This window comes from Pleurodeles waltl, chromosome 2_2, assembly GCF_031143425.1.
Source record: "Pleurodeles waltl isolate 20211129_DDA chromosome 2_2, aPleWal1.hap1.20221129, whole genome shotgun sequence".
Taxonomy (NCBI): Eukaryota; Metazoa; Chordata; class Amphibia; order Caudata; family Salamandridae; genus Pleurodeles; species Pleurodeles waltl.
In genome coordinates, this window is record NC_090439.1 from 855,457,580 (window position 1) to 855,745,937 (window position 288,358).

The window sequence follows — 288,358 nt, forward strand, 5'->3', positions numbered from 1 at the left end:
TTACAACTATTCAGATGACATACAAACGTTTCTAAAATTGGATGGCTTGAAACTTGATGACTGGCTTTGCATCACTTGTACATGGATAATGAGTAACTACCTAAAGCTCAACATCGCAAAGACAGAGATCATGACAGGTGGGCAATGGCAAAAGTATCAAGATACCACCATAGAGTCCAAGAAACTTGAGGCACCTCTGTAAATATCAATAAAAGTAACATAAAAAACGTATTGGTAACTAATGATTCACACCTACCTTTGATACCACATACCTACTACACAATGAAAACACTGCAACGCATCTTTCAATACATTCAATCTGAAAAATACTACAAACTATCCTCACACTTATAATTGACAAGCTTGACTATGCCAACAGCATATACATTGGCGTATCTAGTTTCACCACACACAAAATATAATGAATCCAAAATGCTTCTGCAAGACTTCGTTTCGGCCTTCTTCACCCAAGAGAACACATAACCCCAGTCCTGCAATCACTTCAATAGCCACCTATTGCTAAAAGAGCAAACAAAAGGCACTCCTCGTTGTTCACAGAGCCTCTCAATGAATAGCTCTACTATACCTACAAGTTAAATTAAAACAATCCAAACTAAACTCGACCCTGCGGTCCAGCTTTGCACCATAGATCATCATACCACCTTACAAGAATAAATCTATAGGAAGCATGCCTTTCTCAGAACAAGCCACTGCGTTCTGGAACTCACTACTAGCTAAAACTCAAAGCATTCAGCAGTTTCATTTAAGGGGTTTGTTCAGAAGAGAGATGAAAACATGCCTATTTCCAAGACAACCACATTGTCCCACAACTCTAGTAGAAACCAGAATGCTAACTGCACCTTCAAATACAAGCAACAATACAAGCAACAATTTACAGCCTAAGATTTGGAATACCCCGCCCAGAGCACTACTTTCTATATCAAGGTAAGTTACAGAGGAGCTGACCTAGGGTTAGCCTGGATCTTTAGTTGTGATTGAATTTCATATACAAACATTCTAGTGCACTCTAGTAGTAATAAAATAACACTCAGCGGTTGCCAGACAATTATAGTCTATACAGGCTGCATAATAAATCCCTACACAGCTCATTCCTCTTACACTCACAAAAGACATATCTGCCATAGATTTTGGCCATCACCCAGTAGTGTACCAGCCGAAAACCAGTCATAACCAACTGAACCAGCATGGGATAACTGAAGAGATCTTGCACATACTGCTGACCAATTGGAGGACTCTAATTTAGTTCACCACTGCAAGTCCCAACTAACTACATAATATGTCTGATTCATTTACATCTCACTATGAACACCAATATGGGATGATAGTAACAAAGCCCATCCCAGCAGATCTCCCCATCATTTCTCTCTCCAACCCTGCCTGCTCAGTACCATAAACTTTTAAATAAAATACCTCAGATTCAACAACCACTTGCAATAACCAGCTAAGTGGACTATGATCATGAGAAATACCACAAAGGGGCCTGAAAAGCTACTCAAAACTGACAGCTTATTGAAAATCATAAACTGTGTGCCTGTCTCTCCTACCTCTTCACCCACCATACCGCTAAGCACTAAATCCCATTGCATGATAACTGCATCTCTATGGTCATCACGTGCAGCACTTGAAACACTTCCCACATAGGACCAAAAAACAAGTACAACTGCCTTCCAACCGCACACTCTACATGGTGTTGTTTGCTTCCTATGTTGGCAAGCATTTCAGTGCCCCATACAGAGTTTATTAGTGCTATATAAATATTGCAATAAAATAAACTGCATTGCTTTGACTAAATACACCACCACCCATCCACCTGTGAACCTCCAGTGTATTGTTTTGAATTAGTAAGATGGTGATCCTTTCAAGGCTATGGGAAAAACACAAATATTCTTTCATCTAAAGACTTATGACATATAAAGCTAGCATGGGGATAAAACAGAACTAGTGAGTAGCATTGTGGTAGAGGCACAATCCTTTTCTAATGATCAATTTATGATAGTAAAATTAGACATTGAGTAAAAGAAATTAGAGTGAGCCACAGCAAAGTGGAGACAGAGGCAGGCTGCTATTGATGCCCAGCACAAAGGCTGAAATTTGAGCCACGAAGGTGCAATGGAAAGCTTAAGATCAGTTTGTTGAACAGTGTCCTGGCTTAAACAGGTCCACGAAAGAGCAATCAAGACCGTGCAGTAGGATGCAGGAGTGGTGTCTTAAGGGTCAGTGGTCTCTTTGCGTTACCCTCACGACTTAGAGGAGAATCAAAAAAAGTAACTAGGAGAGCAGAGATATGCCAGCTGGGGGTAGGCCATGGTACAGTGATGCAGTGGGCCTGCAACTTTTTGTTGTGAAGGGCCTATTAAGTGAAGTAATAGAGGCCATGAGGAAATAAGGTCCTGAATGCGCTTGGCAAAAACAGCACACAAAGTGAGCCAGAGAGTGAGCGCCCAGCCCGTATGTGATAATTTCAAAAAGCCAGAAGAAGGTGAGACTTTTAGGGGCTAGAAGCGGTGAAGAGTTGTCACTCCATACTGTGAGCAGCAAAGATTGGGCCTTTGGGAGGAACTGGAGACTTGCATATAAAACTGTGACCTGAACATACTGTGTGACCCCTAATATAACAGGCAAACTGACTTGTGATGGAATGAACATGACATCTATGGGGACGGAGTCACTTAGGGCCTGTGGCTTTTGAGAACCTCTAACTCCAGCCAGTGCTAGGATGTGAGGGTTCAGGGAATGGGGTCTCCTTGACATTTGGTACCTATGGGCCCCAGAAAACATAGTCCCTCATTACAACATTGGCGGTAAAAGCCGCTTAACGCCATGCAGAAGACGGCCAACACACCGCCGCGGCCGCGGAAATCCGCCACAGCTATTATGACCCACAGCACGGAATCCGCCAAAATTCAGACACCCACACAAGTCCGCCACACCAAAGGTCAGTGATAAACTGGCGAAAACAAAACCTCCACCATCACGCCAACAGAAATACGCCCATACTATTACGACACATGAATCCACGCGGCGGTCTTTCAACCGCGGTATTCCATTGGCGGTACACACCGCCGCGCTCAAAATACACACACACATACAAAACACAGCCACATTGGACAATTTAAAATACACACACCTGATACACATACACACACCACTCCCACACACCCAATACAATATAAAACACACACCCACATCACCCACAAACCCCTACGACCACAATTGAGAAAGAATAACAGAGAGAGACACCACCATCAACAATACAAGCATCCACAGGCACACTAGACCATCACCCACATAACTTACACGCACCTCACACAACACCCCACTACATATCAGCACACTTATCACCACACACACCACCCAACACATCACCCACACCACCCCATGGCACTGCAAAGACACCCCAGGTTGTCGGAGGAGGAGCTCAGGGTCATGGTGGAGGAAATCGTCCGGGTAGAGCCACAGCTATTCGGATCACAGGTGCAGCACACCTCCATTGCAAGGAAGATGGAGCCATGGCAAAGAATAGTGGACAGGGTCAACGCAGTGGGACAGCACCCAAGAAATCGGGATGACATTAGGAAGAGGTGGAACGACCTACGGGGGAAGGTGCGTTCTGTGGTCTCAAGGCACCACCTTGCGGTTCAGCGGACTGGCGGCGGACCCCCACCTCCTCCCCCACAACTAACAACATGGGAGGAGCAGGTCTTGGCGATTCTGCATCCTGAGGGCCTCGCAGCAGTAGATGGCGGAATGGACTCTGGTAAGTCAAATCTTAACTATTACATTCCCCACCCTACCTGCATGCCATCACATACCCCCACCCTCACCCTCACCTCCATCACTCCAGCTTCTCACAAATGTCCCAACATCACAAACCACATATCCCAACACCAAGCCCTGCATGCAATACCAAAGCATGGACACCCATCACCATGCATGCCCACTGCACAAACCCATACAACCCCCTAAACCCTCATCACACAAGGTCTCACACTGGAATGCAAGCACTGGGGTACACGGTCACCCACCCATTGCACACCATGGCACACACAGATGTAATAAATATCCTTTTATACCCCTGCAGGACCCCTACCCAACGTCACCGGACAGGAGGGTCCACACATGTCCACACCACCAACAGAAGAGGCCCACAGTGATGACAGGAGCTCTGTCCAACTGGATCTAGATTACCAGCCCGGCCCATCAGGGACCTCAGGACAGTCGGTTCCGATCACACAGTCACAGGCCACTACAGAGCTTCCCCCCTCTGGAAGCACCAGCACAGCACCCACCCAGCGGGCCCACACCTCTGTCCCCAGGACACGTCAATCAGCAGTGTGTCCACCACTACAGGGAACCCAGGCTAACCCACCACCCCAACAACAACAGGGACCTGGGGGCAGTGGCAGTGGGCACACGGTCCAGGGGACGGAGGCCCAGGAACACAGGGGAACTGGGAGGGCTGCTGTGTGACGGGGGAGGACAGGCCAAGGGAACCCACTCTCCACAAGGCCCTCTCCTCCATCATGGGAGCCTACCACCACTCCCAGGAGACAATGGCAACGGTACTGGCCAAGTTTCAGGAGACCCAGCGCCTGCAGGAGGAACAGTATTTGGGGTTCAGGGAGGAACTCAGAGCCATCAATTCCATCCTGGGCACCATCGTAGGGGTGCTGTAGGAAGTACTCAACACCAGGAGGGACACTGTGGCACAAAAAGGGGCCCCTGACACTAGCATGGACGATGAACTGCCCACCACCTCCGCCGGCGCTAGTGGACAGGAGGCACCGCCACAGGACCACCACACTAGCACCCCACCCCCTGCAGAAACAGAACCACCCCGCAAACGGTCCCTGAGATCCAGGACAAAGACAGAGAACGATGCCAAGACCCCTGCCAAGAAATGAGACCACCCTGAATGTCATCCTTCTGTCCCACTTTGTCACCCTATCCATCCTTAAACTGCCCCAGCTCCACTTCCTATGCCCATTTGGGCAATGCACCTGTGAGACTAATAGACTGGACTCTGCCATGGACATTCCTCCACCATCAAGCATCACCATTTTGCAACCCCCTCCAATATTTTGCACTTGAATAAACACCCTTGAAGCACAAAACAATCTGGAGTCAGTCTGTGATTTCGGAATATTGTATTAGCAATTACTGTGGCAAAAAGCTCTTTCAATTGTAATGTCAACATACCTATGTCACACAGCTCTAGTCCATGAGGAATCAAAGCAGATGTCACACAGTGGGACCCACATCTGTGAAATCGTAAGGGAAAGTGACAACTCAGTGACCATACACTGGGTGAAAACGACAGACAGTAGAGAGGTAGTAGTGTTAAAGTACATGTAGTAGGCAGGTTTGTATTCTTACCTGTGTCTCACTGGAAATATTGCAGGATCACCGAGTCCCTGTTGTCCATGTACTCTTCTTCTTCTTCCTCGTCTTCACTGTCCACAGGCTCCACAGCTGCAACAACACCGCCATCTTGACCATCCTCCTGCAGAAAAGGCACCTGTCGTCGCAAAGATAAGTTGTAAAGCATACAGCAGGCCACAATGATCTGGCACACCTTCTTTGGTGAGTACAATAGAGATCCACCTGTCATATGGAGGCATCTGAACCTGGGCTTTAGGAGGCCAAAGGTCTGCTCGATTATCCGCGTGTTTGCCCATGGGCCTCATTGTAGCGTTCCTCTGCCCTTGTCCTGAGATTCCTCACTGGGGTCAGTAGCCATGACAGGTTGGGGTAACCAGAGTCACCTGCAAATGGCGAGGGACAACTGTTAGACACACACTAACCTGTAGGGATAACGCCAGACCCAGACAACCATTCCCACTGTCTTGCTTCCAGGTGCTCACCTAATAGCCACACACAGTGCCTCTGGAGTTGACCCATCACATAAGGGATGCTGCTATTCCGCAGGATGTAGGCGTCATGCACTGAGCCAGGGAACTTGGCATTCACATGGGAGATGTACTGGTCTGCCAAACATACCATCTGCACATTCATTGAATGATAACCCTTCCGGTTTCTGTACACCTGTTCACTCCTGCGGGGGCCAAAGCCACATGTGTCCCATCACTGGCACCTATGATGTTGGGGATGTGTCCCAGGGCATAGAAATCAGCTTTCAATGTAGGCAAATCCTCAACCTGAGGGAAAACGATGTAGCTCTGCATGTGTGTCAACACTCTGGACAACACGTTTGAAAACATAGGCTGGGACATCCCTGATGCTATGGCTACTGTTGTTTGAAATGACCCACTTGCAAGGAAATGGAGCACTGACAGCACCTGCACTTGAGGGGGGATTCCTGTGGGATGGCGGATAGCTGACATCAGGTCTGGCTCCAGCTGGGTACACAGTTCCTGGATTGTGGCACGGTCAAGCCTGTATGTGATGATCACATGTCTTTCCTCCATTGTCGACAGATCCACCAGCAGTCTGTACACTGGAGGATGCCGCCATCTCCTCACATGTCTCAGCGGACGGTGCCTATGAAGGACAACAGCGAGCACAGAGTCAAACAACTCAGAGGTACGTACCCACAGCTTACACAGAACATGAATCATAATCCAAAAAGTGGCCTGTATGTGTGTTGAGTCTAGGCCTAGGTATGTGTGATGCAGTTAAAAATGAAGCCATGTGGGCCCCTGAAATGGCGGCTGCCTGACCTCTAAAGTGGGACAATGGGATGTGAGGTAACTGCGCTGGCATTGTACACCGTTGCAATAGGCGTTCGAAGACCGCGGCGCAATGCTGCATTGGTTAGCATTGGACCCTATGGGTCCACGGAGCCAATGATGATGTACGTTGACGGTGACGGTACGCACCGCTGTGGACGTGACCGCCATTTTCTATCTGTTCAATCACTCGATACCTGATCTTCGACGGGAGAGGACCTACACTGCAAGTGCTGCTGTGACCTCGGTCTGGAAGAGACAATGGCTCGAGTGTCTGGGGAAAGGGCACCTGCCTTCACATCGGAGGAGTTGGAGAAACTCGTGGACGGGGTCCTCCCCCAGTACACGCTAATCTACGGTCCTCCAGACAAACAGGTAAGTACACTGGGAGCATGCCGTATGGGCTATGCCTGTGTGGAGTGGGGTGGATGTAAGAAGGGTGGGGAGATTGCGGCGTGCATGAAACAACGGTGAGTGCATGTGTCACATGGCAAGGGTAGGGATGGGGGCCAATGACTGTGACGGTGCAGTTGGTAATAAGTTTCTCTTCCCCCTGTAAAATTCATGTAGGTCAGCGCCCACCAGAATAAAGATATTTGGCGTGCCATCGCCAAGGATGTCCGGACCCTGGGGGTCTACCACAGACGGAGCACTGACTGCCGGAAAAGATGGGAGGACATTCGCCGCTGGAACAAGAAGATGGCAGAGGCTCAGCTGGGGATGGCCTCCCAACGTGGGAGGGGTGCCCGTCGCACCATGACCCCCCTGATGTTCAGGATCCTGGCGGTGGCGTACCCGGAGTTGGATGGGCACTTGAGGGCATCACAGCAGCCACAAGGGGGTGAGTACACTCTCATCCTGCTGATTTTCCGTGCAGTGAAGGTGTCTGGGTGGGGAGGTGGGCTGTGGGTTTCCCTAGGCCAGGGCGAGTTTAGTAGGCAAGGCAGGCCATGTTGCACCCCACCCCACCTCTGTAGAGTGCCAAGTGCACCTAGTCATGCCCCTGTGTCATCCATGTGCGCAGATGTCATCCATAGCCTAGTAGGCCATTTCCCAGGGATTGAACAGTGAAGCCCAAGAGCGTGGCGTAGTGCAGGGGGCTTCTGTGTCTGTTGTGTCCGCCAACGGTAGCGGTAATGCATGCACTGAACATGTCTTTCTTCTGTCGTCGTCCTCCACTTTTTGTGGTCTCCCTGTTCTTGTGTGCATTAGCATCATCAGGCGGAGGAACAGTGGCACCGGAGCATGAGGGAGCTGCATCCCACATGGCCCTGGAGGGCAACACTACGGACTCGGAGTTCACCAGTGGGATGGAGGGCGAGGGGAGCTCCACGGCGGGGACAGTAGCTGACACCAGCGACACGCACTCTTCCTCTGAATGGAGCTCCCTTGTGGTGGCGGCAACATCTGTGCCCCCGCATCTACAGGTACAGCCGGCTCACCCAGGAGGGTGGGCATGACCTTCGCCCCAGGCACCTCAGCCCCTGCCCCAGTCACCCCTGCTGCCCTCAGTGAGGAGGCCATTCACCTCCTCAGGTCCCTCACTGTTGGGCAGTCTACCATTTTGAATGCCATCCAGGGTGTCGAAAGTCAGTTGCAACAAACAAATGCATTCCTGGAGGGCATTCATTCTGGTCAGGCGGCCCTTCAGCGAGCTTTTCAGACTCTGGCCTCAGCACTGATGGCAGCCATTGTCTCTGTCTCTAGCCTCCCCCCTCCAACTTCCTCAACCCAGACCCAATCCTCTGTTCCCCAGCCTATCCCAAGCACACCTTCAGACCAGCATGCACACACGTCAGCACCCAAGGGAAGCTCAGGCAAACATAAGCACCACACATCCCACAGGCACTCATGCAAGCATCACACACATGCAGACACACCAACATCCACTGCCTCCAATGTGTCCCCCTCCTCCTCGTCTCCCTCCTCCCTCCCAGTCTCGTCTACACTCGCACCTGCATGCGCTACATCTACAGCCACTACTGCCATCACCAGCACACCCACCACCACACCCCGCTGACGTGCAATCACCACCCCCACCACCATTCACACGTCCCCTGTGTCCTCTCCCAGTGTGTCTGTGACGCCACCTCCCAAGATACACAAACGCAGGCACACACCCACCCAACAGACATCCACTTCACGACAGCCTCCAGTGCATGCATCTTCACCCAAAGTCACCAAACGAACACCTCCTACAACCACAACCTCTTCCTCCACTCCCAAACCCCCTCCAGCTACCCATCCCAGTGTCTCAAAAAAACCTTTCCTGTCCAAACTTGACCTCTTTCCCACACCTCCCCCACCCCGTCCGTCTCCTAGGGCCCGACTCTCCAGTCCCAACCTAGCACCTCAGCCACAACATCTCTGGGACCAGTGGTGCCTGTAGTCACCGGAATCTGGAGTGCACCGGAAACCAGGGCAGCCACTGTAGCACGGAGCCACAGCACGGACAGTCAAGCATCAATAGTTGGCCAGTGCCTGGCAGGAGAGGGGGAAAACTCCAGCCACCAAAGCCGCTCCCAGAGGTCCCGGTGGGAGTGTGGAGTCAGCTGCGACACTTTCCAAGGTGGGGAAGGGCCACAAGAAACCCGGAAAGTCTGGGAAGAGCAGCACAGCGGAGGAGACCGCCATCATCCCTGCTGCCCAGGAGGCCACCGCCATCATCCCCGCTGCCCAGGAGGCCACCGCCATCATCCCCGCTGCCCAGGAGGCCACCGCCATCATCCCCGCTGCCCAGGAGGCCACCGCCAGCACCTGCCCTGCTACCCAGGAGGCCACCGCCAGCACAAGCCCCGCTGGGCTAGAGAGGACCGCCAGCCCAAGCTCCGCTGGGACAGAGAGGACCGCCAGCACAAGCCCCGCTGAGACAGAGAGGACCGCCAGGAGCTGAGTCACTGCAAAGGAGCCCGCCGCCTCAAGCACCGCTGAACAGGGCACCGTCGCTCCAAGCACCGCTGAACAGGGCACCGCCGCCTCAAGCACCGCTGAACAGGGCACCACCGCCTCAAACACCGCTGAACAGGGCACTGCCGCCTCAAGCACTGCTGAACAGGGCACCGCCGCCTCAAGCACCGCTGAACAGGGCACCGCCGCTGCAAGCACCGCTGAACAGGGCACCGCCGCTCCAAGCACCGCTGAACAGGGCACCGCCGCCTCATGCACTGCTGAACAGGGCACCGCCGCCTCAAGCACCGCTGAACAGGGCACCGCCGATACAAGCACGGCTGAACAGGGCACCGCCGCCACAAGCACCGCTGGCCCATGAGCGCCAAGGGCACTGACGCTACTGAGTCCATCACGAGCAGGATGAAGCACTCTGGGCACCATGCCCCCTCCAGAACCAGTGGAGAAAGGCATCCACTACCTCTGTCCTTAGCAGGATGAAGCACTCTAGGCACCATGCCCCCTTCAGAACCAGTGGAGACTGTCATCCACTACCTCTGTCCTTAGCAGGATGAAGCACTCTGGGCACCATGCCCCCTCCAGAACCATTGGAGAGATACATCCACTACCTCTGTCCTTAGCAGGATGAAGCACTCTGGGCACCATTCCCCCTCCAGAACCAGTGGAGAGATACATCCACTACCTCTGTCCTTGGCAGCATGAAGCACTCTGGGCACAAGGCCCCCTCCAGAACCAGTGGAGAAAGGCATCCACTTGAGCGAGTGTGGCTTTGCACTCCCCAGGATGGCACAGTGGGCAACCCACCCACTGGAGAGACTTGAGAGACTGTGGCTTTGCACTCCCCAGGATTGAACAGTGGGCAAACCACCTACTGTAGAAACTTGAGAGACTGTGGCTTTGCACTCCCAGGATTGAACAGTGAGCAAACCACCTACTGTAGAGACTTGAGAGACTGTGGCTTTGAACAGTGGGCAAACCACCTACTGTAGAGACTTGAGAGACTGTGGCTTTGCACTCCCCAGGATAAAGCAGTGGGCAAACCACCCACTGTAGAGACTTGAGAGACTGTGGCTTTGCACTCCCCAGGATAATGCATTGGGCAACCCACCCACTGTATAGACTTGAGAGACTGTGGCTTTGCACTCCCCAAGATGGACCAGTGGGCAACCCACCCACTGTAGAGACTTGAGAGACTGTGGCTTTGCACTCCCCAGGATGGAACAGTGGGCAACCCACCCACTGTATAGTCTTGAGAGACTGTGGCTTTGCACTCCCCAGGATTGAACAGTGGACATGTGGCCCCCTCGTGGATTTGGTGTCGCGCACTCAACCGGCTGAGGTGCCCCCCCTTTCCCTCCCCCTGAGGTGCCTGTTTGGTGTATATATATATATTTTTGCGTACTTGATTTTAATATATTACAATGGTTACACTCATTTCCTTTTGCCTTTGCATTCTTCCGGGGGTTGGGGGGTGTAACTATAATGTATAAATATGTATTAGTGTGTGTGTTGTAGTGGGTGAGGGTGGGGGTGTTGCGTGTGTGTGTCCCTGTTTTTTCCCTTCCCCCTCCCCTGTGTCGTAGGTCCAGTACACACCGTTGTCTTCGCCGCCGGCGTTCGTGCTCCTGGTAGAGGAGCAAGAAGATGAGGGCTGGCAGGATGTGCAGCTCGGGTTCCATGGCATCCAGATTCCTTGTGGGGCGTGTAGAGGTGAGCATTTTCCCTCCGAAGTCCTGTTTCCACCGTGTTTTTGTCCGCGGTGAATCCACCCCAGAAAAGGTGGCGGATTGGTAGGTTGTGATACTGTGGGCGGTACTTTGTCTGACCGCCAAGCTGTTTGTCTGTACCGCTGTGGCAGTCGGAGTGTTAAAGTGGCTGTCTTTGTTGGCGGTTTCCGCCACGGGCGTAATTCCAATTTGTTTACCGCCAGACTGTTGGCGGTCTTATTGCCGCTTTAACACCGTCCGCCAGGGTTGTAATGACCCCCATAGTTTGCAGATAAACAGTGGGCAAGATGAACACATTTTTTGTTGGAAATCTATGGCACTCCTTATGCAGTGCTCCTCATTGGATCCTAATAAGGGAAATAAAAGAGTGTGTTTGGTTGCCTGTACACTCAGGAGCTACTGAACCTCAAACCAACTTGCCTTCAACCTCTAAAGGGCAAGGAATGTGGCCCATAGAGACTCCTGAAGAAAGTAATTAATATTTAGTTGAAGGTGGTGCCGCATGGGGAACCTTGCAGAGAGTTCCATATCTATCTACTTAAGTCTTATCTTTGGCAAGGGAAGTTGGTGCCAATTTGGTAGCTACTGGACAAGTCAGGAAAGACTGTAAGCTCTGCCTTGACTTGCTACAAAGGGCAGTCACAGATGTATCTATAGAGGGTGTGTATCAAGGTGGCGCTAACCACGAGTTAGAGTGTAAGGGATTGTTGGGACACTCCCCCAGCCCCTGTTTTATGATCAGTCTGTGTGCATGACATAGCCATTTTAAGACCATAACTTACAAGATGACAGAAGTGCAAGTCCTCACAAGGTAGGCGCCACTTCTTCCCTCACAGCCACTTATGGTCCTTCAGTCAAAATCGTATCAGGGGTCTCAGTTCAGTGAGACTCTTGGCCATTTCAGTTCCTGGCACTCAAGCTGAACAGGTGCCAAAGGTGTCTGCAGTTTCTTTGGCCTCAGATTGTTCACACACGGACTCTAATTGCATTCAAGTACCATTACTCTCAGAACCAAGAAGATCAAAGACTAAACAGTACAAGCCTGGCTCAATTACATGAACCATGACAGTTTAGAAGCCCAACTTTCACAAATACCAGGTCACTTGGATTCATCTTGGATACCAGCCTCACCATCAAGGAACCCGCTGCCAAAAAAACAAAGACTGCTTGTACCAGCTCTCCTACAAAAAGTGGAACCATTTTTTCCCAGAAAGTGACTTTAGAGCTGCTTGTACTCTTGCATCTGAATGGTGGTAACTCCCTGCTCCATGGCCTACCAGACTCCACATTGGCATTCTTTATGGGCATCCTACATGTCACTGAACATTTCATCCAGGCCCTGAAGAAGTATGAGCACATCACCCCATCCTGATGGAACTCCATTGGCTCAATTTTCTGGCCCCATCTTCCAACCAGCTGCATTATTCACAAAGCTGTCATTGTCAGCAGGACTTCTTATCTTGCACACAAGCTCAACATCTCTGGTGGTTCTAGGCACACCTGCAGTAAGGACACCATCAGACTAAAAAGTTAAAAAATATAAAAAACAAGGCAGCATTCCCTTTTCATTTATGCACCTAGGATCTGGAACAACATCCTTGTATCCATCAGGTCCTCCCCAATGCTGCTTTCATTTTGGAAAGAGTTGAAGACTCATCTCTTTAAAGAACGCTACATTCACAGTGCATTAACCATCCACACCCAAGCTACTTCTCTGATCACTCATAGACTTGTCTTTGACCTTGTATATTGCCCCACTGCCTGTTGGCTAGATCTCAGCTATAGAAATACCATATACAAACATACATATTTACATACGTACACTGTCGCTGTTGACAATTCCACTGACTGTCTGGGGAACTTGATCAAAAGGCCCACAAGAGATAGCAAATGGGGAAGATTGATTTGCTTGATGGAGAATCAATGGGGGTCATTACAACCCTGGCAGTCTTTGACCGCCAGGGTTGTTTTGGCAGATTTCACCACCAGCAGGCTGGCGGTGAAATGTCGCACCGCCAGGACCAGCGGTTTCCCGCCACTTTAGTCCCGGCGGGAGTAATCCTCGCTGCCCAGGGGATTACGAGTCCCCCTCCCGCCAGCCTTTTCATGGCAGTTTGCACCGCCATGAAAAGGCTTGCGGAAAGGGGAGTCGCGGGGCCCCTGGGGGCATGGGCAGTGCAGGGGCCCCCTGCTACCGCCCCATGCTATGCAGACAGTGAAAAGCGATACGGGTGCAACTGCACCCGTCGCACGGCCGCAACACCGCCGGCTCCATTTGGAGCCGGCTCCTGTGTTGTGGCCGAGATCCCCGCTGGCCCGGTGGGCGGAAACCAGGTTTCCACCCGCCGGCCCAGCGGGGATCTCATAATGGCCGTGGCGCGTGACCCCCTATATCCGTAGCAGATAAAGAAGATGGGGGGACCTTTGCTCCTACAAGCACTGCAGACAAGGCGTAGCGGCATACTTACAAGCCACGTGGCACAGGCCAGCACAGCAAGTGAGCTTGCTGTGCTGCCTTGCACCACAGGGAAAGTGCAAAAGTGCACCTTATTTATGGTACTTATTTGCAGTTCTGTATTTTCCCCCTGTGCTGGCGCATAAAATTACTGCCTAGTGCCATCTCAGGAACCCTTGCACCATGGTGCAAGGGTGTCTGCATTGTCAGCAGGATTGCTTTTGTGCAGGAAGAGTCACCTTCCTGCATGAAAACAATCCAAAGAGGCATTTTCCTCTTTTGATGTTTGATACAGAATGCAGCACACAGGGAAAGAGGAAACAATGAGAAGAAATTAAAGTATTTTACCTCGTTGCGCTTGTCCTGGGAGACTTATGGTTTTGGCACATTCACAGGTGAGGACACCAGCTACAACGCCCATGGTACGCCTCCCTGACACAGTGTAAGGCAACGCAGTGAACTGCGCTGCATTGCCTTGCACCATATCCACAAGGCCATGAAAAGCCACACAATGGGGGTCATTACAACCCTGGCGGACGGTGTTAAAGCTGCCGAAATACCGCAGACAGGCCGGCGGACAAAAAAAGGGAATTATGACCCTGGCGGAAACCGCCAACAAAGACAGCCACTTTAACACTTCGCCCGCCACGGCGGTACAGACAAGCAGCGCGGCGGTCACCGCCAACAGACAGGCGGGAGACAATGTACCGCCCACAGTATTACAACCCGCCAATCTGCCACCTTTTCCGGGGCGGATTCACCGTGGATAAAAACACGGCGGAAACAGCTTTTGCTATGGGAAAACGCTCACCTGAACATATCCCACGAGGACTCCATGGAGCCGGAACTCCAAATACTCCCTGCCCTTGTGTTTCTGCTCCTCTATGACCAAAAGCTACGTAGGCGCCGAAGACAACAGTGAGTACTGCACCTACGACATGGCGGTACAGACAAGCAGCGCGGCGGTCACCGCCAACAGACAGGCGGGAGACAATGTACCGCCCACAGTATTACAACCCGCCAATCTGCCACCTTTTCCGGGGTGGATTCACCGTGGATAAAAACACGGCGGAAACAGCTTTTGCTATGGGAAAACGCTCACCTGAACATATCCCACGAGGAACGAGGACTCCATGGAGCCGGAACTCCAAATACTCCCTGCCCTTGTGTTTCTGCTCCTCTATGACCAACAGCTACGTAGGCGCCGAAGACAACAGTGAGTACTGCACCTATGACATGGGGGAGGGGGCAGGCAAAAGTTAGGGGGACACCCACCAAACACCCCCGCCCCCACCCTCGCATATTACAACATACACACCAATGCATTCACAAAAAATCACAGTAACAACCCACAATCCCCCCGGAAGAATGAAAACACAGAGCGAAAATCGGTCAAACAATGTAATGTGCCAATATACATGTCATACAAAAATATACAGATATATATTTGAAAATCAGTCATAATTATATACAATACGAGAAGTAGTGCAGATATGTACATAACAATGTCCGTGCACCATCAGTCCAAAAATGCATGGGCGAGGCCCACAAACGATACCTGACCACAATCGGAGAGAACACTGCCGGGGCATCAGATAGAAATACTACAGGCACCTCAGGGGGAAGGGAAGGGGGGGCACCTCAGCCGGATGACTGCAAAGCCAGATCCACGACGGGGATCCATGCCCATATATGCCATCCTGGGGAGTGCAAAGCCACAGTCTCTCAAGTCTCTACAGTGGGTGGTTTGCCCACTGTGCCATCCTGGGGAGTGCAGAGCCACAGTCTCTCAAGTCTCTACAGTGGGTGGGTTGCCCACTGTGCCATCCTGGGGAGTGCAAAGCCACAGTCTCTCAAGTCTCTACAGTGGGTGGTTTGCCCACTGTGCCATCCTGGGGAGTGCAAAGCCACAGTCTCTCAAGTCTCTACAGTGGGTGGTTTGCCCACTGTGCCATCCTGGGGAGTGCAAAGCCACAGTCTCTCAAGTTGATGCAGGTCTCTACTGGTACTGGTGCCCAGACTGGATGAGTCTCCCCGTGAAAGGTCATGTCCTGTCACTGTCCCAGCTGCACATGGGATAAGGATGCCTGATGTGGCGGTCCATTCATTCCTACCCGGTGCTTGCCCTGTTTAGCGGTGCTTTGCCATGGCGGTCTTTGCCCTGTTCAGCGGTGCTTTGTAATGGCGGTTCAGGACTGTTCAGCGGTGCTTTGCCATGGCGGTCTTTGCCCTGTTCAGCGGTGCTGTGCCACGGCGGTTCAGGACTGTTCAGCGGTGCTTTGCCATGGCGGTCTTTGCCCTGTTCAGCGGGGCTTTGACATGGCGGTTCAGGACTGTTCAGCGGTGCTTTGCCATGGCGGTCTTTGCCCTGTTCAGCTGTGCTTTGCCATGGCGGTCTTTGCCCTGTTCAGCGGTGCTTTGACATGGCGGTTCAGGACTGTTCAGCGGAGCTTTGCCATGGCGGTCTTTGCCCTGTTCAGCGGTGCTTTGCCATGGCGGTCTTTGCCAAGTTCAGCGGTGCTTTGACATGGCGGTTCAGGACTGTTCAGCGGTGCTTTGCCATGGCGGTCTTTGCCCTGTTCAGCGGTGCTTTGCCATGGCGGTTCAGGACTGTTCAGCGGTGCTTTGCCATGGCGGTCTTTGCCCTGTTCAGCGGTGGTTTGCCATGGCGGTCTTTGCCCTGTTCAGCGGTGCTTTGCCATGGCGGTCTTTGCCAAGTTCAGCGGTGCTTTGACATGGCGGTTCAGGACTGTTCAGCGGTGCTTTGCCATGGCGGTCTTTGCCCTGTTCAGCGGTGCTTTGCCATGGCGGTTCAGGACTGTTCAGCGGTGCTTTGCCATGGCGGTCTTTGCCCTGTTCAGCGGTGGTTTGCCATGGCGGTCTTTGCCCTGTTCAGCGGTGCTTTGACATGGCGGTTCAGGACTGTTCAGCGGTGCTTTGCCATGGCGGTCTTTGCCCTGTTCAGCGGTGCTTTGACATGGCGGTTCTGATAAGGACATTGGTGTGTGGCATGACGTTCTCTACACTGGACATTGGTGTGTGGCATGACGTCTTCTACACTGCACATTGGTGTGTGGCATGACGTTCTCTACACTGGACATTGGTGTGTGGCATGACAATTCATTATTGGCCAGCGGGCTGTGGCAGCCGGGGCCCTCCAGGGCACTGACTCCGGCGGTGGCGGTGGTTTCCTGACCAGTGACGATACTTGGGCCCTCCTGGGCTGTGACTCTGGCGGTGGTCTCTGAACTTGTGACGATACTTGGGCCCTCCTGGGCAATGACTCCGGCAGTGGCAGTGGTCTCCTGACCAGTGACGATACTTGGGCCCTCCTGGGCTGTGACTCTGGCGGTGGTCTCTGGACCAGTGACGATACTTGGGCCCTCCTGGGCAATGACTCCGGCGGTGGTCTCCTGACCAGTGACGATGCTTGGGCCCTCCTGGGCTGTGACTCTGGCGGTGGTCTCAGGACCAGTGACGATACTTGTGCCCTCCTGGGCAATGACTCCGGCGGTGGCAGTGGTCTCCTGACCAGTGATGATACTTGGGCCCTCCTGGGCTGTGACTCTGGCGGTGGTCTCTGGACCAGTGACGATACTTGGGCCCTCCTGGGCAATGACTCTGGCGGTGGTCTCCTGACCAGTGACGATACCTGGGCCCTCCTGGGCTGTGACTCTGGCGGTGGTCTCTGGACCAGTGACGATACTTGTGCCCTCCTGGGCAATGACTCCGGCGGTAGCAGTAGTCTCCTGACCAGTGACGATACTTGGGCCCTCCTGGGCTGTGACTCTGGCGGTGGTCTCTGGACCAGTGACGATACATGGGCCCTCCTGGGCTGTGACTCTGGCGGTGGTCTCTGAACCAGTGACGATACTTGGGCCCTCCTGGGCAATGACTCTGGCGGTGGTCTCCTGACCAGTGACAATACTTGGGCCCTCCTGGGCTGTGACTCTGGCGGTAGTCTCTGGACCAGTGACGATACTTGTGCCCTCCTGGGCAATGACTCCGGCGTGGCAGTGGTCTCCTGACCAGTGACGATACTTGGGCCCTCCTGGGCTGTGACTCTGGTGGTGGTCTCTGGACCAGTGACAATAGTTGGGCCCTCCTGGGCTGTGACTCTGGCGGTGGTCTCCTGACCAGTGACGATACTTGGGCCCTCCTGGGCTGTGACTCTGGCGGTGGTCTCTGGACCAGTGACAATACTTGGGCCCTCCTGGGCTGTGACTCTGGCGGTGGTCTCCTGACCAGTGACGATACTTGGGCCCTCCTGGGCTGTGACTCTGGCGGTGGTCTCTGGACCAGTGACAACGGTGCTGGCGGTTGTGTCTCGACCGTCGGAAATGATGGCGCACTTCTCCGCCGTGACACTCACAACAGGCTGGGCAGACTTCCTCTGGCCCTTCCCCACCTTTGGTGGAGTCACAGCTGACTCCCCAATCCCCTTGGAACCCATGTCAGTTGTTTTACCACCAGGAGTCCTAACACGGTCCCGTCATCCACTCTCCAATTTTAGAGCCTTTACAGGGGGTGGGCTGCCAGTGCCTTGGCTCTGGGTCCTACTGCCTGCCCTGGTGGCTGGTGCACTCCACAAACCTTGAACAGGCACCACTGGTATTGGAGGCTTTTTGGCTGAGGCGCTACGACAGGACTGATGAATTGGAGAGGGGGGTGGGGGCAAAAAGGTCAACTTTACAGAGGGACAGTTTCTGACGAACACTGGGATGGGTAACTGAAGGGGGTCTGGGAGTGGAGGAAGAGGAGGTGGTTGTCGGAGGTGTCACTTTAGCTGTTTTGGGTGCAGGTACTGGAGGCTGTCGTGAGGTGGATGGATGTTGGGTGAGTGATTGCCGGCGTTTGTGTACTTTGGGAGGGGGCGTCACAGACACACTGGGAGAGGACACAGGGGACGTGTAAATGGCAGTGGAGGTGGTGAATGCAGGTGAGCGGCTTGTGGTGCTGGGTGTCCTGGTGCGATTCATGGTGCCTGTAGATGTGGTGCATGCAGGTGTGTGTGTAGACGAGACTGGGAGGGAGGAGGGAGAAAAGGAGGAGGGGGACACAGTGGAGGCAGTGGATGTTGCTGTGTCTGTATGTGGGTGAGGCTTGCGTGAGTGCCTGTGGTGTGTGTGGTGCCTATGTTTGCTTGAGCTACTTGTGTGTGTTGACTTGTGTGCATGCTGGTCTGTAGGTGTGCTTGGGATGGGCTGGGGTACAGGAGATTGGGTGTGGGTGGAGGAAGTTGGAGGGGGGAGGCTAGACACAGGGATAATGGCTGCCATCAGTGCTGAGGCCAGAGATTGCAGGGTTCGCTGAAGGACAGCCTGACCAGAATGAATGCCCTCCAGGAATGCATTACTGTGTTGCAACTCTTGTTCTACACCCTGGATGGCATTCAAATGGTAGACTGCCCAACAGTGAGGGACCTGAGGAGGTCAATGGCCTCCTCACTGAGGGCAGCAGGGGTGACTGGGGCAGGGCCTGAGGTGCGTGGGGCGAAGGTGATGCCCACCCTCCTGGGTGAGCGGGCATGCGGCGAACGCTGAGGGGCTGCTGGGAGGGCGGGGCTGGTAGGGGAGGTGGCAGCTGTACCTGTAGAGGTGGGGGGCACAGATGGTGCCGCCACCACAAGGGAGCCCACATCATCGAACGAGTCCGTGTCGCTGCTTGGTGATCCGGTGGCCGACATGAAGCTCCCCTCGCCCTCCGTCCCACTGGTGCATTCAGAGACCGTGGTGTGGCCCTCCATGGCCATGTGGGATGCAGCTCCCTCGTGCTCCGGTGCCACTGTACCTCCGCCTGTTGATGCTGATGTATAAAAGGACAGGGAGAGCAGAAAAAGGGGGTGAGACAGAAGAAAGAGAGTTTTAGTGCATGGCATACCGCTACTGTTGGCAGACAAGACAAACGCAGCAGCCCCCTGCATTATGCCGTGCTCCTGCCCTCTGCACATGCAATTTCTGGGATATGGCCTATATGGCAATGGTGGACATCTGCGCACATGGATGCCACAGGGGCAACTATACCTCGACTTGGCACTCTGCTGAGGTGGGGTAGATTGCCACATGGCCTACATTACGGAGGGCCCTTGCCTACCTAACTCGCCCTGGCCTAGGGACACCCACAGCCCACCTCCCCCACCCAGACACCTCCACTGCACGCAAAGTCTGTAGAATGAGAGTGTACTCACCCCCTTGTGTCTGCTGTGATGCCCTCAAGAGCCCATCCAACTCCGGGTAGGCCACCACCAGGATCCGGAACTTCAGGGGGGTCATGGTGCGACGGGCACCCCTCCTTCGATGGGAGGCCATCCCCAGCTGAGCCTCCGCCGTCTTCTTGCTGCAGCGGCAAATGTCCTCCCATCTCTCACAGCAGTGGGTGCCCCGTCTCTGGTGGGCCCCCAGGGTCCGGACCTCCTTGGCAATGGCACGCCAGATGTCCCTCTTCTGGTGGGCGCTGACCTACATGACATGCACAAGGGAAGAGGAACAGTCATTACCAACTGCACCGTCGTTTTGAGTGGCCTCCTCCCTACTCTGGCCATTTGGCCCATTCATTTACATGCATTAATGTTCTATGAACTCTGCCCCCTTCCCTCTTCCAACCAGCCCTCTCCACCCAGGCCTAGCCCATACAACGTGCTCTCTGTGTACTAACCTGTTGGTCTGGAGGACCGTAGAGTAGCGTGTACTGGGGGAGGACCCCGTCTACCAGTTTCTCCAACTCCTGTGCAGTGAAGGCAGGGGCCCTTTCCCCAGACGCAGCAGCCATCGTCGCTTCCAGGCCGAGGTCACAGCAGCACTTGCAGTGTAGGTCCTCTCCTGTCGAAGGTCAGGTATCTAGTGATTGAACAGATAGAAAATGGCGGTGACGTCCGCGGCGGTGCGCATCATCACCGCCAGCGCACCTGTTCATTGGCTCCTGGGACCCATAGGGTCCAATGGTAACCAATGCAGCATTGCGCCGCGGTCTACGACCGCCTACCGCGACGGTGTGCAACGCCAGCGCAGTTACCTCACAATCCCATTGTCCCACTTTAGAAGTCAGGCAGCCGCCATTTCAGGGGCCCACATGGCTTCATTTACTACTGCGTCACACATAGCTAGGCCTACACTCAACACACATACAGGAAGGGTTTTGTGAGTGGTGTAGTCTTGTGTGTAACTGTGGGTACATACCTGGAGGAATAATGACTGGTTCTTCGCTGTTGTCCTTCGTAGGCACCGTCAGCTGGGACATATGAGAAGATGGCGGAATCCTCCGGTGTACTGACCGCTGGTGGGCCTGTTGACAATGGAAGAGAGACATGTCATCGTAACCTACCGGTTTGACCGTGCCACAATCCAGGAACTATGTACCCAGTTGGAGCCAGACCTGATGTCACCAATCCGCCATCCGACTGGAATCCCCCCTGACGTGCAGGTGCTGTCAGTGCTCCATTTCCTTGCAAGTGGCTCTTTTCAGACAACAGTGGCAATGGCATCAGGGATGTCCCAGCCTATGTTTTCCAACGTGTTGTCTGCCCTGCTGAAACACGTAAGGAGATACATCATTTTCCCTCAGGTGGAGGATTTCCCTACAGTCAAAGGTGACTTCTATGCCCTTGGACATATCCCCAACATCATAGGTGCTATTGATGGGACCCATGTAGCTCTGGTCCCCCCCACAGGAGTGAACAGGTGTACAGGAACCGGAAGAGTTATCATTCCATGAATGTACAGATGGTCTGTTTGGCAGACCAGTACATCTCCCAGGTAAATGCTATGTTCCCTGGCTCAGTGCATGACGCCTACATCCTGCGGAATAGCAGCATCCCTGATATGATGGGTCAACTCCAGAGGCACTGTGTATGGCTATTGGGGGACTCTGGTTAACCCAACCTGTCCTGGCTATTGACCCCAGTGAGGAATCCCAGGACCAGGGCAGAGGAACGGTACAATGAGGCCCATGGGCGGACTAGGAGGGTGATCGAACGCACCTTCGGCCTCCTGAAGGCCAGGTTCAGGTGCCTCCATATGACAGGTGGATCCCTATTCTACTCACCGAAGAAGGTGTGCGACATCATCATCGCCTGCTCCATGCTCCATATTTTGGCTTTGCGACGCCAGGTGCCTTTTCTGCAGGAGGATGATCCCGATGACGGTGTTGTAGCAGCTGTGGAGTCTGTGGAGCCTGTGGACAGTGATGAGGATGAAGCTGAGGAAGAAGACAATGACAACAGGGAGTCAGTCATACAGCAATATTTCCAGTGAGACACAGGTGAGAACATTTTCATTTTTAGCATTACATTAACTTTCACACGTCTACCTCTATCCTGTTTCTCGATTTAAATCACTATTTGGTAACAGAGTTGTACCCTTCCATTACGGTTTCACAGGTGTGGTTACCTACGTGTCAACTGCTTGCATCCTTCAAGGGCTTGTGATGTGTGACATAGGTATGTTAGCTTTACAATGGTAAACCCATTATGACACTGTCATCATTGATAATACATTTTTGCTAAATCACAGACTAACTCCAGATTGTTTTGTGTTTCAAGGGTGTTTATTGAAGTGCTCAGAAATGGGAGGGGTTTGTAAAATGAGGATGGGTGATGGCGGAGGAATGTCCATGGCAGAGTCCAGTCTATTAGTCTCACAGGTGCACTGCCCATCTGGGCATAGGAAGTGGAGCTGGGGCAGTTTAAGTATGGACAGGGTAACAAAGTGGGACAGTGGGAGGACAATCAGGGTGGTCTCATTTCCTAGCGGGGGTCTTGCCATCTTGCTCTGTCCTGTTCCTGGATCTCAGGGACCGCTTGCGTGGTGGTTGTCCGTCTGCAGGGGGTGGGGTGCTGGTGTGGTGGTCCTGTGGCGGGGCGTCCTGTCCACTAGCGCCGGCGGAGGTGGTGGGCAGTTCATCGTCCATGCTAGTGTCAGGGGCCCCTTGGAGTGCCACGGTGTCCCTCATGGTCTGCTGTATGTCCTTCAGCACCCCTACGATGGTGCCCAGGGCGGAGCTGATGGTCCTGAGCTCCTCCCTGAACCCCAAATACAGTTCGTCCTGTAGGCGCAGGGTCTCCTGCAACTTGTCCAGGACCGTCGCCATCGTCTCCTGGGAGTGGTGGTATGCTCCCATGATGGAGGATAGGGCCTCGTGGAGAGTGGGTTCCCTTGGCCTGTCCGCCCCCTGTCGCACAGCAGCCCTCCCAGTTCCCCTGTGTTCCTGTGCCTCCGTACCCTGGACCGTGTGCCTACTACCACTGCCCCCAGGTCCCTGTTGTTGTTGGGGTGGTGGGTTATCCTTGGTTCCCTGTAGTGGTGGGCACACCGCTGATTGACCTGTCCTGGGTAGGGAGGTTTGGGCCCGCTGGGTGGGTGCTGTGCTGGTGTTACCAGAGGGTGGAAGGTCGGTGTTGGGCTGTGCCTGTACAAGGGGAACCGACTGTCCCGAGGCCCACGATGGTCCGGGCTGGTCATCAGGATCCAGTAGGGCAGAGCTGCTCTCGTCACTGTGGGCCTCTTCTGGGGGTGGAGTGGTGTTGTCTGGACTCTCTGGTGTGGTGACGGTCCTTCGGGTTCCTGCAGGGGCATAAGAGCTAGATTATTGCATGTGTGTGTGTAATGGTGTGCAATGGGTGGGTGTTTGTGTACCCCAGTGCAAGCATTCCTGTGTGTGGGGTTGTGTGGTGATGGTTGGGGGGGTGTACTGGGTACGTGCAGTGGGCATGCTTTAGTGAGGGGTGTCCATGCTTAGTTGTGTCATGCAGGGCTTGGTGTTGGGATGGGTGGTTTGAGTCATGGGTACATTAGTGAGGAGTTGTAGTGATAGGGGAGGGGGTGAGGGAGGGGGTGTGTGATAGCATGCAGGTAGAGTGGGGGATATGATAGTTAAGAATTGACTTACCAGTGTCCCATCCTCCACCGACTCCTGCGAGGCCATCAGGATGCAAGATGGTCAAGACTTGCTCCTCCCATGTTGTTAGTTGTAGGGGAGGAGGAGGGGGTCCGCCGCCAGTCCGCTGTACTGCAATGTTGTGCCTGGAGACCGTTGAACGCACCTTCCCCCGTAGGTCATTCCACCTCTTCGTGATGTCCTCCCTATTTCTTGGGTGCTGTCCCACTGCGTTGACCCTGTCCACTATTTTGCGCCATAACTCCATCTTCCTGGCTATTGATGTGTGCTGTACCTGTGAGCCAAATAGCTGTGGCTCTACCCGGACGATTTCCTCCACCATGACCCTGAGCTCCTCCTCGGAGAAGCGGGGGTGTCTTTGGCGTGACATGGGGTGGTGTGGGTGATGTGTGGGGTGGTGTATGTGGTGATGGTTGTGGTGAGTGTAGTGGTGTGTGGTGTTTTGTGCGTGGATGTTGTGTGGGTGATGGTGTTGTGTGCCTCTGTGTAGTGGGGTTGTCTATTCTGTGCTCTCTCTCTGTCGCCTTCGTCTCTAATTTTTGGTCGTAGGGGTTTGTGGGTGATGTGGGTGTGTGTTTTATATTGTATTGGGTGTGTGGGTGTGTTGTTTGTATGTGTGTCAGGTGTGTGTATTTGGAATTGTCCAATGTGGCAGTGTTTTGTATATGTGTGTGTATTTTGAGCGTGGCGGTGTGTACCGCCAAAAGAATACCGCGGTTGAAAGACCGCGGCGTGGATTCGTGGGTCGTAATAGCATGGGTGTGTTTCTGTTGGCGTGGAGGTGGAGGATTTGTTTCCGCCAGTTTATCACTGACCTTTGGTGTGGCGGTCTTGTGTGGGTGTCTGAATTTCAGCAGATTCCAAAATGTGTGTCATAATAGCTGTGGCGGAATGCCGCGGCGGCGGCGGTGTATTGGCGGTCTTCTGCACAGCGGTAAGCGCCTTTTACCGCCAATGTTGTAATGACCCCCAAAGTGTCTTTGCTTGGCCAGGTAGATATGGGTCTGCACTATGCACCACTGGTGCATCACAAAAAGTGATGCACCAGCGGTGCACACGGTTTATAAATATTTCCCTCAATGTTTGCTTTTAACACTATCAGCAGCCTTATCAGGATTGCCAGTAGGCTGAGAACAACTACTGTGCTGGTCTCAGGCGATAGTGCACTCTCTGTTTTACTGTACCACAAGTTTTGGTCTTTTTCTAAAGTATTTCTACTTATTCCTGTCTATTCAGTTTTCATCTAGAAAGGGACAGCGCCTAATCAACATAAATCATGAGGCATCAAGTGAATGCAAAGCGCCAAGCCTTTGGAAGCCCTCTTCAAGCACACCCCACAAAAGTAACTTTTTGTCTTTGGTTACCCTTGCTGGCCCTTCCCTGCTGCACAGTAGGCATTTATAACCCATTCTCATGACACTGGCGAGCTAGCAGGCCCTCATTGACTGCCACCCCAGAAGTGATGGAGAGAAAGTAGGAGAGAGACTAGGAAGCAGCACCCTTCTTATGGAGCCCAGCGTGGCAACTGACAGAGCAGGGATACCATTCAGTAAATCACGTCCAGACAACAAGAAAAACGTTCACCAGGCCCTCTCACAATTCTTTCAAAATGTCTTGTTGGGCCATTCAGCAGGTGAGGTGCCTTGAGGCATCGAGGTACGATTCAGAAACATGTGGGACCAATCCAAAAGGCACCGTAGGCTCACAAATGACTCAAACCAACTGCTTCCCTTGCCTTAGTTTCAGAAGCGTTCCTGATTTGGGGCCTCTAAGTTTAAATATGTTCTACCTTCCATGCAAATAAATATTGCCATTCTGTGCCTGCCTCTATACGCCATGAGCAGTGTGCAAACTCACTTATTTCGGTCAGTCTTGTGTTCTGTGAATTTCAATCACCTTATGGGGTCTCTGGACGCACAGTCAAACCAAAAATATCAGGGGGCATAAGGACTGAAGTACCTCAGTACCACCTATTTAACATTGGGGTTTACTGCCTCTGCTCACTCCTCCATCTCTAAAGGGCTGGCTATGCTGAAGCAATTCTGACTCTGGCTTCTCCAGCATTTTAGGTCACGGGTGACAGCAGGACCCCCTCAAGCTCCTTCCCATGAATGCACACAAAGACAGAGGCAGGTGGGTGTCCAAAGGTTCACTGGCCCATCACACTCATGCTCCTGTCCATGCTCCACCACTGAGAAGCAGGAGGGAAGTTGAAGCCTACATCTGAACCCTATGCCACTAGCCAGAAAGCTTGCTGTGGGCAGTAGATCACTTCAGCAGCCATGCTCATCGCAAGCCAACATAGTTGCCCACTCCAGTGAGTCAATTTCAGTTCTTCTCAATACGTTGCAGTGGGTACTCCCAATTCACATCTAGTGGTGCTTCTCTGGCATTATCCTCCCATAGGGCAGGATGGTGCAGCTAGAGAGCACATGAACCAAATTAAAGTATGGAAAAGGCTGCCTTAATGAGATAGGTGCAATTTAGGTAAACAAACCCCTTGGCAACTAGCCATACAGACTATAACAGTTCCAATCACACACAAAAAAAAAAGACATAAAACAAACCTCCTTCAAACATCCCCTGTACCACAGAAACTCTCATCATTTAAACATTGTATCCACCCACAACATCACAATGTTTAGGGGGCCTGGCATCTATGCAGTGAGGCACACACCTGTCAGAGGAAGCACTGAGAGATGCGGAACGGTGCAGGCGGGCCACCCTGAATTACAACAAGCCCTGCTCGAAGCAAAGGAGTCTGTAGCATGGCAAATCGAGAAACTAAGATGTTTCAAGTACAGGGAGTATGTGATTTGGGCACATGCAGAATGAGACAGCACTGGCTAACACCTGGCCTGGCTTGCTAACCCTGCAAAAAGCGGTTTGGATATAGTGAAGCTTGAGGCTGCTCAGGGAACGAGGCTTAATAAGCAAGCAGAAATTAACCAACAATTCTACACCTACTACTCTGAGCTATATGCGAGCTCATCAAACCACGAGGACAATGCCATAGTTAAATTCTTAGCTCCATTACCGTTCCTGACACTTATGCCCAAGGGTGCTGAGGAGATAGGACCGGTTATTACCCTAAAGGCGGTCCGAGCGGCTATAAAAGCTCTAGCTTGTGGCAGAACACCAGGAACAGATATGGTCCCAGTGGAACTATGTGGACGAATTGGCACCTCGGCTGGCAGACTTGTACCAAACGGCAAAAGACGAGGCCACCTGCCTTTATCCACTCAAGAAGTGTTGGTGGGACTGCTGTTAAAACTAGTGGTAGGGAGAATTTTTAATTCCGCCTGCGGAATCGTAGGAATTTAGTGATTCTGTGTTACTCTTGAAATGCGGAATTACTCATAAATTATGCCGCTCCGCTTTGTCGGGGGGAATTAAACTTTCAGCAGTGCACTAGACAGAATGTGGAGAACTGTGGAATTTGCGGCCCTACAATATGGCTGACCGCTGTCAGCAATCTTGTGTCTTTGGACAGAAATGGAGATAACATAGCAGGGTCTGCTGCGCCTTCCCTCCAACTTTCAATATGATGACGTTAGTGCGGCTTTGGTCTATCTATTTTGTGTAGAAAAGGTCGATTAACTTTTTGTCTTGTTTAAATTAATATTTTAAAGTGTTGTAATGCACATCAATAATAAACAATTCAACAATAATAGAGAGTCAGTAAAGGACGCACCATGACCAATTTGTCCACGAATAACCACACAATTAGTATCAATTAAAAGGTTTATTTCCCTATATTAACAACGCTAAAGTCATGAAGATTAGTCTCAACATCAAATGATAAAGATAAAGAAACATCACAGCCTGGCCTTATCTCCTAGAGTGTCTTAACTTGAACAAAGCAACAAGAACGATAATCTCAACAGCGAAAACACTCATTAATAGCAACAACATTTGTGAAAAAGATAATTAATACATTTATTTAGCAAGCAAGATTAACATCAGTTCATTGGCATGATGAAACACTTCATTAACCTCAGATTAGCATTAACATGTTGGTCTTCATGCAAAAGGTTTAGTAACACTAATTTGGAAAACATCTAACTATGGCACTGTCAAAGTAAACAGCAGTATTAGAACAGTAGCAGTTGGTACCTGAAAAACAAAAGCCAAATAACAATGCACAGACCAATCGTGATTACCTATCCCTAGGAAAGTCAGCAGACCAGTTACAACTTCATCAGGGGGACAGCAGCGTCAACTTCAAGGTAAGTCAGGGTAAGAGGGGTGGTTTAGGATTTGGACTCTAAGATCGCTAAACCTAAATCACTAAGCATTAGTTCAGCATTAGAACAGGCATAATAAACTGAGAAAATAATAAAATACCCATTTGTCAGTATACTTATTGGAAAAGCATGAAGTGTCAAAGTGACAAATCACCAGAACGAAGAGTGACAGAGTGACCCGAAAGTCAGAATGAATGACCGAATGTCAGAAAGACCAGAATGACTCAAAGCTCTCCGTGAGCTGTTCATTTAATTAAAATACATACATAATTTTCATTGGTCAAAAGCATCAGGCGAAAAAAGAACATCCAATCATGAAACATTAGATATTGGAAATACATTTGAAGAGACACAATATTAGTTTGCAAGACGTTGATTTGTCGCTTCTCCCATTTACGTAACTCCAAACAAAACTAATTGTAGCTCCTTAGACTTGCTTCTGACTGGTGTCAGTGGAGCCTTTTGTTCAACCATTCCAGAATACACTGGTACCAGGCAATAGTTGCAAAGATGTGGAAACATTTCATATCAGTTCATTTCCTCGAGAGAAATACATTTCATTAGTACAGACACAGAATAAACTTGTGACTTAAACAAAAGAAGTTTGCTATACAACGGACGTGTGAAGAACTAAATGTTTCTTTTGTGGGTACATTTGTTAGATAAACAGTTGCTGTAACCTCGTCTGCTTGAGGCACAGCAGAAAACAAGAAATGCTCATATTATTTTGTCCATTTTAATTCATCACTTAAAGTGACCATTCAATCAGAACAGCATTAGTGTTTTATTTTCAAAGCATAAGTGCAAGCTTTCACACTTTGACAGTGGCCAATCAGAAAAACTAAATTTTAGGTAATTAGACATTTTCACATTTATACATCTTATATGATCAATTTAGTACTAAATTTCCGCTCTCACAGTGATGGCAGCATAGCGAGTAGTCGATACTTCCACCTATGAGTGGTAAGTAAACACTTGGACATTGATTTGAATTTATTCTTCTTGAACCCCCCACCCCCTAAATGTGACTGTGACAGATTTTGCTCATTGCATGATTGCTGTCTTTTGGATAGATTATCAGAGTCATTAAGAATTACAATATCGAGCCCAACAGTACTGTGTTTTTTCTGGACAGAAGGTTCATTAGATGTGAAAGTAAACAGGTCGATGAACCTTTCAAGGTGTCCTGCAAGGACTCTGGCGTTCAGAACCGAAAACTATCTTTTAAAAGCAGAAAGTGCTTATTTGAGGATAATAAATAAAAATAGTTTTCGTTGTATTCTGAGAGATGGGTGGGCGGAAACGGGGTGTGTGATGGTTACTGCTCCCCTGTGAAACTCCAGAGCCGAAGGGGGAGAGTTACTTTGTTCATGGAGGGCGGGGTCAAGGGAGGGACAAAGCCTGGAAAAGCTTGTCATGATTGTAGTGTGCCATTTCCAGGCGAACCCAATAGTACGCATCTGGACAGGGGCGGTCAAGGTCACACCCCTCACCATGTCAGGCTAATGGTGGGAGCAGTGTGACGTGGAGAGAACGGATAAAGGGAGGAAGAATGGCGGAGGAAGAAAAGCACGTACACCGAGACTGAGCGTAAAAAAAATTCTAGCTGTCACGTCAAGAATTTTTCAATTCTATTAAGGACACGGAGGCGAGGATTATGCTTCTCTTTCTATGCTTTTAATTTTCAGCAGCCAATATGAAAACAAAACAAAACATCACATCCTGTGACACAGTTTCACATGACCATCATAGAACCTACCCCTATATAAACCCATAAGGGATAAAACCCCTCCTCTTCCTTTGTGAGAGTCCAACAACAGTAAAAGTCTCAAGAGCAATCCCCAACAGGAGAAGAAAACTGCAAACCACACAGGACCAACGCTCCACCGAAATTCCAATCAACGACGGGACCAATCAAACTGCTCCAAGGCGGAGAACTCCGATGACAGAAAAACATCCACTTCAGAAGACTCTGGAATAAGTTGTCTTCATTACCTAGAAGCAAGCAAATAAATTGAGCCATAAACACTGGACTATACTCACTGATCTTACATTTTGTTTCAAAGGGACGGGTAAGAACAGGAAACACAGCATGAAAATAAGACATATCAATAACATGCTTGACATAATTATATAAAACACTTTTCCAAGGGAGTAATAATTCTCGCCTCCATGTCCTTAATAGACTTTAAAAATTCTTGACGCGACAGCTAGAATTTTTTTTATTCTATGTCAGGACCGAAGCCTCTGATTATGCTAGTTTAAAGCTGATCTAAAACAATTGTTGTGATGTCTAAAATAAGCTTGTAGTAAAAAGCTTTAAAGGTAGATTCAGAAGATCAGTCAGCCTCTCGCAGAGTGGGCCCCAAACTAAGCGATATCAATGCCCGCCTTACTCATAAGCCACCGCATCCATCTAGCCAGAGTGGCCGAAGATACTGGGGGGAACGGCTTTAACAAAGAAATTTATAATTGACCACCCATATCAGAGCGAAATTCATCTGTACTTACCTCATAAGCCTTTAAACATTGCACAACACACTACTTGGGATTATCAGGGAAACTAGGATAAAAAACAGACCTAGTATTACATTTTTTACTGCGAGGAATATTGAAGGACACTCCCTCAGGAGAAAAAACTCTGCCTGACAGCTATAAAGCCTTGACGTCAGAAACTAGTTTGCAGGACACCAAACACAACAACATAGTAAGTTTAGCAAATAGCTGTTTCCTGGACAGGTACTTGTTGGCAGGCCAAGATTCTAAAAAACGTAATACAATGTTAACATCCCAAAGGGTAGAATAATGTGGTTGAGGAGGATTAGAAAAACAAATCCCTCGAAGAAGTTTACACACAATCGGCAGCTCACCAATAGGCTTCCCTTCTATAGAAAAATGGCCTGCTGAAATGGCCGATCTGTAATTGTTAACAGATCTGTAAGCCACACCCGAAGCAGCCAAATGAGACAAAAAATTGAGTATCAAAGAACAATAGGCTGAGAATGGATCAACACCTCGTTCACAGCACCAAGAACGCCAGCGCTTCCAAGCGGATGCGTAACGCTTGTGCATGCTAGGAGCCCAGGATCTTGCAATGAAATCTTGAGATTTGCGCAAAAGGCCTGGGAGAGACCATTGTTCCCTGAAAGATTGTACTAAAGGATCGGGAAGACCCAGCGGGTCTAATATTAGGTTCCAACGATGTGGAAGAATAACTGGAGAGGCGCAGGCCATCTCCAGAACTACAGGGAACCAAGCTTGAGCTCTCCAGAGGGGAGTCACAGGCACCAGTTCTGCTCTCTGACGACGAACCTGAGTCAGAACTCTGGATATCATCATGAATGGAGGAAAAGCGTATCCCAGAAACTGAGACCAGGTCTGCAGAAATGCATCTGTTGCCAGAGCCTCCGGATCCAGGCGCCAACTGAAAAACCAATCCAATTGCCGGTTGAGGCGAGACGCAAATAGGTCTATTGCAAACGGCCCCACACGTTGGGGGGAATTAAATATTCTCGGGTGAAGACTCCAATCGCTGAAGTCTCGAAGGTAACGAGACTGTCAATCGGCCACTGTATTGCTTTGACCCGGAAGAGACTCTGCTATTACTGAAATCCGATGCTGAAGGCAGAAGTGTCAAAAACCATTGGCAATCTCCACTAGAAGACAAGACTTTGTCCCTCCCAGCCTATTGACATAACGGACTTCCAAAATGTTGTCCATCCGGAGAATGATGCAACAATTCGACATAATTCAACTTCTCCAGAGAAAGACTGCAAATCGCAAAGGAACCTGCCAAGAGTTCCAAGCAATTGATATGAAGATCCAACTCCTTCCTCGACCAATGACCCCCGGTGACTATCGAGCCGTAGCGAGCTCCCCAGCCCCAGCGGCTGGCATCGGATTTGGTCACGACTCCAGAGACAAGCCAAAGATCACTCTGCCATTCCAAGCCTCCATATGATTGAGCCACCAACAGATCTCGGTCCTGGCCTCGAATGAGATCGGAACTAGGGCAGAATAGCTGAGGCCCTTCTGAAGATGGGATATATTCAGATGCCCAAGGGCCGGGTAATTAAGAGGACCCAGAAATATAGCTTGAATGGACGAGGAAAGGAGGCCCACCATCTGTGCTAGGCACCTCAAAGATACCATCAGTTTGGACAACAATTTCCTCGATTCCTTCTTTATGTTCCAGTCTTTGGAAGGAGGAAGGATCAATTGAGCTAGTACAGAGTCTACTTCAAAACCCAGAAACTCCAGCCTCTGGGAGGGAACCAAGATGGACTTCTGACTGTTGAGGACGAAGTCCAAATCCTGAAGGAGGGAGATCGCCCTCTCTAAATGGGTCATCAGAAGAAGAGGGCACTGAGCCATGATGATAAGGTCGTCGAGCTATATGATCAGACGAACCCCTTAGGCCTGAAGGAATTACAATACTGGACGCATCACTTTCGTGAAAGCCCAAGGAGCTGATGACAGGCCGAAAGGAAGGACCTTATACTCGTAACAACGACCTTGCCAAAGGAACTGCAGAAATCTCCGATGAGGAAGAAAAATAGGAATGGTCAAATAAGCATCCTTTAAATATATGCAGACCATCCAATTTTTTTCTCTTAGGATGTCCCTTAGTAAGTGAATACCCTCCATCTTGAAGTAGCGATAAATGATCCAATCATTGTAATCTTTCAGATTCAGCACCAGACGGAAACCGCTGCCCTTCTTTTCTACCAAAAACATCGGACTGAGAAAACCGTGAGGATGAGGAGAGGAGGCCACTATAGCCCCTTTGGATAGAAGCACCGAGGCTTCCAGAGAGATGAACTCCTGATCTTGTAGGGAAAAAAATAGTTCCGGAGGAAAAAAAACCTGAACAGGAGATTAGTAAAATTCCAGTTTGAAATCCTGAATGGACTCTAGAACCCATTGGTATTGCATGATCTTTTGCCAATTGCAAACAAACAAAGCTGTCCTGCCCCCCAGAACTACATCTAAACATGAAATGAGTCTCACCTGTAGTACTGGGCTCCTGATAGGTGGTGTAGGATCCCTTAAAACTTCCTTTCCTGAATCGATTATGACTCCCACGGGACCTGGTAGGGTAGAAGGTGGAGGAGGAATCATGATATCCCGCCCTGGGATGTTGGTAGGAACCTCGGCGGGGGGCCTTGATAACAATTACCGCCGATGGACGCCCTCTGTAGCGTCCGGGCCTGGAAAAAAGTGGGCGAAGAACCTTCTTTATGGAGCCTTGGGCCTTGTGAAGGTTGGCATAAGTGGATGCGAACTTAGAGAGTTCCTTGAGGAAAGGAGATGCAAAAAGCAGACCCTGCGCCAAAGGACCTGATTCAGTCAAGGCCAGATCAGTCACTGTGGCATCCATCTTGATTAAAATGGAGCGATGCCGCTCACTGGATTTGGCGCAGTTAGCATTTCCCAGAAAACATAAGGCCCTCTGGGCCCAACCAACCAGAACTTGGGGATTAACAGGAGTACCCAAAGCCTTAGCCTGAAACCCAATTCCAAAATCTTGGTAAGGGGGCCTGAGACATCCAGGAGTTTGTCCTGACAACCTCGCCAGACACGATCAATGCCCGTTTTAGGGTCTTTAGAGAATTTCTTAAGATAGGATACCAGATTCTGGATTATCTCTGGAGTCTCTGTAACTTTTGAGGTAAAATCAGGCCTAAGACATTCAAATCTCAGTGAGACTGGACATCTTTATTAAAACAATGGCAAATGTGTGCCTGAACATACTCAGCCACTTCGGAAGGCGGAGTCCAGGAGGAAGATCTAGGATGAACGATATCTTCCGGTGCAAAAATAAGCATTTTCAAAGAGGGCAAAGACACTGAAGTATGCTGGGATTAGGCATTACGCTTCCGAGGAGGAAAATCAGAGTCCCTATCCGGGCTGTTAGAGGAGGACGAGGCATCCGAATCCCCTTTACTCTCATCTCTTAGATGAAGCGATTGTGAGGATGAGTAACCATGCTCTTTTTCCAAGGATTAAACAAGTTGTTCAAAATCAGCTTGGTGAGGGTTTGCAACAGAACTTGAGCCTGTAGGATCTTGCGAAAACTGCATCTCTTCCTGGTTGCTAGACTGTGGGTCCCAGCCCTGCTGCTCAGCATAATCCAATAAGTGATGCTTAATCAGCTGAATAGCTTGGGCCAAGGCCACGTTCACAGTGTGCCGAACACCATCGTCAAGGGCAGAGACAAGGTCATGCTCAAACGACCCCACGGAGTCATCATAAAAGGTACCTTTCCCCAATTCTCCTTCATAGCCAGCCATGGCGCAAAAAGTCAGGCCACCAAAGGTGATAGCTTTAAAATGGGCAGAAGAACTGCCATTAGGAACTTCAAATGAAGTGGGGAGGCAAGCTGATACCTTTGAAACAGGTAAATACGCCCAGGGAGGGCCCCCGGCTAATAGTAGAACGTGGTTACACAATAGTAGAACGTGGTTACTCTTGCTTACACAGAGGAAAAAAATTCCACTCATTAATTACAATTATTGCAGCCCAAAAGCCAAATACAATCGGGCGTACGACGGAGAGCAGAGTGAAAGCCTGAAAGACACGAAACACGCGTCTCCCACGTGTTCGTAGCCCCCGGGGAATGAGCCGACATGAATAGACTCATGCGCGCAAGCGCACGATGCAGGCACACCTAAAAATAGAAAGAGGACCGCAGGTCAAGCAAGACGCGCTGTTCTCGCACTCCTACTCCCACTCGACAGCTAAGAAAAAGCAAGGGTCAGTAAAAACCCTTGCAAGGACGAAAACGCTCCCGCACAGGATGCACACATGCAACGTGCTATAAGATTGGAAGACTCCAATAAGAAATCACTTAAAGTCGGAACAGGAGCGCGTCGCGGGCCAGCAGTAATTGAATACAAAAACCGCTTGAACGTGACTTGCTTCCCGTGGCAACTAGAAATACATAAGCGTATAAATAGAAGAATAGACACTTAACTGGCTGCGAAGCAGCAAAGAAAGAGGTGGGGTTTTATCCCTTATGGGTTAATATATGGGGCTAGGTTCTAGGATGGTCATGTGATACTGTGTCACAGTATGAGATGTTTTGTTTTCTTATTGGCTGCTGAAAACTAAAAGCGTAGAAAGAGAAGCATAATCGAAGCCTCCGGTCCTGACACAGAATCATATGTAAATAAAGTTTAAAAAAGTTTTAAACTCACCTCAGTCTCCGCGTCTTCATCAGATTACATGGCCGACCCTACAACGATGAGCTATGGTGTAGCTAACCATTTGTACACTGAGTCAAGATAGAATCACACATACACTTTTGACTTGTGTGAGGAATAAGGGACCAAGCACATAGTACAGTGTCTTGTCATAATTAGTAAAACAGCTTTTGCTTGTGAAGACTGTTACAGGTTGTCCTTCACGCTGTCTCCTTCACCTTAAGCCCAACAATGCTCATTGCAACGCACTAAAGGTCAAAGGTAACGCACAACAGTTTTTTCCATTTTCGATGTGGCCTGTCTATCCTGAAGTAAAGTGAAAAATAACTACACAGATACTCCCCCATGAAACATCAGAAATAATTAGCCTCGAAGATGGCGGCAAGCTGCGGTCTTCGCACCAAAGTGACCCACCTGTATCCTTGTGCTGGAATCCGGGTTCTTTGCCCCCTGGTCCTGTGGTCCACTAGGCACAGGGCGGAAGCTGCAGGGAGTGACAGAGCGTTCCGTACTAATAATTTACCTGTACTTGGACGCTCTTTCGGCCGATGAATCTTTTGGCTAAGTGGGACTCTCTTCACCCGAGATCAGTCAATTTAATCAAATCAATAATCAATAACGAACGTAAGCAATGCCCTGATCAACATAACACTTAACAATTAATCCAGAATACATTTCGGCGAACCATGACCTTTCGGTCATGAATAACCACACCAGTTTATTCAAAGTTAATGAATTTATTTCCCTATATTAACAAAGCTAGCACAATATAGATGTGTCTCAACACCAAATGATAAACGTAAATGAACATTAATAGCTGTCCATAACGACGAAACAGGTGCAATCTATGCAGCATTTGAATAACAAGGCATTCGATGATAGCAATGCAAATCACTAAAACTATAATCTGTAATGAGCTAATTGCATACATTTAGTCAGCATAACAAGGTCTCAAATTGCATCGTGCAACAAAAGGAATCCTCATCTAACCTCAAATTAGCATCGGCATGTGGGACTTCATGCAAAAACAATTTAGCAACATTAATTTAGAAAAACTCCTAACTAGGGCTCTTATCAAAAATCAGCAGTTGGTTACCTAAAAGAAACACAATGCAATTGTACAATTTCCTTTCATATTTACCAATTACAATCAGCATTCAAGGAAGTCTTCGTCTCACAGGTACCGTTTCTCGATCAGCATGGGACGGGGCAAAGGGGCAGGGGTGGACGGGGCAGTTGCCTCACGGCGGCAAGATAAACTACTACTTCATGCAAAGGGACAAATCAAAGTTAAAATCTCTAGGGTAAGAATCATTTAAGTCTCTTTCTCTCGATTAGAGAAAGCATCAAAGTCTCTCAAAATGGCGTCGCAGCAAGATGGGCCATAATAGCTGCAATGTCCTGCAAAATGGCGGGTATATGGGCTGTAATGTCCGTAATGGCTACTTTCTTCTTGTGCACCTGGTTTAAATAGACAACAGTTCAAATCCAGTAGGGTCTTCCATTGGAGGGTTCATAGGTTGGCTTCAAATTGTCCAATCAAAAACAACAGTTCTCAAGCTTTTACTTAAGCATACATTATCCTTGGAGACGGGTACGCAAGTTGCAACATTTTATACCAATTAACTCATTTTCAGAGCTTCCATTGTCCGCACCTGCAGATTGACCTTGGAGCAAAGAGAAAAATGCCAGGCTGGCACGAAACCTTAAGATAAGCATGTGAACGATCTCAGTGGAAAAGTACAGCTTCAAGCAGAAATACACGTTTATTAGCACATTGGAAAAATACGAGCATCTAAATCGTGAGACAAGGCAACTAGGCCGAAGCCTCCACTAAAGTAATGCTAAGCTAAAACATTTCAAACAAGCAAATCATAGCACACGTTTACGATTATGTCAGATTCGTGCAGTTCTAATACATCACGTTATATAAAGCACGCTTATAAATGTTGGCAAACTACTCTGAGGGCACATTTTGTCCCCGTACAATCTTTATTAGTTCTGTTAAAGTCACTCTTGATTATTGCAGCACTACGTTTAAGCGCTAATAAATGTAAAACCTTTATTTCTGCGTCATCAATCCCTCCTCTGATGACTACTTGTCATCACACAAACTATTCCCACAAATTTTATTCCATTAAAATTCTGTCAGTTCTCTTTTCCTTTTAGTTCCCCTAGTTTTCGCTTTATATTCTTCTGCCATTCTTTTCATCATTTTCTCTTCCTTCCTTCTTTTAATTCTTGCCATAATCATTATTATTCCCCTTTTTATTCCCCAAATTCCAAATATACAAATCAGTACTATTAATATTCCCTCTATTATTTTTATTAATATTCCATTCCAAATTCCACCAATCCAATTTCCCACTGAAACAAGTCATTTTCCAACCTTCTCCCACACTCCTGGTTCTTTCAATTCCTTCAAGTCTGCACTCTCTTTTGTTAGATTAGCAAGCATAGTTTTAATTTTCACACTGTTGTCTGGAATATACGTGCAACAGTGGCGCGCACCAAGCATTTTGCAAACGCCGCCATCCTTTGCTAAAAGAATGTCTAAGGCAAGCCTGTTTTGAAGAGTCATAGCTCTTTCCGCTGCAAGTTCAGCATCTATCAGGATTATGGCACCTGAAAACTTTGTCAACATGTTATCCACTATAGTAGACAACTTTCTTATTTTGATGGAATTCAACACAACTCCCAATGAAGGAATCATGGCTCCAAATATATCTCCTACCACAGCAGCTGCGGTCTCTCTTTTCTGGATACGATGGGATCCAGATGTCTTTGGAATCATCGATAGGTCATCCAGTTGATAAACTTTTGGGAACACTATACCCAAATAACATCTTCCCCACCATCCCTTCGGAAGACGATAATAGGCATTATACCCACAAATGTAATATACACCTGGTATGACAGGGTCAAGTCCGTTCATCATGAATGTCCATTTGGCCTTAAAGATAAACGTATGTTTACACTCACTCGCTCCTACGAAAATGTTATCATAATAAGATTCACCTCGATATATACAAAATTTCCCTACATGCCAAGCATCTAAAGCTATTCTCCCTTGTGTCTTTATTGCGGCAAAATCATAATGATCTACTGAAGTCCTCTTACTTAGCTCTTTTTCTAATTTCGCATTCATTTGTGCCCTTCTATCATCTGTGCGATCTAAAAAGCTTATTTCTACTGCAGAGAGCGAGCAGGTAAGGTTTTCCCTATGAGCGTGAGCCGTTTCAAAAGGTTGCATTGGCTCGAAAAATTCCCTCATTATTTTAGCATCCCAATCTTTAGCAATCTGGCTTAGCTGCGCTATTATAGGAACATATGCAAAGGTAACATCATAATTTGAGTAAAAATACTGTATGTTAGTTTGACCATAAAATCTAGAAGTTACTATACTACATGTAATCCCGTATGTAAGAGGCATGTGGTGATAAGTCACCCCTTCCTTTACTGATGTCGGTATCTGTGTACACACATAACAATCTTTCGCATCCATAGTCTCAACATATTCTGTTAGCAAGCGATAGAAAACATTATACGAAAGTTCTTTCTTATCATGCAAGTGTCTCTCATCTAATTCTAGTCTTTTCAATGCGGTTAGTTCAGTGACAGTAACAGGAGCAAAAGTAGAAGCATCAATTTTCTCATTCTCACCCTTTCCATGCATTGCAAGCACTATTGCCATTATTATTAGTACACATGCAATTATCAAGCCTATACACGCATTTTTACAATATTTCACTCTACTGTTTTGTGTAGCCATGATCTGTATAGAATCAGAGAGCTAGAAGCACCTATAAAGAAACTATCTAGCAATTCAGTTACAAAGCTGAACGAGCGCAATGTTCACACAGTTTTCTTCAAGAGGCCAGTCACTTATCGGTTAGCAGCATTTGTCTCAATTCGGCAATAACTCAATCTTTTATCAGTTCAGCAAGTGTCTTATCCGGTTTAGCAATGTCTCAGCTGGTTGTTTGTATCACGTTAGGTTGTAGCAAGCAATGTCATTTATCACCCTTTCAATCAACAGTGTCCATAAAACTTTTCTTTTCTATTGGTATCTCTTCTTCTTCGTTCTCGAGGCTAAGAGATACAAATTCGTCAGTCCAATCGTCATTGACTACATATGCCCATTCTGGACCGGAATATCTCCTGTTTGGTATCCTTTTCCTTTTCAATTTTGCTTCTCTTTTCGATTCTGCCTCACTGGTACTTTCCTCTTTGGCCAAGTCTTTTCCTTCACTTGAGGATGGTACCACGACAGTCACTTCCTTTCTTTTCTCTTTCACTTTTGGCCTTTCTCCGTCGTTCAAATTTTCTTTAGTCCTTTGTTTTATTGGTGATATACTCAGTCTCCTCTTTGCACCGTGTCCATTTGATGGACCTGCAATCTTTTCTGTGGAAGCTTGAACTGTTTCGTTCTGTTCTGCCTTGTCCCCTCCTTCTGGGGAATCAATCACGTTCTCTTTTTCTTTTTCTGTATCATCTGCTTCTGGGAAAGCCCTCCTCTGATCAGGCTCTCCTGCCTTTTCACCTCTTTCGAGCCCTTCATCACCGTTACTTTCTTCAGACTCTTTATCACTTTCAGCTGCTTCAGGCTCTTTGTCACCTTCAGCTACTTCAGGCTCTTTGTTACCCTCAGCTGCTTCGTCGCTGTCTGAGGTTTCTCCTTGGTCTTCCCCAAGTGAGTCGGTCGTTTCGTCCTCAGAGAATATTTCTCTCTCTTCTGTTCCTGACTGTTCGCTTTCAGTTCGGTTTTGCTCTGTCTCAGCGCTCAGCACTGTTTTATCAGGCACTGGCAGTTTCAGCGCTTCAACTTCCTCATCTGTGGGACACAACACTTTCTTTGTGTGACTGGCGTGAATCCAGTTGGGAACTCCCGCACACTTCACAGCGGTAGTGGTCGTCAGGATCACTTGGAAAGGGCCTTTCCAACGGGGTTCCAGACACGACTTTCTCACGTGCTTCTTTACCACGACCCAGTCACCTGCTTTCAGTGTGTGTCCTGGACCTTGGATCGGTGGCAAGGTGGTCGCTTCCACCTGGTGAGAGAAAGAGCGAACCACATCAGCCAGACCTTTGCAGTAGTCTAACACCATATCATCTGTAATATTCAAAAGCGCGTTTGCGGGAACTGCAGGAAGTCTCATAGCCCTGCCCATGAGAATTTCGTGCGGAGACAATCCAGTCTTTCTATCAGGGGTGTTTCTCATTGACATTAACACCAAGGGCAATGCGTCAGGCCATTTCAAATTTGTCGATGCACATATTTTCGCCATTCTTGATTTCAATGTACCATTCATTTGTTCCACCAGTCCTGAGGCTTCAGGGCGATAGCTACAATGCAGTTTTTGCTCAATGTTCAGCGCTGCGCAAAGTAACTTTATCACCTCGTTATTGAAGTGACTTCCTCTATCTGATTCTAAAGAGATCGGGAATCCGAAACGTGGTATTAACTCCCTCAACAATAGTTTTGCAACTGTAAGGCTGTCATTTCTACGTGTGGGGTATGCTTCAATCCAGTGACTAAAAATGCACACAATCACCAACACATACTTCAGACCTCCATGCACAGGCATCTCAATGAAGTCCATCTGCATTCTACTAAACGGGCCGCTCGCCCTACCAATGTGGCTCGCGTTCACAACCGTTCCCTTCCCTGGGTTCATCTGCTGACAAATGACACATCAATGGCAAACTGCTTCTGCAGCTTGACGAAATCTGGGGTTAAACCAATCAGTTTTGAACAATCTTATCATGGCATCTCTCCCTAGGTGAGCCTGCCCATGATAGAACCACGCTAGCTGCGATAAGAGACTATTTGGTAAAACAAATTTTCCCTCATTTGAAACCCATAACTCATCTGGTCTCTTTATACATTGTGACTTAATTCAGGAATCTCTTTTATCCTCCCTGACGTTATTCTGTAACGCTTTTAGTTCATCCATTGTATCTACGACCTTCAAGGCAAATGCTTCAGCTGGTTCGAGTTCTGGTTCACTTATCGAATTCCATTCATCTCTGAGTAATATACAGTTCAAGGCACAAAATCTTGCGACTTGATCCGCATATGCATTTCCCAGAGAAACATAGTCCTGTCCTTTTGTATGAGCACTACACTTTACCACTGCAACTTCGGCTGGCATTTGAATGGCGTGTAACAATTCCCTTATTCTCTCCCCGTTTTTCACTGGGGTTCCTGAAGAAGTCAGGAACCCTCTCTGTGACCATAGTTGTCCAAAGTCGTGCACAATTCCAAACCCGTACTGACTATCAGTGTAAATGGTGACTTTCATCAATGCAGACAGTTGACATGCTCTTGTAAGGGCTACAAGTTCTGCTACTTGTGCAGAATAGACTCCTTGAAGCCAGGACGCTTCCAAGACACCTGTTACAGTACATACAGCATATCCTGCTTTCAAAATTCCCATCCCATCTCTTAGACATGAACCATCAACGAAAACAATTTGGTCATTTTCATCAAGCTTAGTATCCTTAATGTCAGGTCGAGGTTTTGTGCAAAATTCAGTCACCTGAAGGCAGTCATGCTCGACGTCTTCAGCGTTCTCAATTTCAGCATTTTCACCGGGAAGCAAGGTTGCTGGATTCAACGTAGTGCACCTTTTCAGCTGCACATTCGGTGAGCCCAGAATTATCGTTTCATACCTTGTGAGTCTTGCTCCAGTCATGTGTTGCGTTCGGGAGCGGGTCAAAAGTATCTCAACTGAGTGAGGGACCATGACTGTTACTGGGTGTCCCATCACTATTCCTTCACTCTGAGTGAGGCTGATACCAACTGCTGCTACGGCGCGCAAACACCCTGGAAGTGCTGCTGCGACCGGATCCAAAGTAGCTGAAAAATACGCTACTGGTCTGTTTATGCCACCATGGGCTTGAGTCAAGACAGACAAAGAACATGCATCACGTTCATGACAAAACAATGTGAAAGGCTTTGTGTAATCAGGCATACCTAAAGCTGGAGCCCTGCACATGCATTCTTTCAATTCGATAAAAGCATCCATCTCATCTCCTTTCAGCTCAATTTGATCCAAGGCATCCTTCTGGGTCAGCTTCAGTAAAGGCTTTGCTAGAGTTGAGAAGTTGGGAATCCACTGACGACAGTAGCTTACCATTCCCAAAAACGTCCTCACCTCCCTCCTTGTCTTTGGTGGACTCATTTGAAGTACACTCGTTATTCTTTCCTTCATTATTCTCCGTGACCCTTTCTCTATCTGGTGACCTAAGTATTTCACTTTCTTCTGACAGAACTGCAATTTGGAAGGAGACACCTTGTGTCCATTCCTTCCCAAATGGTTCAACAGAGCAATGGTATCGGCTGTGCAGCCACTTTCTGTCTTTGATGCAATCAGTAAGTCATCGATGTACTGTACTAGGGTTGACTCGAATGGCAATTCTAATGCTTCCAAGTCTTTCTTTAGAATCTGATTGAATATTGACGGTGACTCAGAAAACCCTTGAGGAATTCGACACCAACTGTAGACTCTGTCTAAAAATTTGAAACAAAAGAGAAATTGGCTGTCCTCATGAAGAGGCGCCGAAAAGAATGCTTGTGACAAGTCGATGACTGAGAACCACTCGGCATCGGCAGGGACTTGAAACATTATCACAGCTGGATTTGGTACGACAGGGCAACATTTAATTATGATGTCATTTATTTTCCTCAAGTCCTGTACAATTCGGACCTTTCCACTCGGCTTTATTAGTCCCATGATTGGTGAATTACATTGACTGCTTAACACTTCTTTCAGTACTCCCTGCTTTACAAATTTGTCAATGAGTTGGGCAACTTTCATGAGGGTGTCTTGTGCCATGTGGTATTGTGGGGTCTGGGGAAAGGTTGCATTGGGCTTTACAGTCACTTTCACTGGTTCCACTCCTTTCATCAATCCCACCTCTTTCCCTGTCATATCCCACACTTCCTTTCCGACTGTTTCCCGTAATTCAGCTGGAATATCTTCTTCAGTTATCATCGGGAAAAGACAAATCAGAGGATACTCTTCATCGACAGTTTCCATCTCATCCCCCTCTACACTGTCCTCTTCTTCCCCATCACTGCTCGTCTGAATTTTGATTCCATCGTTCGAACACATAATCGAACAACCCAATTTGCACAATAGGTCTCTCCCTAACAGTGCTATCGGGCTTGAGTCACATACCACAAATTTATGTAACCCTTGATAGTTACCAATGCTGACTGGTACCGGATCTGTAATTGGGTTTGTCAGGTGCCTGTTTGCTACTCCCACCACTTGAACTGTTCTCCCTGAGAGTGGCAAATTTGGTACTTCAATGCTCTTAACAGTTGAACGTGTGGCTCCTGTCTCAACCAAGAATGAGACACGATGACCCATTACTCTTCCCTCCACGTACGGACCCTTTTGATCAACTTCCAAGGATGCTGCAAGCACACAATCTCCTTCCTCTCCTGAACTTTCACTCTCCCATACATTGTTTATTCCACTCTCACTGTGTAATGGGAACTGTTGTACGGTGCCATTTGTATTCGTTACCTGACCCGAGACCTGTGGAGGAACCATCACTTGCTGCTGACTCATTGGTGCCAAAGGTATTTGCATTTGCTGATTAGGTACCATGGGAAACTGCTGTTGCATTGGCTGCATTTGCGTCATCTGCATACGGGGCATCTGCATCTGCTGCGGCTGCATGGGCTGTAATCCCTGCAGCTGATTTATGGTCTGAAAATTTGGGTTTGGACCTCTCATTTTCGGGCCCCTCATTGTCTGAAATGCATTGACATCATTGTTTTGCTGACCAACACCTACACCTTCCTGCACCACCATCGGGCATTCGCGTTTCCAATGTCCGACAATTCCGCACACGTGACACGGCATCACCTTTTTCAATGCCTGCACACCATTCGGAGTCACAACAGTGTTCAAATCCGGACCATTATTCACAAAACCTCCTCTGCCTCTGCCTCTCGCCTGTGGCTGAAACATCATATTTCCCTGCAACTGCGGCTACGGTTGCGGTACCTGTTGTTGGAACCCTTGCAACCCTTGCAAACCTTGCAGACCTGTCTGAGCTGCTTTAAGCTGCATCATCATCACTTTCTCTTTCAACTTTTTCTGTTTCACTTCAATTTCGTCGCTACAGTATTTCGCATAATTCAACACCTCATCAATAGGTTTCGACTGCCAACAAATCAAATGCGACTTTATCATCTGACTTATCTCTGGTCTCAGCCCTTCCACAAATCTAAGCACAAAATGAAGCATGTCCTTCGCCTCTATTGTTTCCGTGCCACTGTAGTTCTTGAACGCCTTCAACAACCTCTCATAGTAACTATGAATCGACTCTTTAGCCTCTTGGGCAGTTCGATCGATCTTCTGCCAATCCACATTTTTCGCGGCAACCTTCGTCTTCAAATGCTCAATCACCTTATAGGACAGGCTCATCACCATAGGTGATGGTGCACCCGTATCCCTGTCTCTCTCTGGTTCACTTGTCGGCCAACCTACAGCTCTTTTGCAATCCTCCCACAAATCTGCCGGAACCACAATCTCAAAGAGAGTGTTCAGGTCTTCCCAGAGACATTTTGCAAGCTTCACAAACCTATCAGTCTGTTGATACCATTCAATCGGTTTCTCTCTCAGTTTGGGAAAATCATCCGTAAAAGACTGAATGTCGCTTCTGTGCCATGGTACATGTATTAATTTTCCCCCTGCTGTCTCCCTCATTGGTAACATGGTTACTGCATCACTACTCTGTGGTCTTTTCTCGTTGAGCTCTGGGACACTGTCTTTCCTCTTTTCCTTTCTCTTTACCCATCTGCTTTCCCATTTGTCTAAGCACCTCCACACTTGTGCACTCTGCAACAATTCTCTAAGGTGCGCCTTCATGCCTGCTGACCTCATGTGTTCAAAATCTGTGGTCCCGAAATCCAACCTGTAGCTCCTGCTCAAGTGTTTCGTCTTGTCTATATCAACCCCGTTTTTGTCAGCTATTTCTTGCAAGCTTCTATGTACCTTGTTCACTTCTCTCGTAATCCTGGGACATAGATACCTCAGCTCTTCTTCCGAGTAGGACTCTAACCTATTCACACCCATAGTCCCTTCCACCAATTCTTGTGCTTCCATGTTCAACCTGACCCTATTCAGATAGTCTTCTCCCTTCCCACTGGCTGAGCTTTGTGTGGAATTCAGACTGTTGAACCACTGTGTCAGCTGTTGCGCATTCAACCCCATCAGTGTAGCATTCACATCGACTGCCATTGATGGTTGCGGCAACTTTTCAGTGTTCGATGATAGCAGTATCATCAGTGGGGGACTCGACCTCACCAGTGTTGACTGAGCACATATGGGACTAAACTCCATCAAGGACCCAGATCCATTTGGCAGGGCCACTATCGGAGTTGTCTCTGGAGTGTTTTGAATGCACCTCCTTTCCATCCCGCCCTGCACCATTGATCCTTGACTGCTCATACCTGAATTAGGCTGAATGTACAAAGGTACCGGTGGACCTACAGTAATGGGTAGGGATATCGCATCTGCGTTCTGTCCATTCCCCATGTTCTGAGACATGTTCATTCCCAAACTATGGGTCATCATTGCCGGCATGCCCATCTGACTCCCCGTCGTCTGAGCATGTGCGTTTCCCCCCTGCATCTGTTTTTGAGGCATCAAAAACTGGGTTGATTCAGCTTGTGCCAGTTTTGGGTTGTGACCATTCTGTCCTCCCATTACGGTTGGATCTAGAATCATTCCCGTACTGTTGTCACTGCTGTAGTACCTTGGGACCTGCGGCTGATAATTTTCTGCTGGTTTCAATATGGGCACATCTGGATATATTCTCCTAACCTGCGGTATCTGCGGGGTGAACAGCAAACTCGGGTCCTTAGATCCCGATGATGCTCCTGAACTCTGAGTTTCACTGTTCTGTACCGGTGCCGGAGGGGCAGAACTGGTACTTGGACCTTGTCCACTCTCTGCATAAGGTGGTGGACGGTCGTTCAGCAATTGCATGATTAACTCCTCATCCTCTAACTCCTCTTCTCTTCTCAACTTTTCCTCGTCCTCTCTATCCTTGGAACACCTCCTGTTTGTCTTACAGGTAGCTTTCTTACCTGTCTCCTCTTCTTCCTTAGTAATTGCGGGAAACAATTTTATCCCCTGCAATACCTTCTGTGCATTATCCCACCTAGCGTCCGCTAGTGTCTTTTCTACCTTTCTCATCCTGGTCTCGAACTTCTTTTGCTGTTGCTGTCTAGCCATTAGTTCCCAAATTGCTAGAGCCTCAAACTGTGCTGGCCTTGGAGGTACCTTCATGTCGTACATCGCGAATCTCAAATTCTCTAGGATCCTTATATTGAATGTCCCATGAATTGGGAACGCTACGCTCCCATGTTTCTCTGTCAGCTTGTGCCATTGCTTTAGCCAAAGGCAAGGAGCTACCCCCTTTTCCTCCATTACAATGTAAGCTGGTGTACCTTCGGGCGGCGTCTCCTCTCCTACGCTCGCTTTAATGTAAGACTCCCCCTTCATCGCACTCTTGAATGCTTTAAAAAATTTCATTTTCTCGTCTTTTATTTCACAAAGTTTGTAATCAATAGGTGACTTTAATTCCCGGAATACTCTTCGCCTGCCTTTCCCCTTCCAATCGAGCCCCACGGACTGCGTCCAATCCGTGCGCGACCCTTCTCTACAACCAACCTATCCCAGCGCGGCTCCTAGTGACGTCACACTCACACACTGCGGCTGACAAAGCCTCGCGGCTAGTCCTCCTTCACTCAGCTCCTCTCGTAACAACTTCTGGCATGTATCGCGAGCTACCAAAAATATAAAACAGATCTGTCGGTTTACTACAGGAGGGGTAACACAATCGCTTCAGGACCTTAGGGATTTTTCACTAGCCTCGGCAGTTATTCCATCTTTCTCGGTCCCCACGTTCGCAAGCAAATCTGACCCGCAGACTGCTCTCAACTTGTCAGTGATCTATTCTAGTGCACTTTAGAATTTTGTCAAAGCCCGAAGTCGAAGTTTTCTTTCACTCCCTTAACACACGTACCGACTCGTTGACCACGCCCGATCAACCTACTAAACCGACCAGACCACAACATAAAACAAGTGTCTCATACACTTTTCAACATACTCCGGAGTCTCTTGACCTCGCAGGGCCCGTCTCAACAACAACAACCACGTGGACCTTTTTATGCACGAAGCGCCACATGCACATGAAGTTCGACGACTTCCCTACTTTCACACTCGGAGTCGCACCTCCGCTATTTCTATGAAGTTCGACGACTTCCCTACTTCTACACTCGGAGTCGCACCTCCGCTATTCTCTAAAATCCTCGCAACCTTTTCACACAATCTGCGGCAATAAGCTGTGCAAGCGCAAAATCCTAACTTCACTCATACCATCACTAGTACCGCCAACGCTGATCTCACACCTCCACTCTCTTCATTCGCAAGCTCCGAGATCCCGGGAAAGTCGCGGTGGACTTAGCCCATCATCATTTTCTCAATCTGTTTTACCCAAGAAAATCTAATTCAACTTCTCGAGTGGGATCTCAAAAGTCGAAACCGTTAATTCAACACCATGTATGTTTCGAGTGGGGTCCCAAAAGTCTAAACCGTCCTCTGCTACCATCTACTGACAGAGCGTTCCGTACTAATAATTTACCTGTACTTGGACGCTCTTTCGGCCGATGAATCTTTTGGCTAAGTGGGACTCTCTTCACCCGAGATCAGTCAATTTAATCAAATCAATAATCAATAACGAACGTAAGCAATGCCCTGATCAACATAACACTTAACAATTAATCCAGAATACATTTCGGCGAACCATGACCTTTCGGTCATGAATAACCACACCAGTTTATTCAAAGTTAATGAATTTATTTCCCTATATTAACAAAGCTAGCACAATATAGATGTGTCTCAACACCAAATGATAAACGTAAATGAACATTAATAGCTGTCCATAACGACGAAACAGGTGCAATCTATGCAGCATTTGAATAACAAGGCATTCGATGATAGCAATGCAAATCACTAAAACTATAATCTGTAATGAGCTAATTGCATACATTTAGTCAGCATAACAAGGTCTCAAATTGCATCGTGCAACAAAAGGAATCCTCATCTAACCTCAAATTAGCATCGGCATGTGGGACTTCATGCAAAAACAATTTAGCAACATTAATTTAGAAAAACTCCTAACTAGGGCTCTTATCAAAAATCAGCAGTTGGTTACCTAAAAGAAACACAATGCAATTGTACAATTTCCTTTCATATTTACCAATTACAATCAGCATTCAAGGAAGTCTTCGTCTCACAGGTACCGTTTCTCGATCAACATGGGACGGGGCAAAGGGGCAGGGGTGGACGGGGCAGTTGCCTCACGGCGGCAAGATAAACTACTACTTCATGCAAAGGGACAAATCAAAGTTAAAATCTCTAGGGTAAGAATCATTTAAGTCTCTTTCTCTCGATTAGAGAAAGCATCAAAGTCTCTCAAAATGGCGTCGCAGCAAGATGGGCCATAATAGCTGCAATGTCCTGCAAAATGGCGGGTATATGGGCTGTAATGTCCGTAATGGCTACTTTCTTCTTGTGCACCTGGCTTAAATAGACAACAGTTCAAATCCAGTAGGGTCTTCCATTGGAGGGTTCATAGGTTGGCTTCAAATTGTCCAATCAAAAACAACAGTTCTCAAGCTTTTACTTAAGCATACATTATCCTTGGAGACGGGTACGCAAGTTGCAACATTTTATACCAATTAACTCATTTTCAGAGCTTCCATTGTCCGCACCTGCAGATTGACCTTGGAGCAAAGAGAAAAATGCCAGGCTGGCACGAAACCTTAAGATAAGCATGTGAACGATCTCAGTGGAAAAGTACAGCTTCAAGCAGAAATACACGTTTATTAGCACATTGGAAAAATACGAGCATCTAAATCGTGAGACAAGGCAGCTAGGCCGAAGCCTCCACTAAAGTAATGCTAAGCTAAAACATTTCAAACAAGCAAATCATAGCACACGTTTACGATTATGTCAGATTCGTGCAGTTCTAATACATCACGTTATATAAAGCACGCTTATAAATATTGGCAAACTACTCTGAGGGCACATTTTGTGCCCGTACAATCTTTATTAGTTCGGTTAAAGTCACTCTTGATTATTGCAGCACTACGTTTAAGCGCTAATAAATGTAAAACCTTTATTTCTGCGTCATCAGGAGTAAGCAGCCGGTGTGCTCCAGCCATTTAAATGAGAGCTGGGCTGTCTGTCAGGAGGAGGAACGGCAGCAGACTGGATCTCTTTTTTTATCTGTCCTGCAGCCCGGCTCCTTCAGAATGTTTTTTTAATTGGTTTAGGTGGACGAATTTACCTCTTTAAGCATGCTTACATTAAACAGGTAAAGAATGGACGCCCGCTGCTCGGTGAACATCAGAACCCGGTACAGAGTCAGACCGACACTCAACATGGCTATGTTGTTTTGCCCGCCCCTCGGCTCATTTAGATCATGCTTTGCAGTCGTATTTCTATGGGTGATATTTTCATAATTTTAACCTAAGACTAAGCGGAAGTGGGCACTGCTCCTAGAAGCGACAACTAGCTCTCTTCTGTAACACATTGAGTGTAAGTTTCAGTAACACCTCTAGTCAGATTGTGTTGGGTGCCTCGTCGGGGGTATCGAGCGGTGTACAAAGTCACAGTTTACGCCCACCCCTTGTTAAAACCAGGGAGGCCTGCACACGATATGAGAGGCTACCAACCATAATCGATTTTAAACACTGATTATAAAATCCTTAGCCGGATCCTGGCCACTAGACTTCTCCCCCCCATGGCTAAATTGATTCATCCTCACCAGACGGGATTTATCACCGTTCGCAACACTGCACACAATATCAAGAGACTGCTGACACTTCTAGAACCCGACACTTATGACTGTGCCAATGCAGCAGTCTTTGCAATGGTTCTAGAAAAGGCTTTTGATAGCCTAGAATGGGGCTTTCTCAATGGCGCAATGGAACACTTCTGCCTAGAGCATGGATTCCTGGCCTGGACTCGATTATTGTACAGATATCTCATGGCCAGGGTCCAGATTGGCCTAACTATCTCAGAGAACTACGAGGAGGGCCGGGGGACTAGACAAGGGTGCCCCCTCTCCCCACTGCCCTTTGCGCCAGCAATGGAACCACTGGCATGATACGTCAGAACTGGGGGCAGCTACTGGGGATTGAAATAGCTGGGCAGACCCACCGTATTGCCTTATATGCAGATGACTTTGTGATCTTCCTACACAACACAACAACAGATCTGAAGGGAGCGAGGCAGTTTTGGCTCGTTATCTGGACTATGGGTCAACTGGCAGAAATCTAAATTATTCATGACGCTGGTGCCCAGCAGCCTCCACAGAGGATTGGAGTCACTACAGTGGGAGCCTTGTTACTTACAATACCTAGGAGTCCAAATGTACCAGGACCAGGTTGATTTGTTGGATGGGAATGTCAGGAAGGCAGCTCATCTAGTGCAAGCATTGCATTCTGGCGAATGCTCCCCCTCTCAGTGGCGGGCCAGGTGGCACCTCTTAAAATGATTGCACTACCCCGATTATTTGATTTATTTGGAGTGTTCCTGCTCTGTATTCCTCTGGCGTTATTTAGAGAGCTCGACACACTTGCCAATAATGACCTATGCGGTTCAGGGTGTAGATGGGTTGCATTGACAGCTTTGAGACCGGTAGAAGAGGGAGTTATGGCCCTCCCCGACTTTGAATCTTACTATCTCCTGGCAGAGCTTCAATGGCTGACACAATGGCTGTCTGGTAGGCTGACATCGGGGCAAGTGCTGGCACATCTTACACTCCATCAGCTGATCAGAGTATTACTGAGGATGGGACGGCCATTCGGAACTGGTACTAATGAATTCCAAGTACTAAGGAGATGTTGGACGAGATGTCCACGGGCCCTGTACTTGCCTGACATACCCATGGGTATGCTGGAGGAATGCCACACAGAGAGGATTGGTGCAGTCTCACGGACTTGATAGCTGTGGGAGCATCTAAAGTGGGAGATTAGTTTCGGCACATAGTTTATCTCAGGGCAACTTCTTACTGCATGTTGCAGTTACGACCGCGATCTGCTGACACTGGGGAGTGGGCCTAAGGGAACCAAACACTCACAAATGCTGTCAATATATGGTCATGTCCTCAGGAACTTTTTTCAAGCGGTCACCTACTTATATAGGGCAATACGAGGAGATATCCAGTTGCCCCTGACCAACTTACGTACTCGATGGGAGGAGGACCCATAACTGAGGGCGACTGGACGTCTATTATAGAGAGAAACCCCAAGGTCCTGAGGAATGCCCTATTAAGTTTAATAATTTCTGTGCCTTACACAGAGCGTATCTAACCGATGGGAGGGTCAATATGTATTATAACACTGAAAATGCGGCCTGTCCAAGATGTGGAGAGGTGGGGCATGTAGGAAGGTAGCCTCTTTCTAGCCTTGTTACCCCCACTTTTGGCCTGTTTGTGAGTATATGTCAGGGTGTTTTCACTGTCTCACTGGGATCCTGCTAGCCAGGGCCCAGTGCTCATAGTAAAAACCCTATGTTGTCAGTGTGTTTGTTATGTGTCACTGGGATCCTGCTAGCCAGGACCCCAGTGCTCATACGTTGTGGCCCATATGTGTTCCCTGTGTGGTGCCTAACTGTATCACTGAGGCTCTGCTAACCAGAACCTCAGTGTTTATGCTCTCTCTGCTTTCTAAATTTGTCACTGCAGGCTAGTGACTAAATTTACCAATTCTCATTGGCACACTGGTCCACCCATATAATTCCCTTGTATATGGTACTTAGGTACCCAGGGTATTGGGGTTCCAGGAGATCCCTATGGGCTGCAGCATTTCTTTTGCCACCCATAGGGAGCTCAGGCAATTCTTACACAGGCCTGCCACTGCAGCCTGAGTAAAATAACGTCCACGTTATTTCACAGCCAATTTTCACTGCACATAAGTAACGTATAAGTCACCTATATGTCTAACTCTCACTTGGTGAAGGTTGGGTGCCAAGTTACTTAGTGTGTGGGCACCCTGGCACTAGCCAAGGTGCTCCCACATTGTTCAGGGCAATTTCCCCAGACTTTGTGAGTGCGGGGACATCATTACACGCATGCACTATACATAGGTCACTACCTATGTATAGCATCACAATGGTAACTTCGAACATGGCCATGTAACATGTCTAAGATCATGGAATTGCTCCCCCCAATACCATTTTGGTATTGGGGGGACAATTCCATGATCCCCTGGGTCTCTAGCACAGAACCCGGGTACTACCAAACTGCCTTTCCAGGGTTTCCATTGCAGCTGCTGCAGCTGCTGCAGCTGCCAACCCCTCAGACCCCTTTGGAAATAGGGGTGAAAGGCTGGGGAGGAGTAGCCTCCCCCAGCCTCTGGAAATGCTTTGATGGGCACAGATGGTGTCCATCTCTGCATAAGCCAGTCTAGACCGGGCCAGGGATCCCCCAGCCCTGCTCTGGTGCGAAACTGGACAAAGGAAAGGGGAGTGGTCCCCTGACCAGTACCTCCCAGGTGAGGTGCCCAAAGCTCCTCCAGTGTGTCCCTGACCTCTGCCATCTTGGAAACTGAGGTGTTGGGGGCACACTGGACTGCTCTGAGTGGCCAGTGCCAGCAGGTGACGTCAGAGACCCCATCTGATAGGCTCTTACCTCTCTTGGTAGCCAATCCTCCTTTCTTGGTAGCCAAACCTCCTTTTATGGTGTCTTAGGGTCTCTCCTCTGGGGTATTCTTCAGATAACGAATGCAAGAGTTCACCAGAGTTCCTCTGCACTTCCCTCTTCAACTTCTGCCGAGGATTGACCGCTGACTGCTCCAGGACACCTGCAAAACCGCAACAAAGTAGCAAGACGACTACCAGCAACATTGTAGCGCCTAATCCTGCCAGCTTTCTCAACTGCTTCCTGGTGGTGCATGCTCTGAGGGCTGTATGCCTTCACCCTGCACTGGAAATCCCAAAGAAATCTCCAGTGGGTTGACAGAGTCTTCCCCCTGCTAACGCAGGCACCAAACTTATGCATCACCAGTCCTCTAGGTCCCCTCTCATCTCTACGAGCTTGGTCCCTGGAACACAGGAGCTATATCCAAGTGACCCCCACAGTCCAGTGATCCTTCAGTCCAAGTTTGGTGGAGGTAAGTCCTTGCCTCCCCACGCTAGACTGCAAACCTGTGTACTGTGTGATTTGCAGCTGCTCCGGCTTCTGTGCACTTCTCCTAGGATTCCTTTGTGCACAGCCTAGCCTGGGTCCCCAGCACTCCGTCCTGCAGTGCTCAATCCTCTGAGTTGGACTCCGATGTCGTGGGACCCTCCTTTGTGACTCTGAGCCAGCTCTGGTTCACAAATCTTCTAAGTGCCTGCTCCAGTACTTCTGCGGGTGCTGCGTGCTTCTGTGGGGACTCTCTGAGTTGCTGAGTGCCCCTCTGTCTCCTCCTTCAAGGGGCGACATTCTGGTCCTTCCTGGTCCCCAGCAGCCCCCAAAAACCTCTACCGCAACCCTTGCAGCTAGCAAGGCTTGTTTGCAGTATTTCTGCATGGAAACACTTCTGCAACCTCCAGCACGCAGTGGGACATCTTCCATCCAAAGGAGAAGTTCCTAGCCCTTTTTGTTGTTGCAGAATCCTTGGCTTCTTCCACCCAGAGGCAGCCTTCTTGCACCTTCATCCGGGGTTTCCTGGGCTCCTGTCCCCCCAGGACACTATTGCGACTCTTGGACTTGGTCCCCTTACCTTGCAGGTCCTCAGGTCCAGGAATCCATCTTCAGTGCTTTGCTGGTGTTTGTGGTTCTTGCAGAATCCCCCTATCACGACTATTGTGTTCTATTCGGGTAGGAGGGGTACTTTACTCCTACTTTTCAGGGTCTTGGGGTGGGGTATCTTGGACACCCTGACTGTTTTCTTACAGTCCCAGCAACCCTCTACAAGCTCCCATAGGTCTGGGGTCCATTCGTGATCTGCATTCCACTTTTGGAGTATATGGTTTGTGTTGCCCCTAGACCTATGTTCACCTATTGCATCCTATTGTAATTCTACACTGTTTGCATTACTTTTCTTACTATTACGTACCTGTTTTAGGTTTGTGTACATATGACTTGTGTATATTACTTACCTTCTAACTGAGGGTACTCACTGAGATACTTTTGGCATATTGTCATAAAAATAAACTACCTTTATTTTTAGTAACTCTGAGTATTGTGTTTTCTTATGATATTGTGCTATATGATATAAGTGGTATAGTAGGAGCTTTGCCTGTCTCCTAGTTCAGCCTAAGCTGCTTTGCCATGGTTACCTTCTATCAGCCCTAGCTGCTAGAAACACCTCTATTCTACTAATAAGGGATAACTGGACCTGGCACAGGGTGTAAGTATTCGGGTTCTATTTGGGTAGTAGGGGTACTTTACTCCCACATTTCAGGGTCTTGGTGTGGGGTATCTTGGACACCCTGACTGTTTTCTTACAGTCCCAGCAACCCTCTACAAGCTCCCATAGGTCTGGGGTCCATTTGTGATCTGCATTCCACTTTTGGAGTATATGGTTTGAGTTGCCCCTAGACCTATGTTCACCTACTGCATCCTATTGCAATTCTACACTGTTTGCATTACTTTTCTTACTATTACTTACCTGTTTTGGGTTTGTGTACATATGACTAGTGTATATTACTTACCTTCTAACTGAGGGTACTCACTGAGATACTTTTGGCATATTGTCATAAAAATAAACTACCTTTATTTTTAGTAACTCTGAGTATTGTGTTTTCTTATGATATTGTGCTATATGATATAAGTGGTATAGTAGGAGCTTTGCCTGTCTCCTAGTTCAGCCTAAGCTGCTTTGCCATGGCTACCTTCTATCAGCCCTAGCTGCTAGAAACACCTCTATTCTTCTAATAAGGGATAACTGGACCTGGCACAGGGTGTAAGTACCACAAGGTACCCACTATAAGCCAGGCCAGCCTCCTACAGGGCAGAGTTGCTTCATATGTTGTGGAGTTGCTCATTACTTACTACTTATTGGGTAGCAATCACGGACACAGTAGGTGATATTATTGCAAGAGAAGTCCCCTGCACCCTGGGGCAATGCGTACTAAGTTGGTTCCCACACACTGCGAAGACCAAGGACACAAGTAGGTTCCAAGACTTAGGCCTGATTTAGACTTTGGCAGATGATTTACTCTGTCACAAATGTGATGGATATCCAGTCCGCCGTATTACGATCTCCATAGGCTATAATGGGATTGTAATAGAGCGGACCGGATATTCGTCACTTTTCGGATGGAGTAACCTCCTCTGCCAATCTCTAAATCAGGCCCATAGCCTTTATTTTGGTGAAAATGGAAACTGCCAGGAACTGAAAGGGAACTAGTGGGGGCCAATTGTAGAACTGATGACTTAAGTTAGAGAGGTGGGTAGGAAATGAGAGTGCAGTCCTGCTCCGGGAAGCTAGACAGGAGCGTGGTTTTTGGACACGGACAGGACCTGGGAGGAACGGATGATTGCATGAAAGATCCTGATCTCCCGTTGTCAGCAATATTCCTGGGCAATCCCTCCGGGATGACCCCTGCTTAACATTGCTAGACTAATTGAGTTGCTAAATGTTGATGCTTTTCTCTCTGGAGTCAGGCTCCAAATCACAGACTATGATCACCAGTTGCTTTACACCTGCAGACATAAAATGATTTCACTTGGGGCACAAATCCTTAATGTATACATTTACAGACACAACTAGGAGAGGTGGGTGGGTTTTACAGGGTGGGTGCGCATTATCTGAACATGTTGGGGATGGCGTCCTTACTCATGATGTACGTTACCGAACGTTTCTTGAAAATTAATAAAATCTGTTTACAAAAAAAATACCACAATGTATACTCCACACTTTGGTATCCTCCTCTTAAGTTCCAAAGTGCACCTCCTCCCCCGCACCTCTCAAAAATAGGCTAAACATAAACAAACTTTCGTTGCCACCCTGAAATCCTCTTCTAAACTTCCTCACCTGATCTGCTGCACCTGTTCATCAGCGACAAACCTAGACAACTCCAAGAACACTACTTAGACCATGTGTCTCACCAAAATGACACTACAGAGGACAATTGTCACCATCACCACTAAATTCAGAGGGGGGCGAGTGGTGAAAAAATGTTAGCTGAGCTCTATGACCAGTGTGCCATGCTGGCTACAAAAAGCGGGGCAGACCCAACAGCCGAAACCTTTGAAGTCCCTGACCTCTTCCTTATTGTCTGACCTACCAATCCACCTCCGTGGCCCCTGGACTACTGCAACCGCCCGAGAAGCCTGAGGGGGTAGGACTCAAGTCTGACCCACCCAAACCACCATCTATGCCCAGGAGAGACAGCGAAATCTGCACTCTGTGCATCAATTCAAATATGGCACATTCCATTGACTGCATTATTCATAATTTCAGCACTCTAGCGAGAGCACTAATAGGTCACAATGCAAGGTGGGTGATGCAGTCAATACACTTACCATCTGCACTAGTAAAAACTGTTTTGACTGTGTACTCTAGACTCAGAAACCAACAGATTCTGGCTATCAACAAAGAATATGTGCCTCTCCAGGATTGGAGGTGTACACACACTTTCAAATGCTGTAGATCTTGGCTCAAGCACCCTGGCTATCATATGGAAAGTGGACACCTCAGTCAATATTCGGTTTGTTCTTTGTTAACTGAACAGCAAGGAGGCCTTGCACACCAGTGTAGGAGAGAAATCACTGCTGGAATTCTACACTCCGTCCAGATGAATCTCTCCTGGAATGCTACACTCCCTCCAGACTGGCCCAAACTAAATGAAGCATTCACAAAATTGTATTACTGAGACCTGTGGACAGAAAAGAGCTTATCTGCCTGCAGGAGGTGCTGGACTATGTCTTCAAGGAGGAGCCCATCTGAGGCACAGGAAAACCTGCACAAGCACCACCTCACTGGAAGACCTACATGGAGGAAGTCCCCAACAACAGGAGCCATGAGATCCCTACAGTACAGCTAGCTAGGAGGAAGATATTCCATAGAGCATCATCATGGCCAAAGACCTGCAACAAAGCATCTTGTTGTCAAAAGTGGTGAGCTTGCACCATCCTCGACCCATTCAGTGCCTGTACAATGACTATATCTGCCACACTGCAGCACTTGACCAAGAGGTAGTCGTGTCACACCTGTAGCATAAGGTCCAGATCTCCTGGATGGAGGTAGTCATCCTGATTCTGCACCAGCTTGAACCCTATTTCGAAGCTTTACAGTTCCTAAGATGGCTGTTTGTCAAAATATTGTCAAGGTAACTATACAGGAAAGAGAACATTTACTATTCCTATCTTCACATCTATTCACCTTGATGGTATTATTGGCACTCAATATCACGCCATTGATATAATTGCAGGTTGGTTTTGAAAACTCAATATGTTGATGCTATATGGAGATATCACCAGTTGAAGCCACAGCTAGTACATAGCCCTAAAAGACCATTTTCTGTTTGGACCAGAGAGGGCCAGCTTCAGAGCGGTGCGACCGGTGCGGCTGCCTCTGGCCCTGACTTTGGTGAGGGGCACTTGGTTTAAAAATAACTTATGGGTTTAAGAGCATGTGAACTTTGTGAAATTCTCTGTGCTCCAGCAATTTTCAGGCAACAATAAAAATGTCAAGATAACTGGTGATTAATCTTCCTACTGGTGAGAGATTGGTATTTTGTCTAGTGGGAGTTTTGACTCATCATAATGTAGGGCCAATGGACAATGTTCCTGCTGCAAACAACTTATACCATGCAGATCACAGAAATGAGTGTGTGATCTATGAGTAGTGCTATATAAAATGAAATGTATGTCAGAGAGGGGATATGGATATTTGAGGGGCACTGTTGCAGACTGGTAGTGAAGGAATTAGTGGAGACGGAGGTCATGGGGGGGCTCCAAAAAAAGACAGTTGCATCGGGCACCACCAGCGCTAAAACCAGGCCCTGGGACCAGGAACTCCTGTGGCCACTATCAGGCATGTGGGTGCTTCCATCACCAGAAAAACCTAACATGACTGGTACATCTTGAGATACAGACCCTTGAGAGAAAAAGGCGACAAAAGGCCAAACTAATGAGTCCTGATGGTCCTTACAAAACCACGACTATATGTTGAGTCCTCCAGTAACTTTGACTTTGTGCAGTGTTTAATTTACTTAACTGGACACAAGTGACAAGCAAATACTAGTACACCATCACCAAAAACCAGAAGAGACTTTGCTACTTTAACAGCTTCTAATTCCGTATCTATGTCCATCATAGCCACTGACACGTACAGCATTGCTTCCTCCATTGTGCAGGCCCGTTCTGCCAAGCTACCATCTTCCTTCATTAACTGTTTGAGCTTTGGTGTCAATCCATCGTCACCCATTGCCCTATTTGCAGGGATTGAAGTATTGTGGGAGGTTATCCTCCACAAATAGGAATACTTCAGCCAAGATGGAATCGCCCACTTCATATGTGCACACTCCATGGCATAGGTTAAGTCCTCAGAGGTGGAAATTGGGATACTAGGTGTTTGGGTTGTGATTTTTGGGGATATACATTTTTTGGTGGTGAGAGTGGACCTTTCATTCTGGCTTTGTCCTATTTTTAATTGTGACATCTTTTAATCCAGCCTTGCTATCACTGTGATACCTAATGGACCGAGCAACAGGGTTGGCTCTACAGTCCATCTATCTGTATCTCTTTTCCACAATAAAGAACCTTTTGCAAGATTTTGGCTCCTGTTAAAACTTCAGGACCCAGGTGCTTTCAAAGATTCCAGAGACAATCTGAACCGGCCCCCAATATTACCAGATTGCATTTACTTCTGAACACCTTAATAAGACCTGTTCTTGGAGACTTTAGGGGCAGTGCTGTGGTTTGGTGACGTAAAGGAACCTCTGAGCACACCACCTTCTAATAGTGCTCAATTTCTACAAAAGATGCAAAATGTATTATTTTTGTATGCTCCAACTGCCTTCATGCTATTATTAACAGATAGACCAATGATTTAGGAAGGAATGAAAAGCCTTCCTGTTCAAACAATCCATTGGCTGCTAGCGGGTGTGCAAGAGAACACAAAACCCTCTACCCTTTTTTGAAACAGAGTACCCAGTGCTACCATACCCTACAGCTACCATCCAAGCAACTTGGACGAATCCACCATAGGAACCTTCAGCTATGATCACTGTGACACCTAAGGACTTGAAGGTGGCATCTGCTACAACTGATCTGTGCCCTCACAGACTGGTGCTGCGCCCACCTTGTAGAGTACCATATAACACTCTGAATTAAATACATATGTTATGCATGGCTTCCATAGGAAGCCTATATCATTTGCACCAGATTCTAAAACTGGTAACTCACTGCTATGACATAACAACTGTTGGTAACAGAGCTTGTTACCCACTGTTGCAATGTCATAAAGGCCTTCCAGGCCAGGCTGCTGACTGGGTTTTCTGAGAGCCTGTCAGCGCAGCAGCAGAAAGCACAGCTGCAGGAGGGGAGGGAAGACAGGGAAGGTGGTGGCAGTTGGTCAAGGATGACAGGTAATGTTTTTTCCACATTGGGGTCAGGAAGGAGAGGCTCCGCTCTTATTATCTATTTGATCTCTCAGAACCATTTGGTGAAAAACATCTCCATAATTGACTGTTAGCTATCTATAATTCTATGTGTTATGGATGGCTTTCAGTGAGAGTCACTAGCATGAATGCCAGAGTATCTAGTAATCCACTGCCATGACATAGCAACAGTTATTAAAACCTGTTACCCACTGCTGATGTGTTGTAAAGTTCTTCCAGGCCACACTGTCAGGGCTCTTACAGAGACTCAGTGTAGTGCTAGTGGGGCAGAGAGCACAACAGGATGGGAGAGAAGGGGGACGGAAAGCCCAGAGGGGAATGGGGGAGTGGTGGCTGAATTTGTTTTTGCGACAGGGAGGAGGGGGCATATGGTTCCTCCATTACTCCGCTGCCCATGGGTAACAGTTTAAAGGAGGGCAGATGATTTTAAAGGGGCCATATATAACATAAAATTATGAATGGGTAAAAAGTTTGCTCTTGTTCTCTATTTAATGTCACTAAGAACCCCTCAGTGAAAGAAAAATCTCAGTAATTCTCAGTTACCCATCTATAATTCTGTGTGACAGATGCAGTTTCTGCCTTAGCTATGACTATTGTAGTATATTTTCATTGATTCTCCTGGGATGCTACATATTTGGATGTACCAGCAAACAATATTCGTTGCGCTCTGATTTTTTTGTAAAAACAAAACAAAACAGACAATTCAGTATTTTTTGTCCATGAACCGTTCTAGAAAAGGGGTATTATGGGGAGCTCATGAAAACTGGAACCTTTAGCTGCTGGCTTTGACCGACGTATTCTTATTTTTTGAGTGTCTCTGAATGCTGGTCAGCATACAAAACTGTTTCATTGGGATTGTGTTGGTCATTCAAGTTTTGATCCTAATCTGAAGTTTGTTATTCTGGCAGCTGCCCGAAGTTTGTGTTTTGCAGAGACAGATGATGCATCCAAGCACCCTTTTACAGATTAGATGCACAATGATGTTGCCCCAGATGGTTTCACATGGGGCGCATTGTTTTTCTTTTGGAGTGTATTTTCTGCTTTAGCTTGTAAAGGTTTGTTCAAGTTTGGTTGCGCTTACGTTTTTGTTTGGTTCAGCAAGATTTATGAGAGCACCGTCCAGAGAGGCAGCGTGCTGCGTGCTACTGTTGTTGTAATATTTCCTTCTCGCATTGCCAACTAACAGAGATCTCGGAACATTAGGTTTTTAATTCAAATCTATGTTTAAAATGTTAGCAGCTTCGATCTTTTGCAATATTTTGGGTTGGTCGCGTGGTTCCCTCCACTGACACATTTCTTTTTCATTAAGTTGCAAAATGAAGTGGTTTACAGTCGTTATTGTACAACATGTTCTCCATTACGCAAGGAACTGCAGAAACAATCAACAAGTTTGCAAACACGCTGTGCTCTTGTCCCTGAGGCTACCAGAGGCACAATTAAACTCTCAGATCACGGAAACCATGCAGTAGGTCAGGTGGGACCCGTATTGCTAAACTCACAGAACACGTTGGAGTGAAGTTGGTGCAACATTCGTGTTAAGCTAGTTGGGGAACTGTGTGGTAGAAAACAAGAGCCAACAAGCATTGGCAAAGCCAATAGGTCTGGCCTTGGCTGCCAGAATGTCAGCTTTGTCAGCGCTTGCAAGAGGCCTCCTTGTCTTCCTATTGAGTTCAGATGGTTTCACTATAACATCTGCCAGGACTCCTCTGTGTGAACAAAGCCACATGGACACTAGATGGCGGTCCCGTCTGCTCTCCTCTTGAGAATTGAGTGTAATATTGTCATCCCTAGCACACCCACAACAACAGTTGCACCATATACGCAATGGCGCCTCTGGGAAGCCTAATTGTACGGCTAATATCCCGGATACACAAATGGCGCCACAGATCATTCAGTCGGGGAACGCAGCAAGGCTGTGGACCCAGAGATTCACTCTGCCCGGGGATTCATTTTAGGAAGCAATGAGAAAAGCACATGCCCCCCATACTAGAATATCGCCATTGGCGTCTGGATCTGGTAAATTCCATAGCGTGGTAAACTGTATTGCCCTGTCCCACACGACTGTACAGTCATCTAAAGCGCTGAGACATATTCGTACCTCTCTGAGGCCGGGATGCCCCCAAAACGTGCCGCGTGTAGGACAGCCCGTAGCAGCACAAATATTTTCCGTTATCTTTAAATCTCGCAGATTGTTAACTCCTCTGTAGATTTCAGTTTGCGATTCTAGAGGAGGAAAAGAGAGGCCTCTAGAAAGAGGGACTGAGTGGAGCCAAGGGCGCTGCCATCCGAATCTATAAACATGTGTTAGTACCACTTATTTGCACTGAATATTCATTTCATTTCATGGTAGGTATTCGGAGATGTAGATATGCCGTGCATGGTGCGCCTGGATGGAAACTGCACAGGGAGTCCATGCACACTGGGGTCTAGTACCAAAAAAATGATGGCTTGTAATGTGACCCATGTCATCATTAGTGGGTGAGGTTCAATCCATCTCTTTTCTAAGTGAGACAGACGCCCTAGGTGTGAGTGATATGTCTAGGCTTGGGGCCCGTGCTCACTGTGTCTTAGGAATCAACCTGTACCTCTTTCACAAGACCCAAAAAGACTGAAATCGGACCTTAGGCTTCTTGTGTTCACGTTCAGAGCGGATTGGAATGGCAATTCGGGGTGGGTTCCTATTCGAGCATGTTTTGTGGGTTTGTATGTGGCTGGTCTCTGTCTGGTGTGGCATAGTGAACAAAATGCAGTTGACTGGGATGCAGCTATGAGGGTGGCAGAGAACAAGTCAGATATTCCACCCATCAATTTTTGTCACCTATACACACAGGAGACCTCTAGAAGGATGTGTCTGGAGGAGGGAAGGGGGGACCCGGGGCATTAGGGCAAACAAAATGGGGCGTTAAGGGAAGTGTGTGAGAAGGGAAAGAAATAATGACACTGAGTAGAGATGTGTAAGGGTGCACTGAACCCTCCTCACCATATAGTGACACAAGGAGAGATGTGTGAGGAGGGAATGGAGTGACCATGGCTGGTAATATAGAGACTGAGGGAAGATTTGTGAAGAAGGATCACATCCTGTCGCGCAAAGAACCATCCTGCACACCCTGAATTTTAGAAACAATGTGAGAGCTAGTTAACTCTTTCTGCCGTGTAACTAGTGCCTTCTCCAGCACCGGAGTCACTTAGATCATAGGCGGTGACACGTAGCCCTACTAATTCTCAGGAAAAAAGAAACGGATAATTTGCTTGCAATTCGTAAATAATTTTGGTCACGTGCGTCTGCGGTAACATATACAGTCAATTCAGGGGAAGTATCCGAAGCATTTAGGGATTAACATACCACCTCTTCAAGGACATATCTCACAGTTTTTTCACATTTTCTGAAAATACAGCAGGGAAACATTGGAAGTCTACAACTGTTTGAAGTAGCCGTCCCTGATTTTTTTAAAATCATAATTCTCATATCTGTCATCTGGTTGCAAACATAAACCACAAATTAGATTAAATCATTTCTGTGGAAGAAGTTAACATATAAAAACGCCAAGCCCTGGCAACAGGCTGCATTGAAACAGTGTAGAAGGAGCCTAGCTACCGGGGTGTAGCTTTCATTGGTGCAGCGGGTGCAGTGGCGCAGGTCCCAGAGGCCTAAGGGTTCACTCAGCCCTGATTACTGCTATATTTAAAAATTCAAACAGCAGTTTGGGGGCCTATTTTCTACTCGTCTGCACTAGGAACCGTGACACGCTGCATACGCCAATGCCTAGCTCAGGAAATTCGTCGATCAACCTCCTGGAGACAGAAGGCTTAGGAGAGCCTGTTTGAAAAAGTGATTTCCAGGAGTTGACTGAACTGAAGGAAATCGTTTTCCAATATTAGACTAGTGCTGCTGATACTTTTCGGTGTTTTCGGAGTCTGGAATCCCATGGAACGGGAAACAGTACACTGAAGGGAAACGACTCACCTCTCGACACTCAAGGAAGAACCACGACACCATGGAGCCCGAACTGCACATTTTTTCAATGCTGGTGTACCTCCTCATACACCAGGAACATGAACGCCGGCGAAGACGACCACGGTGAGTACTACATCTAGCACACAAGGGAGGGGGGAGGAAAAAGAAAGTGACACACACACGCAACACCCCCACCACCACCCTCACCTCCAGCACCATACATAAACAGATGCAACTGCATCACATATGCACCCCGTAGCCCTCAGGAATAACGCAAGGACAAAAGGAATTGAGTAAAGTCAGTGTAATAGAACAATTTTAGGTAAATACGTACTTAAATCAATGAACAGTATGTACAATATATACAAAGGAGGGACAATGCCCACTCCAAAATGTCTGTGGCCCGCGGGGCCATAACACATAGGCCAAGGCCACACATGACTCCTGCCTCAATACGGAGAGAACACTGCAGGGGAATCAGGTCGAAAAAACACAGGCACCTCAGGGGGACGGGGAATGCGGGGGCACCTAGCCGGAAGATGGTACAATGCCACTGGTTTTGACGGGGCTCCATGCCCACTGCTTGGTCCTGGGAGGGCAAAGCCACAGTCTCTCGAGTGGGTGGTTTGCCCACTTCTTGGTCCTGGGGAGTGCAAAGCCACAGTCTCTCAAGTGGGTGGCTTCTCCACTGGTTCTGGAGGGGGCTTTGTGCCCAATGTGCTTCATCCTGCCAAGGAGAGGGTGAGTGGATGCTTTCTTCCACTGGTTCTGGAGCGGTCTTTGTGCCCAGTGTGCTTCATCGTGCCAAGGAGGGGGTGAGTGGCTGCCTTCTTCCACTGGCTCTGGAGGGGGCTTTGTGCCCAGTGTGCTTCATCCTGGATGGTGCAAGGTCACAGTCTCTCACCTGAGTGTCACATCGACAGGTGTTGCAGGGGCCAGGATGCCCTGCAGCCCAGTGACAGCTGCTCAGTAGATGGCAGTTGTGCTGCAGGTGGCGTTGCTGGCTGCTGGCTGCTGGGCAGGTGGCGGGGCAGGTGGCGGGGCAGGTGGCGGTGCTGGCCGCAGTGCAGGTGGCGGTGCTGTCAGTGGTGGGGGTAAGCTCCAGCCCTTCCCCGGCAGCCTCGGACGGCTGCCCACTAGGGCTGCTGCTGCTGTCAGTGGTGCTGCTGGCGGTGCAGGTGGCAGTGCTGGCCGCTGTGCAGGTGGCTGCGGTGCAGGTGGCAGTGCTGTCAGTGGTGGGGGGAGGCTCCAGCCCTTCCCCTGCAGCCTCGGACGGCTGCAGTGCCATGGCTGGTGTTGTGTGCCCCTTCCTGCCCTCGGCAGATGGTGGTGCCTCCTTGCTTTTGCCAGCTGGTGTTCCTTTCCTGCCCTTGTGTAGGAGGCTGGACTGGCTTGTAGTGAGTACAAAGGGGTACTTACACCTTGCACCAGGCCCAGGTATCCCTTATTAGTGTAAAGGGGTGTCTAGCAGCTTAGGCTGATAGAAAAGGTAGCTTAGCAGAGCAGCTTAGGCTGAACTAGGAGACGAGTGAAGCTCCTACAGTACCACTAGTGTCATATGCACAATATCATAAGAAAACACAATACACAGATATACTAAAAATAAAGGTACTTTATTTTTATGACAATATGCCAAAAGTATCTCAGTGAGTACCCTCAGTATGAGGATAGCAAATATACACAAGATATATGTACACAATACCAAAATATGCAGTAATAGCAATAGAAAACAGTGCAAACAATGTATAGTCACAATAGAATGCAATGGGGGCACATAGGGATAGGGGCAACACAAACCATATACTCTAGAAGTGGAATGCGAACCACGAATGGACCCCAAACCTATGTGACCTCGTAGAGGGTCGCTGGGCCTGTAAGAAAACAGTGAGGGTTAGACAAATAGCCCACCCCAAGACCCTGAAAAGTGGGTGCAAAGTGCACCTATGTTCCCCAAAGAGCACTGAAGTCGTGATAGGGGAATTCTGCAGGAAAGACCAACACCAGCAATGCAACAACAATGGATTTCCAGACGAGAGTACCTGTGGAACAAGGGGACCAAGTCCAAAAGTCACGATCAAGTCGGGAGTGGGCAGATGCCCAGGAAATGCCAGCTGTGGATGCAAAGAAGCTGCCACCGGATGGTAGAAGCTGATGATTCTGCATGAACGACAAGGGCTAGAAACTTCCCCTTTGGAGGATGGATGTCCCACGTCGTGAAGAGTCGTGCAGAAGTGTTTTCCTGCAGAAAGACGACAAACAAGCCTTGCTAGCTGCAAGGGTCGCGGTTAGGGTTTTTGGATGCTGCTGTGGCCCAGGAGAGACCAGGATGTCACCAATTGCGTGAGGGGACAGAGGAGGCGTCCAGCAAGAGAAGGAGCCCACTCAGAAGCAAGCAGCACCCGCAGAAGTGCCGGAACAGGCACTACAAAGTGGAGTGAATCAGTGCTCACCCGAAGTTGCACAAGAGAGTCCCACGCCGCCGGAGGACAACTCAGGAGGTCGTGCAATGCAGGTTAGAGTGCCGGGGACCCAGGCTTGGCTGTGCACAAAGGAAATCCTCGTTGAGTGCACAGGAGCCGGAGTAGCTGCAAAATACACGGTTCCCAGCAATGCAGTCTGGCGTGGGGAAGCAAGGACTTACCTCCACCAAACTTGGACTGAAGAGTCACTGGACTGTGGAAGTCACTTGGACAGAGTTGCTGAGTTCAAGGGACCTCGCTCGTCGTGCTGAGAGGAGACCCAGAGGACCGGTGATGCAGTTCTTTGGTGCCTGCGGTTGCAGGGGGAAGATTCCGTCGACCCACGGGAGATTTCTTCGGAGCTTCTAGTGCAGAGAGGAGGCAGACTACCCCCACAGCATGCACCACCAGGAAAACAGTCGAGAAGGCGGCTGGATCAGCGTTACAGTGTCGCAGTAGTCGTCGTTGCTACTTTGTTGCAGTTTTGCAGGCTTCCAGCGCGGTCAGCAGTTGATTCCTTGGCAGAAGGTGAAGAGAGAGATGCAGAGGAACTCTGATGAGCTCTTGCATTCGTTATCTAAGGAATTCCCCAAAGCAGAGACCCTAAATAGCCAGAAAAGGAGGTTTGGCTACCTAGGAGAGAGGATAGGCTAGCAACACCTGAAGGAGCCTATCAGAAGGAGTCTCTGACGTCACCTGCTGGCCCTGGCCACTCAGAGCAGTCCAGTGTGCCAGCAGCACCTCTGTTTCCAAGATGGCAGAGGTCTGGAGCACACTGGAGGAGCTCTGGGCACCTCCCAGGGGAGGTGCAGGTCAGGGGAGTGGTCACTCCCCTTTCCTTTGTCCAGTTTCGCGCCAGAGCAGGGCTGAGGGATCCCTGAACCGGTGTAGACTGGCTTATGCAGAGATGGGCACCATCTGTGCCCATCAAAGCATTTCCAGAGGCTGGGGGAGGCTACTCCTCCCCAGCCCTGACACCTTATTCCAAAGGGAGAGGGTGTAACACCCTCTCTCTGAGGAAGTCCTTTGTTCTGCCTTCCTGGGCCAAGCCTGGCTGGACCCCAGGAGGTCAGAAACCTGTCTGAGGGGTTGGCAGCAGCAGCAGCTGCAGTGAAACCCCGGGAAAGCCAGTTTGGCAGTACCCGGGTCTGTGCTAGAGACCCGGGGAATCATGGGATTGTCTCCCCAATACCAGGATGGCATTGGTGGGGCAATTCCATGATCTTAGACATGTTACATGGCCATATTCGGAGTTACCATTGTGAAGCTACACGTAGGTAGTGACCTATATGTAGTGCACGCGTGTAATGGTGTCCCCGCACTCACAAAGTCCGGCGAATTGGCCCTGAACAATGTGGGGGCACCTTGGCTAGTGCCAGGGTGTCCACACACTAAGTAACTTAGCACCCAACCTTTACCAGGTAAAGGTTAGACATATAGGTGACTTATAAGTTACTTAAGTGCAGTGTAAAATGGCTGTGAAATAATGTGGATGTTATTTCACTCAGGCTGCAGTGGCAGGCCTGTGTAAGAATTGTCAGAGCTCCCTATGGGTGGCAAAAGAAAAGCTGCAGCCCATAGGGATCTCCTGGAACCCCAATACCCTGGGTACCTCAGTACCATATACTAGGGAATTATAAGGGTGTTCCAGTAAGCCAATGTAAATTGGTAAAATTGGTCACTAGCCTGTTAGTGACAATTTGGAAAGAAATGAGAGAGCATAACCACTGAGGTTCTGATTAGCAGAGCCTCAGTGAGACAGTTAGTCATAACACAGGTAACACATACAGAGCACACTGATGAGCACTGGGGCCCTGGCTGGCAGGGTCCCTGTGACACATACAACGAAAACAACATATATACAGTGAAATATGGGGGTAACATGCCAGGCAAGATGGTACTTTCCTACACAACCCCCCCCCAAACGAAGGACAATAAGACTAGCCATGACCTGATGAGTCTTCATTGTCTAAGTGGAAATATCTGGAGAGTCCATCTGCATTGGAGTGGGTACTCCCAGGTCTATGTTCCACTGTATAATCCATTCCCTGTAGAGATATGGACCACCTCAATAATTTAGGGTTTTCACCTTTCATTTGTTTTAGCCAAAGTAGAGGTTTGTGGTCTGTTTGAACAATGAAGTGAGTGCCAAACAGGTATTGCCTCAACTTCTTCAGTGCCCAGACCACAGCAAAGGCCTCCCTCTCTATGGCAGACCAACGTTTTTCTCTAGGGGTCAACCTCCTGCTGATAAAAGCAACAGGTTGATCCTGGCTCTCAGAATTAAGTTGTGATAAGACTGCCCCTACCCCTAATTCAGATGCATCAGTTTGGACAATGAATTTTTTTGAGTAACAGGGGCTTTTCAGGACAGGTGCAGAGCACATGGCCTGCTTCAGCTCCTCAAAAGCTTTCTGACAGCTAGCTGTCCATAATACCTTTTTCAGCATTTTTTTAGATGTGAGGTCATTAAGAGGGGCTGCAATGGAGCCATAGTTCTTTATGAACCTCCTGTAATACCCAGTGAGGCCTAGGAAGGCTCTCGCCTGGGTCTGGGTTGTAGGGGGAACCCAATCTATAATAGTCTGGATTTTCCCCTGAAGTGGTGCAATCTGTTCTCCACCTACCAGGTGTCCCAGATAAACCACTTTCCCCTGCCCTATCTGGCACTTTGAAGCCTTGACAGTGAGGCCTGCCTTTTGCAGGGCCTCCAAAACTTTCCATAGGTGGACCAGGTGATCATCCCAGCTGGAGCTAAAGACAGCTATATCATCTAGATATGCTGCACTAAAAGCTTCCAGCCCTTGCAGGACTGTATTCACCAACCTCTGAAAAGTGTCAGGTGCATTTTTCAATCCAAAAGGATTACTGTGAATTGGTAATGGCCTCCAATGGTTGAAAATGCAGTTTTTGCTTTTGCATCTTCTGATAACTTGATCTGCCAATACCCTGCAGTCAAATCAAAAGTGCTTAGATACTTGGCAGATGCCAGTGTATCTATTAGCTCATCTGCCCTGGGTATAGGGTGAGCATCAGTTTTGGTTACCTGGTTGAGACCTCTATAATCTACACAAAACCGCATTTCCTTCTTTCCATCCTTGGAATGAGGTTTTGGTACAAGTACCACAGGAGAGGCCCATGGACTTTCAGAGTGCTCAACCACTCCCAGTTCAAGCATTTTCTGTACTTCTTGCTTTATGCAGTCTCTGACATGGTCCGGCTGCCTATAGATCTTACTTTTGACAGGCAAGCTGTCTCCAGTATCTATTGTGTGCTCACACCAAGAAGTGGTGCCTGGCACAGTAGAGAAGAGTTCAGAAAACTGACCTAGGAGATTTATGCAGTGGTCTTTCTGCTCAGCAGTAAGACAATCTGCCAAAACTACACCTTCCACTAGAGCATCTTGTTCTGTGGAAGAGAAGAGATCAGGGAGAGGGTCACTCTCTTCTTCCTGTCCCTCATCTGTTGCCATGACCAGGGTGAGATCAGCCCTGTCATAGTAGGGTTTCAGGCGATTGACATGGAGCACCCTAAGGGGACTCCTGGCAGTGCCTAAGTCAACTAAGTAGGTGACTTCTCCCTTCTTTTCAACAATTATGTGGGGTCCACTCCATTTGTCTTGGAGTGTTCTTGGGGCAACAGGCTCCAAGACCCACACTTTCTGCCCTGGTTGGTACTGAACCAAAACAGCCTTCTGGTCATGCCATTGCTTTTGGAGCTCTTGGCTGGCCTGGAGGTTTTTACTGGCCTTTTTCATGTACTCAGCCATCCTAGATCTTAGGCCAAGTACATAGTCCACTATGTCTTGCTTTGGAGCTTTTAAAGGTTGTTCCCAACCCTCCTTAACAAGTGTTAGAGGACCTCTTACAGGGTGTCCAAATAGGAGTTCAAAGGGGCTGAAGCCCACTCCTTTTTGGGGTACCTCCCTGTAAGCAAAAGGGAGGCAAGGTAACAGGATATCCCATCTCCTGCGGAGTTTTTCAGGGAGTCCCATAATCATGCCTTTGAGAGTTTTGTTAAATCTCTCCACCAGTCCATTTGTTTGTGGATGATAGGGTGTGGTGAACTTGTATGTCACACCACATTCCTTCCACATGGCCTTTAAGTAAGCAGACATGAAATTGCTTCCCCTGTCTGATACCACCTCTTTTGGGAAGCCCACCCTGGAAAAGATTCCCAGGAGGGCCTTTGCCACTGCAGGAGCTGTAGTGGTCCTTAGAGGAATTGCTTCAGGATATCTGGTGGCATGGTCCACTACCACCAAGATAAACCTATTGCCTGAAGCAGTAGGAGGGTCAAGGGGGCCAACTATGTCAACCCCTACCCTTTCAAAGGGAACCCCAACCACAGGCAGTGGGATAAGGGGTGCCTTTGGAGTGCCACCTGTCTTGCCACTGGCTTGACAGGTTTCACAGGACTTACAAAATTATTTTGTGTCCTCTGACATTCTAGGCCAATGAAACAAGGGGACAAGCCTGTCCCAAGTTTTCATTTGCCCCAAATGTCCTGCTAAGGGAATATCGTGGGCTAGAGTTAGGAGGAACTTTCTGTACTCCTGAGGAATCACCAATCTCCTGGCAGCTCCAGGTTTTGGATCCCTTGCTTCAGTGCACAAGAGGTTGTCCTCCCAGTAAACTCTGTGAGAGTCACTGACATCCCCATTTGCTTGTTTGACAGCTTGCTGCCCTAGACCCTCTAGTGTGGGGCAGGTATGCTGTGCCACACTCAGGTCCTCCCTGGCAGGCCCCCTTCACCCAAAAGCTCAGCAGTGTCTGCTTCCAGCTCCTCTGGTGTAGGTTCTGCACAGGGTGGAAATTCTTCTTCCTCAGAAGTTGAATCCACTGTAGAGGGAGGGATAGTAGGTAGTGATTTACCCTTAGTAACCCTAGCTTTAGGGAGCACTTGGTCCATTCTTCCAGGATCCAAGTCACCCTGTCTTTTTTGCTTTTTGGCCTGAGCCCTGGTTAAAGCAAAAATATGCCCTGGAATGCCCAGCATTGCTGCATGAGCCTCCAACTCCACATTTGACCAAGCTGATGTCTCTAAATCATTTCCTAGTAGACAGTCTACAGGTAAATCTGAGGCAACCACAACTTTCTTTGGACCAGTAACCCCACCCCCAGTTGAGATTTACAACAGCCATGGGGTGGCTAAGTGTGTTGTTATGAGCATCGGTTACTTGGTACTGGTGACCAAGTAGGTGTTGTTCAGGGTGGACCAGTTTTCTATTACCATGGTAACACTGGCACCTGTGTCCCTGTAGGCCTGAACCTCAACACCATTTATTAGGGGTAGTTGCTTGTATTATCCATGTTAAGGGGACAAGCAACCAAGGTGGCTAAGTCAATAGCCCCCTCAGAGACTAACACAGCCTCTGTGGTCTCCCTAATTAGACCAACCCCAACTAAGTTACCAAAAGTGAGCCCAGCTACTCCCTTGGATTGGCTATTAGTAGGTTTGCTCCCACCACCACTGCTATTACTAGGGGCACTAGGTGTAGCAGCAGGGGTTGTAGTGGTAGGAGGCTTGGTGCTTTTCTTTGGACAACTGGGATCTGTTGTCCAATGGCCTTTTATTTTACATAAATAGCACCATGGTTTCTTTTCTTTGTTTTGATTTGAAGAGGATTTGGGCCCACCAACCCCACCAGAGTGTTTTTGTGGGCCTGATGACTCATTTTTAGATGTGTCCCCACCCTTGTCAGAAGACTTACCATCCTTCTTCTTGCCATCTTTGTCACCCCCGTATGAACTTTTCTGTTCACCCTTGTTCTGACCCATTTGCCTGCCTTCTTTCCCAATTCTTGGGGAGAGGTCAGATCAGAGTCTACCAGGTACTGGTGTAACAAATCAGACACACAATTATTAAGAATATGCTCTCTCAGGATTAAGTTATACAGGCTTTCATAGTCAGCAACTTTACTGCCATGTAACCACCCCTCCAAGGCCTTCACTGAATGGTCAACAAAGTCTACCCAGTCTTGCGAAGACTCCTTTTTGGTTTCTCTGAACTTCATCCTGTACTGTTCAGTGGTTAAGCCATAACCATCTAGGAGTGCATTCTTAAGAACTTTTAAATCATTGGCCTCACTTTCTTTTACAGTAAGGAGCCTATCCCTACCCTTTCCACTGAAAGATAGCCATAGGATAGCAGCCCACTGCCTCTGAGGGACCTCCTGTACAACACAGGCCCTCTCAAGTGCAGCAAACCACTTGTTAATGTCATCCCCCTCCTTGTAAGGGGGAACTATCTTGTGCAGATTCATAGAATTATGCTCTTTTGCAGGATGACTATTTGGAATACTGCTGCTGCCACCATGGGTTTCTAAACCCACTTTCTGTATTTCTCTTTCTATTTCCAAGGACTGCCTATCTAAATCCAGCTGTTGCTTCTTGAGCTTCAGCCTGGATTGTTCCACTCTCAATCTATTGAGCTCCCTTTCTAACACTCTGTCATCAGGGTGGGTGGGTATGGCATGTCTTGAAACAGAGGAATGGTGAGAATGAACAGAAGGAGACCTGACCCTAACAGATGGCCCACTAACATTGTGGCCTACAGAAGTGACACTTCTACTGTGATGAGAAACAACACTATTACTGTGATGTGAAGCAACACCCTTACTGTGATGTGAATTCACATCAATACCAGCTATGCTAGGTGGCCTGCTAAGGGGCAGGTTGGTCCCAACTCTTTTGCTAGGGGTGCCCCAGAATCAGAGTGGGAACCATCAGCTAATTTCTCACCAGAAGTACCAACAAAAGTCTTGTCTTGTTCAACTAGCATGTTAACTAATAGTTCTCTAGAGGGATTCTTCCCTACCCCTAAACCTCTTTCTACACAGAGACTCCTTGCTGCCTTCCAGCTAAGGTGATCATAAGCAGTCTTTGACAGATCAACAGTTTGGCCTGTGCCAGACATTATAGAAAGTGTTTAAGGGATAGAAAAAGAAAGAAAACGTTTTTTAGAACTTTTCAAAGAACAGAAAAAAAAACTTTTAAAACTTTTAAAGAACTTCTTGAAAGTTTAGAGGTACTTTTCAGCACTTAGAAAAGAAGTGAGAGAAGAAAAGCAAAACTTTTTGGTTAGGTGTACATACACTGAACTTGTTTTGTATATTTTTCTCTTATAAAAAGTACAATGACAAAAGTGGTAAGTAGTTGCAAAGTACTTATCCCACCTCTGCACAACCAATGTAGGAGGCTGGACTGGCTTGTAGTGAGTACCAAGGGGTACTTACACCTTGCACCAGGCCCAGGTATCCCTTATTAGTGTAGAGGGGTGTCTAGCAGCTTAGGCTGATAGAAAAGGTAGCTTAGCAGAGCAGCTTAGGCTGAACTAGGAGACGAGTGAAGCTCCTACAGTACCACTAGTGTCATATGCACAATATCATAAGAAAACACAATACACAGATATACTAAAAATAAAGGTACTTTATTTTTATGACAATATGCCAAAAGTATCTCAGTGAGTACCCTCAGAATGAGGATAGCAAATATACACAAGATATATGTACACAATACCAAAATATGCAGCAATAGCAATAGAAAACAGTGCAAACAATGTATAGTCACAATAGAATGCAATGGGGGCACATAGGGATAGGGGCAACACAAACCATATACTCTAGAAGTGGAATGCGAACCACGAATGGACCCCAAACCTATGTGACCTTGTAAAGGGTCACTGGGCCTGTAAGAAAAAAGTGAGGGTTAGACAAATAGTCCACCCCAAGACCCTGAAAAGTGGGTGCAAAGTGCACCTAAGTTCCCCATAGAGCACAGAAGTCGTGATAGGGGAATTCTGCAGGAAAGACCAACACCAGCAATGCAACAACGATGGATTTCCAGACAAGAGTACCTGTGGAACAAGGGGACCAAGTCCAAAAGTCACGATCAAGTCGGGAGTGGGCAGATGCCCAGGAAATGCCAGCTGTGGATGCAAAGAAGCTGCCACCGGATGGTAGAAGCTGAGGATTCTGCAGGAACGACAAGGGCTAGAAACTTCCCCTTTAGAGGATGGATGTCCCACGTCGTGAAGAGTCGTGCAGAAGTGTTTTCCCGCAGAAAGACGACAAACAAGCCTTGCTAGCTGCAAGGGTCGCGGTTAGGGTTTTTGGATGCTGCTGTGGCCCAGGAGGGACCAGGATGTCACCAATTGCGTGAGGGGAAAGAGGAGGCGCCCAGCAAGAGAAGGAGCCCACTCAGAAGAAAGCAGCACCCGCAGAAGTGCCGGAACAGGCACTACAAAGTGGAGTGAATCGGTGCTCACCCGAAGTTGCACAAGAGAGTCCCACGCCGCCGGAGGACAACTCAGGAGGTCATGCAATGCAGGTTAGAGTGCCGGGGACCCAGGCTTGGCAGTGCACGAAGGAAATCCTCGATGAGTGCACAGGAGCCGGAGTAGCTGCAAAACACACGGTTCCCAGCAATGCAGTCTGGCGTGGGGAGGCAAGGACTTACCTCCACCAAACTTGGACTGAAGAGTCACTGGACTGTGGAAGTCACTTGGACAGAGTTGCTGAGTTCAAGGGACCTCGCTCGTTGTGCTGAGAGGAGACCCAGAGGACCGGTGATGCAGTTCTTTGGTGCCTGCGGTTGCAGGGGGAAGATTCCATCGACCCACGGGAGATTTCTTCGGAGCTTCTAGTGCAGAGAGGAGGCAGACTACCCCCACAGCATGCACCACCAGGAAAACAGTCGAGAAGGCGGCTGGATCAGCGTTACAGTGTCGCAGTAGTCGTCGTTGCTACTTTGTTGCAGTTTTGCAGGCTTCCAGCGCGGTCAGCAGTCGATTCCTTGGCAGAAGGTGAAGAGAGAGATGCAGAGGAACTCTGATGAGCTCTTGCATTCGTTATCTAAGGAATTCCCCAAAGCAGAGACCCTAAATAGCCAGAAAAGGAGGTTTGGCTACCTAGGAGAGAGGATAGGCTAGCAACACCTGAAGGAGCCTATCAGAAGGAGTCTCTGACGTCACCTGCTGGCCCTGGCCACTCAGAGCAGTCCAGTGTGCCAGCAGCACCTCTGTTTCCAAGATCGTCTGGAGCACACTGGAGGAGCTCTGGGCACCTCCCAGGGGAGGTGCAGGTCAGGGGAGTGGTCACTCCCCTTTCCTTTGTCCAGTTTCGCGCCAGAGCAGGGCTGAGGGATCCCTGAACCGGTGTAGACTGGCTTATGCAGAGATGGCCACCATCTGTGCCCATCAAAGCATTTCCAGAGGCTGGGGGAGGCTACTCCTCCCCAGCCCTGACACCTTATTCCAAAGGGAGAGGGTGTAACACCCTCTGTCTGAGGAAGTCCTTTGTTCTGCCTTCCTGGGCTACGCCTGGCTGGACCCCAGGAGGGCAGAAACCTGTCTGAGGGGTTGGCAGCAGCAGCAGCTGCAGTGAAACCCCGGGAAAGGCAGTTTGGCAGTACCCGGGTCTGTGCTAGAGACCCGGGGAATCATGGGATTGTCTCCCCAATACCAGGATGGCATTGGTGGGGCAATTCCATGATCTTAGACATGTTACATGGCCATATTCGGAGTTACCATTGTGAAGCTACACATAGGTAGTGACCTATATGTAGTGCACGCGTGTAATGGTGTCCCCGCACTCACAAAGTCCGGGGAATTGGCCCTGAACAATGTGGGGGCACCTTGGCTAGTGCCAGGGTGTCCACACACTAAGTAACTTAGCACTCAACCTTTACCAGGTAAAAGTTAGACATATAGGTGACTTATAAGTTACTTAAGTGCAGTGTAAAATGGCTGTGAAATAACGTGGACGTTATTTCACTCAGGCTGCAGTGGCAGGCCTGTGTAAGAATTGTCAGAGCTCCCTATGGGTGGCAAAAGAAATGCTGCAGCCCATAGGGATCTCCTGGAACCCCAATACCCTGGGTACCTCAGTACCATATACTAGGGAATTATAAGGGTGTTCCAGTAAGCCAATGTAAATTGGTAAAATTGGTCACTAGCCTGTTAGTGACAATTTGGAAAGAAATGAGAGAGCATAACCACTGAGGTTCTGATTAGCAGAGCCTCAGTGAGACAGTTAGTCATAACACAGGTAACACATACAGGGCACACTTATGAGCACTGGGGCCCTGGCTGGCAGGGTCCCAGTGACACATACAACTAAAACAACATATGTACAGTGAAATATGGGGGTAACATGCCAGGCAAGATGGTACTTTCCTACACCTTGCTGGCTGGTAGTGCCTCCTTCCCCTTGCTGGCTGGTGGTGCCTCCTTCCCCTTGCTGGCTGGTGTCCCCTTCTTGCCCTTGCTAGGTGGCTGCCCCTTCTTGGCCTTGGCAGGTGATGCTGGCACACTGGCTGTGCTGACGGGTGCCTCCTTGGAGCCTCTCACACCTGCAGTAGCTGCAGAAACCACAGTGGCCGTAGACTTGGTGGCTGAGGTGCTGGGCTGGGTTCTGGCCACCCTGGCCCGAAGTGAAGGACGGCGGGGGGAGGGGTAGGGAATTGGTCAATGTTGGCGAGGAAAAGCTTCTTAGGGACACTGGGGCGGGAAGAGGGTGAAGGTTTGGGAGTGGAGGAAGAGGGAGTGGTTGTAGGAGGTGTCTGTCTGCTGTGTTTGGGTGCAGGTGCATGGGATGGATGCTGTTGTGAGGTGGATGGGTGTTGGGTGTCTGAGTGCTTGCATTTGTGTACTTTGGGAGGAGGGGGCACAGGCACAGTGGGGGAGGACACAGGGGATGTGTGCATGGATATAGGGGTGGTGACTGCCAGTGAGGGCCGTGTAGTGATAGGCATGCTGGTGATGGAGGTAGTGGATGAGGATGTACTGCATGCAGGTATGAGTGGAGACACTACTGGGAGGGAGGTGGACAAGGAGGAGGAGGAGGACACAGAGGAGGCAGTGGATGTTGGTGTGTCTGCATATGGATGGTGCTTGTGTGAGTGCCTTTGGGATGAAGTGTGGTGCTTGTGTTTGCCTGAGCCACTTCTGTGTGTTGATTTGGGTGCATGCAGGTCTGAAGGTGTGCTTGGGATAGGCTGGGGTTGAGAGGATTGGGACTGGGTACAGGAAGTTGGAGGGGGAGGCTGGAGACAGGGACAATGGCTGCCAACAGTGAGTTGGCCAGAGCCTGGAATGCTCTCTGTTGGGCCGCCACGCCAGAGTGAATCCCCTCCAGGTATGCATTTGTTTGTTGCAAATGCCCTGCTAGACCCTGGATGGCATTCAGTACGGTTGACTGCCCAACAGAGAGGGATCTCAGGAGGTCAATAGCCTCCTCACTGAGGGCAGCAGGGCTTACTGGGGCAGGGCCTGAGGTACCTGGGGCGAAAGAGATGCCCACCCTCCTGGGTGAGCGGGCATGGGAAACACGCTCAAGTGCTGCTGGGAGGGCGGTGCTGGTACGGGGGTGGCGGCTGTACCTGTAGTTGGGGTGGGCACAGAGGTGTCTGCCACCGCTAGGGAGCTTCCATCGGAGGACGATTCGCTGTCGGTACCGCCCCCTCCTGTCGCCATCGTGGTGCTTCCCTCGCCCTCCGTCCCACTGATGCCCTCACTGTCGGTGGATTCGGCCTCCAGGCCTATGTGGGATGCAGCTCACTCCGTCACTGGTGCCTCTGCTCCTCTGCCAGATGATGTTAATGCACACAAGGACAGGGTGCCAAAACATAAAGGGGGTGGCAAGAAACAGAGGATACACTTGGTCAATGCCAGCAACAACACTAACGTTGGCGTATACAACTCACAGGGAACAGCCCTATGCACTAGGCCATGCACTACCAGTTACAATGTTAGTCACCACCCTATGGGGTACAATGCCTAACTGCACATCTGAAACCCACAGGACCCTGCCAAGTAGTAGATGCCCACCAACATTATTGTGGTTGGAGTGCATCTGAGCTTGCCTATCATAGAACCTAGCCTGACATGTTCGCCCTGGCCTTGGGGCACCCACAGCTCACATCCGCCACCCAGGTAACACCTTAATGTGCGCAAAGTCAAGAATCTGAATCTGTACTCACTGCCTTGTGGCTGCTGTGATGCCTTCAAGCGCCCATCCAACTCCGGATAGGCCACTGCCAGCATGCGGAGCATCAGGGGGATCAGGGTACGATGGGCACCCCTTCCTCGTTGGGAGGCCAGCCCCAGCTGGGCATCCGCCATCTTCCTTGCCCAGCGGCGCAAGTCCTCCCACCGATTGCAGCAGTGGGTGCTCTGCCTGTCAAAGACCCCCAGGGTCCGCACCTCCTTGGCGATGGCACACCAAATACCCTTTTTCTGATGTGCGCTGACCTGCAGAAAAAATACAGCAGAAAAGTTATTATTCTTACCGTCCGGACTGTTACACTCATGGCCCACCATATCCCTCCCATCCCCTTACGCACATACATTGACCATCATACATGCAGCACTCTGCCCAGGACGCCTCTGCCCCCCCTACACGAGGCTTACACACACAGCACTCCATACATTCATGCCCCACGCATCATGATCACAGTGTACTCACCTATTGATCTGGAGGACCATAAAGTAAAGGGTACTGGGGTAGTACCCAATCCACCAGTCTCTCCAACTCCTACGAAGTGAAGACAGGGGCCCTTTCCCCAGGCACTCGAGCCATGGTCGCTTCCAGACACAGATCACAGCAGCATTGAAGTGTAAGTCCTCTGCTGCTGAAGGTCAGGTAGCAAGTGAGTGAGCAGATAGACAATGGCGGTCGCGTCCGCGGTGGTGCGTACCGTCACCGCCGGCGTACATCGCCATTGCCTCCTGGAACCCGCAGGCCCCAATGATAACCAATGTGGTGTTGCACTGCGGTCATTGACCACTGACCACAACGGCACACAACGCCAGCGGAATTACCTCATTTCCACGTGTCCCTCCTCACAGGTCAGGCAGCCGTCATTTCATGGGGGCACAGGCCATGGCACCTAACTGCGTCACAGCAGACATAGGCACATCAACTGACTTACAAGTTCACATACTGTTTCTGTAAAACAAAAATAGCATATCAATCTGAGTATATGTTTGTGTACGACCTTCTGCTCACTGTTTTTCACCCTAGAGCTCAACCACTGAGGATGAATAGAAGATGGAGACATCCCCCCTGGTGGACCTGGCGACAATGGAGGACAGGCACATTAACCTAACCTACAGACCTGATAGGGCTACAATCCAAGATCTGTGTGCCCAATTGGACCCAGACCTGATTTCAGCTATCCGCCACCCCACAGGTATCCCCCCTCTAGTGCAGGTCCTGTCAGTGCTCCATTTCGTGGCAAGTGGTTTGTTCCAAGCAACAGTGGCCATGGCATCAGGGATGTCACAGCCTATGTTCTCAAACGTGCTGACCAGAGTGTTGTGTGCCCTGATGAAACACATGCGCAGCTACATCGTTTTCCCCCAGGTGGAGGATTTGGCCACAGTGAAGGCTGACTTCTATGCAATGGGACATATACCCAACATCATTGGTGCCATTGATGGTACACATTTTGCCTTTGTCCCCCGGAGAAATGAACAGGTGTTCAGAAATCGAAAGAGCTTTCACTCTCTGAATGTGCAGATGGTGTGTTTGGCGGACCAGTACATCTCCCATGTCAATGCAAAGTATCCTGGCTCTGTGCATGATGCCTTTATCTTGAGGAATATCAGCATCCCATATGTGTTGGCTCAACTCCAGAGGCACTGGGTGTGGCTAATAGGTGAGCCCATGGCCCCACCCAGTTGATGTAGGTATAGGGGTGTGGTGTTGGCCCTAAGGGTGAGTGTGTGAGGCTAATAGGCATCCCTCAATAGTTAAAGGTGACTCTGGTTACCCCAACCTCTCATGGCTACTGACCCCAGTGAGCAATGCCAGGACAAGGGCAAAGGAACGTTACAATGAGGCACATGGGCGAACAAGGAGGATCATTGAGCGCACCTTTGGCCTCCTGAAGGCCAGGTTTCGTTGCCTCCATGTACCAGTACTACTCACCCAAGAAGGTGTGCCAGGTCATTGTTGCATGTTGCACAACCTGGCCTTGAGACGCCAGGTGCCTTCTCTGCAGGAGGATGAGCCTGGGGATGGTCGTGTGGCAGCGGTGGAGCCTTTGGACAGTGACGAAGAGGAGGCAGAGGATGAGGATGTGGACATCAGAACTACAATAATTGAACAGTACTTCCAGTGACACACAGGTAAGACACTGTAACTTCACCTTCCATTGCAGTTCTGTGTTGGACATTGTACATGGCAGCCATGATTTCCTCTATTTCTATGGCCACTTACTGTACCCTTTGGCATCTCTATTTTCAGATATCTGTGCTCCACTCTGGTTCCTGGTGTGTCTACTGCTGCCCACTACAGGTCATACCTATGTAAATATAACAGTACATTTGAATTGCAATGTGTACATCTTGTTAAACTAATACATATTCCAATCAATTGACAGACTCTAAACTTGTATTAGTTCCAAGGGTGTTTATTTCTGTAATAATATGTGTAGAGGATATTGCAATGGGCTGGGTTAATGGTGGATAAATGCCCAGGATAGAGTCCATTCTATTGGTATCACAAATGCATTGTCCAAGGGGGCATAGGAAGTGGAGCAATGACAGTTAAAGGTGGACAGGGTGACAGAGTGGGACACAAGGGTGACAATCAGGGGAGTCCTATTTCCTGGCGCGGGTCTTGGCAATGTTCTCTGGCTTCTGCTTGGATCACAGGGACCTTTTGTGTGGTGGGTATCCTTCTGCAGGGGGTAGGGTGCTGGTGGCCGGTTGTTCCTGTGGCGGGGCCTCCTGTCCACTAGCGTTGGCGGAGATGGAGGGCTGTTCTTCGGTGTGGCTAGTGTCAGGGGCCCATTGGTGTGCCACTGCCTTCCTCATGGTGTTGGCCATGTCTGTCAGCACCCCTGCAATGGTGACCAGGGTGGTGTGGATGTCCCTCAGGTCCTCTCTGATCTACAGGTACTGTCCCTCCTGCAACCGCTGGGTCACCTGCAGCTTGGCCAGTATCTGGCACATGGTCTCCTGGGAATGGTGGTATGCTGCCAGGATGTTGGTGAGTGCCTCGTGGAGAGTCGGTTCCCTGGGCCTGTCCTTCCCCTGTCACACAGCAGTCCTCCCAGCTTCCCTATTGTCCTGTGCCTCAGTCCCCTGAACCGTGTGCCCTCTGCCACTGACCCCAGGTCCCTGATTGTCCTGTGTTTGTGGGGTATCCTGGGGTCCCTGTAGTGGTGGACACACTGCTGATTGAAATGTCCTTGGGACAGAGGGATGGGCCCGCTGGGTGGGTGCTGTGCTGGTGTTTCCTGAGGGGGGAGGCTCTGTGGTGGTTTGGGAATATGGCAGGGTCACCGACTGTCCAGAGGTCCCTGATGGGCCAGGTTGGTCATCCTGATCCAGGCGTGCAGAGCTGCTGTGATCACTGTGGCCCTCTTCTGGAGGGGGACTGGATGTTGCTGGCACCTCCTTTCCGGTGACGTTGTGTGGGGGCCCTGTGGGGATGTAAATGCAGTGTTATTGTTTCTGCGTGTGACATCTTGTGCCTGGGTATGTTTCCCTATATGGTTGTTATTAGCAAGGCAGCTTTGGCTTGTGTGAGTTGTGATTTGGTTGGCTAAGTGATTGTCACTAGTGTGCATGCTGTGGTGATGGGTGTCCATGCAGGTCTGTGATGGGGGCCCATGAATTGGTGTTGCATGCATGGCTTGGTATTGGTATGGGTGGGTTGTGATGGTGGAGTATATGTGAGGTGGTGGAGTGATGGAGTGAGGGTCAGGAAGCATGCATTAATGATTGGATCTCTCACAGAGAGGCTGAATTTTTGGATACTTCTCAACCACGCACCCCTTACTTTTATTTGCCTCCCCAAAATACATAAGGGGATGCTCCCTCGACCAGGATGTCCTATTGTCTCAGGTATAGGGTCGATTTTGGAGCCTCTCTCCATTTTCTGTGATTATTTCTTAGAACCTATTGTCAGGGAATCCTCCACATTCCTAACGGATATCAAGGATATTGAAGTAATTGAAGGAATCCAATATAGGAACAGGTAAGTGTTTTTATTAAGCGAGAACCTCAATCGTGGTGCTCTCTCTCCTGAGGTCAGCAGGCAACTCCTAGGGAGAGAACACCGTAACCAACATTCCACAATAACATTATGATGCAGGCTTGTCTCGAGGCCCACATCACAGAGGACCGGCGAGACACATTAAAACACATCTCTCTCCGATAATAATACATTAACCAATACAGCATATAAAAGCGCTGAAAATTGAAAACACATAAATTATTCAAATCAACAGTTATTGATCACACACAAGAAAATAAAAATAAACAAAATAAATAAGAAGAAATTATGGCACAAAATCGTTTAAGAATGCAGGTGGTCTCCTAAGCTGAGTAGACCTAGCACTCACAGACCTTGCACTCTCACAACTGGGGTTTGCATTCATAGCATCAACACCTGGAACCAAAGTACCATCACCACTGTCGCCCATTGAGCACTTGTTCCCTAACACAAGCCTGCCCCACTTCATCATCTCCCATCAACATATACCCACTACAACCATCTCCACACTTTCCTTCATTCCAAACAGAAGCAAACTTAGCAACCCTCCTCAAATTCCAGCTTTGACTATTCGAAAGAACAACATGCCACTTGTGAACTTCCTGAACTTTGAAAGGCCCTAAAAATTTGGACACTCCTCTCTTTACTCTCCCTGATTTAACCTTTACCCAATCACCTGGTTTAATTCTCACATCCTTTCGCTCAGTTTTGTCTCCACACACAAACTTGTCGGTAGAATTGCCATTGAAAACATCACACCCCAAAACCAACTTCTGCATCCATGATGGTTTAATCCTACCAATAGGCTTCCTGCCCCTCATGACCTCAAACGGTATCTTGCCAGTACACACATGCTCTGTGGTGCCATACGCCCAAACAAGTTCTGGAATTACACGCCCCACATCCAAATTGTTAACCTTAGCTAACTGTAATCCTCCTTTGATCATACGATTCGCTCATTCCACATTACCATTCGCACGAGGATTGTACAAAGCAGTACGCGCATGTCTTACTCCACATGACTCCAAATATTCTTTCATTTCTCTAGACGTCAATTGTGTGCTATTATCAGTGATCAACACTTCCGGAAAACCTTTGTCAGTAAAAATCTCCTGTAACTCACTAATAGTTGCCAGCGTAGTAACTTCAGCCATAAATTTGACAATCAACCATTTCGAATAAACATCCACCATAACGAGCGCGAAATTCTTGCCCCTTCCTGTCCCTGACAGAGGTTCAATAAAGTCCAAACAAACGCTATGCCATGGCTTACCCGGATCACTTATACTTCCACCCTGTGACTGTGCTCCAACTTTCAGACGTTTTTCACTCTGTATACACTCAGTACACTTTTTAACCCAATTTACGATATCACTGTCCATGCTCGGCCACCAAAACTCCATCTTGAGTGTTTTTTTGTGAATGTCTGTCCCAAATGCCCTTCATGAGCAATGTCAAACACTTTTTTTCTTACACCCATCGGTGGGACAATCTTATCACCACGTAGAACCATTCTGCCATTCACTTCTGAGAGTTCTCCCAATACTTTACCATAGTGCTGCACCGACACAGGAAGAGCGCTGTCTCTCCTACATCCTTTTCTAATGAGGTCGATAACATTCTTCAGCACGTTGTCGCCTTCCATTGCTGAAATACCACACACACTCACTCACAATTCCCCCACTCCAATGAGTAACTTCACACACAGATGCAACAGCACCTTCCTGTTCGCTTTCCAGAACATTGTGCTCATCCACCACACGCCAATCAAGAGCTAATCATGACAGGCAATCAGCCTGTACGTTTCTCCAACCAGGAATAAATTCAATTTTATAGTTGTAGTCTTGCAAACGTGAGGCAAGTCTAGCTAATCTTGCAGATACTTTGCCAGTTCCACCAGGCAGCAAAATTTTCAACAGAGGTTTGTGATCAGTTCGTAGAATTATACCACAACCCCAAATGTATGTGTGAAAGTACTCCACACCCCACGCTGCAGCCAATGCCTCTCGTTCAATGACTGCATAGTATCTCTCAGTAGCCGTCAAAGTCCGTGAAGCAAAAGCAATTGTCTTTTCAATGAAACCATGCATCTGGGACATAACAGCGCATAGTCCCGTTGCACTGGCATCAACCGTTATGATGGTACTCTTCCTAGTATCGAACGGTGTTAAAATGTCAGCATCACACACGGCCTCTTTGATTTGTTGAAAGGATTGTTGCTGCGCCACGTCCCACACGAAGCTCACTCCCTTGCGTAACAGAACTTTCAGGTTTTCCGTTTTGCTTGCAAAGGTTTTCTCAAATTTGGAGTAGTATTCTATTAGGCCCAAGAAAGATCTCAGCTGTTCTTTATCCTTAGGAGCAGGTGCAGACCTAATTGCATCCAAAAGATCTTTCTTTGGCTTGACCCCATGTTCAGATAGGGAGTGACCCAAGTACTCAACTTCCTTCACGAGAAACTGACATTTTTCCTGCCGCAATGTCAAGCCTTTCTCCGACAGTCTGTCCAACAGCATTTTCAAGGGGACATTATAATTTGCTATGGAATCGCCAAAAACGAGAATATCGTCTTGGAAGAACATAACATTCTTCAGACCCTTGAAAATGTTGCTCATCATTCTTTGAAAAATGCTCACAGCCGATGCTAACCCAAAGGGCATCTGGGAAAACTGAAATGTCCCTTCCATAGTAACAAAGGCTGTAAGAGCTTTGGATGCTGGATGAAGTCTTATCTGATGATAAGCATGTTTAAGATCGAACTTAGAGAAGTATTTAGCCCCTTTGCACAACAAAACCAACTCACTAATATTAGGCAAAGGAAATTGTCTGTCACTATGTTTTGATTTAAACCCCTCAAGTCCACACAAAACCTTAACGTTCCATCCTTTTTTTTTTAGATAACAATGGGCGACCACCATTCTGAGGCTTCTACTGGTTCAATGACCCCACTATCTAACATTTCATTTAAAAGTACTTTTACCTCACCCCTAACCGACACTGGCACCTTCCTGACTTTGTGTTGCAAAGGAATGGCCCCATGCTTCAATTTGATCTCATGCACATAACCCTTCTGTACCCCCATGTCCTCTCTAAATACATCCTTTGTTCCACACAAGATATCCTCTAATGAGACATCATCAATAACCATAACTTGACTTGTAGCACACAGATTAATTGTAATGCAGAGATCAAACTGATGTTGCCAACCTAAAATAGGAGGACCTGACTCAGCTACATGTACTTTGCCCATGACCCTCCTCCCTTTGAAAACTATCTCTGTAAGCATGTAGTCAACAATATCAATTTGCTCTCCCTGATAACCACCCGGGTTGATATCTTTAGGTAATAATCTAGTCGAAGGCCACTTGAGAAGGAACACATTTTTAGGGATAATTGTGTAAAAGGAACCAGAGTCCACCATTAATTCAACAGGCACGTTCTTAATGATGAACTCAGCTTTAGGTCTCTGCATTCTCCTTACACCCACCTGACCGGTGTCAGGCACAGATACACATAGTACTCTCTCAACATTATCGCTCATGTAATAAGAGTTTTCTATCTCGTCAACAACCACAGCTACTTTCGCTTTGACTGCTTCCTTTACTTTACAGACCCTGGCAAAGTGTCCCTTACGTCCACATCGTCTACACTCCTTCCCAATGGCAAAGCAATTTTTAGAATCAGAAGAGTGATATTTACTACCACACTTAGAACACATTTTATTGCCAAACGTACCAACACCCGAGACACCTTTATTCAACTTACCCCCGACGTTCTAGCAGTGACCGCAACATCACCCTCAATAAATGTTACTTCATCTGAATGTTTGACCTCCCTCCTATCCATCAGTTTCATACATGACTCAGACTCTTCAACCACCTTTGCAATCTCTATGGCATCCTTCAACTTAGGATCCTTTGCTGCCCACAATCTTTCCTGCATTTCCCTACTTCTGCATTGTACAATGAGCTGGTCCCTAATTAATTCTTCTGTCATAGACCCAAATTTGCACTTGATAGACAACTCCCTCAAGCGAGTAACAAATTCGTCTACGGATTCAGCTTCCTTTTGCGACTGAGTGTAAAACTTAAATCTCCGCATGACTACATTTTAAATTTTGGCAAACCTCGGCTCTAACCTAAACCTAGCTTCGACGAACACATCATCTATAGGTTGCCCTGATTGATCACACGCTTTGGGTAAGTATTTAAATACTCGATGACCATCATTGCCCAAAAAACTAAGCAAAATGGCCTTTTTCCTATTGGAAGAAAACCCAGACCGATACAGCGCTTCCAGATAATTATCAAATATTTCTATCCACTCCTCCCATTCTATTGGTGGACCACCTGGATGCATCAAAAACAGAGGAGGAGAATTGACTGCTGCTGCTGGATTATCCATAATGTCTTAGATGTGGGGATCTCCTTAAAAAGACAAAAAAAAAAAATTGTGCCAGGAAAAGTGTGTTGATCACCATCGAAAGCACAATAAGAGCAGAAAAGCGTGGAGAACTAGGTAGAACAGGTGTGCCTATCACTGTTAAAGGCCAGATTTAAAGTGCACCATTGTTCAAATTTCCAATTGTTCAATTGATCAACATGGGTCCATTAACCTTATCATGCATAAGGAATAATGGGATTCTTCCCAAAGCAAAAAGATGGCCGTCACGCAGCGTGATGCGTGCCCAGTTGCTTGGCAACGATGCAATCACGGTGTGCGTTCCAGTTGCTCACGATGTCCAGAACGTAAGACGGATAGACACACTAGCTTGTCTCCGCGGCACTGTAAAATGGCCGCAAAATAGAAAATGTTGTTTGCGCGCGTACAGCTTGCCCAGGTTGCTAAGCAACGTAACCAGCGCGTATGCGAAACAGCACGTGCTTTGGAAATGACGTTGAAGATACGCGCGCAGCGTGCCCACGTTGCTAGGCAACGTTAACGGCGCGTATGCGAGACAGCCTGCGTCTAAAAAAAAATCATTCCGAGTTAGTATCCGGGAATACATACGCCAAAAAGTCTTCTTAATGAAGTATCTGTAAACTACAACTGCGTGAAGACTGCGGGTGCTGTAAGGTACGTGGGTCCCGAGCATCCACGATGAGTCGCAGAAAATCACCTCTGCTTGCTGCCTAACTCGTCGCCAAAACGAAGTAATTGGATGGAATCCAATACAGGAACAGGTAAGTGTTTTTATTAAGCGAGAACCTCTATCGCTGTGCTCTCTCTCCCGAGGTCAGCAGGCAACTCCTAGGGAGAGAACACCGTAACCAACATTCCACAATAACATTCTGATGCAGGCTTGTCTCGAGGCCCACATCACAGAGGACCCATGAGACACATTATAACAGATATCCTGAACCTGATACAATTGTGGAGGTCCATGCCCTCATAACATTGGATGCTGAAGCTCTATATACCAACATACCCCAGGAGTCCACATTACGAGTAGTTGAGAATGCCCTCCTGGGTAGGATATGGGCCTTATCCACCCCTGTTCAGTTCTTCATGCAGTGTGCCACCTTGTCCTTGACAGAGAATTTTTTTTAATTTGAAGACCGCCTTTTTCCTAAGATACGCGTGTAGGAGGCTGGCCTGGCTTATAGTGGGTAACTGATGGTCCTTACACCTTGTGCCAGGTCCAGTTATCCCTTATTAGTAGATTAGTAGTGTTCTAGCAGCTTAGGCTTGAGGTAGCTATAGCATAACAGCTTAGGCTGAACTAGGAGACATGCAAAGCTCCTACTATACCACTTATATCATATAGCACTATATCGTAAGAATCACAATACTCAGAGTTACTAAAAAAAAAGGTACTTTATTTTAGTGACATTTTGCCAGAAATATCTCAAAGGATATACTCCCTTAGGAGTTAAGTAAAATACACAAAATATACACACAAACCAAAATCAGGTAACTAAACAGTTAGAAAAGTAGTGCAAACACTGTAGAATACAATAGGATGCAATAGGCCTAGGGGCAACACAAACCATGTACTAAGATAGTGGAATGCGAACCACTTAGGGACCCCAGGTGTAGTGTAGTGTGTAGAGGGTCGCTGGGAGTGTCAGAAAACACTAAGGGTGTCCAAGATACCCCACCCCAAGACCCTGAAAAGTAGGAGTAAAGTGACCCTACTTCCCCAGAAACATACTAAAGTCGTGATAGGAGATTCTGCAAAGACCACAACTGACTGCAAAGCACTGAAGATGGATTCTTGGACCTGAGGACCTGTAAAGGAAGGGGACCAAGTCCAAGAGTCACAAAAGTGTCCAGGGGGAGCAGGAGCCCACTAAACCACGGATGAAGGTACAAAATGGCTACCTCTGGGTGTAAGAAACTGAAGATTCTGCAACAAAGGAAGGTGCCGGGAACTTCTCCTTTGCACAGAAGATGTCCCACGGAATGCTGGAGGATGAGGAGTTGTTTCTTTGAAGAAAGACCATAAACAAGCCTTGCTAGCTGCAAAGGTCATGGTTAAAGAAAAAGGGTGCTGCCTGGGCCCAGGAAGAACACGGGTTCAAGAAAACTGAGCATGGCAGTCATCTCAACACTACAAAGGATGGTCCCACGAAGCCGGTGGTCAACTCAGTGAGTTGGGTAATGCAGGACGGAGTGCTGAGGACGTGGGCTGTGCTGTGCACGATGGATTTCTTGCAAAACTGCACAGAAGTCCTAGCAGCTGCAGTTCATGCAGTACACACAGGATTACTGTCTGGCGAGGGGAGGCAAGGACTTACCTCCTCCAAATTAATACAGATGGACCATTAGACTGTTGGGGTCACTTGGATCCAGCACCTGTGTTCCAGGGACCACACCCATCACGATGAGAGGGGACCCAGAGGACCGGTAAAGCTGAATTTTGGTGCCTGCATTAGCAGGGGGAAGATTCAGTCGACCCACGGGAGATTTCTTCTTGGCTTCCAGTGCAGGGTGAAGGCAGACAGCCCCCAGAGCATGCACCACCAGGAAACAGTCGAGAAAGCAGGCAGGATTAGGCGCTACAATGTCGCTGGTAGTCTTCTTGCTGCTTTGCAGGCGTCCTTTAGCAGTCAGCGGTCGATCCTTGGCAGAAGTCGAAGAGGGAGATGCAGAGGAACTCTGGTGAATTCTTGCATTCTTTATCTGAGGAAAAGCCCACAGGAGAGACCCTAAATAGCCCTCAGAGGAGGATTGGCCACCTAGTCAGGTAAGCACCTATCAGGAGGGGTCTCTGACATCACCTGCTGGCACTGGCCTCTCAGAGGCCTCCATTGTGCCCTCACACCTCTGGATTCAAGATGGCAGAGGTATGGGACACACTGGAGGAGCTCTGGGCGCCACCCCTGGGGTGGTGATGGACAGGGGAGTGGTCACTCCCCTTTCCTTTGTCCAGTTTTGTGCCAGAGCAGGGGCTGGGGGTTCCCTGAACTGGTGTAGACTGGTTTATGCAAGGAGGGCACCATCTGGGCCCTTCAAAGCATTTCCAGTGGCCTGGAGAGGCTTCTCCTCTCAAGCCCTTAACACCTATTTCCAAAGGGAGAGGGTGTAACACCCTCTCTCAGAGGAAATCCTTTGTTCTGCCTTTCTGGGACTGGGCTGCCCAGAACCCAGGAGGGCAAAAGCCTGTCTGTGGGTTGGCAGCAGCGGTAGCTGCAGTGAAAATCCCAGAGAGCTGGTTTGGCAGTAACCGGGTCCATGCTGGAGCCCTGGGGATGCATGGGACTAGCACCCTAATACCAGATTTGGTATGGGGGGACAATTCCATGATCTTAGACATGTTGCATGGCCATATTTGGAGTTTCCATTGTGAAGCTACATATATGTAGTCACCTATATGTAGTGCACGCGTGTAGTGGTATCCCCGCACTCACAAAGTCCGGGGAAATTGCCCTGAACTGTGTGGGGGCACCTTGGCTAGTGCCAGGGTGCCCTCACACTTAGTAACTTTGCACCGAACCTTCACCAAGTGTGGGTTAGACTTATAAGTCACTTAAGTGCAGTGTGAAATGGCTGTGAAATAACGTGGACGTTATTTCACTCAGGCTGCAGTGGCAGTCCTGTGTAAGAATTGTCTGAGCTCCCTATGGGTGGCAAAAGAAATGTTGCAGCCCATAGGGTTCTCCTGGAACCCCAATACCCTGGGTACCTAGGCACCATATACTAGGGAATTATAAGGGTGTTCCAGTGTGCCAATTAGAATTGGTAAAAATGGTCACTAGCCTATAGTGACAATTTTAAAGGCAGAGAGAGCATAAGCACTGAGGTTCTGGTTAGCAGAGCCTCAGTGATACAGTTAGTCACTACATAGGGACACACATTCAGGCCACAAACTATGAGCAGGATCCCAGTGAAACAGGCAAAAACAAACTGACATACAAGTAAAAATGGGGGTAACATGGCAGGCAAGATGGTACTTTCCTACAACGCGGTACCTCCATGGGGAGTTACTTTTGCTCCAAGTTTGGCATGTTTATGTATGTATGATTTTGAAAAACGCTTCATACTGCCAACTACTAATCCTTTTCACAATAACATCAAATTATGGCGTCGCTATATCAACGTCATCTTGATTGTTTGGCAAGACCAGATCTTGAACATGGAGTCTTTCAATATGTGGATCAATAATCTTGACTCATATCTCAAGTTTACGTCCACTGTTTCTCTAACTGAGATTCCATTTTTAGATCCATGATCACCATTGATCGGGGTAAACTGATAACATCTACTTTAAGACACAAGCCAATGACTTTTCGGCCAAGCTGAATGAATGACATTATCAATGTCGTGTGATCAATACAGCCCGCAAGCGAGCCCGGAATAATCACAGAGAAGCATTGTTGTCTGCCAAACCCAAGGAACCTAATATCTGCTTGACTTGCGTTTCTACATATACTCCACTGTCGAATACTGTAAAGAAACTCATCAACAAGAGATGGTCTATTCTTGTGAGTGGAAGGGTATCTACTCCCAAACCTTTGTTCGCTTTTAGAAGGACCACTAATATTAAAGATAAGGTGGTACATAGTCGACCACCCTTGAGTCAAGTAGAACCTAAGCAGAGAACACTCTGGAACGTTCCACCAGTCTCTGGCCATTATCCATGTGGCAACTGCAATGTGTGCTCCCTTACCAGACGAATAACCACGTTGGACCTGGAACCTATAGGGAAATGGCGGTTGGTGAAACATACCAACTGTAACACTCGGAACTGTATTTACTTGATCACGTGTCCTTGTGGCTTACGTTACATTGGTATGACAACTAGAGCAGTTAAGGTGAGGATCAATGAACACTGCAGCAACATCAGATGCAGGCGTGCCACCACTAAATTGAGTATACATTTCATTGAGAAAAACCACACACCCGATGACATGTGGTGGGTAGTTCTTGATTCCCCCAAATATTTAAGAAATGGATCTAAGTCTCTTTTTGAAAAAGTGCAACAATGGGTGTTCAGATTGGGCACTCACCTCCATGGATTAATTGATGATATCCCATGGATGAGTTTTCCCATTCATCCGTCCTGAACCTACCACCCAACCGAGTCTATTGTTCTACATATGATACATATTTTTTATCACATTCCTTTTTTTCACGGTCTTTATATTAGTATCACTAACATCTCAGCCCTCCTTTTTCCAGCATGATTGTTTGTAATTATAATGGTTTTTCTGTTCCCCTTGATGTCACAGTTTGCTTGACATGGGATCAATTTATCCTAGTAATTTTCCCCGTTTTAGTAATACACATAGTGCAACAATTTTTTGCAATTTTTTACTTTGTTCTTTGAGTATCTTCACGCCTCTGCAGTTTTGAAAATCGAGTAGATGTTGAGTTTTTCTTTCTTTTATGTTTAAAACCAATGACATACCCCTGTAATGTTTTTTTTTGTGGTGTTTACTCGAATGAAGGACTCACCGTATTCCGGGATGAGCCCTTCTTTTATTTTTGTTGCCATTCTCAACATTAGTGACGTGCCGACTCATGTCTGGCGTTTATTTTGGCACCAGTGGGAGTGCTGTATCTATGGACCACCAATCAGAGAACTCGTTGCCGATTGGTTTCACGGCCTGAGCATGAAGGACTCACCTTATTCCGGGATGAGTCCTTCTTTTATTTTTATTTTTGTTGCCGTCCCCTGCACTGGTGACGGGCCGCCTCATGTCCGGCGTTTATTTCGGCACCAGTGGGAGTGCCGTGCCTTTGGACTACCAATCAGCGAACTCGTTGCTGATTGGTTTTACGGCTTGAGCTCATTATCTACCCCATCGAACGTGTTCGGGAGTGTATCCCCTGGGTAGGTCTTAGGGCGTAGGACTGGCAAGTTAAAAGTAAGTTGCACCGCCTATTTGAAACTGGCAATGTCCTTTTTAATTTGACCCCTCTAAACACATACTTGCTCTTCTATTTGCATTTTTGAGCCGCATTATGGTGTGTATTTGATGTATTCTTCCGCAGCCTCGGCCTTTTTCACCTTGTAGGGATACTGTAATATTCGGACTCCTTACTACTCCAATGAGGAGTGACCGTGGGGACCGTAACTTATGACACCATGGATCCAAAGGAACAATGGGGTCCTTGTGTGTCACGTGTATGGTGGGTTACACACTCAATTGAACAGACACTCACTAAATCATTACCTAACTTAAAAAATTATATCTTTCTCTTTCCCAAATTATTATAAATGTTACACCAATCCTAGGGTACACAGCTTCCTATGGAGCCTGGTCTTCAATGTGGGATGGCAAGCTAGTGTAGCTCAATGTCCCAAACCTTCACTGAGCATGTCAGCACTTTGGGCACTGTTTGTCACGCCACCTTTTTGTACATAACTGTATTGATTTTTGCGTGTAAATATTAATTTGTTCTTTTTTCTTCTCCACAGGTCTCCTCAGCATACGACTGAATCTGCGTATAGGTTTTTTTATGAGTAAGCGATTGGAGAATTTTGACTTACCACTTAATTTTTTTCTGTGGTTTTCTTTTGTAATACTAAGGAAAAGCATTTCTCTTTGTCAGTTGGTCCTGATGAAGCATCACTGGATCTGTATGGACCCCCTAGATGCGAAACATGTTGACCTAGAGTAGGGGATGACTGTTACCCCGATGTGATAAGTGTTGAGATAGTGATTGAGCATTATCTCTTTTTCACTTCTATACGATTTTTTAATCTTGACCAAGACCCTTTCCTTTCCAATAAATCTGTTGTCCATGGGTAGGGTTTTGAGCCAGTTTTAATTCCTTTTTTCACTCTCCCTATGTCTGCTTATATGTAGGTGGAAATCCTGCCTCATAGCTTACACCACAGCATATATTGTTGATAAAAATGTACCTCTTTGGTAGCAAGGTGCTGCCTCGCGAAGTTTCCAATCACATTACTTGTTGCATAATTCATTGGGTTCCCTGATTTACGTATAACCACAAGATGCTGGGGATGTGCGATTACTTAGATCCACTGCTACCGTTGTAAACTTGAAAAAAATATGTTAAGCTAGTTGAGCAATTGTGTGGTTAAGAACAAGGGTATTTAACCATAGATCTGGATTTGTCTGTCAACCTTTCAGCTTTGCCAATGGTTTTTCTTATCAATACTTTATTGTTGTGGGAGCTGCTAGCCCTTCATCAATTTTAAAGGAAAACTTTGTCTGAAAGCAAAAATATTTTTTGTTTCAGAAACCACACAATGCTGTAATAGTCATTGATATTGAAGGGGAGGACTTTGAGTGTGGATTTGTCCCTTGTGGAGGATCAGAATGTTGTATTTTATAATTGAGTTAGTCAGTGGTTGAATTGGGCTGGCCTATTTCCCCATATTGTGTGTGGTAGTGGGTGTAAGGCAGTAGCTGAAGAAGACTGAATGAAATCCCACATAAACACATTTTAAAATTAAAGGCCCAGATCTAAGCCAAAATGGCACAGCGCGGTGCTGCGCCAAAAATAGCAGTGCCGCACCACTTTTGAAATGCAGGGATGCGCCGTATTTACAGGAATACAGTGAACCCTGTGTTTCCCCCTGTGCTGGCACTGAATTAAGCTGCCTGCACCAACACAGGCATCCTTGCATTTTAGTGCAAGGGGGTCTGCGTTGAGGGGATAGATTGGTTATGTGCAGGAAGGTGCTCCTTCCTGCAGATAAACAATCTATAATGGCGATTTGGCACCTCTGTGTGTGCTGCAAAATATGCCCCAAAATCTCTTAGGTAAAGCCAGACCTAAAAATGATGGTCGCCCAAGACCAATACTTTCTAAATTAGTGGGGGTATCGTGGTCAGAGATTAAGGGTCAGGAAATAGGTTGCCTGGCTACAGTTAACATAACTGATTTAACAGATGTTCGGTAGGCCCATTAAAGAAATACTGGTAGGCGAGCCAGAATTTTAGGATGAGTGTGCAGGCTTGCTGAAGGATCAATGGCTTCAGTAGGAGAGTGAGTGTTTAAGCTGGAATTTATGAAGAGAAAACAAACATTGGCAAAATCACTGCCAACGTATACATCCATAGGTATGCATAAATTCCGTTTGAAAGCTGTTAGCGCATCAAAGCCAGACCTAAACTGCGGGACAGAAAGCAGCATAAAATGACTCTTTAGCCAAAAGTGTTCACTTCATTACTATAGTACAAGGAATGGCCAGAGCTGCACTATGCTAAAAATGCACAACGTATCCTTAGTGAACTCCGTAGGAAGATTTCTTTTAGAGGGGAAGACGTCTTCCTACATGCACTTTATACACAAGCATTCTGTCCTCACATTTCCATTCCTTCCATTTAGCATCGTACAGCAACAAGACCCCTTCTGTTCATGCGAGGGACTACCAGCACATGGTCACACAACTTCCCAATCTTGATTCCCCCAGGACCATTTGCTTCATAAATGCCACAACACCTTTGTTGGGATTGTAAACGGCCGCAGTTTTATTACAACACATTTCTGGAGGCATTACATGGTATATCAACATCGCATCTAGTTGTCGTAAAATGTCCCATATATCCCCAAGAACTCTGTCAGTCAATCTGTTTTCTGGCCCCTGATCAAGCACTGCCTCCTTTTATGAGGGCCTTCGTGGTCAGATACTCAGCATTTGGTGGCTACTAGGCTCTCTCCCTTGATACCAATGGGCGGTCCCTAGGACCTCCCAGGCTACAAGTGCTGTGGCCGCCAGCTGCTGAACCTTTGTGGCCCTCACTGCCTGTTCTCCCCTGCCGTAAGGCATCCCAAGGACCATGTTGGAGCAGGCCTCTTTGAGGCTTTTGTGCTTCTGGCCAATTGTGTTTGTCTTCACCTGCCCGCCCCTTATGCAAAGCAGCTCTCCTACGCCCAACTCTCCAAGCAGCTGCGAAGTCCTGCTCTTGTGGTGTGGGTTGGTGCCTGCCGCAACCCCCTTATAACTCTCCTCGGTGCGCCTGGATTGGTCTATTGGTCTATTCAAAATTCACTGGGGACACCTTTTTCAATGGTTATCGCCCTTCCTAGGCTGCCGCCCCTAACTTAGAGATGACTGGTGCGTGGGCCCCCATCAGGTCCGCTTTGCAGACCCCCCCACTCTTAGAAGCAGCAGAGACAGGGCAACAGAGAGGAGAAAGGCAATGCTGGGCTTTATTCTGGGCCTGGTATGCAAGGAAAAGCATATTGCTGTGACACTAAAGAATATCCTTGTTCAGCTGCGTTTTTGATATGCAACTGTAAGTATGTGTAACAGAATATTCTCCTGGCTCTTTGTTTGCTGTCCTGCGGCCTCCCTACCTTCGCACCTAACCCCTTGTGAGAAGAGCGGCTGCTGCCACTCACCCCAGATGTCGGTCACACACCCCAACACACCCCAAAGACTTGGGAAGGCGATCCTACCAAAATATCTAAAAAAAAATGCGAAACTGCTGACATTTGAAACACAGAGATCTGAGTCAAAGCCGCATCAGCTTACTTTTGGACTAGTGGTAGCAGCAGGCTGCATGGTCAATAACAACGGACAACCTGTGGCTTACGCATATTGACGATTAATTTATCATTTGGAAAGGGAATAAGGTGCCTGCTCAGCAGAATCGCAATGATTTGTACCTGCCATTCTCTACCAATATACATTATTCGAAAATACAATTTGTTGATATATGTACCCATGTAGAGGATGGCATCATAGAAACCTCCCCTAATGGTCTTCTTCATGTACGCAGCTCACATCTATCTGCCATTAAATGGAGCACACCTTCTCTGGACTACTGCATGCACTAGGAAATTGCACTACGGACACTGTCTTTGAGAGTTTTGATGTTCGGGTATTTTCAACAACAAGGATGCCCATCACAGGTGCTGAAGCAGGTTACATTGAAAGTGCAGGATGTTACTCAATGTAGATTACTCTGTATTTAGAAAAACATCATGCTTGTAACAGTGAACTAGTCAAATATGAGTGGAGCATTTATTTGCACAAATTTCTAAGGTGGTGACTGCTTGCTTTGAGACAAGCAGGATCACAAAGAATTATTGAATTTCAAAGATTTTCAGTTGATTTGAACCTTGATGAAGAGTTTGCTCCACATTTACGATCGTATGTAAATACCATGACTACCTTGAGGAATATTTTCTGCTTGAATTTTGTCTCCTTGAGTTTCAGACATGTTTGTTTTCTTCTTTTATTGTTTAATTTAATTCACATTTTTCACTTTACAGGGACTCCTTTCTTGTGATGAAAATGAAAGGGAGAATACTGATTAACCTCATAAGATTATATTATGGACCCTAGTATAATTGTTGGATTTCTTTGCTGACTAGTACTTTATTTTGTCTCGCTTTTGTGGCTATATTGTTATGTTGGGCATTGTACATATTTTCAACATGTATTATGGAGTTATTATAGAAACTATTAGATTGATTGCCGACTTGGGCTATATTTGGTTTCTAGGACATGATCTGGCCAATTTGTGCTTATCGGCTTAATTGATTTGTAATATACAAAATCTGTTATAGATGACCAAAGAGATGAAGTACTAGTGAGTTGTGAATTATTCTTGTAATTCAAAATATATTGCATTGTTATTACTCATACTTTATTCACAATATGTTTTTTATTTCAATAATGTATTTCATTTTGGCAATGATTCTCTTTATTCTCTTCTCATACATGTCATGCAGTTAAAACAGAGGTAGGGCATACCAGTTTTGTTGAAAAAGTTTGTGTAGTGAACAGAAACATGTTGGTGTATTCTGATATATGAATTGCAACTAAATTCTGGTATACTCAGTGCACATTATTGGATAATTATTCCATTAATTCACACATACATATATATATATATTAGTTTCACTCTTTATTATATATTTTCTGTTAAAGATAATTTTCAAGTATTTATTGTTATGGTCAATCACATAGCATTTCTTTGGGGAAAAAAGAAGAAGAAAGAAACAAGTGAACATGTGTTTCACGACTATTATGATTAAATGTGTTGCTCCTTCAGGGCTAAAACACTGTTTTGATTTGCAATACACAGCTCAAACAATCATAATAGGATGTGTGGTGAAATGACAAAACAATTTGTAGTGAAGGATAAACAGACAAGACGTAGGAAAAAGTAACACAATTCATTTTTAAAACATTGAGATTTGTCATTTTTAATCATCAAAGACTTCATTATAATGTTGTTATCTACGAGAACATTTGTGGCTAATATTATTTCACATTTTCATGTACAGTAAAACTAATAATTACTATGACAGTCGTAAATTATTTTATCATAAAGCAAGGTTATCTAGTTTGATCAACCGACTCGAAGTAAGAAAGAAAATTTAACATCTTGCAGGTTATTATTGCATTAAAAATAATCCTGACATAATGCTTAATCTGAACTGCGCACTATAAACGTTCGTATCTCATAGTAGACACTATACATTTTTGTATCTCATAGTAGATAGCTTCTAGTTATAATATAGGCTTATGATGTTACAGTCGGCTGCACTATTTTTCTATGGTAACAAAAACTGATTTTCCCAGCCAGATCAGATCCGAAAATCATTCTTATTGGTTATACTGTATTAGTATGTGTTTTTAGTAAAATAGAATGAAGAGTATTAGATAACCTTCTGTTAGTATTCTTTATACATATTTATTTGAACAAAAAACTTTCAATACGTCTCTGTCGTAGTTGGACTCTTGGTCTAGGCAAGGCTGCTAGTTTAGGGATGACAGCACTTTTGTTTGTAGGTGACTAGGCCAATCCTACAACAAGTTGCAACTGTCCGCCCAACCCTCCTGACTCACAAGCAGTACCTCACCAAAACCCAAGTAGTAAAACGTGATTTGTGGCAGCCATTACACATGGACTCAAGAGTGCGAAATCGCAGGGGAGTCATGGTTAAAAGGAGATGACCCTTTTCTCACATGAGCGAAAGCCTCAGTCACGCGCAGGCAATGAAGAAGATGCAATACAATTTTCAATAGGTTTTATTAACAAGATTGCAATCTACTGACAAATGCATGGGCTGCAATGATTAGGATAATGAACAATGCAAGAAACTGAATTGAAAAAAACGAGAGTCATGAATATAAAGACCCCCACCATCTTGCAATAACATAAAATGTGAAATAAACCCTAATACCCTAGCATGATGAACCTAATCTATAACCTATAGAGATCTAGGTGTGCTAACCCTAATCTGCCAGTACCAGGTCCATGACAAGAGCCCCCCAACCCTTGTTACCTTGAAATGAGGTCTCTAGATCAGACTTTGTGGGGACATGAAGGCTGGGTCTGTATCAAGGCGACGTGTAGCATAGGTAGTGTTGATGGCATCTGGTAGGAATCTCTCTGATAACTCTGTTTGCATGAGATGTATTTATACAGATCTTGTAGGACCCTTGACACATGTATGTTCCCAAACAATAGATAAGAAGGCATTCTTGGAGCAGCAATTATATAAACAATTCCCTGAAATGGTACATTATGTTACTGTCACATGTAAGTGGCAAAGCACGTTATGTGAATACCTACTTATATCACTTATCTTTGACACTGATACTGACGCCTTCACAGAGTGGCACTGATAACATGAAATTAAAACATCTTCCTAACTATAAACATAGCAGTCATTTTGGAAGAAATAATTAAATACATGCACTAAAGCATAGCTGGCTAAGTAGGTTAAAAGTCAGATAGGTGACGGGGGAACAGGCCTGCAAGCCAGAAGGCTAAGCTATCTCCTGTTTTCCAATAAAAACAAATAGTATCCACTACACCCCCCCCATTGCTGGAACAAGTATGACACCATAATGATGACACCAGAGAAGGTGAATGAACCCAAGCTAAAATGCTTTGGACTAAAACAAGCTAAAATCATACTAAAAATGTAACTAAAATCTAATTAAAAACTTGTTAAAAATAACTAAAACATTCAAAGAGACACAATGCTGACCATGAGGAATAAGCCAATGGTCACATTTATTTAACAGTAGTCATGATCTTAAAGAAGGTCTTTGAAGCCATTGAAAGGAAGAGCATCCAGGAAGGAACAACATTATCAGATGTTAGGTCGATGACAGGATTGGCAGATGGATCCACAGAGAAGTAGTGTGCAGCAGCCTCAGATTCAGGATCTCCCGCGAGGGCAGCACCATCCAAAGTGCCTAAAGATAGTCCACCAAGGTCGGCTCATAAGTGGCCTCATGAATCAGCCTCAGTCTCATGGGTCACGGCTGCGAATGACCCTCATCGGGAACATCAGCAGTTTTTTGTCCACAGGAGGCACTGGCGGAACAGCAAAGCGAACCAAAGGTAGAGGATCGAAGAGGCACCAGGTGCAGCGAAAGACTGGTTGCACACACCATAGGACTGGTCAGAATGACAGTGACCAATCATGCTCCAATTCCTCATGCAACGGAGCACTAAAGAACTGCACCATGCGATCACAGCACAGCTGGGATGGTGGTAGTAGCTCCATCACTCTGCTTGGCTGGGAATGCACAACCACTGCATATCAGAAACAACAGCAGCAGTATCCCGCTGATCAATGCCAAAGTCACAGGAAAGCCACCAAACACACTTGAAGAGACTGAATGGATGGCTGAAGGAATAACTCAGGAGAAAGAAGTGTACAATCCCTGTAGTGCTCGAAGCGTTGAATATTCTGGATACCAGCTCTCCAAAGCCATTGGGGAAGTTGGTTTTTAATAGGGATTGTATCTCGGCTGATGATCTTGCAATCTGGAGGGCATACGTCTGTCTAGCCAATGTGAATGCAACTTGTTTCGAGAACAGTAGTGCCTTTTGTCTGCTCAGCCTGTCGTAATTTACATTAGTAGTATCAATGTGAGGCCACATTTCTACTACTCTTATCTCTTGTGTGGGGGGAATAAAACTTGTCTGCAACACGTTACAATCTTAGAGACTGAAAATGCATGGCAATTCCTGGTCTCCTACCGCAACAGCTTTATTCAGTCAGGACCACAAAACTTCCATTCAAAAGTATATGAAATGCTGGACGACTCAAAGGGACAGGAGTACCCTTCAGAAAACAGGCCAAGTTCATGACCCCCACATTGCAAAGGCCATGAAGAGACACCTGTTTGCAAATCATTGAATGACTAACAGTAGCCTTGCATTCGCTTCCACGGAGAAAGACCTCTGTTTCGCTGTTCAGACATTTATATTCAAAGGGCAACTCCCACTCTTCTAAAATATAGCAGTTGACTTTTTCCATGGTGTAAAAAGGACGCCATTCTGTATGATGTCAATTGCAGATGACACTATGTTATTATGGGATTAAGTTGTGTTGGACAGAGTATTCATGCCATTATCGACAACAGCTAAAGCCTTTTCCAAATTGTCCTTATCTGCCTTAAACGCACAGCTGCTTCCATTTGAGAAAGCTTCCAAATCTCATTGTATATGGCATAGATGAACCTTTAAAAGCGTGGCTTTCTTGGACCTAACAAGATGTCCTGCAAGTCTATCTCTTAAGGTAGAGTATTAAGATGGTATTTAACTGCTGCTAAGGTGTTAGTCTGCAGCCATTGTTGGCACAGTTTACCCACACTGTGTGTAGTAACTATACCTGAGTGTTGACCCGAGACAAAGCAAGGGTCCGGCCGGCTAATCTTGAAACCTCCTGAGGAATTCACAAAACGTGCCTGACACCCATTTGCGTCTACTGGCCACAATAACCACCTGCTGGGACCAGAAAGTGAAGAATTATAAGTACCAGCCTGAACCTTTGTATTTAATTCTTCCTCAGTGACATTTAGGAAAGACTGCCAATTATTGAATTTTGCCAGTGTGGGGATACTTGGCACATATATTTCCTTCATTTTTGCTAACCTTAGACAGGATGTCTGTTGAATTGTGTAATTCAAAAAGATCACTACAACAGGAATAAGGCATGCCCTAATAAAGCTTCCTGACCATGAATTTGCCAATCTTGTGTTCCCCATATACTTTTTACATCAATAGTGTCCTTCCAGTATTCATATCCTTCAACTGCAAGTCAGGAAACAAAGGAATCTGAATAAATCAAATTTGTGTTTGTCAGCAAAATTTTCCTAATTGTAGAAGGTGGTAACTTGAAATAGTATGAGTCTGCATTCTTAATGTCATGCCCAGGAAAATATGTGAATTTATCTGACTAATGCTTTGGGCTCCCCACAGGCAGAGTTGAACAGTGTTCCCACTGTGTGTAATTGATTACTGATTTGTGTCTAGTTGCTCGGTGCAGGTAGTAATGTCCCCAGTTATTATAACAGAAAGGCCCATATTTATACTTTTTTAGCGCTGCATGTGCGTCATTTTTTTACGCAAAAGCGGCGCAAACTTACAAAATACAACTGTATTTTGTAAGTTCCCGCGCTTTTGCCTCAAAAAGCAGCGCAAATGTGGCGCTAAAAAAGTATTAATGTGGGCCAAAATGTCCCCATAATTCTTTGTGTTAGTGTACACATCATCACTTTCAAAAACAGTGTAATCCTGCAATTCATCTAGCATGGAATCAACTGTTTGAACATCCCAGTCAGCAGAAACAACATCAGGTGTAATTACATCAGTCATTGAAATTTTGAAAACATATGGAATTTGAATGACCTCAGTAGGCTCATATATATGAAAGGGAACTTTATCCCAAACAATCCCATCTGGAATTGGTACTGCTGAAATGTTCACAAGGGAAAAGTCTCTTCGGACCTTATGTGAGGAAAGATACGGAGTTAGACTTCATCCACAGGTTCAACAGTGAAGAGTTCAGGATGATAATGACCATTTATAAGGAAAAGAAAACAGTCACAAAACCAATCCATAAAAGCTATATCAGAAATATCCACAGATAATTCCATGGATAATTTTAATAGTTTTTTTAAGCCATATGTACAGTTTACGTGTCTTTGAAACAGTTTCACTTGTAAATGCGGATAATGTAGAAGAAAAGTCATTGGTCGATGAAATAACCAGAAGCAGTCTCTGCATACACAGGAGCCGGTGCATTACGGGTGGATAGATACTCTTCTTGTGGAGGTTCATAGTAGACAATGTGCTCAGTTTGTGTTTGAGTTGGAGTTGAAGACAGCCACATCTTGCAAAGGTGTTGTCGTTGAAGTGGTAACAGGAATCAGCAAAAGCTCGAGGAGGCATTTGTAGCATCGTTGTACATGCTTGTGTAGTCAGAAGTGTTTTGTTGCTTCTTCTTTGAAGAGGTATGACCTGTTGGGTAGTGAGAGGGGACCAGGATTTACCCAAGGGACCTCTGGGTCTACTGTGCAGGATCGGCCACATGGTGTAGTTTGATGTTGTCAATTGAGACTAATCTGTTTACTTTGGAACCAGGCAGTGGTGGTAGGATGACAGTTATGGTACCTTGTATTCCCAGGACTTGGACCGGTGCTCTGTAGGATGTGCCGAATTCCTTCTTCACAGCAATCTTCTCACCAACTAGAAACCTGACTTTAGGAATCCAGCCAGTAGAAGATGTTGGCAAATCCCTTATTCATAAGGTGGCAGCACTGGTGGATGAATTATCATCACAAAATTGCTTAAGCTCCTGTAAGACAGTGAGGCGTTCATTTATGTCAAATGGTGTATCTGCTGCTACCAAACCAAGGCCATCTAGATCTGGGACATACATAGGTATCCCAAAGAGAACCTTATAAGGAGTACGTCCTCCTAAGGACCGCCTTGGCAGATTATTCTGTGCTCTCTGGACCCCATATAGGTGATGAAGCCAACTGCAGCCAGAGCTTAATACTCTAGCTGTTAAGGACTGCTTTAGATCTTGATTCCTCCTCTCCATAACAAAATTTCCCTCAGGATGGTAGGGTGAGGAGTAATGGAGTTCAACACCCATTGTCCTCATGGTGTCCCTGAATCCCTTAGAGGCAAAGGCAGGGCCCTTGTCCGAATGTAATGCTGTAACCGCATATGTACCATTAAACATCAACAAGTCTTTTATAACAGTTTGAGCATCAGCCCACCACTGAGGCCATGCCCACAGGAATCTAGAACAAGAATCTACAGTGACTAAGATGTATTTGTATGCACCATCAGGTTGAAGGGGACCACAGTGGTCCAGGTACACACAGTGTAGTGGCCTACTAGACACTAAGAGGGATGTCTGAGGAGGGTGTTTGATGTCTGAGCCCTTTATCTGCTCACAGATGTCACAGCAAAGGACATATTGCTCGGTCTGTTTGTATAGACCTGGCCACCAGAAGCGTTTCTGTAAGAGTGTTATTGTGGACGCAACACTAGCATGTGCAGAAGCGACACCCTCATGCGCTGCTTTGATTAAATGTAATCTCTGGTCTTGGTTGGGGATCACTTGATCTCCAACCCCAGGAAGTGTTGCATAGGCAACATTCTGTGCACTGATGTGGTATGAATATTTTGTAATGTATGCTTTTGGGAGAGGCTTGCCTTCAGCCAAAGCTTTCACGGCAGCCTAAATTTAATTATCTAATCTCGTCTGGGAAGGAGTCACTGCAGCAACAGAAGCAGTAACTACTGCGGATTTGGCCGTAACGTGTACTCCTATACGTTGATGGCCCAGTGTATGGACTACATGAGCATTAGGTAGCTTATCCTTAAGATCACACACCCGCCCCCAGAGAGTTCTTTGATTTATGGTGTTCTCATTGAGTCTCTGAACCTGGTTAGTCGCAAATGATTAAGATAATCATTGTAAGACTGGACACAGTAGTACGAATCAAAAACAATCAATGTGAATTGTCCTAGATCCGTATGTTCCAGTGCTAGGATAAGGGCTTTAAGTTCAGCCAGCTGGGCTGTGCAGTCCCCCAGGGTCTGTGTGTAGGTATTGTGAGAAGAGCATTACTCTACTCACAGCTGCGCAAGCGGCTGAGTACTGAAGTTTAGTACCTACAGCTGCTTGTGCTGAACCATCAGTGTAAATGACAGCATGGCATCTGCCAAGTGGTAAAATGTCTAGAGGTGCGCGATACTCCTGTTCGTATTGGAGAAATTCTTGTGTTTGAAGTTTTGGATCAAAAATGTAATCAACATCAGTGGCAGTCAGGGAGGCTGCCCATTGAATTCAACGTGGATGTAATGTATAGAGTTAGGAACATTAACTTTGGTGACAGCCTCTAAGGCTGACACCGGGGTAATGACCGGGGTAATGACAATAATATGTTTCCCTTGGGCAAGTGGCCTCTCTTTGATGACAGTCATCTGTACTGCAGTCAGAATTTCTTTTGTGGGTACAAAGCATTGATCTGCATTGGAGTATAAATGTGATTTATAGGCTATGGGCACTGTGCCACCCTTGTTAAAGGTGACATAACTGAACCTAATGGCACCAGCAATTATTCTGATGACCAAATTAGTTTTGTTATCACGGGGGTGTAAGTCTTTTCCTTCTAGCATGTCCTGTTGCAATCTGCTAAGGATGCGTGTGTGTTCTACTGTCCAGTGTCTGCTAAAGAAAGCTGGGCGTATTAAGTCATAAAGTGGCTTGATGAGCTGTGCATAATCAGGAATGTATGTTCTGCCAAAGTTGAAGAAACCTAGTAAAGACTGTAACTTCTTGCTAGCATTTGGTGGCTGGAGTTGAGCACATTTTTCTAAAATGTGGAGGGCCTGGCTCTTGCCCTCGGTTGATAGCTCATATCCCAGGAACAATACACTGAGAAAGGCTATTTTAATTTCCCTAAAATTACATTTGTAAACAAGGGCTGCGAATCCCAGAACGATCTGATCGTCCCTGGCCAGATGAATGTTGAGGTTGTCATTTGTGAGATAGATGTCATCCGGACAGGACAACACCTTGGGATCAATATCATGCAATATTGATGCTACATGGTCTGAGAACAGCCCTGGGCTGTTCCTGAAGCCTTATGGCATACAACAAGAGTTTTTGTGAGCCAAATAAGAATGCACTCAGGTCCTGACTTTTGTGTACTAAGATTTGGCAGAAAAATAAATTGGAAATATCCAATGTTGTTTTGAATTTTGTATGAGCTATGTTGTTAATGAGTGCTGTGCTGTGTGAATTTTGTCTTGCGTATGTGTGTGTATGGCTATTTAAGTGTCTATAATCTAAGACTATTCTATATGAATGGTCGGGTTTCGCAATGGGAAATAACAGGTTATTCACTGCAGAGAAACAGGGCTCAATTACACCCTGGTACTCAAGCTGAGGGAGGATCTTCCTCACTGGAGCTTTAGCTTCATGTTTGTCAGGATATTGGGCTGAAGCTGGGATGTAGACCTAACATGTATTACATGGTAAGGAGAATCCTTATCCAAACCTACATGGTTGCAGTATAGATCAGGTGTCTGTGCTAAAGCCCAGTTGAAAGCGTAGGGTTCTTTTACCACCTCTGGAACAAGATCAGAGAAAGAAGACAAAATGACATCTTTCCCATGTAGGAGCTTTCGAATGTGCTCAGGTGGCCAGTAGCATATCACAACTAATTTCATCCCAGACTTTCACACTAATGGTGTACTCTACGTCTCCCTCAATTTGGATATTTAAATCATAAACCCTGTCGAGTGGGAGGATGCTCCCGTCCACAGTCTCAACTGCAATGAAGTCACTTTTAGTTGTCGCATCCAGATGATCTTTAAGACTCTGGAGACATATTGTGACTTCTGCCATGCTGTCCAGCAGTGTCACCGCCCATGTCTTGTTCTTCAGCAATGTTCACAAGTTTACTGGCATTTTTAATTAACAGTGCTGTCACCTTTTTCTTTTTAAACTGTGGCTTTTGTTGTGGGGACTTGTCTTTTTTGTCTGAAGACCTTGGTGAGTCTTTCTTCTGTTTCATGTAATCAGGACGTTGCTCTGACCAGCCCACTCTCTTGCTATGTCTATCCAGTGCGCCCTAAGAGGAACGAGAGGGACGTGAATCAGTATATCTATCAGGAGATTTTGGGGGTCATTCTGACCCCGGCGGTCTGAGACCGCCGGGGCCAGGGTCGGCGGGAGCACCGCCGACAGACCGGCGGTGCCCCGCAGGGCATTCTGACCGCGGCGGTTCGGCCGCGGTCAGATGCGGGAAACCGGCGGTCTCCCGCCGGTTTCCCACTGCCCTGCAGAATCCTCCATGGCGGCGGAGCTGACACCCCCTACCGCCATCCTGTTCCTGGCGGGACTCCCGCCAGGAACAGGATGGTGGTAGGGGGTGCCGCGGGGCCCCTGGGGGCCCCTGCAGTGCCCATGCCAATGGCATGGGCACTGCAGGGGCCCCCGTAAGAGGGCCCCACAAAGTATTTCAGTGTCTGCTATGCAGACACTGAAATACGCGACGGGTGCCACTGCACCCGTCGCACCTTCCCACTACGCCGGCTCAATTCTGAGCCGGCGTCCTTGTGGGAAGGCTGATTTGCCTTGGGCTGGCGGGCGGCCTTTTGGCGGCCGCCCGCCAGCCCAGGGCAAATCCCAAAATGCCCTCAGCGGTCTTTCGACCGCGGAGCGGTATTTTGGTGGGGGAACTTCGGCGGGCGGCCTCCGCCGCCCGCCGAAGTTAGAATCACCCCCTTTATGTTCTCTTTATTTCTGAAATTATGGCGGTCATTATGAACCTGGCGGGAAAGAACGCACGCCGGTGGTGGCACTAAATACCGCCAACAGGCTGGCAGCGCAGACCGCCAAATAAAGAAACATAGGAGAAACACCCAGCGGCCCATCCACTCACCGCCATCTTGGTAGCACCGCCACCGATGGCAGAGGCCATCTTCAGCCCGGTGGAAAGGCCCAACCCGACCATCATATAATGATACACCACACCGCCATCAGTTCCTGGGTGGAAACCACCGCCACGCAAAGCTTGGCAGAAATGACCCATATAAAGGGAAACACTCACCGGAGGCACACAGAACACGCCGATGCTGACATGTAGAGAGAGTTGGAAATAATGCCAGTGCTTCTTCTTGCCATATTTCTCCAGGACCGTGACCGCCGACGAAGACGATGATGGTAAGTACTGCAGCCTAGCACACATGGGAGGAAAGGGAACACTTACACATACCCACTCAGCCCACACACACCGCAATGAACACTCAACTCCTCCCACCACCCCAAGCCATATATACCCTAACAAAATGTACTTACCAGACACAAGCCAACAAATACCTGCACCAATTCACACACCTGTGCACATCACCCCCCGACAGTGAAACTCTGCACAACAGGTCAACATAGCACCAACACGTCTGCTGGCAACAGAATCTATTTCAAACAAAAATAACTTGATCAAACTAGGCCATTGGCAAGTCCATTTCAAGCTCCTGGAAAGGGCAAATATAGCCCATACTTGACTCCTACGATGGAAAAGAAAACTTCACTGAGAAGGGGCATCAATGGAGCAGCCAGACAACTTAGGGCTCAGGGGCAGAGGGTGGTGGGGAACCAGGTTTGGAAGAGGGGGTCTTGGGCATAGGCTCTGAAGGGGGAGAGGGTTTGGGCTTGTCCTTGGGAGGAGGAGGAGCGGGCCTGGACCTGGGGGAAGGGGCACAGGAATGGGTATTGTGGACTGGGGAGGACTTGGATGAGGAAGGAGTGGGTTTCTGGAGGCCAAGGGAACGTTTAGGAACAAGACGGGGTTGGCCAGTGGGTTTGAACAGGTCAACATGGGAGAGGGAAAGGTTTTGAAAAGCAGTTGGAGGGGTCTTGGAGAGAGGTTTGGGAGTGGAGGATGAAGGAGTGGCGGTATGAGGTGTAGGTCTGCGTGCTTGGATGCAGGTGCCTGTACAGTATGTCCATGTTTGGTGGATGTGTGTGGAGTGGATGACTGGAAGCGTTTCTGTGTCCTGGGAGGAGGGGGGTAGATACAGTAAGGGGAGGTGGATGTTGCTGTGTCTGCTTTGGAATGTTGGGTGTGTGCCTGCATATGGTGGAACGTGTGGTGCTTGTGTTTGTCTGCCTGCTTCTTGGGTGTTGATTTGGGTGCATGGCTGCGTGGGTGTGTGCTTGGGATGGGGTAAGGGAGTGGGGTGCTGGAAGGGGTAGAGGTGGTGTGAGGGGGGAACGGAAAGACCAGGGACACTGGCTGCCATCAAAGAGGAGGCCAGGGCCTGAAAAGATCTCTGTAGGCCAGACATGGCACTGCAAATGCCTTCCAGGAACACATTGCATTGCTGCATCTGTGATGCCAGCCCCTGGATGGCATTCGCAATGGTTGTCTGACCTACAGAGATGCTCCTCAGAAGGCCAAATTGCCTCCTCAGTGAGGGCAGCAGGGCTAACGGGGCAGGAGATGAGGTGCCTGGGGCAAAGGAGACATCCACCCTCCTGGGTGAGTGGGCAGGGGCTACTCGCTGGAGAGCTACTGGGAGGGCGGTGATGGTATGGGGGGGTGGCAGAAGATGACAAAGAATGGGTGGGCCCAGTAGTGTCCGCCGCCGACAGGGAGCTGCCATCGGAGGAGGTGTCGGAGTCACTACCTCCATTGGTAGTTTCCTCCCTGTGTTACTCCCCTAGCTGTCCAACCCACTTGTCCCATTGGCGTCGGTTGACTCTGCCTCCTGGGAACCATGGGCTGCAACATCCCCACTCGCCAGTGCCTCAGCTCCTTCACCAGATGATGCTGAAGCACACAAGGACACGAAAACACAAGAGCACAGAGGGGTGGTGGGGACAAAACAAGAAAGAAGTATGTCAAATCAAGGTCAAACATACCTGTTTGCACATATACACCCCCCATCCATCTCAGGCACTAACCCCCAGCAGATACAATAGTTCACATGAATGTGCCCCTGACTACTATGCATGATCCCACAGTACACTACATGACCATCCTGGCCCTCTAATCTGATACACTTTGCAATGGGACACAATGAGAGACGATGGCAAGACAGCAAAACTGCAAATCCATGAGGCTACATCTAAACCAATAGCCCAAACAGGGGACCCCTCACAGGCCTACACTCCCAGCCATATCTACCTAAGGACACCATCCCCGGGATGTAGAGGGAGGCAGGACTGCAGGGACACACCTGTCTATGGGCCTGGCACTACACTGCATGCACCCCAAGGCACCTAACTACACTCAACATAGTAGCATCACAATAGTGTTGGTACTCACCCCCTTGTGGCTTCTGTGCTGCATTCAAGCGCCCATCCAAATTGGGATAGGCCACCGCCAGCATGTGGGCCATTAGGGGCGTTGGGGTCCGACTGGCACCACTCCCCGTTGGGAGGCTGTCCCCAGCTGGGCATCTCCGGTCTTCCTGGCCCAGCACTGCAGGTCCTCCCACCGCTTCCTGCAGTGGGTGCGCCACCGGTTGTAAACCCCCAGGGTCTGCACTTCCTTGGCGATGGCTTGCCAGAATCCTTTCTTCTGATGGGCGCTGGCCTGCATGGGACACACCGACTAAAGAAACAGACTTCAGTGTGGGTGCCCCAAACACAAATGCCTATTTTGACGATAGCTAAGACAACAACTGTCAGACACATTACAGGTAAGCATCCACACAGGCAACAAAAGCACCTACAGGCATCCGCCACATTCATACACATTCATGGATGTCAAATTGCAACTTACCTGAGCCTCTTGTCGCCCATACAGCTTTGCATACAGGGGTAGGACCCCGTCCACCAGCTTCTCCAGCTCCTCTGTGGTGAAGGCCGGGCCCCGTTCTCCTTTCGCACGTGCCATCTTAAGGACCAGAGTCAGGACACAGCAGCTCACGCAGTGGAGTTCTGTCCCTCTCGAGGTGCAGGAGTCATTTGGCAAGGGCAAAGCAAAATGGCGGTATTTACTGCGGAGGCGTGCACCGTCACTGCCGGAGGTGATCATGATTGGCCCTGCTTCCCCATAGACGCCAATGATATCCAATGAACAGGTGCAAGGCGGTGAACACCGCCTACCGCCATGACGACTAACACCAGCGGAATGAAGTCACTTCCTACACTACACTACCTGTAGGACAGGGGGCTGCCATTATACATCCACCACGCCTTTATAGTCTGTCCGCAGTCCTAATCCATGGCTCCATTCCCTCTCTCCTGTGTCGAGCACTGGTATGATCAGTGATCTTCCTCATAGAATCATAGTGGGAAGTGTGCCTACACTGTGATGCAATGAAACATACACACCTCACCAGACATTACCCTGACAGGATGAGCATGTTCTCTGCATCTGTGTGAGAGACAATAGTGTTGCATGTACAAGATGAATGGTGGAGCAATGTCATTAAAGTGTTTGTCACAACTCAATGTGTCTCTCTTCCACCCCCATAAGTACAGACCCATTTGGTGAGGGAGGGCCCTATCTGTTTAGAGACCCGTGGTTGATCTGGCAACCATGGAGGAAAGTTACATCATCATCACTTACTGCCTGAATCGAGCCGCAATCCTGGAACTCTGTGCACAAATGGAGCCTGTTCTGATGACAGCTAATAGGAATCCCTATGCCATACCTGCAACTGTGCAGGTACTATCTGTGCTGCATTTCCTGGCCACAGGCTCATTCCAAGTGACAGTGGGCATGGCAGCTGGGGTATCTCAGCCAATTCTCAGCAACTGTCAGTCTAATTTTCTCAATTCCTTTGTGCAACACCTTCAAAGTTATGTCCAGTTTCCCCAAAGGGCTGATCTCACCTCCATCAAATCTGGATTCTATGCTTTTGCAAATATCTCCCATGTGATAGGTGTCATTGATGGCACCCACATAGTCCTCATACCCCCAAGAGTAAATGAACAGGTGTTCAGAAATCATAAAAACTTCCACTCCATGAATGTCCAATTGGTGTGTACTGCTGATCAGTCCATTACTCATGTCAATGCAAGGTTCCCAGAATCAGTCCATGACTCCTTTGTCCTGAGAAACAGCAGTGTGCCACACATGATGGGACAGTTACAGGGTGACAGAGCTTGGCTCATAGGTGAGTGTGTATGACACTGGATCAGTCAGATAACTGACAGGCAGGCTGTATGCAAGTAGATAGTGTGTGTTTCAACCCTCTTTCATCCACTTTTTCAGGGGATTCTGGCTACCCAAACATGCAATGGCTCCTGACACCTGTGAGGGATCCTAGGACAGATGCAGAAATCCATTATGATGACACACATGGTCGCACTAGACGGGTCATTGAGCGGACCATAGGACTCCTGAAGCCAAGATTTCGTTGCCTTCATCTCTCTGGGGGATCCCTGCTCTATGTCCCTGACAAGCTGTGTCAGATAGTGGTTACCTGCTGCATGCTGCACAACTTGGCTTTGAGGAAAGCTATCCCACTACAGTATGAGGAGGATGCTGCCCAACCACCCCTGCAACCTCAGAGGATGGATGAGAGTGATGGGGAAGAGGAGGGGCAAGACATCAACTCCAGGACCCAGCTAATCCGGCTATACTTCCAGTGACTCTCAGGTACTGTTCTATGATGCCAATGGGTTTACTGCATTGTTTCAGGGTGACTCATGTGCAAAGTGCTGTAGTGTCCCTTACCAGCGATGTGTAAACTTCATGAATGAAGGAGGAGATGTGATTTACAGCAATGGAATGCACATTGTGACATACTTCAAACACTGCAGTCTGTTAGACCCCCTCATGTAATGAAAACTGCATTAAGATGGTAACTGGCTAATATATTCACATTTCCATTTGATTGCTCATATTAATGAAGGACAGATATTTTGAGTGCACAAGTGTATTTATTCCAAGACAAAACATCCATGAGTGATGAGACAGTGGAAGGGAGTGGGCACATGCTGAACAATATACTCATGTACATTTCCACAGCTGTTGGTAGCACAGGGGCATAGTCCATGGGGCCATTGGAAGATGGTGATATGGCAGTTGTATGTCGACAAGGTAGCTCAGTGGCACACAAGGGAGATAGTTCAGGGCAGAGTCACTTCCTGGCGGTGGGTTTGGTCTTGGCTGGTGTTTCACAGGGTTGTCTTGGTCTGAGGCCACGTTTGCGAGGGGGAAGCTGGGCTGCAGGGGAAGGGTGGTGTCCTGTGAGTCCTCTGGCAGTGCCACCAGTCCACTAGCAGCTGCAGATGTGGATGGCAGGGCATTGTCCTGGGTAGTGGAAGCGGCCTGCAGGTGGGTGGAGGACTCAGACTGGCTGTGGTACTGGTGCTGCAGCACCCCTGCAATGGTGGCCATGGTACCATTGAGCTGTTTCCATTGCTCCATGTCCTCCTGGTGGTGTGCTACCTGCAGCCTCTGATTCTCCTCCAAGGTGGCCAGGATCTGGCCCATCCTGTCCTGGGAATGGTGGTATGCTCCCAGGACCTCAGCAATGATCTCCTGGGCAGCAGCATCCCTCCTTGGGACACTGCTCCCTTCCCACTGGCCCTAGTTCCCTGTACTTGAGTCCCCTGCACTGGTCTGGCAGTCCCATTTGCACTGGGCACTTCATCATCCTGCCTGTTGGTGGGTGGAGACTCGGGCCTCTGTAATGGTAGGCAGCCAATTCGTGGTCTGGAGACACTGGTGTGGGGGCGTTGTGCCAGTGCTGATGGTGGTGGCTGAGTGGTAGGGGTGTCGGGGGATTTTTGGTAGTGGTTTTGTGTGTGTGACTTGTGTGCTGGTTGTTTGAGTGTATGTGTGTTGTGGTGTAGATTTCTGTGGTGCTGTTGGCATTGCAAAGGATTGGGGCTTGTGTATGTGTGTGTTTTATGGTGGCGTGGATGTGTGTTAGGTGTGTGCTTTTCAAATTTGCCAATGTGTGCTCCTGTTGTTGGGGGTTCTCGTTTCTGAGCCCGGCGGTCATTACCGCCTTGGTTGTTTGACATCCACTGTCCGCCGCGCTGATTTGTGCATCCTTATTTGGTGGGCGGGAGGTGTGTAGGGATGGCTGTGGCGGGCTGCTGTGTCCTGCTTTTCCGCCATTGTTAGCCCTGACGGCGAGAGGAGGTTGGCATTTTTTTGGCGGAATGTGTTTTTGGCATCATTATTCGGTGGTGTGCAGTCCACTGCCACTGGCGGTCTTTTGTTCACCGTCAGTATGGCGGTTGGTGGTGATTGCCGCCAAGTTCATAATGAGGGCCTATATCTCCTTTTGGAGTTCTCCGGGTGTGAAGAATCTGCTCTCTGACTTTGTCTGCCTTTAATTTGCTTTTATTTATCCCAGCACCTTTTAGAACCCTCCTGTGCTTGTTTGGTACCTTCCTTAGGGGTGGTACTGTGTATTTCAGGCTTTTTCAGGCTTTTTCGTCTTGGCTCCCAAACTATCTCATCCTATACTGGTATAGGTATCGGAAATTAGTTTCAGTAGCTGATTCTCTTATTCCAAGTGTGGAATCTCTCTGAGCTGCTGGCATATGGCCAGCGCTACCGCTACCCCTTTAATGTTACTAAGTGTTATTGAGGAGACTGCGTCAAAGTTATGCATCAGTTTGATCCCCAAATCTAGGGCTGGAGCGGCCCTTTGTTCGTTCTGAATTTGTTTCAACAATTCCAGTAAAGTGTTGGGATACCATGTGTGGTAGTATAAATCGCAGGGAAGACTGTACCCCATGTGGCGCAGTCATCCACTGAGGGAACCATTGAAAATGGCAAGCACATTGTGAGAATTCTATGTTTTTCCTGTGGCCCCATATGGGGAAACACAGCTTGCAGCTGATTAGTATTCTGGGCTATCCAGAATGGGATTTCCTCTCGTTCCGTGGGCACTTTGCCCATGAGAGAATGTACTGTTTGTGGATTAATCCCAGTAGTGGCCAACTGATATCCAGCAGTTGCTGGTGGTGCTGGATGCGCTGGTGTGGTGTTCAGAGTTCGCTTTACGAACTGAACGAGTTGTATATATAGTGTTACTAGCTCAATGTATAAGTTGTGCAGATCAGCTGCCTGCACGTTTTGTACACTGGGATGAGGTGTATATGTGGCAAACATTGGCCACGTTAGTCCTTCATCACCTAAGGGACCTAATCTCACGTGTTGTATTACATGTGGTAGGGCGCCACTAAACCATTTCTGATGTTCTTGATACTGGTATGCTTTGTACAGTTGTGGTACATTTGCAATTCTGTATGTGTAGAATGTGAATGTGCTAGGGTCTTCCTCAGGAAAGGTGACCCAAGTGTAGAATGTTTCTGTTTGGTAAGCTTCAAGAGCTTCTACAGTTTGGTAAGCTTCATGAGCTGCTACAATGAATGTTACATCCCCGCCCTCATCTAATAAGCGATGCACTATTAGGAAGAGTGTTAATGCATGTCTGACAATCTCAGGAATGTAGATGGCGTTAGCCATATTGTGACATGGGTAAAGAGATGAAACACCAAATGGGGAGAAAGTCCTTTTAAGAGTTCGAGCTTGAGCAACCCACAGCCTAGTTAGGTGCTCCCTATTCAGCTGAGGAGGATCATCCCCAATACCACGGACATCTCCTTATAATGGTACTTAGGGGATCTGTTGTTTGTGAATCAGATATACTGAGGGCATTCGTAAATTAGTGCCAAAACACCATTGTTGGTGGCGCCATGTCGTAGTTGGACCTTTGCTCTAGGCAAGACTGCTGGTTTAGGGATGACAGCACTTGTTTGTAGGCGACTAGGCCAATCCTACAACATGTTGCAACTGTCGGCCCAACCCTCATGGCTCACAAGCAGTACCTAACCAAAAACCAAGTAGTAAAAGTTGATTTGTGGCAGCCTTTACACATGGACTCAAGAGTGCGACATGTCAGGGGAGTTGTGGGTAAATGGAGATTACCTTTTTTTCAAATGAGCAACACGCCTCAGTCACTCACAGTCAATGAAGAAGATGCAGTAAAGTTTTCAATAGGTTTTATTAACAAGGCTTCAATATACTGAAGAATGCATGGGCTGCAGTGTTTAGGATAATGAACAATGCATGAAACAGAATAGAAAACACAAGAGTCATGAATATAAAGACCCCCACCATCTTGCAATAACATAAGATGTGAAAATAGATGTGAAATAAACCCTAATAACCTAGCATGATGAACCTAATCTCTAACCTAAAGAGAGCTAGGTGTGCTAAACCTAATCTGCCAGTACCATGTCCATGAGAAGAGCCCCCAACCTTTGTTACCCTTGAATGAGGTCTCTAGATCAGACTCCTTGGGGACATGAAGGCTGGGTCTGTATCAAGGCGACGTATAGCATAGATAGCGTTTATGGCATCTGGTAGGTATCCCTCTGATAACCCTGTCTGCATGAGATGTATTTATACAGAGCTTTTTGGGCCCTAAATGCAGGTATGTTCCGAAACAATAGATAAGAAGGCATGCTTGTGGTGGCAATTATATAAACAATTCCCATAAGTGGGAAAGTACATGATGTGAATAACTACGTATATCAATTATCTTTGACGCTTATAGGGACGCCTTCACAGAGTGGCACTGATAATGTGAAATCAAAACATCTTCCTAACTGTAAACATAGTAGACGTATTAGAAGAAATAATTAAATAAATGCACTAAAACAGAGTAGGCTAAGTAGGTTAAACGTCAGTAGGTGACGGGGGCACAGGCCTGCAAGCCAGAAGGCTAAGCTATCTCCTGTTTCCCAATAAAACCAAATAGGATCCACAAATCTTGATAACACACAGATGCGTAATTTACAGTCTCTCATCTGATGAATCTTTTTAAGTTGAACAAGACGCCAAAGGAGCTAGCAATTATAAAACAATTACATTTTTGTGAAACCCTTTTTCTCACACAAGAAGGAGCAGGAATCTATGATTGAAGTTAAGTAATTTTATTACCAATTAATAATCAGTCTAGTATGTGTCAGGAGAACATTAAAATGATAAAGATTACAGCTGATAAGCTGAAATATCGCAATAGGTTCAGTCTCAGTAGGATAAAATACAAAATAATCACAGCAACACGGAAACAAAGCATTAAAAATAGGTGTTCCTTAAAAAAACTCAAATTCTCTCTCCTTAATCTAAGTAAGTTCTAAAGTCATCTAATCAAGGTTCTAAGTTTCCAAATTTAAAATAAGAATGGTTTGTAGGGTGGGGTCTCAAGAAAATATGGAAATGCAAGGAGGTATCAGCATAGTGAACACTTCAGTAGAAGTCGTCCAGAATTTAAATAAGTGTTTAGCATAAGGCTTTACATTTACAAGAATTTAGGAAGCAGAGAGGCCTGTACCCTCAAAGTCTAAGGGAATCTGCTCTAGCTTGTGACGGAATGAGCATAAATTAAAACCAATAAAATTTCAACAACAGTCATATCTCTTCCCACCCCACCAGGAAATAATCATTTCACTTCTCGTGGTGTGCATTTGCAACACCACCTGAATTTCCCATCCCACAAAATTTGGACAGTTACTGCAACCTTGAGCATCCCCCATACCTGATACATGATGAATCAGAGGCTTCATCTACTTCATGTTTTTTGCCAAGATTTCTCTTCTCAGGCCTTACTATCAATAAACTAATACATGCAACAATACTCCTTTCTCTAGCTGGTGAAATCATGAAAATGTACCTGCAAAAGAAAGAACACGCTAACTAAGCAAAATACATTTCAAAATGAGGGCCTTTAGTCAGGCTAACTTTAACTGAACAGTTAATGTGCATTTCAAATATATGATTATACATGCACACACATAACTTTCAAAATAAATGCAAAACATGATCACAAGAAATGTGTGTAACATCGGCAAATGCAAACTAAAGTATAAATATGAATAATGAATGCATGAAAGCAATATAAATGAACATTAGTGATCACATTTATAAAGCTTCAGTTTCTCAACAGTTACATTTCATTAATGTGTGTAAATGTTCACACACGTTAATAATATTTAAGGCACACAGTAAATATAATGTCAAAAATAAATTGCACAATGATAACGTGTAAAGGATGGAGTCTAAATTGCACTACTCCAATTTCATTACGCGTTTTGGCTCCATGAACCTTGTTCACATCTTGGTGTACCCAAATTCACAGTGTTAAATACATATGAGAGTAAAAACATAGACGAGGGACACACACAATATTAGTGTGGGTGACATACTGGAAGGACATATAAAGTAAAAATGGGCATCATATTGGAATGGTTGGACAACGTAGTATAAATAAATAAATTACCAAAAGACACTCAAACATGATCTATTTGCAATGGAAAGCTGTACAAAACTGAACATGTCAGGGTATAACAGGAAAAAAAGTTTCATGGTCCATACTCATAGCCAAAGTAAACCACTGGCATATAACAACAAAGCAGCATAATCCCAAGTGGGCATCTTAATTAGTAACAAAAAAGCAACAAACATTAATAGCAAAATCTTCATATTCAAATCTTCAGTCATAACACCTGTGTATAAAACTCAATATGCTCAGCAAATGCAAGGGTTAGGTTTCATATACTTTACAGAAAATATCAATAGAAATTCTGAGTCCTGACTAAAGAAAGACATGGTCACATAACTAATATTTGAAAGAAAAACTGAAATGCTCCTACAAACTGAGTATTATAGTACACCCTACTGTACATGTAGTTCTAACCTTAGTGCAAGTAAGCACAAGCCCATATGCTCCCAACATCATAATCAATGTCACCATCAGACTAATTTATTCGGTATCAACAGCTTTTGGATGTAAAATAAGACAAAAAAATAACAAAACAGACCCAGAATTTGTCACTATTGTGATCCCCTTCTGAAGAGTAGGCAGCTGAACCAAAATTTGGTGCCACCATATCTTTCTCTCTCTGAGGGTAATTTACGGCGAAGGTTCAGCATTACTAAAAGGAGAAATATGGGAAATCAACTTTGAAGAAACTGAGGAAGAGATTTCTAACTTGCCCGGGAAATGATGGATCAATCAATGAATCAATAAGTACCTGGCCAGCCCAGTCCTATACATAGTATTCAAGGAGGCAGAAACCAGTGGGAGTTTACAGAGCTTCACTAAGACAATCATCACCCTTCTTTCCAAGTTGGACAGTGATCACCTACAGCAAACTTTCTAATCCCATGACTCAACTTGGATGTCAAGATACTGGCCAAATGTTGGAAAACCATTAAGAAAGGTCCTTCTGATTCTGATAAAGGAGTTGCAGATGGGTTTTGTGCCTCACCACATGTCAAGGAACCACCTTAGACTTCTCTCAACCAAATTTGCTGTAGCAAGTAAGAGAAGAACCTGGTGAAACAATTGTAATCTTGTTGGATGCTTAGAAGGTTTTCACCTAGGTTGAATGGGGGTATTTGTAGTGCCTGCTGACTAAAGCTGGGATTGAGCACAACTCCTTAGCTAAGGTACACTGGCGGTTTGAAAACCCTTTGGCATAAGTTGATTTCAGAGATTTCCTCAGAGACATTCTCAATGTGCTAGGGGATGAGGCAGGGTTGTCCACTTTCTCTATTGAACTTTCTACTGGCACTAGATCTACTGGCAGCGGCAGTCAGACAAATAGACTTCATTAATATGATATGTTAGCCAGCCCAACCAAAATATTAAGGTACGCAGATGACGTTCTCCTCATAATGAAAAAAAACCTGAAATGTTCTTTCCGAACCTGAATGCCCTTATTGACTCTTTTTGCTCTTTTTCAAGATACCAGATCAAGTGAAGTACAGCAGGTGTGTAGAGTCAAACAGGGCCTCAATGGAGGGACATGGCTTCTGATGGAGTCCAATAGGCATGAATTTTCCAGGTGTTCTAATTAACAGCGAGCGGGAGCCCATGATTAGAGACAACCTTCACCCCCTAGTTGAAAAACACGCCTTGCTAGGTGTTTGCTGTGTTTGCCACTAAGGGGGATGATACAAGTGGTAAGAATTCAGAGATACAATTATCTACTGGGAATGTTATCCCTTTAGTCCACCTAATAAAATTCTGAGAGACATGTCCCTGAGAATTTGGAACTTTGTCTCGGTCAGTGGGAGACCACCTCTCCGAGCCTCAGTACTCCCTGTGAACATGAATGCTGCTGGCTTGAGTAAACAGAATGTGTTTTCATACTAGTGAGAGCTAGTTACTTTTTATACCTGTGGGATGGTGACACGTCTAACAACACATGCATGCTCACACACGCTCACATCCTACTACTCAGAAGTACACACATGCACATACTCACTTCCATCCATCCATAAGCACACACATGTGCACATGAACAAGTCCACCCATCCACAAGCACACAGGTGTGCACATTCTCATGTCCCTCATTCACAAGCACGTACACACACACACTTACACCCACCCATTTACAACCACATGTGCACATACTTACACATGCATTCAAACATAAAACACATCCATCCCATTTTGTGACAATATGGGAATGAGTAATTTGGGGGTTCACTAATTGAGAACCAGCTCTGGGTGCTTCAGGGCTTAAACCTGAAACACCCAGGGCTCACTTTATCAGCAATGCTGCCCCTCATCATCAAGGTGAAGGTTTTGCCAAGCTGATGATGTCACTGCAGGCAAGGCTGTCAGATCTTCAGCCTGGCAAATCTTGCCTGCTTTGTTCCTGCACATTAGAGCATTATTGTATGTAAAGTGCTTGACTGGCTGACCTTGGCATGATGAATGTCTCTCAGGCTGACCATCAATCAGTCTAACAGACACTTATCATGCACTGGAAAAGTGGGTGGGAGGCACCGCCCAAATGCCAACACTAACGGGTCACCACTGCTTTATACCACTTGCGGCACTAACTGTCCAAACTCCTCTTTCCAACCAGCATATGCACCAAACCAAAGTTGTGGGTCCCAGTAGAGAAACAGAATCTAGACTAGCTGTCTTTACCATAAAAGAGCTCACAAAGCACCAGTTCTCCCTCATTAACTTGAGCTATCATCGAAGCCAAGGTGTTCTACAGGGCTGACGGTGACTTTTGATGGGTAACAATGACTTGTGTGGAACAAAAGATTCTAGTGCAGCTGTAATTGTGGTATTAAACTTATTAATATTATCCTGGGCACTGCCCTGGAGGGTAGAAATCGAGCTCTCCAAGACAGTACTGAGATTGTGTGCTTTGACAGTAGCCAACTTATGCAAAATCAGAGGTGGCCGATGTAAAACAACTGGTTTACAGCCAGACATATCGAACTTTAGAGATAGTAAGGGGCATATTTACAAGCGCCTTCTTGTGCCGAACCTTGCGTAATTATTTTTACGTTAAGTCAGCGTAATGGAGGTCTTTCCCCACGCCAGATTTACAAAGTGGCGCAATGAATGCATTGTGACGCTTTGTAACCCTTTGTGCAACATTATTCCTGAGCGAGGCATAATGTATGCAAGGGGGGCGTTGCCCCATTAGAAGGCCCAGAAAAATGTCAAAGTGAAATTTACGGGATTTCACTGTGCCAATGTGCTGACGCTAGGCTGCCAATGAGCCACAATACTGTCAGCAGTTTTTACATTATTGTGCTAACATGCGTCATGGTGCGCAGTATTGTATTGTAGCGCTACCGTGGTGACATTAGGCGGTCAGGGGGGCGCAAGAAAGGTGGCTCGTTATAGCTGATGTGCCACTATTTTGTAAATATGCCCCTAAGAGTGCCATATGATGTGAGCAGATAACCAGGAGATAGACAAGGTCTCATCGGAAAAGAATATCAAGTGTAAAATGTGTCCTGCAGAGTGAGTAGGCTCAGGGATGAATGGCGTCAGGCAAAGCAAAGCACATGATGATAATAAGTTTGTTGAGGTCAAAGAAGAGGACCCATCTATCCATGTATTGAATCGTCCAAGGTGACGCATTTCAAAGCAGCCAAGGCCAGGAGAGAAATATAGGGTCGGATTTTGATTTAGTACTTGGCGGATGGGTGGGTCCGTCACAACAGTGACGGATGTCCCGTCTGCCGAAATCTGAAATCCCATTATATTCAACTGGATTTAGATTTTGGTGGACGGGACATCCGTCACCATTGTGAGAGAGTAACCTGTCCACCAAGTTCTCAATCAGGCCCATAGTTGGCAAAAGTAAAACCAAAATATGCAGCACTTCCCTGGGGGGAATAGACCAATATGCCTGAGAACATGAAAGACATGGCGGGAGAGAAAGAGGAAGCCAACATCTGTGCAAAAAGGAAGCTCCTAAATTGTTCACCAAACAAGTGGGAATGTGAAAGCATGATATGTGCACGTATAATTGTGTACTATACAAAATATGTAACCCAGAGTAAATTCATAATTCAGACGTGTTCATACATATTTATAGATATGCATGTGCAATTTTATGCATCTGTGTGGGGATGGCGGTGGAAAGTTGATGTGTTTAGGTGCTGTTGCTCTGTATCACAAAGGAACACTGAACAGTGGTTTGAACAACAGCCTTCCCCCAATGCATGCATTTCGTGGGGTGGAGAATACCGATAAGGGCATGCTGACAGTGCAAAAATTAGGCCTGACCACTGCCTGCAAGAAAGACACACAGGGGAGTAGCAAGCATATTTAAAATATGTGCAGGTTCTCTAAATGTATTTCTACAACTTTAAAAGTTGTCAAAGTGCATTTCAAAAAGTGGACTGGTCATAAAATACCCATATTTCTTTCGGCTTTAATAAGGAAGAACAAGCAATTGCGCACAAACTTCAACTAGCCACACTCCTACTTCCTCCACTCTGTAGTTTAGAATCAATGAATATGTAATAACAGCCTGTTTATGGTGCTGTAGGAATATAATTATAATGGGGTATGGTGAGTGTGGTGGGGAGTTGTCATGAGTGATGTAATATCTGGGGTAATTATCAGTGCATGGCGAGGGCGCAAGTTATAGTTACCTTAGGGCATAGGTTATAGTTACCTGAAATGACTCTAACTGCTGCATTTTTGTGGTTTTGCACATTTGAAATGTGAGCCTAACTATAACGTCCCTGTAACCTTTGTTTTTTAAGTGAATTTCTATGATTTCATTAATCCTTTTTCCTAACTATAATGTCCCTGTTCTTTTTGGGTTTTTTTCCCCTGAATTTCTTTGTTTTTTTAACAATAAGTAATTTTAATTACTTCACATTAATCCAACCACCGCCTGCAGCCAGGACCTGTGGCCAACGAGCCCCTATAAGTACCAAACCTGCGACACACGGCCTATCCCCTAGAACCACACATGAACTACTTCTTTGTTTGGTGGAGATGTGATCATATTCCGATGCATCAAGAATGCGTCTCCAAAATCAACTGGAAACACGGTCAGTGGGGGGGAGGGAAAGGGGGGACCTTTTATTAAGCTGGCCATCATACTGGGAAAGAGCGGGAAGATGTTGCATATCACTAATGTATATGGGGTGGTGCCATATGGGGGGGCTTTTAGGCCAGTTATATATGCTAGTAGTTTTTAAAAGGGAGAAAACGATCTCTGGTCTCAGCAGCAGATGAAAATAAAGAACCCACTCATCACAGTGATGACAAGAGATATTGCGCTCAAAAGAGTAAGCATGAAATCACTTCCATCAAGAATTACAGATAACTTTTCAAGGTGGAAACACAGAGAAAACACACTTGCTTTGCTTGGCAATGCGTAAGAAGTTAGGATGATTAGTACTTTACAAAAGCGGAGCTTCAACTTGGGCACCTTCTTTGTATAGATCTGTAAGTGCTTCCCGTTGAGGTTTCATTTCTATGAAATGAGCATTGTGTCAGAATGAATCCTGCCCTGCATATTTATCATTTGTGCAAAATGTCTACCTAACTGGAGCACTCTCTACTGGCTAATTAGTAAGTGCTACCTCGTTGGGTAAATGTATCATGCATCTCCCATACTACAGCTGTGGAATGGACGGCAAGATAATGTCTCCAGTGAGCTTGTGTGTCTGTAAGTTTGCCAATGTGATTGTTCCTTGAGTATCGTCATCTGATAACTGTTCCAGGTAGAACTTCGGGGAAAACACACTTGCTTTGCCTTGGCCATGCGCAAGACATGAGGATGATTTGTACTATATAGAGGTAAGTGCTCCTTTGATCTGATGGGGACCGTAGGGGGGAACCTCAAGGCCCCTGCGGTCACTGTCTCAGATCCCCGCCTCCTGCTTCAAACAGCCCCAGAAGTGGGAGGAGTCTATATATATACATATATATATATGTATATATATATATATATATAGATGTATTCATAAGTGTCATTTCTTTCGCAAAGATTCAGGATAGTCCGAAGAAACACACCTCCCTGACGTTAATCCAAGAGCTTTTATTTGCATTGTTTGCAGTGCACCAGCAGAATACACATTTTTGGAATGATAAATTACTGATTGGCTAAATATATGCTTAGCGCGCTCTACTGTAGTGTGCACATCTTTTATGTCACAATTTTATTAGAGCGCAAACTCACTGCCCAAGGGAAGGTAACTGACCTGGCGAAGAAGCAGAGAGCGAATAACGTCAAGAAACAATCCGCCCGTCCGGCTAAAAAGAAAGTCTACCTAATGCATCCATGCAGGAATGATGGCGAAGACACGCTTTGTATTGCCACACCTTCTGCAGCCGAAAAGAGCTACACCTCACTCTCTTGAGAGATGCAACAGATGTGTTTATAAGCAATGAATAACAATGAAGTCGCCACCTGCACAATTTTGGCGAAATGAGGAAACATGAAAACAAAACAGAGGCCTCCGTTTATTGACCCTGCTCAAAGCTAATCGCACTGTGGGTGCGAAGGTAAAAACCACGGCAGCACCATCCATTTCAAATAAATATGTAACTTGTAAACAATCATAATCTTCCTCAATCCAACACTTGCTGCATGAAGCCTTCCCTCGTCTAAAGTGATCTTGCGTCGTTAAGTGTCCCGCTGTGCTACTTTACATGTTAGGACACATTTTAGGCAAATCAAGTTAGTACTGCAGCGTGTGGCTGCCGGTCCTCCTGAGCGGTGCTAGTGTGCACCTGGTACCTGCACCTATGATTAGAGCGGCATTTCAAAGCTCATGGAGGTGAAGTGTGCTTTAGGAAAAGGAGATAGTTTCCCTGAGGATGATTGTTTTCTTCTTTCTGTCCATTACCAAGGCATGAAGTAAACACAAGGTGCAGTGCTCCTCGACCTCACACGTGTCTTGCCCATTCCCTGGGCTGGGATCACGAGGAAACAGTAGCAACTGAAGGAAAGGCAGAACGCGATAAAAAATTACCAACCACTGCATGGCTTCATAATAAAGCCATACTGTGTTTGGCCATATTCTTCTGCAAAGATAAACCTCCACCCCAATGCTGCCTTCAAGACTAGGTCTATTCCTCACCTTTCTTGTGCCAATCCAGATGCAGCTCCCTTACTGGTTATATCAGCAAACAGCATAAGAGCAACGCCAGGAAAGGCTACAGCAGGCAAAGTCAGTGCTCCTTAGGAGACCTAGGAAGCTGCGGCTCACTAACTTTGTGCTGGTAGGAGAGGCCTCAAATGCGCATGTCGTGTTGGTCGTAAGAAGACACTCATCCAACCTGACATGCGCACTAACATCTCTTTGGACTCAGCCAGTCTTCCTGTGTTGTTTTCTATAATGGTGCCCCACCCCCCTACTCATGAAATGAAAGCCTGCTCCTTGCAATGTGCACTCGGCCTGCAGCTGAAATAAAAGCACCGTGGCCAGGATTATAAACCTTTTAAATGCATTTTTAACATTAGAATTTGAATATTTTTAATACAGGAGCCAGGGGGCAACAATTACGGAGGTGGGGGGGAACCGTCCGACCCCCCATGGAGAAAACCGCTGACTTTGCATTAGCCAGGAGCTTTGCCAAGACCATAACATCAAATGTTGCCACATATTAATCTATCATCATCATCGTATATTGGGTAGGGGATATCAACATAAACAGATATCCTCAAAAGATATCTATCCCTCACACAGAAACGGATGCAAGTGCCTGCCTAAATCTGAACCCAAAGAAAAACATATTGATCCTGTTCACTAAAAACAATAGACAAGCTCAGGTTCAAGGATCGGTATCCAAAATAAACCTAGTTTGCAGGCATTCTTCAGATCTTCATGAACTCCAAATCACTCACATTTACTCTTGTTAATGTCCTCTCCTTCAGGATAGACACTGTCAATACATTGCAGACAGGGAGGGAGCCTCTGTCACTGCTGCAGAAAGTAAAGCTCTACCTCCGTGAACCTGACTTCAGGACATCCGTTCAAGGACTGCTCCTGTTAATGTCACTTCTTTTGTCTCCATGAAGGATATTGTACTTGCTGCTGCCACACTCATCAAAGGACTGAATAAATACAATCACATCGAGCCCTTTCTGACCCGGTGCTCCAAGCACACAAGATTTTTAAAACCACCTACACTGTGTCAAAGTATCATGAATCAGTATACCAATCTACTGGTCCAAACGAGATGAGACATTGGCAAGCTCGAAGCTAAAAGTGGCAAAACATGAAATCAAGAACTCGGGCCTCTACCATCTACCCCCACCCCCCACCCCCGAGGGGCTACAATAACAATCCCTGTGCCCCTGGTCGCAGCCATGGAAAAGGATTCCACATGTCCCTCCCTCTCTACTATGTACCTTGTTTAAGAATCAGTGAAAGGTAATATCTCCAAGACTCCTCAATAATACAACCTTTGGAAAGATGTCATAGATTTTAACACAGCGGTGATGCCCGCAGAGGATGAATAGATTGTTCCATGGAGCTATTGCAGTGGGAATGGGATTTGCACCGTGCAAATCCTTGGTTCAAACCCAAGTACAAGCTGCACTTGGGCAGATGCACCATTTGTCCCACCATTTGTGTGGTTTAACATCAACAAATCAACAATATATGCCACTGACAGTGAACCTTGTTAGGGCCCACAAGGACAAACGAGAATAGTAAATTTGCAAACCATGAATGTTTTTTTTCAGATTAACACATTACACACTCAAATTAGTCATAAATCAATAATCAACATATTGCTATAATGGTCAGTATAACTGAACGCAATTCAACAATTCAAACCAGCAAATACAAAGACAGACTGTTTAAAGTCGTCCTAAGCAAATCAAACGATTTTCAGTTTCCTCTTAAGAGAAATCGCTTAACATGCTGAACTAAGAGACTGAAAGAATAAGGGGAGATTGAACAGAAGGTGTTAGCAAATAAAGCCTCTAAGAGACAGAAGCAAAGGGAGATTCAGTCAAATAAATGAGAAAAGATTTGCTTAGAAGCTTAGGGAAATCCTGCTCGCCGAAATATAAATCCCATAGGAAATAATGGGATTTATGTTTCGGTGGACAGGATGTCCGTCACCATTGTGACAGAGTAACATGTCCGCCAAAATCTAAATCAGGCCCTTCCCAGGCATCGCACAATGGAAGTGTTCAGTTGAGTGACCTTCAAGAGATATCTCTTAACGCGATGGTACATCTCTGTCAACTTGTCCTAGGCACAGGTGTGGATATTCACTATACTGTCCTAGGCACAGGTGTCGTTATTCACTATACTGATGATCTATTCTTACAAGAACCAAAACATTTGCGACATTCAATTATTTCCAATTACTGCAACTTGGCCCCTGAAACAAGAGGAAGTAAGACATAACAAAGCAGCCAAAATACATAGCACGAGTTAGTTAAACTGAGGCCTACATTAACTATGACTAACCTAACATGAAGACAATTTAACTATGGTCAACCAAAATGTGAAAATCACACTCTGAATATATGCATATAACGTGCAGATTCGTATCTGTGTCAAGCAACCTGGAAAAGAGTGACAAAATGTCACCAGAGCCATCTTACCTTGCAAAATTGTGCCTGTAACAACTAAATGTAAAATACTACAATCTGTTTTGCGCACAGCATTGGGGTTTGACTACAGAGAGGCTCAGGCTGCTGTGGCATGAAGTGTCCCTTTCGAACCAAAACTTGAATGCTTGCATGCGGGAGGCAGGGCTTGCCGGCTAATAGGACAGGTGTTCTTTTAGAGATCTGGTGCTACTCCTTCTAGGGCCTCTAACAATGGCAAGAGGTTGTGTCCAATGAGAGGAGGTCCAAAGCGGTAACTGACCTGGAATTGGTGGACGGCCTGGTGAGAGGGAAAACTAGAGCTGGTGGCCTATAATTAAGGAGAGCTGTGTCAGCCCTTTGCTAGAAGGGCCATCTTTCATTTGGTAGAAGTAAGAGATTTGTGGTTATGGGGAAATTACCCTGTCAGATGCTCCTTGAGTAAGCCAGAATTCACATAGAGTGAAAGGTGATGCAAACACTGAGAGTTAGTGAGAGGTGAAATGAATCCACCCATTCTATTCACTTGAAACATGGTGGGAAGAATGCACAGGACAAATGTTCACATAGAACATGCAAAGAGATCTCCAAAGTACGTAATGCTGCGTCACACTTAAAGGAGGACACAAGTTAGATAAAGAAGCGAATATCTTACTTCATTTAGCTGAGGTTCCTAGTTGTGGATCCCTTTGCAACCTACAGAACACCATAAGAACTATAGACCGCAGGCCACGTCTATTGATAACACCCTGCTTTTAATGGAAAATCATTTTAATGCAATGGAAGTTTCAATATGGGGCGTGTCTGCCAAGGTGGCAAAGGAAGCAACCTCACTAACATCTCTTGAAACTGAAAATAAAACCAATAATGATTGTAAAGATTGTGCGGTCAGATACATGGCTCACATGGGATCCCAAGTCCAGTTTATAGAAGAAGATATGGTAAGGGCTGCTAGTCTGCAGCTGTTTGGTGTTAATAGCGTGGCAATATGTGTTTGCCAGATGCAGCACATACATTTTTTTACATTTTTTATTTAGAATCTCTTTATTAAGTCTCGACAAGTAAAGAAAAAACACACACTGAGCACAGTCGCCGCTTTATGTCAAGCAAGCAATGTATAAACATATTAAACCTCGGATAAGATATTCTTTTGTACTAATAAAATCATTGCACATCACATTAGGTATCCTGCAAATTGCTTGCGCCTACAAAGGGACATGAACGAGCGGGAATAATGCTCAATATAAAAACAACAGGCAACAATACATTGTTCATGTCATATACTGTAAGGGTATTATCACATGCTTTTAGGCAAGTAGTGTATGTCTCATTTGATATCTAAGTGTCACGGTGGGTAGGCCCAGCCCATGTGATGTCACATGTGAGAGCAGCAAGATATCACTGGAAGAGTTGTAATGCTCTGATCCGGGGCGGATTAAAGCAAGAGAACTCTATACGTGTAAGATAGCATATCAAGGGCTCCCATATAACCTGGAATTTGTCATCAGTAAGGGACAGGCTATGCAAAAATCCACTCCATAGCCAATACATGCCAGAGTCGAATAAACTACTGGGCCAGCGAGGGTGGTGTTTTTTGCTTCCATGCTAAAGCTATTAGTTGCCTGGCTGTGTGCATCATAATGCTAACAAGGGCTCAGTCTGCGTTGGACATGGCTGTCAGCTGGGTGGGCCGTAGTCCCAAGATAATAGTATATGTGTCTGGCCGGGGGAACCCCACTACATCTTATATATGGCTTAGGACTTCATTCCATAAGATAGCAATCGGTGCGTGCTTCCACCATGTGTGAGAGAAGTCTACCCGCTCCAAGCCGCATCTGCAGCAGGAAGGAGTTCGACATGTCCAGGTACATGTGGGCCAACTGTGTAGGTGTACAGTACCACTGATACATAAGCTCCTAACTTGTTTTTCTGTTAGAGAGACTGCAGTATATTTTAAGGATGTCCCGTCCATAGTCTTTCCCATTGTTTGAGAGTGATATCGTCAAAGGGAGCTACAACCCACTGGCGCTGGTAGTGATAAGATTGCTGAGGTGTAGAGTGTTGCAGAACCTGAAGGGTGTTGGAGATTACCCCCTAGGAACCTTTATAGGTCCTGACAAGCATATTAAAGGAATTGTATGGGAAGGTTAAGCCAGGATATACTGAAGGGTGTAGAACCCAATATCGAAGCTGAAGATATTGCAAGCGCGCCGTGGCAGGTAGTCCTTTTGGCATTGCTCAAAGTTTTTATGGTGTTGCCCTGAAAAAGGTCACGCAGGATTCTACATTCCGTGTCAGCCCAGGCCCCAAAGGTGCATGGAACAAGGGCTGGGGATAATATGGGATTGCGTGCCAAGGGTGTGTTTGGTGATGGGAAAGTGGTCAGGCCCCTCTATTCTGCCAGCCCATCCCACACGTTCAGGAGCACCCGAGTCAGGGTTGCTAAATACGCATTACGGGGACAAGCGTTTTGGAGGAGCCACGCCAGGTCCTACAAGGGGCGGCATCCATATGGAACCAATGGCTCTTGCTCTCCCTCGCAGTCCACGCCGAGACATACCACAGGTGCGCTGCTGAATAACAGTCTAAGAGATTAGGACAACTCAGGCCTGGCCTATTCCCGGGCTGCATTAGGAGAGAATTGGAGAGGCAGGGAGCCCTCCCACCCCAAATAAAGGTTCCCAGGTTATTCTGTAACCTCAGTATGTGATCTTAGGGGATCTACGTAGGGAGAGATTAGAACAGGTACAGCACCCGCAGGAGCACATTCATTTTCATTACGTTTATGTGTCCCAAATACGATATGTTGAGTGGCTTCCATAGTCTGAGGTCCTCAAGGAGCACCCGCCTGAGTATCGACCAGTTCTCGCTCGTCCACATTTCCCACGTGAGAGTGAGATATATCCCAGATATTTTATCTTACTAGGGGGCCTGCGAAAAAACACCTGCTCCTGTATCACCCGGATGTCTGACTTTGGGATGGTGATGTTCAGGATCTGTGATTTGGAGAGATTCACTTTCAACCCGGAAATCTCCGCAAATTCTGCTAGGCATGCTGCCACCGCCAGTATCAATGTATCCGGCTGGGTTAATGTTAAGAGAAGGTCATCTGCAAACAAGTTGATTGTATGCTCTTGCCTTCCAAATGGTATCCCATACCTTGCCAGCTTGCTGCTGCATACTGCAATGGCCAAAGGCTTCACCCCTAGGGCAAATAAGAACGGTGAAAGTGGACACCCCGCTGGGTGCCACATCAAATATTAATGGGATCTTTGAGCCTTACGTTCACCTGAATAGTAGCAGCTGAGGACTCGTATGATGCCATAATCCTGGAGATCATACTGGGGCCCAATTCCAGCCTCACCAGAACAGGGCGGAGAAACCTCCAGTCAACCCTGTCAAATGCCTTCCCCGCATCCAGTGAGAGAAGGCATGCAGGAATTGCGTGCCAGTTGACTTTCCCAATCAGATGTGCTACCCTGTGGATGTTGCCCGCTCCCTGCTGACACCGAATGAAGCCCATCTGACCAGGGTCTATGAGATTAGGCATATGGCTCTCAAACCTAGTTGCTAGTATCTTCGAGTAGATTTTAGAATTGATGTTGAGCAGTGCAATGGGGCAATAAGAGGCACATTGAGTAGGGTCCCTATCTGGCTTGGGGATGAGCATGATCTCTGTGCCTGGCATTGTAGAGGTGAGCCCCTTGACCTCGGAAAAAGAATTGTAGAGTTTAAGCACATAGGCCTCCATGTCAGGAAGAAACAGCTGGTAGAAGTTCACCAGCTGGCCATCTGACCCCAGCGATTTGCCTATCGGAAGCGCTTGCAGCGCATTGCAAATCTCTTGTGCCTAGATAGGGGATTCCAAGGCCTCCCTATGCATGGGCTCCAATGTGGCCCAGTTGCAGGTGCCCAGAGTAGTGTCAATCTGCTCCTGTGATGTTATATCACTACCATAAAGGGTCTGGTAATATGTGTGGAGCTCGTTCCATTTGTCTCTTTCTGTGACTGCCCAAGATCCATCAGATTTTAGGAGCTTACCTATATGTGCCTACGATGCTGTTGGCATAACCTGCGCATATCCACCTTGTTACCCCCTTTGTAATAATGTTGTTTGAGCGCCAAATTAGGTCTCCCAGCCCTGTTCATTCTATCTGCTCATAGCTGGCCCCTCAGAATGGCCAGCTGCCTTTTGTTCCAGTGTGTAGGGTGGACCTTGTCTTGTTGTTGCAGCACTTTTAGATGAGAAGTTAGGTTTTGCTCTACTACACGCTCCTCTCTGCCGCGTGCAATGGCTACTGTGGTGATCACTCCCAGAATAACAACCTTAAAGCCATCCCATAAAGTGTGTAGAGAGACTGTTAGGTCTGTGTTGAGTGAAGTAGTCAGTAATGCCCTTTCAGATCTCAGCTACATCTAGCATGTCCCTCAGCAACCTTGCCGGGAGCCACCAACTGGGGGGTTCTCCCTGAACTCAGCTGGGAGAAGGCCATACCGCTTCTATATGTGCATTATCAGAAATGGATATATCTGAGATTGAAATGGTGTTGAGGGCATGTAAGAACTCATGTGAGGGGAAGAGGTAGTCTATGCAGGAGTATGTTGCATGGATGTGGGGGTAAAAGCTGTAGTCCTGCGTTTCTGGGTGCCAATAGCGCCAGGCATCTGTAAGACCTAGATCTAGAATGTCCCACTTGAGCTGCGCTGACAGGGCTCCTGTCAGCTGCTGTGTATTAGTGTGGCGGTCTGGGTCCCTCACCATATTCAGGTCCCCCGCCACTATAATGTCCCCCACCAAGTCCATCAAGTTGGGACTCCAGTATGCGACGTAGGTAGGCATCCTGAGCTGTTAGGTGCATGTATTTGAAGCAGGGTGAGGCGTTTCTGTAGTTGTATGGTCAGATACTGTCCTTCACTGTCCCTGATAACTTTCGTGATGCGTGGGCTAAGGTGTGCTTTGCAGAATATGGCCACCCCCAGAGTCTTGGTATCCGTATATGCCAAATGCTGCCCAGGGTATTTTGGGTGGGCCATCCTATGCCTGTCCAACCCACGTATATGTGTCTCTTGGAGGAATATTACATCAGGGTTATGTTGTAGAATATATCGCCAAAGCTGTTTACGCTTGTTCGGAGAGTTGACTTCCTGTATATATTAGATTTAATAGTTTCATGCCCCCCAGTGACTCATCTGGAAGGAGTTGGGTGTTGGCTATACCTACTTCGGAGGTTTAGGTTTGTCCTTGTGATGGTCCCTGTCCCCCCCATCTGCCCCTGTCCTGTATGTCTGGCAAGACCATGTGTCTCCCCTCGCATCCCAAGGACCTAATGTAGACCTGAAAACAACAAATGGAAATAACATTCAAAAACAATCCTAGGCCAATGGGGCCCAACTGCTGTATTCATCCTTATTAGAGAGCCATGTATAGCCACAAGCTTCTCCATTGAGGTGTCACCCACTAGTAGGGCAAGACACCTGTGGCAAGTCAGCAGTACTACACAGAGGTGTTGTGTCATTCATGCAGGAGTACAGAGGAAGCTCTGGGGACCCCCTGGGAGCCAGTGCCGCCAGGCAGATAGGTACCAACCAGAGAGTGGCCCACCTCTAGGCATCAGAGTGGCGGTCCTCGCCAGTGGAGCCTGCGGCGGACCACAAGGGCAAAGGTGGATTGTTCAAGTTCCGCAGAAGCTGTATAAGGTCTCTCTTCGTTTCCTGTGAGGACGTTGCCGCCCAGCTCCTATCAGGTCGACTCCTCCCTACTGTGGTCGAGGTGGCTTTCAGAAGATCACTGGACAGACCCTCCCACTGGGAAGAGGTCCTGGTTTCGTCCAATTTAGGGAGTCTCAGCAGCCGTTTCACCTCAACAAGCTAGCAGAGTGCACATCTCTTACTCTTCCACTCAAGGATTAGGTCAAAAGGATGACCCCATTGATATTTGATATTTAATGTTCGCAGCACGGAGAGCCGCAGTGTAGGCTATAATGACTGCCCCTTCCTTACCCCTGGCCACCCCCCTGTATTTGGGCATTATTTTGATGGCAATACTTCCACTTCCTCGACCTGTCGTAAGCACTGCAGGGCCACACCAGTGCTCAGCCACACCTTGCCCTTCCTTGCTGTTGGGTCCTCCGAGGGGGCCCTCCATATCTGTTGGGGCCCCCTTAGAATCACCCACACACTCGGCTCACCTCAGGGCCCTATCCTGTCTCTCTATCCAGCTCCTCTTCCTATATGTTTTTTGGCACCAGTCGGAGTTGGTCTCCGTTGCCCCGGTGTATTCAGGCTCATCCTCCACACCCAGGCTGCGTGCAGCAAGTCCCAGGTCCAGCCACCCCAGGCGCAGGCCCTGCAGGCCTGCTACCACCATGTAGCGAGCCGCTGCGGCACAGCGGAACTCCCCACTGGCCAACGGGAGCACTCTGTCCTGGCCACTGGCTGCCAAGATTCCCTCACTCAGGGTCCGGGGGCTCCCGCTCCCCGGCATAGGTGTTGCGGTCCGCCGGCAGGCGGCCGCCATTCCGCCCACCAGGACGGTGGCTCCGGCTAGGCCCGGATGCAGCGCAATGTTTCTTTGTTCTGCCAGCCGCATGGGCGCCCGACCTGCCCTGCGTCCTCCACAACTCCACTCCTCTGGGCAAACGCAGCTCCCAGGTCCGGTTCAAGCATTTGTTGTACACACACAGGCAATAAATGAGGAACACACACTCAAAGACTTACTCCAGGCCAATAGGTTTTTATAGAAAAATATATTTTCTTAGTTTATTTTAAGAACCACAGGTTCAAGATTTACAAGTAATACTTCAAATGAAAGGTATTTCACTCGGGTATTCTAGGAACTTTGAATAATCACAATAGCATGTACAGTTTTGACAAAAATGGCGATAAGCTATTTTAAAAGTGGACACAGTGCAAAAATCAACAGTTCCTGGGGGAGGTAAGTAATTGTTAAGTTCACAGGTAAGTAAAACACTTATAGGGTTCAAAGTTGGGTCCAAGGTAGCCCACCGTTGGGGGTTCAAGGCAACCCCAAAGTTACCACACCAGCAGCTCAGGGCTGATCAGGTGCAGAGGTCAAAGAGGTGCCCAAAACACATAGGCTTCAATGGAAACAGGGGTGCCCCGGTTCCAGTCTGCCAGCAGGTAAGTACCCGCGTCCTCGGAGGGCAGACCAGGGGGGTTTTGTAGGGCACCAGGGGGGACACAAGCAGGCACAGAAATGACACCCTCAGCGGCACAGGGGCAGCCGGGTGCAGAGTGTAAACAGGCATCGGTTTTGTGTAGAAAGCAATGGGGAGACCCGGGGGTCTCTTCAACGATGCAGGCAGGCACAGGGGGGGCTCTTCGGGGTAGCCATCACCTGGGCTAGGCAAAGGGTCGCCTGGGGGTCGCTCCTTCACTGGAGTTGTGTTCCTTCAGGTCCTGGGGGCTGCAGGTGCAGTGTTGGTTCCAGGCGTCGGGTCCCTTGTTACAGGCAGTCGGTGTCAGGTGGAGCCTCTGGATTTCCTCTGCAGGCGTTGCTGTGGGGGTTCAGGGGGGTCAACTCTGGCTACTCACGGGCTAACAGTCGCCGGGGAGTCCTCCCTGTACTGTTAGTTTTCCGCAGGTCGAGCCGGGGGCGTCGGGTGCAGAGTGGAAAGTCTCACGCTTCCGGCGGGAAACGTGAAGTCCTTAAAGTTGCTTCTTTGTTGCAGAAAGTTGCAGTTTGTTGAACAGGACCACTGTTCTCTGGAGCTTCTTGGTCCTTTGGATGCAGGGTAGTCCTCTGAGGCTTCAGAGGTTGCTGGTCCCTGTTGGATGCGTCGCTGTTGCAGTTTTTTCGTCGAAGTAGGGTTACAGGCCGGTGGGGCTGGGGCCAAATCAGTTGTCGTCTCCGTCTTCACTGCAAGGCATCAGGTCAGCAGTCCTTCTTCTTCTTTAGGTTGCAGGAATCTATCTTCCTCGGTTCTGGGGGCCCCTAAATACTGAATTTAGGGGTGTGTTTAGGTCTGGGAGGGCAGTAGCCAATGGCTATTGGCCCTGAGGGTGGCTACACCCTCTTTGTGCCTCCTCCCTGTGGGGAGGGGGGCACATTCCTAATCCTATTGGGGGAATCCTCCTTCTACAAGATGGAGGATTTCTAAAAGTAAGAGTCACCTCAGCTCAGGACACCTTAGGGGCCGTCCTGACTGGGGAGTGACCCCTCCTTGTTTTCCTCATTATCTCCTCCAGTCTTGCCACCAAAAGTGGGGGCAGTGGCCGGAGGGGTGGGCTTCTCCACTAGCTGGAATGCCCTGGGGTGCTGTAACAAAGGGGGTGAGCCTTTGAGGCCCACCACCAGGAGTTACGGTTCCTGCAGGGGGAGGTGAGAAGCTCCTCCACCCAGTACAGGCTTTGTTCCTGGCCACAGAGTGACAAAGGCACTCTCCCCATGTGGCCAGCAACATGTCTGGTGTGTGGCAGACTGGCAAAAACTAGTCAGCCTACACTGGAAGTCGGGTATGTTTTCAGGGGGCATCTCTAAGATGCCCTCTGGGTGTATTTTACAATAAAGTGCACACTGACATCAGTGTGCATTTATTGTGCTGAGAAGTTTGATACCAAACTTCCCAGTTTTCAGTGTAGCCATTATGGTGCTGTGGAGTTCGTGTTTGACAGAATCCCAGACCATGTACTCTTATGGCTATTCTGCCCTTACAATGTCTAAGGTTTTGCTTGGACACTGTAGGGGCATAGTGCTCATGCACATATGCCCTCACCTGTGGTATAGTGCACCCTGCCTTAGGGCTGTAAGGCCTGCTAGAGGGGTGACTTACCTATGCCACAGACAGTGTGAGGTTGGCATGGCACTTTGAGGGGAGTGCCATGTCGACTTAGTTCTCCCCACCAGCACACACAGGCTGGCAAGCAGGATGTATGTGCTGAGTGAAGGGTCCCTAGAGTGGCATAAGACATGCTGCAGACCTTAGAGACCTTCCCTTGCATCAGGGCCCTTGGTACCAGGGGTACCAGTTACAAGGGACTTACCTGAGTGCCAGGGTTGTGCCAATTGTGGAGACAAAGGTACAGTTTAGGGAAAGAACACTGGTGCTGGGGCATGGCTATCAGGGTCCCAGCACACTTTCAAATCATAACTTAGCATCAGCAAAGGCAAAAAAGTCAGGGGGTAACCATGCCAAGGAGGCATTTCTTTACTGTGATTGATGTATGCAAATAAATAAGCTCTATTCATCACCTTCTTGGAGTCAGCTTATTATACCACATTTGGCAATGAGAGTACATCACCAACCATTGCACCCATGCCGATATTCTCAAGGATTTGATGTTGGAGCTGCATTTCAGGATCTTGATCGAAGACTTGTTTCAAGTGACGGACTCGGACTCTTCAACTGTTGTTTGACCCTGCCACAAAGGGGGGTGAAGAGCTCCAAGTGATGCCGCCCGCCAAGATCTGACCCCCGTGCGGCCGCCAATGAGGCCGCACCCCCGCCGCGGCCATTTGGAGATCCCCGCTGGGCCGGCGGGCGGAAACCTGGTTTCCGCCCGCTGGCCCAGCGGGGATCTCGGCCTCAACATAGGAGCTGGCTCAAATGGAGCCGGCGGTGTTGCGGCCGTGCGACGGGTGCAGTTGCACCCATCGCGCTTTTCACTGTCTGTATAGAAGACAGTGAAAAGCTGCATGGGGCCCTGTCTGGGGGCCCCTGCCCTGCCCATGCCAGTGGCATGGGCAGGGCAGGGGCCCCCAGGGGCCTCACACCTCCCCGTTTCGCCAGCCTTTTCCTGGCGGTGCAAACCGCCAGAAAAAGGCTGGCGGTTGGGGACTCGTAATCCCATGGGCAGCGCTGCAAGCAACGCTGCCCAGGCGGATTATCACCGCCGGGGCAAAAGTGGCGGAATACCGCCGGCCCCGGCGGTGCGACCGCGGCGCTTCCGCCACGGTCGTAATAGGCCAATAAGCACCGCCAGCCTGTTGCCGGTGCTTCCGTCATTTGAGCCCTGGCGGTCTCGTACCGCCAGGGTCAAAATGAACCCCTATGTTTTTATGATCTCGGGCAGCGTGACCTTCATGACCATTGTGCTACTGTGTCATAACGCAGCGCCACGTGATAAAGTAATGTGTGGCGGCTATACTGATTATGTTTGCTGTCCCACGGAGCATCAGTGGCTGTGACAGGTAAATTATACAATAGCTCCATTTAACAACGACCGGAGCGCTTGATGACCGGAATGCCTTTGTAACAGGAACAGTGGGCTCCATCCATTCTGAAATTACAGACCTTGGAGGAAACATAGGCCCATATTTATACTTTTTTTTGCGCCTCATTTGCTAAGTTTTTTGATGCAAAAACAGAACAAACGTACAACATATAATTGTATTTTCTAAGTTTGCCCCGTTTTTGCATAAAAAAATTACACAAATGCAGCGCAAAAAAGTATAAATATGGGCCATAGTATCTTGCAGCATTTTTGGCAATTCAGTCGCTGCTTTCTTTTACATAATTTTGGTGTGGTTTCAAGGCTAACTTGATATTGACAATCTGTAGGTGCACAGTATACCGCAAGCTGTGGACAATTTCTATACAACTCGTGCACAGTATCTACACAATAACTGTTTACTACGCATTAAAGTTTGAAGTAGAAGGTGAAATTGAGCACACATGAAGTAACATTATGGCAACTCCGCATCATAATACTCAGCCACCACCATTTCCAGGCAAACCTGCTATAAAATGGTCACAATGGTTCAAGATGTTTGAGAACCACTTGGTAGCCATTGACACAATTGGGTATAATCCGGTACGCAAGTTTGCCCTATTATTTGGTAGTCTGGGTCAAGCAGCGCAGCAGATGTTTGATAGTTTACCACCTATACCCCCTCCTCAGGCACAATCTGGAGATGGACAGTGGCATGTATATCTAGAGGCCACAGCAAGACTGAGGAAATAATTTTCGGATGAGCCTAGAATTATGTTGGAACACCATAATTGTTAGAAATGCAAACAGCTGTGTGATGAAAATGTGGAAGAGTATATCTCATCTCTCAGAGTATTGGCACCAACATGTCAATTTGGTCCTAATCTAGATAATTGCACTCAGGATAAATTTATATTCAACGGTGCATGAAGGAAAATTCAAAAGAGATTATTAAACGGTAGTAATCCATCACTCTCTGAAGTAATTGGCTTGGCTTTAAGTATTGCAAGGTTGTTAATCTCAGCCAAAGTCAGCATGCTGAATCTACCACTGGTGATAACATTGTGTTTTCTACTGATCCGAAACAAGAAGTGTCATTGTGTTTGGTCAATGCTGAAAGGGAAAACCTCAAAGTTCATGAACAAAATGTCACCAACTTTTTGTTACAAATGTGGATCTAAAAGTCACATAAGTAATTTTTCTGGGTGCCTGGCTGTTGGCAAGCATTGTTTAAATTGTTAAAAAAAAATAGTAGATTTTCAGAATGTTTGCAAAAGTAACAAAAAGACATTAAGAGTTGGTAATGTTGATGTAGAAGTTAAGTACATGATCTGATTCTCTCAATAACGTAATTGTAAAGCTTGATTGTGTTGGCAAGGCTAAACCAGTTAAAGGACCATTATGTATGCTGTCATTAATAATGTTTCTTTACAGGTCATGGCAGATTCACGAACAGGCATAAATATCTTAAGAGACAATGAGGGTCATTCTGACCCTGGCGGCCGGTGGCCGCCAGGGCCACCGACCACGGGAGCACCGCCGACAGGCTGGCGGTGCTCCAATGAGCATTCTGACCGCGGCGGTTCAGCCGCGGTCAGAAGCGGAAAGTCAGCGGTCTCCCGCTGACTTTCCGCTGCTCATTGGAATCCTCCATGGCTGCGGAGCGCGCTCCGCAGCCATGAGGATTCTGACCCCCCCTACCGCCATCCAGTTCATGGCGGGAAAGCCGCCATGAACAGGATGGCGGTAGGGGGGGTCGCGGGGCCCCTGGGGGCCCCTGCCGTGCCCATGCCAATGGCATGGGCACGGCAGGGGCCCCCGTAAGAGGGCCCCAAAATGTATTTCACTGTCTGCCTTGCAGACAGTGAAATACGCGACGGGTGCAGTAGCACCCGTCGCACCTTCCCACTCCGCCGGCTCGATTACGAGCCGGCATCCTCGTGGGAAGGTCGTTTTCCCCTGGGCTGGCGGGCGGTTTAACTGGAACCGCCCGCCAGCCCAGGGGAAAACTCGTAATACCCGCCGCGGTCTTTTGACCGCGGCGCGGTAATTTGGAGGGCGGGATCCTGGCGGGCGGCCTCCGCCGCCCGCCAGGGTCATAATGAGGCCCAATATATTTTACAACAATTGGGGTAGAGATTTTCCTTTGTCATCGTATGATGTGAACCCCAAAGTGGCAGGGGAGAAAGGCGTAGAAATGGTAGGTTATTTTTTTATCTAAGGTACAATGTTTAGGCAGAGAGACTAGCCCAAAAGAACATCAGTGGTTGGCAGGATCTGGCATGTATGGGTCTATATATGGTACTGGGGTCTGAGAAACCTGTGATGGTGGGCGACTTACCTATATGTCATGTGGATTGTGGAAAAGATTTGGTCAATGAAATTTTATCAGAATTTTAAACAATGTTTAGTAATCAAGTTGGTTTGGTAAAGGGAGTGGAGCATCACATCAGACTAGTACATCATGCACAGCCTGTAGCACAAAAAGTACAACTTGTCTCTATAAATGTCAGTGAAGAGTTAAAAAACACCTTCCAAAATTTGTGATCACAAGGTACCATTCAACCTACATATTCATCACAGTGGGTGGCTCCAATTGTGGTTGCACAAAAGAAATCCAGAGGGATAAGATTGTGTACTGATTTATGTACTGTAGACTGCCACTCACTGCTCAAAATACATAAATTGCTGGCAAAATTGGGAGGAGCTAAGTGGTTTTCACTAATAGATTTGAGATCAGCTTATCATCATGTATCATTAACTGCTGAGTCCCAGGAGTTGACGACATTTGGGACACCATTTGGTGCTTGTAAATTTCAAAGACTACAGTTTGGGCTGGCATTGGCCACCAGGTAGTTCTAGACACTAATGGACACTCCGTTCCAGAGAGTCAAAGGGGTAAAGGCATATCAGGAAAATATACTAATATTTGTAAAGAATCTGGAAAAACATAATAAGATTTTGAAGAACGCATTATCCATTTTAGACAAAAAGGCAAGACAGTCAGAGCCGACAAATGCAAGTTTGCAACAAATGAGTTGGAATATCCAGGTCACATACTGTCAGATACTGGCATAAAACCAAATTTCCAGTCACTAAAGCAATTAGAGATGCTAAAGCACTTGCAAACAAAGATATCCTCAGCTTGTTTCTAGGGTTGCTGGAATACTATGCATGTTTCGTACCAAGTTATGTTCAAGCTGTTAAACCTTTAAGTGTTTTGCTTAGGAAGGGCCGAAAGTTTGAAGCGGACTGATGATTGGGAGAAGGCATTTGTCAAGGTAACATAATTAATTGTAACAGCACCAGCATTACATGCCTTCTGTGAAAATGGCACTTCACTTATAACCGTAGATGGTAGCATTTATAGTTTGGGTGCCATCCTTAGCCAGAAGGTGACTGGGCAGGCACAAACTAGCGTTTGCTTCAAGAGCACTAAAACGGTTTGAGCATCAATACAGTATGATAGAAAGTAAAGCACTCATGCATGTAAAAATTTAGTAATGTAATAGGATCACAGGTCAAGGAAGTTCACAAGTCATTTGATGATTTCATAAGATATTAATGTGTAGTTTTAATTTAATATTTGTTTAGTCATATATATGTTATAATGTTTTTATTTTATTTAAGGGGGGAGGGTGATGTGATATAGGAAATGTATCTTGTGCACATTTTACCTCCTGCAATGTGCCTTATGCAATGCCCTCCTTACATTCTGTACAGCTTGGTATGATTCGTATTGCAGTGCACTTGCTCATGTAGCAGTCAATGTTAAGGATTTCACGGCAAAAGGCAATTGCTGTTGGATTTCTGAGCCAAATGGATGAGGCATGTCGTGGCTGATTGATGTATGCAAATAAATAAGCTTTGCTCATTACCTTCTTCGAGTCAGTTTATTTACTACAGTCATGGTTTATCCTTGCCGATCCGTGCTACTGTCCACCATTTTTGCACTCTGCCCGGGAAAAGCGGATAGTGATTGAGACATACATGTTGAAATGTTTGCTGGAGATGGCAAAATAAGGTTCTATATTACTAATGAGCTATTAAAGATAATAAAACCATTGAAATGTAAAGCCTACATGCTATGTCCTTGTGGTTTCTACTTACTTAGGGCCTGATTTAGATCTTGGTGGTAACGGTCCCACCGTTGGTTTTCTGACTGAAAATCCATCTGCCGCCTTAGCGGTCCACCCACTAGATTTAGATGTTGGTGGTCCCATATGCAAAAGCCAGTCCGAGCCCCATCGACTCCGCCAAGAATTCCCAACTGCGTCGTCAGCGTCATAAGAAGTAGTGGCTGAAGGCGGTACTCCAGCCACCCTTACCGCTCTGCAGATTTGAATGTCCCTTACCGCCAGGCCAACTGTGGCGGTCCGACCTCCACATCTGAGTTGGTGGTTTGGGCAGGGGGAAATGAGGTAAAAACTTACCTTTTTCATGATACCACTTCCGTTTTTGACTGGACAACACTTTTTACTGCTGTTGTCACTGGACCAGGGAGACAACACAACCCCCCGTCGCCTGACTCGAAGGTAGGGAACTCCCATTGTCTGTGTCCGTTCTGTGGCCACTGCACACACACTTAGGACCACTGCAGTCATATACATGTAAAAGTACTTTTTCAAAATTACTGTGAGACACATAGGCCCTCATTCTGACCTTGGCGGGCGGCGGAGGCCGCCCGCCAAAGTCCCGCCGTCAGGTTACCGTTCCGCGGTCGAAAGACCGCGGCGGTAATTCTGACTTTCCCGCTGGGCTGGCGGGCGGTCTCCTTCAGACCGCCAGCCAGCCCAGCGGGAAAGAGGCTTCCACGATGAAGCCGGTTCGGAATCGAGCCGGCAGAGTGGAAGCTGTGCGACGGGTGCAGTTGCACCCGTCGCGTATTTCACTGTCTGCGCAGCAGACAGTGAAATACATGTAGGGGCCCTCTTACGGGGGCCCCTGCAATGCCCATGCCAGTGGCATGGGCACTGCAGGGGCCCCCAGGGGCCCCGCGACCCCCCCTACCGCCATCCGGATCTCGGCGGTCCGACCGCCGGGATCTGGATGGCGGTAGGGGGGGTCGGAATCCCCGCGGCGGTGCAGCAAGCTGCGCCGCCGCGGAGGATTCAATGGGGCCGCGGTACACTGGCGGGACCCCGCCAGTGGTGCCGGTCCGACCGCGGCTTTACCGCCGCGGTCGGAATCCCCATTGGAGCACCGCCGGCCTGTCGGCGGTGCTCCCGCGGTCCTCCGCCCTGGCGGTCAAAGACCGCCAGGGTCAGAATGACCACCATATTTTGGGGAAACTATGCTGTCTGACATGGATGGAGACAGGCTGGTGCAAGACACACATCACACTCATACACAACTGTTATTATGGTGTCAATATTCATTGTCAAATTAATGCTGGCACCACAATGACATTACAATCACACTTTTCAAGTATGTCCATCTGTGCACATTGCAACGGGACCTGTACCTGTCATGTTGTGCTTAAAGTTGAGTATGTGAGTCAGTATATGTATGTGTATGTGTATGTGTAAGACTGGATCGACTGGTTGAGGTGGATGGGGCTGCAGTGGGTGTTGTGGTTGGGTCAGTATGTGTACCACTTGCATGTGGGTCTGATGTTGTGAGTTGTGTTGCTGTGTACACCATGCAGGTGAGTGTTATGTGGCTGTCATTGTCATGATGCATGTAGTTGTGCCATTGCGTGAGTGTGTTTCTGTAGAAGAATGTGTAGTTGTATTGGTTGTTGTGGTTTTTTCGTGTGTGGGTGTAGTGGCAATGTTGTCTGTATGTTGTGTCACGGATGCATGTCAATGTGTGTTTTCAGCATGTGTGTGTTGTGTGGGGCTGGAATGGCAACGAAAAATACTGTGTATGTGGTGTGTTGTGTTGTGTGTTGTACAGGTGGACACATATGGCTAAAGCACAGTGTGTGTGTGACTTACCTCTATTCCATAACCATTGCCATTGTCCGATGTCTATTGGGTCCAGTGACAATCTCCCTCCATCATCAATCCCCTGCCAGTACACCGTCTGCAGAACTGTAACATCTAAAAAGGGTCAGCGGGAACCCCAGGAAAAAGCTTTCCATCGTGGTGGCGTGTGGCTCAGCTGCAATACATCTAAATACAGAGGGTGGAACACCATCAACTTGACGGTGTTCTTGGGTTTGCTGAAGTGGCAAATTGGTGGTAATACTGCCAAGATATATATTAGGCCCTTATTTTGCAAACAGGCATCAATAACTGTCCATACTTCTATCTCTATTTTTATAAATCCTGCCATGTTTGTGTTAGCCTATCTTCGGTCCTAGTCTGGTGTGTAATGTTATAAGTCATGTGGAATGAGAGCTGTCATAAGTGTGAGAGTTCTATCCCCGTTATGTTAAGCTTCAGTTACATCATAGCTGCTGGCAGAGTTCCAATACCTGTGACTTGTTCCTGAATGAAGTATCTTCACCCATCTGCTCCTAGTGTCTCCTTAACAGCTTGTAACTTCTAAATCTAATAGTGTGACAAATGAAAACTAAAAGGGTTTGAAGGAGACTAAATTGGAGAGCCATGGGACTGTCAAGCTGAATGAGGAACCCCACTGGTGCCACAAGATCTGGCTGCCCCAAAACAGAGGAGAGCTGCTGTGTAAAGAATGTGCCACAAACCCTGCATCCAGCATTCAGGCATGAAGAGCGAGTGCTACAGACAAATCCTAACCATTGTATGGGTGATAATCATGCATCAGAAGAATCAGGGTCATGACACAGTGAGTTTATTCAATTTATAATACAGGAGCCCACGTCCCTCATGTTCTGCATCCAAGGATCCAAGCCGTAACTGATTCAACTACAGCTGGTTACTATGGAGCAGGAATGCCGTACATAGGCCACTTCAAAAACAATATATGCAAAAGTAAACATGGTGCGAGGCAGCATGTATGTTAAGACAGAATTAACTGAAATGTATGTAAACAATAAAAACAGACTAATTACAAGTGCTATGTTTAACACTACAACAGTATAACACGAAGGGAGGTCCTACATGCTAGAGGTACTCACAAGTGTTACTGGAGCACATTAGGTTCCTGGTAGATGCTGAGTGCTGTAAATAGTGCTAGTTGGGAGTGGAGAGCCTAAATCCACCCAGAATCAGAAGGTACATCGGAGCTCTCTAATTTCAAAGATTGGGACCTATATACATGGTACTGTAACTTTTTGCCAGGCATGGGACTATCTGTACTGGTCTCTAACATGAGCATTTAGAAGGTCAACCCTAGCAGGAAAAAAAATAAGTATGAAGAGGAAATCCCATCTCTATCACATGCACACTCACAGGTACTGTATTAGTGGATAAGAAGGTGGACCCCATGGAGACTTTTTAATAGGTGCATCCTGGGTGCAAACCAGGCCTAACTGGAATGATGGGATAACAGGCACATAGGAATGTTGCTGGGTAGTGCACACTTTCAAAGACTGTTGACTTTCTTTCAAATGTTCCCTCACAGCGTACAGCCAGGATGCTGTTTGGTTTGCTTCATGTGTGCTCACCTGATCACAAAAAGGCTTTTTAGTACTGAGAATGCTAAGATGCATGGACATCCAGAGCATACAATGTAGATTTACGTAGTAATTTATGAAGGAAAGTCTTAATTTTATTGAAGACACAGGTGAGTATTATGCTTCTCTGAACTTGCTTTATTCCTATAGCAGCAGTCAAGAAGAACTACAAATCCCAAGAGGCTTAGCAACAGACTAGCCAATGGAATAGAAAACCACGATCATAGTAATCACCAATAAGATACCCATATTAAGTATAACGTATATACTTGACTGCGAATAGCCCTCTATTCTTGTGCGAGAAGTTAATTATGACCAGAAAATAAAGGAAAACTAGAAAACATAATAGCAACTGCTACAGTGAACGTAAAAAGTTTCTGGCAAAAGTTGATGAAAAAGATGTTCCTAGGAGAAACCAAGAGACCAGGCGCAGGAATGTCCTGGAGATCCATTGATGCAGAAAAGTAAGATGAGAATCTTGCTGGTAATGTGATGTCCTTAAGAGGAACCAGGTGGTAAAGCCAGAGTCGCTGTTAGGGAGGGAAAGCAACATCAATTACCAAATGTTGCGGTGGGATAATACCAGCCTCCGTGACTTTCATAAAATGAAGATTTTCCTTCATTAATGACTAGGAAAATCTACATTTGATGTCAAGAACGGAGGCTCCTATTATGCTTGTTTAAATGATGTTATTTACAACAGAAGCTGCAGTAAGAACTAGTTTACAATAAAATGTCCTAAAAACGTTATGGTTAGACCAGTCAGCTGATCTCAGAATGTCCTCAAGACTTAAACCCACCCAAAAGACTTTAGCAGCCATGGCACCCCTGGAAGAATGCGCCCGAAAGCAGAGATATCAGTGCCTGCTAATGCATAACCCGTCTGATCCAGCGAGCAAGTGTATTGGAAGCAAATTTATGAAAGGAAAAGAGGAGTTGGGAGAGGGTGTTCTGGGATACAAGGTCTGTTCGTATACTTTTAAGCATTGTCCAACACAAAGTTTAGGTTGGTTTGGAAAGTAAGGATAAAGGATAAAACACTAAGGGCCTGATTCTAACTTTGGAGGACGGTGTTAAACCGTCCCAAAAGTGGCGGATATACCACCTACCGTATTACGAGTCCATTATATCCTATGGAACTCGTAATACGGTAGGTGGTATATCCGCCACTTTTGGGACGGTTTAACACCGTCCTCCAAAGTTAGAATCAGGCCCTAAGGCCCTCATTACAACCCTGGCGGTCAGTGTTAAAGTGGCAGTAAAACCGGCAACAGGTCGGCGGTAAAAAAAATGGAATCACGACCGTGGCGGAAACCACCAACACTTTAACACTCCGACTGCCACGGCGGTACAAACAAACAGCATGGTGGTCACCGCCAACAGACAGGCGGAAGACAATGTACCGCCCACAGTATCATGAGAGGCCAATCCGCCACCTTTTCCGGGGCGGATTCACCGAAAACAAAAGCACAGCGGAAACAGGACTTGGAAGGGAAAACACTCACCTCTACACACCCCACGAGGAACCAGGACGCCATGGAGCCGGAACTCCATATTCTACCTGCCATTGTCTTCCTGCTCCTCTACCAGGAGCACAAACGCCGGCGGCGAAGACCACGGTGAGTACTGCACCTACGACACAGGGGAGGGGGGAGGGAAAAGAGAGTAGCACACACACGCAACACGCAAAACCCCCACCCCCACCCTCACCCACTACAACACACATCCAAGTGCATGCTGATACATTACATTTACACCCCCATACCCCCTGGAAGAATGCAAGGACAAAAGGAAATGAGTTGAACAATTGTAATCAATAAAAATCCATTACTCAAAAATATATATACACTATTAACAAATATATACACCAAAAATTCAAGTCCATGTACTGCACCTACATAGTCCGTGGACCACTGGGCCCAAAATGCATGGGCGAGGCCCACACAAGATATCCAATCAAAATGGAGAGAACACTGCAGGGGCATCAGATCAAAATAAAACAGGCACCTAAGGGGGAAGGGGGGGGGGAGAACCTCAGCCGGATGAGTGCACGACGCCAGATCCACGAGGGGGCTCCATGCCCATTGATGTATCCTGCGGAGTGCAAAGCCACAGTCTCACAAGTCTTTCCAGTGGGTGGTTTGCCCCCTGCTTTATCCTGGGGAGTGCAAAGCCACAGTCTCACAAGTCTCTCCACTGGGTGGTTTGCCCACTGCTTTATCCTGGGGAGTGCAAAGCCACAGTCTCACAAGTTTCTTCAGTGGGTGGTTTGCCCACTGCTGCATCCCAGGGAGTGCAAAGCCACAGTCTCACAAGTATTTCCAGTGGGTGGTTTGCCCACTGCTTTATCCTGGGGAGTGCAAAGCCACAGTCTCAAAAGTCTTTACAGTGGGTGGTTTGCCTACTGCTGCATCCTGGGGAGTGCAAAGCCACAGTCTCACAAGTAGATAACAGTCTCCACTGGTTCTGGAGGGGGCTTTGTGCCCAGAGTGCTTCATCCTGCCAAGGACTGAGGTAGTGGATGTCTTTCTCCACTAATGGTGGGCCTACATGGAAGCTGTCCAGGCTACTGAAAAGACCCCCAGCTTCGTACGACTGACCACTGTGGATGGCAGCCATGTCTGCGGTGGTCCCACTGGCACATGATGTGGCGTGGGCGCTGGCAGTGCTTGCGGCGGCCTCAGTAGCGGCGGTGCTTGCGGCGCTCATTGGCCTGCGGTGCTGGTGGGTGCCTCAGTAAGCGGTGCTGGTGGCGGCGATGTCCTGGGAAGCGGTGCTGGTGGCGGCGGTGTCCTTGCCAGTGGTGCTGGTGGTGGCGGTGTCCTTGGCAGCGGTGCTGGTAGCGGCGGAGTCCTGGGAAGTGGCGTTGGTGTCGGCGGTGTCCTGGGAAACGTTGCTGGTGGTGGCGGTGTCCTTGGCAGCGGTTCTGGTGGCGGTCTTGTCCGCCATGCAGCTTGGCGGCGACTTCCCTTTCTTTCTCTGCCCCTTCCCCACCTTGGATGGTGGCACAGTTGTCTTGCCACTCCCAACTGTAGTCCTGGGAGAGCCCTTGGTGGCAGGTGTTTTGCCCTTCTCCCTCCAGGCTGTGGCCAACTTCTTATGTTTCTGAGGTGGGGGACTGTCTGCGGTCTGGCTCCTTGGCACACTGGCTGCCCTGCTGTTTGGCGCACTCCAGAAGCTGGTTACTGCTGGCACCACTGATCCCGGTGATGTGGTGGCTGAGGTGCTGGTTTGGGACCTGGAAAGGCGGGCCCTAAGGGACGGAATGGGTGGGGGAGACACACTGGGACGGGTAGATGGAGGGGGTTTGGGAGTGGAGGAAGAGGTAGTGGTTGTAGGAGGTGTACGTTTGCTGACTTTGGGGTAAGGTGCATGGGCTGGAGGCTGTCGTGAGGTGGATGGCTTTGGGTGGGTGTGTGACTGCGTTTGGGACTTTGGGAGGTGGGCTCACAGACACACTGGGAGAGGACACAGGGGATGTGTGAATGGTAGTGGGGGTGGTTAGTGCACGTGAGCTGTGTGTGGTGATGGCATGCTGGTGATGGACGTAGTGGCTGAAGATGTAGTGTATGCAGGTGTGAGTGGAGACGTGACAGGGAGGGAGGAGGGAGACGAGGAGGAGGGGGACACAGTGGAGGCAGTGGATGTTGGTATGTGTGCATGGGTAGGATGCTTGTGTGAGTGCCTGTGGGATGTGTGGTGCTTATGTTTGCCAGAGCTACCCTTGTGTGTTTAGGTGTGTGCATGCTGGTCTGATGGTGTGCTTGGGATAGGCTGAGGTACAGGGGATTGGGGCTGGGTGGAGGAAGTTGGAGGGGGGAGGCTGGACACAGGGACAATGGCTGCCATCAGTGCTGAAGTCAGAGCCTCAAAAGCTCGCTGTTGGGCTCCCTGAACAGAATGAATGCCCTTCAGGTATGCATTCGTCTGTTGCAACTGCCTCTCTACACCCTGGATGGCATTCAGAATGGTAGACTGCCCAACAGTCAGGGATCTGAGGAGGTCAATGGCCTCCTCACTGAGGGCAGCAGAGCTGACTAGGGCAGGGGCTGAGGTGCCTGGGGCAAAGGAGATGCCCACCCTCCTGGGTGAGCGGCCACGGGGCACATGCTGAGGGGCTGCTGGGAGGGCGGTGCTGGTAGGGTGGGGGGCGGCTGCACCTGTAGAGACAGGGGGCACAGAGGGGCCCGCCACCACAAGGGAGCTCCCATCAGTGGAGGAGTCCGTGTCGCTGGTCTCAGCTCCTGTCCCCGCCGTGGAGCTCCCCTCGCCCTCCATCCCACTGGTGAATTCGGAGTCCTTAGTCTCGCCCTCCAGGGCCATGTGGGATGCAGCTCCCTCCTGCTCCGGTGCCACTGCTCATCCGCCTGATGATGCTATTGCACACAAGAACAGGGAGACCACATAAAGGGGGGGGGGAGACAGAAGAAAGACATGTTCAGTGCATGCAATACCACTACTGTTGGCGGACACTACAGACACAGCAGCCCTCTGCACTACGCCATGCACTTAGAGATCCCTAATTAATCACAGGGCCATGGGGTACAAGGCCTATGCCCGATTGCTGCACACATGGAAGTCACAGGAGCCTGACTAGGTGCAGTTGGCTCTTAACACTGGTGGGGTGGGGTGCCACATGGTCTGCCTTACGAAGGGACCTTGCCTACAAAACTCGTCCTGGCCTAGGGGTACCCACAGGCCACCTCCCCCACCCAGACATGTCCAATACGTGCTGATTCAGCTGAATGAGAGTGTACTCACCCCCTTGTGGCTGCTGTGATGCTCTCAAGCGCCCATCCAGCTCCGGGTATGCCACGGCCAGGATCCGGAACATCAGGGGGGTCATGGTGCGACGGGCACCCCTCCCACGTTGGGAGGCCATCCCCAGCTGGGCCTCCGCCGTCTTCTTATTCCAGCGGCGAATGTCCTCCCACCTTTTCCGGCAGTGGGTGCTCTGTCTGTGGTGGACTCCCAGGGTCCAGACTTCCTTGGCGATGGCACGCCAAATATCCTTCTTCTGGTGGGTGCTGACCTACAGGAATAGTACAGGGGAAAAGGAGAAGATATAACTGTCCGGACCGTCACAGTCATTGGCCCGCGTTCCTACCCTTGTCATGACGCACATACACTCACAGTCGTTTCATGCACGCCTCATTTTCCCCCTGTGTCTTACACCACTCCACACAGGCATTTCCCATACATCATGCTCACAGTGTACTTACCTGTTTGTCTGGAGGACCGTAGAGTAGCGTGTACTGGGGGAGGACCCAATCCACTAGTTTCTCCAACTCCTCTGTGGTGAAGGCAGGGGCCCTTTCCCCAGACACATGAGCCATTGTCGCTTCCAGACTGAGGCCACAGCAGCACTTGCAGTGTAGGTCGTCTCCTGTCAAAGATCAGGTATCAAGTGAGTGAACAGATAGAAAATGGCAGTCACGTCCGCCGCGGCGTACATCGTCATTGGCTCCTGGGACCCATAGGGCCCAATGTTAACCAATGCAGGATTGCGCCGCCGTCTTCGACCGCCTACCGCGACGGTCTACAACACCAGTGCAGCTCCCTCATATCCCATTGTCCCACCTTACAGGTCAGGCAGTCGCCATTTCAGAGGGCCACATGGCATTATTTTTAAATGTGTCACACATATCTAGGCCTTGCATACACACTAAGACAGGCCAATAGAGGATTGAAAAATGTGTGCAATAAAGTTGTGTTTTCGTACCTCAGTGTTGGCTGACCCTCTGCTCGCTGTTCTTCTCCATAGAGCACATCCGCTGGAGCAGGTGAGGAGAGGGCAGCATCCTCCGGTGTACAGACCGCTGGTGGACCTGTCGACAATAGAAGAGCGACATGTAATTGTCACCTACAGACTGGACCGTGCCACAGTCCATGAACTGTGTGCCCAGTTGGAGCCGGACCTGATGTCAGCTATCCGTCATCCCACAGGGATCCCCCCCTCTAGCGCAGGTGCTGTCAGTACTCCATTTCCTGGCAAGTGGGTCTTTTCAGACGACAGTGGCCATAGCATCAGGGATGTCCCAGCCTATGTTCTCCAACGTGAACGTGTTGTCCAGAGTGTTGTCTGCCTGGCTGAAACACATGCGCAGCTACATCGTGTTCCCTCAGGTGGAGGATTTGCCTACAGTGAAAGGTGACTTCTATGCTTTGGGACATATCCCCAACATCATAGGTGCCATTGATGGGACACATGTGGCCTTGGTCCACCCCGCAGGAGTGAACAGGTGTACAGAAACCTGAAGAGTTACCATTCTATGAATGTGCAGATGGTGTGTTTGGCCGACCAGTACATCTCCCATGTGAATGCCAAGTTTCCTGGCTCAGTGCATGACGCTTACATTCTGAGGAATAGCAGCAACTCTTATGTGATGGGGCAACTCCAGAGGCACCATGTGTGGTTATTAGGTGAGGACATGGACCCTATACAGTGTGAATAGTTGTCTGGGGTTGTCCCTAAGGGTTAGTGTGTGTCTAAGAGTTGTGCCTCGACATTTTCAGGTGACTCTGGGTACCCCAACCTGTCATGGCTACTGACCCCAGTGAGAAATCCCAGGACAAGGGCAGAGGAACGCTACAATGAGGCACATGGGCGAACTAGGAGGGTTATAGAGAGGACCTTCGGCCTCCTGAAGGCCAGGTTCAGGTGCCTCCATATGAAGGGTGGTTCCCTATTCTACTCACCAAAGAAGGTGTGCCAGATCATTGTGGCCTGCTGTATGCTGCACAACTTGGCTTTGAGACGACAGGTGCCTTTTCTGCAGGAGGATGGTCCTGAAGGAGGTGTTGTGGCACCTGTGGAGCCTGTGGACAGTGAAGAAGAGGAAGCAGAAGAAGAGGATATCGACAACAGAAACACTGTGATTCATCAATACTTCCAGTGAGACACATGTAAGAAGACATCACTGCCCGCTACACATGATACACTTGTTCTACCTCTCATCTGTCTGTCACTTTCACCCAGTGTATGGACCCTGATTTGTCACTTTCCCTTTCGATTTCACAGATGTGGGTCCCACTGTGTGACCTCTGCTATGTTTCCTCATGGACTAGAGCTGTGAGACATAGGTATGTTGACAATACAATGGATTTTGCTATTTTCCTCAGTTATTGCAAATACACATTTGTGAAAGCACAGACTGACTCCAGATAGTTTTGTGATTTAAGGGTGTTTATTTAAGTGCTAAATAGTGGAGGGGGTTGTAAAATGGGCAGGGGTGATGGTGGAGGAATGTCCATGGCAGAGTCCAGTTTATTTGTTTCACAGGTGCATTGTCCAAGGGGACATAGGAAGTGGAGCTGGGGCAGTTGATGGATGGACAGGGTGACAAAGTGGGACAGAAGGATGAAAATCAGGGTGGTCTCATTTCTTGGCGGGGGTCTTGGCATTGTTCTCTGTCTTTGTCCTGGATCTCAGGGACCATTTGCGGGGTGGTTCTCCATCGGCAGGGGGTGGGGTGCTGGTGTGGTGGTCCAGTGGTGGTGCCACCTGTCCACTAGCGCCGGCGGAGGTGGTGGGCAGTTCATCGTCCAGGTTAGTGTCAGGGGCCCCTTGTTGTGCCTCAGTGTCCCTCCTGGTGTTGAGGACTTCCTTCAGCACCCCTACAATGGTGCCCAGGGTGGAATTGATGGATCTGAGTTCCTCCCTGAAGCCCAAATACTGTTCCTCCTGCAGCCGCTGGGTCTCCTGAAACTTGGCCAGTACCGTTGCCATCGTCTCCTGGGAATGGTGGTAGGCTTCCATGATGTTGGAGAGGGCCTTGTGGAGAGTGGGTTCCCTGGGCCTGTCCTCCCCCTGTCACACAGCAACCCTCCCAGTTCCCCTGTGCCTCTGTCCCCTGAACCGTGTGCCCACTGCCACTGCCCCCAGGTCCCTGTTGTTGTTGGGGTGGTGGGTTAGCCTGGGTTCCCTGTAGTGGTGGACACACTGCTGACTGACGTGTCCTGGGGACAGAGGTATGGGCCCGCTGGGTGGGTGCTGTGCTGGTGTTTCCAGAGGAGGGAAGCTCTGTAGTGGCCTGTGACTGTGTGTGGGGAACTGACTGTCCCGAGGTCCCAGATGGGCCGGGCTGGTCGTCTAGATCCAGTTGGACAGAGCTGCTGTCATCACTGTGGGCCTCTTCTGTTGGTGGAGTGGACATGTCTGGACCCTCCTGTCTGGTGACGTTGGGTAGGGGTCCTGCAGGGGTGTAAAAGTATGATTATTGCATCTGTGTGTGCCATTGTGTGCAATGGGTGGGTGACCATGTACCCCAGTGCTTGCATTCCTGTGTAGGACCTTGTGTGATAATGGTTTAGGGGGGGGTGTATGGGTATGTGCAGTGGGCATGCATTGGTGATGGGTGTCCATGCTTTGGTGTTGCATGCTGGGCTTGGTGTTGGGATGGGTGGTTTGTGATATTGGGACATTTGTGTGGAGTTGGAGTGATGGGGAAGAGGGCGAGGGTGGGGGTATGTGATAGCATGCAGGTAGGGTGGGGGATGTAATAGTAAAGATTTGACTTACCAGAGTCCATTCCTCCAACTACTCCTGCGAGGCCCTCAGGATGCAGAATAGCCAAGACTTGCTCCTCCCATGTTGTTAATTGTGGGGGAGGAGGTGGGGGTCCGCCGCTAGTCCTCTGAACCGCAAGGTGGTGTCTTGAGACCACGGAACGCACCTTCCCCCGTATGTAATTTCACCTCTTCCTGATGTCATCTCTATTTCTTGGGTGTTGTCTCACTGCGCTGACCCTGTCCACTATTCTTTGCCATAGCTCCATCTTCCTAGCTATGGAGGTGTGCTGCACCTGTGATCCGAATAGCTGTGGCTCTACCCGGATGATTTCCTCCACCATGACCCTGAGCTCCTCCTCAGAGAACCTGGGGTGTCTTTGCCATGCCATGGGGTGCTGTGGGTGATGTGTGGGGTGGTGTGTGTTGTGATGTGTGGGGTGATATTTAGTGGGGTGTTGTGTGAGGTGCGTGGATGTTGTGTGAGTGATGGTGTTGTGTGCCTGTGGAGGCTCCTTTGTAGATGGTGGTGTCTCTCTCTGGCCTTCAGTCGCAATTGTGGTCGTAAGGGTTTGTGGGTGATATGGTTGTGTGTTTTATATTGTATTGGGTGTGTGGGAGTGGTGTGTGTATGTGTATCAGGTGTGTGTATTTCGAATTGTCCAATGTGGTTGGGTTTTGTAAATGTGTGTGTATTTTAAGCGTGGCGTGTGTACCGCCAATGGAATACCGCGGTTAAAAGACCGCTGAGTGGATTCGTGGGTCGTTATAGTGCGGGAGTATTCCTGTTGGCGTGATAGTGGAGGTTTCGTTCTCGCCGGTTTATCACTGACCATTGGTGTGGCGGACTTGTGTGGGTGTCTAAATTTTGGCAGATTCCGAGCTGTGGGTCGTAATAGCTGTGGCGGAATTCCGCGGTGATGTGTTGGTGGTCTTCTGCATGGCGGTAAGCGGGATTTACCGCCAATGTTGTAATGACCCCCTAAGTGTAAATTGCATTTATTAACAGAGAACAGCACCCCAGTAGGAGAGTACTGACGAGAGGAAACATCCAAGGCTTTGACAGCTGACAAATGTTTAATGGAGATAAGGCACAATAACATGGTAAGTTTTGCCGAAAGCATTTTCAAGGAAAGCTCTGCATTGCCAGGACAAGAAATAAACAAATTCAATACTACATTCACATCCCACAATGTTGTATACTTTGGAAGAGGTGGATTAGAAAAGTTTACTCCCTTCAAAAGGTGTGCATGTGTTCTTCCACTGCTTTTCCGTTGATGTAGGGATGGTTCATGGAAACTGCTGATCTGTATGGATTAACTGTCCCATAAAACTTACCTGCACTAGCTTTGGCCACCAGGAAATTGATAAAATTATATATTGGCTGAAAAGGGATCAAGACATTTTCCCAGACACCAGCTTGACCATATAGCTCATGCAGATTTGTAAGCCTTGGTGATTCCTGTCCCAGTCTTTGCTAATAAATTCTAAAGCTTCTGATGAAATGAGATTGATAGATTGGCCAGGCCCACTATTTTCCAAGCAGAGGGAATGAGGGAATTGTTGAGTACAAGGTTGTGAGGATGACCTCATGGATCCAGAAGACGGGTGGGAAAGGATGGGAGGAGGACTGGGAAGTCGATTGTTAGTTTGAGCAGAGAGGGAAACCATACCTGAGATTGCCAAAAGGGGACCACTATCACTAGAGTGGCCTGTTGATGTCTGACCTGAGCCAGAGCTCTGTTGATCATGAGAAAGGGAGGAAAGGCGTTGTTGACTGAAAGAGACCAATCCTGTAGAAAAGCATCTGCAGCTAAAGCTTGGGGATCTGGATTCCAGCTGGAAAAAACAGGGTAAGCAGGGATTGAGGTGGGATGCAAAAAGATCGAAGTTGAAAGGACCCCCATTTGTGAAACAGAGGCTGTAACACTCAGGGATGAAGTCTCCAATCGCTGGAGTCTTGCAGATGATGGGAAAGCCACTCTGCAATTGAACTGAAACTGCCCAGAAGATACTCTGCTCAGACTGAAATCTTGTTGAGAAGACAGAATTCCCATAAACATTTTGCCAGTTCCACTATAGGCTTGTATTTGGTGCCACCTAGTTGATTGATATAAAAGACAGCAGGGACATTGTTCATGCGGAGGAGGATGGAACAATGCACTTTGCCTTTTGCAAGACCTTTGATTGCAAAGGAGCCTGCAAGCATCTCTAAACGATTAATGTGCAATCTGGACTCCTAGATAGACCATGTACCCCCAGTCGAGATTGGTCCACACCGGGCACCCCAGCCCGTCTGGCTTGCATTGGATTCTAACACAAGATCGGGGGCTGACGCAAAGATAGTGCTGCCATTCTGGGTGTCTAAATGGTCTAGCCACCACTGAAGCATCTATGCTAAGAAAATCGGGATAAGCAAGACCTTTGAGCAGGTGATGTATCTTTAGGCATTGCAGAGCCCGATAATGAAGTGGACCTGGAAAGATGGCCTGAATGGAAGAAGAGAGGAGGCCTACCTCTCTTGCCAGTGATCTAAGAGAGATTTGAGAGCTGTGGAGTGTCGGTAGAATTTAGCTTTTGATTGGTTTCACTTTTGGTTGGGGAAGATGAAGCTTAGCAGTTGAAGACTTTTCTAGAAAACCTAAACTCTGTTGAGTGGGAGTTATGATTGATTTTTCTGTGCTTACCGGGAAACTCAGGACCACATGTACAAATATATGGAATTGCGATTACATGCAAATCGCAATTAGGGAATTGCAATTCCAAATGTAAGAAACTCCATTCAGTTTCTTTTGCGATTACCGGTGGGTCGCAAATTGACCTGCCTCATTAATATTAATGAGGAGGTCACAATTTGCAACCCACTGGGAATCGCAAAACTCACAGGGATCGTGGCCTGCTGGTGTCAGCAGACCACCATGTCTGTGATTACTTTTAAATAAAGTAATCTTTTTTTTTTAAACGCAGCCCATTTTCCTTAAAGGAAAACAGCCTGCGTTTAAAAAGAAAGAAAATGAAACTTTTCAGTTTCATTTTTTAAGAGTAGGCAGTGGTCCGTGGGACCACTGTCTGCTCTTTAAAAAAGCATTTTCGCTACCATTCACAAAGGGGAAGGGATCCCTAGGGGACTACTTCCCCTTTGCGAATGGGTTAGCATCAATTTGAAATAGGTGCTAACTGCAATTGTTTTACGACTGCATTCATGGTCACAAAACAAACATACATACCATTTAGATTCGGTATTAGGAAGGGACGCACTGAACGTGTCCCTTCCTAATAAAGAATCGCAAAACCCAAAGTGCGATTCGGTAACAAGTTACTTTGTACATCCCAAAAAGCATTTTTCTAGTCGCAAATGGGCCTATTCTGCGAATCGGCCTGCTTGCGTCTAGAATTTTTTTTTGTACATGTGGCCCTCAGTTCTGAAAGAAGAGATCAAGTAAGATGAAGATGAGAGTGAAGGATTTGTAAATTCTGACTCATGAGAAGAATGACGTCTAGGTAAATCATCAGTCTGATACTCAGAGACCTGAGGTGTGCAACTTCTGGTTTCATTACTTTGATAAAGCACCAAGGTGCCGAAGAGAGACCAAACGGAAGGGAAGAAAACTGGTAAGTTTGTCCCTGCCACTGAAATTGAAGGAGTTTTCTGTGAGATGGATAAATGGGAATTGTGAGTTAAGCATCTTGTAAGTCTAGTCTTACCATGCAGTCATATTGAAGTAAAGCGTCTCTGAGATGTACAGTAGTTTCTATTTTGAAGTGACTGTGAACCACAAACTGACTGAAGAATCTTCGATTGATAACCGATCAAATCTTTTTGTTTTTCTTCTGTACTAAAAACAGGGAGCTGAAGAAAACTGAAGGATCTGGAATGGAGATCTGATTTGCCTGCTTTTGTAACAGAGACTGAATTTCTAGGGAGATTAGCTTGGACATGTCTGATGAAAACCTTGGAGGAGAGGGAAACACATTTTGGTAAGGAATTGCATGGAACTCTATTAGATAATCTTGCATTATGTTTAAAACCCAATATTCTGCAGTTAATGTTTGCCATTTTGTGAAAAAAATGCTGAAGATGGCCCTCTACTGGAGGAAGGCCAGAAGGTAGACTCACCTTGCTGGTTGTTGGATTTGAAATTCCTTTGTCCACAACTCCCAAATCCTCTACCTCTCTGGGGGGGTATAATTGAGGCTCGAAATCTTGGTAGCCGTAGATTGAGTTGAAGGAGCCTCTGGTTCCCTGGTTATGGTAGAAATGGCTGGTAAAGTGGCTCCTGCCTCTACCGGCCAGTGAAAAAATATGCTGAGAAAATGCTCAGGAATTGTTGAGGTTTTTCAATTGATGAGAAAGTAGTAACACAACGACTAAGGTCTTTTATAAATGAGTGTCCAAACAGAAGACCATCTGCCTTGATGCCTGGGTCACGAGTCGTGAGATTTGCTAATTTTGGATCCATCTTTAATAGTAGTCCTTTCTTTTATTCATGTTTTACTGCTGCATTGGCATTGCCAAGCAAGCAAAAGCTCCCGGGGCATACAAAGAAAGGTCTAAAGGATCAATGTCCAGATTGTCCAGTCTGGCTGCCTCCACCATATCAAAGATGCAGGCCAAAGGACTGACTAAGTCAAGCAACTTGTCCTGGCAAATCGACCAGGCTTTATCAACTCCCTTACGTGGATCTTGACTACATTTTGAAAAGAAGGTAAGTACAGGTTGCCCAATCGTTGGAGTAGAAGTAATGTTGGAAGCCAACGAAGGCCAAGGGCATTCTGACTTCAATTTGGCTCTTGTTTGTTTGTCTGGGGGAAGACGTAGCCTAGAAGATATAAAGACCTCTACATGGGCAGTGGGAAACCATTCCATAGAGTTGGGATGGAAAATATGATTCAGGTTGAACAAAGTGTTCCTTCTGTGTCCAGAATCATTTTGGAAAGGAAGGAGTCAGACATGGAAGGAAGCAGTTTTTACTTTTTTGGTGGAGGTGTAGAAGATGGATCATTGTTCCCTAAATTATGTGAATTATCAATCTAGATCAACCATGTCATCATAGGTATCCAAAATGTTTAAAATAATTATTTGTTTGGCCGCATGCTGAATATTCTTTTACTTACTTTTGCATTTAGAATATATTTTAGTATTCCCCTCCTCATTTGGAGGTCTGTGAGTATCAACGTTTTCTGGTGTGAGGAAACCTCACTGTTCAAAAGTGCACTGTCAGGGTTGGGGCTTGTTACTTGTTTCTTTTTAATAGATAAAGATACCATCCTACGTTTTCTGCTTTTCCCCGCAGAATGGGCCAATAGAGTCTTAGACATCATACTCATTACGTAATTCTCAATATTTTTAACCGTGTTATCCATGGATGCCAAAACCGCATGTTCAACTGATGTATGAAGTAAAGTAATTTAAATCTTTTTTAAAAACTTCCCCATCATCATATTTATCAATCATCAAAGGAGAGCTGTCTAAATCCATTTTGAATAGTATATGTAGAACATTCAGGCAGAAAAAGTGTTAAACACTCAGGAAACCAAAGGAGGTGGAGACAAGGGCCTAAACACTCCCCCCAGGCATGTACGCACTTAACCCAGTAACCAACATTGAAGGAAGAGGGAGGAGCTGAAGGCTGCTCCCTTTTACTGATGCGGCGAAGAGAAACTGACATCAGAATTGGAGAAGGCAGATGGAGATTATGAGCTGACTGTGCGAGCAGCAGGAAGCATCTAAAATGGCAGGCGCAGGAGCTGCTGTGAAGAGAAAGCGTAGCAGAGTACGTGCCAGGAGAACGGTCGCCGAGCGCTTGCGGTGTTCTGTGAGGTCATGGAGAGGTAGAGAAGTGAAATAATTATAAGGCCATAAGTAACAATATAAGCTACATTATAGCACACTAATACTGTCAGACAGTGGTACGACATTAATAAAAATTGTACTTATCTTAGCTGCGAGCAGCAAAAAAAGAGGGCTATTTGCAGTCAAGACGTTGTATTTAATATGGGTATTCTGTTGGTGGTTACTATGGTTACCTTTTTCTATCCCATTGGCTAGTCTGTTTCTACACCTCTTGGGATTGGTAGTTCTTCTTGACTGCTGCTATTGGAAAAAATCAAGATTAGAGAAGCATAATAGAAGCCTCTGGTCTTGACATAATGGGGGTCATTCCGACCCCGGTGGTCAAGGACCGCCGGGGCCGGGGTCGGCGGTAGCACCGCCAACAGGCTGGCGGTGCACCGCCGGGCATTCTGACCGCAGCGGTACAGCCGCGGCCAGAAACGGAAAGTCGGCGGTGTACCGCCGACTTTCCGCTGCCCATGGGAATCCACCATGGCGGCGCAGCTTGCTGCGCCGCCATGGGGATTCCGACCCCCTCACCACCATCCTGTTCCTGGCGGTTTCGACCGCCAGGAACAGGATGGCGGTGAGGGGTGTCGTGGGGCCCCTGGGGGCCCCTGCAGTGTCCATGCCAATGGCATGGGCACTGCAGGGGCCCCCGTAAGAGGGCCCCACAAAGAATTTCAGTGTCTGCTCAGCAGACACTGAAATTCGCAACGGGTGCAACTGCACACGTCGCACCTTCCCACTCCGCCGGCTCCATTCGGAGCCGGTTTCCTCGTGGGAAGGGGTTTCCCGCTGGGCTGGCGGGCGGCCTTCTGGCGGTCGCCCGCCAGCCCATCGGGAAACACAGAATCACTGCGGTGGTCTTCAGACCGCGGAGCGGTGTTCTGTCGGGGGAACTCTGGCGGGCGGCCTCCGCCGCCCGCCAGAGTTAGAATGACCCCCAATATGTGTTAAGAGCCTTTCATGATTCCTGCAGGCTGCTGGCAGTGCTTTGATGCTCAGCTGCAGTCTGGATGGGTTGCTGGGAGAGACAAAAAGGACTTTATTTTCCTCACAGAATAACTTCTCATTTACATTACCCTCACAGAACGTCATCCCAAAAGAAGAGCACAGCTTTGTTCAGCCATACTAATATGGCAGTGGATTGTATCAGTTTTCATTGCTATGAGGATCTGTTTTTCATTTCCTTCCCATGTAGCAGTTTGCTGACTGTGGTGTTGTTTACCAGGCTACATGTCTAAAAACAACTTTGTTTCTCATTTTATGTGACAGATGTGTTGAAACACCTTTATTTTATTGCAATTTTATTATTTCTGGATGTTTCAAGTATAGCCTATCCTTGCCATTTACACGTTTTACTGAAATCCCATTGTAATCTGCTGAGATTAGTGTTTGCTTAATATAATTGTGCAGTTAAATTACAGGTATATGTGTACATCACTTTGGGGGTCATTCCAATGTTGGCGGGCGGCGGAGGCCGCCCGCCAGAATTCCCCCCTCCGAAATACCGCGCCGCGGTCAAAAGACCGCGGCGGGTATTACAAGTTTTCCCCTGGGCTGGCGGGCGGTTGCTGAAAAACCGCCCGCCAGCCCAGGGGAAAACGAACTTCCCACGAGGATGCCGGCTCGTAATCGAGCCGGCGGAGTGGGAAGGTGCGACGGGTGCAGTGGCACCCGTCGCGTATTTCAGTGTCTGCAAGGCAGACACTGAAATACTTTGCGGGGCCCTCTTACGGGGGCCCCTGCCGTGCCCATGCCATTGGCATGGGCACGGCAGGGGCCCCCAGGGGCCCCGCGACCCCCCCTACCGCCATCCTGTTCATGGCGGCTTTCCCGCCATGAACAGGATGGCGGTAGGGGGGGTCGGAATCCTCATGGCTGCGGAGCGCGCTCCGCAGCCATGGAGGATTCACACGAGCAGCGGAAAGTCGGCGGGAGGCCGCTGACTTTCCGCTTCTGACCGCGGCTGAACCGCCGCGGTCAGAATGCTCGTTGGAGCACCGCCAGCCTGTTGGCGGTGCTCCCGTGGTCGGTGGCCCTGGCGGCCACCGGCCGCCAGGGTCAGAATGACCCTCTTTGTGTATTAATATTAAGTATATACATAAAGCTGAGTTGTGTTTACTGTTTCACAGAAGTAATTAAATAACAGTGCTTTATGTTTAAATTACAATGTTTGCTTTACATGCAAAAAAATTGCGAGGGTATCATTGCTAAGTATTTTCTTTGTATTATTTACAAACTACTGCACTATACTGTCATGTAGTGCAGTGAAAATGTGTTTGGTGTACCAGTATATGGTGGTATATTTTCTGGTTCTTTATGATGTCTTACTGGGTTCACTTTAAATATATATGTGTGTACAGGAGTATGTTGGATTAGTAAGTAAGTAAGACAAGGTTAAGGAACATTAATAGAATGTGTAATGTTATAAAGGTTTGCAATGCCAATTCAATGGGGTAATAATGGGTGAGTGGTTGATTGTTCATGTCATTATGACTATGCTGTTGGAAAGAGTAACATCATTGTAATCACCTCCTCATCTACCCTTCTTTGTCCCTTTCTGAACTATGCGGATTGAGTGTGCCCGTCACTTCCCTGTCACACACTGTTAAAGCTGCTTCTTCCCTTTCTATGAAAGGGAAAGGTCAAAGAGTATATAGCCCCTTTCTCTTCCGCTGAACATCCTGTTTATTTTGTGCCCACAAATTTTGCTGTTGGTCAGTGAAGGGCTGGTGGGGCACCCTTGGAGTTTTCAGGTATGTGCTTTTTCTTCACTTTTATATCAGTGATGCCACGTCCTGCCTCGATTGCTGCCTTCTTTTGGTGGCTGCAGTTTTGTTCCTTAACGAAAAGATAAGCACCCTGGAGGGCACCGCAAGGGTCCGGGAACATACTAGGCAGGAAACATGGTATTGTGGGGAAGGATCTTGCATACATAGTTATCACAGCAAATACATAAATTAATCCGGATAAATGGATCCGGAACATGCAGTGATCCGGGGGTGGCTTCAGGGGCACCACCATGGCATGTTCATGATGAGAGTGTCTGGAGAGCCATGAACTTGTTCCTGCTCCGATCAGGCGGCCGTGGCAGTGCTGCGTAATTATTATTTTGTTCGACACCCCAACTTACCTGGACGGTTGCTGTTGGGTTGTGGATGACTGGCTTCTTTCTTCAGGATTGCTCAGAGTGGTTACAGAGGCTCTGCCTGCCTCTTTTTTTAACTAAATCATGGTGGCTAGAGGCTGCCTGGGGGTCCTTTGCCTCTCTTCACAGGCACTATGGTTCATTGGGTCCTTTTTTCCTTCATATGCTTGTCTTCCTCTTTTGAGGCATATTCTATGCCTGTTGAGCACAGGGAAGCATATTCAGAAGAGCCGCCATTCTTTATCTGCAGACCTCCTCGGGGTTCATGATGGGGGTATTAGACATTGTTCCACTCCTGTTTCTGAGGCACATCTACAAGATACAGTTATGAAGCTGTCTGAGGCTTATTATAAACATCAGGGGAAGATGTTGCCGCTGTCTCCTGTCTCTTCCTTAGATTCTGGCTGAGCGGTTTCTTTTCCTTCTTCAGTTTCCTCCTGGCCCTCTCTGGATTATGATGAGGAGGATCATTGTTTTCCTGCTGGTTCTACTTCAAGGGGAAAGTATATTTTAAAAAAGGACCTAAAACGTGGTATCGTACTTATCTTCCAATCTTCAGTTTCTGGAAGATAGGGACCAGCCCAGCACTAGTGGGGAGTGGTTTCAATGCACTTCGGTTCCAAAACATCTTGTCATTCCTGCTATTCATTCCTGATTGCAGCATGAATGGAGGGATCATGACACGTTTCAGTGCCTCAGTTAACGGGACCGCTCTATTCTTTATCACCTGAAGAGACTGGAGTTCCTTAGGTCCTTGCCGTGGATCCTTTGATTACCAATCTTACTGAGAAACCATCTTTGTTATCCGAGAATGTGACATGTGGATTAGAAGTTGGAGACTGCTTTGAAGAGGTTTCATGCTGGCCTCAGCCTTTCCTTGCGGTCTGAGAATTATGGGGTTTATACTTCTCAGTTCTTAGTCAAGGATTTCCAATCTCTTTCTGCTGCAATTCAAGAAGGAGAGGATTTTTCTGACTTGTTGGGATGTATGGAGGCACAGGCTAAGTTTCTTTCTGACATAGCCTTTGATCCTCTTTGGGCTTCTGCTGTGGCCACAGCAAGTTTGGTTGCTGCAAGGCATCACCCTGATTTAAGAGGTTGGAAGGTGGACTCATCTCAAAAGAACTGTTTGGGGGTAGTCATTTTTTTGGTGATGAACTGGAAGAGGCCCTCAGGAAGTCTTTAAAAGTCAGAGTCATCTCCAGCCTTTCCGCCATAAACAGAAGTCCTGCAGGGGCAGTAAGAGGCACCCTGATCAGTTCAGGAGACAAATGATTGATTTTCAGAAGAATCGCTCCCTCCTGCTTCCAATGAAGAGTTCCCAGTCTGAAGGTGCCTCACATCAGTCAAGTACTAAGGGTGGCAATAAACAGCCTTCCTGACTAGTCCAACCCCCCTTTCTGTCCTGTAGGGGGGCACCTGTGCCAGTTCTTCGGAGTTTGAAAGGCTTGGATTACCAATAGTTGGGTTCTTCAGATTGTATCTCAAGGTGTCTGTCTGGATGTTTCCCCAGAGATCCCGGAACCCCACTTCCTTCTGACCACCTAGCCTCAGGATCCTGGGAAGAAATTGGCTCTGGAAGAAAGTATCACCTCTGTTGTACTGAAGCAGGCCCTCATTGAAGTTCCATCTCAGGAGAGGGGTTGCGGTTGTTATTCTCATGTGTTCCTGGTCAGGAAGGTCATGGGGACTATCAAATGATCACAGACCTGTGTTTTCTGAACAGCTATATTATGACACTACACTTTGAGATGAACACCTTGCAGCAGGTGATTCCTCTGATTTCTCCTGGAGATTACCTGTCCAAAATCGATCTTCAGGGTACATATTTCCATGTTCCGATGGCTCCTGCCTCCCAGCGGTTTCTGAGGTTTACGGTGTGATCCAGGCACTGGCAGTTCCAAGTGCTCCCTAAATCCAGGCCTGAAGTCCTATCCCCAGATTCTCACCAAGGTCCTGGCCCAGATGATGGGTCTTCTTCATTCTAGGGGTATGATGGTCAATCCTTATCTCAATGATTTTTTTTATTCAGGCCCACTTTCTGTAGAAATCACTAGCAGACACGGCCAGCACTGTCCCTACATTGAAGGACTATAGTTTCCTGATGAACTCCTCAAAATTTTGCTTGTTCCCTTCTCAGAGGCTGGAGTGTACTGAGGCCTGTTTTTGACACGATACAGGGGACTGTGTCCCATCCTAAATCCAGGCGTGTCAGATTGAGGCAATCCATTCAGAGCCTGTTGAGAGTCTGGGAGGCCTCTGCGAGGGTTTGGTTGCAACTTCAGAGACAGATGGTAAGCAGGATTTTTGTCTCTCCTTTTGTCTTTTTTGGCTGTGATGCTGAAGGTCATGCCTTAAGCCCATATTCACCTGGGTCCAATTATGCATCATAGTCTGCTCTACTGGTCAGGAGTGACTATGATGCTCAGATTCTAGTATCCACTCCTGTCTGGCAGGCAGTTGGCTGGTGGTTACATCCTCCTTCTCTGGAGCGTGGCTGCCCGCTTCGGTATCCAGATCATGTGATTTTGACTACCAATGCCAGCAACTTGAGTTAGGGGCCATGGTAGGGGATCTCACAGCTCAGGGTCTTTGGACTGTGGCGGAAAGTGTGAGGTCATCCAACTAAAAAGAACTGAGGGGGGATGGAATGCCCTGCTGTTCTTCTCGGACAGGCTATGAGGTCACTTGGTGACAGTCCATGTAGACAACGGGTGGTGATATCTTACCTCAATCGCCAATTCTGCACTAGGTTCTCTTCCCTCAACATCCTTGCTTACCTCATTGTGTCCTGGGTGGATTGAAGGCCATCCATATTCAATGGGTATTGAATTGTCTGATGGATTGGTTGAGTCAGGAATTCCCATCCTCTTAAGAGTTTGTTCTGGCCTCTTTGATGTTCGACCAGATTTGCAGTTGTTGGGTAGTACCAGTGGTAGATCTATTTGCTACTCCTCTGAACACCAAGCATCATCTCTTTTTCACCAGGTTCCTTTCTCAGGGTGCCCTGGGGATCGATGCCCTGACTAGTCCTTGGCCTCAAGGACTTCTTTACGCTTTCCCGCAGGTTCCCTGGTTCAGTATTTTCTGACTCGACTGCTCAGGGAAGTGGCAGAGGTGGTGGTAGTCTTTCCTTTTTGGGTTGGGAGGCCTTATTTCCCTCTTCTCAGGCTTCTGGCTCTGGAACCAGAGTGACTTATTCCTCTAGAGTCTTCTCCTCTGTCCATTCCTGTTTTTCCTGTACAGACTCTGGCCACGTTACGTCTCTTGGTCCGGAGATTGAGAGGGAGCGTCTCATGAATAAGGGTCTTTCTCTTCAAGTGTCGTGTTCTCTTCCATCTTCTAGGCGAATCTCCACAAACAGGGTGTATGCACATCATTGGGGTTCCATTGATAGGTGGTGCAACGAGAGGTCCTGATATCCTGTGTCTGCCCCCACCCTTGAAAATGTTCAGTTTCTTCTGGGGGGATCTAATAAGGGCCTCTCGCTTGCTACCCTTAAATTTCAGTGGTGCTCCATTAAGATTTTTTGTGCCCCCTGAGTTAATCAGTCTTCTATTGAATGCCTGGCCTCTAGCCTGTTCTGGAGTTTTCAGCTTATGAGGCCTAAGCTCCACAACCCTTTTCCTACTTGGGATGTCCCTCTGGTCCTTTCTCATTTGAAGTCCTCTCCATATGAGCCTTTGGAGTCAGTGTCCCTTAAGTTCCTTACCTTGAAATGTTTTTTTTGGGTGGCTATTACTACGGCCTTTGGGAGAACTAAATAGCCTGGTTTGTCACCATCCTCACCTTGGTATCTTTCTTTTGATCCTAAGTTCCTGCCAAAGGTGAATTCCTCCTTTCACAGTGAACAGGAGATTGTTCTCCCTATGTTGCCGCAGGGTGCTTTAGACACTGATCCTTCTTTGTGTTCCAGGCTCTAAAGATTTATCTTGCATGGTCTTCAGAGTTTCATCACTCCCTTCCTCCTCTACTTTGTCTCGTTGGGTGAAGACAGTTTTTTTTCCACTTATCAGGGTCTTGGCAGAGAGGTCCAAGGTGGGGTTAAGACCCATTGTACTTGGGGGATAGCTGCTTCTTGGGCGGAATGATCTGGCGTTCCCCACAAAGACATCTGCAAAGCCAGGGCTTGGTCCTCTCCATCCACCTTCACTTCCCATTACAGGTTGCATGTGGCGCAGTGTTCGGAGTTGTCTTTTGGGTCTGGAATCTTGATGGCTCCTAGCTCCTCCTCTTAAATGGTTTTGTGTTCTTGCCCCTTAGTTCCCTTGAATGCTTCTGTTTCTGTCCTGGGGGACTTTTTCTTGCAGGCTGCTTCTTTGGTACCATTTTTTGTATGCTGAATACAGGTTGTATTTTGCAATTCTCTGCAATGTTCTTTGTAGTTCCTTGAGGGGTTGCTGAAAGAGGTCTTTGCTTGGGCATTCCTTCACATAGCTTGGAATGGGATGAGGAAGGGTAGATGAGGAGGTAATGCTCAAAATATTTACCGGTAAACTTCATTACTCCGATTCTTCCATTCCATACTTCCCTCCGTTCCCTCCCTGTTCTTTCATCAGCCTTCTGGTTTGGTGCTTGGTGATAAACAAGATGTTCAGCAGGAAGAAGGGGGGCTAAATACTCTTTGCCCTTTCCCTTTCATAGCAAGGGAAGAAGCAACCTTAACAGTGTGCGACAGGGGAGTGAATGGGTACACTAACTTCACATAATGCAGAATAGGACGAGGAAGGACGAATTCATGTAATTAAGATTACCGGTAGGTAGTCCGAGCATTGCTTGCTAACTTGTGGACCTGTTCGATTTTGATGAATAAATCTTCTTATTCAAGGCCTTGTTGAATCCTGGATGAAAATTCCATACTACGGTTTTGCCGACAAACTGAGGAGCGAGGACTCAATAAATGGCACACCAAGAAATACTATTGTTCGAAGCCTGAAATCACTGCAGTTCAACACTTGAAACTGTGAACTCTGCAAGGAATGTATGTACATTTTATTTTATTTAAGCGCAGATGCAGACCAAGGGAAAATTGGCTAATGTAAATTTGAGCAGGTTTAACTGCATCTAAATTATCCACATTCATCAGCACTATGCACCTCATCATCACACAATGTGTGTGCCATTTTGAATCGGCGCGCAAAACATTTAACATGTCAGCAATGTGCATCTTGTCATCTTAAACGTGTGCACCAATTTGAATTGGGGCACTGTGCATTACTCAGCGATGAGCACACCTTACCGCTGCACATTTATCGGTGATTGCCACACATCATAATTTGCTACAGTTATATCGCCAGTTTGAATTGGGGCAAATTTCTCATGGCAAATCGATTGGTGATTAGCACACCTCAAATACAATTAATCATGAGAAGAGCAGCTACATTTACAAATTGTTACTTCAAATGCCTGCTGAATATCAAATAAATAGTGCAAACACAAACGTTTAAGTGCTTTGGCTTGCACTGTGATCTTTACAACATGCAGTTTTATCAACCATGGATAAGTAGCACTTGTGCAAAGGAAAATAAAGTGTTTAGGACAGTGGTCGAAGTCCATTAAAAAAAAGCATGGGAACGGTTATGCTGCACGCAAAGGGGTGGGGTCAGTGAACATTGGGGCGAGGTCGGAGGTGTGGCTAAAAAATAAAATATTCTGGCCCATATTTAAGGTGTGTCTCAGCTCTTTAGCAGCATTTATTTTTACGCTAAAATCTAACGCCATATTTATACTTTGATGCTAGACCCGTTTAGCAGCAAAATATTGGGGTTAGCGCTATTTCTAGGATGCGCCAACCGACCTTGCGTCAATGAGATGCAAGGTAGGCGTTCCCGTCCTAGAAATGACTCTAACCCCCCAGTGCCATATCTATACTCCGGCGCATAGCCTGCTTGGCGCCGTTATTTAATGCCTGGGTCAGACCAGGCATTAGGGTAGCTGTGGACCCATTTCCATATCCAAACACCATGGAACGGGCCCACAGATGCCCACCCCAATCCCCTCCAACACCCTCACCAACACCAGAGGAACACCAGAGGATGGGGGACCCCATCTTGGGTAAGTATAGGTAAGTAAAATATATATTTTTTTCTGTGCCACTGGGGGCCCCTTACATGGGGCCCCCTCCATGGCACTGGGTCAAGGGGCCATGCCCAGGGGACACTGGTCCCCTGGGCATGGCCATTGGGTTGGTGGACATGACTCCTGTCTTTACATATATATTAGCGTAACCCACTTAGCGTAATTTCTGCCACCGTAGCGCCATTTTGCCCTTCTACATTGATTGGTTTGAGACATAATATTACTGCTAATTAAATTATACCAGTCATCACAACGTTTTCTTATTGAAATAATTCAACTAGAGCAGCAGCGTACATAAAATATTTTTTTTTTTATTCGATTAATAATTTTTTCAGCTTACCAACATTGAGCAACATGGCTGATTCGAGCATTGTTAACTAGTCTGCATGACTTTTACAAATGGCAGGAAAGCTAGTGTTAGGGTGGTCAGATTTTTAAAGCCAAAAACTGGGACATTTCACAAAAATACTGTTAATGAGAAGAGCAAATGTAGTAGAGCTAATTTTAAAAACGTTTGATGTGTTAGCGATGTAGGTCAAAAACACATTTAGGGAACCATACAGGAAGTCCAGCAGAAGCAAAGAAATGTATGCAGTGCCAGAAAATAGGTAAGTTTGGAGCTGTATGTAGAAATACCAAGATATCCAGTAAGGTTAAGGTGAGCTCGATAGTAGAACTTGAATTTGACAAACAGATGTGTTCCATTATTGTGCTAACAGTGGATAGTAAACCAGGAGGTAGATTAAAAGGCCCATTAGGAATTGTTCATATAGGAAACGTAGCATTGAATATAATGGCTGATTCAGGATCTCCCATTTCATTTTTGGCAGACCATATGTTTCACAAAATCTAGACGAATGTCAAGCTCACAGAAACAGAAAGCATTTGGAGAGTTTGACATTGAAATGTAAGGGTACTTCAATAACATACTAGAAGTTAAAGGACGTTCCATAAAAAACAAAATATATGTTGCTGTAAAGAGATATTGGCGGATGGTAAGATCTTGGAAGGCTCTGTATTTTGCTCAAACCAGGATCTGCAGAACCAAAAGTGTTAGGTGATACACCCGTTCTCAGTGCAGAATATGAATTCAAGGAAGCAGGAATAGAAGAAGTATTAGACAAACATAGCAAAGTGTTTGACACATTGGCTGTGTCAAACGATTTGACCATCATATCAAACTAAAATAAATGCCATACCAGTAACCCACAAGGTTAGGCATGTGCCATTTGTCTGTCAGGAAATAACTAAAACCGTTATTGTGTGGGTTATGTAAAGATGGCAATATTGAGCCTAATGATCCTTCTGAATGGTATCAGCAGTGGTGATCACAAAATAAAAGTGCTGACATTAGGCTTTGTGTAGACATGAGATTCTTAAACAAAAACCCCATAATAGAATGTCACCCTCTTCTTAAAATGCAGGAAATGCTTAATTCGGTCGTCGGTGGGTCCTCATATTTTTCTATAATTGACTTAGAGTCCACATATCACCAGGCAAGACTATCGGAATGTTCGATAGATCTGAATACTTCCATAACATCTTTTGGAGCCTTCTGATATTTAAGGTTACCTTTCGGTCTGGCATCTGCTCCAGTGTATTTTAAAAATGAATGGATCATCTTTTTGATGGCATGCAGGGTGTCCAGACATTTCAAGATTACATTATGATCCATGCTAAAACTGTGAATGAACACAATGAGATATTCAAGTTTTCTTGAACAACAGAGGCATGACATACTGAAGTGAAATACTTAGGGCATATAGTGTATGCAGCTGGCATCACACCAAAAGCTGACCTAGTGAAGGCAATCAGGGAAATACCCACACCTAGTAAAAAAGATGATTTGAAATCATTCCTAGGAATGAGTGAATATTATGCCGTTTTAAACATGGATATGCTTTTTTGGTGGAGCCGTTAAAGAGATTGTTGAAAAAGAAAACAACATTTGAATGGGGTGAAGACCAGGAGAACCCTTTTCAAGAAATTAAACAAGCCATTCTGAAAGCTCTAGCTCTTAGGCCATATGATCTCAAATGTAGAAATATAATTACGATAGAAGCCAGTGGCATATGATTGGAAGCAATATTCAGTTAAGTTGTGAATGGTAAAGAGTACACCATAGCTTTCATATCAAGAGTATTAACTGAAATTGAAAAACAATACCGTACCATCAAAAGGGACATTTTGGTCAGTGTTTGGGCTTTTAAAAAATGTAAAAGTTATTTGTGGGGAAAAGGTTTTGATATTGTGACTGACCATACACCGTTAATGCATATGTTTGACGGGTGTGGTAGGGGAACAGCAACTGCATCATCAAGGTCAATCAGGCTAATGTTGAAATTACAAGAATACACTTTTGAAGATAGACACATTTCTAGAGGGTTGATTAGAAGAGCGGATTGGTTGTCAGGAGCAACAATCAAGGATTCAGGAGAAAGTATGAATCTTTTCATCAGGAATGTGTAGTGTCAGTCATAAATGCTATTTATGGCTGTGAAGGACCTATATCTGAAGATGAATGGGTAAGATCAATGGAAAACGATGCAGTTTTGAACCAAGTAACAGCTTGTGTGGTGAATGGATGGCCACCAATCAAAAATACAGAGAAAAGTTTAAAAACTATGTACAAATAGTTGATGAACTAAGTATTGAAGGAGAAATGCTTATGAGGCATGATGTTATTGTACCCCCTTTTGTTCTGAGAGGAAAATTAGTGAAATTATCTCATTGTGGACATCCTGGTGCTACTGCCACTAAGATGCTTTTAATAAAACATTACTGGTGGCCAGGTATGAATTCAGAGGTTGATAAAAGCATTGACAAATGTGCGGAATGTGTAAGATCAGGCAAAAACTGGAAGACCTCGAAGGAGGAGATGCATTTAGTTGGGATTACTGATGGACCTTGGTTAAAATTTAGTATAGATATTGCAGCGATATCTACCCCTGCTGCAGCTGGGATTATCTGAATGAGAAGGGCTTGTGACAGTCACCTGTGAACGCCTTGCTTATCAAAGGACCCAGTGGGATGTGAAGGTTTTACTATTTGACATAATTGAAATGCTTCAGTTTTGGTTGTGATATCGTGCATCTGCTGGAGCCCGCAGCGATTTGTTTTTGTGCCCTCAGGCATCCCTATCCTGCACCACTTCGCGCTGGGGTGGGACTCGGTCCTCCAGCATTCCATTCAGCCAGGAGGAGGGGCATTGACTACAGTTGATGCTTTTAAATGTCTGAGGGCTCCTGCAGCATGGGTTGGTATTGTTTTCCATTCCTTGGGACTACGTTTAGTAGTAAGAATGTGACTTTCAAAACATTTTCAGGCAGGCATATAACTGGTGTCATGGACAAAATGAAGGGTGTTAGGGCCACTGTCATTGCGACCTCACCTCCCACACATACAACGGGTATCGATAAAATGCTGCAGTGTGCAGTGAGGATCATCTACACTGAAAAAGCCCTAGTGGAAAAGAGGCTGTCTCTGGGGACTGGTATGAGCTTGCCCATCGTTAGTGCTTCACCACAGGGCTCTCCAAATATTACTGCAGCAGATGAAGAATTGGGTGCAACTGCCCTTCAAGCCCAGACCCCTATTCCTTGCAGTGAGCTCCTGATACCTGCCCAAAGGTTTGCAATAGGTTTACAAAGCAGGCCAAGCAGATTAGCAGGAACGCCTGGGCGAAGGAATCTCCATTACGAATTATGAGCATGGAACTAAAAATACTATAGATATTGATGCTTCATCCGGAAAGGAGGCTTGGTCTACTCCAACATGGGTCAAAGAGCTAATGAAGGTATATTTAATGAAGGTCAAGCATGTTATAGTGAATGAACTCTCTCTTATTTTGGCTCAATTCATAATGATTGAGAAGGGAATTACTGACCTGAAATCACTACAGAGTGAATTGCAAAGTTTAGCTGCTCTGACCCAGGGGAGTTCTAAGACTGGAAACATATGTTGCACTTCACCCATGATAAGGGATGGATCCGCTGATCTACAGCTTGAGGCTGATGATGCTCGGTGCATATCTACTGCACCTAATGTTGAGAGATATGTAGCACCTAAACATTTGCAAGGAACTGTCTGCTGCTTCAGGGCCTGGTGGAGCGTCAAATTCCCAGAGGGAGGGTGCTGGGTTAAATAAAACGTTTTATTAAGCTGCCTGGCCCTTTCCAGAAGCAACCTAGTGTAAATCTTCCACCTGCAAGCTGTCCCTATGTTTTAATAATGGCAGGAGTACCTTATCTGTGCAAGGCCCAAAAGGAGAACCAGGAAGAACTAACCAATAAGTGTTTAAGTTGGTTGGTTCCACATAGGAATTTTCCTCTTGCTAAGGGGAATGACATTCTGCTAACACGCAGGGTAGGTTGGTTGGGATCGGGCCTGTGGATTGGCAGGGTGACTGTCTTGTGATCGTTTTAGATCCCCTAAGTTTGTGCAGAGTTTGCTTTTTAGACATGCTGGGAGCCATAGTGCAGAAACCTCTATTAAGTTGCTTCCACTGGGGTATTTCCATGAGCCTGGTGATGTCCAGAGGCAGGCCTTATTGTTTCATAGGAGTCAGTATTAGGACAGGGACTTTGTGGTGAGTTCTAATAATTACCCTAGCCTAATCGGTACATTTGGAATCCCTGTTTCCAATTGCTTTGAAGTATTGGATGAAGTAGACTGACTCGCAACCTCAAACCACGCTGAAGTGAGGGGGTGTAATATTGGCTTGGGGATGGAGGGTAAGGAAGTATCATCAAATAAGGCCATTTGCAGGAGCAAACTGGATAATACTTCCCCTAGAAGGGATCTCCACAGGCCAGGTGAGCAGAAGGGGCTTTCCGTGCAGGGTAATTTATCTCATGGGCCACTGGAGATTGTGGAACCAAGTAATAAGGAGGGGTTGCAAAAACTCAGAACCTGACATTGTGACCCTGACATTATTTTGACACAGGGAGTGGGTGAGCAGCGTGTCACTTATGATTTAATATTAAATAATTTTAAGGGGTTCTGCTCCTGTAGTTTCTTGCTGTCCCTCTCTCCAAATCACACACCCTAGTGTAGAGGTGGTGCCACTTCAGATGGGTCCCAGTGCTGACCTTAAAAATTAATCTTCTACCAACAAGGTTATATTAGCATCATGGAATGTTGTAGGGCTAATTAATAAAGTTGAAATACCAGAATGGGGTGAATTCATAGATACGTCCTTAATTTGTCTCTTCCAGGAAACTTTGGGGGTGATTCTAACCCTGGCGGTCGGTGATAAAGCGGCGGCCAACCCGCCAACAGGCCGGCGGTCAAAAAAATGCAATTCTGACCCTGGCGGGAACCGCCAACACAGCCCGCCGCATTAACACTCCGACCGCCACGGCGGAACAAACAAACAGCGCGGCGGTCACCGCCAACAGCCAGGCGGCAGACAATGTACCGCCCACCCTATCACGACCCACCAATCCGCCACCTTTTCCGGGGCGGGAGCCCCGCCGATAAAAACACGGCGGAAACAGACATTTTCAATGGAAAACGCTCACCTCGAGACACTCCACGCGGAATCCGGACAGCATGGAACCCGAATTGAACATCATACCTGCTCTCGTCTACCTGCTCATCTACCACGAGTACGAACTCCGGCGCAGAGGTCAACGGTGAGTACTGCACCTACGACACACGGGAGGGGGGAGGACGAAAGGTTACGGGCATACACATATGCGACCCCCCCAATATGTACACACCAATGCAGAGCAGGAAGTCACAGTGACACTACACAAACACCCTTTAAAAATACAATGACACAACCAAATTTGGAATAAATATTTATGTACAAAAAAAGCACCTGGAAATAATTGAGCAACCGTGAAAAATATTTACAAAAACCAAAAATATATACACATCAGTGTATCACTGAAGTAACAAGTCCTGCACATCCTACGAATCTAACATGTCCGTGGGCCAATGTTCTGCGAAACAAGGGCAAAGCCCACACACAAGACCTGAGTCCTTTGGAGAGAACACTGCAGGGGCATCTGATGTTAAAACTACAGGCACCTCAGGGGGAAGGGAAGGGGGGGCCACCACAGCCACATGAGTCCACGACGCCAGATCCACGAGGAGCCACCATGCCCACTGCACCATCCTGGGGAGTGCAAAGCCACAGTCTCTCAATGTCTCTACAGTGGGTGGGCTGCCCACTGCACCATCCTGGGGAGTGCAAAGCCACAGTCTCTCAATGTCTCTACAGTGGGTGGGCTGCCCACTGCACCATCCTGGGGAGTGCAAAGCCACAGTCTCTCAATGTCTCTACATTGGTTGGGCTGCCCACTGCACCATCCTGGGGAGTGCAAAGCCACAGTCTCTCAATGTCTCTACAGTGGGTGGGCTGCCCACTGCACCATCCTGGGGAGTGCAAAGCCACAGTCCATCCGGTGGATGACAGTCTCCACTGGTCAAGGAGGAGGCATGGTGGGCACAGTGAACCATAAACAGTGCCTGAGACGGCGGGACCCAGCACAGCGGTGCATGACATGGCGATGTCCAGCGGAGCGGTGCCTGAGAGGAAGGGCCCAGCGGAGCGGTGCTTGAGATGAAGGGCCCAGCGGAGCGGTGCTTGACAGGAAGGGCCCAGCGGAGCGGTGCCTGAGAGGAAGGGCCCAGCGGAGCGGTGCTTGAGATGAAGGGCCCAGCGGAGCGGTGCTTGAGATGAAGGGCCCAGCGGAGCGGTGCTTGAGAGGAAGGGCCCAGCGGAGCGGTGCTTGACAGGAAGGGCCCAGCGGAGCGGTGCTTGAGATGAAGGGCCCAGCGGAGCGGTGCTTGAGATGAAGGGCCCAGCGGAGCGGTGCTTGAGATGAAGGGCCCAGCGGAGCGGTGCTTGAGAGGAAGGGCCCAGCGGAGCGGTGCTTGACAGGAAGGGCCCAGCGGAGCGGTGCCTGAGAGGAAGGGCCGAGCGGAGCGGTGCTTGAGATGAAGGGCCCAGCGGAGCGGTGCTTGAGATGAAGGGCCCAGCGGAGCGGTGCTTGAGATGAAGGGCCCAGCGGAGCGGTGCTTGAGAGGAAGGGCCCAGCGGAGCGGTGCTTGACAGGAAGGGCCCAGCGGAGCGGTGCCTGAGAGGAAGGGCCCAGCGGAGCGGTGCTTGAGATGAAGGGCCCAGCGAAGCGGTGCTTGAGATGAAGGGCCCAGCGGAGCGGTGCTTGAGATGAAGGGCCCAGCGGAGCGGTGCTTGAGATGAAGGGCCCAGCGGAGCGGTGCTTGAGAGGAAGGGCCCAGCGGAGCGGTGCTTTACAGGAAGGGCCCAGCGGAGCGGTGCCTGAGAGGAAGGGCCCAGCGGAGCGGTGCTTGAGATGAAGGGCCCAGCGGAGCGGTGCTTGAGATGAAGGGCCCAGCGGAGCGGTGCTTGAGAGGAAGGGCCCAGCGGAGCGGTGCTTGAGACGGCGGGGCCCTGTTCAGCGGTGCTCTTCTGCACGGCGGGGCCCTGTTCAGCGGTACCTGTCTTCACGGCGGGGCCCTGTTCAGCGGTACCTGTCTTCACGGCGGGGCCCTGTTCAGCGGTGCTCTTCTGCACGGCGGGGCCCTGTTCAGCGGTACCTGTCTTCACGGCGGGGCCCTGTTCAGCGGTGCTCTTCTGCACGGCGGGGCCCTGTTCAGCGGTACCTGTCTTCACGGCGGGGCCCTGTTCAGCGGTGCTCTTCTGCACGGCGGGGCCCTCTTCAGCGGTACCTGTCTTCACGGCGGGGCCCTGTTCAGCGGCGCTCTTCTGCACGGCGGGGCCCTCTTCAGCGGTACCTGTCTTCACGGCGGGGCCCTGTTCAGCGGTACATGTCTTCACGGCGGGGCCCTGTTCAGCGGCGCTCTTCTGCACGGCGGGGCCCTCTTCAGCGGTACCTGTCTTCACGGCGGGGCCCTGTTCAGCGGTGCTCTTGCAGTATGTCAAGGGAGTCAGACCTGGCCTGGACACCCTGCTCACTCGCCCTCCGATCGTGCTGTGTCAGGCCCCTTCGGGGAGTGAGTCCTGGGCCCTTTGGTGTCGTCCCTTGCAGCCGGGATGGGGCTTGTGGGGCCCTCCTGCTCCGCGCTCCTGGTGGTTGTCCTCTCCGCCCTGCTGTCCTTCCGCTCCTTAGATGGGGCTCTCGGCCCCTTGCCTCCCCTGGCTGCTGTGGCCGGTGAAGTGGCCGGAGTCACCTCCTTGGGGGCAGCCGTCTCTGTCCGCTCATGGCGGCCCTTCAATTTCCGGGTCCTCTTGCCTGGGGGGGGGGCTGGCTGTCCCCTTGCTGCTCACCGAAGTGTTACTGCCGCCAAAGGGTGGACTCCACATGCCATGCACCACTTGCACTGTAGAAGTTGGGCTGGTGGTGGCTGAGGTGCCCTTGGGACTTTTCCCAGTTGGAGGGGGTGGGTCGGGGGAGGGAAAGAGGTCAAAATTGGAGATGTAATATTTCTTGGGACCAAGGTAAGGGGTAGGAGTAGTGGTGAGAGAAGTGGAGGAAGAGGATGTGGTTGTATGAGAGCCAGGTGTGCTGTCCTTGGGTGCAGGTGACTGGGACGTAGGCTGTGGTGAGGTGGTTGGCTGTTGTTTGGGTGTCTGCCTGCGTTTATGTGTCTTGGAAGAGGGGGTGACAGACACAGTGGGAGAGGACACAGGGGACGTGTAAATGCCAGTGGGGGTGGTGACTGCAGGTGTGCGGACTGTAGTGGAGGGTTTGCTGGTGGTGGAAGAACTGGCTGATGTTGGGGTGCATGCAGGTGTGAGTGTAGACGTCACAGGGAGGGAGGAGGGAGACGAGGAGGACGGGGACACAGAGGTGGTAGTGACTGTTGATATGTCTGCATCTGTGTGTTGCTTGGGTGAATGCTTGTGTTTTCTGTGGTGCTTATGTTTGGATGAGCTGGCCTTGGGTGTTGAGGTGTGTGCAGGCTGGTCTGATGGCATGGATGGGATAGGTTGAGGTACAGGAGACAGAGAAAGGGTGGAGGCAGATAGAAGAGGGAGACTGGAGACAGGGACAATGGCTGCCGTCAGTGCTGAGGCCAGAGCAGTGAACGCTCGTTAATGGGCAGCCTGACCCGAATGAATGCCCTCCAGGTAGGCATTGCTCCGATGCACCTCCCTTTCCACCCCCTGGATGGCATTCAGAAGGGTAGTCTGCCCAACAATGACCGTCCTCACCAGGTCAATGAGCTCCGCACTGAGGGCAGCAGGGGTAACAGAGGCAGGGGCTGAGGTGCCTGGGGCGAAGGAGACGCGCGCCTTCCTGGCCGAGCGGCCACGGAGCGAAGACTGAGGGGCTGCTGGGAGGGCGGTGCTGGTGCGCTGGGTGGCGGCTGTACCTGTTGTTGCGGGGGGCACAGATGGTGCCGCCACCGCTAGGGAGCTCCCAAACGAGGACGTGTCCGTGTCGCTGGTGTCTCCACCGGCCCCCGTTGTGGTGCTCCCCTCGCCCTCCGAATCACTGGTGCCCTCGGTGTCTGTGTCAGTGCCCACCGGGGCCTGGTGACCTGCAGCTCCCTCCTGCTCCGACGCCAAATCTCCTCCGCCTGATGATGCTAAAACACAAGAAGACAAAGATTTAGGGTGGGGGGAGAAATTAAACAAAGTTGAGTGCATGCCTTAGCAATACCCTTTGCGGAGAGGACAGACACAGGTGGCTCGTGCACTAAGTCGCGAACTTGGGGTACACTACTCAGTACTTCTGACTAGGCAAACAGGTCTAGGGACAACAGACGCGCACATGTGTGATGCTGGAGCATGGGTAGCTGCACTTGGCACCCTACAGAGGTGGGGGGCGGGGGCACAGGGCCATGCCTAAGGGAGAGGACTACACTACAGAGAGCGCCCTGGCCTAATGTCACCCACAGCCCTCCTCCCCCACCCAGACGCCTCCACTGCGCATACAGATAGGAGAATGTGCAGATACTCACCCCCTTGTGTCTGCTGTGCTGTCCTCAAGCGCCCATCCAAATTAGGGTAGGCCACCGCCAGGATCCGGGACATCAGGGGGGTCTTGGTGCGACTGGCACCCCTCCTAGGTCGGGAGGCCATCCCCAGCAGTGTTTCTGCGGTCTTCCTCGTTCCGCGGCGGATGTCCTCCCACCTCTTGTGGCAGTGGGTGCCCCGTCTGTTGTAGACCCCCAAGTTCCGGACTTCCTTGGCGATGGCACGCCAAATATCGATTTTCTGATGGGCGCTCACCTGTTTGACATGTACAGGGTGGGAAAGAGAAACCGTCACATATCTGCATGTTTGGAGTACATGCCCCCCCCTCCCCAACCTTGCCATGGTTCCCATTCTCTCATCTGTCGTGCGTTGCACTCCTCATTCCCTCCACACCCCACCAACTTACATCCCCCCCACTCCACACAGGCATAACCCATTCAATGTGCACTGAGTGTACTCACCTGTTGGTCTGGAGGACCGTAGAGTAGCGCATACTGGGGGAGGACCCCGTCCACGAGCTTCTCCAACTCTTCTGAACTGAAGGCGGGGGCCCTTTCACCAGTAGCAGCAGCCATTGTCACTTCCAGACCGAGTTCACAGCAGCACTTGCAGCATAGGTCCTCTCCTGTGGATGATCAGGTCTCGAATGATTGAGCAGATAGAAAATGGCGGTCACGCCCGCGGCGGTGCGTACCGCGGCGGTGCGTACCGCGACCGCCGGCGCACATCGTCATTGGCTCCTGAAACCCATAGGCTTCAATGTTAACCAATGTGTCTTCGCACAGCGGTCTTCGACCGCCTACCGCCACGGTGTGCCCCGCCAGCGCAGTGACCTCACATCCCATTGTCCCACTTCACAGGTCAGGCATCGGCCATTTCAAGGGCCCACATGGCTTAATTTCTAATGCGTCACACAGGCCTAGGCCTTGCAATGGCACACATACAAACATATCAAACCATACATTTACCTGTACTGTGCAAGCTGTGTTGTACGTACCTGTGAGTGGATTGACTCTGTACTCCATATTCTCCTTCCTAGGCACCGTCCGCTGGGACTAGCGATGAGAAGGAGGAATCCTCGCGTGTACCGGCCGCTGGTGGACCTGTCGACAATGGAAGAACGCCATATAATACTACGATACCGACTTGACCGAGCCTCCATCCATGAACTGTGTGCCCAGCTGGAGCCAGCCCTGATGTCCCCCATCCGCCAACCCACAGGAATTCCCCCTCTAGTGCAGGTTCTGTCTGTCCTCCATTTCTTTGCAACTGGCTCATTCCAGACAACAGTGGCCATGTCATCTGGGATGTCTCAGCCTATGTTTCCCAAGATCTTATCCAGAGTGTTGTCTGCCCTGATGAAACTCATGCGGAGCTACATCATTTTCCCAGAGGAGGGTGATTTGCCTACAGTGAAAGCTGATTTCTATGCCCTTGGACACATCCCCAACATCATTGGTGCAATTGATGGGACCCATGTGGCTTTAGTCCCCCCAAATGACGATGAACAGGTGTACAGGAACAGGAAGAATTACCATTCAATGAATATCCAGGTGGTCTGTTTGGCTGACCAGTACATCTCCCATGTAAATGCCAAGTTCCCAGGGTCAGTGCATGACGCGTATGTCATGCGAAATAGCAGCATTCCCTATGTGATGGACCAGCTACAGAGACAGCGTGTGTGGCTAATAGGTGACTCTGGTTACCCCAACCTGCCGTGGCTATTGACCCCAGTGAGGAATCCCAGGACCAGGGCAGAGGAACGGTACAATGAGGCCCATGGGCGTACTAGGAGGGTGATTGAGCGAACCTTTGGGCTCCTGAAGGCCAGATTTAGGTGCCTGCATATGACAGGTGGATCCCTAATGTACTCACCAAAGAAGGTGTGCCATATCATCGTGGCGTGCTGTATGCTTCACAACCTGGCTTTGCGACGCCAGGTGCCTTTCCTGCAGGAGGATGGTCCAGATGGTGGTGTTGTAGAAGCCGTGGAGCCTGTGGAGAGTGAAGAGGAGGAAGACTCTGAGGACGACACAGACAATAGGGACAGAGTGATACAACAGTATTTCCAGTAACACACAGGTAAGAATCACCCACGCCATTTCACAATTGCTTATAGCCTCCTGCATCTGTACTTTCTGTAGTTCCCCACAGATGTTTTTCATTAATTTTTGCCTTTCCCTTCCCTTCTCAGTGCTGTCTGACTCAGTACCTGACTTCTGCTTGGTTCGCCCATGAAATACAGCGTATTGACATTGGTATGTTGTCATGACTAATTGACAGAACAGAAATTGAACAGTAATATGTAATACATTTGTTAATAATACAGCATGACTCAAAACAGATTTGTGTGCAAAATGTGATTTATTTACAGTGCTAGATATCGGTACATGTGATTCTAAGGGTGATGGGTGGGGGTGGAGGAATATCCATGGCAGAGTCCAGTTCTCAGTCTCACAGGTGCATTGTCCTTTTGCCTGTGGAAGGATGGAGCATAGGCAGTTCATGGTTGGACAGGGTGGCAATGTGGGACAGTGGGAAGACCTGAGGGGGTATGTCCTGCTGGCGGGGGTCTTGACATCCTACTCTGTCTTTTTTTTTGGTCTCAGGCTCCTCTTACGGGGTGGTTGTTCTTCAGCAGGAGGTGGGGTTCTGGGGGGCTGTCGAGGTGTTGGGACCTCCTGTCCACTAGCGCCGGCGGAGGTGGTAGGCTGTTCCTGGTCCGGGCTAGTGACAGGGGCCCTGTGTGGTGCACCATGGTCCCGCAACGCGTCCTCTATCCTGTTGAGGGCCAGGACGATGGTCCCCATTGCGGTCCCGATGATTCTCAGCTCCTCCCTGAACCCCATGTAGCGTTCCTCCTGCTGTGCCTGGATCTCAGTGAACCTGGCCAGTACCGTCGCCATTGTTTCTTGGGAGTGGTGGTAGGCCCCCATGAGGGTGGTGAGGGCCTCTTGGAGAGTGGGTTCCCTGGGCCTCTCCTCCCCCCCCTGTCGCACAGCAGCCCTCCGAGCTGCCCGGTTTCCCCCGGCCTCTGTCCCCTGGACGGTGTGCCCGCTACCACTGCCCCCAGGTCCCTGTTGTTGTTGGGGTGTTGGGTTAGCCTGGGTGCCCTGTAGTGGCAGACACACCACTGATTGACCTGTCCTAGAGACAGAGGCATGGGCCCGCTGGGTGGGAGCTGTGCTGGTGTTGGCAGAGGGGGTCGGGTCTGGTGTGGCCTGTGGCTGCCTGAGGGGAACCGACTGCCCAGAGGTCCCCGATGGTCCGGGCTGGTCATCAGGTTCACTGTCGACAGAGCTGCTATCCTCAGTGTGGGCCTGTTCCGGTGGTGGGATGGACACTTCTGGACCCTCCTGGCTGGTGTGTTGTCGTTCGGGTCCTGCATGGGGTAAGAGAGTTTGGTTATTGTTTCTGTGAGTGCAATAGCGTGCGTGTTATTGGTGCCCTTGTCCCCCAGTGCAGGCATTCCCTTGAGGGAGGTGTTGTGAGGGTAGTTAGTGGGGGGGGGGGTTAGTGCAGTGGTCATGCTTAGTGATGGGTGCCCATGATTTGTGTTGGCATGCAGGAGTTGGTGTTGGGATGGGTGGGTTGTGCTGGTGAGACATTGTCAGGGAGGATGTGTGCTGGGGGGTTGGGGGTGAGGGTGGGGGTGTGGGTTGGCATGCTGGTGGGGTGGGGGGGATATAGTAGTTGAGATTGGACTTACCAGAGTCCATTCCTCCGGCTACTCCAGCGAGGCCCTGAGGATGCAGGATGTTCAAGACGTCTTGCTCCCACGATGTAAATTCGGGAGGGGTGGGTGGGGGTCCGCCGCCAGTCTTCTGGACCGTGATGTTGTGCCTGGAGACCATCGATCGGACCTTCCCCCGTAGGTCGTTCCATCTTTAGCGGATGTCCTCCCTATTCCTGGGATGCTGTCCCACCGCGTTGACCCTGTCCACGATCCGCTGCCATAGCTCCGCCTTCCTGGCTATACTGGTGTGCTGCACCTGCGAGCCGAAGAGCTGGGGTTCCACTCTTAGGATTTCCTCCACCATGACCCGGAGTTCTTGGTCCGAAAAGCGTGGGTGCCTTTGGGGTGCCATGGGGTGGTGTGGGTGAGGTGTGGGGTGGTGTATGTGATGAGGAGTATGTTGGTGAGTGGTGCTTTGTGCTACTATGTGGTGTGTGTGATGGTGTAGTGTGCCTCAGTGTGTCTTGCTATGGATTGTCTGCTGTGTCTCTCTCTCCTTCTCTCAGTAATTATGGTCGCAGGGGTTTGTGGGTGATGTGGGTGTGTGTTTTATAGTTGGTTGATTGTGTGGGAGTGGTGTGTGTATGTGTATCAGGTGTGTGTATTTCAAATTGTCCAATGTGGCTGTGTTTTGGTGATGTGTGTGTATTCTGACCGCGGCGGTGTGTAGCGCCAATGGAATACCGCGTTTGAATGACCGCTGTGTGGATTCGTGGGTCGTAATGGCATGGGCGTATTTCTGTTGGCGTGACGGTGGAGGTTTGGTCATCTCCAGTTTATCGCTGCCCGCTGATGTGGCGGGCTGCAGTGGAGGACGGATTTTTGGAGGTTTGGCCGTTGTGGGTCAGAATGACCGTGGCGGTTAACCGCGGCCGCGGCGGTGTTATGGCGGTCTTCTGACCGGCGGTAAGGGCCTTTTACCGCCGAGGTCAGAATGACCCCCTTTGTCTACTATGCATGTACATCGATCTGGTTATACTAATTTTAGTAAGCTAGCAGTTACTGGGGGTAATGGCAGGCCTCAGGGGGCTTAGTAATCTGGGTAAGCACCACATTGAGTTGGCTGGTTCAAGAAATAATGATCCCCTCAATGGATATTTGTTGTGTTTCGCTAACCTTTCCTTCAATATGTGTTAAAATTTATAAGGTTTATTTAAGGCCTAGGAGGGGTCTAACAATGACTCTCCAACTGTTGAGTTATTGAATACACATATGCCCCTTAGTTCCCGCCAAGGGTTTGCACAAGTTCCATAGCTATTTTGTGGCAGGCCTTTATGTAACATTCATACAGTTCAGGAAGTGCCAGGTGCTTTGCCTCCTATAACTGCCTTCAACCTCGTGTTGTGGCATGAATTATTGGTTTCATGCTGTTCACTCTTTTAAATAAATGTTATTGAAAGTGTTGTAAGTGTATAACTTATCATATGAAAATAAAATTTCATAGGTGACAAAGTGGGTAATTCCCAATGGGGAAGACAGAAATATGGGTCTTGGGAGAAGGATTTAGAACAGAAAGCTGTTCATCATAAAATATAGCAAGGTAAACCCATTATTACTCACATACACAAAATAAATCTCATTGATGTCAGGGATGCTTTTCCAAATTGTTATGCTAATTTAGGGCCTCCATCAATACTTCATGCATACACATGCTCTTGCTTTCCAGTGCTGAGGCAATGGTATTTATGTGCTAACGTTTTCAGAATTCACTAACAATATGATTCAGGTATATAGCATTCAATCCAACAGAAGTGTCATCTAAATTAACATGAATGCCAAGAACATCATCACTGATGCCAAAACCAGCAAACATCAAGTTAATTTCATGACATTTTCACACCGCAATGAAGTATATAAAGAATGATGGATGGAAATCTTGAATTAATCTGAGCCACTAGTAATTAGTCAAGCTGCATGGCAGTCCATCATTATTTTGCACAGTATGTCACTTCAGTTTGGGCCCAGCTATAGGCAGATCAGAGCCCTAATCAGGGATAAAACTGTCTTGGGTTTCTTGTGTTTCAGTTCAGGCAGCACCTGGCCTGGCAATTTGGGCTGGACTGTCCCCACTGGAGCAGGGTCAAGACTGATTTGCATATAGCTGGGCCTAAACTGAGGTGACATGGTGGGCAAAATTACAATGGATTGGGATGTGGCCTCAAGCAATTACCAGTGGCTGAGATTGATTCAAGCAGTCCATCCATTACTTTGTTGTATACTTCAGTGTGATGATCTTAGTGGGACAGGTATTCCCAGATGTGGGCTCTGTTAACAATGTGCCACTCGAACCAAGCCATACCTGACAGATAAGTGCCAATCAGGATAAAACAGGCCTTGGGTTGATTGTGTTCTACTTCAGGGGGGACCTGGCATGCAGTTCGGACGGCATTGTTCCTAATGGAGCAGGTTCAAGACTGACTTGCTTAAGGCTGGGTCCAAACAAGATGGACTGGTTGGCAAAAAACAGTGGACTGGGATCCTGCCCATAGCAATTGCGAAAGGCTGAGATTAATTCAAGCATTCCATCCATCACGTTGTTGATGTTTCACTTTTACACCACAGCACTTGGTTAAGACTCACAAATCAACTTATTTTGGCATGCACTCTGCTGATGACATTATTGAAGTATGCCCCTTTGTAAATCTGGGGCTGTGCAATGATCCTTTGAGGGACGTAGGGCAGTACTTTTTCACTCAATAACTCCCATCTTCCATGTGTTGGGGACAGTAAGTCTAGAGCAGAAAGTGGATGAAAACTAATTTATCCTCTTGACTATAGTTTCACATGATTCTGGACAACATGGTGCATGTAATGCAGAAGTTTCCTCTATAATGTCCAAACCAGCAAGTCACAAGCCAGGTGTGTGTTCTGATTAAATTGTTCCATGTCATTTATCTTACCCTTGGAAAGTGGCAATACGCAGAGATATAGCCTTTATCCTAATTGATCAATAAATAGCAAAGTAAGGAACCAGGTGGTCATGCAGTGAATATCAGACAAACAGACGGGTTTAGGTTACCTTGTTATTAAAGAATGGATAGCTGTGATGTTATAGTTGTTGGTCTACAAGTGGTATGAATGAGTGGGTTTTGAATGGAATGAGGCAACCTCTATATTTGGAATGTGTGAATTGCGGGACATGTATATGATGGTTGGGGAGCTACAGCCTGAAAATACATTTATATATTTCCGTAGGGTTTTTAAGGAGTGCTTACACACCATTTTTGGCTTCACGCTATGATTAGGGAATGTAATGCTTGTTACAATACAGGAACACTGACTGTCTTTGAAAACAAACCAAGTAACCTCTGACTTTGTTGCAATCAGACTGGTATGAGATTGTTCTTCTCTCAGTATTGCTGTTGGTAGTCTCTTGGCCAGCTGGGACAGCCTTGGCTTGCCTTTTGACTGCAGCCCCTTTTGTCACTGGCATACTCTCTTGTCCTGTTCTAGAGAAGGGGTTCTAGAAGTGACTCTTGGACATTGACAATTTTGATTATCTTGGTTTGTAGTTCCCAGGGAGTCAGTAGAAAGGTATAATGCTCTTATTTTGGCCCCACCATCAGCCCAGTCTGTAGGTTGCGGATGAATGGTGGATTTTTGACTCTTTAAAGTAAGCATCTGGTCTGCTAGAGTCCCTTCTTTGCACTGGCCTTGTTCACTTGCCATGCTTAATTAAAGGTGAAGAAGAGGTTGGCTTCTCTGGTGAAGAGTCAATGTAATTGTTGCTTTTTAGTGGGAATTGTGATGGTGGTTGGGCCAATGGGCAAATCCGGTGAACTCATTCACTGCTTTTGGTCAAAGAGCAAAATTGTTGCCTCTGTCTGCTCAAGTTTTGTAGATATGTGTTGGAAATGGCCTTTCTACAGGGTCACCCCCAAACTTTTTGCCTTCCTCCTCCTCTTTTTCTGACCTCATTTTTGCTGGCTTTAGGACTCTGCACACTTTACCACTGCTAATCAGTGCTAAAGTGCATATGCTTTCTCCTTAAAACAAGGTGACATTAGCTCATACCCAATTGGCATATTTAATTTACTTGTAAGTCCCTAGAAAAGTGCACTACATGGGCCTAGGGCCTGTAAATTAACTACTACTAGTGGGCCTGCAACACTGGTTGTCCCACCCATATCAGGAGCCCCTAACCATGTCTCAGGCCTGCCACTGCAAGGCCTGTGTGTGCAGTTTCACGGCTACTTCGACTTGAAATTTAAAAGTAATTGCCAAGCCTTAAACATCCCCTTTTCTACATATAAGTCACCCCTAAGGTAGGCCATAAGTAGGCCATAGGGCAGGGTGCTATGTAGGTAAAATGCATGACATGAACACGTGTGTTCTATATGTCCTGGTAGTGTAAAACCCGTAAATTTGTTTTACACTGCTGTGAGACCTGCTCCTTTCACAGGCTAACATGAGGGCTACCCTCATATACTGTCTGAATGGCAGATTCTGATCAGAAAGGAGTAACAAGGTCATATTTAGTATGGCCAGAATGGTAATACAAAATTCTGCTGACTGGTGAATTTGGATTTAATATCACTATTTTAGAAATGGCACTTTTAGAAAGTGAGCATTTCTCTGCACTTAAATCCATCTGTGCCTTACAATCCACGTCTGGCTAGGTTAGTTGACAGCTCCCTTGTACATTTCATTCAGACAACCTCAAACACAGGATGCTCAGTCACACCTGCACACATCTGCATACTGAATGGGTCTTCCTGGGCTGGGAGGGTGGAGGGCCTGACACTTACATTTGAAAGGACAGTGGCCTGCCCTCACACAATGGACTGCCAAACCCTCTTCTGGGCCCCTAGCAGACAGGGTGGAACTGAAAGGGGATCTAGTGCACTTCTAAGCCACTCTTTGAAATCTCCCCCACTTCAAAGACACAATTGGGTATTTAAACAGGACCTCTGACCCGACCAACTCAGACACTTCCTGGGAAAGAAACTCTGCACCAGAACCTGCAACCTGCAAAGAGAAGATGCCTGGCTGCCCAAAGGACTCACCTGACTGCTTTTCTGCAAAGGACTGCTGCCCTGCTGTTGCCCTGCTGCCTTGCTGCCCTCTGGCTCTGCTGAGAAGTGCTCTCCAAGGGCTTGGATTGAGCTTGCCTCCTGTTCCTTGAAGTCTCAGGGCCAAAAAGACTTCCTCTCTGCAAAGAACTCCTTGTGCAGCGAAAATTAGATGGAGAGTGTAAGGAAATGCCTCCTTGGCATGGTTGCCCCCTGACTTTTTTGCCTTTGCTGATGCTATGTTTACAATTGAAAGTGTGCTGAGGCCTGCTAACCAGGCCCCAGCACCAGTGTTCTTTCCCTAACCTGTACTTTTGTATCCACAATTGGCAGACCCTGGCATCCAGATAAGTCCCTTGTAACTGGTACTTCTAGTACCAAGGGCCCTGATGCCAAGGAAGGTCTCTAAGGGCTGCAGCATGTCTTATGCCACCCTGGAGACCTCTCACTCAGCACAGACACACTGCTTGCCAGCTTGTGTGTGCTAGTGAGAACAAAACGAGTAAGTCGACATGGCACTCCCCTCAGGGTGCCATGCCAGCCTCTCACTGCCTATGCAGTATAGGTAAGACACCCCTCTAGCAGGCCTTACAGCCCTAAGGCAGGGTGCACTATACCATAGGTGAGGGTACCAGTGCATGAGCATGGTACCCCTACAGTGTCTAAACAAAACCTTAGACATTGTAAGTGCAGGGTAGCCATAAGAGTATATGGTCTGGGAGTCTGTCAAACACGAACTCCACAGCACCATAATGGCTACACTGAAAACTGAGAAGTTTGGTATCAAACTTCTCAGCACAATAAATGCACACTGATGCCAGTGTACATTTTATTGTAAAATACACCCCAGAGGGCACCTTAGAGGTGCCCCCTGAAACTTAACCGACTATCTGTGTAGGCTGACTAGTTCTAGCAGCCTGCCACAAACCGAGACATGTTGCTGGCCCCATGGGGAGAGTGCCTTTGTCACTCTGAGGCCAGTAACAAAGCCTGCACTGGGTGGAGATGCTAACACCTCCCCCAGGCAGGAATTGTCACACCTGGCGGTGAGCCTCAAAGGCTCACCTCCTTTGTGCCAACCCAGCAGGACACTCCAGCTAGTGGAGTTGCCCGCCCCCTCCGGCCAGGCCCCACTTTTGGCGGCAAGGCCGGAGAAGATAATGAGAAAAACAAGGAGGAGTCACTGACCAGTCAGGACAGCCCCTAAGGTGTCCTGAGCTGAGGTGACTCTAACTTTTAGAAATCCTCCATCTTGCAGATGGAGGATTCCCCCAATAGGGTTAGGATTGTGACCCCCTCCCCTTGGGAGGAGGCACAAAGAGGGTGTACCCACCCTCAGGGCTAGTAGCCATTAGCTACTAACCCCCCAGACCTAAACACGCCCTTAAATTTAGTATTTAAGGGCTACCCTGAACCCTAGAAAATTAGATTCCTGCAACTACAAGAAGAAGGACTGCCTAGCTGAAAACCCCTGCAGCGGAAGACCAGAAGACGACAACTGCCTTGGCTCCAGAAACTCACCGGCCTGTCTCCTGCCTTCCAAAGATCCTGCTCCAGCGACGCCTTCCAAAGGGACCAGCGACCTCGACATCCTCTGAGGACTGCCCCTGCTTCGAAAAGACAAGAAACTCCCGAGGACAGCGGACCTGCTCCAAGAAAAGCTGCAACTTTGTTTCCAGCAGCTCCAAAGAACCCTGCAAGCTCCCCGCAAGAAGCGTGAGACTTGCAACACTGCACCCGGCGACCCCGACTCGGCTGGTGGCGATCCAACACCTCAGGAGGGACCCCAGGACTACTCTAAGACTGTGAGTACAAAAACCTGTCCCCCCTGAGCCCCCACAGCGCCGCCTGCAGAGGGAATCCCGAGGCTTCCCCTGACCGCGACTCTTTGAACCTAAAGTCCCGACACCTGGGAGAGACCCTGCACCCGCAGCCCCCAGGACCTGAAGGACCGGACTTTCACTGGAGGAGTGACCCCCAGGAGTCCCTCTCCCTTGACCAAGTGGAGGTTTCCCCGAGGAACCCCCCCCTTGCCTGCCTGCAGCGCTAAAGAGATCCCTAGATCTCCCATTGACTTCCGTTACAAACCCGACGCTTGTTTCTACACTGCACCCGGCCGCCCCCGCGCTGCTGAGGGTGAAATTTCTGTGTGGGCTTGTGTCCCCCCCGGTGCCCTACAAAACCCCCCTGGTCTGCCCTCCGAAGACGCGGGTACTTACCTGCAAGCAGACCGGAACCGGGGCACCCCCTTCTCTCCATTCTAGCCTATGTGTTTTGGGCACCACTTTGAACTCTGCACCTGACCGGCCCTGAGCTGCTGGTGTGGTGACTTTGGGGTTGCTCTGAACCCCCAACGGTGGGCTACCTTGGACCAAGAACTGAACCCTGTAAGTGTCTTACTTACCTGGTAAAACTAACAAATACTTACCTCCCCTAGGAACTGTGAAAATTGCACTGTGTCCACTTTTAAAACAGCTATTTGTGAATAACTTGAAAAGTATACATGCAATTTTTATGCTTTAAAGTTCCTAAAGTACTTACCTGCAATACCTTTCAAATGAGCTATTACATGTAGAATTTGAACCTGTGGTTCTTAAAATAAACTAAGGAAAGATATTTTTCTATATAAAAACCTATTGGCTGGATTTGTCTCTGAGTGTGTGTACCTCATTTATTGTCTATGTGTATGTACAACAAATGCTTAACACTACTCCTTGGATAAGCCTACTGCTCGACCACACTACCACAAAATAGAGCATTAGTATTATCTATTTTTACCACTATTTCGCCTCTAAGGGGAACCCTTGGACTCTGTGCATGCTATTCCTTACTTTGAAATAGCACATACAGAGCCAACTTCCTACATTGGTGGATCAGCGGTGGGGTACAAGACTTTGCATTTGCTGGACTACTCAGCCAATACCTGATCACACGACAAATTCCAAAATTGTCATTAGAAATTGATTTTTGCAATTTGTAAAGTTTTCTAAATTCTTAAAAGACCTGCTAGGGCCTTGTGTTAGATCCTGTTTAGCATTTCTTTTAGAGTTTAAAAGTTTATAAAAGTTTGAATTAGAACCTAGAACTAGTTGTAGATTCTTAAAAAGTATTCCAACTTTTAGAAGCAAAATGTCTAGCACAGATGTGACTGTGGTGGAACTCGACACCACACCTTACCTCCATCTTAAGATGAGGGAGCTAAGGTCACTCTGTAAAATAAAGAAAATAACAATGGGCCCCAAACCTACCAAAATACAGCTCCAGGAGCTTTTGGCAGAGTTTGAAAAGGCCAACCCCTCTGAGGGTGGCAACTCAGAGGAAGAGGATAGTGACTTGGAGGACAATTCCCCCCTACCAGTCCTATCTAGGGAGAACAGGGTCCCTCAAACCCTGACTCCTAAAATAATAGTCAGAGATGCTGGTTCCCTCACAGGAGAGACCAACACCTCTGAAATCACTGAGGATAGCCCCAGTGAAGAGGACATCCAGTTAGCCAGGATGGCCAAAAGATTGGCTTTGGAAAGACAGATCCTAGCCATAGAGAGGGAAAGACAAGAGATGGGCCTAGGACCCATCAATGGTGGCAGCAACATAAATAGGGTCAGAGATTCTCCTGACATGTTGAAAATCCCTAAAGGGATTGTAACTAAATATGAAGATGGTGATGACATCACCAAATGGTTCACAGCTTTTGAGAGGGCTTGTGTAACCAGAAAAGTGAACAGATCTCACTGGGGTGCTCTCCTTTGGGAAATGTTCACAGGAAAGTGTAGGGATAGACTCCTCACACTCTCTGGACAAGATGCAGAATCTTATGACCTCATGAAGGGTACCCTGATTGAGGGCTTTGGATTCTCCACTGAGGAGTATAGGATTAGATTCAGGGGGGCTCAAAAATCCTCGAGCCAGACCTGGGTTGACTTTGTAGACTACTCAGTGAAAACACTAGATGGTTGGATTCAAGGCAGTGGTGTAAGTAATTATGATGGGCTGTACAATTTATTTGTGAAAGAACACCTGTTAAGTAATTGTTTCAATGATAAACTGCATCAGCATCTGGTAGACCTAGGACCAATTTCTCCCCAAGAATTGGGAAAGAAGGCGGACCATTGGGTCAAGACAAGGGTGTCCAAGACTTCAACAGGGGGTGACCAAAAGAAAGGGGTCACAAAGACTCCCCAGGGGAAGGGTGATGAGACAACCAAAACTAAAAATAGTAAAGAGTCTTCTACAGGCCCCCAAAAACCTGCACAGGAGGGTGGGCCCAGAGCCTCTTCACAAAACAATGGGTACAAGGGTAAAAACTTTGATCCCAAAAAGGCCTGGTGTCATAGCTGTAAACAGCATGGACACCAAACTGGAGACAAGGCCTGTCCCAAGAAAGGTTCCACTCCAAACTCCCATCCAGGTAACACTGGTATGGCTAGTCTCCAAGTGGGATCAACAGTGTGCCCAGAGCAAATCAGGGTCCACACTGAAGCTATTCTAGTTTCTGAGGGTGGGGTGGATTTAGCCACACTAGCTGTCTGGCCGCCTAACATGCAAAAATACAGACAGCAACTCTTAATTAATGGGACTAGAATAGAGGGCCTGAGGGATACAGGTGCCAGTGTCACCATGGTGACAGAGAAACTGGTTTCCCCTGGCCAATACCTGACTGGAAAAACTTACACAGTCACCAACGCTGACAATCAGAGAAAAGTACATCCCATGGCAATGGTTACTTTAGAATGGGGAGGGGTCAATGGCCTGAAACAGGTGGTGGTCTCCTCAAATATCCCAGTGGACTGTCTGCTTGGAAATGACCTGGAGTCCTCAGCATGGGCTGAGGTAGAACTAAAAACCCATGCAGCAATGCTGGGTATCCCTGAACTGGTGTGTGTGAAAACAAGAGCACAATGCAAGGCACAGGGCGAACAAGTAGAGCTGGAGTCTGGAAGAATGGCCCAGCCTACCAAGAGAACAGGAAAGTCAGTTGGGAAACCAACTACAACACAGCAAAAGAAAGGGAACCTCTCTTCTCAGGAAGAAGTTCTGCCCTCTGAGGGAACTGAGCCTTTGGAGCTTGAACCTTATCAGGTTGAGCTCTTAGGCCCAGGGGGACCCTCAAGGGAGGAGCTGTGTAAGGGACAAGAAACCTGTCCCTCTCTTGAAGGCCTTAGGCAGCAAGCTGCTGAAGAGTCCAAAGGCAAGAAAAATGGAACGCATAGGGTCTATTGGGAAGATGGACTCCTGTACACTGAGGCCAGAGACCCCAAACCTGGTGCCACTAGGAGAGTGGTAGTGCCTCAGCTGTTCAGGAAGTTCATCCTAACATTGGCCCATGACATTCCCCTTGCTGGACATTTGGGACAAACCAAGACGTGGGAGAGGTTAGTCAACCACTTCTACTGGCCCAATATGTCCAACATGGTTAAGGAGTTTTGCCTCTCCTGCCCCACCTGTCAAGCCAGTGGTAAGACAGGTGGGCATCCAAAGGCCCCCCTCATTCCACTTCCAGTGGTGGGGGTTCCCTTTGAAAGAGTGGGTGTGGACATAGTTGGTCCACTAGAACCTCCCACAGCCTCAGGAAATATGTATATCCTGGTAGTAGTGGATCATGCTACCAGGTATCCTGAAGCTATTCCCCTTAGGTCGACTACTGCCCCTGCAGTAGCCAAGGCCCTCATTGGTATCTTTACCAGAGTGGGTTTTCCTAAGGAGGTGGTGTCTGACAGAGGTACCAACTTCATGTCAGCATACCTAAAGCACATGTGGAATGAGTGTGGAGTGACTTATAAATTCACTACACCATACCATCCACAAACTAATGGCTTGGTTGAGAGATTCAACAAGACATTAAAAGGCATGATCATGGGGCTCCCAGAAAAACTCAAAAGGAAATGGGATGTCCTCTTGCCATGCCTGCTTTTCGCTTACAGAGAGGTGCCACAGAAGGGAGTAGGATTCTCACCCTTTGAACTTCTGTTTGGTCATCCTGTAAGGGGACCACTTGCCCTTGTTAAAGAAGGCTGGGAGAGACCTCTCCATGAGCCTAAACAGGACATAGTGGACTATGTACTTGGCCTTCGCTCTAGAATGGCAGAGTACATGGAAAAGGCAACCAAAAACCTTGAGGCCAGCCAACAGCTCCAGAAGTTTTGGTATGACCAAAAGGCTGCACTGGTTGAGTTCCAACCAGGGCAGAAAGTCTGGGTTCTGGAGCCTGTGGCTCCCAGGGCACTCCAGGACAAATGGAGTGGCCCTTACCCAGTACTAGAGAGGAAGAGTCAGGTCACCTACTTGGTGGACCTGGGCACAAGCAGGAGCCCCAAGAGGGTGATCCATGTGAACCGCCTTAAGCTCTTCCATGACAGGGCTGATGTGAATCTGTTGATGGTAACAGATGAGGATCAGGAAGCAGAGAGTGAACCTCTCCCTGATCTTCTGTCATCAGACCCAAAAGATGGCACAGTAGATGGAGTGATCTACTCAGACACCCTCTCTGGCCAACAGCAAGCTGATTGTAGGAGAGTCCTACAACAGTTTCCTGAACTCTTCTCCTTAACCCCTGGTCAGACACACCTGTGTACCCATGATGTGGACACAGGAGACAGCATGCCTGTCAAAAACAAAATCTTTAGACAGTCTGACCATGTTAAGGAAAGCATCAAGGTGGAAGTCCATAAGATGCTGGAATTGGGAGTAATTGAGCGCTCTGACAGCCCCTGGGCTAGCCCAGTGGTCTTAGTCCCCAAACCTCACACCAAAGATGGAAAGAAAGAGATGAGGTTTTGTGTGGACTACAGAGGGCTCAATTCTGTCACCAAGACAGATGCTCATCCAATTCCAAGAGCTGATGAGCTCATAGACAAATTAGGTGCTGCCAAATTCCTAAGTACCTTTGACTTGACAGCAGGGTACTGGCAAATAAAAATGGCACCTGGAGCAAAAGAGAAAACAGCATTCTCCACACCTGATGGGCATTATCAGTTTACTGTTATGCCCTTTGGTTTAAAGAATGCCCCTGCCACCTTCCAAAGGTTGGTGAATCAAGTCCTTGCTGGCTTGGAGTCCTTTAGCACAGCTTATCTTGATGATATTGCTGTCTTTAGCTCCACCTGGCAGGATCACCTGGTCCACCTGAGGAAGGTTTTGAAGGCTCTGCAATCTGCAGGCCTCTCTATCAAGGCATCCAAATGCCAGATAGGGCAGGGAACTGTGGTTTACTTGGGCCACCTTGTAGGTGGAGGCCAAGTTCAGCCACTCCAACCCAAGATCCAGACTATTCTGGACTGGGTAGCTCCAAAAACCCAGACTCAAGTCAGGGCATTCCTTGGCTTGACTGGGTATTACAGGAGGTTTGTGAAGGGATATGGATCCATTGTGACAGCCCTCACTGAACTCACCTCCAAGAAAATGCCCAAGAAAGTGAACTGGACTGTGGAATGCCAACAGGCCTTTGACACCCTGAAACAGGCAATGTGCTCAGCACCCGTTCTCAAAGCTCCAGATTATTCTAAGCAGTTCATTGTGCAGACTGATGCCTCTGAACATGGGATAGGGGCAGTTTTGTCCCAAACAAATGATGATGGCCTTGACCAGCCTGTTGCTTTCATTAGCAGGAGGTTACTCCCCAGGGAGCAGCGTTGGAGTGCCATTGAGAGGGAGGCCTTTGCTGTGGTTTGGTCCCTGAAGAAGCTGAGACCATACCTCTTTGGGACTCACTTCCTAGTTCAAACTGACCACAGACCTCTCAAATGGCTGATGCAAATGAAAGGTGAAAATCCTAAACTGTTGAGGTGGTCCATCTCCCTACAGGGAATGGACTTTATAGTGGAACACAGACCTGGGACTGCCCATGCCAATGCAGATGGCCTTTCCAGGTTCTTCCACTTAGAAAATGAAGACTCTCTTGGGAAAGGTTAGTCTCATCCTCTTTCGTTTGGGGGGGGGTTGTGTAAGGAAATGCCTCCTTGGCATGGTTGCCCCCTGACTTTTTTGCCTTTGCTGATGCTATGTTTACAATTGAAAGTGTGCTGAGGCCTGCTAACCAGGCCCCAGCACCAGTGTTCTTTCCCTAACCTGTACTTTTGTATCCACAATTGGCAGACCCTGGCATCCAGATAAGTCCCTTGTAACTGGTACTTCTAGTACCAAGGGCCCTGATGCCAAGGAAGGTCTCTAAGGGCTGCAGCATGTCTTATGCCACCCTGGAGACCTCTCACTCAGCACAGACACACTGCTTGCCAGCTTGTGTGTGCTAGTGAGAACAAAACGAGTAAGTCGACATGGCACTCCCCTCAGGGTGCCATGCCAGCCTCTCACTGCCTATGCAGTATAGGTAAGACACCCCTCTAGCAGGCCTTACAGCCCTAAGGCAGGGTGCACTATACCATAGGTGAGGGTACCAGTGCATGAGCATGGTACCCCTACAGTGTCTAAACAAAACCTTAGACATTGTAAGTGCAGGGTAGCCATAAGAGTATATGGTCTGGGAGTCTGTCAAACACGAACTCCACAGCACCATAATGGCTACACTGAAAACTGAGAAGTTTGGTATCAAACTTCTCAGCACAATAAATGCACACTGATGCCAGTGTACATTTTATTGTAAAATACACCCCAGAGGGCACCTTAGAGGTGCCCCCTGAAACTTAACCGACTATCTGTGTAGGCTGACTAGTTCTAGCAGCCTGCCACAAACCGAGACATGTTGCTGGCCCCATGGGGAGAGTGCCTTTGTCACTCTGAGGCCAGTAACAAAGCCTGCACTGGGTGGAGATGCTAACACCTCCCCCAGGCAGGAATTGTCACACCTGGCGGTGAGCCTCAAAGGCTCACCTCCTTTGTGCCAACCCAGCAGGACACTCCAGCTAGTGGAGTTGCCCGCCCCCTCCGGCCAGGCCCCACTTTTGGCGGCAAGGCCGGAGAAGATAATGAGAAAAACAAGGAGGAGTCACTGACCAGTCAGGACAGCCCCTAAGGTGTCCTGAGCTGAGGTGACTCTAACTTTTAGAAATCCTCCATCTTGCAGATGGAGGATTCCCCCAATAGGGTTAGGATTGTGACCCCCTCCCCTTGGGAGGAGGCACAAAGAGGGTGTACCCACCCTCAGGGCTAGTAGCCATTGGCTACTAACCCCCCAGACCTAAACACGCCCTTAAATTTAGTATTTAAGGGCTACCCTGAACCCTAGAAAATTAGATTCCTGCAACTACAAGAAGAAGGACTGCCTAGCTGAAAACCCCTGCAGCGGAAGACCAGAAGACGACAACTGCCTTGGCTCCAGAAACTCACCGGCCTGTCTCCTGCCTTCCAAAGATCCTGCTCCAGCGACGCCTTCCAAAGGGACCAGCGACCTCGACATCCTCTGAGGACTGCCCCTGCTTCGAAAAGACAAGAAACTCCCGAGGACAGCGGACCTGCTCCAAGAAAAGCTGCAACTTTGTTTCCAGCAGCTCCAAAGAACCCTGCAAGCTCCCCGCAAGAAGCGTGAGACTTGCAACACTGCACCCGGCGACCCCGACTCGGCTGGTGGCGATCCAACACCTCAGGAGGGACCCCAGGACTACTCTAAGACTGTGAGTACAAAAACCTGTCCCCCCTGAGCCCCCACAGCGCCGCCTGCAGAGGGAATCCCGAGGCTTCCCCTGACCGCGACTCTTTGAACCTAAAGTCCCGACACCTGGGAGAGACCCTGCACCCGCAGCCCCCAGGACCTGAAGGACCGGACTTTCACTGGAGGAGTGACCCCCAGGAGTCCCTCTCCCTTGACCAAGTGGAGGTTTCCCCGAGGAACCCCCCCCTTGCCTGCCTGCAGCGCTAAAGAGATCCCTAGATCTCCCATTGACTTCCGTTACAAACCCGACGCTTGTTTCTACACTGCACCCGGCCGCCCCCGCGCTGCTGAGGGTGAAATTTCTGTGTGGGCTTGTGTCCCCCCCGGTGCCCTACAAAACCCCCCTGGTCTGCCCTCCGAAGACGCGGGTACTTACCTGCAAGCAGACCGGAACAGGGGCACCCCCTTCTCTCCATTCTAGCCTATGTGTTTTGGGCACCACTTTGAACTCTGCACCTGACTGGCCCTGAGCTGCTGGTGTGGTGACTTTGGGGTTGCTCTGAACCCCCAACGGTGGGCTACCTTGGACCAAGAACTGAACCCTGTAAGTGTCTTACTTACCTGGTAAAACTAACAAATACTTACCTCCCCTAGGAACTGTGAAAATTGCACTGTGTCCACTTTTAAAACAGCTATTTGTGAATAACTTGAAAAGTATACATGCAATTTTTATGCTTTAAAGTTCCTAAAGTACTTACCTGCAATACCTTTCAAATGAGCTATTACATGTAGAATTTGAACCTGTGGTTCTTAAAATAAACTAAGGAAAGATATTTTTCTATATAAAAACCTATTGGCTGGATTTGTCTCTGAGTGTGTGTACCTCATTTATTGTCTATGTGTATGTACAACAAATGCTTAACACTACTCCTTGGATAAGCCTACTGCTCGACCACACTACCACAAAATAGAGCATTAGTATTATCTATTTTTACCACTATTTCGCCTCTAAGGGGAACCCTTGGACTCTGTGCATGCTATTCCTTACAGGGAGTGCAGAATTATTAGGCAAGTTGTATTTTTGAGGATTAATTTTATTATTGAACAACAACCATGTTCTCAATGAACCCAAAAAACTCATTAATATCAAAGCTGAATATTTTTGGAAGTAGTTTTTAGTTTGTTTTTAGTTTTAGCTATGTTAGGGGGATATCTGTGTGTGCAGGTGACTATTACTGTGCATAATTATTAGGCAACTCAACAAAAAAATATATATACCCATTTCAATTATTTATTATTACCAGTGAAACCAATATAACATCTCAACATTCACAAATATACATTTCTGACATTCAAAAACAAAACAAAAAAAAATCAGTGACCAATATAGCCACCTTTCTTTGCAAGGACACTCAAAAGCCTGCCATCCATGGATTCTGTCAGTGTTTTGATCTGTTCACCATCAACATTGCGTGCAGCAGCAACCACAGCCTCCCAGACACTGTTCAGAGAGGTGTACTGTTTTCCCTCCTTGTAAATCTCACATTTGATGATGGACCACAGGTTCTCAATGGGGTTCAGATCAGGTGAACAAGGAGGCCATGTCATTAGATTTCCTTCTTTTATACCCTTTCTTGCCAGCCACGCTGTGGAGTACTTGGACGCGTGTGATGGAGCATTGTCCTGCATGAAAATCATGTTTTTCTTGAAGGATGCAGACTTCTTCCTGTACCACTGCTTGAAGAAGGTGTCTTCCAGGAACTGGCAGTAGGACTGGGAGTTGAGCTTGACTCCATCCTCAACCCGAAAAGGCCCCACAAGCTCATCTTTGATGATACCAGCCCAAACCAGTACTCCACCTCCACCTTGCTGGCGTCTGAGTCGGACTGGAGCTCTCTGCCCTTTACCAATCCAGCCACGGGCCCATCCATCTGGCCCATCAAGACTCACTCTCATTTCATCAGTCCATAAAACCTTAGAAAAATCAGTCTTGAGATATTTCTTGGCCCAGTCTTGACGTTTCAGCTTGTGTGTCTTGTTCAGTGGTGGTCGTCTTTCAGCCTTTCTTACCTTGGCCATGTCTCTGAGTATTGCACACCTTGTGCTTTTGGGCACTCCAGTGATGTTGCAGCTCTGAAATATGGCCAAACTGGTGGCAAGTGGCATCGTGGCAGCTGCACGCTTGACTTTTCTCAGTTCATGGGCAGTTATTTTGCGCCTTGGTTTTTCCACACGCTTCTTGCGACCCTGTTGACTATTTTGAATGAAACGCTTGATTGTTCGATGATCACGCTTCAGAAGCTTTGCAATTTTAAGAGTGCTGCATCCCTCTGCAAGATATCTCACTATTTTTGACTTTTCTGAGCCTGTCAAGTCCTTCTTTTGACCCATTTTGCCAAAGGAAAGGAAGTTGCCTAATAATTATGCACACCTGATATAGGGTGTTGATGTCATTAGACCACACCCCTTCTCATTACAGAGATGCACATCACCTAATATGCTTAATTGGTAGTAGGCTTTCGAGCCTATACAGCTTGGAGTAAGACAACATGCATAAAGAGGATGATGTGGTCAAAATACTCATTTGCCTAATAATTCTGCACTCCCTGTACTTTGAAATAGCACATACAGAGCCAACTTCCTACAGAGAGCCTGCCAGAAATGATGCACAGCTGAACCTGAACGACGCAGCTCAGCTCCCTGAGAGGAGATCAACGCAGCGCCAGCATTGCGACTGGAACTTCGACGCATGGCCCACTGGATCGATGCATAACCAAGCCGGAAAGACGCAGCCTGACTTCCTGTGAGAAGAATCGATGCAGCGCCTGCAGTGCAACAGAAATTTCCCTGTATTGCCCACTGAATCAACGCAGCTCCTGGGACTTCGTCCTGCACGGCCAGGATTTCCCTGCATCGTCCCTGGGGCGTCCAAATACCCCGCAACCCAATGAGGATCCAAGTCTCCGCGCCGAAAATCGACGCAAGGCCCTGACTGCGTGGAAAAATATCGACACATCGTCTCTGTGAGCCCAGAGGAAACGACGCACACCTCCCCGTTTTTCACACATCTCCTCCTCTGCAGCCCCTTATGGTTAGTTTAGACGCAAACCAGGTACTTTGTGCTTGCAAGAGACACTTATTGCTTTTAAGAATTTAAGACTCTTTTTATCATTCTCTAAAGTGATATTTCAACGTGTACTTTTTGTTGTCCTGAATTTAACCAGATAAATATTATATATTTTTCTACACACTGTTTGGTGTATTTTTGTGGTGTTATACTGTGTTATTGCATGATTTATTGCACAAATAGTTTACACATTGCCTTCTACGTTAAGCCTGACTGCTCAGTGCCAAGCTACCAGAGGGTGGGCACAGGATAATTTGGATTGTGTGTGACTTACCCTGAATAGAATGAGAGTCCTTGCTTGGACAGGGGGTAACCTGACTGGCAACAAAAGACCCCATTTCTAACAATATGGTTAGAGAGTGAACGATTGGGAGCAGATCCTGTCTGAGGTTCTGTCAGCTTTCATTTCATCCTCTTGGGGTGATATCCTTAGACTGAATCCCTTGGTCATACAGAACATTCAAATGCTGAGTTGGAAATCAGTGTTGTTTTCAACAGACAGAGAATTCACTGAATGGGATGCGGCTTTCATGCTAGCCTTTTTCATAGCTTTTATGCCTTGTTGCATTGTTTCTTTAGGTTCAGTCTTAGGTTTCTTGACTTCTTCTGTTATTTGTGCTCCTTCTTATCTGCTAATGAATTCATTCCTCCCCCAGCATGATTGCTTATTGAGCAGCCTTAGGTTCATGCTGAATTTCAGGTGACCCCTACTGTTGCTTGTTCAAATTACCTTGAATTCTTCTTAATCCCAGCCCCTGATATACCTCAGTGAAAAAAATTGTTGTCCAGAGATTTTCATTTTTTATTTGTGTTTTTGGATCATTAGAGAACTAATTTAGCTTGGGTAGACATTGCTGACCAGGGACACATTTTTCTGGATGACATTTTTAAAAATGGCAGATGTGTTGCAGTGATGGTGTAATATTTAAAAACCATGAGACCTACACACTTCATTTTAGTTTCAAAACATAGGTTTTGGGGGTCAAGTAGTCTTATAGAGACAGAAAATATCTACTAAGAGCAATCCTTCCGTCATATTCTAAAATGATAGCTATATTAGAGGAAGGAAAGACATATATAGGAATGAAACAAATAATAATGTTTTTTAATCCTTTTAGGTATACACAAACCAATGTTTGATCTGATTATGACACAAAAAATGTTTATCACTCCTGTTTTAGACACATTTTTATAGTTCACTTTATTTATTTGTTTTGGCAATCACTTGTGGTACATTTGCAGAATGTTGAACATTTGAGAAGAGCATATCGACAGGGACATCTTTTGTAGCATAGGTTTTGCAAGTTCATGTATGTGTGAGTTCTGTGTGTAGAGGCTTTAGAAATTTTGTAAGTTTAGCACCCCCATCAATATCTTCCCAACCAAATTCACATGGATCTTTCTCTATATATGCATGATCCAAAATATTTACACATCTTTTGATCAAGTAGAATGCTGTTTTAATGTGTCCATGCACAAAATATGATGTGAATGGAAGGTCACTAAGTGGGACTGATCTCTTGAACTCACTGTACCGAAGATCGTCAAATGTGTGACAGTCAGAACAGGTTTTCCACACATGCACAAGGTATTTTTCTATGTCTTTAAAGTCATATTCTTCTTCTGTCTCAGCAGATCCTTTTAGAAACGTCACAGGTTCAGCAGTTAGAACTCCAAGCTTAGTTCAAAATGTGATCATAGTATCATCACCTGCAAGAATATGTGCCTTTATAAGAACAATGGGCATCTCTGGGTCAAGTTTCTTATACATAAGATGAAGTGGGATTAAGTGTATTTTCTTGCTTGTTCCATAACATATCGATAACTCTGGCAATCCTTGACTTATGAACATTGCAACAAATCTAAGTAGTACAATAATAAATCTGTGTCATTTGACTGTACAATGACTCAATTGGAACCATTTTGAACCCCACACTCAACATCTAGTCCAACACAAAGGTTAGCTTCCTCAAATTTTCCGGATATATTCCTTTTGAATATATCTCTGCAGGCACCAACTCATCATTGACAATCATTCCACTTGCAATAAATGGCAATTCAGTGTTCACTAAAGCATCAGCAATGTTTTGGGGAGTTAACATCTCCAAGTTCATCTTGTTTGCTGTTGATCACCAGAATTTATCATGTTGCACAGGTATTGGTGTTGAAGTTTTGAGGCAGGCAAGGCCAATTGTTTTACTTGTAGACATTCGTCTTGTTCTCTCACATTCTTTGAGAGATAGTTCAAGATAACTGTCAAAGACAATGTGCAGTTCTTGCAAGGTGTACACTGACTTTTATATTTGTAGAATACTTGGAACAACCTCTCCCAAGTTTTGCATTGATGGAACCTTGGCCATTCGCAATTGTGACACACAGTCCACAACAACAGCAGTTTTCAATGAGGACACCTTTTTGAATTGAACTTAATCAGGTGAAAGTGTTTTTTCGAGCTCAACAGTGCATTTGATGGAAGAAGATCATGTGACAGAATGTTTTAAAAAAATTCACCCCTTTCATTTTCTACATCCATCTCTCTATGTGCTTGCAAAAGTTGTTTTTTTGTAACTGGTTTTGTACTAGCTGGTTGGACGAAACTCACTTACCATGGCAATTAAAGTGTGGAAGTTTACCTTTAGTGATTATGTCAAGCAGCTTTCCTCTTTCAACACACATCTCTTCTGCTTCAGTTCTAGGTATAGTTTTGCTCCATGTTCCAGGACATTGCAGTAGATGTGTCTTTTTATTGTTATCCACACATTGTTTGGTCATGAGTTTGTGTAGTCGCACAGGCTCAGTCATTTCAAACGGGTTTCCTTGCTGCTGCATGAAACGAAGAAGGCTGTCAACATGTTTATTAAAACGTTCCCCTCTCTTTCCCACAATTTCGTGGTGAGGAATAGTTTCATGTGGGCCATTAATTTTGAATTTGGCATCTCTCTGAAAACGTTGCAAATAGAAAGGACTCCATGGTAACTAACAACCATTGAGCAGTATATTCACTTTTACGTGTCTAACGACAAGTTCCCTTGGAACCTTTCTGTGATCTCTGGATCGTGTGTTTCAGTTTCATATCTAGAGCCACAGCATTGAATCTTCCCTCTATGTCTTTCACCACAAAATGTCTTTGGATGAATGTTCTGTAGAGGTATGTTTTTTCCGCTTCTAGCTTCTTCACTCTTTCCAAATACCAGGATCCATATATCAGATAGTTTATGCAATAGAATTCACAAAACACAGAAATTAGTGACTCCAAAGTCTTCACGGGCAGCTTCCAGTCATCATCCGGATCAGCATGTACCAAGTTTTTCACTAGAGCTATCATAAGTAAAACATTTCCCCGGTACTTGCAAAGTTCAGATTTTCTTCACATTCTTTGACAAACTCTACGAACTTGGTTTTCAGTTTTTCTGATTTTGAACTGAGTGTATTGAACGTTGTCTGGCTTTGCAGTATGTCTTTTGAATGAAGTTCAGCCTGTGCCTTGTTTGCTTCTGAGAAAACATATGCAAAATCTAATTTGTCATTCTTGTTCCATCAAGCATTACAACGCAATGTTTATATAGCCTCAGATATGATGAACATACCTTGTAACGAACAAGCATAAAGAGTTCCGCTCAATACTGACTGGACAGTTTTGCTTCCAAAGATTTCAGCCTCAATAAGTGCATCATCTATGCCACATTCACAGAGATAACTTCCTGCATACCGCAACACAACTTTTGTCATGTGGAAAATGCCCATCATTGGAAAAAGATCATCAAATTCTACTGGATTGTTCATAAAAATGTCAGTTAAACTACAGAAAACACCTTCATCGCTGAAAATTGGCAGGATAGGCTGGTCTTTAAGCTGAGCATGCACATTTTGGAAATGTTTTAGAATTGTGCATACTGTTGCATAGTGGTATTACTGGTAAAAACCCAACCTTCTTCAGTGGGATGAATTTCTGGGCGGTCAGAGTATGAATTCCAGCCCATGGAGGAACTGGCTTTCCTTCATCCTTCAGTGCGTGCCAAATAAGAGGTGTGAGAAATTCAATTAAACCATCTTTGCGGACCGCAACATCAGGTAGAAGAAGATCCATGTCCTCAGACACTTTTAAACTTTCTGGTAGACTAGGATGTGTGGATGGCTTGTAGTTATTTTGCACATATTGGCAAGGCAGTTGCGTTATAAGTTTGCTGCTTTGCTTGTTTATGTCTACAGTTGACACGGCTTGTTTTCCAGCAGCTACTTCATTGGTACAGACTTGAAAAAGCAATTGTAAATCATTTTTCTGTTAAAGTGACTTGGAAGTGGCTTGCTGTTGGAGTCACAAGATTTTACAGCATGAGCTGCTGACAAGTTCCTGCTCTGTAATCTGTCATTATAACTTGTTGATACCCAATCCTATTCATTGAAGTGATTAGGGGCCAGATGTAGCAAAGGGTTTTTCCCATTCTGTGTCAATGGGAAAATGTGTTCGTACATATGGCCCTTGCTCTCTACTTTTGCACTTGTCATCGATTGCGTGGGCGGTCATTATGTGTAGCAGAATTTTCTTTTTGCCATGATGTAATTCAGAAAACATGATTTGGAAAAGACAGTACATTTGCACACAAATACCTGTCGGTTCATGGGGTTGTCTTCCACTTCTTCACTTATATCTTCACAGCCATCATCAATGTTGTCAGCTTTCTGTACCAAACTCAAGAACTTTAGTTTGTAACAGTTTTGCTTTGCTGATATTAAACAATGATGTAAAAAAATGTTAAGACACCATCAGGCATTCTTGTTGACTCCCATGATTTGTGGACCTGTGGGGCATCATAAAATTTGTCATTAAGTCCAAAAATCGAAATCTTTCCGTACGTTTCTTAAAATGGTTCCTACACATTTTACTGCACCCTGTGATCTTATTTTGACAGCAAGAACTTCAGGAGTCAAATCAGCTGAGATCACCACAAGTGGTTCATTATTTTTGAGCGACTGACAAAAATGAAATCTGTCATTGTACATTCCCATCAGAAAAATCTTAATTTCATTATCATGGATCAATACTGTTTCATCAATGTTGACCATTATTTCTCTGATCTCACTGAGTGAGAACCCGTAGCCAGCCAGCTAGCACTCAAGACTGGCTTTAAAACTTAATTTGCTTTTTCAAACAGTGCAAACATAACTGAATGCCGGCAGTTATATTGTTGCAGGAGCTCATTGTACATTAATATTTTCAAATGTGTTCACGCATGCAGTTCGGATGGGCATACAAATGTGCTGCAAATACATTCACCTCGCTGTTTTGATCAGCTTTATTAATAGAACATGATTACTTAAAACCATTCCAAATGAATTGAAATGATAAGAAAGAATATTATAATTTTAATTATTTTGCAAGGGTAGCCATCGATCTTCTACGTGGATGGGCATTGGGTATGGTTGTTGTTGCTTTCTCAGAAGACTCGGATTTACTGGTTTGTACTATTTTTTAATGATTTTTTCAGGCTTTTTTACATTGTATACGACTTTTAGCATTTGCTGTTACAGTGATTAAATATTTTGTCCACTTCAACCATTGTTGAAAATGGCCTTTATGCAGGCCTGATAAGCCAGGTAAGCCTGACTGCTCGTGTCAAGCTACCAAGGGGTTGAGCGGGGGTTATCTTAGCTGTGTGGCTACATTGCCCTGACTAGATTGAGGGTCTCTATTTGGAGTACAAACCACTACCAACTAGAGGCCACATTTCTAAGACTGGTGGCAGTGGTGGGACAGGCCTTGTATTTGTACTTGCCATACAGTGAATGGTGTACACTACTTCCATATCACAGACCATTACGCAACCACATACTGTTTTTTTCCTTTTGGCCTTTTATTTTTGCATTCTGGAGTTTTTGTGCAACCTCTAAGTTTCATCCACAATCATGTCTCAGTCTGGTGAGCCAGCAGATTTGGTTTTTGAGTAGGAGAGACCTATACAGTACCTGAGCTAAAAAAGTTCTGCAAAGAGTTCAGGTGTCCTTTTAAAGGCCTCACTAGAAAGGAGGGGCTGGTAATGGTGCTTAGGGCCTGGTTGGCAGCCAGACCAGGTAGGCTGTTCAGCATGCAGAGGTGGACAGTGTGGATCTGGAGGAGTAAAGTCTACATTGTGATTTTGTGGCCAACAGGACCTGCCTGGGAGGAAGGCATCCTCCAGGGCAGGGAACAGTGTTTTGTCCAAGGATCTGACCCCAGAGGAGCTAGAGGACAGGCAGGAAGCTAGGAAGTACACTTTGGAGCTTGACAGGCTCGGGCTGGAAATGGAGGCAAAGAAACTGGCCATAGAAGAAAGAGAAATCATATTGGTTCATGAGCAGATCTTAAAAGAGCTGGACTTGAAAGGCAAGGCCAGTACAGATGGTGGCAGCATTTCATCAATTCAGTCTGAGAGAAGGGTGCACCTACCCAAGAATATAGGAAAAGAGGACACGTGGGAGGATGGCACACACAGGTGGTTTCAGGGCTATGAGGCAGCTCTCCAAATGCATGGTATCACTGAGAAAGACTGGGGGCAGGTCTGTGGAACTGCTTCATAGTGGAGGGGGGGACACCTTGTTGGCACTAGGGGCTGCAAACAAGCTCATCTACACTACCATGAAGGATACCCTTATCAGTAGGTATGGCCTGACACCACAGATGTACAGAAGGGAGTTCTGTAAGAAACTTGATCCTTAGACCTAGCTTGAGTGTGTGGATTCTTTTTGCAGAGCACTGGATGGTTGGGTGAAGGGCAGTGGGGTAACAGATTATCAGGGGCTATACAATTTGTTTGGATGGGAGCACTTGTCTAGTCTGTGTTTTCCAGAGCTGCGCCAGCACTTGATTGACAGCAGGCTTACTGAACCCAGGAAGCTTGCTCAAGAGGTGGACAGCTGGATGAGTACCGGGGTCCACAAAAGATTGTATGGAGGAAACTATGCCAAGGGTGGGCTGAATCCCCAACAGAAGAAGGAGGGGGAGGTCAATAGAGACACAGACAGGTCCCAGGATGATGGGGAGAAAAAGGTTCTCATGTCCCTTCTGACAGGTAGGAGGGATGTTCTGGTGGATGGTGGCCCAGGGCACCCCATTTTCAACCCTGTTGCTTTGAGTGTTCCCAGCTAGGACACAAGAAAGGGGGCTCTTCCGTCATAAACCCCACACTGGTGGCCCCCTACAGGGGTGGCCAATGTGGCCTTAGGGGGGAGGTAGTCCCCATGTGCAGGTCACAGACCATGCTGAGATCTTACTTAGTTGGGAGGTGAACTAAGAGGGTGAGCTGGTGATCCCAGAGGGGGGAGTCATCACTTCCAGCAGGTGGAATTAGAGAGGGTACCAGTTACTGTTCTGAGGGACACCAGGGCAAGCCAGATCATGGTTGTGGAAAGGCTAGTTTCCCCAGAGCAATACACTGGTCAGGTGTGTAGAGTGACTCCAGCCTACAGGCAGGACATTTTTCGCCATATGGCTCTGTCTTTTGTGAACTTCGTTTTGCTGTATTTCTGCAGCATCTCAAACTCTCTTCTGTCCAGCCGCAGCTGATGCTTGTTTTTCTTTGGATTAGTTTGGCATGACACATTTTTCTTTGTTGAAGGAGTCCTCGGATTTTGTAGTTAGCAACACTCTGTCAGGAGGTAAAGATTCTCTGCTACCACCTGCTTCACTCATGTTTACGAATTTGAATCAAAGGAAAACATGAAACAAGAACAAGATTAAAATAAATTACCAATATGATGGCTAAACAAATCATTATAGAGCCGCCATTTTGGAAAATGGTGGAAAGGATGCTCTGAGGAGGTATGTTCTATCTATTTAAGACTACATGTTTTGATACCAAAATGAAGTATATAGGTATGATGGTTCCTGAAATATTACATCATCACTGCAACACATCCACCATTTTTAAAAATGTTGTCAAGAAAAATTCAGTCTGGATTAGTAATGTCTACCCAAGCTAAATTACTGCTCTAATGATACAAAAACACAAATTAAAATGGAAAATCTCTGAACAACAATTTTTTTACATAGGTATATCCAAGCACCAGGACTATTTCTTTTTTAGAATCAATCTCTGATTCCAAATGTATTCCTAAGTGTTGTGAATTGGATTTGCATGTAAAGGACCCTAATGTATCATTGTCCAGAAGGGCCTCATTAGGCTATTAAATAAGAAAGTAAAATAAATTGGTTGGTTAGGGAGACAAAGAGTCCTCACTCTTTTGGGTAGTAGCTGGTGGCCAGTAATGAGGCCAGTTTTGCATGCATAGGCGCAGAGATTGGATTAGAATGAAAGGTTTGAATCACAGAATGCATGCTCATATTTAGAGAAAAGCTAGTGGGTTCTCAACATCCATTGGTACATCATGAAGGCTCCTTGAAGTCTGAAGTATACTGCATGGTATTCGAAGCTTTGAATACTTAAAAATGTGCAGGCATAGTCGGTCAACTACCTTTAATCTTGATGAGTGGAAAATAAGTCATAGTAAAAGTGCATTAATGCTACACTTTAACCTTAATAAACTTTCATAAATTCCATTCTGCCTAGTCATATACCCGCCTCATGTCTCAACTGCCAATAAAAACGTGCTGTAATGTATTATAGTATTTGAGTAATGCTTACTATCCGCATGTATGCCACTGAAGAATGTTTTCATGCTAGTAAGCTGCTACACCGTGTGTGTGGTTAGAAGCAAGGGCGGTTCCTCTTTTAGGTAGTTGGACTGCTGCCCCCCTGTATTTGTGCCCAGGCCCTTATTTGTGGCCCCCATCCCCAGTGTTAAATGTAAATAATAAAATTATTTTTTTCTGGCCATGGTAGTCAGTTTTTTCGCAGTGGGCCATTTTCTTTAAATTCCAGGGTGAGGGAGGTGGGTGGGGGCTTCAAAATAGTTGACACTGAAACACATGCACAGTCGTGCACAGTAAACCATGATCAGAGAGTCACTCACTCAAGTGCGCATGTTGGGCTGGGCACAGAAAAGCAGTTATCCAACCTGACATGCACACTTGAGGCCCCTCTCACCTGCTCAATTAGTAATCCGTGGGGGAATCACTGCTGCAGCCCCCCCGGTCTCCTACTGAGAACTAACTTTGCCTGCTCAAGCCGATCCGGACACTGCTGTCATGCTGTGTTGTTAACATACCAGCAAGAGAGCAGTGTCTGGAATGGCTCAAGAGACGTGGTTAGTATGCCTCTGGTGCATATGAGGCAGCACAGGGGTGGGAGGTGCTGTTCAGTTCCACATAGCTCATGACCAGTCACTGTATGGCTTTATTATTAAGCCATGCAGGGATTGGCCCTTTCTGCTATTGTCATGCTCGAGTCTCTTCTTCCTGCACATTTGCCTCCAGTTCACCAGCAGTATAGCATTGAATTATTGTTGCTGAGTGCAGACAATGTGAGGAAGCGAAGCAGTGAAGTCGGAGATGAGAGAGGTATATTATTCCACCTCGTCACCTCCCTGACTCTAAGTTTCACATTCAGGCCTGGGCCAGGCCTCTCACCACAAGGCAGCACTTCTTAGAGTCAGACTCGGAGATGCTGAAGACAGCAGCAATGTAAAATAAATCAATAGGATATCAAATAAACCCAAAATAAAAGCAGCCCTTTCGTGGGCATACAGGGACGGGCTCAGGAGCCTCAGGGGCTACTGGGGCCAAGAGGGGGGCCTGCTGGGATTTCAACTTGCTCGTGGTCCCCCAGGATATGCCGTTGTATGCACTGCTGTTCCTTTTGTGGCCAGGCCTCCCCAGAATTCAAGTGTTTTAAGAATACACGAGATAAAGGTGCCAAGAAACAAGACTGACGATTTGGGGTGCATGGGTCGCATGGTATCTTTTGTTAAGGCTTCGTTCCCCATTAATCTATTGGCTATGGTCCCTTGGCTTAACGTTTACCCCATACAAGCAGCTGCGCAGGTGTTGTATTTGAGCTTTAAGAACGGTTTGAGAATACTGGCTTAGGACTATGTTGTCTCGCCCCAAAGTAAGAATCAGCTGTCTCTGCGTTCCAACCCCAGGGTGGCAAGTAAGAAAATCAAGAAAGAACTGGATTTGGGGCAGGTGGCGGAGCCCTTTGATGAAATTCCCATGCAGGGCTTTGTTTGTTCTCCATTAATGGTAGTCCCCAAGAAAGAGCCAGGGGAGTTCAGACTGATTCACAATCTGGTGACTCCAAAGGGGCAGTCGGTGAATGAGGCCATTGATGGGGCATTGTGTTTGGTTAGGTATGCTTCTTTGGATCAGGCAATTCAAATGCTGCAGGAGATGGGGCATGGGGCTTTGATGGCAAAATCGGACATTGAATCTGCATTACGGTTGTTGCCAGTGCATCCCGAGGACTTCCGTTTGTTGGGTTTTCAGTGGGAAGGAAAGTATTACTTTGATAGGTGTATGCCTATGGGCTGCTCTGTGTCATGTTCATATTTTGAGAAATTTAGTACCTTTTTGGAGTGGGTAATTAGGTCAGGGCGCGGCATAGGTGGGTTTTACACTACTTGGATGATTTCCTTTTTCTGGAGCCTGCTAGATCTAATCAATGTGCTGGTGAGTTGGACATATTTAAAAAACTCATGAAGGAATTTGGGGTTCCACTTGCAGAAGGAAAGACGGTGGGCCCCTGTTCCACGATTTAATTCCTAGGGATAGAGTTGGATTCAGTGGTAGATGTGTCCAGATTGCCTTGGGAGAAGGTGGTATCTTTTTCACACGCGTTGCGGTCTTGCCTAAAGGTGCAGAAGGTGGCACTTCATCAGTTGCAGTGCTTGATAGGGCAGCTCAACTTTGCGCTGCAAATCATACCCATGGGGCACCCCTTTTCCGGGTCAATTGCCCAAGCCATGTCAGGGTTAAAAGCCAAGCCACACCAGGCTTTCCAAGGAAGTCAAACAAGATATGGGGATTTGGGAAACCTTTCTACGTGACTTTAATGGGACGATGGTGTGGCCCAGTCCACTGAGGTCCAAAGAGGAATTGGGACTTTTTACTGAAGCAGCTGGCAGCGAAGGCTTTGGGGCTATATTTGGTACAGCATGGTGCGCTCAGCGATGGCCCTTATTTTGGGTCCAGGAGGGCCTAGTGGCTAATATTGGTTTCTTGGAACTGTTCCCAATTTTAGTGGCTTTGTCTATTTGGCTGAAGGAATTTCGGAATCAGTCTGTGATTTTCTGGTCAGATAATATGTCAGTTGTTGAGTGCAGTAACCAGTAAGGAGCTAAGTGCAAGATGATCCTAAGGCTGCTGAAAGAGATAGTATTATTGTGTTTAAGGTTGAATGTGACCTTCAGAGCTAAGCACATGCCTGGAGTGTTGAATAACGCTGATGACGCACTCTCCCGTTTTAAGATGCAGGTTTTCAGGTCTGACCTCCCCAGAGCAGAGGAGGTCCCAACGCCCTTTCTAGAACATCTGAGGCAGATTGGTGCCAAGGAATACCAGACCTCGTGGAGGTCAGCTTAGCACCCAGAACGCCGAAGGCTTACCAGGTAGCATTTGCAGCATTTGTTGATTTCAGGGGTGGGGCGGTATCGTCAACTTGTTTTGATCCGGCTTCAATCTTGGCATTTTTAGAAGTTTTGAGGGCTGAGGGGAAGTCAAATGCGTGCGCCAGGCATTACTCCGCTGCTATTTCTTTCTTTGCGCAACCATGGTGGCTGCCCAACGGTACAAAATCATTTTTGGTAAGAAGGGCCCTTAGGGGTTGGCAGCGCATTCAGGGCTGTAATCCGGACGCTCAGCAGCCCATTGATGTGGCAAAGTTGGGGGCCTTGATATTCGTGTTGGATCGTGTTTGTACTTGTCCTTGGTAGGTCACCTTATTTAAGTCAGCCTTTACACTTGCCTTTTATGTTGCTGTTAGATTGGGTGAACTGGTCATGCTCAATAAAAGGGACACCTGGGGGGGGTCTGCAGTTGGCGAGTATTCATTGGCCGGAGGGGCTGGGTGTCTGGTGATTACCGTTCCCTGCTCTAAGGTGTATCAGGATGGAAAGGAGGACCATATTCTATTGCATGGACCCCCGGGTAACGAATGTTGTCCTGTACGGGACTTAGAGATCTTCCTAGCGCAGAGCGCTCTAGGGGAGACAGGTGCGGTTTTGGTGCATGCGGACGGCATGCCACCTACTAGGTACCAATTCTCACAGATACTCAAGCGTTCCCTTCTGGCAGCGGGGTTGGATGCCTCAGATTTTGGCACTCACTCCTTTAGAATAGGGGCAGCCACAGCGGCTGTGGCAATAGGATTCCCAGGAGCAGCGGTTTAGAGAATTGGAAGGTAGTCATCGGATTGCTACAAGCGATATGTGAGACTGCATTTGTTATCAGTTCATGTCCTTGACACCTCGCTTTCTTTGTACTCTTTGTAGACACCCGCCGCAAGTATTTGACGGTTCCGAAGACTCTGGTGCACACAGGAGTTTCTGGTATCATCAAGGTGTGGGTAATCAGACATTCCCATGTGTACTATTTGAAAGGAGGGCCTTTGCGTCACACGCATCAGAGACTAGTTTCTGCATCTCTTTCTTTGGCCGAGACAGGCTGCGGCTCACTCAATTAAGGACAGTCCTGGATTCAATGCCCCCCTTAGGCTACTCGTCACCGGATATCATTGTGCTGCACCTTGTGGATAATGATCTGGTTGCTCTAGGGCACCAGCGGCTGTTTGAGCTGGTAATATCTGAAATTGGTTGGTTGGCCAAAAAATTCCCTCAGGCTGTCCTTGCTTGGTCGAACATCATTCCTCGTTCTCTCTGGAGGGGCAGGATCTCAGGGAAAGCCCTCAATGACCCCAAGGTTGGTTGTGATCTTACATGGCTGCATTAAAGGAGACAGGTTTTTTCTGCAGAATGGAGTTCATCTTTCGCGAGTAGGCTAAGAAATGTTTTTAGAGAATATACTGGCCTGGCTCTCTCAGCATATGTGACCTCTTCCTTGGGGGGGAGGGGAGGAGGCCACATCGCCGGGCAACAATGCGGGACTGTGGCGGGGTGAGATCATGACTGGGAATATAAATGGGTACCTTTTTCATTACAAAATTGGGTGATAAGCTAATTGGACCCTCCAAGGGGTGCTGGCTGGGAAGTGTGGATGACACATAGGGGCGCTGGGTTGCGAGCGGTCGCTGGCATCTGGCCCCTAGGGCCACCGCCCACGCATGCGCAGAAGGTCTGAAGCGAGCACTGCCCTTAGGGGGAAGGTAGAGTCTCAGGGTGGCGGAGCGCCCGAGGTAGGTATCCTAGAGGGCAGCCGGGTCACCTCCACAGCAATCCAGTTTGTAAGGTATGAGAACGGTTTTAGTCAGTGACAGGAATGTGGCTGTATTAGCGTACTCTGTTAAGGCTAGGCATCCCTTGAACTCTGTAAATACTTTGTGAACATGATTGTGTTTACTGCGTATAATTTTGATTATGATTAACAATATTCTGTCAATAAAAATACGGCCGGGGGTTTACGACCCCTAATCCCAAAGCGAAGTGCATATAAGGTGTTTTAATTCAAGCATACACGGGGGTGAGTGGTGTTTGGTGATTCTGCTTGTGGTGCTGTCGTGCAGATGCTCTGTTTGTGACTTCAGTGCAGCCAGTCCTTCGCATTGATCTGTCAAGGGAGCTCTCGGAAAGTCACTTAGCAAGCTGATGTATACCTCCTGTATCAGTTGAAGGAGTGTATTTTGTGCAGTTTTTCTTATCTATTTGTCTTCAGAAATAACTACAATAAGATTGGGAGGCAAGCAAATGCGCCACAATTCAATTTCCAGAAATAAGTTGCTAACGCCAAGTTGCATCTTACCATATTTTTTGCAGCTTTATATTGTGAGAACTTTGCCCAAGGCCATTAGATCGCTTTAAATGATCACCAAATCACGTTACATATTTTGTAAGTATTTTCAGCATTGTGATAGACTAAGGCCCACATTTTTACTTTTTTTGGGCCGCATTTGCATCATTTTTTGATGCAAAAGAGGCGCAAATTTACACAATATAATTGTATTTTTGTAAGTTTGCACCACTTTTGTGTCAAAAAAGTATAAATATGGGCCTACGATAGTATGTACAGTAACCGACACATTCCTTCTTAAATATAATCTCAGCATTGTGATAGACTCAGATTTTGTGTACAGTAACCAACACATCGGGGCACAGTCATGACACAGTTTTACGTAGTGTAAAAGGCCATTTATTTAGGACAGGATTTCATCTTATACATAACATTTAACATGCCCAAAATCAACTTTAACTTTTAAACCTGACCCCTTCTATAACTTCTCCCCAGTCATCCTTTTCACTCATTCCCTCACTTTTTCTCCGTTCACCCATCTTCCACTTCCATTCGCCCACACATCCCCATTTTCCTTTCATCCCTTGCCTGCTTCGGGCATCCCCCACCCGGTCATCCTTCACCTGCTTCTTTTTCCCCCCTGGCAGGGTTGCCAGGCCCGCATCTGACTCTCCACCCTCCCCAATCAACTGCCACACAACACAAACCCTTTAAGGGTTTTGCTGCCCCACCAGCGAACCCCCTGCAACATTGCATGTTCTTACACCTTCTCCTTTAGCCACATCTTTTCTCCCCACAAATCCTCCAAAATTAAACTAAGCTCCGTAAGGTAAAATGCATTGCCCAACTCGCACAGGTGCATACGGTCATTCCTGAAGAGCCCCGCTTCCTCCTCTCCAATCTCCTCATGCTTCAGCACCTTAATATCATGCGCCCAGCAGAAATCCCTCATTGCTCGATTAAGCTTCCTCTGAGCCCTTTCCATAGCCCCTTGTTTCATCGCCCCTCCCCATTACCTCCTAGGCACACACTCAGTCCAGACTAAGCATGTACCATGCATCTTCTGATGGAGCAAATCCAAGTCCCATTGCATATGTTGTAGTAGGGTGAGCCCTGAAAGCCGCATCAGATCATTCTCCCACAGGTGTAATAGCAGAAGATCAGGACATATCCAGTTCGGTAATATACATGTTAAAAAAGGAAGCAAGTTACCCCACCTCAGTCAACTCTTCTCCCACCACAAAATCTCACAACGGCTACTCGAAAGGTCTAAGGAGCGTCAATAAATCTGCCTCTCCACATACTTTTCTGCCCATTGTATGAAGGAATGCCCGACCATCCATGTGACCATTTTTGCGCTCCTGAGGCCACTCATGCAACCTGCAAAGAGAATAAACTTTAATACAACATCTACAATCACCACCGCTTTCTTTTCGAACCACCTGTAACCTTTCTACCCACCTTGTCTATGCGCACCAAATCAGGACCTCACATATCGCACGCATCATCTGGACCTCCACCTACCAATCTGCCAAATCTGTGTCCAATCCCAACCTAGATGGGCTGCCGCTGAAGCCGCCCCTATTCTGAATGAATGAGTTCCATAACAGTATGCCTGTCTCCCAAACCGCCACAACGCCATCTGCAATACAGACAGCAACTGAAACGATGTGAGCTTCTTGCCATTCGAATGACTAAACACACCGACCCCAACTGTTGCCCCCTGTGAACGAAAACCAATCCACTCCAACACAGGGCAAGCGGCTGCATCTCCACCTTTGCGCAACCACACCAATTTCCCCTTTCCCATCTGATCAGTTTTTTACTTTCCAAGCCATATGCCCAATCGCCCCCCCTCGCCAGCATACTTCTCCCACTTTCACACCCATGAACTTACCCACACCTAGAAGTACAGACACTCGAAATGCCCCAAAGAACATCCACACCATACACAACCTGAACAATGCAACCTCACCAGCATCTGTACAAAAAAACGATAACATGTGCAATAGTTCCAGAAGTAAGTCAAATGTGATAGGTTCCCTCACTACCTTGTTCGTCCCCACTCTGGCCCTACCCCATCATTTCAACATGCTCCCCAATATGTCATCCTTGGCCGGGTCATAACCAAAACAATTTCCCATAAAAGGAAACACCTGCCAACTTGCCACCAATGGTGGCTGGCAACAAACCTTTCCATATCAGGAACAATACAAAGCACAACACCCGAAACTCAAGCGTGCGGCTGTCTTGTACCCAAAAATCCCCCTGAAAACTTTCAAAACTGAAACTCCAATCATGCAAGGCGATAACTCTTCCGAGTGGATTCAGCTAATGCCATCTCCACCAGCATAATGATCATCATGCCCACCACTCCCAAATGTCTGCTGGGACCGCTGTCTTGTGTTCCTCTACTCCTGGTGCCAAACTGCAAAACCACTGCCACTGTGAACGAGACAGGGAATCTGCAAAAGCATTGTTCACACCAGGAATGTGTGATGCTTTAAATATGGCATCCAAAGATAAACACCTAAGCATAAAACACTTCAGTAGTCGCAAAACCCTAAGGTCTTTTGCCCTCTGACTGTTCACTAGTTCCACCACTATCATTTTGTCCACATGAAACACCACAGTCATGTTTGTCAGCTCGTCCCCCCACATTGTCAAGGCCACCAGTAAAATAAATAATTCCAGAAAAGCAATGCTCCTGCCTGTGTCAGCCAATGTTCCGACCATGACTCTGCACACCACCGCCCATCCCAAAAAAGTCCAAAACCAGCTGCGTCTGAGAATATTTGAACCTGCCATATCATGTCTTCCTCCCAAAAAACCATGGAGACCCCATTGAGTTGTGAAAGGAATGTCTCCCACACCCTGATGTCCTCTCTCATGCCCACTGTCACTCGGTCGAATCCTGTGGTGCGGGAGGGAGGCACTGGACATAGCTAGTCCCAGATGCCTGCAAAAAGTTCTGCCTCCCCGGACTGCCCTGCATGCAAAATTGAGAAAACCCAGGAGTTGTTGTGCCATGCGCAATTCGATCTTCTGTAACGACCAGATGTGTCTCAGGAACTCACGAATCTCATCCAACTTGCCAGCCTGCAATCTCGCCACTAAGCCTTCTATGTCCAGTTCTATCCCCAAGAGTGTCAGCACACAATTGGGGCCCTCCGTCTTCTCGGGAGCCAAAAGAAACCCAACCTCCCGGGCAAGCTTTTCAAACCCTTCCAAGACCTTCCTACAGGAATCTGATCCTGCCTTACGCACAAAAAGAAAATCGTCCAAGTAATGTGTCACCTCCTGATGCCCACTCACCTTAACGAAAACCCATTGAAGAAATTACTAAAGGCCTCGAACAGCACACATGAAATGACGCAACCCATTGGGAGTACTCTGTCGACACAGATTGCCCCATCTAGCTGCATCCCTAGCAGTGCAGAAATTAGGCTGCATAGGCAGGAGCCGAAAAGCCGCTTTAATGTCACATTTGTCCAGCTTAGATCCCCTTCCACACCCAGGAACGAGCGGAATGGCATTGTCCACTGATGCGTACACCACCCTCGTGCCTTCTGGCATGATGAAGTCATTCACCAACACCCCCTCCGGCCATGACAAATGATGTATGAGGCAAAACTCCCATCTAGTCTTCTTGGGGACCACACCCAGAGGTAAAATCTTCAAATTCTCCAAGGGGCATTCGTAAAATGGACCCGCAATTCTGCCTTCTGACACTTCTTTAGCCAGCTTATCTGCCACCACCTGCGGCATTTCTTTGGCAGACCGCAAATTGTCCGCCCATCTCTTACTTCTCGGCCCTTGATAACCTATCCGAAACCCCTCTTTGAAACCCCACTCCAATTTGCACATTATGTCCACATCCGGGTACATGCGCAACCACGGCAGCAACCCCTCCAGCTTAGTTGGCGTAGGTGCCCTTCGGCACAGGAGCGTCCTGCGTCGCACTACCCCTGCCCGTTCTCCACTGCTCGGCTGGGCTGGCAAGCGAAAAGCATTGCATAACCGGGTGTCTTCCCCCCACATCTGGAGCACCCATGTTTGAATTTACAGGGATGTCTCAAGCAGAAATCCTTGTTAAAGTTCCAACAAGCCCCTTAGGTAGGTGTCTGGGGTCACTGCATGGTACCCGTCCCCCCTTTGGCAGGACGGGACTGAAAAGGCTTATATGCCACCGGCAGGCCACTAGCGGTATGGGTCGATGCTGCGGAGTGTGATGAAGCCAACCACTGCATCCACAATTCTGGATCCACATCCCCCAACGGCTTGTCTGGATTCACACTTACCCTTGCCCGAAACTCCTCATCATAACTCACGCGAACCCCCCCCGCCCCAAAATGCATCTGGGCCTAGCGTATAATTTCCATGTATTTAAACATTGCGATGGCCCTGTAGTGAAATTTCTCACAATATACACTGGTATATATCAGAAACACCGAGGTCCAGTTGCCCATAGGTATTGGTGCCTTGGGCTGGCGAGCTAATTCCCACTCTTTTTTCTTAGAGCCCTCCTTTGTCTGTATGTCCCTATGGAGGAGCTTGAAAACGTCCACATACTCATGTCGCCAAATCCTAGCCTTCGTCTTTTCTACCACATGGCAACCTAACGGCATGGCAAGACCGATATAAGGGAGCCGCTTCTTTGGCCCCCTACCGTCCTTGTCGTCCACTACCGTCCGGTCTCCGGGTGCCTTTTCCCCAGCCTCACCTGCAGTAGTTGTACGTGTTGCAGTTATCTTCTTACCGTCCCCCTCCTGTGCTGCACTTGCTCCAGGTGTCTCATGAACAGATTGATCACCCACCCCTATCGACTTGTGTATTCTAGCCACAGCAATGCCTGGGCCTTCTCCCCACACTAACCACCTTTCTCCTTACCTTTCACACGGGAACCAAGTCCCTTGAAACTTTCATTGTCCTGCGTCCCCTCCCCACGTTCACGAATCTCACCATCTTTCCACTCGTCCATCTCATCCTCATAGTCATGTTCCACCATCTTCGTCCATCTCACACTTGTCCTCATCACTCCACTCTTCCGGCGCTTGCCCCCCATGGCGTATGCCATACTTGCAACTGCCACGTTCCCACGCTGTAGAGGAGGCCACTGAAGTCTTCTCAATTGCTTCAGACCAACGTCCAAGGGCCGTGTTGCGCCCCATTGGTGTCACCTTCTTTCTGCCAGCCTCAGTCACTGGCTTTGACTACCCGCGCCTCTCATTGCTGTATGCGCCACTCGTGGCTCTCATGGTGCCGGAACCCCCAGCCGCACAAGCCTCCTGACTCTTACATCTCTTCCTGTCCAGAACCCATACCCAACTGCCCTGCCTTGCTGCGGGGCCCAACGGGCCCCCAGTCTCTCTTCACCTGATTTTCTCTTAGGCTGCCTCTCTCTCTCCAATGATTTCTCCCTCTCACTGCATAGCTGAGCCTACCTTTCCTCAGTTTCTGCCACCGCACTCCTTTGCTCTCTGATCCTGGCCTATATATCCACCGCAGACCAATCAGGTGCCCTGGACTGACCTGCTTTATTGACCGAGGGACCCTCCCTCATGTAGCCTGATCTGTCACCAGCTGCCCCTCTGGCTCCTTGTTGCCCACAGTGTCACCAGCATCCTGTGCCCTGACCTGCCCCAGCCCCATGCCCTGTTTCCTGTCCTGCTTGATATCCGCCTACCTGGGTAAGATTGCAATCCCATTTGCAGGATGGTGGGTTAACAGTTGAAATTATAACAGGACTTGTACAACCTACTTGCATGTGTGTGTGGTAATCCATTCCAGTGTTGCTCTTATCCTTGCAGCATGATCTTATACATTTATGGTTCATAAGAGCAATAATTGGGCACAGGAAAATGAGCATTAATATATCTCTTTTGTTTCAGGCCACTGTAATTGAGATTTCATAGAGTCAGTAAGTTGGCCACTTAGAAAGCCATTTGACAGAAACTGTAGTTTTTAGGGTGTGCTGTACTTATCCTTCTATTTAGCTTATTCTACATGTGTGCAGCACCACTTCACGTTTAAAAGAAAAAGGGCAGCAGTAAGCATGACCCAGCCACCACCTTTTTAGATCAAGTGTGTGACCTGCCCTTCTCTGGAAGAAGTGGGAACAATTATTTCAGTCATATTTAACAGTGATCAGAGTGGAGAAAATGGGAAACAACATATATTTTGCAAAACTTAGATATTCAGGGAAGGAAAGTATATAAGAACTTGACAAATCCTGAGTTGAACAATGAATAAGAGGACTTTCAAGTAGATCTGTACCAAATGACATATGGTAAAGTGGAAGAACACTTTGGCCAAAGGGTGAACATTGCCTAGAAAGGCACCAATTATTTTGAAGAGTACAAGGGTAGGATGCGGAGGTGATGAATTATTATGCATGTCTGAGAGGCATGGCCAACATGTGTGAATTTGGTCCTTTGTGTGACTCCTTAATTAGAGGACAATTAGTGCGGTGCACTAGCCATCCCCAGATTCAGGAGAAGTTACTGGCATGTAATCCAGAGTTGAAGGAAGCCGTAGACCTGGCAAACAGTGTAGATCATATGACAGAGAGCATTAAAGAAATGAAATAAAGCATCATTTCAGACACTGTTCACCTGGTAAAGAATCACCCTGTCAATGAGGATCCAGTAAAGGATATTGAAGGTGGGAAAAGTCATTATAAAGTCCGAAATAAAAAAACAAACTGGACAATGAAAAGAAAAAGTCTTATTTTTGTGGGAACTATAACCATCTAGCAAACAGTTCAAATTGCCATGCATGTTTGTGTGTACGTGGGAAGTGTAATAGAAGGGTAGACTATGCTAGGGTTTGCAGGAATATGAGAGTAGATCAAAACGTGTATGTAGTGGAAGACATGAATGACAATGTAAATAAACTTGTATTTCAAGTAGTGACCAAGGGAACGGAAGTTGAGAGCAATTATCCTACTTGCGACATATCCTTAGATGGAGCAAAGGTAAATGGTGTATGCTGACTTGTGCTCACTGTATACATTCATTGATCATAAGATTTTCCAGGAGAAACTCAAGGACAAGGGTTATACCCTCCAGCAAGCAGACATTATGCAGGATGGGTGTAACAAACAACCTATACCCTTGGTGTGTGTTAGACCTGACACACAGAGATAGTAGTTCCCCAAAATCTTTTGCTTTTTCCAGGGGACACTGCTGATCCTGTTTGAGTGGCCTTGGAGTCCTGGGCACTTTCCCACTGTAAGCTCAGGGTGAAAGTGTGCGTCCGCCCTCACTACATAAGTTAGGAAGGGACGCCTACCAGTGTGTACACACTTGCACATTGGTGTTTTCATGTATATTCTGAGCCTCGCATGGCCTTTTAGTATGTGCACACTTGCCCATTGGTATTTTCATGTATATACTGAGTCTGGCATGGCTTGCCTATATGTGCACACTTGCACATTGGTGTTTTCATATGTATTCTGAGCCTAGCACAACTTGCCAGTATGTGCACGGTTGCACATTATGGTTTTTATATATGTACTGAGTTTGACACAGCAGGCCTGTATGGGCGTACTTGTACCCTTGAGATGTTCTCAAAGCTTGAGTCCAGCCTGCCCAAGCAGGCTTGTGCGTGTGTCAGGGAACGTGCTCATGGGGTGAAGAACGTCCATGTGTAGTTTCACTGCCATTCAGAGCTGCTCTGCCCATAGATTAATATGGGGGAAGATTATAATTAATCCTAGCTACAATAGGGGATGTGGTGCAGCCTCATCATGTTTACTATCATTAGATTCCCAGTGACAAACCCTTTCCAATGGTAAAGGTGGTTGTGTCAGTAATACCTTGGAAATGCCACTTCTAAGAATTGGGCATTTCCATGTTCTAAAATCCCTTTTGTGTGCCTTTTCAATTCATCCTTCATTTCACTGGGGGCTGGAGGAAAGCACATACATTTTATACCCAGCGACAGGTAAAAAAACTTGGACAACTGAAATAACAAACCTCTGCCATAAGAGGGCCTGGCTGGATAGATTGTAGGGAGAGTGTAGTGGGTGTATTTATTAAAGCCCCCCCTTTTCTCTAACACAGTCCATTCACGCACAGTTTATATGATAAAGAATGTTTTTTATTGTTTGTTGTATGGCACTTTCTTTTATTTATTCTATATTATAGCCTTAGAACCCGCCGTAGCGGGCTCTACCAGCCATTAAAGACCCGCTAGAACCTGCTACGATGGATTCTGAGGCTATCAGAACATTCTGCCACTCGGGGGCAGAATGTTCTATTAAATAAAACAAATTCCTCACGAAGCCCAAGGGGATTAAAGTCCCCTCGGGCTTCATGAGGCTTTGTTCACAGCTGTTGCTGTGAACAAAGAGAACATTGAAATGTTGGCTCTGGGATTTTACCAGCCTGCAATGGAGATCCAAACATTCCAATGTTCTAATATAGATTACCACCTTTCTATTGTTTGTGAGTTCAAAAACAAAATTAATATCTTCCTTGTTTGTGTATGTCACTAATGCTTTTTTCTGTTTTCCTCAACCTCCTTCTTTTTCCTTCTTCGCTTGTATACTCTTTTTCTTTCTTTTGTCCATCAGTTTTGACAGTCTCTACTTGGGTTTCATCCAGGGGTTCACCAGGTTCCTGCTTAAGACTCCAGTCCAAAGCATGAGGAGAAAATACAAGATATAAAATAGGAGGTAAGTCTGGGGGTTGTTTTGACTATATATTAAAGGGGAAGTAGGGGGTGAAGGGAAAGTGAAGCAACTGTGCACCCTCAGTGAGGTTCCTCTTCTTTCACTGTGTGATTCTGCCCAGTGATTTGGTGTTTGTGAGTATTAAGAAAAATAAATAATAAGAAGAAATAAATTAAAATAAAGAAAGAAAAGGTCAGAAGAAAGAGTGTTTTATATCCACACACTCTTTTCTCTAGCAAGGTATTTTATATATATATATCCCGTGCTCTTCATTTAAATTGATGTTATATTTTTTTCCTGCCCTCCTGTCTGCTCTTGTCACTTCCCCCGTCCACCTTGCTGGTCCCCAGAAGGCACTCACAGCCCGTATATGGGCAAATCCCTGCTAGAGCCATGTCCCTCCAGGGACGTGGCAGGTTGTTGAATTTCTCAAGGGTACTCGTCCGTTGTCGTCTAATTGGTCTGCTTTTTCCGGGGTGGGACTCTCCAAGGTCTTCTCTTCGTTTCTTTTTGACGCGTCTCCTGTTGTCGCCGTCTGGTCTTTCTTTCTCCTCTCGTCTTCCACGTCTTCCTTCTGCGCGCAAGTTTCCTCCGGGGGCCGCGCGTTCCCTTCCTGGTTCTTCTTGGAGTCACATCGTAACAGCATGACGCTCTTCAAAGCGCCCCCGGTGCACTCTACCATCGGCCCCACTTGTACCGGCGTGTCTAGGGTTCCGATAACCCTGTTACAGAGAGAGGTTTTGACACTTGGCCTCTTGGAGTCAGATCATGGCACCACTAAAGATATGGATCTATATTCCAGGGCCCCATGGCAGACAGGACTGAGATTAAGGGAAGACATCTATGGTTCAAAGGCCCACTTCAGTATAACTAGGGGGGATCCACACTTCAGCAATTTAGAGGAACATTTGCAGGATCGCATGCTGGAGTCCCCGTACTGCCTGGTGCACACTGTCAGAGGAATCTGTTGTGCACAGGAATATTTACTGTCCTGGGAAGGGATTGTGCACCCTTCCTGCATTGTGGTTGGCCTGGGCACCCTGCTTGCTGCAGTGTGACACTCTGAAGTGTGCTCTCCAAGGACTTTTTGGCATGCCCCCTGTTATCCATGGAGGTCTCAGGGACATCAAATACCTCTTATGAGGGACCTACGCCATCTACTGTGTCATCTGGAGAGCGATGCCCTCCTATGCGTCTACATCATCTGCTCGGTTACACCGGGTAGCAGCGGTGTGAGAATTGAACTATGTATTGGACCTGGAGCCGGATTTGCTTGGTGTGGGACCTGCAAATTACAGCCCACATTCTAGGAGTGAGGCCCTTCATCGTGGGGCCATGGCACGCATAAGTGCTTGGTTGGTGGTGAACGGATTACTGGTTGCGGGACCTCGCATAGCCCGCTGTTGTTGAGTGTGCTGAATTTCTCGCATGTGACAACCAACTGCATACTCATTGCGTGCAGTGTCCATGTCACTGGTTGTGACCCTCGGAGATGGGGCATACCCTGAGCATTGCCGCATACTACCTTGTGTGGTACCGCTGAACTGATGACTGTGTGTGTGTGTGACTGGATGTGGCTGGTACGGATAAAGTCATGCACACCAGTTTTGTGCCTCATTCCAGGGAACTTTTTTTGAGCAGTGGGATTGTCTGGTGTGACTCAAGTCATCACACACCAGACGTTGTGCCTCATTCCAGGGAGGCACTGCAGTGGTAACTTTTTGTGTGCAGTGGGATTGTCCTTTTGCGACTTAAGTCATTGTGCACCAGATGTTGTGCCTCATTCTAGGAAGCCACGGCAGTGGTAAATGTTTTGTGTGCTGCGGGATTGTCTGGCGCGACTCAAGTCATTGCGTACCAGACTTTGGGCCTCATCTGAGGGAGGCCCTGCATTGAGCATTTTGCATCTGTTTTTGGACATGTCTGGTATGACACAGGTCATCGCACACCAAATCTTGTGCCCATACCAGGAAGGCATGGAATTGTGTAATCTCGTCAGGTGCAACCAGGATGCCAGGCGTGGTCCAAGTCATTACACCCCAGATGTGGTGCCTCCTCTCCTTGGAGGTGCTAAATTGGTAACTATCTCTGATGTCTGGCTTGGCTGGGCGCCACTGTGAACGGCATGTCCCAAGGCTACCCTCCCCTATGCGTTGCAGCCTGGGGGCCCACGCCAGAATGCCAGTGTGGGACCCCTGAGTGAACTTCCCAAGTGGGGACCAAGCTTCCATTTACCAACTGCGGTCAGCCGTCTTCCCCCGTACCTTTGCCCTGGGATCTTGGTTACGTTTAACCACCGGCCATTAGTGCCCTGGTATAAGTGGAAAGCTTGCTACATTTCTAACTCTGAGGGGGCAGGAATTGGTTGGAGGGTGAAGGAAGGTTTGGGTCCAAAAGGGGTCTATAAACTCGTTTACACCACAACTGCTGGTTGCATTAGGGTGCTGGAAGTGAGTGTGTACGAGTGTGTAGTCAAGTGTGGCTGACATCCATGGCACAGTTTAGCGGTGCTGTGTGTGTGGTAGTGAGTGTCTGGGCTTGATTTCACCGTGCTGCAGCATTGCTGTGCATGTTGTTTACTATTGTGGTTGAGATTGACATTTACTGATGCGGCATAGGCCATGCAGCTATTTCAAAAGTGCTATGGTTCTCTGTATGTATACATTGCTGCTAACGTTGTCCACCGGGATGCATCCTACAACTGTTTTATATTGCAATGGGGTATTCATTGGGGTGGGTCTTGTGCTGTTAATGCAATTGAGCCGCATGTGGGTGCAGTGGTAGAAAGTATTATTATTCTCATTTGTACATACTGCTGATTTCTTACTAATGCTGTTGGGCCTCCTACCAATAGTGATATTTCTGAATGTGACTTATGCCCAGATTTACATGATGTCCATGTGGTGTTAATTTAAGTGTGTGTTGCATACAAACTTTATTTACATACACCTTGGGTGAAGTCTTCTTTTTGACGCTCATCGTACTTATTGTGTGGTTGTGCTGTGTCAATGCTTCACACATTGCCTCTGTGATAAGCCTGACTGCTCTGTGCCAAGCTACCCAGGGGTGAGCACAGGTTATACAGTGAGTATAATCACCCACCCCTGGTGGGAGTGGTGGGTCCTGCCTGGCTAGGACCTCACCTCAGCCAACCAGAACATGCCACCTCCAACACTGGGCATTTTAGACATGCACATTTCTTTTAGGGATTGCTCAACTATGGGGAAAGTATATATAGCTGAGAAAGGCTCTAATTTATTAAGTTGGGGTCATCAGAAAGAACTGGGGATGAAAGTAGATCTTAACAGTATAGACAAGTCATGGCAGTAAATGGAACTAATAGAAACATGAATGTATGTAAGGAGTTCCTGGAGTTGTTTGTGGAGGGAAGTCATTAATAAAAGTTACAACACAAAATTATAGCTGAAATAAAACGTTGTGCCTGTGGTACATAAAGTGAGACCCATCCCCCATTCAATCCAAAAGCCATTAAAAGAATAACTGGATAAACTAGTAAAGCAAGGGGTCATTGAACCTATTGAAAGCTCACTTCGACTCGCTGCAAATGTCGTTACTCATAAATCTTGAAGGAGGGGTTTAAGCTACGTGTTGAATTAGGAGACCTAATTGTGAACATCTGGGTTGACAGATTCCCATTACCAAGAATACACTAGATGATTAGTATGAGAGGGGATGTGGGTTATTTTAGTGTCACCGACATCTCTTCTACATACCACCAGCTTGAGTATTTCCTATGTCTTTTATCACCCCTTTTGGAGCCTTTAGATTTTGCAAGATGCCATTCGGCCTGGCTTCAGGAGCTATCTTCCAAAGGGTAATGGATCACATTCTGGAAGGTGTAGAAGATGGCATTTTTGTGTATGGAACCTCTGTGGAAAATCACAATGACACATTAAGAAACGTTCTTGCTACTCGTAGGGATGCTGGGTTTGACTTTTAAATGTGAGAAGTGCCAGTGGTGGGTGTTCAGTAGACTACTTGGGTCACATTATTTCCAAAGGAGTTAAACCCAAGCTTGATCTGGTTGTCACTGTTAGGGAAGCCCCACCTCCCACATATAAGAAAGAATGGAAGTCTTTCTTAGGCCTGATTGAATATATAGCAACATTTGTAATAAACTTTGCAGGTCTTACAGCATCTATAAAGAATTTGCTCAAGAAAGGGGTTAATTTTGAATGGGATCAAAACTGGAAAAAATCTTTTGAATTAACTAAACAAGCCATAATAGAAGAACCGTTGTTAGACCTGGCGGCTTTTTGGCGTGTCTCCCCTGTCTTTTTGCCTTCCGACCTCCTGTTTTTATGGTATACTGGACTCTGTTCTTGTTGGTTTATTGTCTTTGGGCACTTTACCACTGCTAATCAGTGCTAAAGTGCAAGTGCTCCCTATATAAATTGTACTGTTGATTGGTTTATCCATGATTGGCATATTTGAATACTGTTAAGTCCCTAGTGCAGTGCACTAGAGGCACCCAGGGCCTTTAAATCAAATGCTACTAGTGGGCCTGTAGCACTGATTATGCCACCCACATAAGTAGCCCTGTAAACATGTCTCAGACCTGCCATTGCAGTGTCTGTGTGTGCAGTTTTAAACTGCCAATTCGTCTTGGCAAGTGTACCCACTTGCCAGGCCCAAACCTTCCCTTTTACTACATGTAAGGCACCCCTAAGGTAGGACCTAGGTAGTCCCATGGGCAGGGTGCAGTGTATGTTAAAGGTGGGACATGTACCTATGTGTGTTAAGTGTCCTAACAGTGAAATACTGCTAAATTCAGTCTTCATTGTTGCAAGGCCTATCTCTTACATAGGTTAACATAGGGGCTGCCTTTAAATAACTTTAAGGTGCAAATTCCCTTTTAGAGCAGATAGAAATATGGAGTGTGTGGTCTCAGAACTCACAATTTTAAAATACATCTTTTAGTGAAGTTGTTTTTTAGATTGTTAGCTTGCAAATGCCACTTTTAGAAAGTAAGCATTTTCTTTCTTAAACCATTTTGTGGATTCCCTGTCTGGGTTAGTTTGACAGTTGGGCTGTTTACACCTCTCCTCTAGACATTGACACAAAGGGAGCTCGGGTGTAGCCTGCATATCCTGATGAGCCATCTGAGCTAGAGTGGAGGGAGGAGTGGTCACTTACACCTGAAAAGACTGTGCCTGCCCTCACACAATGCAGTCTCCAACCCCCTGGTGTGTGTCTGGTGCCTGGCCTGGACAAGGAAGGATCTTGCAAACAACTGAGACTTTCCTTTGAAGTTTGCCAACTTCAAAGACAGAAAGGGGTATAACTATTGGGCCCAAAACCCCAGACTTTCAGAATCTTTCTGGATCAAGAGGAACCTCTGCCAAGGAGAAGAGCTGAAGAGCTGGAAGAGGAGTACTGCCCCTTTGCTGTGTTGCTTTGCGGGGTTGGCCTGCAGTTGCTGCTTCTGCCTTAAAAGAGAGCAAAGGGTGAACTTTGCTGTGCATCCTGCTTGAGAGAGTTCTCTAAGGGCTTGAAGTGGAGGTTGCCTCCCGTTGGAAGTCTCAGGGACACCAAAGACTTCAGTTTCATCTGCCTGTAGCACTGGGAACTGTGTGTTTTGTGCTGTTGAAGAAGAAAAACCACTGTGACGCCGCCAACTACGCCATTGGCCTGCACCGTAACCTGCCATTGCTGCACGGAGCCGCACTGCCCCGCTTCGCACCGCAACCCTGGTCTCACTGACGCCGCCAACTGGCACCGCCACCAAGCCGCTGCTTGCACCGTGACCTGTGGGCCCCACACTACGGCATCCATCGCCTTGCTCACACCACAGCCTGGACATCCTCAACGACGATGCTCCTTCTGACACCGGCACCGCTGCCTGCCTTGTGGCCTGTGGACCCTGGAGGTACATGAAGCACAATCCTGTGCCGCACCACAGCCCCTGGTCCACCGACGCCAGCACCATTGACTCTAGTGCCATCAACAAACGTCCCTGTCTGCACTGCGACCCGTGGATGCCGCATGGAGCCCATCCCGCACCGCACCTCTGACTTGGGACTACCGAGGACAGCATTTCAGTGACAATGCCGCCGCCTCCACCATGACCTGGTGACAACGCACATCGCACCGCCCCACCCTGCTTAATACTGCAGCACTGGTCTCACTGACGCCGCTGGATGCCGCCACCATGCTGCTGCCTGCACCGTGACATGTGGGCACTACACGTCGTAATGTCCCACTTCGCACCACAACCCCGATGTGGATCCACATCAGTGCTCCTGACTTCATCAGCCTGGAGTTCGAACAGCAACACGTGTGACTTCAAGGGCCCGATGACCCCCGAACCGACAATGGAACCGACATCGCAACGCCAGCGATGCCGCTCTCCGGATCTCATCGCGAGGATCATTATGCCCTGCAATTCCAAAGATATTGTTTGCAGGTCTTCCCGACCCCTGAAGCTGACCTGCAATGCCACCGCCAGCCTGAACTGTTGATTTTGTTGATCACAATGCCGTGATAGCTGCAGGTGGAGCTATGGACTTCAAGTAACTGTATTTTTAAGTAATTCTTGCAAAATTCATATCTTCAATACTGTTTGTTGGATTTTTCTCGTTTTAGTCGTTATATATAGATAAATATTGGCTATTTTTCTAAAACTGGTGTGGTGTCCTTTTGTAGTGTTTTCACTGTATTACTGTGTGTTATGTGCCAATGCTTTACACATTGCTTCTGAGATAAGCCTGACTGCTCGTGCCAAGCTACCAAGTGGGTGGGCAGGGGCTATCTGAGCGAGTATCTCCCTTATCCTGACCAGAGTGAGGGTCCCTACTTGGACAGGGTACAAACCGACTGCCAACTAGAGACCCCATTTCTAACAACCGTTATTAGAGAATTGTGACACCAAACGCAACAAATATAAAAAGAGGTACAATTTGATGCATGGTTCCAAGAGTGGAAGGTGGAAAGTGGGTGACTGGGTGGTGGTTAAACTCCATGACTCTCACAAGAGGGTTAACAGCAGATTTTCCAAACTGTTGAAAGTAATTAAAGTGAACAGAAATGTTGTCATCTTAGAGGATGGTAGGGTATGGAGCATGGACAAAATCTATTTTTGTCACTGTCCTCTTATTGAAGGAATCCCATGTTTACAGAAGCATCTTCAATGATGTCGGACTTCCCAGAGACATCCTGCATGTCTCATTAGCTATAAGAGGGATAGGTATTGTAATATCTTAGATTAAATTCTGTGTCATCTTTTACTGTATGAAGTTTATCTTGTAGTGTTAATGTTCAGGTCAAATGTCCCCTTGCGCTTCAATATCACCCTTCACGTTCCCCTGACCCTGTTTTCCCATAGCCTTTCCCAGGAGTTGATACACTCCAGATCCCCTTTTTGACAGATGATGATGTTGAGTTCTTCTGAGGTGATTTACATGAGATGTGGCCTTGTGCTTAGCGTAGTGCTTAGCAGTGTGATGGATGAAGCACTGTGAGAGAATGGTGTCCCATTCATGACTTTAAGAAACCTGGCAGCTTTTAGCAGATCTGCTAGTCCTTTTATGGTATTTGTTATGTTTATAGTCCACTTAACCAGTTGCTTCACTGGGTTGTTCGCTCTATGATATTTTGTATAACATTTATGCTGTAGTTTAAAGGGCAAGATAGTAGGAATGGACTTTGTTAATATCATTCCCAAATTTGATTGTCATTGTGAGGTATCAAGAAGTGGTCATAAAATGTACCTAGTTGGACAATTACAAACTAAATTAAAGTTGTCCTCTGTTGGCCAGCAGCACATAGTAAAGCTCTTCAGTTATTCCAAGTCGATTCAGTTGATGATGGGTGGTTTATTGCTGTGGACTGATACACTATCGGGTGATGAGGGACATGACCCATATCATTTTTGTCTTGTGTGAATGTAAGAGTGTCAAGCAGAATACAGGAATTACTATGCACCTTGTATGAATTACAATCAATTGCCTCATTGCGGAATTTTGTGGTGAAAGTGTGGGCTAAGAGGCTTATTTTTTGTATTGTACTTTAATTGCATGCATCTATCACTTTCTACCCTTGATGAGATGTTGAAGCACTTTATGCAGGGCACGCTGCTCCGGAACCTGAGGTTAGTGTTTTTTTTCCAGTGGTTATTGTTCGTCCTTGGGCTTAGTCTTGTACTGTTAGTGAAAACATGCCATGTATTTCTGGCTTCAGTTCTCTGTCATAGATTACATTGATGGGAGGTTGGTGTGATCTTTAGTGGGGGAATGGGTTATGACTTCATGCAAATGGTTAGCAGTGCTAAAAAAATTAGCTACAGAAGATTAATTATTGTTAGGTTGCTGGGGTCTCACTTTTAAAGGACAAGTAGGCTGTGCTCAGAGAAAGGATGCATGTAGAGGATGGAAAGTTAGGAGATGGTCACTTGAAAGAAAGGAGAGGCTGCAATTGGAAGTTTTAAGTCAAAGTCAATTTTCATTAAAATACATAGGAGACTTTTTTGAGATTTCATGCAATCTGAGGATGTAAAATGGAAGAAAAAAACAACATTGTTTGCATCTGAGTTAGTGTTATTTTGGTTATGTTTGATAAGCATCAGGAGAACATTCTATCCCCTGAAAGTCTACCACTAGCCCGTCACTTCAGCATGAACACTGAGCAGCACAAGGATTGGAAATGTAAAATAATGGCAGGGTATCTATATCAGAAACCATCAAGAGCTTTACACTGTGCTCAAAGGTAGCAGTAACCACTTGATCATAGAAACTTGAGAAAAGTATACAGGGTAAATAATGAAAATAGTGAATAGGAGATTCTGCGAATGCTGGAAAGGATGTCTTCTGATATTCACTCTTAAACTTTGGTTCAGAGCATTAAATATGGAAGGGAAGTGAGTTAAATTTTGGAAGCCCCAGGATATGGCACAAGATTGGGTGAGTATAGCTTACTCAGACTGTGAAAGTGTATTGCCGGTATTCTTGTAACTTGAGGGTAGATACCCAAACAATGAGGTGAGAAGGATGTAGAAAGGGCTATTTTTAGCAATTCCATGGGCCTTGGTAGAAGGGCGTGCTGATTAGTTCTTCCTTCAGCACTGCTGATTTGTAGAAGGTAGGCGTGGAACTGCAGTTTCAGTTACTCAAGGTGAAGATTTTTCTACGCCAGGCCTTTCTTTTGTCTGTCCCAAATTCCTGCTTTAGAAAGGTTAATGTTTTGTCCTCACTTGATTGTGCCTATATTGTGGGTACTCCTGCTCAAAGCTAGCCCCAGAGTTACCTGCTGTGAGAAGCATCACTTTACAAAAAGCCAGGGAGCCTGAGAAGGACATTTGAAAGAGAACGAAACCGGTTCTAGAGCCCTCCAGGTAAACAGCACTATGGGGGTAAAAGTTTGACTTTTCAATCCTAGGCTTTGTTCACCGTGCCCCTGATTCAAAGTGTGAGATTTAAATCTATGACTTGCAAGTTGTAGGCAGAATTCAGCATCAAATGCTTAGATCACTGACATTTCTTAGTAGTAAACAGTAGCAGAAGTACAATATATAAAGGTGATGAATTCCCAGGAGGTGACAAGTTGCTGTACTCCATTTAATCTTTATAATATAATAACATAAAGTAAAATAAATTACAATCTGAGATTATGACAGTTGCTGGTTCCTTATGTGGCTAAGGAACACCAGGCGTGAACCCAAAAATGTTGTGAACACAACGTGGTGATCGACATGAGCACCTGAGAACTGAGGGTTTGGATACAAAACAATTTGTTGAAATGGAGATGAAACCAGATGTGGCTGTGTGTAGTTTAAGATCTTCTGCAGAACTAGGAAAGGCACTCCGTTGTCCAGTTGAGATTTGGTAGGCTGTTGACAGTTACAAAAGAATATACCTGTATTGTTGTTGCAAAGTCATCTTTTTGCCCTGTTCACCACCATTTTTGTTGCTGACTGGTGCTGAGGGTAACTGACTCTGGCTGTGCCCTGGGCTCTGTTAGCCAGACCCAGGTCAGTGCTATGTTAAAATGCACGCGTGTAGGAGAGTACAGTAGGTATTAGGGTACCCTTCCAATTGGGCTGACAGACCATGTAAGTCCCTAGTATTTAGCAGAGCAAGGGGGTACAATCTGCCTGTAAGCCCCTAGTATATAATAGGGCATGGAGATTAGATGCCCTGCAGAATTTCTGCACTTGCATATGTTCAGTCTGTCCTTTTCAATGCATACCTGCCTTGCAGCCTGTTTTTAAAAGTTAAATTCATACCATTTGCATGACAGCCCCTATAAGTCCCTAGTAAATAATATGGCAAGGTGGTGCCAACTACCTATAAGACCCTAGTATCTAATAGGGCATGGAAGTAAAGGCCCAGCATAATTGCTGCCCTTTGCATGTGGACACTGCTGAAGGTTTTCTGTCATTTTATAAATGCAGCCTGACTCTGCATCCCGCATTTAAATGGAAATGGTATCCCAATTCGACTTTGGTGCTACGGGCACTTTAAATGTGATGATTTACCTTATTTTCACATATTAGGTACCCCAGGGTCTCCCCTACGTGGTACCAATGGTAGAGCAAGGTGATAACTTACTGAGACTTTTACTAAACCTATATTTGATTAGTGACCTTATTGCCAGTGGTAGGTTCATACTTACCACTACCAATAACCCACTTTCCAACAGTTGTCATAACAATTTAGCGTCTTTGGAAGAAATGGCAGTAGAGGCAGAGGAAATGGGGCTAGTAACCATAGATATACCAGAGAATGTTTGGCCCACCCTTACTGCCCATTTGAAAGCAAAATTACTAAAATCAATGGTAGGTAAAATCAGGCTAGAGGTCAAATTAGACCCTTTGTAATATCTGAACAAATCGCATAATCTCCCAGGACAACATCCCCTCCCCCGTCCCCCCACCAATCCTTCCAAACAAGATCTATAATGTAATCTGATATTCATGTAAAGCGCAAGCGCCCCTGGACCAAGCTTGCGCTATATCAGACTGCAAAACAAGGTGGCGATTCACCCCCAAAGCATTTGAACTTTGAGATTGTTGTTGCCATAACTACATTGGTCGCAAAAACGCAGTAAGTGCTGCTGGCAGACACCGTCTGATTGCACCTATCAGCCCTCATCATCATTACCGCAATGTGCAGCGTTAGCAAATGAAATACACTTACATACATTCCTGCTGCTCTAGTCACGCGCCCCTCTCTCTACCAGCTCCTTCCGCCAACACACTGCGCGTGCTGGAACCGGTCCCCATTTATAGTTCAACAAAAAAGCAAGCGCTAAAGGTGAGCCGCAATGTTTCAGATGAACAGGACAACGCGATAAAAGGTTTCCCAACGTGAAGTCACGCAAGCTAGTTCTTGTTAATCATTTAGAAACTAGGCTAGTTCTCTCAAATAATTAGCTGAGAACAAGTACTTTTGGTCCAAGTGGCTCCCAAATCCCAGTCCTGTTTTTTTAGTGTTTTTTAAGCGCTTTGTTTGCATGCAGAGATTGTTTTACACACACGGACAAAAAAAATCAAAACTGCGAGTCCAAGAATAGAAAACGGTCGTGGCTATAAACCACAGTGCTGACGGAAGGCGCATTCCATGACTTGCGACCGTTTGTTGGCAACTGCTAACCTCGCTTGGGTAAGCAAACCTTGTTCGCCAGGGGCTTGCTGCCCGTGCGCAGTGTAATTGACTAAAGGCAGTGTTTTAAATGGAAAAATTAAAGTGCAGGTACTCTGAGCCAGAGTAACTGCTTGTTTCTGAGAAGTGCTGGTACTCTCCATTTAAAAGTATTACGGTTTTCTTGAGATGTGACAGTACTCTCCCTCTCAAAATAAAAAAGTGCCGGCCCTCAGTACCGGACAGTACCGGCCCATTTAAAGCACTGACTAAAGGTGTCTCCTGGAGCTCGCCCCCTGTAGTCTAGGCCAAAATGATACAAAACACCAGATAGAGTTGAGTGAGGTGTGCTTTATTAATAACTCTCTGCTCGCTGCAATAACCCCTGCCTACTCCCGGCTCCTCTTTTTAACCCCTCCTGTGACGTCCTCTCCGCGGGTAATACAATGGAGGGGTCTGTCCCTTTCCCCACCCGGTGTGTGGTGGGTGATGGTGTTGCCCACTGCTGACAGACCCTACATCCCTCCGCCCTTTAACTCCTCTGCTGCCAGGCCTTTTCTTCCTCAAGTGCCAGGACTTTTTGGGGATATTCGGGGCAGTTCATGCTTAGGCCCTCATAACCTTTTGTCCACATAAGCCACCCATGTCAAATTTGCGTCCTTTTTTTCCAACATCCTAGGGATTATAGAGGTACCCAAAGTTTGTGGGTTTCCCTGAAGGAGACAAAGAAATTAGCTAAAATACAGCAAACATTAAAAAAAAAAAAAATATGGGAAAAAGGTCTGCAGAAGAAAGCTTGTGTTTTTCCCCTTGAAAATGGCATCAACAAAGGGTTTGCAGAGCTAAAATCACCATCTTCCCAGCTTTCACGAGCAGGCAGACTTGAATCAGAAAACCACATTTTTCAACACAATTTTGGCATTTTACTGGGACATACCCCATTTTTATTTTTTATGCTTTTAGCCTCCTTCCAGTTAGTGACAGAAATGGGTGTGAAAACAATCCTGGATCCTGGAAAATAACAGCTGAAATAAAAAAATATTGAAATTGAGGTGAAAAAACAGCCATTTCTCTCCACGTTTTACTCTGTAACTTTTTCCTGCCATATCAGATTTTTAAAAGCAATATACAGTTACATCTCCTGGACTCTTCTGGTTGTGGGGATATATATAGAGTTTGTAGGTTCATCAAGACCCCTAGGTACCCAGAGCCCATAAAGGAGCTGCACCTTGCAATGGGTTTTCATTCTATACTGGGTATACAGCAATTCATTTGCTAAACTATAAAGAGTGAAAAATAGGTATCAATGAAACCTTTGTGTTTCCAAAATGGGCACAAGATAAGGTGTTGAGAAGCAGTAGTTATTTGCACATCTCTGAATTCCGGGATCCCCATACCAGCATGCGAATTACAGGGAATTTCTCAAATAGACGTCTTTTTTACACACTGTCTTACAATTGGAAGGGAAAAATGTAGAGAAACACAAGGTGCAATAACACTTGTTCTTCTATTCTGTGTTCCCCCAAGTCTCCCGATAAAAATGGTACCTCACTCATTGGGTAGGCCTAATACCTGCGACAGGAAACGCAACATGGACACATAAAATTTTTACATTGAAATCTGACATCTGCAAAGTGCCTAGCTGTGGATTTTGGCCTCTAGCTCAGCCGGCATTTAGAGAAACCTACCAAACCTGTGCATTTTTCAAAACTAGACACCTAGCGGAATCCGGGATGGGGTGACTTGTGGAGCTCTCACTAGGTTCTGTTACCCAGAATCCTTTGCAAACCTCAAAATTTGACACAAAAAAACACTTTTTCCTCACATTTCAGGCATGGAATGTTCAGCGAACTAAGAGAAGCCACAAATGTCCTTATACCCAGCATTCCCCCACGTCTCCTGATAAAAATGGTACCTCACTTGTGTGGGTAGGCCTAGTGCCTGCAACAGGAAATGCCCCAAAACACAACATGGACACATCACATTTTCCCAAAGAAAGCAGACCTGTTTTCTGCAAAGTGCCTAGCTGTGGATTTTGGCCTCTAGCTCAGCCGGCACTTAGAGAAACCTACCAAATCTGTGCATTTTTCAAAACTAGACACCTAGGGGAATACAGGATGGGGTTAATTGTGGGGCTCTCACTGGGTTCTGTTACCCAGAATTCTTTGCAAACTTCAAAATTTGGCAAGCAAACCCACTTTTTCCTCACATTTCGGTGATGGAAATTTCTGGAATCTGAGGGAAGCCACAAACTTCATTCTACCCAGTGTTCCCCCAAGCCTCCTGATAAAAATGATACCTCACTTGTGTGGGAAGGCCTAGTGCCCACGACAGGAAATGCCCCAAAACGCAAATTGGAAACATCAAATTTTTACAGTAAAATCTGATGTGTTTGTGGGAAATTGCCTAGCTGTGGATTTTGGCCTCTAGCTCAGCCAGCACCTAGGGAAACCTACCAAACCTGTGCTTTTTTGAAAACTAGACACCTAGGGGAATCCAGGTTGGGGTGACTTGTGGGGCTCTCACAAGGTTCTATTACCCGGAATCCTTTGCAAACCTCAAAATTTGCCAAAATAACACCTTTTCCTCACATTTCGGTGATGGAAAGTTCTGGAATCTAAGAGAAGCCACAAACTTCCATCACCCAGCGTTCCCGCAAGTTTCCAGATAAAAATGATACCTCACTTGTGTGGGTAGGCCTAGTGCCCACAACAGGAAATGCCCCAAAACACAGCCTGGACACATCAAAATGATTTATGACAAAACGATCTCTTTTTCTGGGAGGGCCACCTGCGTTTTTGGTTCTGGGTGCGGCCTTCATCTGGGGAAATCCACCACAAATAGACATTTTTGAAAACTAGACACCCGGAGGAGTTCAGCGAGGTGTGGCTTGCGTGGATCCGCCAACATTTTCTTACCCAGGCTCCTCTGCAAAACTCAAATATAGCTAAAAAAAATCAAATTTTCCACAGTTTTCTTTATAGGATCGATGTGTCGGTACAAATTTCCTACCACTCAATGTTCCCCTTGGTCTGCCTATAAAAATGATACCTCACTTGTGTGGGTGGCCCAGGTGCCTGCAACAGGAAAAGACGCAAAACATGTAGAGATTGAGGGGATAGCACAGCGATTTGATAAGCACAATTTTTTCTTTTATACATTTTTAGGCTGACTCTGCTTTGGGGACCCACACAAGTGAGGTATCATTTTACTTGGGAGACTGAGGGGAACACTAAGTGGTAGGAAATTTGTGCAGGCGCTGTGATCCTACAAAGAAAACTGAGGAAAATATGCTTTAAAGCAAATTTTGAGGTTTGCAGTGGAGTCTGGGTAAGAAAATGTTGGGGGATCCACGCAAAATGTCTGGGTTTGGTAGGTTTCCCTAGATGAAGGCCGCACCCAGGACCAAAAACACAGGTGCCCCCCACCTCCCGGAAAAAGAGGTAATTTTTTAATAGTTCGTTTTGATGTATCCACATCCTTCTGTGATGTTCCAAACACCACAATTGTGAAAAGAAACGCACTTGGGTTATGTTAAAAAGACCCCTCACCCACCAATCAAGTTGGTGGCATGCTTCATCATCAGGGTCCCACCGAGACACCTAGCATGTCACGGGTATGCTGCAACGCCTGATTACAGCTGAGCAGGTTTTTGTCATTTTTACCACACATACTGGTTGGATTTGGAACAAGGGTTAGTGATGGTTCAGTGGACCAAATAATATTAACAAGAGATTTCACAAAAATGAAATACACTGTTAATAACTGAAAGGCCAAAAAACGGAACCAATGACTCACAGCTCATGAGCTGTAAAGCCGCGTCAATGCACCAACCGCTTTACAGTCCATTCACACACCTTTCATACATGACATGCACAAGACCATTCACGCTGCCAGACGCAGGCCAAGCACATTTCAACACTTGCATCAACAGACAGCGCCATTCAAGGGTCCATCACTTTCATACGCCCATATGCCTGATACAGCAATCACACCAGCTGATAGGAGTGTTTGGACTGGCATATGGCTGGCAGTGTGTTTCAGTGGCCAACAGCAAGTCACTATTTACACCGCCAGCCAATCGCCACTCCACACACACCGCCAGCCAAGCGCCGCTTCATGCACACCGCCAGCCAAGCGCCGCTTCATGCACACCGCCATCACTTTTTTTTTAAACAACAAAGAAAGCACTAACTAGTTACAAATAAGTACAAAACTACAAACATAAAAGCTCTAACTGAATACATGACAGAAATGCTAACTGTGAAACTGAACATATGAAAATATAAAACAGGCAGTTTACGCTCACGGTAGTTCCCAGTAATTCTTTTGGTTGTGGTAACTCCTGAAACAGCCAGCCACACACAGCCCAGGCTTTGAAGGAAAGTCTGGCAGTACATTCGGCTCTCCCTCTGGATACCTCTTAAGGCACAGACTCTACATTTCTTAGTGGGCATGTCTTTTTGGGAGTGGGAGGAATGTGATCAAGAAAGTGGCTATCTTTTAATCTAGCCACATCCTCCACCACTGCTACTATAGGAACTCTTGCACCACAATAAGGCTCTCTATCACTGACTCCTGAAATTTAGCAGCTCATTACTACGCAAGGCACTGCACTGTCCCCTCTCAAGTTTTTTACAGACAAGCTCCCTTGGATAGCCTTTCCGGTTGGAACGGATTGTGCCACAAGCAACAGTGTCCATTCTAAACAACTCCTTGAACACCTGTACTCCACTGTAGAAGTAATCTATGTGCAAGTGGTGACCTTTGTTAAAGAGTCGTCTACCAAGTTCCCACACAATTTTCTCACAAACTCCAAAAGTAGGCAGACAACCGGGGGGGGGGTCAATACTGGAATCCCTACCCGTTTAGACCAGGAAATTATACACATATCATGTACTACATTCAGACAGCACATACATCTTAATTCCATACTGTGTCCTCTTACTAGGAGCATACTGCTTAAAAACCAAACGCCCCTTGACCAGACCCAAAGACTCGTGCACACTTATTTCTTTGCCTGAAACATACACCTCTGAAAACTGATCTACAAAATGATCAGCGACAGGCCTAATCTTAAAAAGACAGTCACAATCAGGGTGATCTCAAGGCAAGGCTAATGCATTGTCAACAAAATGCAGCATCCGAAGAAGAAGCAAATACCGATTATGAGTCATAGTTGCAGGAAATAGAGCCGTTGCCATCAAGGGACTAGTAAACCAATAAGAAGCCAGTGACGGCTTCCTTATCAACCCCATCAAAAAAGTCAACCCCAGGAACCTTTTCAACTCTTCTAGATTTGTGGGAATCCACTGGGTAGCTCTAGACTGAGGCCTAAGTCTGGCAGGTTGTCCCTCAAATACTGTTCTGCATACAAATTAGTCTGCTCAAAAATCTCTTCCAAAAATACATTGTCTAGAAACAACTGAAAGAAATTGACAGGCAAAACGTTTTCTGTATTCACTCTATACCCTGGGAGACCAGTAAAGGCAGGAAACTGTGGCTGCTCCATGTTTGGGGCAACCCAGGTGTCAGGTCTTCCAATGGGAAACCTTTCAGTCTCTGGCTGCTGCACTATTGGCACATCAGTGTCCTCCTCTGAAACAGGCCCTTCATCTGCACTGAGAGTGGCTTCCTCATCAGATGATTCCTCTCGGACAGAAAACTCACTGCCAGACTCTTTCACTTCCTCCTCTGCCTCAGATGCAGAGTCAGTCTCATAATCAAGGTCAGAAGATGACTCAAAAGGCATGCCAACAAACTGCTGAGCGGTCACTCTACGGCTAGCCATGATCCTTTCTAAGAAGTGTCACTTGACAAATGCGCCAACAACAACCAACACTGTCTAAAATAAGCAATAAACAAAGTGTGGTTTTATCACAAAGAGTTATGTACTCAAAAACTATACCACTCGTCTGAAAAAGCTAGACTGACCAGCAGCTACTCTGCACAGACACAGCAATCACCAATGATATCCCACTAAAAAGAAAAAAGAAAAGCAAATTAGACAACACAAATATCATTGTGCACAAATCTACGGACAGTTTCACAGACATCCTGCATTTAGTACACCACCTACAAACATGTCAATCATGCATGGGAACAATACTCCTTTGGAGTAAATTGTTTTTACTTACCTAAAACATGCAACTACATAAACCGCAGGTCAACCACTGCCAAAAGCGCAAGGAGCCACAGCAAAGGAAGCAAAAGCTTTGAGCTAGAACAAAAAGGAGAAATAAACTGTTATAATCACAAATACAAATACTTCTTCAGTTGACAAACACCCAGCCACAAAGCATTTAGAATTTTTCCCTGGTGCCTAAGTGTATTCTGCCCCCCTTGGGGGCAGATAGGCCTAAAAAAAATAGACTGATCTGCCCCAAAGGGAGGCAGAAATGGCCAACAGTTCTGTGCCCCCTTTGGGGGGAAACCCTTGCCAAAGGGGTGCCCCCCCCAACACAAAAATAACAAAGGAAAAAAAAATCCCTGGCGTCTTGGTGGCTTCTGCCCCCCTTAGGGTAGAGGGGCCTAAAAAAACAAATAGGCCGATCTGCCCCCAAGGGGGGCAGAAATGGCCATCAGTAATGTCCCTCCTTTGGGGTGACGACCCTTGCCTGATGCTGCCTCAGATTTACAAGATCCTTGATTATGCGGAGAGCGTGGCAAATCCATAATTATGTGGAAAACACTGCAGTTGTGGAATCACACAAATCCAGCAGCCTTGGCTAAACCCATACTTTGCAGTTTGCATGCAAGTCCTTGATGCCAGTTCACAGCTCACTGTGCTGTATTGGGACTACAATTTATGAACTGTAAGCAACAAAAGGATCTCAGTGTTAAAAGCACTTACCTATCTACATAAATCTCTCATCTGCATGTTACAGGAGGTGCTTAGCAAAATACACATTAACCTTCTATGCTACTTTCAGAGTTGTGACTAGACACACCACAGATCTTACCAGCAAACACATTAACCCATAGAGGTATATTACCTTTATTATGACCATTACTCACTGAAAGTATCTGGGCACGCAAAGATACCTGCAGCAGGTGCCTTTAAGCCCATAAGATTTTTTTTGATGCAGCTTTTGTGACCAATTTAGCCGGAACGGATTTACTGCCGCATTTCTCCTTTTACTATTTTCTTTGTGGCAGAGTTGAAAAAAATATATACACGTTGACTTTCAGACTGCTTTTTATGACTCTGCCCTAGTGACTCCACTTCCTTTTCAGCTGTATCTAGATTCTTATTGTACATGGAACAACAGTGCACTCTATTAAATTAAACACAAGGCATATTTTTAATTAGGATCAAACAATTTGATCTGCGAGAAAGCAGGGATTGTTCACAGTTTTCTGTTTTCACATTGTGTAATTCTGCTTTTAGATGAGTGTGGTAAATTGGGGTATTGATGGAGGGGGAGGGAAAAACCCTACTCAAGCAACAACCACAATCATTGTCAATGTGAACCACAAAAGTCGGCAAATTAACCTGGGCTTAACCCTCTGGTAGCTTGGCACAAAAGCAATCAGGATTAACTTAGAAGCAATGTGTAAAATCTTTATGCAGCATACAAGCAGTTATAAAGTGAAAAAACAAAAAAAATCCCAAGCCAATTTAGAAGTATAGATTATAAGTAAACATACAATTGAGACAACAAAAATCAAATCAGTATAACCGAAGATATGCAATTTCAAAGATTTCGGTAAGTATAGTCCATAAAGGCACAAAGTGCCAAATGCAGTCATCTGGCCGTGCTAGACTGGGGGAAAGTCAGAAGTTCAGCCTGACTGAGATGGGGGCCGGATTCAGGGATCAAGTTAGAGCTGCTGTAAAAGTTACCTTCTCAAATTCTGGCTTGAGGAGTCAGCGGGCTTTTGCTGCTGTAGCACGAAGTGCAGACCTCGTGTTGCAGTTGTCGCTTGTGGTTCCTGTAGCTTGTAGAGTCAATGTCATAGAGCTTCACATTGGCAGTCAGTGCAGGTGGCGATATCTTGGCGCAAATTGGCCTGTCATTGGTAGTAAAGAGCCCAAAAGTCCAGGATTTCAGAGCAAACTTCAGAGGAGTGCACTCTGATGCCAACCAAGGGCACGGGACCTGGGGAGGCAACTCTTGGGGCACCGGAACTCACTCTTGCACAGACCAGCAGGACTCAGGCTGGTCCACTTGCAGGTTCAGTGCACCAGGTCAGCTCGGCAGTTGCAGGGAGGCCTCTGGAGCATGTTATGTCTCTGTAGCTCTGGAAAGGAGGTCAGTCAGCTGACTCTTGGAGTCACTTCAGGGAGCCTGGGAGGAAGGAAGCAGGCCCAGTCTTCCTTCTCAGACAGCAGGGCAGGTCTCAGGCAGTAGGCAGTCCTCTGGAAGCAGGGCAGTCCTTCTCTAATATCCACAGTTCCAGGAATGTACTCAAAAGTTATTCCTGAGGGATCAATATTTATACCTGGTGCTAGCCTTGATGTGGGAGAAACTTCTAGACTTCCCACCACATCTGGCTCTGGAACTTCTTTCCTTGCCTTGCCCTGGTCCCATGATGTCAGGAGTGTCAAAAGGCAAGTGTGAACTTCTTTGTGTGTGCTGAGGCTTCTTCTTTGAAGTGCAAGTGTGGTAAGTGATATCTCTGCCCTCCCATCTAGTCATGGAGGCCCTTCCTGCCAACACCCAGTCCGCCTTTGTGATACTATCTGGGAGAATTACACAAAGGCCAGCTTCCAACTATTCATAGTCATGTGGCCCAGGATACAAGCTGCAGGCACCAAATGGTTACAAGACAATGCAACCTACTAGAAGTGACATTTTCAGAATTGTGACCTAAAATGAAATTTAACTTTTAAAGAGAGTTTTAAATTACAATTCTTTTGAGACAAAACATGAAATCCTGACCTGTTCTCAAACAAAAGTTATCACTAATTAAATGTAATAGGGTAACCTAATGTTATCTTAATAGATATGCAGGCCTTACAGTAGTGAAAAACAAACTTAAGGATTTTTCACTACCAAGACATGTAAAACTTAAAAGTACATATCAAACGTTTTACATACACTGCACTCTGCCCTATAGGCTGTTTAGGGTTTACCCTACAGGTGGCACATATATATTAAAAAGGGAGGTTTATGTCTGAGAAGGGATTATTTTTCCAGGTCCAAAAGGTAGTTTAAAACTGCACACAGACTTCCATGACAGACCTGAGACGTGTTTAAAAAGACTACTTCAACGAATGGCACAGTAAGTGCTGCAGGCCCACTAGTAGCATTTAATTTACAGGCCCTGGGTACATGCAGTACCACTTTAACTTGGGACTTACAAGTAAATTAAATGAGCCAATTGGGTGTAGGCCAATTCTACCATGTTTAAAGGGGAAAGCACTTTAACACTGGGTAGCATTGGTAAAGTGCACTGAGTCCTAAGTGTCATCAAAAAAGTATTCAGAAAACAGAGGGTATGAATGTAAAAGCTTTCGGGTGACCCTGCAGAGAGGACCAAGTCCAACAATGGGAATTTTTTATATCTCATGTTTTACATTAAAGATTAATGCTTTGTCTTTAATTCTTGGCACATGAGGTTTGAGCATGGGTGGCAGGCAGAAGCCACATGCAAGTCAATTGTCATTTGCACACTATATATGGCTTAGAGTGATGGAATAATATACCTGATGGTGTGGGCTGGAATACAAAATGCAATGTTCAACTTATGTTTTTTTGATAATGGTCAAAGTGGGCAGTGCATACAATGGTGGTGTGCTAGGTAGGTCAATAAATTGTATAGTTTTGATAAACACAATTATAGTTTATAGCATTTTTCATACAAGTCACAAACTATGATTTGTTCTTGATGCCACATGTAGTATGCCTAGCTTAGCACTTTGTGGCTTGTCTACTGTAATTAGTTTGTCAGCAAATATCATCCACATTTGAGCTGTTAATTTCTTTGGGCAGGGAACTCAAGTCACAGACTTAAGTACTGATCAGCTTTCATTTGTTAAATCTCGTAATGCACTCAAATGGACTCATGATTAGGCCTGGGCAGAGTTTACAGAGTTCCACTCCGTGGAATTGTACGGAGTTGACTAAAAACTCAGTGGAATTCCGAGGAGGCGGAGTTCCGTGAGCTGCAGAGTCCTGAATGGTTAGCCAGGCCTGACCCTGCTTAGTGCTTCTGAGATTGGGTGAATTCAGGAGAGTGCCATAGGCAGTGAAAGCTGCCATTTCAGGCCTCTTGTGCACCAGCCTGTCCAATGTGCACTGCACAAGTGGAAGGCCGGTGCACAGGAGGCCTGAAACGGCCGCTTTCTTCTGATGCCTACGGCCCTGGCCTGTATGCAGGCCAGGGCCTTAGGCAACAAAATATGTTGTTTCAGGCCTCTTCAGCCTGCCCTGTGTGCAGTGCACATTGGGCAGGCCAGTGCACAAGAAGCCTGGGCAGGCTGGTGCACAAGAGGCCTGAAATGGCAGCTTTCGCTGCCTTCGGCCCTGGCCTGCAGTTTCAGGCCTCTTAAAATAAAAATGAGGACTCACCTGGGTCCTCGTTGTCAGCCACACTATGCCTCTCTCTGCCTCCTGCTGGATCCGGTCCGGAACTGTTGCTGGCAGCAGCTCCATGCTGCTGCGCCAACGCCATGCTGAGAGTGCGCACTGCAGCCCAGTTATGGGCTACACAGCGCAAGCAAAAACTGTCTGGGTTTGCTCTGCTCCACTGGCAGGGCTTGCGTAGTTTTTCGGCGAACTTTGTGGTTCATGTGGAGCACAGTGCCAAAAACTCCACCAGCGGACAGGAGCTCGCCACCCATCCCTACTTATGATAGACCTGCTAAGCATAGGTTGGAGGTCTTAAGATTCTATGTCACTTCTTGTGATGTGTATGTCACTTTCTGTGAGATCATGTGCCGTGATGCCACTTCTTGTGATATCACATGCGACGTCATGCACCGTGATGTTACTTGCATAGTGCTAATGTGGTTAGTCCCCCACTTCTTTTTTTAGGACTTGTACCCTCACCTTTAGGGCTCTTAAAATAAAAGTTAACAGTGTCTATCTGAACGTCTGTCCCCTGCCTCCCGGTATCACCATGAAAATAAAGAACAGGCACCCCTCCAAAATATGTGTTGATATTGTGACAAGAGGTATATTTCAGTTGCAACAACTGGGAACTAATTTACTTAAATCGTGAAATGACTGGTGAATAAATATAAATGTAGAGCATGTTTGCATAATTATACACATTTCAATGACATGAAAAATGAAGTTTTTACAAAGAAGCAACATGGTTACTTCAACTAGAAGGAAAATGCCCTACGAAATCGTTTTTAGTTGTGGAAATACTGAAACTAACATTGTACGCAGTTAGAGAAGGGAAGGGAGCAAGGCTCCACACGCGTGTGTCCAGTACAATCGGAACAATGACGACTACTAACAGACTGAGATATATATGTGAATATTTGTGACAATCAATTCGGAAGACTAGAAATGACGCAAAAGACAATGCATGAAAATGATAATGTCCATTTTGTTTAGGTAAGACAACATACATCGTGTTCATGATGATTTCAACAAGAAGCATGTAGGTAAATAATATTACATCACAAGGCAACTTTTAATGGAACATCTCCAACCTGTTTTCAGGTACAATCTCCTGATGCATTACGGCATGGTATTCATTTATTTTGGACATTTAAAAGATGCAGAGCTCTTATTTTGGGCAGTTAAATGATGCACTTTAAAGAGTGAGCATTTCAAAGTTACTTGTTGTATTATATCTGGATGCAATGACCGAAGCAGCAAAATACCAGTCGGGCGGCACACTGTGATAAGCACAGATTTTAAGCTGACCGGTTTTCAGGCCACGTCCTTAGATGCATCGGCCATTCCCCTTTGAGAGACCCTGCCCCCAGTGTTTTCTTCCCACTTAAAGCCCTGGGAGTTGCATTGTGTGGAGGGGCATTGTGTGGAGTGGAGTGGATCGGCATTGTGTGATTATGGAAAGTTGCCTCAGTTGCTGCTAAATTGCCCTATTGCACTTCAAAGCAACATATTATATAAATGTAATTAAAAAACTATGCTACCATCTATCTCCACCTACAATCTATATAAAACATCTGATGCCTTAGGTCCGATACAGGAGCTTGCTAGCATGTACAGCACTTCTGCGAGAACTAGTTTGTTTACAAATAAATGTGTTTTAGCCCAGGAGAGGCTAGTGGGCGGGGGCCAACATATCATACAGATCGGGGATAAAGGTGGCAGCAGTGTTGTGGAGCTGCAGATGTTAAGTAGCAGATGTGCTCAGCACTCAGTCATGATAGAGAATAATATAGTGAGCAACAATCACCTGGTTGTGACAAGAGGCTTATAGAAAAGAAAGGATGTGGTGTAACAGCCAGAGCTGCTGACTTTGGAGCTGGGGAACCAGGTTTGAGTCTCAGCTTCAGCTCAACATCCTGTTATGTTGGGCAAATCATTTAATCTCCCCGTGCCTACCAAAAATTAATGTGTAATGTAAGTGGTGTTCATGTTAAGCGCTCCACTACCTTCAGGTCAAGTTTGAGCTAAATAAATACTGTAAACAAAAAAATAGACTGTTGGAGGTTTAAACTAAATATATTTCAGGAATGCTCCATAACGACTCTCTCAGATGTTGGTGATGGGGGTGGGTGTGAGGGGAAGGAGCTACACAGAGAAGGGGTCGGTGGGAGGGGTAAGAAGAACCACAGACAATGGGCGTGGGACGGAAAGAAGAAATAGGTGCTCAAACATAGCATGAGCAGTGGCAGACACTAATTAAAATGAATCAATCTGTGCTTAGTCCGTGCTCCACAGACAGAAATGACATAGGGTACATGCTAGCCCGTTAGGAGGCAGCAAAAAAGAGTGACAATGATGCACACAAATGATAAGCAAAAGGCGGGCTCCAAGCGCTTTATATTAAAGAATACCCCTTGCAGCGACAGCACATGCCCTGTTGGCAGGCAAGACCTTAAAACACTTCTCTGCGCCACAGTAGGGATTACACCACAAAACATAGTTCAATCTTGCCATTACACATCCTTGTTTTGTGCAAGCACCTTTTATCACTGTATTATAAAAGCAGATTTGGGGAGGTGGTAAGGTGTGATATGCATATTTGTGCATGTCACACATTAAATGTGCATATGTTGTATTTCATATTGTTGTGATGGTGATGTGTTGTGTCCTTTTTGTGCTGTGTTATTAGTGTTGTTACTGTTGTGTTGTGTGAACAAGCCCACCGCAAATCGCGGAAGAGCGCCATTAGACAATCCAAGTGGAGGGCAGGATGGACGGTTCAAATTTAGGGCAAGACTTTTCTGTGTGGCTGATTCGCCCTCTCACCAGGTAGAAGGAGCAGTGACCAGAAGGGGTTAATTGCAGGTGACTTTGAAGGAGTGGTAGGGGTACGGGCAGGGCTGGCTTTAGTGCGGGTGGCACCCTGTGCAACCGTCTTTTTTGCTGCCCCCCACCCCATGACCACCTCCTCTGATTCCCACCCGGCAAATGTGCCCCTCATCTCTCTATAGCCCCCCCTGTCACATACATTAATTTGTTTTAAAGCACTTGTTAAGGCTAGCTTTATTAATCGACCAGGGTAAAATATGGTTCTGTTCTTTGCAGCAGGCATATTAACTGACTACGCTACTTTATGGAAAGTCAAAGCCACACTAGACAAAACTCCCATCTCTCTCCCTATCAGGAACATTTATCACAAGCTGTATCTTGACATTTCCTGAAGATTGGGTGCACAAGGAACTTTTCAGCGTGCTTTTAAATCGCAAGTTTCATAAGTCATTGCTAAACGCAGCGCCCCGTCTGAGGTCAGCACCCCCAATCCAGGTCAGCACCTGGTGCGGCCACACTGCTCGCACTGCCCTAAAGCAGACGCTGGGCACGGGCCACGACGCACCCATTTTGTCCACCCATTGTGAGTAAAAGTTGGTACGTGGTAGGACCATTGCTAGTGCATGAGTGAGCACACTATAGAAACTAAGCACAGTTGAGTGACAGTGGCAAAATGTGCTACACTCACAGTTAATATCAGTTCCTTTTTAATCCAGTAAATATTAATGAAATGTAACATACTCAAGGGGGGGGTGAAAATCTCTGCAGAGTTCACTGTCACCCAGCGAGAAGTGAATAACTCTGGTGGTCGAGCGCCTGGAACAAGGCCTAACAGAGTAGAACAACATAAAAAACAAGGCAGCAGACCCCAAGACAACAGTTTAATTAAAACTGGCTGGTCATTTTCGGTGAGGTACTATGCCCATTTTCTGTTGATTAGGTACTTACAAGAAAGCAGCAGTTCACTGTTCACTAGCTAACTCATATATGCCTGCCTATTTCCTGGAACATCTTCACAACAATACTTGGAGCTACAAGGACTAAACTAGGACTGCTCTCTGGATGTCATTAACGTTTACTACTTACATATCTCAACTCTCCATTCTTGCCAAGTATATGAACTCTTATCCTTGAAAAGTTTCCGTCTGTAGTCAAATATTTGTTGGTTAACCCTTTACTACATGCATGCCTCCACAACACATCTATCTTCGGAGCCACACCTTATGGTTCTAACTTTGGACAACACGAATTAGCATTCTTTGTGATTCTTATGCACCTTAATTATTTGGATTACTATGTACTACTACGCCCGCTCAGTATTCATCAAATATATTTAATGAATGCCGATTTGCAATACAATGTTGTGGCTGTTTTTGAAACTTTCCCCATATTACACTCACTAGTACTGTACCATTGGCTTAATTGTATGTTTATTGTGTGAGTTTTTCTTCTTACATTTCTGTTGTCATGTAGTATTGTGTTTTGACTTTTTAGTTATATTGTACCATGTTATGTTTTTGTTGTGTTGTTATTTTGCTCCATGTCATGTTAGTGTGTTGTGTTCTGTTGTTTTCTGTAATTACCTTAGAAATGCCAGTAAGTGATGTGATATTTGTAGCAAAACACAGCACATTCCTCTAAAATTCTAGTGACAACCATTTACCACTGTCTAAAGTCCTAAAGTAGCACTGTATGTATGTCTACATTTTATTTTCTGATTAATAAAAATCATTACAATGAATATAAAAACATTAGTGCAACTCTAAAACATCATGCTCATTATGCAAAGAATGATGCAAAATAATGATAAAGTGCTTTAGTTGGTAACAATCCATACTAAAACAGAGCCTGTTGTTTGTGCAAAAGTGATGCAAAATATCACTAAAAACATTTATAATTGTAGTTCATACTAAAACACTAAACAAAGAATCAACTTTGTTTATTCAATTCAGTACTACTGCTTAATGTAACTAATTATAAAATAACAAAAATATCATATAATTGGTTGACTTTGCTATTTCCAACTTAATACCACCTCTACTTGATACAATATATTGTGTTATACGTTTGTACAAAATGTAAACAATTCCTAGATTTTATTAGGTTGTTCTATATTAAACAAATCTGTTTTGTTACATTATAAATAACACTAAAATTATATACCACTATTCCATGGACATCTAAAAAGATTTTGAGACTAATTTCAACATATTATCCACTAAGAGTAAAAACTTGGTAAATCGACTAGTCAAAAGGATTGCTCTACCAGATAAGCAGAGTATAATGGCTTGACAGCACACGCCAAATTTAATAAACAAACGTTTCAACAAATGTTGTCATGCTTGAAAAAGCGAGGACAGACACAGACTAGGGCAATAGAGTTTCTTTTGGACAATAACAGAGTCTGCAACAATTTGTTGGCCATTCTTGCACCCATCTTGGGGTGCCCTCTGTTGTTGAATACCTGCCAAATCTTAACTTCAGAAATGAATCCCTAGTAAGTGGTTGGAGGTAAACCCGTAATTAAGGCTGAACCTCAAGTTTTTCAAACCAATTAATAACCGCCCAAGCATGACATATTGCCACTAGCGCCTCTTTATCCATTAAAAGAGATAGATAATTTTTAGTCCGACTTAAAAAGATCTTAATGGAGACTTTATTTACACCCGAGAGCCCAAAAGGCTGCAGATTAAACGTTTGAAGACAATCTGATAAGTAAGATCTCCAAGCACCAGAATCATAATTAGTAAGTTCTTGCCAACACAGATTACCTAGTGAGTCAGGTTCGGAAAAAAACAAAGGATATAGACTTTTCAAAAAGGCGGACTGCCTCACTAGAATTTGGCTTGGTAGGCCGAATTCCAGATCAATTTCCACATGGCCAATGTTTCTCGGGATCTTGAAAATAGATTTGAATGGTTTGATTTGTAGATTGTCCAGTAATTTTGCATCAAGTCCTCGAAAAATTCTCAAACCGTAGGCCAGTGGAGGACCAAGCTTAACCTTCATAATGCTAATGAAATCCTTGTGACTAGGGCATGATAGCTTCTCACCCAGGGTCCTAAAGGGAAAGATAAGTGAAACAGTTTTAGCCCTTACGTTGTTAAAATGGCACTTGAACAACACTTTGTCATCAAATGTGATGCCTCAGTTTTTATAGGACCTGACTGAATCAATTGCCATTCTGCATACTTTCTATACTCGGGGTCTTGGTCTAGATCAACCTATTGTCACTATTTTGGTTTTCTTTATGTTCATCTTTAAGCTGTTTGCCGTTACATAATTATCGAAGGGCTCTATTAACCGTTGTAAACCTATTGGCGTGTGGCTGAGTAGTATAGTATTGTTGGTGTACTGTAAGTATTATATATTGCAGCCTGCGACATTGAGGGAATGTGAATTAACAATGTGCAGATGGATAGGTAGATCAGCCATTAAGAGGTAAAAGAGACATGGTGCTAACACATAGACTTGCTTCAGGCCACTGAAAGTGGTGAATTGCCGGGTCAAGCAACTACCATCTCCCAGTTTTACCTGGCTCCATGTGTTAGTCTAAAACAATATGATCATATCAAGAGTTTTCATGGCAAACCCCAAGCGGTTAGCTTTGACCACAGCAACTTACGCTGCCTTCTTCCCAAAGCCTCCAAATAAGGACTTTGTTCAGGCGTGACTTGGATGAGACTAGGCAACTCTGGGAGGCACCAGCACACAAGCACACCTACGGCAGCCCTTGACCATGGACTGCCTGCTCCAATACCTTAAAGTTGGCATATGGCAATGGGCCTAGCCACTGCGGACCACTGTGTGCAGGGGCATAGGAGACACTAAGGGCCTGATTACAACTTTGGCAGAGGGCGTTAATCCGTCCCAAATGTGATGGATATCTCGCCCGCTGTGTTACGAGTCCATTACATCCTATGGAACTTCTAATACGGTGGGCGGGATATCCGTCACATTTGGGACGGATTAACCCCCTCTGCCAAAGTTGTAATCAGGCCCTATGTTTCTGGTGGGGGGACAGCCCTGTGGACTCTTCATTGACCCCATGCAAAAGTACCCGGGGTCTGTGAGGCAGGCTCCGATAAATGTATACAATTGCATAGTTCTGAAGGGGAAAAGTTAAATAATGATAAAGGTGGGCATATAATCATAGATTGCAAGCATGATTTTTTGGTTTTATATTCCGCAAAGTAAATAGAAAATAAGTGAAAACTAACCTTGCATCTTCAAGCACCAAGCAACAAGGGTTGTAGGGGGAAAAATAAAGAATAATCAAAATGTTCTTAGTGACATTCCTAAACCTCAGAATGCAAATGGGCTAATCAGAAACAATTAATTCTTGCTGCAGTCTCCTTACGCCTTTATTTTCTTAATTGAAAAGAATAAAAGTGCTTAGAAACGGTGCTCTTAAAGACCCTTGACAGGACCGCCAGTTGACAATTCCCTTGGGTTAGCAGACAGCACCACTCATCCACTAGATATGGTCCAGTGTTTAAGTTTCAGCCAAAGAACTAGCAGGTTTCTCATCTAATCACAGATTTTCCATTTTTAATAAAAGTACTGCAAGGTATTGGGTTATTATTTATTTTTTTGCAGTTTTATTTAGCACAAACTTGACCTGAAGGTATAGGAGCACTTTTCATGAGCACAAGCTACATTACTCAAAGACACTTTCATTTTTTGTAGACAGGGGTAGATTAAGTTATATGCCCAGAATTACAGCATGTTGAGCTGATGCCGATATTCAAACCTAGTTCCCCAGGTTCAAAGTAAGCAGCTCTGGCTTTTACGCCACATCCTCTCCCTGTCTGCCTCTGACTGCCCACCTCAAGTAATAATCACAATCCTTGTCAGGGTGAACCTTAAAAGCCAATAAATTAGCTTGAGCTCAACCCCCTGTGAAATGTATTTATGCAGTACCAAAACAGTAATAAAATTGAAATGTAAAATAATACAAACCCCAAACTGAATTTAAAACATAGAGTAGAAACTATTAACCAAAATAACACTAAAATCAAATATTGTGAACCAGCAATGTGAATGTTTTGAGCTTTATGTAGAAATAACTCCTGAAAGCTCAAAGCACCAATGAGAGTCAATGCTTTTAATTGACGTGGACCTGAGTGAAATCTGAAGCTGACTATGATGGAGCACAGGTCAGATACACCAACCACATTTGTCCTAGTCAAAGATTGTACCTTCTGACTTTAGCTCCTTGTGTCCCATTCCATCACAGGAGTACACTTAAAATGTTCCCCACCACCCCCAAACCTCTGGGGAGGGATTTAAGAGACTCATAGGGTTTTAGGCAGAGGCCAACAGTAGGTTCCATTCTAGGTCCAGTTGCCACTAGTCATCTGGGCTGTTGCTGGAAAAGCTATTATGTCCATGTCGCTGGAACAGTGGGTCAGCCATATGACCCTTTGGTTCACTTCTTTGTCCCGTCTACAAAAGGCAGCATGTGAATTTGCATTGGCTGGCACTCTCTGGGGAAATGTTATGCCTCAAAATCGGGTGACGATATGGTGGGAGTCATCCATGTGTACCTTGTTCAAGATAGTAAAGCCCACGTCATTACGGAAGAACCATCTCTTTTCCATTCACAGAGTTTATGTGTCACCAGAAAGACTCTCCAAAATAAGGAAAAGCGAAGTCGTAAATTGTCCCAAATGCAATTTACAGGGCGCTCCTGACATTCATATGTTTCTGGAATGTCCAGGGGTGGTCTCCTTCTGGGAAGAAGTGTGTGGATCTCTCTCAAGTTTGCTGGGGCGAGAAATTAGGGCAAGTCTTCCCCTAATTATGTTTGGGCAACTACAGGAACTAGATTTGTGGGGAAGAAGTGGAGGTAAAGGCAAAAATAATCTGATTTTTTACTCTATTCTAGTGGCCAGAAGAGAAATATGTCGAAAGTGGATGGCGAAATCTCCCCCCCTGCATCTGGACTGGATTTACGCTCTCCTCTATACAGCAAAAATTGATTTAGAGGTGGGTGGTTTCAACAAGAGGAAGGAAGAAATGTGGAACCCTTTGGTAAAATGGAGAGGAGAGCAAGGGGGGTGGTAAAGGATTAGGAGGGCTTACGATTTGGTGCTCGCAGTCCAATGATTACACTCCCTCCTCCCCGCTCTTCGGCTGTGTCGGTGTGGGTGTTTACTCACCGCGGGATGGCAGAGTGGGAGAAAAGGGGGCTCCATGGCATGGGTCATCTCCATATTTGAGAAGGTGCAAGATGGAACAATGTAGTTGGTTCAGGAGTTTGAGGTGTATGAGGATAAAAAAGACAGCATGTCCAGACCTTTAGGGCTCCTCTCAGGTCACAGATAGCAGCTACAGACCTCTACTGATCTTCCTTAGGTCTGGGAGTGTTCTGAAAAGGGTCAATGGATGTGCTACATTGATGCCTCTTACGAGCTAGTGGGTGGAAAAGACTCCTGGGCACACCCTAACCAATGGAATATAAGTTCCTGGGGCCAACCCTATGTACTATGTGGTTTTTGAAGATGGCAAAAGACTTTGGCTACACTAACTGTGGGCTCTGAGTGTGTATGTTTGGAGTGCACCATAGTAATCCTAGCATTCTCTCACATCTAAAACTAAACTCGAGTTTCTGATAAACAATCAATCAATCAATCAGGAATTTGTAAAGCGCACTACTCACCCGTGAGGGTCTCAAGGCACTGATCCACTACATCCCCAGTAAATGAGAGACAGAAGTCTGGTAGTGAAAAAGGAGGGTTTTCTAAAAACCAGACCGTGAAGCACAGGAATTGTCTTGGCATTCTGTTTCGCCTTTTGAAGTGTGCTCCAAGTATTATATGGAGAACCCAGAGACAGATGTCTTATACCACAGTCTGCTTTCCTTATGTTATTGGCTTTTTAAGAATTATTAAAAATAGTTGTCTAATTATTTTTGTGGCTAGTTCTATTTCTGGGAAACAATATTAGGATTTTTTTCTGTACTCTGTTTTTTTGTATAGGACAGCTCGGCCTGCCACAGTGAAAAATAGCTTTTGAGTGCTAGTCACTGTATGGTAGGACATGTTAGCAAAAAATTGCTAAATATTCTACTTTCAAGTCCCATCCACCCTGCTTTGGGAGCAGCAAGGCCTGCATAGTGGTGACTTATTACTAGTTAAAAGGGGGATTTTTACCTGTCAAAAAGATTTATTGGCTCTTGATGTTAAGTTTTGAGAATCCAGTCATGAGTCTATCAAGTGGTAGTGCTGTGTGGAGGAGTGTACATTTACATGCTATTGCAAAGAGCGAAATAGGCTATCTGAGGGCAGGATGAGAGGATAGATTCCCATTCAAAAACAAAATATTGTGTCGCTGAAGAATAAGATCTCCCTTATTACATGGAATGTAACAGGGCTGGGCTCGGCAACTAAAAGGCATAAGATCATTGCATACTTGAAGAGAAGTGATATGCATATCATATTCCTCCAAGGACCCATCTTACTAAGGCTGAGGTCTGTAGACTAGAACGGAGATTGAGGGGTCAGATATTCATGACAAGGGGAGCCTCATTGGGACCAAGGCCAGGGTCCCGTTCTCTGCCTCACATACTGTTGTAAAGAGGAAAGATGTATGCTGGTGGCAGGTAAGTTAGATGGGCAGGAGTTATTGTTGGTCAGTATTTATGTGCCTAATCAGAAGCAGGTACCATTCCTTGCATTGCTGACTTGGTCCTCTATGCTCATCAGAGGGGATTTTAATTGTGTCTGCGATGTATGCATAGATCGCTCTATGCCACCTCTGGCAGGTGCTCAGTATGTTAAAGCAACCAAGGGCTTTACTGGTTCGATAGCGGATTGTGGATTAGTGGATGTTTGGAGGCTCCAACACAGGCACCATATACTTACTTTACTCCAGTACGTGTGATGTTCACATGTGATTGGGTGCAGTGTTCTGCTCTAATTCATTAAGTCAATGTGTGGTGAGTTCAGAGTTCTTGGGCAGAATTTTGTAAGACCATAATCCACTTTTGATGGGAGTACAACTGAGAAGACCCCACAGCCGATATCTTCAGAAGTAACCAAGGTACAGCATCCAAAGTAATGGTTGAATGGAAGGTTTTTAAGGTGGTGGTGTGAGGTAGCTATTTCCAGAGGGTAATGGGAGTCTGGAAGGCACTAAAAGATGAATCACAACAAAACCTTCCATGAGTTGGAATTAGACGCAGTAGAGGCCCAGGCTACTAAGAATATTTTACCTGACAGTAGGGAAAGGTATATTTAGATCATCGAGAAGTTGCATTGTTATAATTACAAAGGTATATGAAGGGGAAGGTAGGCCTTGGAGGATACTGGCTTGGTTGGCGCTCCAGAGAGTAGATGGTCTCTAAACACACAAATACAGGATCCTGTTGGACACATGCTATGCTCCTAGATCAGGTCACCTCTGAGTCCATTGGACTCAGAGATCGGAGAGGCATGAGGGGGCCAAATCACAGAAAATGAAATCAGACAAGCCATTACACACATGGCTAGGGGTAAAACTACTGGGAATGACTGGCTGCCAACAGAGTCAACTCATTCCACTAACTTGGTACCACATTGAGTCAGTGTATATGGAGCAGCTTGGGAGAAGGGCGAGTTCCCAGCTTCAACTAGGGAGGTCTTAGTGGTACCACTTTTTGATCCAGGAAAGCACTGGGACACTGCTTCATCATATAGACTCTTTTCAATGCTGAACCTGGATTTTAAAATCATTAGTAAAGTTTTGGCGACTTGACTTCACCAGCATCCACTGGGTTTGATCCACCAGCATCCACTGGGTTTGATCCACCGGGGTCAGAATGGTTTCTTTTCTGCCTGTAACACATCTAGTAATCTCAGGAGGCTATCAAAGATTCTAGATGAGACAAATGTAGCCTTATTCCCTGAATCAACAATTGTCTCTGTCAACCTTGAAAAAGCCTTCCACACTGTAAAATGGAATTATCTTGAGGCGGTTATGGGCAGAATGAAGATGGGCGAGCACTGAGTTAAGTGGATTATGGTATAGTATTCTAATCTAGTGGCCCTGGTAAAAACCAGACGGTATGTATCTTAACAATATTTTATATATCTTGAAACATGACAGGGTTGTCCCCTTTTCCCTCTGCTTTTTGTTATTGCTATTAAACTTCTGGTGGCAGTGGGGGGGGGGCAGAGACATCCCACTATAGGAGGGGGTTCATATTATATCAAATTATGGGGGTGATTTATTATCATATATCCACAGCAGGACATCAAATTTAGGACTAACCATGCACCTTCTAAATGAGTTTGGAAGAGTCGCTAGGCTCAAGACAAATACTACAAAGTCATATTTCTTCTCGGATACCTGGGATGGGCAGGAACTGGACATAGCTGCAACAGGAATTCAGTGGCCCTTCATACCTTTAAATATTTAAATATAAATCACTGACTGATGGACCTGTGAAACTGTAACTTGGGAGTCGCATTAAGGGCATTGAAAGGAGCAGTGGCATTTTGGCACTCCCTCATCCTGACGATTATGGCAAGGATTTCTCTTGCCAAGAGGGGGGCACTGCACGGGCTGCTATACTTTTACTAACTTCCTGGTTTGTGGCCCTATAAAAGTGGTTTTCATAGACACTCTCCTTCAACCACTAGTATGGAACAGAGGAAGACAGATGGTTGCATTGGAGCCGATTAAACACACAATTTTGGACAGGGGGCTTAGTGTTCCTGAGTTAGAGTTATATTACCTGGCAGCCCATGTACAAAGCAAAGCAAGGTGGATTGATGGTGTGAATGTTGAGGAACTGGGGGAATTGGGGTAAGAACCAAACTAGGGTGCTCTGATTGCAGTTCTAATGCGGGAGTCCATCAAAAATCCCTAGGCCCAGTTCATTACTTTCGGGACATTGACATTTTGAAAACCAGACATTGCAGGGAACCTCTGGACAACCATTGTATGCTGCAACTTGGTCCTTGATTGGCCTCCCACGTGCACAACCACCTGTTTGGGCTTGGACCCTGGGCAATATTTGAACTATGGTGCACTGAAACTAACATTTGAGGGACTATGGGGCACAGGACTGGACATGCATTACTTCAGAGCAAACACAGGACTAGACATGCATTACGTCAACGTTCATGACAGAATGTTTAGAAGGGGTCTAGACTAATCCAGAGAAAGATGTGAGACTAGTAAAGGCCACAAGATAAAGGACAAAGAATGGGAGACAATACTAGCATATACTCAAAAAGTGCTGAAAAAGACTAGGCTGAATTATATACAACTGAACTTTCTACACCAGTCATACCTCTTCTCCATTAAAATCTGTGAGATAAATTAAGGGGACCCTAGGCCTTGTGCCCAGTGCCAGTCTCTTTACGCACATGACTTCAACAAGGTGTGGGACTGCATCTGAATTAGGGAATATAGCACTCAAATAATTCAGCATTTAAGTGGGTCTCAAGATAGAGTGATTTAATGTAGGCCAGACTTTTGTTTACTAATTGGACTCACAAATCTCAAACCTAGAAAAGTGCTTCATAGACATTAGACTTAGCACTTGCATTCATAAAACAACTAGTGGCAGTGACGTGGAAATCTAATCATGGACCAACATTTGCAAGATGGAAAAGGGATGTTGAAGCTTGGGCTAGGGCATAGGAAGAGACATTACGGAGAGAGAAGGCATGTGGTATGTGTAGGCGCCCATTGTCCGATCTGTGGTATGAAGTGTTGCAGAGTTTTGTTAAATATAGGCCTAATCAAGGACCCTTACAGGAGGACACAGGAGTAGATTAGTTGTGTAACACAGCCTTGCATGCTCTACTGTACTATAATATTTGTTTGCATTGACAAAGTGGTGTCCCAAGTTGCAGAAACAATCAACGGGATGATGGTTTGCTAGCAACCACACAGCAAAGTTACGTCATAAACATTAGATCCAGTGAAAAAAAATTAATTGACTGACTTGTTTTGTTTAATGGTTGTTTGTGTTTGTACGTTATACCGTAGCCTTCTGAAGACATACCTCATACCTACAAAAATACATGTATACATATATGTATGGAACCACGTTGTTCATAATTGGTATATAAACAGAGATGTAAACTGAAAACAATAAAAAGAGACTTAAATAAAAAACCAAAAACATATTGGTTCCTTGAATTGAGATATGCTGCTTTATTGCACATTTCATGTGCCAGTTCTTTGAAAATGTGTGCTTCCCTGGAAGACAAATGTAAACATAGAACTAAAGGAGATTTGAATGTAATTTGTGACATGCAGCTGTTCAGTGCTTAGTAGTATTCAACCTTTCTCGGTCCCTAAAATGCAGAGAGCAACAGCAACCTCACTGTCCTACTCATTGTCCTGCTAAAGCTTTGCAAGGTACCTGGTGGTGCAGCACCACTTACCCCACACCTAGTTACAGCACCACTGAGAAGCTGAAGGCGTCCAGGAGGGTGGCACGTTCATCCTCTTAGTCAGTGTGAAGCTCGACTTAAAGGCGACAGTTGGGGTATGGCTGACGAGGCCCTGGAGGATGACTTTATTTTGTTCCCCTTGTCCCCCTGACCTTGTCCCCTGTGTCCCCCCAACTCCAAAATCTGGGAGGGGGATATATCCCCTGCGTCCCCCACACTTCCTACGCCCATAACTGTGTGCCTACTTCAGCCTTCTGCCCACCAAATCAGCTTTCTGGATTATGGCGGGGTTCTCCACCCATCCTGGCAACCTGTGGCAGCCAGAGCCACCCAGGGGCTCAGGACTTAGGGACCAGCGGGCGGCCAGCTACATGGCGGACAACAGCAGGTGTACACGGTGGGTTTAATCCCCGCACCGCTCAGCTCAGCCCAGCTCCGGCTCGACCACCATTCACACCAGCTACTAAAGTAGCACTGCTCCAGCTATTCATTTATTCAAGACACCAGTCAGCATACGCTGTGGAAGAAGTTGTGTCTTATATTAGTGTTTCCAGTGGTCACGTTTTTATGTTGTAGTGCTGCAAAGTACAAATACAAAATACCAGGGGCTTAGGGTGGAGGAGCGTCACCACCCGCTGAGATTTCGGTGCCATTTTATTTTTCACTTCAGCCGAGCTGAGTGGCAGCGCTGGAAGGGGCCATAGAGGACAGGGAGCAGGGTTGCTGGTTGCTCCAGTTTAAAACGCACGTCACTTTGGTCAGCTGTCTTGCAAGGACTCCCGCCTACTTAATTCAAGAAGAAACAGAGAAAGGACAAGGTCTCGTTCAGGGCGGGCACTTTAACAAACAATTTAAAACCATGCTGCAGTAGGTTTCCATCATACACCCATTATTCAGGCTGGATAATGTGCTAGTGAAACTCGCGGCTGCATTTAGATACATTTTGCAAGCTAGCATCACCAGCCAGGTATATTGTTTTCCACAACACTGCATTTTGCGAGATGACTGAAACTTAATACTGTCACATGGCCTACAAAATCAAAAGGAATGTGGTAACCAGGCTTTTAAGTGCGCAGGGCAGGCCTGCTGTGTATGCAGACTGCCTTCACAGTGACATTTCAGCATGAAAAAGATTAGCTCATTGACCCCTGCCTTAAAGATATAAACATGTCAATGGCATGTGCACAACCTGTCAGCAAGAATGTGGGTGTCATAAATCTGATCCAGCAGGCTCAGCTCTCTACAGTCCAGGGTGCATTTCTTGCAAGAAAAGTTGTTGTCAGCACAACAATTGTTTTGATAATAACTTTCCAATGATGAAAAACATAACATTTCTTTCCGTGTGAACATTTAGATATCAAGCTGTTTTTTGTAAGCGGAAGTGTAGCACTTCCTGGACTAGAATTAATTAGGTGCAGGGCTAAGCGAACTCGGAGAGATTGAGTATGCAAGTGAACAGTAGCTAATTTTAATTTTTATGATTTCATTAGCATGAGCCATGGCGTGCACATATGGGAGAGTCTAGAGCAAGCTGGCAGAGATTTAAACAATGTGTGGAAAGAGCACGGATTCAAAAGCATTTTTTAATACTATTTTTTTAACGTATTTACTAATTTATTTATTTGTCTATATGCTTGCTTGGGACTTTTGTGAAGCACTAGTGTCTCCTTAAGATTACTGAACATTAATCAGTCATGTACAAAATAACATTTCGTGCACAAGCGCGTGTCCTGCTTAGCTGCTCCTCTCAGGGAACTCAGCAGCAAGGACACTTGCAAAGTCCAGATTTTCAACTTTAGTGAAACTTCACTCACCCCAAATATTTTTTATAGTTTTTACGGGGAATACTAGAAGTTTGCTAGGGAAAGGCTTGTCGCTTTTCACACCCCTTCTGAACGCTGTCTCCTTTGTGTCCCTCCCACCCAGCTCTCCTCTCTCGAGTACTCTTTCCTCAGGGCGTCAAGAGATAATTAGTAAGTGGCCAACCACAGACACATGCGGCACAGCACATCCCGCTTGGTCCCCACCACGGCAGTACCACATAATTTGTTCACCCGCACTTACCCTGTGTGCTTCCTCCGAGGGCACATGGTGTGACACAGCTTCTCGGTGTGCTGCGGGGACAGAGAGCTAAAGAGAGGATTTCAAAGCTGGCACAGCAGGCGGGAAAGTGTGCTTCTCTGCACTTAGGCCCGTTCTCTCTCAAAGAGGGAGCACTGGGCACAGACTGGACGCTGAAAGTGCTGTTCTTGCTTGATTCACTGGAGCCAGGCAGTATTTCCATTAACTTAGAAACACTAGTGAATATATTAAATTGCCTCATTCATTGAGTTCGTATCTTCCCAACAGTAAACCAAGGAACTGGAACTGACATTATTTATATCGCGTCCGTAGGTCTATGAACCTACCCTCCTGACAGCGTCCCCGGTCAGTTCCTGACATGCGATTCCTATGAGCTCTATCCTGAGACCAGGGATGGGCGACCTTATTTGACATAGCAAGTAGACTAAAGTAAGTGACTGTTTTTTTGTATTCCTCTCCCTAATAGGGTCCAAATTAATTTATTGTTTGGAGAAGTCGTTAATTTTCTTTGGTCCTGATGAAGCGTCAATGGATCCAGATGGACCACCAGACGCGAAACATGTAGACCTTATGCCCAGAGGCACCATAATTGGTTCAATCCTCTTGTGTTTTTGTTGAGAGTACGTGAGCATTATTACTCACCCATTTACTCCCATCTTGCTTTTAATCTTGGTCTCCATCTTATCAACACTGATTAAATTTATGATTAATACTTTTCGATGGATAACCAATTTTATTATTTCTTTCTCTCCATTTATGCTCAGGTTCTTGAATTCAGGTACCTTATCTATATGATCTGATTCCATCCACTATTATCAGAGCAATACGGTTAAGAGCCCCCCTCGGGGAGCCCGTTAGGCATTGCAGCGCCGGCCTAACGAGGAGCCTTCCCAATGATGAAGCCAGTCATCCAATGTGATGCATGAGGGTTCTCGCTCCTGTAGAATTAGGTCCTCCTTTTCTTCTTGTTTGGAACAGTGTACCCTCTTTTTTCTTAATTATATTACGTTGTCTTCAGCCAGGGCTTCAGCCTTGGCACGGGGCAGAGGTTATTCTGGTGACTGTCCTGAATGACATTCTAGCAAAGGTGGATGAAGGAGAGATGTTCCTCCTCATCCCATAGGGTGTATCCACAGCCTTTGGCCTACCCCTCTGCTAGAATATCTCAGGTTATGGGTTTCTAAGCCATCGTTAACTCGTTTTTTATCCTTTTATATCCTCTTCTGTTTTGATAGCTGCCCATAACTTTTTGTCATTTTAAATCTTCCTCAGTCTCGTTAATCGCTCTTAACTTGTATTTCTATTTCCTCATCTGTCTTGGTACAATATAGCATCCCTCATGGTTCCCGACTGCTCCCTCTTAATCAATGTCGTCATTGTTCCTCTTAAGGACTTGCCATGAGCCCCAGCGCATGCCCCTGCAGTCCGAAGTCCACAGGACAACTCACAACAGCATCCTTACCACTGCATTCTGTAGCAGGTTGGATGCATCACAGCAGATACAAAATTTAAATGGGGGTAAAACACAGCTTATTCTACAGAGACCTCAACAAACGTCAATCCTCCGAGTACATATGTTGCTGCCCCTTATTCTTTGTCATGATAAACCTTTCAAAAAGAAAGCAATCAGCCTGAGTTCATAAGGTGTATGAATCTTAATATGGCTCCCAGACAGAAGCACTGATTTGGGCTGCACTTTCCTCAATTCCAATCACAAGCAGTTGCCGGATATTTTGGTGAATTCCAAGTTGGATTTCACCAAGTGGAAAGGCTAGAAAGCATGCATGTCTCATCTTGGAATTACTGAAACATGTTGCAGTCTCTCCCTTTTTTATAGAATTTGACTAGTTGCTTGTCAGAAAAAAACAAAACGTTAATAGTTAAGTTGGCACAGGTTTTGACTGTGATAAGAGAGATTAAGGTTGGGGTTTGTAAAAATGCAACAATTTTGTATCGAGAACCTCCCGCAATTCTGAAGAATTCTATAATTACTGCTTGCAGTTCGAAACGTTTTTGCTATGAAGGTTTTTATGTTTATGCTGTTAGGGCTGGACTGTTCCGATTGGAGCAGGGTCGAGACTGAGTTGCATATAGTTGGGTCCAAACAGAGGAGACATGGTGTGCAAAATAATGATGGATTGGGATGCGGCCCGAGTAATTACCAGTTGCTGAGATCAATTCACGCACTGCATCCATTGCTTTTGTGTATACTTAAGTTTGTCGCCCTAATATAAACGGGTATGCCCAGACCTGGGTTCCCTTTATACTGTGTCACTGGAACCAAGCTGTAACTGGCTGATGAGCCCATAATTAGGGCAAAACTGGCCCTGTGTTGCTTGTGTTCTGGTTCTGGGAGAACCCTGCTTGGCAGTTCGTGCAGGACTTTTCTAACTGGAGCAAGGTCAAGACTGATTTGCATATGGCTGGCGCAAACTGAGGTAACATTGTGTGAAAAATAGCTCTGAGTAATTACCAGTAGCTGAGATTAATTCAAGCATTCCATCCATCACTTTTTTGTATACTTTAGTTTGTCACCCTAATTGGGATAGGTATGCCCAAACATGGATCTCTTGCACACTGTGTCACTGGAACCAAACTATACCCAGCTGATGAGCCCATAACTCGGGCAAAACTGATACTGAGTTGCTCTTATTCTGGTTCATGGAGGATCTGGCTTGGCAGTTTGGGTTAGACTGCTTCAGATGAAACGGGGGTAAGACTGGTTTGCATATAGCTGGTCCAAACTGAGGTGACATGGTGTAAATAAAAATGATGTATTGGTATGCAGCCCAAGTAATTACCAGTGGTTGAGATTAATTCAAGCATTTCATCCATCATTTTTTTGTATACTTTGGTTTTTATGTTATATTTGGACTTTCACACCTTTTTAAAGCTGTTCTTAAAAAAATAGAAAAGATCACTAACATCCATGCAGTTTCAAAGTTGCACAGAAAATGTTTTTCATTTAATTTGCGAGAAAACAGCACACCCTTTTTTTAGCATCACTTGTGGAAAAATATTGTCAGTTTGCACTAATGGCCTGGGGTTGCTTGTGTTCCATTTCACAAGGGGTTGGCCTGGCAGTCTGGGTCAGACGGTTCCTATTGGAGCATAGCCAAGCCTGATTTGGAGTGGCCAGCTGTGCCACACCAAGGTCGAGTAAGAGGAGTGCTCCAACACTGCTACCATCTCCGCACATCCTATCATTGAGGATAGCTGGAGACATGGACTATGCTTGTGCTGCAACCATGAGTTTATTTTCTTCAAAAAATGGTTGCAGTTGTGTATTAGTTTGAGTAATTCAGTAGATAATGTGAGGCTAAGATATAACTACAGTTGGTCATATTTTCTGGGTTAGTTTGTGGTTATTTCATTGTTGGTACCACTTTTTGAAGTTAAGAGTAAACACCATGGCGAGTGACAAATTGATGCTTTCTGCTGGTTTGGCATGGGTTAGCAGGTCCTAGCCATGCGGGCCTTTCTCTAGAACATGGTTCTACCCGTGCATAGATTTGCTGTTCCTGGGCTTTTGATGACTGTAGCTGACCAAGGAGGCTGGGTCTGCCATTCAGTTCTAGGGCCTAGGCATAGCCCATTGCATTTTGCACGCAATGCCTGTACTGAGATGCAAAAGGACTTGTGTATGATGTCTTTTGCTGATCAGGCAGGAACTAGCCGGCTGAGGTAGTCTCACGAATTTCCTGCCTGCTACAGTACCACAGATTTTACATACTCACCACTTCTGCCTTTGCTCTTGCACTATGTGCAAAGTAACTGTCATTGTGGTCATTACATGTCTCTTATTACAACTATGAACGTCGGTATTACATACACATTACTTTAGCGATAGTGCTCATTATACATAAGAAACTGCCTTACGCAATTACAATTTTATATTAAATGAAGCTACATTTTCAACTTTCAGCATGCACAAGTGTTTACGATTCAATGCAGAGACAAACCTAGTGGTTTTGACAGCAGTTCTCTTTTTTGCTTTGAAAATGTATAATCGTGCAATGTGAAAGGGCTTCCCTTGCTTGGTTTACAATACATTTCTACAGAGCCCTATGTACAGACTCTACTATTACCTTAGTCGAAGTAGTTCACATTATTACTGTAATTTGGGGGGGGGGTCTTGGCCCCCTACATATCTCAATGGTACATGATTTAAGCTGGAAAAGATGCACACTTTGTGGTTGGTAAAACTCCAGGGGCTATAACACATACAACGAGCATTGCAAACTCCAAATTTAGATGCAACCTCTCAATGGCGTACCACATCATGATGGGGCCCCATGCAAAATGTGATGAGTGAAACCCTGAGTCTTCCATATTTCACATATATTTATTGGCCTTATCCTGAATGGGGGTCCCCATCAACAGGTAGGGGCCCCTTGATGGTTGGGGCCCTTACAGGGACTGCAGGGGCATGCACTGCGCCCCTGTAGACTCTGTCACAGTGTGGGCCGACTGGTGCCTTAAGTAGTTAAAGTAAAGGCACGGTGTAATACAAAACGATGGGGGCTCCCTGCAAAATGTAGAGGACCACTTTCAGTCTCCCATATATTTGTGAATATTTGGCTGAAACTAAGCCCCTTGGAGGGTGGTTTGTGCTGCACCACAGGGGCCTGTGTTACAGCCTAGTAGCTCTGTTTTACAATCTTAGAATGATAAATGGCTACTTGCCATGGGAACTTTAAAGTAATGTGGTGCTTTTATCTGGAAACACAGCAGCATTGGTTGATGTAACTAAAGTAAACAACAGAATATAACGCAATAGCAAACACAGAGCAACATAACAACACAATTAAAACACAAGAGGGACCATCAAAATAAGAGTTAAAAAAGATTGCAACACAAGAGTCACAGTACAACACAACCACATCATATTACAACAATGCAGTACAAATAGACAGCAGCAGAAAAACAACATAACATACCACCACAACAAAGTGCCACGCATCACGTATACAGAAATGCTCTTTTAACATACTATACCACCTCTAGAATCCTCTTTTCATAATACGATGGCAAAAGGTTTGACCAAGAATCGCCTTAATTTGGCACCAAATGTATGAACCAACGTCAATCAAAAATATTTTGTGAATCGGCCCCAGAACTTGCATGCGGAGCAGTAGTGTTGAGTTCTCTAAACTTGTAAATCCTAAGCACTGGAAGTGGAGATGCAGAGATTATTGTTTGTTCACTACATAGTTTTTACCAGTACAACTGCATGTCTATGCAAATTTAGTGGGGATTTCTACAGAAATTGTGCTGTCTGTAAACAATAGTGTGCCACCACACCAGTGCTCCAAAATGCACCACCGGCTAAATACCTTACCCACACCACCCTGCTGCTGAATTGGAGTCTAGCATTTGCTACACTTGTGTTTTTTGTGGGATTTTCCACAATACTTATGACTTCAGTGATATAATGGAAGCACTCGTACTCTGAAAATGGTTACAGCACCACTGGGTTAACTTGTGAACTTATGTAAAGGTGACACCGACAATCACATTCATGTATTGATTGGTAAAAAAGACACATTTGTAAACACACTGACTCCATGCAAACTGTAAGGATGAAATTACATTGTACTTGTTTCAAAAAATGCAAATACAAAAAAAAATGGTTGATAATGAAGGATAAAGCGTCATACCCGGTTATGTGCTGCCCTCTACTGGCCACATTGAAGAATCACAACCTCCGGCAATATTTTACAATTACTACTTGTGTCTTCTTCATCACATTCCTTAGACATTCCGGTGAAGCTACGGCTCCGGACAAGCTTTATTGACCCAGTTTCTTACAACAATATATTTCAGTGAAATACAGTAAAGTTGGAGGAGAGTTATGGTTGACAAGATGTAATAGTGTCTACAACAGAAATCCTAGTGCCTTGTACCACAAATTTGATCAAAACCGTCCACACTCGTACAGGAAGGCAAAATCCTTTCTCCCAAAGAAGCCAGCTAGTTTTAGCTTCATTGTTTTATTGCCAGTGAGTCGGTTTCTCAAATAACATCTATAAGGGCTGCTGCTATGACACATATATGCCTTCAGCGTGCTGTCAATGAGTAGATAAATTGCACGTCTAATGTGGGGCGTTGACCCTCAGCTTAACACAAAAAAAACGTTTACCCTTTGTTAAAAAAAAAAGGAAGGGAGTGGGCACATTTTGTTTACTCAGTCATAGTTAACAGTGCATGTTTTTTATGTGCCTCGCAAGGTAAATTATAATATGTTTTACAATGTGTTCACTTTAAATGAGTTCTAACCTGTTATTCTTGAAAGTGTGGAAGGCATACACACACGTTCACGTATGTGAGAATGATGCTAGAATTGCTCATCTGTGCTATATATCTATTTATATTTATATACATTTATATATATATATATGTATACATATATATTGAGCGAGAGAGATAGAGAGAGTGTATGTGTGTGTGTGTGTGTATATATATATATATATATATGCATATATATATATTAAAAACGAAGTTGTCCTCATGTGAAAGCGCACTCCCAACAGGTTATATAAACAGGAAGAAAAAAGCAAAGCCAGCAACTCACAGTGAATTCTTTAAGCAGTTTCATTATTCCAGGCCTTGGGTTATAAAATCATCTCTGGACACGTGTTTCTAGGTCAATCCTTTCTTCAGCAGAGAAAAATATAGAAGTGTTTCACCCTCGTAGGTGCAGCCAGTGCTGGAAGTGTTCCAGGCATTTCTTTCTTGTTGAAAAGACCGGCATGGCTTCAGCTTGTCTAATTGCTGGCTTTGCTTTTCCTTCCCGTTTATATAACCTGTTGGGAGTGCGCTTTCACATGAGGACATATATATATATATATATATATATATATATATAGGGAAGGGGAATGCGATGGTGTATGCTTGGTCATTTTCCCCTAAAGCGGCAAAAACTCAAATTCCAGCCCCACATCTGAAATGCACTGTTTCCAACATGAAATATATTTCCACACTTAGATACCATAAATCCTGCAACGTAAAATGTCACATATTAAATCCAGAATGGAAGCGTACTCATCCATAAACTGTATAGTCTCTCATTCAAATTTGATGCAAGTGATGATGCTATTGGGATTTAAGGTTGCAGTTTAACTTTGGTTCACACCCCACTGTACTCACTCAACCTTAACTTCCACCACACAGTCATATTTGATTTGTGATAGTGTTCATAATTGTGACATAATACATGAAATTATTCATATAGGACACATTTACATCCAAAATACATATTGCAAAAAAATATTTTTAGAACTGTATTTCGCAACGCACAGAACCACATATTCACTTCACACTAGAGAAGACATATGGCTACAAGTCTACATTTCTATTCAGCACAGCTGCTAATGCAAGAGAAGTGGTGAATCAATCTCCATGACCCCATAACTTCCATCATATTCCCCCACCCTCATTAGGAGCTGAAATCCGGCACATCAGCCAAACAGACACATCTTGCCTACACAAGAAAGCGGGCCACAACCAAACCAATTGTTCACCAGGTTAGTGAATGTCAAATTGCGCTTTGATCAGATGAGCAATTACTTGAGGAGGAGAGAAAGGTTATACAGGCAAATTATCAACATCTTGATATGTTCAGGGAAGCAGTAATGGCAAAATACTGTTTGTATTCATATGTGATCAGTGACACGATTGCAGACTGTCCATAGGAGCTCGCTCCACCTACAGCCTGCCCCCAGCCAATCAGTGCACACGTCAAAATGCTGGCAGCACGTCATTGCCTGGCCACTGGATCTTTCCTAACCTGTGTCCTCTGGGGATATGCAACGCTGCAGTGGGTAAATTCCCGGTGCTACCCAGTCTACGTAACTGAGAAAGCGCCTTGACTCAACCAGCCCACCCATCTAAGAGGTCGAGCTCATGCCTGGAGTTCTCACCCTCCCTCTCTTCTTGTTTCCCGCCTGAAGTCTCTTGTGGAAATCGTGCTCTTCTAGCACTGGCGAGACTACAGAGGAGGGATTGGAGTTGACATTAGTGTACATTGTTCCTCGAAATCCTACAGTGGTGGAAGTTTTCATCCAGGCATTGCAGAAATCCTTGTGCGTCGAGATCTCCACACATAGGTTTCCTGATGCGAACAGGCCCTTTGATGTTGGTTTCCAATTTGGTGAAGGAGAGGTGGAGAGATTAAAGCATGGAACATGTCTTCTGAACCGGATAGGCATTCCATGACATCTTCAAATATGGAAACACGGGAAACAAATAGACTTGACGCAGATCTATTTTTCAAGACATTAACATATCAGAATGTATAAGAATTCAAAACACTGTACTTCTAGAATGAATGAATAAAAAGGAATTGAAAAACTAGTGGGATATTTCATCACTACACAAGAATATATTGAAGTGATCGTTTAACCAGGGGCTTAATATTTTCTTAATGCCAGCAATGCTGCAAGAGTGAGGTGACAATTGCATGGATAGTTCAAGGGATATCTAGAAACTATAATTAATAGTCCAGAAAAGGGGCTTTTTTAAGTAACCAATTTTTTAACGAAATCTGATGTTAAATCCACCATTTCTTTAATTGATCTAGAAAGTCAAATTCAAAAATTCTTACTCCTAATGTATTCCAAATCAATCTGTATTCATTGAAGAAGACAATACGTATTTATTGGTCGACTGATGGGGTTTTAATATTCAGTTTAAAACCAGAAGATTTAGGAAACAAATTGACCTATTCGAAGAAAGCAGGTAAGGTACAATCTGGTTTGAAAACATTTTGCAATGTATCATCTGCATAACAGGAATATTTAATTTCCCAAATAAAATTTGCAATAATGGAATCACAGGACATCCCTGCGTAGCTTCGACTTTCGAGTGAAAAATTAGGTTTGTGTGAATCATACAACAAGAAAATACATATTTCACAAGAAATCTCATGCCTCCCTGTGCAAATGGATTCACTAATAGGATGCATGCATTTGCACAAACTGTGGCTACAATCAGTTTGATGGTGCCTTTATTGCAAGATCACACCAAAGCAGTAGTTGCCTGGTTGATAGCTTTTCAAGCAGTGACACCAGCTATTCAAACAGTAATGATGTTGACCCTGAGGCATAAACAAATCAAAGGCTTTTTAGTCACAATAAATTACAGAAAGGGAGAGCTTCACCGATGAATAGTGTGGTTAAGACGAATCTAGTCTAGGACAGCCTAGGCCTGTCCTATGACACACGTGGGGCCAGAGACATGTCCTGGACCTGCTGAGGTGCACAAAGCGTGCTGTCATTTGTTTGACAGTGACAGCATATCGTGTTTTGTGGATCAGTAGTCGTGACCAGATCTTATCATCTGTGTCACAGAAGTGGAGGTCTACTGGCATGGTCATGTAATGTTCCACTGCTACACACTAATCTAGGTCCCCAGTTCTAACATCCCAGTGCATCTTTGCATGTGTGTATGTGTGTGGCCTGTTCCTTTGCACAAGATGGAGTTCAGGTTGTTTTAATTGACAGTGAAAGTGTATTGCTGACATTCATTCCTGAAGCTGGAGGGAGGAAACCCAGACACTGGACTGGGAAAAAAGACACTGGGCTTCATTTACAAATTTGATTAGGTCATTTGCAGCAAGGAGCTGCTGATGAGTCTTTCGAGGCACTGCCATTTGGAAGATGGTGGGAGTGAAGGATGGGAATCTTTTCCTGATCACTGATAGCAAGGTGCAGAAGGCTCACAGCTCTTTGTGCTTCTGTTGTGGGTGCTCCACACTGGAGACAACTCTGATACACGGAGCATCATACAAAGGGTATGTATGGAAAACAGACTGGAAAGAACAAATAAATGAAGAACCAATCGAAACCGGTTCTGACAACACAGACAGAGAATTATCATTTGTCTACTTTATTTGCTCTTGCTTGAAGCAGCTGCACGGTGGCACTGCCAAAGTGCCCAATCAGAACACAATGCTTTAATTATGAAAGCGACCTGCACCTTGACACTGATCTGAAGTGCACCTGAAGCAGAATATGCCACTGTGACTCCGAAGTAGCTGTAGCATGGCACTATTGAAGTGTGCCCAAGCAGACTGCACGGCTGTCATTGTGCTAGTGCGCGTCACATTGAAGGGCCTCACCAGAAGAGGCAGGTGATGCCCACTATGGCAGACAATTTCCCCGTGGCTGTATAGCGACTGTTCCTGGCCCTCCTGAAGAGTCATTTGCAGGGCAGGATTGTACTGTTGATCTGGGTCCACTCTATGCTTAAACTGTACTAAGTGTTAGACTTTGGCGGTACATGTGACTGTGGCTAATCACTAATGTGCTGAAATGGATGTGACAATCTCTACCCATGCCGTCTGTGTGTTGCTAACTTACAGGCCTCTATGCCTGTATAGATGCATCTGTCCTGACATTGGATTAACATTGTATGTATTAACGTGCTTGGTTTTGGGCTAACCTGGTCGTCTGTCTTTAGACTTTCACTGTATCTGAACTGGAAGCAGTTGATGGCAGGTGCCGCTATATGTTAAATTGCTGGGGAACACCTTGAACTGCGTGTGGGTACTATTGATACTGATGATTTACCGAAGACTATGTACACTGCCGGAAAATCTAAAGACAAATACATTACTGTCAATTGTAAAGTAACACTGAATGAACAACTGAGCTGGTCTTCAAAATCCTGTAGCTCATTGTATAGTAATGAGATACAAGGAGGGGTTCACCGCTACAAACGATTCCTCACATTTATTATTATATTGCCTTTGTTTTGGTGTTGGATTCACATCATCCAGACAGATTAATGGGCAACTGATCCCAACAAAAGTTTCCTGTAGGTTCTTTATTGAAGTGATCACCTCAGCCTCCATGGTGACTGGGCCCCAAGACTGAATCTGACGTTATAGAGATGTATTCCTATCATATCTCCACCAGCGAATTCACAGCTTGTCTTTATTATTTGGTCATTTTATCTTACTTAATTGTCTGTTCTTGTCCCTCTAAGCAGGGGGGCTCTTAGACTTCCACTGTACGTCAGTGGTCAGTGGTGAGCAGGTGGTCATGGGTATTGTGGTACCCATACAGCATATGTATCCCTCAAAATGAAGAATGCTTTCCAACATCTGGGACATAAAATTCAGACCACTTGGGGAAAAAAAACATCACTGTATACTTCTTTTCATTGTATTGACGGCTTGAGAGCCCTTGAATGTCTAATGAATAAAAGGACAGCTCGCTGTAGATACCATTCTCAGATACTTCGAAAAACTTTTTTAGGTTGGACACGGTCAGGATGCTCTAACCTTGTGCGCAGAATCCAGCGAGAGGTACACACTCTTCAATCTCCCACTGTCTCCACCAATAACCACATATAATGGAATTTGAGGACCAGTGGAAGAAACAGGGACAGAGGAATAAAATAAGAGACAAATTAGGCCCACGCTGTCTTTTTAATAGGCTGAAAAATAATGGCTAATAATATGTCCCTTGCAATATTTGTTTGTGGCAATTCCGTGCACTGTTGACGTTTGTAGTGCTGAGTACATAGAAAATTATAAAACAACATTACTTGGTGGTAAGAGTGAATAATTGATCAATGGTGACTAATGACAGCATTTGTTTAAAGAGAAAGTCTTGAATAACATACTGAAGAACATGGTCTTTACACTATGGAATTGGAACTTTGGTAATGATCTGAGAACAGGTGATGTCAGCAACTGTGATTTTCTACATGGTGCTGCTGTTCTGAGAGCAGCAATGGTCATTTTAAAATCTGTATGCATTTTGTAGTTGCATATAACTTTAATGAAAAAATAAATGATGATTAATTTAAGAACTGCCAGTATAGTTTGTATACATTTTGCTTAGAATATGATCAGCAGCTTGCAAGTAGAACAACAAGGTCAAAGAAGCATTAGTAAAGCAAGTAGGTTTCGACTTTGGGACTTATTGGCTTTGCCAATGCATGGGCAAAAAGCAATATGCTTTTTACTGATGCTGTGAACTTCTGACCTCGGTACCCAGGTTCAAATCCTGGTCTTGGCCCTTGACTCCACATTGAGTGATTCTGGACAAATCACTTAATCTACTTGTGCCTTAAAAAATTAAAAATGTAAGGTATGAATTGCATTTTTGTAATCCTCACTTGACGTACTTGATCTTGTAGATCGTCTCCCATTTGCCCAAGTAATGCAGAACACTCTGTTGCTAAGTTCGCGCTATATAAATACCAATACCCACATTTACAAACAACATCCTTAGTGATATTAAAATTTGTTGTTCTACCTATGAGACTCATTTGTCATGACAGGCAATTTATCATCTATTTGATGTTACTCTTTGTTCGCTTCTACCATAAACTGTCTTATGTTATTAGGTTATTTGATCAAGTAATGCTTCCAATCTAAAAATAGAGAATTTGTTCCGTTACTGTGGCTCCTTTTTATCTCTATAATGATTTGTAGAGATAGTTTCTCCAAAATCCTTCCTAGAAATGGAGGAGCCCAACGATTTAGGTATATTTCAAGCTAAAGTATCCTGGCTTTGGTTAGTACTAAAATGAAGCATCCATTTTATTTTATAGGTAACAATGTCAAATTAGTAATCTCCAACTTTATCTGTAATTCAGAGCTCTTACTTTGTAAATTAAACTTGTTCGCACTGCCCATATGAAACAATGAACAAAATATTATCTGCAGATGCAAGAGAAGAGTGACAATGTAGCAGCCACATCAGCACAACTTGGCCTCAATATCTACAGGGGAAAAAAAAAATCAAGATCCTGAAGGCTAACACGGCAAGGACAACTGTAGTCACTCTGGCAGGTGATGCACTGGAAGAATATTAAGGCTTTCACCTACTTGAGCAGTGTCATAGACAAGCAGCTTGGCACAAACACTGATGTCAAGGCAGGAATCAGCAAAGCAAAAACTGCCTTCATTCAGCTAAAGAAGATCAGGAGCTCAAAGGACCTAATGTTGCAAACTAAGATTAGCCTTTTGAAAACCAATGTGAAATCAGTCCTTCTGTATGGATTAGAAACTTGGAGGACAACAGTGACCACCACCAAAATCCAGATCTTCATCAACACCTGTCTGAGGAAAATCCTCCCAAAGAGTTTCATATTGCACCCTGTAAGGACACAGAGTTATGGTTCTAAATGTTAAATGATTGAATAATCTTCCTAGTTAGTGGAAAGTGACATACATTGCAATAGAAAGTCCAAACACATGATCATCACTGCTGGGAGATCTTGTTCTGTAAATACATTTAGTAAATTTTACTTGATCATTAAGATCGTCAGAGCACATATGGCTTTGTTCTTCTTCCTTGTTGGAATAGGTGGCTGGGGTGAGGGACTGGGTTGGTTGCTTGAACTTCTGTTACAAGTTGTGAGGTTAGGTGCTGATAAGGTCCTGATGACTTTCATGCCTGGTTAGTTGCTTGAATGAGACTTGTTGACTTTAACAATGCATCTCTTGATGTTTCATTGAGGAAAAAGTGGAGGTAATCACTTTAAAAATACTGCTCGTAAGGCAATTATGCTTCTGTTCACCAGCTTCACATTTCGTATTCATGCACACCTTTATTTATTCCCTGTGATTTCTTTGTGATGCAAAACAGTTTTAGAGGCAACAATACACTACAATAAAGTAGAAGACACCAAAATATATAACATAAACCGATTATCCCTGGTAAGGTTCTTTCTTTGGGTTGTCAGAGGATCCTTTTAGGAACCCAAGAAGACTTGTGTTACTTCTTGTATCTTGCTATGCGTTTCTTCCCCACTGGGACTTCCTTGAGGCCTAAATATTGGTAATCTCTCATTTACTTTTTAATAACAACAAATTCAAATTGTGTCCAACTTTATCTATGGCGACTCACATGTACACTACTTTTTGTCACAAACTATTGTGCGTGACGTCTCACCCCCTCGAAAAACAGTTCTGTAGGCCCCTCGAGGAAGTCCCAGTGGAGACGAAAAGCATCGTCTGGCAATGAAAATTGTTGAAAGGGTCTAATTCACACAAGAAGAATAAAATATATATGAAAGCTGAATTACATCTCAACTTTGTGTTTATGTGTGAATGGAGTTATGTTGTGCTACAGAGAAACTTAAAACATTTTGGACTATGACAACTAATGTTGAATTGATTTGAGAATCTGTCTACAGTTGACAGGGTGGAGACATATAGTTGCTAAGTGAATGCATTAATATTAAACATTAGGCATGAATATTGAGTGCGGGGCTGAAGAGCACAAGCTGCTATTGTAAAACAATTGCTACTTATTTTGTTAAAACCTGCGTTTTTCTACAGCGAATCCCAGTTGCTCTCTGTGTGATACCTGTCTACATATTTTAAAATGTTATACTTGCAGTTTAATTTGTTAACTGTTTATAGGCATACTTTCTTTAATGTAAACATCCATCTCTATATGCCAAATCGTTTTAGCGTTTTGGAGTTAACAACTGTTTTGTTACGTAGATTTCTTTTTATTTTTTTATTTTAAAGAACTCGGACAACATGTGCCAAACATCCAGACCAGATAATCGAGAATAACCAGACCGTACCTTCAAGGTAAAACGAGCAATATAAACTAGTAGTAATTTCACCACATATCCCAGACCTTGTGATATTTCTGGATGGATCCCCAAGAGCTGTAATTATATTCTTCTACTTTGATGCAAAAGTCCATACCTTGACTCCATTCTCTCACTGAAGATGCCCTCTTGGTGCGTCAGTAGCTAGTAATGCTTCTTTTTGCTATCAATATACAAGAGCCGAAAATAATCAGATGGTCAGTCGGTCTTCCCACTCATCCATTTTGAGGTCAGAGGTAACCTGTGTGCCGGACACCCTGGACAATGTTTCATGGACATTGGCCCAATAATGCTGTATTGCCAGACATTCCTGGACTGTTTAAAAATGTATCCTGTTTTTCCCCCAAACCTCAGGCATTGGGGTTACAACTCCCTGTTTCATTCTGCTTAGACTGGTTGGACTGTGTACCCTATGAAGATATTTCAGCGGAATGAGTTGCAGATGCATGGACACCACAAGGACCCTAGGAGCCATCTTTGCTTCTCTCCAGTCCCAGTCATCCAATTCCCCCATGTCCAGAGTCCAGAATTTAGGGGATTGGTAAAATGCTCACATTTATGCCACAGTGAGCAAATGTGAGTGAGTAAAATACAGGTCCTGGAAGAATGGTAGTCATCTCAGGCAACATGCTGCCCTGGCACAATAGTGATAATACCTCTTATGCTGGCTCTGGTGGTAATCCTTGGTAACATGCTGGCCATGGTGCAATGGTTGTAACCCTGGGAACAAGCTGGCCAACCCACATTGGCGGCAGTTCCTGGCAAAACACTGGCCCTGGCACACTGTTGGAAATTCCTAGGAATATAACATTTCTAGTATACTGTGGCATGTCCTGGTAAATTCCTGAATCTAGCACAATAAAGTAACTCCTGGTAAACCACTGGTTATAATTTAATGGAGGCACTCCGTGGAAACATGCCGACTGTGCTGGCTCTCACTGTAACAATGAGACTGCTGGATTCAGGTGGCAGCAGCACCGGATTGTGGGTAACTGAGTCCAGTTCCACACCCTGTGACAACTGTCTGCCTAACCCTTCCTGCCAGCTAGCATTACCTCTCCAATACCTAAGAGTAGAGGTGATTTGTGGCAGCTGTGCACATGACATTTTAATTTCTCTTGCAAATCGTGGTGGAGCAGTTCTTACCCCTTTTCTCTCAGTTACATTCAACTCACACATGCATAGATAGACAAACAGAAGCAGGATTTTGCTCAATTAATTTTATTGAATCAACTGCATCCTGGATAAAAAGGCATGTACTGCAATATTAAGGATAATGAAACATAATAATAGCAATGCAGTGACACAGAAAGTGAAACATAAGAAACCACCATAGTGTCACGATGCTAAGTGTCAGAATTCCTACCTACACCACTAAGGTTCTATAGTGGAGCACAGCAGTGTTAGCCCTAATCTGCTCTTCGGGGCCTCTGGGAAGACACCATTCCCTAACCTGAATATAGTAGTAGCGAAGTAGGCCATTGGTCTACCGAGAGTCCTCTCCTATGTAGGCGGAAACAACGTTTAGTCTCAGCAGACTGCTCCAATGAAGCAAACAGCATGCAGTGGCAATCTCTGGCTGGAATTTCCCTACAACGTATAGGGGCAGTTTTTTTTTTTTTAAAATAATAAAACATCTGATGTTCTGAGAATACTGCCCTAACATAAGAATACGTATGTTTCCATGAAACAACAGGGGATGTGATGTTCTGCTTTGTACCAACAACATTATCGTGTGCAGCCTTGAGCAAGCACAGAGTAACGATGTTGTGCTTGGAAATAAAAACAATTCCTAAACAGAGCCAACAGCAGATAAAAGAATAAAAACATCACCTCAAAATGAGGCTTCTGCTAAAATAATAAAAATAATTGTTTTCTAGGCTAAAGGGCACAAGCTGTAAGCCTATGGCTAAAATAAGGTGCCCATAAAATGATGCTAAAATAACCGCAAAACATCCTCCCATTGTCGGTTCAAAGTGTAGAGGTCAACGTGAACGTACTACAGCAAAAAAAAAAAAAAAAATACATATATACATATATATATATATATATATATATATATATGTATATAAATGTCCAAGTTGACAAGCAAAACACACTGAAGCAGGCCAAATAAAAAACGGTCAATTTAAAAAAAAAACAATCTTGGGAAAAGGCCAAATGTCAACATTTTATCAAAATTCAGAGTCATTTTGAAAATTGCCAATTAGATCCATGACAAATGAATCAAGGAAAGATTCCACTTCAAAAGGTGTTAATGTTACCAAATCAGTGCCAAGCAAAACCAAAGAGCACTCATGTTCCAATCCTCAGTTCTAGCCACGGCGGCAGCATTTCGTGTAGTGCCAGATATTAAAGTACCAAGAGCCACTTGATCCATAAAGGGTGGCTCATAGGAGGCTTCTCGTAGCAAATGCACCATCAACGGGGTCTGGTAATGAGCCCGCAGCGAGAACATCATCAGATCAGCATCAAATGAATGTAAGCTCTGCTTAGAAAGACACAATTGTAGTACACATTTGAAAAGGCACCAAAGGCAACGAAACACAGAGTGCACACATTCCAGGACCAGTATAAATGATAAAGACCAGTTGCACTCCAGTTTTCTAAAGAATAGTGTTCCGAAATACTGCATCATGCATTCACAACACAGTTGCGCTGGTGGAAGCGCCATCTCGCCATTGCGGATAAAACATAGTAACAGCAAAATACCACCAATTAAGGCCAAAGTAATTTGGAATCACCCCCAAAATGCCCAAAAATATTGAGTGTATGGCTGAAGGTGTCATATCAAAAATGGCTGAAAAGGTGGTGAAGAACCCAGAACCAAAAGCCTTACAGAAATGTACAATCTCAGCAGAATTGGACATGTTGAAAATTCATCTCAAGATTTTATCGAAGTGTCTCTGAAAGTTTGTATTTAAATGGGACCGTATATCTGCAGATGACCTCGCTACTTAGAGCACATAGTTCTCGCGGGCAGATGTCAGCGCTATATGTTTCCTAGCCTTTCACATCTGCCTACTGGAATGTGTTTCAAGTAAGATGTGAACTGTAGTGCTGAAATAGGCAGATTGATAACCCCATGAATTAAACAGTAAAAGGCAACTCTTCTAACTTTTCGATATTTAACATAACGTAAGTTGCTTCCTTCTTAGCCATTATTTGTTGCTGTCATGGCAAATTAAATGCGGCAAACAGGTTTTTTGCTCTAATATATTGGCATGGAATACAACCACTTTTCAATGTCTGTAGTGTACAACCCAACGGCATAATGGACCTAAGTTGACTCTGCCCATGTTGTAAGGATGACATGTCAGTTTGCATAATGTCAATTGCAGAGGAAATGTTGTTAAGAATGTATATGTGGTCAGACAAGGTGTTAGCCCATTATCTACAACGGCTAATGTGTTATGTAAGTTTTCCTGATCTATTTGCCTTAACCATGCAGCAGCAGCAGCTTCTTCTTGTGAAAGTTTCCAAACTCTGTTGTAAATTTCATATAAGAAACACTTTTTATGTTGTCTTCTGGGGCCTAACAAGAAATCTTGTAAGTCTGTATTATTTGACAGGAGACTGGGGTGATCTTTCACAGCGTCTAGTGAGGAACTTTTTAACCATCGCTTGCACAATTTTCATATTCTGCATGTTGTCACAATACCCAAATGTTCTGATGACACATAACAAGGGTCTCGACTACTCGCTCCAAAACCCCCCGTGGAGTTACAAAACGTGCATGAGAACCATTTATGTCCACTGGCCAAAATAACCACCCACCACAACTTGAAAGTGTTGTGTTAAATGTTCCTTTCTGGACCTACCCGTCAAGCTGTTCTTCAGTTGCATTAATGTATTTTTACCATTTGTAAAATTTTGCAGGAGTGGATATACTGGGCACATTCAATTGTTTAAATTTTGCCAAGCTTGGACAACTCATCTGCTGCACTGTATCATTTAAAAATATAATTTGTAAAGGTATCAGGCATAATCTAAATAAAGCTTCCCTTCTCTGTATTTGCCAATTTTTAGTTCCCCTAACACTCTTTAAGGCAATTGACTTCATCTAATATTCTTAGCCTTCTGTAGCCATCTAAAAAATAAAGGAATCAGAATAAATCAATTTTGTGTCCGTTAATAGTACATTGTGCATTTCCATTAGAGGCAATTTAAAATAATAGGACTCAACAATTTTAACATTATGCCCAGAAAGATATGTCAACTTTTCCATGCATGTTTTAGAACTCTCCAGTGGTAGGGTAGGACAATGTTCCCATTGAGTGTAATTAAAAACAGTCTTAAGGATGATCTATGAATGAAATGATGTCCATAATAATTATAACAGAACACATCTCCATAATTTTCTTTTGTTTGGCAAATATCTTCACTTTCCAACACAGTAAAATACTCAAGCTCAGGAAGCATAGAATCAACTGTTTTTACATCCCAGTCATCCGAAACAACCCCAACTGTTATCACATCATTCATTGAAAGTTTGAAAACATATGGAATTTGAAGAATCTTCGTTGGTCCAAATATAACATAAAAATGTTTATCCTCAACAATCCCAACAGGAATTGGAATAGCTGAAATGTTCACTAGGGACAAGTCTTGACAGCCCTTATGTGAAGAAAGATTAGGTTTTAGGACCACATCCACCAATTTGACTGCTGAGCGTTCAGGAAGGTAATGACCCTGTATGAGTAAGAAAAAGATGATGACAAACCCAATCCAAAGAAGAAAGGCAAGTACAGTTAGGATGAGCCATAGATAGTTCCATGGCCGAATAAAATAGTTAATTTTGAGCTAATTTATCAGCTTACGTGCTCTTGACAGTGGTGTCGCAGAAGAAGTGGATGAGTCGATGAAAGAGTCATTGATGTCAGCAAAGTGTCCAGAAGCAGTTTGTACAAAGACTGGAGTTGTGTGAAAAAGTGGAGAACTGGCAGAAGTCTCCCTTGGTGGTTCATAGTAAAGGTTTCCATCAGATTGAATTGAATTTGAGTAGAATTGCTCGCTATTTTGGATGTTTCTGGTCACAGATGAAGATAGTGGTACTAATGAAAGATAATTTTCCACCCTTCCCAAGCTTGCGGAAGTGTCAGCATCACTGTTCAAAACCTGTAGAGAAACTTCCTGGCCCGTAGTGAGAGGGATCCGGGAACTAACCAGGAGTCCTCTAGGTCTGCTGTGTGGGATCGGCCACATGGTGTAACTTGACATTATCAATGGAGACAAGGCAATTTTCCTTTGAACCAGGCAGCAGTGGTAGAATAACAGTTCTGGTACCGTATATTCCCAGGACTGGAACCAGAGCACAATAGGGAGGACCAAACTCCTTTTTCACAGCAACCTTTTCTCGCACTAGATCCCCAAATTTCAGAATCCAACTGGTATAGGTTATTGATGCATTTCTTATTTCCAAGGAAGCGGCACAGGCAGACGTGTTTTCAACACAGAACTATTGTAATTCCTGTAGGACAGAGACACGTTCATTTATGTCAAAAGGTGTGTCTGCCGTCTCCCTGACAGATCTATCAAATGTGGAACATACATTTGTATTCCAAACAGCACCTCATTTGGGGTGCCCCTCCCCAAGGACCTTCTGGGCAGATTATTAAGTGCTCTCTGGACTTCATACAGGTGATTAAGTCAGCTATGCCTGTGCCTAATACTCATGCTGTTAAGGACTGCTTTAAGTCTCAAATCTTCTGTTTCACTACACTTGTACCTCTAGGATGGTAGGGGGATGAGCAATGCACTTGGACCCTAATAAAGCTACCGTGTCCCTGAATGCTCTTGAGGCAAAGGCAGGGCCATGGTCTGATTGGAATGCTGTAACTGCGTATGTCCCGATAAAAACTTGCAAATCTTTAATAAGAGTTTGAGTGTCAGCTGATCGTTGTAGCCATACCCATAGAAATCTGGAGCATTGAGTCGACAGCAACTAAAATGTATTTACATGCACCATCAGGTGTCAGAGGACCACAATGGTCCAGTACAACTATTGCAGTGGCTTGTTTGAATGGAAAAGGAGTGTCTGCGGTGGGCGTTTGACGGTGGATCCTTTTATTTACTGATAGATGTCACAGCAAAGGACATACACATTTGTCTGTACTGACCTGGCCACCAATAGCATTTTTGTAGTAAAGAAATATTAGCCACCACACTTGCATGGGAAGAAACAACTTCCTCATGTGCCGCTTTTACCAACTCAGATCTTTGGTCTTGGTTGGGGATCACACGATCACCCATCCTTGGTATTGTTAGTAAGGCAGCATTGAGGCTAGTTATGTGGTAGAAATATTTGGTAGGCTATGCCTCTATTAATGGTTTGGCATCAGCTGAAGGTTTCACAGCAGTCAGTGTTTCATCATCCAGCCTCGTTTGTGAAAGAATAATTGCAATCACTACTGCTGACTTGGCCGCTTCATCAGCGAAGGTATTGACTGTAACTTGTATTCCTACAGGTTGATGTCTCAATGCATGAAGTCTCTTTCAGATCCACTACTCCCCCCTCCCCCACAGTAAACTGTATTTGAAGGTGTAAACTTTTGAATCTCTGAACCCATTCTGACTCCAGTAATGCAGATATTAATTGAAGGACTGGACAAAATAGTACCAATCACAGGCTATTGACGTTAGCTGTTCCGGATCCGTGTGTTCCAGTGCCATCACCAGAGCCTTGAGCTCTGCTAGTTGTGCCGTACAGTTCCCTAAGGTCTGTGTGTAAGTATCTTGTTGATGGATTTCACCATCTTTCATGTAGCAATTCACTGCGGCAGATGCTGCGGAGCCATTGGTGTTTAGTGCCTACAGCTGGTTGGGCTGAACCATCAGTGTAAATAATGGCTTGCTATTGATCAATAGGCAAAGTGTTTGCTGGTATTGGATATTCTATTTCAGATTGAATGAATTATTGAGTTTGTAATTTTGGGTCGAAAATGTAATCTACATCAGTGGCTGTCAAAGCAGATACACATTGGATCCAGTGTGGATGTAATGGTTTTGTATTTGGCATGCTGGCTTTTGTGACAGCCTTGAGCTCTGGGATTGGAGGTACAACAATAATGCGTTTCGTCTGAGCCAGAGGTCTCTCTTTAATGACAGTCATTTGAATAGCAGTCAATCTTTTCTATGAGAGCAAAGCGTTGTTCTGCTGTGGAACACAAATGTGATTTGTATTGTGGAGAAGTGTGGCTCAATGGTTAGAGCGGCAGACCCTGAAGCAGAGATCTGGCTCAAGACCAGGGTTCAAGTCCCGCTTCGGCAGGTCTTGGGCTCAATTCCCCTTGACCAGATAATTCTCGCCTCAGTGCCTAATCTAATTCATGGGTCCCACTCTGCAACTCTGGGCAATAGCTTGCTTAATCTCCACAACGGCCCCAACAGCGCTTGGATGCCTGGCTTCACCCTGGGGGTGCTCAGGAGTGGGCGCCTCACAGGGAAAAGCCAGGAGGGGTTCCATAGCGGTATGAGTACAGCGCCTTGAGACCCTAACAGGTGAGTAGTGCGCTATACAAGTGCTAATTTACATTTACATTGCTGTAGGGACAATATCACCCTTAATAATGTTACGTAGGTCTAGTCATTGGCACCAGCAATGACTATGATGACCAAATGTGTTTTGCTGGCCCTTGTGTGTAAGTGTTTTGCTGCAAGCACGTCTTGTTGCAGTGCTCTGAGAATGCGTGGGTCTTCGACTGTCCAATATTTGCCTGAAAAGTCAGGGCATATTAAATCATATAATGGTTTAATGAGTTTAGCATAATCTGGGATGTAAATTCTGCTAAAGGTAAGAAGGCCAATAATGCGTGGAGCTTTTTTAGAGTATTTCCTTTCCTTCATCTGATAAATTGTATCCCAGAAGGATTACACTGAGGAAGGCAACTTTTGTCTTCTTAAAATTGAATTTGTAGCCTAATTCAGCAAATCCCTCAACAATTCGGGCCACCCGTCTTAGATGTTGAACGAGATCATTAACCATAAGGTAGATGCCATGTACATAGGACAACGCCTCAGGGTGAATGTCATGTAAAAACCAGCCCAGGACTGTTCTTATACCCCTGTAGGAGCCTACACATTTTTTTCTGCACGCCTAAAGTGCTAAATACTGTTAGATCCCTACTTTCAGGTGCTATAATTTGGCAGAAGAAGCTGTTGGAAATATCCAATGTTGTTTTGTAGTTTGTGCACACTATATTGTTAATGAGTGCTGTGCTATGTACATTTTGGATAGCAAACGTGTGCATAACTGTTTAAATGTCTGTATTCTAAGACTATTCTATATGAGTGGTCTGGTTTAGCAACTGGAATTAGGGGATTATTCACTGGTAAGATGCAGGGCTCAATTAGACCCTGGTACTCTGTGTGAGAATATCTCTCACAGGTGTTTAGCCTCACAATTAATAGGATGTTGAGGCTATATTTGGGACCTAATTAGTATCATGTGGTAGGGAGAATCTTTATCCCACCCCACATGACTGCGATACAGAGCAGGGGCTTGTGCCAATACCCAATCAAATGCATAAGCCTCTCTTAACTGTAAAGGACCCAGGGGCAAGAAAGCAGGCCTAATGATCTCTTCCCCCCCATGAAAATTCATGGACAAATTCTGGCAGGCAATCTTTTTCAGGCACTATGTCATAAATGCTAGATAGTCGTTTCCAGGATATGATATCAATTGTGCGCACAACATCTCCCTCTAATTGTACTTTCATTTTATGCACCCTATTGGGAGGGGAGGTGTGCATGTCTGCAGTTTCAACTTCTAAAAAGTTGTCAGTTGCTTTCACTTCCAGATGCTCTTGAAGATTCCGGCAAAATATTGTGACCTCTGCTGCGCTGTCTAGCTGAGCCACTGCCCCGTTCCTGTTCCTCAATAAAACTCTCATCTTGCGTGGTATTTTTTGCAGAAATAGCTGCCACCTTCTTTTTGAATTGGGGTTTTTGTTGTGGAAGTTTTCCTTCTTTTTTTAATTGAAACTTCTGATGAGCGTTTTGAATGTTTTTTCAGTTTCATGTGTTTTATTCGTTGTTACAATCACCCACCTCTCTCACTTCGTTTATCCGGTGAGTCCTGAAAGGAATGAGATTGGCTTTTATCAATATATAGATATCTATCGGAAGTTTTTATATTATCCCTATTTCTTAAGTTGTAGTGTTTCTCAGAGCTCTCCAAATGTGGAGGTTCTCACCTGTCTTTTTTAGGTGTTTGTTATCGTTTATCCCAGCGTTTTTTAGAACCCTCAGCTGCTTGCTTGGTAGAATCCTCATTGGAATTACGTTGTAATTGTGGTTTACTAGATCTGGCTCCCAAACTATCCCAGCCTATACTTTGATAGGTTTTGGCAACAATTTTCGGCAGCTCACATTCTAGATCATGTGGAGGAACATTCCAGAGCCTCGTGTGTACTGCCAAAGCTACTGCTTCCCCTTTAAGGTTACTTAATATTACTGAGGACACTGTAGCAAAATTGCCCATTAATTGCATCTCCAAATCCAGGGCTGGGGCAGCCCCATATTCATCTTGAATTTGTTTTAACACTTTCATAAGATTGGCAAGTGTTGGTGTACCATGTGCAGTAGTGTAGAATGAAGCAGATACTGTGCCCTACGTGGCACAGTTATCCACTGAGGGAACCATCCCAATTGTCAAGCACATTGTGAGAATTTGGTGTTTATCTTGGGGTCCAGTAAGGGGAAACACTGCTTCCAGTGTATTTATTTTTTTAGCTAACCAAAACGGAATTCTTTATTGTTTTGCAAGTACTTTACCCATAATCAAATGCACAGCTGAAGGGTTAATACCTGGTGTGATTGTGTGAAGTTGTGCTGGAGCAGCTCATGCTGGGTTAGTATTTGATGTTTGCATTGAAAACTATACTGAGTATATATGTTGCTACAAGCTCAATGTATAAGTGGCGAACCTCAGCTACTGCCAAGGTACCTATATCAGGATGTGGTGTGTATGTGGCCAATTGTGGCCAGGTAGGACATTCATTACTCAAAGTACCTAGCCTAACGGAGTGTTGTATGTGGTAGGGTGCCATCAAGCCAGTTTGGTGGTCTTGAAATGATAAAGGTTTTAATATGTATGCATGTGCTCCTGTATTGTACAGGTGCATTAGCATGTTTGTAATGATGAAATGTATTGCTGTTCCCATCAACTGCTGGAAAATTAACGCAAGAGTAAAAAGAAAATCAGTTCTTTAAGCTGGATGTGCCTCAAGTACAAATGTAATAGCTCCCCCGCTGTGCGCCACAAAGTGAAATGAAGAGTGAGATCGTGGCGTGGCCATGGCGAGTCCAAACAACCGGGTGGTGACCCTAATATCCTACTCCCAAAAAGTCAGATAATCTCAGCCAGGTGTGGCGATGGAGTGTCACTGATGAAGCAATGTTTCCGCCCAGCAAGCCTGTTGTGTCCAGCCTGCATCTGAGGGCGAATTTTTCTGATGTGGCCATTGGGGATTGCCTAGTTCAGGATTTCTCAGGCCTGACAAGACCATAGCTAGCACTTGCAGAGTCCCAGACAGTATGCCTATATCAGCCCAAGAGACATGCACTGTTCACTGACCTCAGACCAAGGCTGGCAAGTTGCGGTACTAGGGTAAGAGGGTATGAGCTCAACAGACACGTGGTGTTCACAGACTGCACTGCAAGGGTGGTGGAGGAGAAAATAGTCTTCTCAAAGGTATCCAGTCTCTTGGATTCCCTTTCCGGTGGAGTGCTAGGATGGGCTAGGATTCACTCTGGATGTTGAGGTCAGCACCACCAGGCTGTCAGGTTTGGAGTGCTGGGTACGGAATGCTGAGTCCCCAGGAGTGGGCGGTGGTGACAAGCAATTGTCCTGTGCAAGGGGGTACTCGGGCTATGTTTGGCCAAGGCCCCAAGCAGGACTTCAGAGAGGGGTTCAGTATGGGATACCCCCACATGAAGCACATCCGTCAAGAAATTGGTCATGACCTACATGGATGGCAGATGGAGGTCGAGGATCTCAGCAGCCTTTCTCCCCACCACAATAAAGGAAGCGCCTTCTTCCATAGCCACACTAGGAAGAGTGGCTAGGCTAACATTTGGTGAGGTGTCCAGGCCACTGGTAGCCACCAACTCCTCATACCAGTTGTTGACATCTAACTGGGCCAAAGGGTTCCATGGGGTTCAGGGTAGCCATAAGGATTCTCAGATCTACCCAGCCAAAATCCCGACAGAAGCAGTCAAGGAAAGGTGGCACTGACTCTGACCTGGGCAAATGTTGGGGTCCAGACAGCACTGGTGCCAATGCTGAAAGATGCCAGTTCAGTTCTGTGTCGGAGCCAGGAATGACTATGGGCTCGGCGCTGTTGAGAAGTGCCGGGAACAGTGCCGTGGGACCAAACTATGGCAATGTTTGTGGGTTTGCTACTGGAAGGGATCTGGGAGAGGGTCCAGGCTCACCTGGTACCAAACCTGCCAGGTGGAGTCTAGTCGGGGCACCTCCTAGACCTGTGGCGCCCAAAGACACTCCAGAAGGGTTTGCATGCCCAGATGTGAGGTGCATAGCCTCATAAAACTTCCTGTGTTAGGCCGGAGTCGCTCCATCCTTAGGAAATTCAGGGATGCGCAGTTAGGCTCCATGGAACAAGTATGGTAGGGGGACCTCGACTTGTGGCCGCAGTAGTTATTCCCTTGTCTAATGACTTGGACTGGGATGATGAGGTTGAATAGTGCTTTGATTTCTTAGGTTTTTTTGTGCCTTTGGGACTTACATGGCGATGACTTCAACCGCGACAATGACCCACAGGAAACAACTGCTAGAGTGGGCCTAGGACCTTCCACTCGAAGCTGGAGCGGTGTGGTGTCTTTCCAATGTTGGGCCACCAGGCCTTCTGTCTCCTGCTTTTAAATTGCCTTCAGATTAATGGTGCAGCAGTTGGGACAGTTTCTAGTTGTGATCCAACTCCAGACACTACAGACAAAACAGATGGGAGTCTGTCACAGACATTTGCCTGTGCAGGCGTCACTGGGATTAAAGCCCACTGGCTCCTAAGGTAACATCCTTAGCTCACTGGGAGCTGAATGCTCAGATAATACCAACAAAAATATTTAAAAAGTGGTCAAAAATGTTTTGGGGTAGCGCTTCTGGTTCCGCGCTGTTGGCGTGTAAAAAAAAAAAAAGAGAACTTATGCAGCATGCTGGGGTTGTGCACTGCACTGCACATGACACATCCAGAGTGGACGATGCCTATGTGGAGCCATTCACAGCCACCTACCGGCACACAGGGCTACTGCTCAAGATTTTCTGGGTCCAGTCTGATGCTTGGGAAATATTGTAAGGTAAAGAATCCGCTGCTAGAAGTCTCTATCACACTGTCAAAATTTCCCTTAAGAGGCCAGAAATATGGGTCTATAAATTGCGGCCCCCAGGGAGACAGAGTGGAGTTCCATATGCTTGATATTACATTTATTTCCTAAAAGGAACCCCAGAGTTGACCAGGGCCCGGAGATCAGCACTTATTTACTGATTCATCTGTTGATGGGGAGGAAGCATGACTAGGTTCCCCCTCCCCGAGCAAACGTTTACCCCTGGGGACTGGCCCATAAAAAAGCAGTACCAGGCAATTCATGCCCCAGGAATGAGCAAGTCTAGGGCCGAGTGTGTTCCCCTCAGTGCACATTTCCCACCCACTGTTGGCAGTATCTGAGAACAGGAGCAGAACGAAGATGTTCCGGCCCTTGCATGCCACCCTGTCACTAAACACATGTACAGGGAGCCAGCGCATTAAGGCTTCCCTTGTGGGCCCCCAAAGAAGTTAAAGCTGTGGGTGTCCCCGGTGGGACTATGGCACCCCCCCCCCCAAAAAAAGAAAGAAAAATTATTCTGGCCTCCCGCCTCCGGCAAGCAAGATGTTGCTAAGAAAATGAGCACATTGTCCAGCCATAGAGCGTTCTATAAACCCCCGCAACAGCTATAATTTGCATATCTTGTTTCTTGATGTGACCCTCAAGAATGGACAGGGTACCAGTAACCTGCTTTATAAGTGTTTGGGGGCTGCAGGAGGCGCAACAGCCCCCTAGGAATGTTC